Source organism: Netta rufina (genome assembly GCF_964035555.1).
Source record: "Netta rufina genome assembly, chromosome: 3".
NCBI lineage: Eukaryota > Metazoa > Chordata > Aves > Anseriformes > Anatidae > Netta > Netta rufina.
The window spans coordinates 36,018,579-36,306,936 of record NC_140125.1 but is presented as its reverse complement, the minus strand read 5'-3'; the positions used below and the strand labels follow the sequence as shown (position 1 = coordinate 36,306,936).

The window sequence follows — 288,358 nt, the reverse complement described above, 5'->3', positions numbered from 1 at the left end:
TCAGAAGAATTTACTGCTATTAATCTAAGTAATTATTATTATTATTATTATTATTATTTTGATATAGATAGTACAGAAGTGTGTGTATAAGGAGATTCATGTTTTTATGTGGTTCGGAAACAAAACTGAAAATTCATCTAATAAAAAAATATATGCTAAAGGCTATCAGCTACCAGCTCCTGTCCCCGGGTAGCTAAAATCAATTAACTGTCTGCAGTCTTTCTGACTGCAGCCAACTGCAAGGCATTTTTTGGTACTAAGTGCCACTTTTCCTGATTCATATAAAAAACAAACAAACAAAAAAAAATAAATTCACCATTGGCCTTACAAAATTTAGTCTCAAGCATTCAAGCATATTACTCTGTGCCTATGCTCCACTAGCACCCAGACACGCTGTCAGGTACCTGTCCAGGATAGGTTCTAGGATGCACACAGTAAGAATGATCCTTACCTGAGTAAACTTCAGTACAATTATCTTTACTTAAACAGTTTACTCCAGTGGCAGTATTTTTTCCATCAGTTTCCTATTTGTCCTGCAAGCAAGGGGTGGGAAAAACATTCCCCACCCTCAGACACAAGCCATTTTTTTGAGTATGAGTTGTACATATTTCGAAACTTCGTATCATGACTAACTCTCCAGAGCCCAGGCATGTTCCTGTCCAACTGACCTATTCCAGCAAATTTCTAATATGCCACACTACATTCCCCTGTGCTCTCCTTCAGATTCTCTTCTCTTCCCTTTCCTGCCTGTCCAGTGTGCTGAGAGAGTTATGGTAGTTATGGGACAGAAATGGGGAGCTAGCAGGTTTTTTTTCTGTCAAAACCTTGGCTCTGAACCTTTCCTTTCCACCCCTTCCTCCCTCCCTCCTCCTTTTGATCTTGGGGCATAAGAAAGTGGCGTCTAGCTGCAAAGTCTTGCTTGACCTTCTCTACCAGAGGATAACCCATGCTCAAACCCTGCCTCCTAGTCCAGCACAGGCAGCATGGTCCGTCGTCCCCCACCCCCCCACACACGCTTTCCCTCAGCTACCAGGTCCACAGTGGGCACACAGCCACTATCAGGGAAGTTACCCTGATATCACCGTATCTTCTTAACATTAAAAAGTAAGAAGACGGCACAGAAAAATGTCCCCATTAGAAAGTGAGGTAACACACAGGCAACACATCTGCAAAAGACTGAGAAATGTTTCTATCCCTTTACTAAAGCCAGGGTCTGCCAGATGTTTCTGCAGAGTTCACTACATCACCTATATTGAAATTCCTTCCCTCTCCCTCCATTAAAATAAATAAATAAAAATAAGACACACTAACTGCTGCTGTCATCATAGTAGTGAAATGACAAAAGCTTACCAGCATGTATGCAATAAGCCTCCTTTTCTCTGTCTCCTCAATATAAATTAGCCTGCTTCAGCTTACTAAATATTATCAAGAAATTTGGGATTGAGAGCACCACTCCCTAAGAAATATATTATCTCCACCCAAACGGAAAGAAAGGGCGATTGTTCCTTGGGGAGGGTGACTCAGAGTTTGGTGGCAATACAATGTGCCTTTTGATCACTACATTAAACAAACAGAGACTACAACTGAGAATGCCAATAGCTCTTACTGCATGAGGGGATGGTTAACACAGTGTTGCCAAACACTTGCACAATATTTTCAACTGACAGATGCCCAAATGCTGTGTAAGAATGAGGATGAAAGAAATACTCATAATCATTAGCAAATCTCTGCAACATGCCTGTATTATTAGTCCCGTTTCACTCCATGTTAGATAGAGGTATGGAAAATCAAGGAATTGCCGCTGCTGTGGACAGCAACTCAGTAATAGCACCACAAATAAACATCACATAAACACCCAGTCCGCTGATGTACAACTTAGACACCTTAAATAGTGGAAACATTAATCTGTGATATCTCTCTGCTGACTTGTGTTGTGTTGAGCAAACAAAATTGATGTGAAATTTGGTGTAGTTAAGATCTTGCTGGGCATATCAGCCTTTCTGCACAGACAGCTATGTATTCTGTTAAGAAGAAAAGTAATTTCAACCTGAAGTAACAAAAATAACTATATTATTAGAGACTCTAATGTTAGATGGGCTTATAAAGAAACTCAAATCTGCAGTTAGATGATAAATAATATTCCTCATCGATAAACAGAGTATCCCCAAATTGCGGTCTCAAATTTTAACAAAATGAAGACATTGTAAAAATGCATCCACAGAGTCATATGCTTCCAAACATCTCCTGACAAAGGCACCACACTTAGTGAAGATAAATGAATTGGAATGATCAAGACAGATTATAAGATTTACATAGAAAATGAAAAAAGTTTGAAGAAACAAATTTAGCCTATGTGAAAGAAATGAAGTTGTCTGGTAACAGATTTTGAACACATGAAAAAGATTTTGCAAAGATAAGATTGATAAATTGTCCTCTATGTCCTTATGGGCAGGACATATATGTGTAGAGATCAAGATACATCTGCAGATTGGGCAAGAACTTCATAAATTCTGGAAAAAACTATGTAGCAGGTTTTGGAGACTTCTCTCTCTCTGTATCTCTCTCTTAAACCAGCTGAGATATGTACCAGGGTACAGTTGTTCTCATCCAGATCAAACAAGATGTTGGCAATATCTTGTAGTCCTTGTTGGTTGACAAGAAGCTCAACATGAGCCAGCAATGCGAGCTTGCAGCCCAGAAAGCCATCCATGTCCTGGGCTTCATCAAAAGCAGCGTGGCCAGCAGGGTGAGGGAGGGGATTCTCTCCCTCTGCTCTGCTCTTGTGAGGCCCCTGCTGGAGCCCTGTGATTAGCTCTGGGGCCCCCAGCACAAGAAGGACAGGAACCTGTTAGAGTGAGTCCAGAGGAGGGCCATGAGGTAGATCAAGGGGCTGGAGAACCTCTCTTACAAAGATAGGCTAGGGAGTTGGAATTATTCAGCCTGGAGAAGAGAAGGCTTCAGAGATACCTTCAGAGATGCCTTCCTGTACCTAAAGGGGGCCTACAGGAAAGCTGGGGAGGGATTCTTTTCAGGGGGTATAGTGACAGGAGAAGGGGGAAGGTCTTTAATATAAAAGAAGGGAGGTTTAGATTAGATATTAGGAAGAAGTTCTTTATTCTAAGGGTGGTGAAGTTCTGGAACAGGTTGCCCAGAAAAGCTGTGGATGCCCCATCCATGGAGGTGTTCAAGGCCAGGCTGGATGGGGCTTTGGGCAACCTGGTCTGGTGGGAGGTGTCCCTGCCCATGTCAGGAGAGTTGTAATTAAGTGATCTTTACAGTTGCTTCAACCCCAAACCATTCTATGATTCTATGACTTAAACCTCTGTGATTCCCAGATGCTCTTCTCAAATTTCAGTTTCAATATTTGCAATTTTCTGACTTTTTTTCACTAACAATCAAATATATATTTTTAAAAGCCATATAAAATGGCCTCCTATTGTCTTCATGCTTTTTGGCATGAGGGAAGCATAGAAAATATTGCTGTGAGGTTTCTCCGTAAGCAGGAAGTGAGTCTAGTTTGATTGTGGTTGCTGCTCCCCAGGCGGAAGGCTACAGAAGCCTCCAGCAAGTACAGCTGGATGGCTGCTCAGCAGCAGTAGTCACTCCAGCTGCTCTTTTTTCCTGCACTCCACTCATAGCTCCTGTTAGTGTACAACCTAATATTTAATCTAGCCATCACAGATGGAGGAAATATGTCCAAAATGTGCTCCAAGTAAATGACTTGAAACCAAGCAGGTTGTAAAACCCTTGAAGAACTTTGTTGCAATAAATTCTTTCTTAGTCTTCATACCTGAGGCAGTTGTCTGAATGACTTTAAAACCTCAAGGATTAGGGTATGTGTGATACTATTAAATTTACTGAAAATGGTGTAGCTGTCTGGCAATATGTGAAAGCTGAAGCAATCCGAAAGGAGGGAATTATCTTTAATTGCCTTGCTTGTTAAATTAGTTCCAATCATACCAAAAAGAAGAGGCGTCTCTTATCAAAATGCCCAGAAAGCTGTTGTCCATTTCTCCCTGTCGTCAGTGACACCTAGGACTGTACAGCTTGATAGCTATCTCAAGCACACACATATCTTCTCAAAAATGCTTGTTTGTAGAGGAGTCTCAGTGACCCAGCTGACAGCTCTGAAGAAATGGGATTACATGGTGCATTGGCCTGATTCAAGAAGCTCACCGCTGGGGAAATCTTGTAATGAAAAATGCACAAAGGCTTGATTCAATCTTTCAATAAAAATCAGAGATCCAGGAATGATTTATATCTACTGTTCTCAGCGTCTGTGGCATCCAAGTCACCACCTTCTGTAGATGGCAAAGCCAGTGCCCATGGTGAGCTGCATGCACTCTGCACCATTTGCTCCCAGCATGTGAGAATCCACCATGAAGCTGGTGGGTATGGAGGAAGGAGTAAAACTCACCAGTCAGTGTGGTGGTCCAGGAAGGGGTTAATCATCAGGGACTTGACTCAGGAGAAGTAATACTTGATCAGGGGTTGGTTGGGTAAGGATGTCCAAGTCAAAGTCTGTGTGAGGAAGGGTGCATCATATCCTGAGGTCTCTCTCATGGAGACACTACATCTGGTGAACATACAAAGCCTGGGAAAGACATGTCACTTCATTCTTGATAGTTCACAGAGCTGTTGACACAGCTCAAATGTGCCACTAGATTTTGACGTTAGGAGAACATGTAGAGATTTGTCCAGGATACTCTGAGTACTCTTCTACCATCTGTGCCTGATAATGCCTCCAGTTTTCCACTTCTGGCAGACCTTAAAGAGAGACCAGGGCCAAACTCTTAGCACCACAGTTCCCATCAGTGAATGACGTTTGGTACAAAAATGACCAAAGATTTGGCTTTCAGATCTGTGTATGGTGGCAGGGTCTGAGCTCTTTCATTGCTGTCTTTTCTCTATGTTGCTGTACATGCATCAATGAGTAAGACCACAAAGAAGTTGGAAAAGAAGCTAAGAATTATTTACTGCTGAGTCATGGTATTGAAACAGCAAGGACGTAAGCAAAAACCGAAGCATGCAATAATGTGGTCATATAATATGTTCATGATGAATGTAATAGTTAAATAATATTCATTAATTACATTTATATAGCTATGATTGGACACCATAATGTGGTAGTCTTTAAGCTATTTTACTTCAAGTTCAGGCAGTTTTACTGTGCACAAAAGATGTAGCCCAAGGAAAGAGCAATGATGTTGTTTCTGAGCTACCTACAGCCATGGCTCCCCATGGACCCACTCACCCACTCACTCCTGTGTACATTATGGGAACTCTGGGTGGGTTGTTTTAATTTCCATATGGCTTTAAGCTCAAATTGGTGGTCATAAAAAATGCAGTTCGTGCTTTGGGCCCGCCTCCATCACTGGGGTCAGGGAGCAAATACTGAGTGGGAAGCACCGCAGTTGTTCTGCGCCTGGGAGGAGGTAATTCTCTGTATCCACTGTAGCCTTTGTAGTCTGAATCACCAGAGGTGGACTTAGTTGGAGAGAAAGGACCCTGAACTGGTGCCTTAACTGACTGCTCACACAATTGCAAATGTGGTAATATAATGAAAAACCAGGTCACTTCAATTATGCTCATTCATGTTTCACAAGTGCAGAATTAGATGAACTGCCCAAAGGAGAAACCCTTACTGCAGTTTGAAAAGAGTAAAGAAAATGGCATAGCACAGATATTTTTCATAATTTCAGATGTCTTCTCCTGACTTCCATGTCAGAACTGTCTGAAATGTATTTTCTTGCTTCCCAAAGAAGTTTAGATGAGATTCATCTTCTTTCTATGATGCTTCACTATTTTCAATGTACACTGCATACAATCTGCAAGCTTTTTATTTTTTATTTTTCCCCACAGAGACATTAATGTTCTTGTTCTCAGTGTTGTGTTTTCTTTTTCATTTATTTTTGTCCATTATATTATATTTTAGCATACCATGTTTCCATAATTTTCTAGTTCCTCTCTTAGTAGGAATACAAAGTGATTCTTCCAATCCACCAAGGAGCTGTGACTTTCTGCATAGTAATAAAAAAGGATAATTGTGATGTCCTTGCAGAAGATAGAGTATGTGTCATTCATTGGCTTATAGCAGCAGGTTATTTATTCAAAGCCCATGGTTGGTGATTTTTCCTCAAATCGTAAGTAGTTAATATTTAAGAAAACTGCATGAAATCTTTCTTTGTTGCATGTAATAACAACATTATACAGGAAAGAGGAAAACAAAAACAAAAACAAACAAGCCATTGAGACAGACTGAGGGGTTTTATGACTAAAACGAGGTCCTTGTGTTGACTTTTGCCTCAGCTCTTGACTAGACCAGACAAAAGGAACATTTCTTCCATTTGGTGTTTACCTGTTCTTGTCATGCATGGTTCAGTGCAATTTGCAGGACCTGAGCATTTAAAGCCCCCAGTCCAGTGACTTTCGTGCCTTGTTCTCTTCTTATTGTAGACAGTGTTTGCAGCAGCTGCTCTTACTTGCAGAGAGGTTTATCTGATCTCATTAACCTCCCAAAACAAGTTACATGACAGTCATACAAGTCTTTTCTTAATGTACAAGCTTTCAGTAAGAGCAGCATCCCTCAGGATGAGATGGCCTAGAATCCAGCAGCAGGTCCACACCAGGCAATTCAACAACCTGAATATTATTTCCTGATACTGTGCACATCCCCATATTTCTGCAAGTGCTTCATCCTCTGTTGAAACACCGACTGCTTCATTTCAGAAACCAACCAAACAAAGAAAAAAAAAAAAAGGCAACAACAACAAAAAATCTTTGTTCCTTTCTTTTGCTTTGTAGAAAAACAAGATGTGAAATACAGCATGTTTTGGAAACTGGGCACTAACTTTGCAAGTCCCACACATAGCAAGCATGAAACTGCTGGTATGCCCAGTCCCTCTTGTTCATGGAACAACTCTAGCTTTAATGAGGTTTACGTTAAAACTTTTATCATGATGTCTTTGAACAGAGGAAGCTAGCATTAGTTTACATTTCCTAAGTAGTCTGATGCTATAAACCACTTAATATTAGTTCTTCTATCATCCAAGTTCTCTATAAATGGATCCAAGCTTCAGGGGTAAGAGAGCTTTATAGTTTTCATAGCTGACTCTTAAGTGAGTCATGGGGTGACAAGAAATGGCATTTGGTGGCAGCCTTGTGGCAGGGACACTGCGTGTCTCAGATTGCTCAAATAGTTGTCATCCACTATTAAGTTAACACGGATCTTGCTTTTTCCTTTAGAGGTTGCTTTCTGGGTCATTTGTCAGTGCTGAGTCAAGAAGAAGAATAATCTCTAAAGCTACAGCAGCATCAGTGCACCATTGTATTATAAAAAAAAGAGTACTGTCACTTTCATAACACAAAACCTCAAATGATTTTGCTGAGCAATTATGTGCTACGGATTTGACCTTTATCCTTTCCCAACTCAGTTCTTTGCTTCTTCTCCAAAGAGAATTTTTGTGCGTGTAGGTGGTTTATGGGGAAGCTTTTCTCCCCAGTGCAGCAGCACTATTAGGAATATTGGTAATGAGCCAGGTCAGCTTACAAATTTGGAAATGGCACCATCCAACCACATGACAGTAAACAATAATTAAAAAAAAAAAAAAAAGTCAAAACTATGTTTTTTTTTTATAAATGTGTGGGTATGGTAGAAGTAAGAGAAGAGAGAGACAGGGAGAAAGCCTCTTCTTGAATCCCTGTGGACCAATTCCTTTTTTTAAACTGGGGCACAGGTAGTTGTCAACAAAGGACTGGGGATGTTTTCTTGTATTGAACTAAAAAAATGAAGCTAGCAGAATGTTTGAAACTTAATGGGTTAAAAAAAATTAAAAAGATAAACTGAGAAAAGTATCGCTTTTTTTAAAATGTCATTTAACATGCTTGGAAGCAGAGAATTCTTACAAAACCTAAAAACAAACAAACAAACAAAAACAAAACAAAACAAACAAACAAACAAACAAAAAAAAAAAAACACAAGCAAACAACAACAACAAAAAGGCTTATTCATTTTATTCATTCCTTTCTGTACTATCATTCCTACAAAAATGCAAACATATTTCAATGCTCCATGCTTTTAGCTCCTAAGGAACCTCCACCAAAACAGACAGCCGCATACCTCGTGATTCTGCACAGGCTTTCTGTGTCCAAGGTGACCAATCCAGCATCTCTGAACAACATATTTTCTTAAAAGTTGTTTTGAAGAGGAGCACTAATTAAAAATAAAAATAAAAATGTGTCTGTCAGGCCTTTCCTTGATGAGTAGGTGTGAGATTTGGGGGAATGTTTTAGGGTAAGTCACAATCTCTTGTGGAATGGGCAGAGGAAATAGCTAGACTGGAAGCTTACGAGTCATTTATGGAGAGAGTTTAAACACCCCTAGCATATATAGGTTTAGTGCCAGAGGACAGAGATGGGAGTAGCTGTCAGAAGTAAAGACAGTGCAAAGAATATTGGACCCTAGAAAGTGTATCAGTAGGTATACTGGCATCCTAAATATTTTCATTGTCTTTATATTCCTTTATACAAACTCAATAGTTTCTTCTTCTTGCCCCGTTTTCTTCTGGTAGCTTCAGAATTTTGTCTTCTTTAGTTTTCACCCAATCCATACCCATCTGTCCATGTGTGTACTTCAACAGGAAACCTTTCCCAGCAGGCTAACTCTTCTTAACACCTCCTGTCTAAGACAGCAGCACAGAGGAAAGCTCCTTAGGCACAACACTTTCATTGAAAATGTTTTCTAAAGTCTTTGGTGGTAACGGTGAATCACAGCATGCCAAGCTACACACACAATAAAATTATTTTTAAATTCAAGTGTCGGTAACAAAGAAATACTGCAAAGGATTTTTGTCTCAGATGGGCTACTTAGCAAGGGATGGGATCAGAGGGCTTTGCCATGGGACCAAAGGCTTTGCCATGAGCCTCTCCCCGTTGTACATAATTTTGCCCTTTTTGCACAGAACATGAATACACAAAGGGACCTGCAATAAAAGACTGTAAGGAGCTTTTCCCTCTCAAGTTTTCTTTTTACCTGGTAAAGCTATACCATCTCAAGTGGCACATGCTTTATCCAGTCTCTTCCACAGCTAACACATAGGAGGGAAGTTTGCTAGCTGAAAGGCACGTGTATCCAGTAGATACAATTAAAGGAACTGTAGAGACATCTGAATTATTTGAAATTCATGCCTTGAACGTATAAGCCTCAAATCTTGGCAGAGTCTAAGAAGCCTTTCAGGTGGCTTTTCTTGTTGTTGCTTTTTTAAACTATTTTTCATTTTATTTTTTATATTTATTTTTGATGGACTCATAAAATAAGAAAATAAGAGGAGTCAAAGAGAAAAACATGAATAGAGAGTACAAAAATCTCTTCATCTGTTTATGAGTGAGCTTTTTTAATGTTTACTGATAAATTCAAGGAAAAACATGGTGCATTTCTCTAGAGCTGCTGAAAATATCTAACATTATCAGATATTTACTGTAGTTAGGGTAAAAGAAAGTCATGTACCACTTTGCTTTCTGATCAAAAAGGATAATATTGGTGAGGTTTTCCTTCACCTGAAGATTTACTTTACTGATGATATCATGCACTGGAACTATGTGTAAGGCTGTCAAGTTTGAGAAGACAAGGAGGTTTGAAAGAAAAGTATGCAAATATGATGGAGGGAACAAATGATAAAAACGATCTCAGAGATATTGCTGGCAATAGTTTAGTAAGATGATACGAACACATGACAGACCTCAACCCCTAGGAGCAGACAGTTCATGAGTGAAATATTTGAACAGAGTGTCTCAGATAAGATGTGCATTAGCTCACATGCACCCTGTGAGTTTGCTGGACTTAGAACGGGATAAGCCATGCATCTGTCCAGGTAAGATAGGCTGGAAGAGAGCATCTTTTGGGACACATAAAAATGTGGAGTGGCTTTATTTTAGTTCATCAAAATCTGACTTTGGAAGGAAATGGACAACTAGGTTTATGAATATATGAGAATGAAAACTGGTCAATGGGAAGGAAAACTTGCAGACTAAATTTGTTTTGTGGTGTTGGGACACTCACAACAAGATTGCCTAGATGCATTGCAAAATCAGACCTTCCCATTCTTTTAGGGCGACCCAGATCAAACATGGAAGATAAAGTATTTTCCCAGCCCTAGAGCAGCTCCAGCTTCAGCTGGTTAAAATGCTTCATCCCAACTTCAGGCCGTCTATAAAATTTTGTAGTTTAAATAAACAAGTTCTTCCTTGTCTGCCTCTCATATGGGAGACAAAGACCATTTGGCTGCTTGTTTAAAATGTAAGTAGAGTTGTGTTTCCCCTGGTAGAAGCACTTTCTATATTCTTTAGTCCATGGCAAAACTCATTCACTTGTACTTTCTCAGCAATATTCACCCCAGGATGGGCACAGAGGTTCACCTCACTGCACAGTGGTCCAGAGGAGGACAAATTCATCTTTGCTGAGAGTTACACAATGTCTGTGCCCACACAAATAGCCTGACTGGGTACAGATACAATTGCTGCTATTCTTCTCTAGTGAGCAATGCTAACCTCTCCTGGCCTGCCCCTTGTAGCCGTGCTGTCGTTGCTAGTTTGGTCATTCCCAGGAGGGATTGAACAAGGGATGCCAGGTTTGCAGGGACTTTGACTGCCTGGCTTAAGGCCAGGTATCAGGCTGGCCAGGCTTAACTGTGTTGTGTGCTTTGATTCCTGCTAACTGGGCATCTACTTACCTACTCTTGCTTACAGCCAGGTTTCAAACTGGCATTTTGCCAATGGACCACATAAATAACCTATTTCTTCTACAGGTTGTCATACTTTCTACTCAATGGTGAGAAACCTGTTTCTTCCTCAGTCCAACCAAATTTTTAGTTCTGGATGCACAGAGGTAGGTCTGCTTTGTTTGTTTGTTTGTTTGTTTTTCAATACTTAATTTTGTTGATGGTGAGCTGTAGGAGCTGCAATGGTTTGTCAAAGAGACCAAGAGAGAGCAGGCAAGTTTCAGCTCCATCGCATTGTATTGCACTGACTTGGAAGACTCCTGAGACCAACAAAGCTGTGCTGTAAGTGGTTATTTGCTCTTGCCTTTTGCCCCAGATGTTCTAGAGTGCAGGAAAAAGCTGGTGCTCTCCTTACAGAAATGTGAGGTGTGGGAGTGCCTACAAACACGGCAGGAAATATTTCCTTGAACATATTGATCATCTCTATAATCCACACTTTTCTACAGGTGCTATGCAGGCAGGGTAGAATCCTTCCTGGTCAAGTCTGTTTTCCAAAACTAGCTCTCCTCTCATATGAAAATGGAGCAGAGGAACAAGCTCTTCAGGACCTGTTTTTCTGGGCAGGTTGGGACAGGAAGGGTTACACAAAGGCAGCTTCAGCCCAGGCTGATCTCAGCCTGGAGCCCTTCTGCTCCACAGGCACAGCAGTGCTGGAGCCCCCACTGCTCCAGTGATGAGAGGGGAGCAATAGGCTCACTTCGTTTGAGGACTGTGGAAAAACCAGGCCTTGCCATGGCTTTAGGAGTGTCTGGTGCAAATGCACTGGGGCTGACAGTGAAGCACCTACTGAGGGGCTTCTTATTTTTTCATTATTATTTTTTTTTTTTAATTTATGTTTCTGGTTTGTTTAATTTCAGATTGTTGAACTGGTCTTTGGGTTATGAGGTTCATCTGCTCCTGTTCTTAAACCCAGGCTTGTGTAACAAAAAAGTATGTGGGAGTCTGTACGGGAAGAAACCATGCTGCAGCAGTTTGAGGTGTGGGAGACTTAAGAGAGAAAAGCAGCTTGGGGCCAGGATTGTGCCTTATATGGCTCCTCAGTTTCTGTAGTGCGTCTCTTGGCATACGGCTTATGGTAAAAACCTTCAGGTGCCGTGTTCTTGCATGGCTGTATATCAAGTGCTGTTTGCTGAGGCTGCACTGAACTGTGCTGAGCCTGGGCCAAAAGGAGGTAGGTAGCTGGGAGTCACAGCTGTTAAACAGCCAGCCCTCAGATGTGCAAAAGTGCTGCCAAAATCCCTCCTGCATCAGCAAGTGCCTGAGGTGGCCAGTATTGGCCAAGCAAGCATCCTCCTTTGGCCAGCTGTAGGTCCTGTGCAGGTGGCCGGTCTCTGCTCTTCCCCTGCTGCTTGTGGGAGCAAACAGGACAAGGCACTTGCAGGATGTGGTCCCCAAAAGAGATTACACATCGCCAAGGCCATACCACACTTAATATCAAGCCCCGATTTGTTTTTGTTGCTTTGGCTGAGAACATCTAACAGGAGCGCTCCTGTTTGCTGGGAGGAAACTTAATCTGTATCTGGACGACGGTGTAACACTGAGTGCCAGTCTTTCATGTTGCTGTTGCTGGTGCACAACTTGTTTTGAACAGCACCTATTTTTGTTTTCAGGGCTTGTTTTTAACCTTTCCAGAATATGCTGCTGCTGGCAGCCATCCACCAGCTCTGCTTCTTTGGGGGCTCAGCTAAAGTGAATCACGCTCAGAGAATGGCCATGTGCTTAGCTGCTGAAACATTGCTTTTTTGCAATATGGGATTTTTGAAATGCAAATATTTGCAGCTCCTCCAAAACCACAAAAATAATGTTTGTCAGTGCTCTAGAGATCAATGCTTAAACCAAACAATTTAGTGCAATCAGGAGGATGTTTTGACTTAACAGTAATATATTTTAAAAGAAAAAAAATGCTTTATAAATACATATATATGTGCATACACATTTATAGATATACATACATATGAGAGACAGTTAGAGATGTAGATATGTTAGGCAACTCTGATATGCCAAAGTCTTGTCTTAAAATACACATTTACAACTGTGATAGTATGAGGTTTTCATGGAAGATTACTATAAGCTGACTTTTTTATATATAATGTTTGAGGCCTCAAATAAAACTTATTTGTTTCCTGTCTCAAGCATCTGCCAAAATACTTCTGATTCTTGGGAGACTGAAAAAGTGGAAGGCTTCCTCTCGCCCTTCAGTTACTCTGCTACCAGATTTTGCAGTTGGATTTGTTGCTTTATGTTTCTCACTCTTATCTGAAATGCTACCTTCTCTTTCCCATTTGTTCTTGAGCTTTGCCAATGTTATGAATTCTGGGCAATCTTACAGCCTTGTTACCACTGTAAGGTTTACAACTTAAGTCAACCCTTGAAAGTATTAAAGCTGTCTCACCATTGGTTTTGAAACAAATAATTTTTATTGTATGGTAGAGTCTGAATTGCTTTTATTTTATTTGGAGTCCCCAGGATCTTATGATGCAGATAGAGAAATTTCTAGTCTTTCAATGCTTGTTAAAATTTAAGGATCTGTGTGTTACAGGAGCATCTTAAGGAAGAAAAAGAGGTCGTTGCATGATACATCCAGAAATGAATCCATCTAGGGATATGTAATGAGCATCCAGACTTATGTAGCTATAACCAGCTACTTGGACTTTGAACTTGTGGTAACAAAGCAATGAAAACATGTTCAATTTAGTTGTTAAATTGTTAAGCTAAAATGAGAATAATTAAAACATAATAAAACACAGTTCTTGAAAATGAAATGGAGAAGGCACAGTCTTCTTGTTTTTACAGCAAATGTACTATTGTGAGTTTGTGATGAAGAGTTCAGACCACAGCAAATTCCCAGAGGGAAGAGTCTTTAAACATAACAACAACAAGAAGGGATTTTCTAGTCTGCTTTTTAAAGTAGCCTCCAGAAGTTAATGGTCACATTTAAATCAGATGTTAGTGAAAACAGCTGAATTTATTTATATGCATGAGTTTGGATGAATATATAGGCTTGTCTGGAAAATGTTCAAGTAAAACAGGTGCTCTGTGGTTAGGTTAATACAAGAGAAATACTTCATTGTATCTACTCTTTTTTCATTTTTACTTTATTTTTTGCTTTTACTGGAATATAATGATGAGGTACATGTGCTCTTCTAAAACAACTTGGTGATGTTCGCTAGCTGTAGGTGGGCTGGGCTGCTGTGATAAGTAGGCAGCATCTACAATTAAGTTGTGATCTAAGATCTTTCTCTTGTATTAGTCTTGTTGCTATCTCCTGTTCTGCAGAATGAAAGCAATTTTATGTAATTTCTCAGTTTTGAAGTTGTTCTGGAGGAGGCTCAGACTCAGGTAAATCACAGTGTAGGACTTGCACTTTGTTAACAGCAATTTTAAAAGTACTTTGCCCACTCTGAAAAATTATGCATCTCTGCGGAAACAGAGTAGAAACAGTTGTATAAAGCCATCCCAACAATCCTGACTTTCTTTTCTGTGTTATAACACTTGTGATGCTTGTGATAATGAAATGTAGGTTGTGTATAAATTCATGTATAAAAGGATAAGTGAAATCTCCATCTACCACAAAACTAAGCACAGTTTAACCTGTAGCTGTAGTTGCACTGCAGGTGCAACTTACTAGGCTCTGTGCAGAATTTTTTTTTTTTCTTTGTCATGTGTGTTTTTTTCTTTTGGGAGAGAGGTTTCAGGGGTAGGGGCAGGGGTTGGAGGGTTCTCCTTCCATAACAGATCTATCCCTTTAGTAAAATTACACTGTTATTCAATTACACAAGACCTGCATTTACTGAATGCACTGTGTTCTTGTCCATGGCAGCTCTTGTTATTGTTTTAAATGACTTGGCACAACCCCAAACTGCATCAGACAAAATATAAATAAATGTAGGGTACGTAGCAGTCTTGCAATTTTCCCAGCGAGAAGAACTAGATAGAATTGAGGTATTTTGTGATGCCGGATAAAGAAGGTGTGTATATATGTCTACTGCATCCCATAAGGGGTACAAAGGAATAGAAAAGAGGGTGAAGGTGGCTGCTTCAGAAGGAGGCTGTACATACATTTTTGAAAAGAAATAATTTGGACTTCATTCTGCCAGAAAAATCTGTTGCTGGAATTATTTTAGTCTCTTGCACTGAACATTTTATCTGTATTTTGAATCTCACCTTGAACGTGGCATATATTTCATATTTCTTTTCCCTGTTTGCTCTTTATGCAGGTCCAATAGCCTATACCTCAGGCTACGTCTCTAACAGTGGCTTTTGAAAGGGATGATGAGAAACAACCTGATTCAGGCTGGAGGTAGTAAAAACTATTTAATGCACTGATAATTATAGAGTGTTCTGGGAGCTCTGGCTAATGGATGATATGGAAACACCTAGGATTTACAGACTAATATTCTTAGCAGATTTTTGGAATACGAATATTCTTTTTAAAATAAACTTTCAGCTAAGCACATGCACCTATTATAACAAAACAGAGCAAGATAACCTTACACTGAGTCTCCATGTCACCCTGCTTTTACGCTGTAAATTCTTTTGTTATGATCACTTACTTCTTGCAGTCATAATGAGGATTGATTTGTTAATGACAGTCACTAGTAAGTGTTATTTATGCTTGATTCCCTCAGAATAAGTAATCTCAACCTCTTCTCCACTTGCTTCTCATGTGAGATGAACAATTACAAATGACATTCAAAGTTTACAGAACAGTTCTTGGCTTTACAGGAACAAAATGTCATGGAAACACCACCTCTCAGCTCCCTCCCCAGTAGCAATAGTAAATATTTGATCAGTGTGTACTTTCCATTCAGCTCAGCATCCTCAGGCTGGTTTGGCACATCTGTTTTTTTGGAGAAGTCTTACATCTGTGATAACATGGTCACAAAATGGTAAAGTGGAGCTTCCCAAAGTACTTTAGTAAGTTGTCATAGGAAGTCAAACAGGGGGAAGAAATGGAATGACTTTAATGAGATGTATGAAAACCTGAGGCCATTGATCCTCTTGATTCCATAGATCTTTAACGTGGATAAGGAAGTGCGACAAGTCATCCCTGCTTTCTGCGATTTTTCCTCTGGATTTGTACTGGACTTAATTAAAATTAGATAAATCCCATGTCCTGATTCTTACCGTTTTTTTTATGTTTCAAAATCATTATGTCCTGGGAACAGTCAAACCCATAACTCTTAGGCAATGTTGTTCCCACACTGGCATCTGACTAGCAAAGGTATACCAGTGGGCAATTGTGAGTTTTGCAGGTTCTCAGCTGTGAGATACAGCACAGCAGGACCCACTGAGCTTGAGATTGCTCATTTGCTGTTTAACACAGCTGCCTGCTGATCCCATTGAGAAATGTCTCTGAACCACAAGAAGCCCCATCACGGTCTGCCCGTGATCTACTCTGAGATCCCCTCTGCCAGCTACTGGAGATACAGGGCATGGGGTATAGTGGCTCTCCACCAAAATCTGTTTGGCCTGTAACTTCTCACCATTGCAGCACCTCAAGGGACTGCAATATCGCACGCTTGTGCCCTAGGGCAGGGGGCACAGGAGAAGAGGAAAGGAACAAAACACTGAAGCACCACAATGGAAATTCAGTGGTGCTGACACAGGCTTTCTGTGGGTGTTCTGCAGGGTCTTCTTGCCAGAGAACTGAAGGAAACCATAGCATAGCTGAGAATCAAGCCAGTTGCCTTTCACCCCAAATATGGGAAAAAAACATTCAGGAGCAGCTACATAATGTGCTATTGCCTTGAAGGAATAGAAAAAGACTTGTTCTTTTTAAATCTGTGCAGAGAAACTAAATTCCAGGGAAAAAGCACTGATAACAATTTGCTATAAAACCAAGATTAGAGTCCAGACAAAGTAGAATTGTTCTTGTTCTCTAAGCAAATTTATTAGTCCATACAAGCCATTCAAAAGAGCCTCTGAACAGGTAATTAGAGTCCAAAATTCGGCTTTCAAGGTTTTGTCACATATTTCTCCCTGTTTGTTTTTTATTGCGCAAGCTCAGGCACTCCAGTGATAAACTGTTTTCTCTGTGGCCTTGCTGTGGTACATGGAAAACTTTCCATGACTGTATTGCTGAAGAACAGAAATAGCTAGGCATGTCCCAAGCAGCTTTTGAAACCCAGTTTGGATCCTGATGAAAAGAGAGATTGTTTGGGGGCTCATCGATATCCCATACAACTTGTTTGTTTCTCTTTAAATGTCTTATACAAAACAGCGTGAATTGATGGGAGGAGATTTTATTTCATATCCTCTTGATAGCTTTTAGAGAGGTAAATGTCATGCAGTTCTTGAAGAAATTTTCTTTCAGAACTATGCAGAGAGAGGGCCTCATATTTTTCTCTTTTTTATTCTATTATTGTTATTATTAATTCAGGATTGTACTGTATTGAAGGATAAAGTCATCTTTCTCATTTTTCAAGAAGTAAAATTATCTTTTGATATTAATTTTACCCTAACGTATTGGGAAATGGAGTGTTTAACTATTTTTCCCTCTGGAGTTTTCTATAGGCAGAATTCTCTGCCAGTACATAGTGGTGGGTCCTGGTGCCAGGATTTCAGATACAGAATGCCGAGAGGAAAGAGATCAATGTTTTCTGTCTCAGTCTGTCTGTTGAGATCAGAACTGACTTCATTCCTTCTTTCTGCCCAAAAGGTGATTCCTAGTGACTCACCTGACTGCTTCATGTTCATTTTCCTTCTTTGCAGGACACTTTCAATTCTCACTATCTCCCTCTTCTTTTTGTTTCCCTGGGACATAGCCTGTAGGTCTGAAAAATAACAAGTGGCCACAGTATATGGATATCTGACTGTATCAGATTTACTTGAGATTGTATCAAGTTACTCCTTGTTCTCCTTGCAGCAACAGCTGGCACTAAAATAATTCTTCTTGTGGCTTTTAAGAAATAATTATTTTTATCTTATATGCAAGGGCAAGAATACTCATTGCTTAACTTTTCTTCCTCCAGATCACACGGAAATTTCACAGGTAGTTTTTGTGGTTTAACAGTGTTTAACAATCTTTCTGGTTAGTCAGATTAATCCTAGCTGTCCCGTTAATCCATGTAAGAAATACTCTGCTGTGCATCTTTGTCATCTTTCCATAACTTCTTTTGTGTGAAACCCGTATTTACTTTTTATCCCCTCAACAGATGCATGTGTAGACTTTCAAGATAATGTTAATCTCAGAAGTGAACTGTAGTTAGCTGAAGGGATTGAGGGAAACCTGACCATTCTGTGATTGGCAAGAGACACGGGATTTTGTACCTTTGAGGTGTGGGATTAAAACTGCTGCTGGATTTGGGCTTCCACATCAGCTAGATGATAGTTCTATTAACAGAAGCATTGTCCCTGTTAGCAGTCTCAGTACAGAAGAGAATATTTAGACAACTCATGCTAGACAGACTAAACTTCCTTCCCTGCAGATGACCTCATCCAGAAGCACTCACAGGAAATGGCATTTCTGAAGTGCATGCACCATTGTTTGAGTTTACCTATTTTCTGGAAAACCTGAAGGCTTGAATCCCTAGGTCTATCCAAATTACTTCAGCATAATTCTTCTACCACTCTTCTTGTTTGTAACCTCATAAACATGCAAGATGTTGAAATCCATTGGTAAAACAGGAGAAAGGTGAATGTAAGATGTTTCTGTATAAGAACATAACATATATGTTTCTGTATGTTTCTATATTCTTCCAAGCACTTATCTGCGTGGCCTCATTCTCTGCCTCAATGAACATCAAATCCTATTCACAATGAACCAGGGAAAGCAGAACCCTAAGCTAAATACCCTTAGGAGGAAAAATACTTTAGCACCCCAGAGCTTTTGAATTGGAAACTTGGAGATCTTGTTATGATGGATTCAAGGTTTCCAGCTGTGACACTGTGACCCACTGTTTCATTTCAGTGATGTCACTTCATAGGATATAAGCAACTTTAAAAGTTTCCCAGGACATCATAATGCTGTTTAATAAACAAACTATGCCTTAAGATTTTGACTCTGAACTCAGAACAGTTAAATGTTTCTGAATGCGTACATCTCCAGATAAGTTTAGGTCCTGTGAGCCCGTCAGTCAAATATGGCAAAACGTTGGGACGCAGGTCAGGTACCTTCCTCCTAATCCATACTAGGGGACTAGTATGGGTCAGAGGTTACAAGACCTTTTCAAGGATCAGGGAAAACTTCACTGAACCATCTCCAACAGGTCTTTCTGCCTCCCTTGTGAGTTTCTGGAGGTGCTTTGCAGGCACTGGGAACAGCACAGGTAAAAGACAATGACAACCAAGGTCATTTATGTACCTCATACTGTTAGGACAGTATTCAGACTGGGGATGTGACACTGTTTTTGAGCTAATCTCTTCTATCTTCACCCGCAATCAGGAAGATTGAGGCTGCTTGTAACATTTCATGGTCAAGCAGAGGAACTGTGCTGGATGAGAGAGGGAAACAAGGCTGGAAAAAATAGTGGTGTCAGGATGTGACGGAAAAGGAAAGGACAAGCTGAAATGACACTTTTTTGGTTCACTTTCTTAAGGGTAGGTTGCACTTCTGGAGTTGCTGAGGGCTGTTTGGGGGAGAGAAGGGCAAACATGGGGTGGAGGGGGCTATTAGGTGAGGGCCTCTATTTAATGGCATTTCCCCTCTCCCTTCCCCCAAGAAAACAGTCTCAAATTTCTCATGTCTTTCTCTTGTCTTTCTTACCGCACTGCAAAACTGAGCCACCTCTGTAGCCCTCACTTGTAGCCCTACAAAATATTTAATATTTTCCCTATGACCCCGACATGTAACTAGAAGCAACAAGCAGAGATTTTAAGAAGAATTCAGATGATCATGGAAGATTATCAACAAAAAAGCAATACTAGTGAGGAAGGGGGGGGCTATTTTAATAACTTTTGTAACTTATTTTCTTGGGAAAAAAATGAACAAATAAGTAGGACAAATTCAGAAGTGAGGACCTGCAGCTTTCTCTGTAGATGCCAGAGTTTTAAGCACGGTCCTTCATGAAGAAGTATGTTTGTGCTGTTAGAAAATCCCGAGCCATGTAGCTAAGACACCTGAGAAACATCAGAGAGTATGTGTATTGCATAGCAAGTGGAAAATCACTGGCATGTTCCAGAGCAACACTGCACCTCCAGAGCAAGTCCAGGGTTTGGGGCGGGGGGGTTAGGGGCCGCAAGTTAACCTTGGCTGAAATTATAACTGGATGTTCTGGAGACTCTCTGCAACAGCAGCTGATTGTATCTTGTGCATAGATAAAAGTGGATGGACAGAAACATTTCTCTTCTGGTGAAGTTTTGCCTGGAGCTGTAATTTACTGCAAATCAGGGGAGTAACATTTTTCCTCCAAAGATTAGACCGTTACAAGAAATATAGAGACGCTTTTATAGCAGGATGACTTTTCAGGGCTGTAACCATGGAGTCGCACACTCCTATGCCATTATGATTAACCTCTTCAGTGCTGTTATAAAGCACGTGCACTCTAGCAACAAATTTCTCATGACAATATTCCCCCTTTTAGACATTACCACTTTGGTCATCTATCTCATTCATAGGCTGAAAAACAGCTGGAGCATCCTACAATGAAATGCTCTGTACAAGGTGCTTTTTAAAGTCTGCTGTGGCCACTGGAATGTTTGCATACTTTACTTCTTTACAGCCCACAATGGAAAGGAAAAAATGTACCAGAGGAGGCATAAGAAATAATACAAACAGCAGTTGGGGGAGGGTAGTAGACATTATACCCAGGATTTACCACAATTGCTGGCAGCTAGAGATTGGATTAAGACTAAGTGTATGAGACAGCGAAAGTGACATTCTCTCACACTTCCCTACTGTCAGTTTCATTAAATTTTTGTTAATTTATTTGTTAATCCATTCAATGAAGTGCTAAAGTAGGAGGATTTTCTTTTCAAACACTTCAAAACACCTTTTCATTCTCTCTACTGGATTCAGACGCCCAGACAATGCTTTAAAGATTAGCTGTGTTTTTAAATTCAGTGCAATTATAAACATGACCTGGATATGGACCTGTCTAAATGTGAACAAAATCTGTCCCATAAACTGCAATATCTGCTGCACTTGTTTTCAGATGCCTGTTTGCTGAGGTACTGTGTATGCATGGCGGTAGATCTACCAGCAAGCAAATGTGCCCTTTTCAGGTTGTCTCTCAATGAATGACATTGCATTCTTGCTTACCAAGCCCTCTTGCCAGCGTTGCTGTGAAAGGGTCACTGAACTAAAAAAAAAAAAAAAGAATTACCCAGACTTTTATTTACTGATTGTCGGCTGATACAATACAGTTCATTCAATCCCAGGCTATTAAAGCCCTGAAGAAACATTGCTATGAACAAGTTCTGACCTAAGTGTTTTCTCATTTTGTTTAAGCTTTTATAAAATCCTGTTCAAAGGACATTCTAATGGAAATAAAGCATTAAGACTTAATCCCTAGTGGAAGTTACCCAAACAAAACATTTAGTAGAAGCAGACATTTCAAACTGCTTTCACTGATGGGCCAAGATCAGAGGAACTCTTCAGGATTTCAGTTTCACTTCACCCTGGGAATGACATTTTCTGCTATTTAAAACAAACTGAACTATAATAAAAATACAAAAACAAGAAATACTCCAAGGAGAGGAAATCCTTTTTCCTCTCTAATAGTACTTCCGAGCAGATTCACCTGTTTTCCTTCCTTTCGTTCATGCAGATTGAGAGAGCTTCTTCCTATCATCATATTTTGCAGTTCCTAGCTGTGCAGCAATAAGTGTTATGCTGGCAGAGGCACATGAAGTGGAAGAGAATCCCTTTCAACACTCCTTGGCCATTTTGTAAAACATGGTTGGTAAATCTGATTAAATATGGCCCTAGAATTGTAGAAGCATCCTGTTATTGCAATGTTCTTAACATCTCCCAATATGTGATCAAGTTTTCTGCTTATAAGTGCATTTTACCATGGAGATACGTTCAGGCAAACAGCTGGGTTTACATTTCCATGTAACATTTTTGCATTTTTTGAAGGCTATGGGACTTCATAAAATTTGGGACTTCCCATAAAATATGGGACTTGATAAAACTTCTAGATTTGTGGGCCTAGAAGAGCTTGGCTTCCTCTCCTGGGCTGCCAAACATTTACTCCATAGCCTCATTCATTGCTTACACCTCAGTTTGGGTGGAGAAGAGTTACATATGAAGTTAACCTGAAAGCTTAGACTTTGCTGACACTGATGTGCTTGTCCCTTCAGGGAAAAAGAAAAAAAAAAAAAAGACAGGTCTGACTAGCAAAACCTCAAGTTATCTTTAGGTTTGCATTATATTGGAGGTTGCTTCTTTGCCATATCTTTCTGATCTAACTGGAGATTGTAGAAAGTTTTGAACTGGAACAACCTCAGCTTAAAGGAGGAAGTCTTGGAAGCCCTCAGTTTGTGTATACAGCTTGATCCACAACAGTCCTGATCTGCTGTCATTCAACTTGTGCTGATAAAGTTTTCTGTCCGATTTTGTTTGTTTGTTTGTGTTTGTGTTTGTGTTTTTGTTTATCCCTCTTCTTTTTATCCTGCCTGGTGTTTAGAGATAACACAGGCAAGAAATAGGAGACTCTGAGATAGCTTAATGTTAATTTAAGGTTTTATCTGTAAATCTTTAGGGTTTCTTGAATAGTTTTTTTTTTTTTTTTTTTACAATACTACTCTAAAAACTGGAACCCACAGAACAGCCTGAAGAGACATTTTTTTATTCAAATGTGCACATAAAATTAGTTTATATACAAAAATAAATCTCTTTCTATTGCCAGAGGTTAATCCCAATGCTGTGTGCCCACCAGTCATTCCCTTCCAAAAACAAATCGTGCCTTTCCTTTGAACTCAAGTTATGGGTGACTGTTTTTTCCTGGCCCTTGAAGCTGACCTCAGAGCGCTACATGCCATCATCTTGCAATGTATCATGCTGAAGAGAACTTGGGATGGAGTTAAATGTTATGTTGGTCAGTGAATAAACCAAGCTTTTCCCAACAATTATTTTTTTTCCTCTGATAATCACCAGTGACTTTAAAAAAACAATCTGTGTTTGGATTCAAAAGACCAGCTCTCAGAGGACTTAATGTAATGGCCATGCTGCAGACAGCCAAGTGTTCTTTCCTAGTTTAGTCCTTGTTTAACTGCTTTCTTCAAAGCTGAATACGTTTGGATGTATTCTTTGGTATTTGAATGTTAGGAAATGGAAAATTAAAAATAATAATGTAGGAAATTCCCATGTGGTAAATCTGTTGTGTATTCAAAGCACCTTAAGTTGCAACCTTTCACACTGTGGCCTTGAAACAAATTGTACCTAAAGATCAAGCCTGGATTTGAGGTTTCCCAAGGTTTTTATTGACGGGGTGGAGGGCCTGGAAGGGGAATTAATTCAGACCTGCCTAACTCCATTGCTCTTAGTAGTTCTGGCATCTGGTCTCTGTGCAGATCATCCCTTTTCAAAGAAAAGGAACACAGAGCTTGCCTTGGCTCTAAATTCAAACCCAAGTTCGGGTTTGTCACTTTTGATTCCTTTGCAGAGAATAATCACAGCAGCAAGCAAAGGTGAAAAATGGCTAGTCCTTCCTAGCCTTGTCTTTTAATTGGCCATCAGAAATGGTCTGTAACTTGGGGGAAGGTATAAATAGAGTCTGTGGAAAAATCAGTGGTGAGAGATTTAAATGATGAGCATCACTGTCCGAAAGTGTAGGTCTCAGACAGCTCAGTGATGACGTGAGCTGCGTGGACAGCTTATGAGAAGCTGAATAAAACCAAAGCCAATGCTGGCCTTCCTAGAAAAGAAATGGTCTGGGAGAGCAGCAGCCAAGGTAAGCCTGCAGAAGCATCACACAGACTTATTTGAAGCATGAAGACAGGAGGATAAAGAGTTCTCAGGGTTCAGCTGCAAGCTGGAAGAAAGCTTGGCAGTAAGAGCAAAGTGCTTCCTCTAGTGCTCTGCCTAAGTACTCTGTCAATAAATGCAAAGGTAGAAAGATGGGAAGCTAGTAGCAGTATAAGATCTCCACAAACACAGGGAAACATAAACCACTTTTTTCTAGCTAATTGACAGGGAAGTAGTAGGGTGCATTTTTAGTGCATTCCTCCGATAAGCAAGGTGTCCAGGAAGGCATTCTGCTTTCCTAGGCTCCTAGATGTGTAGTGCTACAGCCTGTATTGTGAGTAAACCAATTTCTGGCAAAAGTTACAGCAAATCACTTCTCATAGCCAATTGTCTGCAGGTCATCAAGAGCTAGGTGTCTAAACCCATTTGAAAGCAATGGTTTTATCTATCGTTTTTCCCCTGTGATGCCATACAATCTAGAAGCAGGAAGTATTTCAGATTTAAGAAGAACCTAAAACCTTACCTCTGTCTCTTCTCAACTTTTACTTCATTTTCTTTAATAATTTTTTGGTATGTTCTTGACCTCCCTGAAGGGTAAAAAGTTGTACTTTTCCCTGAGACCATTCTGAGCATGCGAATTGAAAGTAAATGAAACAGTTTTGCAGGAAATGTGTCACTTCAACTTTACATATTTGAATACTTAGCAAATAAAAAAAAAAATCTAAAAATAAATTGTGCAATTAATCTTGTTCTTACTACTGCACTGTTAGTCATGGCTGAGAGCTTTCTGGTGGCATTCAGCAGCCATGAAATATGTGGGCAGTGCAGCTGGCAGGCCGATTTTCAATACAGTGAGTGTTTTTCTGCCCCCCCTTTTTTTTAACTTTCACTCATTTTGTATTTGGCACTTTTAAACGTCTTTTCGAAAGATGTCATTAGTCATTGACCTTCACATTCCTGTAGATTACTATGACTTTCAATTTTTCTGCTTCTCCTGCTCTTCGTGTCTTCTCTGTTATCAGGCACTTGTTCCATCTGTTGCTTCACATCCCTGTGGGTCTCATTAAAGATTATAAGATCTCTGGGATCAGACACTTTGCATTTTACCTCCCTCACCACTGTTGGTAATGGGCTTGAGCTTTCTCCTTGAGCCTTTCAAGCCATGAACCATAATCCTGTATTAGAAGGAACTGATACAACTTTACCAAAATAAATGCTTCACCTGACATGAAGTGGTACTAATCTAATTTTACCCGTTCCTGAAATTGTCTTGCAGAATTCCTCTTAAGGATTAGGGATTTTAGGCTTCTCGGAGGGGGCTGTTGGTTTTTGCTGTTTGTTGTTTTTTTTTCCAGTTGCACAGTTCCAGTGACGCTATTACCTCCAGCTCTGATCACACCACCGGCCTGCCAAACCTCAGGTGGAGATAGCCAATGCCAAATACCACTGCACAAAGCTGTTTTTTCTGTTGTTTTATTTTATATATATATAAATATATATATATATTTATATATATATATTATATATATATATTATATATATATATATATATATATATATATATATATATATATATATATATACATTTTTTTTTTTGGGGGGGGGGGGGTCTTTTTTGGGATGGACCAAATATGTTCCCTCAATAGCAGTAAAAACATGCCTTTGTTCTTGAGGCCTGTCACCTTTCGAACACTTTGTAATAAATACAGTGACCACTCTTGAGGCTGGCCTAAAAAAGGCATTGCTCTGTTTCTTTGGCTTTCTTCTGCTACTTGAGGTAGAGCTTTGGATGAACTTTCTACCTGTGCCATGATTTCAAGGCTACTGACTGTCAAAGCATTCAGCAGTATCTTGACAGTGTTCTGTTTGCTTTTTTTTTTTAATTTATTTATATTATTTATTTTTTTTTTTACCTATTTAAATCTATAAGCAAGTGTACACTTTCTCGTGTAGTTCAATAAATTTCTTACGTGGAAGCAAAAGTTCTTTTTGGCGGTTCTTTGCTGCTTTCCCTCTCAATTTACATGCAACCACAAGTATCTGCTGTTGGAGAAACATTGAGAAATTTAAATCTCTTACTGCAGGGCAGTATTGTACTTCTTCAATACCTACATCTTGTGAAATAACCTATTCACCAAGCATGCTAACCTCATCACTTGATTTAGGAAAGTGGCACAGAATAAAAGATGTACCTCAGGCCCTGTGGCCTGACAGGCGGAGCATAGCCACCATCTTCTGCATTGAACTGCCTTGCTTATTCTTACTGCTGGGTCTTTGAAACAAACAAGAGTGTAGGAGAAAAGAGAGAGAACACAATGCTTAATAAAAATTTTAGATGCTTTTGAGTAATTCTGCCAATTCTGCCCAAAACTGCCAATTGAAGTGGCAGTGAGAAGCCTAATGTGCTTATACAACACACTAAGCAGGGTATTTTTAGTTGAGATAGGGACGTATCCAAGCCATTGTTTGTGGCAACAATAAAGTTTCAAATGAGATCACCTAGCTTGACAAAAGCTTAATATGAGTTCAGACAGGTGTAGATGAGGATTAGAAGGCTACTTAGAAGAAAGGAGTGGACTAAGCATTTTCCTGTTACTCCTTATAAGGAGATAGAAAGGCCTTGATGTGTTTAGCCTAGCAGGCAGAAACTTAAAAGAGGATAAGGCAAGTATTTGTAAATGGATTGGAGGGAAAAATCCTGTATGAGAGGATAATATGAACCCTAGATCATATTCTGGTTCATTATCTGGTCATGAATACATTTAGGCTAGAAACTGGAAGGTTCCTAAAGACTTCCAGAGAGGTGTTCCACGCAGGACCAGAGGAAGAAGGAGCTCAAATTTCTGGAAGATCGAGCACGATATGCCTATGGAAGGGATTGTGTAACTGATTTTGAGAATTCCTGGAGATAAGAATCCATGTGTCTCTGCTAGGTTCAAAAGGAAACCAGATCACTGCTTGCACTGTATTTATTTTTGGTAATCCTATGCTAAGACTGCTGCCCCTTTCTTGTAGGGATCAGCAGAGATTTGTTCCCCTCAAATGGTTTCTTAAACTCTGTTTAAGGGATTTCTTGCATATTGCAGGGATCTAGCACATCAGTAGTGCCTTCAGTCTTTCTTTGGCTGTTTCTGGTCTACAGCTGAGCTGGTGTTCGAGGCTTTGGTTACAAATATCAGGCAGGTAGTGTGTGGAAGTCAGTAACTGGATGTCTGTTGAGTGCTGTCCTGGGATTGCAGGAAGTCTCACTACAGAACATGTGGCCCAGTTCTCCACTCCTGCTAAGAGGGAGAAATGCTGGTTTCTTTTTCCCTCAAAAGGTGCTAGTCACCCAGTAGTGCTCCCCCACCCTGTGTTTATACAGACAGCTTGTGTCTTTAAAGGCTATTTATTTTGTTGTTTTGAACATTTCACAAGACACATCACTGTTTACTCAAGCAAAGGCCTGGAGTACAACTTAGTCCTTGTCGTGCTGTACTGATTGAATCCAAATTTATTTTGCCTCAGTTATTCCTCCTTTCCGGTGGAAAAAAAAAAAAATAAATTGTATCATGGGAGAGGAGCACTCTCTGGATTCCTTACATGCTCATTGTATCCCAGTTCTGGCAGAGCTGCCTGAGGGCAGCAGGAGGGACCCCCTACCTCAGGATATGCAAGGAACAAAGCTGATTACTTTTCTTCTCTTGTAGCTTTTGTACTTCGACTTTTGCCCAGGTGAAATAGCTATGAAACTTCAAAGAGTATCAGTCATACCTTTATCTACCAGTTTACATTGCTCAATAATGCATAGTTAATTCTTTTTTTTTTTTTTCTTTCTGTAGAGATTGTTGTTTAAAATCATTTGTTATGCAGCCAGCTGCTGTGCATGCTTTAAGCTGAGGAACAAAAACCCACTGCCAACTACGAGGTCTTGCTGCTGTACTTTTCCTTGCAATGTTTCATACAGTCAAACTGTTGTTATTGTGCAGAGAACCCAGCAAGACTATAATCACCATTAGAGAGGGTGGCTTGTCTATGTTTAGTTTGGGTTTAACTATTTTAGGGCAGACAGGAAAATATTTATGTCAATTTTTTTAGGACATGAATCATCTTTTCTGTTTACATTTGTGGATAGAACACAGCCAGGTCCTTGCAGTGCCTGGGGCTCCTGTATTGCAATACACAACTGTTTGCCATTTCACTTTTTTCACTTTCACCAAGTGTAATACAGAGTCATGTATCTATTCCTAGCCAGATATATAATCTTAACTTTGAAGATGTGCTGCTTCATGCATTCTGCAAATAGATAGCTGGAGGGGGACAAGGAGGAAGGATAGGGATGTTCGTGCCTGCCATCTCATGGCAGATAATAATGTCCTAGCATGCCTGGGTGCTGTTGACCTTGTTTCACATGCAAATGTTAATGTTAATGATATAGATATAGATATATATATACACTTTTTTTTTTTTTTTTTTTTTTTTTAAAGAAGCTTGGAAACCTAGTATCCAAAGGGTTTCAAAACGTTATTGTATGAGCCAAATATTTCCAGCTGTTGTTGCCTTCCACTTATTTCCCACAGCATCTTGGCCTGGGTCTGCTAGTGATCTTTCCTTGTTGATGGCATGAGATATTAGCTGAGCCAATGTTTATGCTGCACAGAAGGATATTCTTCAAGCCTTACTTCATTAATGATTTTAAAGCTTGTTAACCTGTTTATCTTCAAAGGATGGAAGCTTTTAACACTAAATACTTTAGACAAAATTTGTATAGATTTCGATAATGAGTACAATTGGATATCAGTCTCCAGTCTGTGTTGTAAACTGGGAGACACCATGCATAGTTCAGTTGCTTCTCACTGAGATGAGTGAGATTACATGCATATACATGGGTGTTTTAAGCAGCATCACATCTGCTAACTCCAACCCATTGAGTGTTTCTAATGTACAGCATTTTCAAAAGAAAACAATTGCTAAGATATTTGATAGTGAGAAATTTGGCGATTGTTTAATACTATGTCTGTGATCATCTGTGCATTGCCTTGTGGCACAGCATAACCTAGTCAGTGGTTTAATTTTAATTTTAACTATTTTAATTTTCTTGTGTATCAGCCTACAGCGCTTACTTCAAGAGGTGATGTCAAGTTACTCAAAACCACAGTCTGGTTGGTTGACTGTATTTTGTTTTTCTGGCTTTCAAATAAGTCTTTAGGGATCATTAGAAGGAAAGGGAGTTTTGCTTTAATTTTATTTTCCACCATTCACATTGGTGTTGCTAGCATTTTAAATTTCCTCTTGTTTTGGTGAGGAAAACATCCTACTTGGTTCTTAATTGTTGTAAACATTTACTTAGCACTTTGCAGTTACTAATGAATTAATCTCCCTAATGCTCAGGGAGTGTTATGTGTATTTTAGAGCTCAGGAGTGTTGATGAGACATACCTAAGGCCATGAAGTGTGTCAGTAGTGTAGATGAGGATTTAATTTGAGAATCTTCTATGAGTCACTGTAGTTAATGTGCTAGTGTCAGTCTGTGGGCTTTGTGTATGAGCCAGGATTTGCAATATTATAGAGATTACATCTTTCTTATTGTTCTAAAACAGCTCTTTCAGGTTGTGTTCATTTTTCCTTTGAGAAGTGGATATTTTTAAAAGGTTGCTTCTAGATCACTGAAATAGTAACTTTGCTTGAAAGGAAACCTGATTTACAGGTAAAGCAAAATATTAATTATTTCAGTGTCAGCACTAGAAGTTAGATTCCATAAGGTGAAAATCCCCTCTCCGTCTCCCACTCAGAGCAGAGAGACAACCTGTTCTCATTTCCACCTCCCTGTCTGCAGGGAATAACTGAAGCAACTTGTGCTGCTGAATCCCAGTGATGCGCACCAGCCCTGCAAGGCAGGGCTAAGGGCAGCACAGCTAGGACGCATCTGACATCGTGTCTAGTGTGTGTAAATGCAGCCTCAGAGCCTCGGAATCGTTATTTTAATGAGCTCTCGTGTGAGCAGTCGGGGCTGAGCAGCCTCTTGGGGTGAGAACAGGCAGACATTGCCCAAAGGGCCTGCTGGCACTCCAACCCCCAAAGGTAGCACCCCATTCTTTCTGGGAAGATGAGGAAAAAATCTCTCCTTTAATTCTAAAAATGACAGAAAAACCACCCCATCCCCAAAAAGTGTCACTTGCTGTATCATCAGCAGTTCATAGCAGGTAGTCAGAGCATAAAGCACTGCCTTAAAGTTTGTGTTAGAAGTAGCAGCTCACTGTGATATAAGGTCCTTTTATTTCATGTTTGCAGTTAACAGTCATTTCTGTTATTTAAGCCTGACATCCTGAGAGTACCACTGGCTCAACATTCACTGCATGGATATATGCTTAAGTGCATGTGGCTATGGCTATGGTTTTTGTTGTTGTTTATTTTATTATTATTATTTTCAGAAATCTAGGCAGAACTAAAAAATTGATGGAGAACTATGGGATGGAGAGAGGGAAATAATTTTCTGATCATTTATTACTTTTTCCTCAATGTATCCCTCACCAGCTTTCCCAGATGTTACTGAATGAAACCTACAGCTCAAGAAAGCAGAGCTCTATTTTTGAAGCTGAAGGTGTTCAAAAGCTATTTATTTGAGTGAAGTAACACTGCCAACTAGTGGTCAGATTCTTCAAAGAGATGAGATTTGGTATTCTGACCAAAAAAAAAAAAAAAAAAGATAATCATTTTAATAAAAATACATGTAAATCACAGCAGCTATTACAACAATCTCAATAGTCAGCTTACATACAGGAAAAATATTATATTTTTATTGAATGAAATAAGGTATTTCAATTACTGGTATAATAAGGATATCATTAGATTAATGACATGTTATGGTTTGACCATGCATTAGTATGCTTTACTTTATGCACTTTTTACATTATGGTTTTCCTTTTTTCCCAGCTAATTCATCCCAATCATAATCTGATCATCTGTACTAATGGTTTCAAAATCAAAGAAAGGAGTACATATTATCTCCATCTTGTTTCACAGTAGTGTTTTTGGTTTTATTTCCTAAACCATCAATGTGCAGTGGGGCTTGAATAGTCTTCTTTGGCTCCTGTTTAAAAATGGAGAGTTATTCTATACCAACAAGGTATATTCTTCTAACAGCACTGAAAGCTTTTTTTTTTTTTTTTTTCCTTATTGCTCAGTCTTAGTTTTAAATGTATGTCACCTATCAGAGGTGATGAGGTGCTGAGCCATGAGTTTCCTTTTTTTTTTTTTTACTGGTGTTGCCTAGCAACCCTTCCTGATCCTTCCTGTATACAACTTAGGTTTTGGGATGCATATGCAAATATTAGTGCCTGTAATCTGAACACCAGAATCTAAACTTAAATATTATTTTATGTTGTTGTTTGTGTCTTTTTTTAATTATTATTATTATTCCTGTCAAAATAGTATCCTTCCTATAGAGAGTGTTCATCAAATAGTTATTTCATAAATGTCATGTGGCGATTAACAAGGGGATTTCACTAGGTGATATAAGAAAAAAAACTTAGACCAGGAAGACAGCTCTCTCAGTTCTACAAGCTGGTTAAAATTAGAGTATCTTTTTTTTAACTCTGTGTCAGCTGGACATTTTCAGAGCCTGCAGTCTGTAGGCTGTAGCACTGTATTTCTAGCAGCAGTCTGGGGTATCTTATTCTTTTAGTGCTAAACTATGGGAGATATTCCCTGGAGTTTTCCTAGGGACTGGCCTGACTACCTGCCTGCCTAACTTTTGAAAAGTGAGCTCTCCGTGTGTTATCAGTGTTTATAATTATTAATTTTGCATTCCTAACCATTTTAGCATATCTATATTATTGACTATATTTTATGACTTCTGTAAATAGTAGTGACCTTATATGATTCACAAAGTCAGTTTGTTTGCGTATGCCTTTTATTCCTTATAAATACAGTACAGTCACCTGGTTTTTATAGTATCCAAAGACCAGGCCATTTCACTTCCCTGATGCTTATTGAACTTTGATCAGCTCCTTGATCTCCAGTGTTTAGCAGTGATATGAAGATCAAGACATCTAATTCACTTTGGGCCATAGAAAAATGTGGATTAAGCTTAAGGGAAATATTTGGGGGCCTAGTTTTGATTTGCAGTAAAGCTTCAAATCTGCAAACTCTGTCCTCTTCTACCATGAATTAGCCCAGACAGAAAGCTGTCATCTCCTTCTTTCAGCATCATGAATTGGAGCCTGGTCTCTGTGGCTATGGAGATGTACCGTGACTACTTATGGCACTGCCACACGTTGGCTTTGTGCTAGCATCATTATCCAGCCTGCTTTCACCTCCCTGACAGATAAATACTCAGCTTTGGCTTTCAGAGTACCACATGCTCTGTGGCTACACATGCTCCGTGGCTACCCTTGTGTTTTGTAGGACAGCAGGGATACAACACTACACCCGGATCTTCTGTGCTTCCAGAACAGAAAAGTTCCATGGGTTTCTGGTTTCTCTGTCATCCTCCTTTTTCTTTCCTTGGGGGACTTGATTTTTGTCCTCCTGCCTTGCTTGCTCAGTGCTGGCATAGCTGGAATAGTAACCACAGCTCATTCTTTTTTTTATCCTTTTTTTTTCTTTTTCTTTTTTTTTTTTCCCATCTGTGACTACTTTGAAGATTATTCACCAACAGCCTTCACAGCAACAACTTTCTAGTATGACTGCTGAATATGAAAGTCCTCTGTGTTGCATGTTTCTCACCTGTCTTCAGACCTGTTTTTTGCTTCCCTCCCCTGTCCTCCTCTTAAATCCAAGCTCTGTGGTTTGCATATTGCTTTTATTATCCACTTCTCTTTATTTTTAAATTTTTATTTTTAGATCAGGGACATCAAACACTGACTGCGTTTCTGTGTATGTATTCTCTGCTTTCCTGCCATTTGTAGCCTGAAGGCAGCTTAAGTTCATAATTAAGCTATGGGCAAGATAGGAAAATAAAACTGTTTGTTCCATGAACTTAGCAGCACTTATCATTAACTATGACACTGTTTGTTTATTTTTAATGAAAGAAGAAAAGGGGAAACAGATAACATCTGTTTCTCACCTGTATTCATATATGGGTTTTATGGAGATGGGAAGCTAGAGGAGGGAAAGACACAGCCATTGCTTTCTGTGATCTTTTCCATCTCCACTCCTGGACAGATGAGTCCAGAATAGATTTCCTCCTACCTAAGTTTTTCATCCTTCTCCTTCTCCCCTCTCCCCTCACCTTACATGACCAGCCGGTTTAAAGAGAAGGAAGGAGCAGAAGGAGAGTTCTCAATCTATCATTCTTCTCCCCGTTGTAGCCTTTCTTCTTTGCTTCCTGGCAGAAGAATGTTGCTTCTGGGGTTTCTCAGTTGCTAGGAATTCAAAATATTTGTGGCTTTTTCAAAAATAATTTTGGAAATTGCATCAGTGCTGAGGCCCTGGGGCTGGAAATGCCAAGTGTTACCTAAGTGGAATACTTGGCAGCCAAGTATGGCATCGTGTGATGGGAGACAAACCTGGGGCAAGAGGAGCCAAGTGCCAAGGGTAGAAGGGCCCCCCAGCATTTTCTGAGTCAGACTCAGGCCTTCATGAGAAGCAGCCCACACACAGATTTCAGTGACAGAAGGAAACCAGAGACTACATGGAGCAGATGAGGAGGAACATTTACCTCAAAGGAAGAAGAAGGATTCTTAAAGGAGAATAAAAACTGTGGGAGACCCAAGTAGCCGCCCCCATCATGCCTCCTCCTTTCAAGGCTGCTGTTTGCCACAAGACTCCGTGCAGAAGAAATTACTTAGATTTCTGTACAACACCACCCCACCTAGCAGATTTGAAAGTGAATGGTGAGCACAGCTGGGAAACAAGGAGATCATTGGAGCCTGTGGACAAATAGCTCCTGTCTGGGAAATAGTGGAAAAAAACAGAGTACTCATCCCTCCCTCACACGGGCACAACATGCACTCTGGAGTGACACACAAACCAAGGGAATCCTGCCATCTCTAGGGAAGGCTTAAGATGTTAAAATTCCTGTTTCCTTTGGCATGGAAAAGAATTTTTTTGTTGTTGTTTTAAAACTGATATTTCAGCAATACCAGAAGAGGAATTTGTAAATCACATGTGTAATAATGAGAGTAGTGTCTGTGCATGTGACATGTATGAGAAAGAATCTGAAGTGACTGAGCATGTCCTAGCTGCAAATACTGTAAATATGTAAGTTTTTGAGAGATTTTGATTTCTGATACTTTTGCTCACAGTAGCTCTACCCGGTTCACAGTTCCATTTGGGCATGGTGTGTAGCAGGTTTGCAACCCAAGAAACATGTACATTATGCGAGATTGTTTCTACTTAAGAAATGTTGTGCTTACAAAAGGCCCTGTTGAACATTTTCCTTTTTCTCTGTCTGAAGGAGCTACGTGACTGCACCAACCTGCCAGTCCCAACTCTCTGATACCTTCCAAAATGGTAGCATTTTGGACAATGGTATGTACACATTACATACACAGTAGTTTGTATGCACACATTATGCGCACTGCAAACAGTATGTTTAAAAAAGATGAATTACAGTGCTGATAATGGTTATCTTTATTGCTGCTGTTTTCATTGCAAACTCTGATAGAGCTTTATGAGACAGGTTAGCAATCCCTGGATTTGAGTAGGGACTTGAAATTTTCCAAAGGGCTACTATATTCAGATATTGACATTTTGCTTTGCATCCTGTGTTTGCTTTCTTCAGCAGAACAGGGAAGCAAGGAACCAGGAGGAAGATTCAGGTATTCAGGAATAATGGAGAAAAATTATCAGTTTACACAAAAAAAAAAAATAAAATAAAATAAATCAGCAGCGCTCCAGTGCCCAAGTAAGCAATGTCTGCAGCATCTAAGTAGACGTATGTGTTAAAGTAGTGCTCTTTACAATATTTTGATAAGGGAGTTGTTTTGTTCTTCCTCCACAATTTGGATAGCTGTTGTCAGCAAAACCAACACTTCTTCAGCCATCCTGAATAGCTTCTGTATTCTCTAAGGAAAGAATTTTACATTGTCAAGAAATTCTGTTCAAGCAGCAAAGAGACTGGGTTTTAGACTCTCATGCCAACTGTCCTTGGTAACAACCACCCAGTAATTCATGCAATGGTCCCTCTGCTTTGCTCTTCTGCACTGCTTGGTATTCTGATAAAGTTTGGCTAAAACTGTGCAGGATTAGTCACTGTCAGCGGTGGAAAAAAGTTTAAGGATATGTTCGTGCTCAGTGCCATTTTGCAACAATATATGTGAAAGAATTTTCCTGTTACTATCTATCATAATATCCTAATGTCCTGCAAATAACACTGTGCTGCTGCAGTACAGTTGTTCATACATAGCTCTGGGGAAAATTTTATTGCCTGTTTTGCAATCTTCTCAAAATCCAAACCAGGAATTTTTCCCTGTTGGTTCAGTTAGGTCTCTGATGGCTTGCTTCATTCTGTTCCCAAGAACTTGGGGGTCTAGGGCCCCATTTCTTTCTATCTAGAGATGGAGCTCAAATGTGCCACTTGTGGGACAGCTTGGGCTGTGCTTCTCTGGATGTGAAGGAGACCACAGGTGTAATGCAGATCTGAGGAGAAAGTTCTGATCTGGTGCCCTTAAGTTGTTCCAGGGACTGCCTTATGAGACCTCTGACCTCTGAAGATTTCTGCTCTTCTTCTTCCTCTAGGTGAATTCCCTTATCCACCCTCCACTCCCATAACAAATTAGGGCAGAGACCTGTGCTGAAAATACCTTTCTTGATCAATATGACCACCCGTACATCCTCTTCCTCACCCTAGTGTTTTCTTCTGAATAATGTTTTGTTTTCATTGATGTCTGATAAGTGCAGGCTCAGATTTTGAAATCATGGCTAAAGAAGGAGATCTGATCCCTTCCTTTTCTCCTGCAAGGTCAGCCAAGAAAGGGAGAGGCTTTTGCTGACCACCCAGCTACTGGGGAAGAGCACGGCAGAGATGGAGATATCACCAAAGCTGAGCAGGAAGAATGAAAAAGCTGCAGTGGGTTTTGTGTCATGAGAGGCAGGGACATAAGTGGAAGAGGAATTGCAGATAAGGGCAAATGTGTGTATGGGGTGGGGTTATCTGGAAAAGAATCTGGGAGCAGGACAGAGGACTCAAGTTTGTGGGGGAGAGCAAGAAGGTGGTGGTAAAAGGTTCTAGGGTGGGTTTTGAGGTCACAGCTAGGAATTTGAAACAGAAGGATTTAATGGGGACCTTTGGCTTAGGACAGACTGTGATTACCAATGGGCAATTCTTGTCCCTCCTCATCCACTCTTTGCACTTAGGCACAAGCAGAACTCAGGGATGACTCAGGGACAAGAGGCATCTAGACCCACCTCTTTGCATCTCCTCTCTGCCCCTTCCACTTGCTCAGACCATCAGGAGTCACCTGAAAAACCCTCTCACCATCCTCTGCTTCGCTCATGCTGTGGAGGTGGCACACCAAGCAACACAGCAGAAACTCAAACTCACCGAGTCCAAAGTTCTCAGTGCTTCCCGTTCCCTACAAGGGAATGTTTGATCTTTGGTTGACTGCTTCTTTTAGGTAAACTTGGTCTTTGAACACGTGTTCAAACACGCAGAGCACAGTTCAGAATTATAACAATGGCCCTGATCATGATTTGTGTGTATGTGTGTTTCTAAATATAAACCATGGTAGCAGGAGATAAGAACAATTTCATCCAGGTTTCTGTACACTCCCATATCGTTTGTCATTACTGCAGGTGCAAAAAGCACTACACTTTCACTAACAGATTAAATACTTCTTATTAGTAAAGTCTGAGTGTGCTTTAGTGAGTCTTTAAAATGAATTTTACAGAAGTTACTAACTCTGTATGAAATGCAATAATTGCAAAAATGTGGCCTGCTAACTTGCTATCAGGTCATGTGAGAGAGTATCACCATGGCCTTGAAAAAAATATTAATATGTTTTTTAACTCTTTTTTTTTTTAAATGTGCATGATACAACAAGATACTGTGCATTGTTTAAAATTAATCTGTGTTCTTTTGCAGTAGGGTGGTTTGTTAGAAGCATTTACTAAAATCTGGATAGGAAGAAATGCCTGTGTAATGCACGCTCCAGCAAGTATAAGCTCTTCTCGAAAACAATGTATTTCTCTTGTCAGGGCACTGGGTAGTTCCCACGTAGGCTGCACCTACAGACATTGCAGTGACTGTAGGAGGAGGCCTTCTTTATCATTAGCCTGTTCTTTATATCTCTGTTTGTTTCAGCTACGTTCTGCATTTCAATGCTGGCAATTTAAAACAGACCATTTGTAAAAGTAGAGCAAGAAAGTGAACAAAACAGGAAATATTTTATCTGAGAAGGTTAGCCTGTGTATGTACCCTGTAGTAACCAGTTTGGGAGCTGTTGGTGTTGTATAAAGGATCCTGTACAGACTCCTGGGCAGAATGTTGATGAAAAATTACTGAGATTCATGTATGTGACCTCAGCAAAGCACATCTGCAGGTAAAGTAATTCAAAAAATATTGCAAACTTTTTATTTTTCCATGGCCCAGAGCACAAAAATAAAGGTTTGCTTTCAGATGGTATGTGATTACTGGATATGGAGTAAGAAACTCTCCAATGGGACTCAATTAATCCAGCAGCCTGAGGTCTATCTTGTTGATCTTACAACATTTTAACCAACTGTTAAGGCTCTCATATCCTCTTGGCCTTAATTATTTGCCCTAACCCCTGTTCTGTTAAGAAAAATGGCATCCAGTATTGAAAAAAATTGCAGTTGGTATTGTATCTATGATGTATTTAATTTCCTAAGCAATTCAGGCAAGATGCCTACTGTTTTGTTTTGTTTTGAATTAGAGTAAAAAGCAAAACAATGGATGTTATGTTGTTTAAAATGGAAAACTTATCTACTTGATGCAGTGGTAATTAAAAATAAGAAAATCAAACAATTTCCCCTGAAGATGAATTTCAAGACTTGCTTCAGTGAATACCTTTCTGTTTCCCGTGTACATCTTGTTCTATCCAGCAGGCTACTTTTTTTAAGGCACAGTTTAGGATGCCAATATATATGTTTGCATGGTGAGCAACCATTTCATCCTGTACTTTTTTGTTTATGACTAGGCAATAGAATTTATTACTATTTTTATGTGCTCAAAGCTGCTAACAGCTCTCTCATTTAAAGACTAACCTTTGCAGCAGCAGCTAAGGTTGCTTTAAGAGATGAAGTAGCTGACCTTGTTCAATGGGCAAATTTTCTAGAACAGAACACCAGCAGGCTTAGAATACTGTAGATACCACATTTTTTTGTGAGTAGAGGAAGGAAAGTTTGGACTGAATGGCAGCTCCAAACATTTACTTGTCTAAAGCTACATTCAAGACCTTGGTTTGTACTATACCTATTCCTTGCATTAAACCCAGAAGCAGTAGGATAACATAGTGCTAATCAATCACCTGTTGTCTTCTTATAGGATCTTTCAATTCAAGATCTTGCAGTCCTTCATGTTAGAATAGCAATCTTCTACATTTCCAGTGTTTCAAGTGTCTCACAGTAAGCTGTTGCTGGAATACAGAACAAGGGACTGAAGCTCTCAATTCAACTCTGTTCTATAGTAAAATTACTGTGTGTTTATATGCAAATATCTACCCAAACACATATTGTTCCCTTTAGCTTCCAACTATTTTCAAGGCAACCATGCTCAGGTTTTCAGATAACTGAATGCTCAGAGCCCAGAAAAATGCTCACTGACTTCATGCGTCCTGCTCCAGTGAGAAATACCTAGCTGGAGCTTTCAGGATAGTGAATACAAGAGAATATGCACATCTATACAGTAATAAACATCCCTGATATGGTTAGGAATGTGACTTGGGCAAAATCTTCACGTCTTTTTATATTTCTATTTTTAAGTTTCCGCAAAGTAAAACATGGGAAAACTGAAGCTTTTTTTGCCAAATTCTGTCCTGATATGCACAAACATGACTTTGATTGACCTTTGGAGGGAGGGCTATGCACTTCACTTAGCACAGCAAAGAATAGCATGGGCTTAGAGTGGGAAAGTTAAATAACTAATAGGGACTTCAAGATATTTATTACCAAGTCAGAAGTATTTGACGAGCAAAAAATGGCCAGTTATCTAAATGTTGGGATGAGGGATAGATAAAGATACAGTAAAGAATATAAATCAGCAGGATCAAGGCAACATCACAAAGCCAAAAAAAAAGTGGGAAAATGATGGAAAAAAGGTCACGAAAACCAGAAATATCAGGAAGGCGACAAAGATGCGACAAACAAGTGTTAAAGTCTGTCTGTGAAGACAAAGCAGTTTTTTTGTAAGTATGTCAGGAACAAAAGGTCTGTGAGGGACTGTGTAAGCCAAGGGGAAGTTGTTCATGACAGTGCTAGACAGTTCTGGGAAACAGAGCAGTTTCTTTGCCTCACTGTTCACCAGGAAGAAAAGGAAGAAACCTGCCAGAACCAAAATTACTTTTTTTTTTTTTTTTTTTAGAGCAAAATATGGAAAATGACTGAAAACTGAGTCTGCCCACTGAAGCTGACAGAACAATATCATGGCTCAGCAGAGTGGTCCCGGAGAGCTGGCATCTTCTGTTACACCCCAAAATAGGTAGAAATTGCAAGCAGAAACAGGAGGACTGTCAAGAGCAAGCTGCAGTGTCTGCATCGCCCCAGCACAGTACAGGTTGCATTCATGGTGTGTATGGGTTTTGGTTTTGGTTTTAATTCTTTCTGTGTGCAAAACCTTTGGATTAAACTTTAATTAAGTCCTCCTTCCTTTCATTATGGTCTCCCTTCTGTTTAGGATGTTTGCTTGCTCTTACTCAGGCAGCACACTGTGCTCAAAAAATGTTGGATTTTACACTCAGGACCATCATGCCTATTTGTCTAGACTTTGTGCTCACCCCAAAGCCCTGGGAATCCAACGAACAAGATTATGTTACATTTGTGAATAAAAATTTGTCCATCCGATGGGAAAAAATGGACAGCTGGGGTTGCCAAACTCACAGTCATAGACTGAGCAAGGTTAATGCAATTATACTGAGCAAGAGAGTTTATTGCTACTGCTGCTCCTGGACCATCATCCATGAAAAACAGGAATCTCTAGCCATGGAATAGGTATGACAAGGGCATGCAGAAAGGGAACCTTTTCTTCTGCTTGTATGCAAACCCTAATTTGGAGAAAATACTGACTGTCACCAGCATGGCAGCAAACAGTTTGGAAGTTAGAAGCAACTGTTTCAAGCCCCTTCTTGCTGACTAGAGTGAAAAAGCAGGTATCAAAGCTTCTGCTAGCATAGTTGGTGCAGTGCATGCTTCTGGTCACAGGACTCTGGCCCCTCTCCCTGACCATATATCCCATAGCTTTTTTTCCTGGAAGGATAGGTGTTATTTTAATTCTCTATCAAGTCGTAAAAGTTAGAAAAGGTTCTGCTACATCTGTAAGCCCCTTCATTGCATGAGTTACTGACAATGTCCACTTCAGTTCATAACTGAGCCGATCTTTTAGTTTCTGACTGTTAACTCTTTGGTTAGCAAGGTCAGTCTCAAAAGAAAGGGGACAAATTCATTCCTTCTATGTTTTGCAAACATCTTTTCCCTGGAAAATAGATCAAGATCCTTCAGCTCTTGTAATCTAAATTGCTGCTCTTTGACACTTGTTTGGCAACTGAGAAGGGCAGGATTCAAAACAGCATCTTAGAGGTGAAAGGCTACATATCCTGTTAGTGGGAAAACTTTCATCTACAAAAAGCAATGGTATTTGTCAAGAGACTAGGGAAGATCTGACACCAGGAAAAGCCTTTGTGAAGTCCACTACAGTTACAGAAATGTATTCACCTTGATTTAAAGCAGTTTTTTATGGTGAAATCTAAAAATGGAACAAGACTGGGCAATAACTTAAATGCAGGAACTATGACAAATAACTATTTATATGAGGAAATGGAAGTGCCACAGGGATTGGGTCCTGAGGTACACTTGTCATATGAAAAGGATATGAAGCTAAGTAATGGGCAAAGAAACCACGGATTTTTTTTATTGCCTGTTAAAAAATAATAATAAAAAAAAAAAAAAAATGAAAAGATAAATAGCAGAAGTCCAAGACTGCCTGACATTGAAGAAAGGTTTTTTTTATGATTAATATATTGAAGAAATTGCTGAACAATTTATCCTTGTGAAAGTACTACCTCTAGGATGTTGCTAACATCAGGAAAAATATGTACCTTGCCTGTGAATCAAACCTGCAGTAATGCCAGAATGAAGATCTAATATAGTTGGTCCTGTCTGACTTAAGACATTTTCCAAATTTTTGCTTTTGAAACAATTCACTTTAAATTCACTTTAATAAAGAGTTACTGTTTTGTTGTTGTTGTTTTATTTTATTTTATTTTATTTTATTTTATTTTATTTTATTTTATTTTATTTTATTTTATTTTATTTTATTTTATTTTATTTTATTTTATTTTTGGTGTATGTGTGTGTTTTTCTTTCCTTGCTCTGCTTTTCTGTTATGGAACAATAAGAACTCAACTAAGTTGCAGTCTGGTGAGGATTAAACAAGGAGGGACTGGAAAAAAAAAAAAAACAACAAAAAAAACAGACAAACAAATAAACAAAACAAAACAAAACAAAAAAAAAAAAAACAAAACAAAACAAAAAAAAAAAAAAAAAAACAGCAAATTGCATCCTTCCCAGTGCCTCTTGGTTGGTACCAAATGAGTGCACGGTCATGCTGCCACCCTTTCTGCTGGACTCCAGCAGGAGCTGGGATGTTGTACGTGCATAAGAGGAGGTCAGGCAGTTTGCTGAGCTTTGCCTTTTTTCCTCTGAAATCATGACCTTCCTGCTCCATTGAACAGAGATGGTCAGGAGTTCCTGAAGCAATTTTCCAAATAAAAGACACTTTTTTGGAATCCAAATTTCTTGCAAGAATGTTTCAACAGAAGAAGTTTCCAGTAGCCTGGTAATTTAGATCAGTAAGCTGAGGGAGACCTGCAAATAAGCAGAGTCTGGGTAGAGAGACTGCTTTATCATGTGCCATGATGTGACCCAATAGCACTGATGTAGACGGCAGTGTCTCTGGTAAAGCTGCCCATTGAAATCAACACCTGCCCTAAATCAAGTAGGACTTGATTCAGTATGTATGATCTGATGTATGTATGATTCAGTAGTATGATCTGAGTGGGAGACCTTTCTTGTTTTGTTTTGTTTTGTTTTATTTATTGTATTATATTGTTCTATATTTTATTTTATTTCCCATGCAAATGTCCTACTTAGTTTGAGGCAATTCTTTTTCTCTATTTGTTTCCCCCTCACAAAAACACCACGCACCACAACACATACCTTCCATTTCAAAAATACTGAGTTTGTCCCCATATGGAAAACTGCTACGGAATGAGAAGTTTTATTTTTTTTTCTTTACTAAGCTCTAGTGCTAGCAGTAGTACATATGTGGAACAGAAGGAGGCCATTATTTGGATCTTTAAGCTTTTGCCTGGACTTTTATCCTACCAGATAGTTCAGTTAATTTATCAATTATTCAGTTTTAAAATGAAGTAATGATGCCATCAGAACACCATGAATTGCTTTTACTTTACTTTCCTCTTCGGCCTTTTCTAGGGCTTTCTCTAGGTATGGCCTTACCATATGTAGAGGACCCTGGAGAAATGAGCTGAGCATGGAAACCTCCACGCATTTGACAACTGGTGTGTTGGACAGTACTGCTGGAGGAACACAGCACCAGAGAATATCTCTGCAAGTTCTAGTGATGCTTTCTATGAGAAAGTCCCCAAGCATGCCCTTCTCCCTGTCATGTAATTCTGAAAAAGCAAAACCTTTGCTAAAACTCGCCTTCCTGAAGTTTGAGAGGCATTTAGTCTTAGCAAGGGCCTAGTCCAGGACCACAAGTGAAGTTCCTCGGGGCAGCTCCTCCCCCTAGCCACCAGCAGCAGGAGCTTGACTGCACGTCTGCTTTGCAGATAGCCGGGGGTGCTGAGGGAGCAGGGACAGGGAGCGTTCACCTGGCTGGAGAGAGGCGCACGGGAAATCCTTCCTCTCCCAATAGCGCCTTTTTGCTACCATCTAGTGGTCATCGACAGCTGTGATAGCACAAAGACGTAGAGAGGTGGATGTTAGCAACAAAGAACATGGAGAGCTGTCTACAGAAATTTCCCCAGAATTTCTTGGATTTGCCTTTGTTGTTCCCGGGCCCTGATCCTGCTGCTCTTACTGTTGGTCCACAGTGCAGCACAGGGAGGCCAAGGCAGGGCTGTGGCATGCCCTCACCTGGGAGCCGGCCTGCCATGTTACTACAGCTGTAGAGACTTCTGCGCATGAGCTGATGCCCACTGAGAACCTAGTTGGTTCTCTCCAGTTGACTCCCATCGGTTTTCCTGTTTTAACCACTGGTGTTGCATGTTAACAAATCTGGGCAACAACGCCACAAAGTAAAAGCAACACTGGGATAATTATGTTTGCTCTATTAGAATCATGGAATCATTTAAGCTGGAAAAGGTATCTAAAATCATCTAGTCCAACCTTTAATTTAGAACTGCCAAGTCCACTATTAAAGAATGTCACTACTCTGTTTCAAGTGTATGATCAGTACTTAAAACCACGTTTGTTGAAGGTTTAATTCAGAGTACTGATTCAGAGTACCGATACCCAGTGTTTTAAAACCAAAACAAGCAGAATAGTTTGTTTTAATGCAGACAGGAGAATCTCCCCTTGAAGTTCAATTTAAATGTTGATACTGAACATGAAAAAAAAAAAGTAAATAAAAAAGAGAGAGGTCAATACCAGACGTCCTCTAAAAAGGGAAAGCAATAGTTGGAAAACATGAAATTGAACTCTGAAATCCATTTAATGAAAGAGACATTAAATATGCAGGAAGACTCGATCTGTTTTTGGCTTAATGCACTGCACAAAGTTCCGAAAGAAAAGGACTTTCTTGGTAATGGTCCAGAGCTCCCTTTCAATCCCACGGTCTACAGACACAGATGCTTTGTGCAGATCTCAGTAACATAAGCCCAATATATTTCCCTCTGTTCACACTTGTGAATGAATTAAAGGAATTGAGATCTATCAGATCAGTTCTGCAGGAAAACAAAAAACAACAACAACAACAAAAAAGTACATCTCCATAAAGGCATAAAGGAAGAATCTTTATATATGTGATTTTATTCTCAATTTATTTACCCTAGAACCACAAGTATCTGTCCACCCCAGAAAGGAAACCAGAATGAGAGAGACAAACACAGCGAGTATTCATGTAATGTAAATTGTATTTCAGTCCCTAATCCTGGAGTTAAATCCCTTCAGTTTTCTATAGTCAACCCCCCAAAAAATACGTATTTGGAAGATCAGACTCAGAATTAGATTTGACTGCAACAGGGAAAAGAGAGAGGTAATCTAAACTCGTATTTTGCAGCTTACCGATGTTAGATATATGAAATAAAGAAGTGAAGATTAAAGTTGTCTAGCTCTTCAGGTTGTCAATCAGAGGTTGGGTTTTAAAAAATGCAGGTTGAAATTCAGTGTGTATGTGAGAAAAAACATATTTATTGAAGGAATCGGTATATTTTGAAAGGTGAATCTTATCTCACATAAGCAGATGGCATGGATTTAAAATTCCTGTTCTATTTAGATCCCAAATGATAGACTAATCTGGATTGTGAAATATTGCACATTTACAAAACAATAAAAGAGAAATAAATCACAAGCCAGCCACAGTTTTTCTAACATGAATGAAAATATTGAACCAAATATTCTGTCTGCTTTTCTAAAGACAAAATAAAACTGCTAAGTTTAGTACAGATATCTTCAAAGTAATCACATAAAATGACAGCAGAGGGTGCTATTTTTCTTCTTTGTTTTATGGTGTCATCATCGAGTCCATGGATCTCTTACCCCTTGTGTAGTTACTCTCAAGCACCTTGAATAATGGAGTTAGAGACCACCGATGGAGAATGAAAATACACACTAGTATGTATTTAAGGCCATAACACAACTTATAAATGTGAAGGCTCTGCAACAAGCACTTTGATTTTACAGAAATAAAATGTAGAGAATTTTGCTTGTGTCTAGTTAATATAATTTAATTTAGTCAATTATCTTTGCCATGTCATTTATCTTATTAAAACCGCGCATGCATAAGGCACAAGATTTGTGGGGAATACTTATAGTACAATAAGTAAATTGGCTGTATCCATCGTGTTAAAACAAACAAACAAAAAATATTAATGTCTTATATTTATTTATCTATCTATTTATCTATTTATTTAAGGGAAATAAAATTAGAGTGAAGCAAGTTTGTGGGATGCCCGCAGGTCTCATCAAGCAGAAGGTGAGGCATGACTTCAGTCTGTCAGGAGATTTAATCTTAACCCTAGTGTAGCCCTGGCAAAGTTCCCATGGACTTCAGTGGGGTCAGGATTACACATCACAGGGCCTCATCAATTCAGGAAATCTGAAGGTCTCATTTGGTGTCTCCATTTCTCTCAGACCCACACTGGAGTGTCTCTATTCTTGCCTCTGCAGTTCCCACACACATTCCCTTGTTCTTCCCCTTCTACCTTGTCCACCTTACTTGGCTTTATGCCTGAGATTTTGAGTCCTGATCACTAACCAGTGGCAATCGCTACTGCATCTCTGCTTGATGTGGTACTTGTTATGGTCCTGAGGACAACTGTATTGTTTCCAGCGCAAGGCATGGAAGAGAAAGTGGTAACTGGTGGCGTGCTGAGGCTTTTTGCATTTCTGAAGATGTTGAAGGTAGGCTCCGGCATTACACACTGGATTCTGGAATATGGCTTTTTTATTTTTTCTGTGTGTGTGTGTGGTGATTATTATTATTATTTTTTTCAATACAGGGTTGGCAATGTATTTAATTCAAGCAGTTATTAATCTGTATCAATAGGTAAAATTGCCTTTTACTAGCTTTCAGCATTTAGTAAAGACTCCTTTTGTCTTTCATGGAATTAAGACTTATTTAGTTCTTGCTTTTCTTTTTCCAGTTTGTCTCACATAGGTCTCCTTCTAAACCTTCATTCCATTTGTTAGAACAAATACTGATATGAAAAATACTGTAAATAACAGACTATTCTCTAGCATATTTTGGAATAAAATATATATCATGCATTTAAATAGCAACTTGGAAACGTGTTTTCTTAGGTCATACTGTTCTCTTGGTGGATTTGCTAGTTTATTCCTATTTTTGAAAAGAATAGGGAACGCTTTACCGCTAACCTTTTGTCATCTACTAGGTGTCATCTTACAAAGGAGTTTCACTTCTGATGGTAATCATCGTAAATATTCCAAAATCCAGTGCAAGTGTTGGGGCTAAGATGAGTTGACAATAAGTAGAAATTGGCAAGAAGAGTAAAGTGATAGTATTTCCCAACAATCTGATAGTTTGTCAGATGTAATAGTTTGGATTTATGTCCTGTAGGTTGTGTGAGATGTACACATACAACTATTTTGGTTTAAGTAAGATAATTTCTTTCATTTAGAGCCAAGGAAGAATAGGATTGCCATGATGTCTTCCTCCTTCATCTTGTGTTGTGCTGAATAATTTGTGGGAATTAAGAAACAGCATTAAGCCCTAATGCCTGGTATACCTATCTCAGGGTTGCAGGTGCAGCCTCACCCACATTTGGATTGCTTATAGGTAAATCTGTCAGCAAGAGCCTGAGGCTCCAACCAGCTGACTGGAATGTACATTGCCAAATGTGATGACAGCACATCTGTTTTGGATGATGATGATCTGCCTGATCATACAAGGCAGTGATGGGAAGGCAGGAGAAAATGCTGCAAAGAATTTCTGAGCATTCTGATCCTCTAAAAATCAAATCTGTCAGTGCTCTGCTGCTCTTCGTGCTTTCATGGAAGTGGCTATATGAAACAAGCAGCCAATGCGACCGTTAAAGTTTATGGTGTATTCTTAATGAAAGACTCCTGGAGACTCAGTGTGTACGTGTTTAGGGAGGTAATGTATTACATTTTTGCCTTCCTCAGTCTTTATCCATCTTCTGCTGTATAGCATTTTCTATGCTTTCAACTCCAATGGACTTGAAGGAAACAGGTGTTGAACCAGAACTCAGGGCTAGAACTGGTTTTAAGAAGTTATCTGAGGTTCTCTTATTTTATTTTCCCTGTCTGTAATGTGAGGATAATGCTGCTAGTTAACTGGACTGAGGCAACGTCCAGGAGTTCTCATTATGGACCATTGTGGTAACATAAAAAACTAAACAAAACAAAAAATCACCCTTCCCTCCAAAGTGAAAGTCTGATATATTTCTTTGATAGTTAATTTACAAAGTTTTGTGGTTCTTGTTGTTTAAAGAAGCCTTGAGAAGAGTGCAGTGGTTAAAGCCGACATATCAATATTGACAGACAGATGACGTAAATTTGAGTTCCTTTCACTTAACTGAGTAATAGAAACTTCAGGCAGCAGCTGCATTTTTTCCCCAATCTATCTGTTATATGATAAAAATCAAAAGGCTGCATTATGATCTTTTGAAGCTTTATACAAATTTTCAAAACTTTGCCTTTTGCCTTTTTTGCCTTTTTATATTCACGTTGTGAATATAATGAGGCAGTCCTCACAAAAAATGATAAAATAGTTTTTCTCCCTTTTCTGTTAAAACAACTTTACTAAACGTCTCCAATCTACAGTTGACATTGTAATAGTAAGGGATATTTACTGTGTTCATTTCTTCAAATGGAAGCTTCCCACGAAATGATAAGGAACATTTCAGATAGTTGTGATGGAAACATTAATAATTCTGCTATGCCCATATTTTAATGTGTTTAAATATAGAGCATTTTGGCATACAAAGCAGGAATGCAAGTGCTAATAGCTCCTTTTAGTATGCACTGTTGAATACACAAGTGCACACATTTTGAAACCATGCAGATATGGAAATCTGCAATTCAGAACCTAAACTGATTAAATAAAAAGACAGACAAAATATTTCCTTTAAGTCTAAATGCAAAGTACCCTCATACTGCTATTTTAGGAAGTAAAATTAGTTTCTATTTTTTACAAAGGAAACATCTCTAATCTGCAGCTTAGAAATGATTAGTAAATGGATATGCAGAAAGCTCTATATGGAATTAGACAAGTATGAGTCTGTGCACTCCAATCTACTTTATACATGTTCCCCAAGTCGTCAACAACCAAAGCTAATGCTCCCTCAGCTCCATTGAACTAATTAAGTTAGGTCATTATATTAATAATGGGTTGCCCTTCTGTCTGCATTTATGGCACTTAGCAAGCCACTGTGTTGTGTGGATGCTTATATCATGAAGGAGAAAGCTCCTGTCAATGAATTATATTAATCCATCAAGAGAATTAATGTCACTTGATTACTGTTGATATATCTGAAAAAGCTGGCGTGCATGAACTTGACTCAAAGAGATAACTGCAGCTGTAGGAAGTAAGAAGCAACATTAGGCAAAGGCCCTGAGCCTGTAATGTTGAATAAACAGGTTGCTGATGCCAAGATGTGCTGGTGATAGGCTGCTGCTGTGACAAAAGCAAAAGCTGCCACAGGATCCAAACATTGCTATCAACACTTAGCTCTTATCAACTCCGTTGGTTTTATATTTTGCCACAAAGAGTTCTAATGCCTTCTGTCATGTAAAATATTTCCCCAAATTAGTTTTCAGTTTTCTTGCTTTCTGAAGGAGCTAGAAGGAGCAGAGAAGCTTGAATATTAATTCAGAAAAAGTATGCAGTTGCCCCATGCAAAAATAAAGTCAGTGTACTCTGGACACAGCTTTGGCAGTTTTCTAGTTGTGTCACTTTTTTCACCAGCTGCTTCGTCTCCTGTTCTTTTGCTGACTTGCAGTCAATCTTGCAATGTCCACAGTTGCTAATGGTTTGGCAGTTCCCAACTATCAAAAAGGTGATCCCTTAAGCTGCTGCTAATTGGCTGAGAGGAAGACGTTGAATTGGCAGATTCTTTTACACCATAAATATTAAAAAGTAATGAAAAATCGGTAGCTGGAGTAAAGGAAAAGGCAGAACTGTTGTGTTGGAAATTTATAAAGAATAACATTTTTTTTTCTCCTGACAAATATTGCACAAGATATGGCGATTATGATTTAGCATAAAACCAAGCCAAAAGAACCGCACATTTTTGAGATGATCTTAATGCTGCCTCCTAGAAGCTTATGGGAAGTTCTAGAATTTCAGTTATCAAGAATAAAGCATTAGAGATCTATCAATAGCACCCCAATTTTTTGATTAAACATTTACTTAGCTGCAGCATATGGGTGCAAGACTTGTCCCACAATATTAGTATCATAGAATCATTAGGGTTGGAAAAGACCTTCAAGATTATCTGGTCCAACCATCGCCCTATGACCAATGTCACCCACTAAACCATGTCCCTAAGCACCAGGTCCAACTTCTCCTTGAACACCCCCAGGGACAGTGACTTCACCACCTCCCTGGGCAACCCGTTCCAATGCCTGACTGCTCCTTCTGAGAAGAAATGTCTCCTAATGTCCAACCTAAACCTCCCCTGGCGCAACTTGAGGCCATTCCTTCTAGTCCTATCACCAGTTACCTGTGAGAAGAGGCTGACCCCCAGCTCCCCACAACTTCCTTTCAGGTATTGTAGATAGAGAGAAAGAAGGTGTCTCCTGAGCCTCCTCTTCTCCAGACGAAACAACCCCAGTTCCCTCAACTGCTCCTCATGGCACTTGTGTTCCAGGCCCTACACCAGCTTCGTAGCCCTTCCCTGGACATGTTCCAGGGCCTAAATGTCTTTCTTGAAGTGAGGGTCCCAAAACTGAACACAGTACTCTAGGTGCGGCCTTACCAGAGCAGAGTACAGGGGGACGATCACCTCCCTGGTCCTGCCGGCCACACTATTCACACTGCCGGCTCATGTTCAGGCAAGTGTTGACCAATACCCCCAGATCCATTTCCTCTGCAAAGCTTTCCAGCCACTCTACCCCAAGCCTGTAGCATTTCATGGGGTTGTTGTGGCCAATGTGCAGGACCCGGCACTTAGCCGTGTTGAACCTTATCCCATTGGCCTCTGCCCATCAACCTGTCCTGTTCCAGTCCCTATGCAGGACCTTTCTACCCTCCGGAAGATCAACATTTCCCCCCAACTTGGTGTTGTCTGCAAACTTACTGAAGGTGCCCTCAATTCCCTCATCCAAGTCATCAATAAAGATATTAAAGGGAACGGGCCTCAACACTGACCCCTGGGGAACACCACTGGTGACCTGTCGCCAGCTGGATTTCACTCCGTTCACCTCTACTGTCTGGGCCTGGCTGTCCAGCCACTTTCTAACCCAGCAAAGAGTGTGCCTGTCCGAGCCATGGGCCTCCAGCTTCTCTAGAATACTATGGGATACCATGTCAAAGGCCTTGCTGAAGTCTAGGTAGACTACGTCAACAGCCTTTCCCTCATCCACCAGCAAGGTCACCTGGTCATAGAAGAAGATGAGGTTGGTCAGGCAGGACTTGCCTTTCATGAACCCATGCTGACTGGGCCTGATCCCCCAGTTGTCCCACATATGCTCTGTGGTTGCATTCAAGATGACCTATTCCATCACCTTTCCTGGCACTGAGGTAAGGCTGACAGGCCTGTAGTTCCTCAGGTCCTCCTTATGACCCTTTTAATAGATGGGTGTCACATTAGGAAGTCTCCAGTCATCCGGGACCAATCTCGATGACCATGACTGCTGATAGATGATGGAAAGTGGCCCAGCAATCACATCCGCCAACTCCCCCAGCACCCTCTGGTGCATCCCATTGGGGCCCATAGACTTCCAGGCGTCTAGCTTGCCTAAACACTACACACTACAAAAACCTATGGTTAACTTGTTTTTCTTATACACAGGGAGAAAGGCACTAAGCAATTCGAACATCGCAAAGAATTGTTCCTCCAATTCTCAATGCACTCTCCTGCCCTTCCAGTCACTAGCAGAGGATACAAAGATAGGGCTTGCTGAAATGTCCAGAACCCTTGTAAGCATTGGAGTCGGGAATAAATTGTCCAGATGGTTTGTTAAACAAACAAAAAAACCCTATCTATTAAATGAAGCTGTTCATTTACAAAGATGATCTGCTGAAGTCATTAAGACCCAATGTATAAAATTTGTTCAGATATTTCCTGTGTAAAACTCATTTATGGATGATGTTACTGTAGTGCACTTACACTTCAAAGGCATGATTAATGGCACTCTTTTATGTGTTTTCTAACAATACATGGTAATATAGGTAGCTCAACAAAGCCATAAAATAGGTATTTGCATGCGAGAAAAAACATGCTAAACCAGTAAATTTTGAGTAAAATTAAACTCAGCTTTAACTATTAGTTTGACTAATGACACATGCAGAGCATAAAGTATGGAATTATCCATCACTTGGAGGCATTGTTTTCATGAGCAGTAGTGTAAGAGGAAGAAAAAAAAAATCAAAATTGAATAATGTCATGTGCAGAATATCCTAACACATTTTTTTTTGGATTGTGATTTCAAAATCAAATTTCCACAAATAAAGAGAAAAATGTCATTCACTGTGGCACGTTTTTCAAAATCTGAAGGTTGAAAGAGAAGTTATTTTGTAACCAAGCATAAAATAGGCATTTGAAAAATGATTTAGTTGGAAAAAAAAATAATAATAAAATTTTCCACATTAAGATAACTTAAGAACACCCAAATTGTTTTTATTAGACTTCTCATGTTTACTTCTAGGCTGACACATGCATGAGATATTCAGCCCTAAAGGTCACTTCTGAGAAAGCTATAAGTGACTGGAAACAGCACTGCAGGATGAAATGATGTCTCATTGGTAACTATTACTGCTGGAAAGTGATAAATGCTTTACTCTGGAGGCTAAGAGCAAGCTCCTGTAAATAAATTTCTATTTCTCAGCTGTAATGATAGCTGAAAGACAATGTGACAGGGCTGCTTCTCCTGAGTTTAATTTTTTTGGTTAAACAGAGAGAAGGATGGGCCTGTCTGTATGTGCTACCATGCAGAGCCTACTTCTGTGGGGCCCTGCTGGCTTGGCCATCATGTCTTTTCCTCCATGGCCGGGAGCAGGGTGGTGCTGGGTCATCCCTGGTGCCTCTCAGCCTTCCTGAGAGGAGCAGCCACCTAGGAGAAGCCAAATGACCAGGGCTTTGTGCAGGGCCCAACAAGTGTGCCCGCCATGTTGCTGCCCCTTCTGGTGCTGCCCGGCGTTTTCACAAAATGGCCGCCCAGGCATCAATACAAATGCTGGAGTCACCACAGCAGCTGACCCCTCATTCTCCCTGTGCGTCCTTTGGTCACCCCCTGCTTTCTTCCGTTTCCTCTTCTTTTTGGTGTTGACATTAGTCTTTAAGGTTTAAAAATAAAAAAAGGAAAGAAAAAGGGGAGGCTTTCAGTCACTTCCAACTTTTTTTCAGAGCTACGTGGTGGGCTCTGCTACCCATTCTGCACGGAAAGACGCGACTACCCATCTGTCCGTCTCCCCGTGTTTTCAGAGGCCCAAAACCTCCGAAATTCGGTTTTGACAGCGCTGGGAGTCCCCGCAATTTGCCTCCCTTCTCCGGCCGGCCCGCAGGGCGGCGCGCACGACCCTGCCCCCGTGCCCCGCCCGCCCTCCGCTGAGGCGTCACAGGCGCGGCCGCTGCCCCGCCCTTGCGCAGCCGCGGGGCGGCCATGTCGGCTGCCGTGGAGCAGCGCCTCGCCCGCTTTCGGGCTGCCCGCGGCACCAGCTCTGCCGCCGCCCGCCTCCCGCCGCGCTCCGAGGAGCCGCCGGGAAAGGCCGCGGCTCCGGAGGCCTCGGAGGGCCCGGATCGCGGCGGCCAGGTGAGCGCAGCGGTGTGCGGGTAGGGGGCGTGCGGCGGAGGGTTGGTGCCTGACCCCGCTCCTCGCTGCTGCTTCCACAGCCCCGTCCCGTCCCGGCGGCGACGGAGCCGGCGCGGCCGCTGCTGGTGCTGGCGCTGAAGGTGCTGCTGTGGGCCGTGCTGCTGGCGCTGTTCGCCGAGCTGGAGCTGGGGCTGCCCTTCTTCGTCGTCTCCCTCCTCTACTGGATGTACGCCGGCACCCGCGGCCCTGGCGAGCGGCGGCCGGGCGAGCTGAGCGCCTACTCCGTGTTCAACCCCGGCTGCACCCCCATCGCCGGGACGCTGACGGCCGAGCTGCTGGAGCGGGAGCTGCACTACCGGCCGGCCGCCGGGAGGTAGCGCCTGGCCGGCGGGCACGGCCCCCCTCGCCTCCGCACCGACAGGCTGCGGGACGAGCAGGGAAGGGGCCGGCCCCGAGCGCGGCGCGGACTCGAATAAAGCCGTAGCAAAGCGTAGCTCTGGTCTCCTTTCCTGGGGGGTGGCCCCGGGCCCGGCTGGCAGGCAGCGAAGCGGCAGGCAGCTGGTCTGAGCGGTGCTGGAAGGGCTGCGAGGGGCACGGCCTCGCGCAGCTGGCCGACAGCTTGGCAGCTGGTCAGTTTCTGCACCTGGAAGCCTTAACAGTGGTGGCAGGAAGGCTGCCGCTCGACAACAGCTGTAATAAAGTGATTAACTGCTCTTCTTTCCCAGCTCTGTCTGGAACCCACTTGTTGAAGACATGAGGCAGTATAAGTACAACAGAGGCTGGTGCTTCTGTTCACACTCGTGAGTTTCATCTAACACATCTGATTTTGATGCAAGTTCCCTGTTCACTTCAAGTGACAGCTTTTATCATCTGCAGTGTAGGGCAAAAGGTTTGATTATTATTCCTGACAGATAATGTATTTTTTTTTATTCATCATTTTTTAAATTTAGGGTCAACTTGCAGCAGATGTGGAAATGCAGGAAGCCCTCAGATAGAAAGGGATTTCCCCTGTCACTGGATTGTCTTTTTTTTTTTTTTTTTTTTTTTAACACCATAGCACAGCTGGTGATGCCTCTTCCAATCACTCCATACACTTTCTGTGTGATCCACTGGTATTTCTAAAATACAGGAACAAAACATTGAAACAAATCATTTATATTGCTATAGTGAAGAGCAGCTAATAGAGTTTATGCCTCTGAGTACTGAGTCAAGAACAAAAATCACAGCTTGCTCTTTCAAATCCTGTTTTATTATGCCTTTTGTATTTTAACAGTGATTTACAGTGTTAAGGATTGAGTTACTACAGGTTCTGTCATTTGTTAAGGAAACAAAAGGAAGCATTTGTCACGCTCAGTTGAACCGGAGAGTAATAGATTAAAGTACAAATAATATGTTTAACAATGCCAAGCATCTTTCAATACCTCTCCGCAGTACTTCTAGTACTGGTCTGTTGTATAAATTCCAAATGCCGCTTCTTAAAGCCAAGCACAGAATTTTCTCATTTCCACATGTTCTGCCATCCTCTAGCTGAGATGCAAAAACCTGTGGAGTTCTCACTCTTTCTGATGATTCCTTCTGACTCTGTACAGATAATGTGCTCCATTTTGTTCTTAATTAATACAGCTTTTGCAGGTAAAGAGCAGTTGTACTGGACATGGTGGTACAAATAAAACCTTTGCTTCCATGAAGTGTAAGCCTTTACATTCTTAGAAAATGTTACAGTAATTAAGAAGTAAGAAATAGTCACATGACAAAAAAAAATAAATACACCAGTAAGTGACGGAATTTTGTGAGTTGAATCTTTATTCACAAGGATAAAAATAAACATGTTTATGGGAAGTTGGTAATCTGACATGTTTCACAGATCCTGTGGGTGTTCTTTTAAACAAGGAAAGACATGCAAATAAATATTAAAAATAAGGTAACATCCATGAAATTATGAAACTTTATAGCAGCAATAATGGAAATAAAGTTTTCATTTGCTATAAACTAATTACATAATGTCCAGGTGAATTTATAGATTGTTCTATTTAATACTTTATGAAACACGTTACCACAGTAAATGAGCATGAAGCTGAAAGGCACAAGAAATAAAAATACACACAATTCATCTGTTCCAGTGCTTTGTGCTGCTTTGCTTATTTCATGCTACTCAAATAAATGCATGTTATAAATTCTGAAATGGAGATGTCATGAATAACAACATAGGCTTGTAAAAGATTTTACTGAAGTAGATAAAGTGTGATGTAGAAATCATTGTTTAGGCCTTGCTGGAAGTATTTCTCAAAATATATTACTGTTACGCTGCTTTGGTGGCAATTCCTTTCACTGAGTTGTTTCACTGGTGTGTCAAGGGGATATTAAAGGGCTTGAAGAAACAAGAGCTTAATTGGAGAGGAAAAAAAAAAAAACAAAAACATCAAAACTCTGGTCATCTAACACACCCTTTTTTTTCCCTCCTGGTTTCTAACAAGTCATAATGTAAGAAGGTAAGTTTGACAGCTGGTGCCAGAGTTATTCCAATAGGCCCAAAGCCCTCAGTTTTTAAGTGACACTGGGAGGGGTAAAAGGAGCCTAGTAGCTCAAAAGCATGTCAAGTTTTGTGACGGCAACTAAGTACAGATCTGATGCCACACCTGTAAGGACTTTGCTGTCTATTCCTATGTCTATTCGCTTTCATTTGGTATGTATACTTTTTTTTCCCAGCAAAATAGTGTGTTACAATGCATCTATAACTTCCTATTGCTACAGCAAAATTAATTTTGCTAACAGCTGTGCAAGTAGCAGGAACATTTTTTCTGGGTTTGCACACAACCAAGCAGGGCCCTGGAAAACTAGCACCCTATCTTGACTATTCATGGGTGAAATCAGTCCCTTCAGTGTGCATTATCACACAGATATTAATTTAATCTGTTACCACCTTTTCACCTACCAATGACTAATTTTACCACTTCTCCTATCAAAGCACTTAATGGTAGATGTTAAGTAGAAACATCAGGTATGCTCAACATACAAGAAGCTAATTAATTAAATTTCAGGACAGCAATTAGGTTACATATGTAGTAGTCAGGCATTGTATTAATGGTGTCAATGTAGAAACTAGGTATTAAATTTGCAGACGAACCTGAGGTGCTTCATTCCAAGGTCAGCTCTGCAGCTGAAGTTATGAAGGGACAGCCTGGGAATGGCCTGCATAGAAGCCAGCATGCTAAGCAGCCAGAAACCAGCCTGAGAACTGTGGTGGATTTCTACAAATGTGTCTGGCTTTTTCCCTGGAGCAAAATTATAAGCATTATAGCAGAAGAAGGTAACCTATCCTCTGTAATTTGATTCTAACCTGCTGATTACAAAACTAATCCACCCTGTTGGCAATTTGAATTCTAATACAATGATTAAATAATTCCATGCAAAGCAATCTAGCTTCAGGCAGGGAAGATGCTGAATTACATCCCAGCATATCCAGTTCATTTTCTTGGCATTGGGGGATGTGAACCCAAGTGCAAAGAGGGACTTGAAAATACGTTCTTTTTCTCTCTGCTGAGCAGTGTAACTGCTAGGCTATAACAGTTACTCATTACAGTAAGGCTATGGGCAGGGATATTCTCTGACCTCATATCTCGCACCTTGTCTCTGTTGTAAAGGGAGCCTGAATATCTAAGCTGAGTAAAGATACGTAATGTCTGTTATTAAGTGATACAATGGACCGAGGTCTGCTTGTAAAGGTACCTCATTCTTTTCTCCAGCAACTCATGTAAACAGCAGCAAGGGTAACCGCTAATTAGCAGTGTAGATGCATATTCTGCGAGAGCCCTCACAGATTCTAGCAGGCGACACAAGCCCATTGAGCTCGGGCTGCTGCACCATGGGGGCTTCCCAAACCCCACTGAGGGCAAGCTGGGGAGGTGGTGTGCAGCCAGAGCTGTCCGCTGTGCTGAAAGCACAGCCCTTGACATGCCCGGTGAAACACACCCACTTGCCTGCCACCCCGGGTAGGGCACCTGACAGGTAGCTCGTGGGCCTGCAGAAATCAGACGGGGGCTAGGGAAGAAAACAGAGAAGAGTGAGCCCATGCGAAGTGCCAAATCTGTCCCAAGCAGGTGATCTCTGGTAAGACCAATTGTGACTGCAGGTTGACTTCTGCACCCAACTGGAGAGGCAGAGTGCCATGTAAAAGCTGAAGGACCGTGCATACAGGGGATATTTATATCAGTGTCAACAGAGACCTATTAATAAAAAAGAGCCCCCCCACTAGATACTGGTTTTGGTTTTCAAGTGAAGCTTAAAAAGAGCACTCGGGAACATACACCACGCTACCTGCTGCAGTTACGGATCTTCAGGATGCTGTTCTTCACCTACCTAGTAAAACAGGTAAGCATATTTTGAACTTTAGATTTGGAAAGCGTATTACAAAACTGATTCTCCCCTGAAACACATGTTGTGTCCCACTAAGTTCTTTCTAAAACTGGTAATAGCACCTTACCCTATCCCCATAAAAGTCTAAATTTTTTTTTGGCAATAATCATATTCTGTATCCTTGTAATTTAATCAGTTGATCACTCAGCTCGCCCACTCAACAGTAATAAGCCATTGACCCCGTGGTTTCAGCCTGGATCAATGCTATGCTTAAGTTTTGGACACCTGGAGGCCTTGCGTGCAAATAGGAAGAAACTCTTTTAACTTACTTTAGACATGATCGATTTTTCCTCTGATGTGTTGATTATATTAGCAGATTGCTTTCCCTAGAAACCTTTGTCCAACAGCCTGCAGGCAATGAGCAGCATATACTTAAGTTTCTTGCTGGAGATGACACACTTAAGCCACTTGCTTGGGTATTTAAGGGTTTTCAGGTATATTATACAGTTCATTGTTCTCAGTCTGATTCACCTTCAGAAATCTTAGCTGAATGTGGCCTGGCAAGTGGCAGCATAGACACTACTGCCTACTGTGCCTCCGCTACTGATGCTGTTGGCTGGACACTTCAGAGGTTTCATACTGCTGTCTCTCTGGACATACAAATGTTCCAATCTCCAGCGCTCCCAGCTTTTCCGAAACTCCATCTGAACCTAATAGGTCCAAAGAAGGAAATAAAAAGAATGAATGTAGAAATAATCAGACCTTTATATGATTCCATTAGAAAAGGGCAAGTTAAAAATAAGCATACCACACTGATCGGAAAAGCTGACAATGCTTTAAATCTGAAATATTACTGTTTTAAATTAGCTAATTATCTCATTAGTCCATCATAAGGTATTCCATATTTAAGATAATGATGGTATTCACTTGCATAAAGCTACATTGTCCCAGGAAATGTTATCTTCAGTATTTTATTCTAAATAGTATTCAGCTGCAATAGTGAATGTACTCTATGCCCTACCACTACTAACAATTAAGTTGATTCTGCATATCAGTCATGAAATGACTGACAAGATTGGCTTCCAGCTTAGTACTGCCACCAGAGGTATTCCTAGAATTCTGCTTTAATTTCTGTTTTCATTTGAACAGTATCGTGTGGGATTATTTTTACTCTTTGAATATTTAGGGGTTTTGTTTGTTTGTTTTACAAAGATTATTCAGAATTGAAACACCGACAAACTAGCTCATTGAAGTCTGTATATTCTTTCCCCTTTAAAATAACAATTAGAGTATTTTTGCAGGTACTGTTTTTTTAAAGTTACATACCTAGCTGGTACAGGTTCTGGGTTAAACTGTGTAACTGCTGTACTCACATGGAAGTTTACCAAGGGTTTTGCAACTGTCATGGTTTCAGCTTTTTGTACTTCACAAACAAGAACAGAATTTAGATCTTCCTGTTCCATGGGCAAAGCTCTTGCCACTTGACTGAAGTAAGAACTTCCATTAGCTTTTAACACGTAAGGCAGAGGACATAAAATTGAACATTTTTTACTCTATTTAGAAAAAGGCAGGAGTGTAACTACAGTAATCAATTCATTAGGGTGTGTACTTCAGCCTGGAAGTAAGTTCAATATGGGCAGGTTACTTAAGCGAGCCTTCTCTGGAGAGTTCCTTTTTGTTATCTTCCTTTTAGGGTCTGGTGCTGACCACTAAGAGACTAACTAAATGATGGCAGTTCCAACACAGGCCTGTCATCCTATGCAGGCTGCTGAAACCTTCATACTCTGAGGGAAACTTCCTAGGGAACCAGTTACTGTAAAGCTTTCTTCTCTGCTTATTTTCAAGTACTAAAACTGGGAAGCAGCCCTAGAAAAAGAAGCAAGGTCTTACACAGGCAATTGTCTTCCTTTGATGGTTACCTCCAGCAGTGCTTGTCAACTTTGACCCACAGCCCTTTTAACAAGCACTATCCTGGCACAGGCGTTTGTAAACCAACCGCATTTCTGTGTTACTGAGGGTGGAATCTGTCCCTCTGGTATCACAACCAAATGGGACAGAAGGAAAGGTGCTGAGATAAAAACTTGTATTGTACCATGATTACTGTGGGTGGTGGTTGTGTCAAAAGCTACACAAAGACACGAGGAAAAATATAGTGTGTGAGAGATACCTTGCCGTATAAGAATTGGGAAGAACAGCTTGATAAAGACAGAACAGAAAACAGTGAAATGCAAGGACTATATTGTCTGTAGGATAATAATTGATCATACTACCACCGCTGTTGTTGGCATGGAGAACCTCTGATTTAATAGGTAGCATTGGGAATAAGCAGTTTTGGACATTGACAGGTAGATCCTGAAAGAGCACATGAATGTACTTACTGACAGATTAAGTCAATGAGCAATACAAGTGGGTATTTAGAGTCAGACAAAGGAAGGAAATGAGTCTTCAGTCCAGCTGGACGTGACAGGTTGTATCCTAGAGCTATGATACAAATAGCCTGCAAGATTGAGATAAAGTGAATGGAAAGACCTGAATAAAAGACCATATCAGAGATGATGTCTTAGGAATGGCTGTGGATGACAACATTAATTTTCTCTCCAGAGGTTAGGAAAAGGGTAAAGAGCGGCTTTGGTGTCAGCGTTGAACTGAATTTTTGCCTCAATGGCTGTGAAGATGTGACCAGCGGCATAGGTTAAGATTTATTTTGTAGATCTTAAGCACAGAAGCTGATGTACAAATCTTTCAGCAAAAAAATCATAGCCTAGTAGCTTCTGTGCATGGATGAGATTCCCCATAAATTAGCTATATAGGGAAAATGGAACTAAGAGCAAAGTTCACACAAGAAAGAGGAAGAAGAATTTTTTTAAGAGAAAGGGAAGAGGTATCGGAACCTGGAAAAGGCAGTCATGGAGATTAAAGATGGAAAGGTATCTCACAGAGAGCAGCTGATTGAGACTAATGCAGCTGCTGGGCAAGGATGTTGAATGTGGCAATGAGCCTGGAATGTGATTGCAGAGAAGTTAAACTTTGGCAAAAAACATGTCAATAAATCACAGTGAAAGGAAAGTTGATCTGAAATGACAGGGAATGGAGCTGGTGGAGGAGTTCAATAGATAGTCTCTATAGAGAATACTCAATGAAAAGAAAAAGTTGGCAGTAAATAAAAAAGTCAGGAGTCCTAGAGTTAGGACAGGTTATTTTAACGTGGAAGAGACTCAAGTGTACTTCCACTGCAACAGGAAGAAGGCAAAAAAGAGAAGCAAGACTATAGAGAACGCAACCCGAATCAGCTTAAACTAACTCTGGTGGAAAAACACAGCATCTCTCTGGGTAGAATATTTCTTATAGAAAGCAACACTAACTGCAGAAAAACTGATCATATTAAACCCAGCTCATTTTCAAAATAACACTGGTGATAACAGGCAATCTGATGAGATCCTGCAGTTTGTTTCAGAGCAATACTACCATTCTTTCAGCTAAAATGTGACTGAAATATGAACATATTTTAATGTTTTTCTTTAAGTAGATACTATGAAAGGAAACTAATAAAACTTCTAGCTTTATTTCTACCCCTGATCTGGTACCAGCAATTGCAAAAACCTTAGGAAGTATAGTTAAGGAAAAAGCTCTCATTGAGTCACAAACAAAAATAAAAATACAGTCCATACTGCAAATGGGGATTGGCTTCAGGCACAAACAGTCTGTCAGAAGAATAATAGTTTGAAAACCAAGAATATCGCATATAGTTTAAGAAAGTAATAGAAAAGACTTAACATAATCAAGCTCTTTGCATGGATTTATTTTATGGGGGTTGATGATTGAGCTTGACAAAATTCTTTTCCTTTCTTTTAACAAGAGCTGGAACAAACAAAAGAATTCAACCTAGATCGTTGTTCAGCTTTCTGTGAAGCTGAACACATTATGATTACATTTTAGTTACTTTACAAACCCAAGAGAAGTAGAATAACATGAGATTTGGAGGATCCCTTAGAAACATAGGAAGGCTACTTCACAGAAAGGTCCATCAAAAGAAGCAAGCGTACCTGGTATCGGGTAATTTGTTTGTATTCAATTGGGCTATGATGTAACTTTGCCCTTGTAGGAATGAAATTTCATGGAGGAAATTATTCAGTATTACTCACTAGAGACCTGGCTGCAGCTGCACAGGGGATGTATCAGCAAAGGCTAAAGTGAATCAAAATAAATGCATGATGCAGCAACAGACGGTGCTTCATTTCAAGATGTACACCTGTAAAGCTGTGCAAGGAATTTTAAACAAATATTCTCCAACTCATACTTGATCAAATCCTGCTGCTACCCACTTCTGATTTTTGTAAACAGTACAATTAACACATTGACTTAAACCAAATTAACCCACAGCTACAAAAGTGAACAGTCTCCTGCAGGCCTTCATTCAAGATGCCTGCTGCTTTTTTGTTGACTCCAGCCAGGCCATGATGACACAATTAGAATATTTTTCTATTGATTCCAGTTTTTTGATGAAGCCTGTCTCCCAATGGATGATCTTAGATTACAGTGTCATATTTAAAAGTAGATTTAGCATGAATGCAAAACACACTGATGTACGTTAGAATTAATAATGTGCTGCCAAATTACTGGTGTTTGCATCCCTTGCAAACTTGGCTGCTGAGTGAATGAATAATAATAATCACTTACAAGGTAACATGAGAGGTTCCTGCAATACAGAAACTGAACAATATTCTACCCTAACAGGGCTGGGATTCAGCAGATGCCCTAGAAGATAGTACTCATTCAAATTAACTCAAAGCCCTGATTTTATTTCTTCTGAGCCTTTGGGAGGGCTCACTACTTCTTGAAGTTCAGTGCTCCATTTCAACGAGGGCTTCATGATATCGTCAGTAGCTGGGCCACACAGAAACCAAACTAAACCAAACTATACATTCGCCATGAGGACTACAACCTAACCAGCTAGATGATGAGTTCTCAAAATAAAAAGGGCTCTACTCCCACATTCATCAAAACAAGCAAATCAGAAGCACTTTGAGATGGATTAAGGAGAGCAGCTCTAATTCTCAATAAAAGGAAAGTTCTAGCAGTGAAAACTATACAACTGTGAGCAAGAAACTTGCAAGATTTCATGTCTACAAATAGCGTCCCTAAATTATACTGCCTGAATTCCTTCCAACATTTGTCTGAAGAGTTATTCTGTGTAATTGTACAGAGGAGGATCTGCAGAAAAAGTAAAATAATAATAATAATAAAAAAAGCTCTGAACACAACTTTTAGCAGTTTAAGACCATTTAGCAGTTCAAGACCATTTTCAATTTCCTTTTTCTACAGTGGATGCTGATAAGGCAAATTGGAACAGCTCCTAGTGTCTCTCTTACCTCATTATTGATGAAACAGTAAAGAATTGCAACCATCAGCCCCTGAAATCAACAAAAAACAGAAGAGGAGTGAGTAGAGCAGAGCAGTTGTCCCACTTTGCCAAGCAAGCCTGCAGAGGGGTGAGCTTCATACCAGCATGTTCCATGGTTAGAGAAAAAAAAGACTGAAAGATGGAGACAATCTGACGGCAGAGAAGTTTGACCAGACAAAGTCTTAAAGCACACAGTCTTAGGAAAAGTAAGTTGCAGTTTTCTTCAGGCTCTGTCATTTTTTCCAAACCATTCTTTCCCCTTCTTTTTCCTTACCTTGTTTCTAGCCATATACACTTCATATATGAACAATTCACAGTGAGCTCAAGTACAGCTCTGTGCTTGATAAACAAGGATTGAGTGGGTGAGCAGGGAAACTTGAAGAATAATGATTCCTTTAGACAAGGAGATTCTTTTAAAATGGCTTTACCTAAGGCAACGGCTAAATAAAAATCACTGTAAATCTACATTCACCTCGCATGCAATTGCAGCTGTAGACAACTACCTCTCACAGCACAGATTTTCAAAGGAGTATCAAAAACACGAGAGGAGGCACAAAATTTGCTTTCAGCAATGCCATTATACAATTACAGGAAATCACAGATAATTTTATTATTGCCTTGAGGTGTCCCATAGGAAGCAGAGATTAATACAAGGATAGCAATACCAGTTTATTGTGAGAAATGTAAGACTTATTGAAAATAAGTGACACTAACATCTAAACTAGCTATTAAAAATTACTTCTCATGCTTTCACTTCCACTGTCATAAACCTGCAAGATCCAGTGCTAAATTGAGAAATATGAAGAACAGGGAGCGTGCAATGATTGAGAGAGCAAGCAGCTCCCCAAGCAGCAGTTACAAAATATCTTATCCACAGGCGCAGAGTGTGAGTGCTACCTGGAAAGAAGCAAAGGAGAGTTCAGTAAAAAGCTTCACAAAGCGCAGCATCCCTCTGGCATGCTCATCAGTAATAAAGGCAAAGATGACCTCGTGGGTCCCCAGAAGTGGGATCAGCGTCAGCGTAGACTTGGCCAGCCTAAGATCACAAAGAAAGAAAAAAACAATGCCACTGAATAGATCATTGTTGATCCCAGTGATCACCACTGTTTCTGACACACTGTGAACTTTGGTCACTGCACCACTTTATGTTGCAGTGTCCTCTTCCAGAAGCTGCAGAAAAATAATAATAATAAAAAAAAAATCCTCAAAACAGAACCATAGTAGGTTTCAGTATGTTTTAATTGCCATTCCACTGCAGACCACTCTCTGCTCTCACCAATGCTATCTGTTCAGCTCCTGGCTGTATTTCACCTAGAAAGCCTGCCAAACTCAGGAGCAGGTCACATGCTTCCTTGTACCCCAAGATGCCTTCCCATGTACCCTCTTCCCCGTCTATAAGTGGGAAATATGATCAAAACCTACTTTGTTGATAGAAACAGTGAAAGAAACAGTCTATCAGTGTCTGGAATCTTTTAAAAATACCTTGGCAAAGGGAGGAGTATTCCTTCCCACCTCCGTGGTGTGTTAAATCTTCAAAACACTGTAACTAACTGTCACTGCACAACGCTTCGTAAAAGCAGTTAAACTGTCTTAGAGTGACTGATGACTCCGTGATTTAAATGGCAAGTTCAAAGACACAGCTAGCAAACGAAAAAAGACACTAATCTGAAGTAAAATATTTTTCATCAGTGGGAGAGCAATGCTCAGGGTTACAACTACAGAAAAAATATTGACAAGAATGGTCTTTAACTCTCTTTTGACAGGTATACACACTAAATCACCCAACAGGATAATGAAAAGGGCCTGAACCCCACGTGGGAGGTTATAGGACTATCATGGGCCACAGAACCAGACGACACTGCCAGTGTCTCCCGACAACCTGCCATGAGACACTTTGGTAGATGCAGAATCACTTGACCAGCAGGGTTGTCAGCAAATCTTGTGTGCCCTAGATTGTTTACTCTGAATCACATAAACGCTCAGGTTGGAAAAGATCTCTGGAAGCCCCTAGTCCAGTTCTAGTTCACAGCAGGTTACTCAAGGCTGTGTCCAGCCAAGCTTTCTTGCTAAATTCTCTCTGCTTTATTAGCAGATTCTTGAACATGTAGTATGAATAACAGAATTAACATGCACCTCTAAGAAATGGTTCAAGTGTATCAAACCTACGTGCTGCTTACAGAAGTCCTGAGGGCAAGGGCAAGATAATTTTACAGTCAGACTTTTAAATGGCCCCATGCCAACGGAACTGCTTCTGCCCCCCCCCCACACTCTACCCTGCAAATTTTACTCTGTCATATGAAAGTCATATATATTCAACATGAACAAAAGCAAACCACGCAGCACATTAGAAGGAGTACTTTTCTCTGCTTTTAGCTCCAAACACACAAAAGGATTTCCAAAATTTCACATGAGATAATGAAGGCAGGTAACATACAAGTCAACTCTACAGTCAGATGAGAAGACACAAAAATACATGGTGTGTCTAGCTTAGCAGGCTGTAATGTAGAAATATCCAACTTCAAGCCAGCAAAATCAGCTAACTCTAGTAGAACTGTAGTAGAACAGCTACCACAGCTTGTAGCTCCACGTTCGTTAATTCACCCTGCTGCAGACTTGTTCTTTCTACTGTATTTTTCAGACTGCAATACAGAAATATTCTCCAAGATGTAGACATGAAGGATGTGACTAAGAATCTTATCAAGATAATAAAATAACAGGAGTAACACAGACACAGACAGGGCAAAGCCTGCAAAATAAGAAGTGAATGCTTCAGTGATAACTTTTGACATCTTGAAACATCTCTCTTGAAACATCATATACATTCTTAGTAAATCCAAGATCAAAAGTTTGTCCTAGTAACAACTGGCAAGGAGAACAAGGAGCAGTACTCAAAATGACCCACACCTTGATATTCATTGAAGTTAAAGGTTTTATTTTTTCACTCATATATTTTTTTTTCAAATTATGTAAGTACCTGCATATGCTTAAAGTATTTAGAAAATATCTACTTACTTAATATTCTTCCAGTTTAATGTCATGAGCAAAGAGATCAAGCCTTCTGTTTCTCTATAATCACAGAATCACAGAATTTCTAGGTTGGAAGAGACCTCAAGATCATCGAGTCCAACCTCTGACCTAACACTAACAGTCCTCCACTAAACCATATCCCTAAGCTCTACATCTAAACATCTTTTAAAGACCTCCAGGGATGGTGACTCCACCACTTCCCTGGGCAGCCTGTTCCAATGTCTAACGACCCTTTCGCTAAAGAAGTTCTTCCTAACATCCAACCTAAAACTCCCCTGGCGCAACTTGAGCCCATTCCCCCTCATCCTGTCACCAGGCACGTGGGAGAACAGACCAACTCCCCACCTCGCTACAGCCTCCTTTAAGGTACCTGTAGAGAGCAATAAGGTCACCCCTGAGCCTCCTTTTCTCCAGGCTGAACAAGCCCAGCTCCCTCAGCTGCTCCTCGTAGGACTTGTTCTCCAGACCCCTCACCAGCTTCATCACCCTTCTCTGGACTCTTGAGCACCTCGATGTCCTTCTTGTAGCGAGGGGCCCAAAACTGAACACAGTACTCAAGGTGCAGCCTCACCAGAGCTGAGTACAGGGGGACGATCACTACCCTAGCCCTGCTGGCCACACTGCTTCTTATACAAGCCAGGATGCCGAAAATGAGAATGAAGGTACAACACCTGTCCTGGCTTCACCAGGAGGCTTCTCTGGAGACTGACTGTCTAAGAGTCATACCAATGTACACCATAATCTATGCCCAGGGTCTGTGTTCTTTAACTGCTACTGTCAGTCCACTCCTTTTCATATACCTCTTTGTCTACTTCCATTTTGAGAGGTAAAAAAAGCGTCAGACCAACAAATGACATACCTGCATTTTATGTCAGTTTTGCACATCAAATTAGCCTGTAGTTTGGAGATGATGATGCATATAACTCTGATAAAGATCAGGAAATTTACCTGGAGAGATGAAAGAAGGATTTATGTCATCATCAAAAAATACATATGCATAAGTATTCAAAAAGTTGGTTTGTGTATACATTTGTAGATCCCTGTGCATCCTGCTATTCTGCAGCTGCAGCATTTGCCAATGATTTCAGTTCTTTGCTAAGCTATCATGCTTTAAAATATACCTCAGTGAATGCACAAGTCACCTTTGAAAATGCAGGAAGTTCACTAAACAAAGTAGAGGAGCATACCTACATCTCCTGGGAATGAGGCACAGTCAAGGTGTGGGGGCTGACCCGTCTGCCTTAGCTGGAGGTCTGACATCACCACAGTATTGCAGCTGCAGAACACAGCATTTCTCTGCAATGCCACAAAATTTACTTCTTTTCTGGAGACCAGTATTTGGAATATTACCATCTGGCTCTCTGTGCTACCTGCTGCAGGTTTTCCCATGCAGCACCTAACCGGATTACTGTGGCATGCTGTTTTGTTATCATGCACTGCCACTACAACATGACAGCATGGCCAAAACAAGCATTATGCCAGTCAGGAATTCCAGTGACAGAAAACAATTCAGTTTCATAAAATTTCATTTCTGAATCAAAATGTCAGTACCCCCAAATATTATTAGCCCTTGGACATGCACAATAGCCATGTGCACTTCCGCTCTTTCTAGTACATCATGCAGTACTGCATGTACTCTATACTCACCCCAATGGCGATTAGAATGGGCAGTCTGATGATCAACCAGTAATTCATGTTATAGTTTCTGCTCCAGCAGCTAGGCAGATGGCAAAAAGAGGAAGACAAGAAAAAAAGTTTCAGTACATGACTAAATTCTCCCATTTCTCATTCTGTCACAGCAATGCAGATGGAAAACAATACTGATGACTAGATACCAGGAAAGCACATCATGCTGACATAGAAACAGATGCAGTGGCTTGATTCTTAGAAATGCTGAATGCTTTGTGCAATTGCAGCTATCATAATACAACTGGATACTACTTGTCTGCCTTTCTTGCCCACTAATGGCTAGCTCTCCTCCACAGTTTGCTATGAATTATCATTGGTTAATTGTAAAGACTGACTCCATTAAAACCAAGGTCCAAATATGTCACTTTGCTGGAGGGTTAGGATGAATCTATTCGAGTTGGATCTTTCCTGAGTAGTTCCTATCTTACTCTTTTTGTACTATTTTTTATTACTCTGCAGTCTCCAATGCTGGGTCATATTACTTAGCTGCTCATTAGTTCTTTTTCACATTACCTACCATCACTTTTTTCCTATCAATATTTAGATCAATCATCTATTTTATTTGCTATTATTTTCAAAAATGACCTACTAATTTCAACCAGGAGAAAGCAATTAAGGCAATTAAGCAATTAAGGTTCCACCACTGTATATGTACAGGTTTCAGGCTCAAAGGAAGGGTTAAGTTGTAAGAAAGCAAAATCATAGACTGGAGCAATAGTTCCTAACTTTTGTTGGCCGACTGAGCCCTCTGCCAAGAAGGTAACATGCTACAGGCAATATAATACTTTATTCTCCCCATAAGCCTCATTTTAGCTTTTTAAATTCTTGTGTCCTTGAGCTATACTGGAGAGCAATCACAAGGAATGTGATGTTTGAAAGCCACAGATTGAGATCACTGGTTTGAAGTGAACTTGACAAATACATCTAGTTCTTTTGGGTCCCCCAACACAATAGCTGTGTACACAACAACTCCATTGTTTGGGCAGTCTTCACATACCACTTCACTTGCTGCCAGAACATATGTATACTCAATTTTCCTTAAGTTTTCTTAATAGGCCTGTGAAACTTCAGCACGGGTGATGTTGGTGGAGAGTAAACCCACCCAACCTTGTTGTGGAATAGTCAACTTGAGAGAAACTAGCAAACTGTAGAAAACATATTGGGGGTCCATGCTACAATAACACTTACACACACTCTATGAATACTACAGAGGAGAGTGAAGCAGCTTAGCTGCAGCAATTCCATATTCCCTTGGTTGTACTGGAAGCCCAAGAAGGGCTAGGGATTTCCATTTTGTTTTCAATTTCATTTTGATGCATACAACCAGCTCCAATCCCTGACTACATTCAACTGTATTTTAGGTACTGCAGAAAAAAGGTGTATGTACTGTGTGCAGCCAGTGTACCTGAGCTGGAATCTGAATAACAGAAGAACTTCTTAATTGCTATGTGTGACTAGAAACTGGCTTCATGTTGCCTTTAAAAATAATTTTACTTGAACCCCTCAAGACAGGCTGGGTAATAGACGTGGCTGGGAGTGGAGTTCTAATTTTCTGACTAGCTGCAGTGAAAGCAGAGGCAATTTTAAAACTTCCTGATAATGACAGAGGTTGAGAAATGGTTCTTTACATTAACCCTGCTGCATTTCTGTGTGTATTAATTTGCTTCCTGTGGCACAGAGGAGATTTAGTTACTTTTAAATTTATACAAATATGTGCAATAAAAAGACCACTAGAGTCCAATTAAAGTGTCACAGCTATTAAAGAGTACAGAAAATGAAACTGATAGATATGTACATGATTTCTTGTAAATTTGTGCTTTCTGGGATTGTCACAGTGGTAAGTACACCAACAGCTGTTGTGTTTGGAATCTATCCTTGCAGTTTGTTAGAAGGTGCTCGACAACTAAATAGCATCAGAACCGTGAATGGGGAATTGGTCCAGTGAAACAGATGCTACTGGGAAGTTTCTGCCTTTATTTACCAACCTGGTAGTCTTTTTCTAAAAATGAAAACACTGATTTTTTTCCTTAAAGAAGCGTAGCTGAATAGCTCCATTAAAATACATAAATAAATAAATAAATCTGTAGGCTGGCTGTCTTCCTCCCATAATTAATTGCAGGCAGAAATAAAGATGTGTAAGTATCAGGTCTTTAGGCACAGTCTAATGATTAAGCAAGCACAGCTTGCTTTTAATTTGATTTGTAATCTAGACAAAGTGTTTTTCAATAGCACACTTTTTATAACAGCAACTGATTTATAAAGGAGTTCACACAAGCACATTTAAAGAAAGAAGGAGCCAGTCTGCAAATAGGTCTTGCAGGCTTCAGCCTTTCATCGAAACGGCTACATCTGTAGGACTGCCTCAAACTCCCAGCCCTGACCACATCTACTTCCAGTTATTCCTCATAACCAGGGAAGTAGTTGAGTCACAAATGAAATTTACAGCCTGCTGCACATCCGTGGTGACAGTGCTGTGGCAAACAGCATGAAAGATATCCCTAGCTGCTCCAACAAATGTCTGCCCAAGGCGCAGAAATCTTGCCTTTCAGAGAGGCTACTGCATGTGTTTATTTATTGTCGTATTTTACAAATATTTATACAAGATTTAGAAAATTCAATAAGGTGCGAAATTGTCCCTTTTAAGGTCCGCTAAAGGCAGTGAATGACAGTTTTCCATAATAGAAAACATAAATCAGGTTTGAGCATCGCATAACGTAGGAGGCTCAGCATGAGTACTTTGAATACATTTTCTACATCAATGGCAAGATATGTCCATGGACTACTGCCTGTTCAGATGCTATATGCTCTCTACACCTATTTTGATAATTTCAACAAAACTAGCAATACATCACTGTGACCACGATCTTCTTACAGAATAATACCAAGTCAACCTTGAAAAGGAAAGTCAGAAAATCCCAGCATTACTTCAGCCAGAAGAGGCAACTTGACTGAATTATTTCAGTATTACAAAAGACACTGAAAAAAAGACGGTTCTTAATACTCATGAGCACCAGAAAACCCTCTGAGGATGACTGACTATGCTGAATTTTCACACTGCAGCATCTCTCCAGCAAGGATTGTGTTTGAAGAAAAAACCCACAATCTCTACAAAAATGCTGTCTGGGCTGTTTGGAAATTAAGTAAGATACCTGATAAATAGTTCATTTAGAATAAAAAGAAAACGGCATAAAGTTTAAAAAGGAAGTCATTTTCCTCACTCTAGTTTTTATTTTTTATTTTTTTAAAGAAAAACAAATACTAAACTACAATGCTATTTGGTACATAAAGTGTATCAAAGACAGTTTTTTTTTTTTTCAGAACAGCCACAATAGTAAAAGTGGACAAAATGTATTTTGTGTTTTGTAGCAGTTTTGTTTGTGCTATACTTGACTTCAGAAAGACTGTGTTTTTATTTTATGAAGACCTAAATAATGGAAGCTTAAACAAGAACAGGCAATCACATCTCTGCTGCAAGGCATAAGCTAACCGCTACAAATCACAGGCAGAATCCTGTGGGAAGTTTTTGCCTTCCTCTGAAGCATAACTGTAAAGGCTACTGCCAAAGGCACAATGTCAGGCGAGGTCTTGGTTGGGTATGATGACTTCTACTGCTGATACTGTAACTACAGAAAAACAAAACGTACCTTTCCTTGACCTGCAAAAGAATAGATTCATTCAGACATGCAGAAAATTTTTATCAGAAAGAAACATAAGCTCTTTCTTCAAATGTCATGCAAGACCTTCAGACAAAACAGAAGCAATTTTTTGAGGTTTCAGCACATTGCCAAAGCAAACCACACTGAACAGAAAGCAAACAATGACCTGCCAGTGCACACACGCAGCACAAATGAGAGAGCTAGAAAATCAGAACTAAACCAACCCCTCATCTTCATAAAGGTACTTGACAGTTCCCCAGAGGATAACAAACAGCATTGGCACACCTGGGAAGAGAGGAGACAAGGTTGGCACTGAAATTAGTGGACAGGGGAAATAGAAAAGGACAAAAACCCCCACATAATGATGAGCAACATAATTCTCCGGTAGCAAGGTTGCAGCTTCTGTCCAGTGTAGGTGGCTTTGAATGGTGGGAGGAGGAATCTAACCTGCAAGTAATTAATACACGTAGCATGTTTTGCCTGGGCCTCCACTTAGTGAGCACAAGCAATAAACAACAGACCGTCGGCCTTATACTTGGAATATAACAGCTTTTCTGTAGAGATTTTCATGGAGGAACCAAAAGAACTAAATTTATGGAGTCTCCATCAGCCTCTGTATTCAAGCTAGAGAGGAGGAATGCAGAGCTCTCAGAACCAAACCTTTTGCATCCATATTTCACTTTGCAGGTCTGCTATATGTTGCAATAAGGCAGCACCAAGCACAGGCTGTCTATTGGGATCATGGTTTGAGTACACTCAATTCCACATACCCTAATGATAAATGAAAGAATGGGCATACCACACAGCAAGTGTGCTCAGGCCTCCCTCAGAGAGAAGTCCAGAGTTTAGGCTGTAGTGCTGGCAAGGACTTGAGGGGTTGCCACAAAGCAAATGCATCTGGTCTTGAGAAGGGGCTTGATCCTATGCTTACCTGACAGAGTATGTGTTACAGATGCTCATGGTTTATCTGGGGTGTAAGGGGAAGAGAGAAAAGCCAAATAAGCTGGCAGTGATTATTTGCTTTATGTCAAAGACTCTCAAATTTATTCCACGTATTAAATTCCTAGGTCCTGAAAAGTAATTTTAAGGTGCATCTACCAACCAATATTCAGTACAAGGAAAGCCAAAAAAATAATGCAAGGAATGAGAGCAGGTTGAGACTCATGAAGAAGGATGAAGACTTTCTGCCTAAGGACGGGTTGACATGGTCTACAATTCCTCTGTGTACCTCATTGGACTGTATCAGATGCTGTACATATATTATATGGGAAGAGCAATATTTAATATACTTATTACATTCTTTAGAGCCAATTGGTAACAGATCATAAGAATATCAGTGTGCAACACTGAACATTGCACAGAGTAGATACACAGTTCCTGACAAAAGTAGTTACAGGGAAATCAGTGATCTCTTGCAAACTGAAAATCTTCAAGCAGTATCTGTAGTGGGCATACATTATCAGTAAAAACCTACTCTTTTGTTGTACTGTATTACTTCTCTACTATTAGAACAGCTAAATACTATAGCTGTAAAAGACCTGTTATTCTGCTCAATCCATTAAAAAAAAAAAAAGGAAAAAAAAGAATAAAGAACAGCAATATAAAATCACAGAACAATACCAAAAATTAGAATAGCAAAGATAATAAATTGAGTAGAGATTATTGGGCAGGCAGTTGAATCACATTCCACAGACATACCTGATACTGAGCACGCACAATATTTTGGGAGCAAAATTACTGAGAACTCAGTGTTGCTTTGATACTGGTATAAGAGATTAAGAACAGACTCATTGCAAATCATTTCCAAACACAAATGAGCCTTTGATTCATAGAAACTAATTATAGTTTGAATTATTCCTTTCTTGACTTTGCTGAGAATTAAGACACTTTAATATGAAATTTGCAGGACAACGCACAAACACCAAGAGCACAAAGGCTGCGTGTCAGTGAAGGGAACAGATATTCTGAGTGATAATGACAAGTATTTGTGGATATCTCCATCTTCTTGATAAATCAGAAATCTTTCCAGATTTAATTGCATTACTTGACATTTGCATTAAGTGAGAATCTGTTATTATTATGTTTTAAAAGGGTCTACCTCAAGGCTGGTGTTACTGAACCACATCAGCATCCTACCATACAAATATACAAACTAATAGATAGTATGGTGACATGTACAACATCGTCTGCCCCTCCCACCTGTGACACAGACCTGTGGTGCCTTTCTGTTGCAACACTGCCAGTCACCTTATAGACATTAGATTCCAGCAACATACTTTTCACATGAGACACCAAGACGTAACAGTGCAATGCATAGTTGTGAGCTTTGCACATCAGTGCAAATACTACATGGATAACACCATCTGACATCTACCAAATTCACAAAGTCCTATCCTAAGAAAATGGTGGCTCTGAAAAATATCTGGGGGACAATATCAGCAGATGGGATTGCATCCAGTTCTCCAAAGCCCTAATCAAGATCTAAACAGGAAAATGCCACAACAGCCTTCCCTAATCCACCTCGAATCTATAGATATTTAAACAGCAAAAGAGCAAGTTTGCAGCATCTCTGCAGTAATTATGGCTTGCAAGGATCACTGAGGTTCTCCATAGATTGCTTTATAATCTTGACACCTAATTAACCTCAGTTAACAGGCACAAATGTAAATGTCATTACAGTTACGTTACTCAGGGGAAATTTGGCTAGCTTGAGAAGGCAGAAGAAGCAAATTCTATACAGCTCCTTGAATAAAATATACAGACGAATTATTTATTAACAGAATCAACACTGTATTCCAGTCCTAGACTCCCAACATGCAGCTCTTTTGGCACATCTGAATTTCAGTCTTGCAACTCTTTCTCCTGCAGCTATTCAAAGAAGATCAGGTATCTGACAAGAAAGTGCACTCACTTATAGGGTATGCTTATTTAAGACACAAGCTGAACTCTTTCTGACTTTGCTTGTCCTCATACAAAAAATCTTTTTTTCCAGATTAACTGGCTACAAAAAGGTTTCTGAATTCTGGAAATGTTAATGTCTACTTCTGTCTGTACTGAAGCAGTGCTGAAGATGCCAGAGACTGCAAAAATCTGCTCAAAATAAATTCTGCCATATTATTGTTTACAGCATAACTGACCAAAAGTCTTTGAACACCACATTGTGATTATGAAACCTATCAAGTGTATTATGAAATATGCATGCTGACAGTTCAGCTAATAAAGTTCAACTTCAAATGACAGGGATGGGGCTTCTAAATAATAGGCTGCAATAATTATATATATTATAGATGATGAGAAAGTAATGGATCTGCCAAGTCAACATCTTAACACCCTACTGCATAATTAAGCAGCAGGATCTATTTTCATCCTAGCTTACAACATTCTGCACCTGCCCAGGTGTCTGTACAACTGTAATTAAAAAAAAAAAAAAAAAAAAGGAAAGGAAAAATGAAAAATAGACATTATCCAACCCAAAAAATCTCAGCAGTTTTATACAGAACAATATCAGGATGGGTTAGGTAAGAGAAGAAAGCTGTGAGAAATTCTGCTCAGGAATCCACCATTTGGTTCACATTTTCACAGTGTTCACTGTCCCTAATAAGCAGAGAGAAGAATCAAAAGTGGGGCTGCAAATGGAAGCTACCATGTCCTGGTAACAACATGTAGAAATCAGTCTCTTCTTTAGTGGGTCGGAGATATTTTGGTAATAGAACAGAAAAACTCAGGCAGTCATGAAGTCCATGAAGTAGCAGTTACTATGAAAGGTGACACCAGGTATGTTCCATGCCATCTTTCCTTCTTTCCCCACCTCGATATGCAAGCAAGTTTTCATTCTTGCAGACACATGCTACAGCTAGCTTTGCGTTGTATAACATTTTATGCAAAAACAATTTCAAGGGAGAGAAAAGTGTGAGGAGCAAGAGAGGCTTCCCTCATCTTCACTCGCTGATTAGAGATTCTTCTTGATGGAAATTTGTCTCTGTAGGACCAGAGCACTGCCCTGCTGCTGAGACCATTAAATAAGGACATATTCTGCACAGAGCATTTTATGACTGATGAATTTGTTTATAAGCTCAAATTTCAGATGTTTCATATTTCTTCTCCCAAGCAACAAGTGATAGGACAAGAGGAAATGGACCCAAGTTGCACCAGGGCAGATTTAGGTTGGATATTAGGAAAAATTTCTTCATTGAAAAGGTTGTGATGCGTTGGAATAGGCTGCCCAGATAAGAGGTTGAATCACCATCCCCAGAGGCATTCAGAAGATATGTAGATGTGGTGCTTAGGGACATGGTTTCGTGGTAGACTTGGCAGGGCTAGGTCAACAGTTGGACATGATGATCTTGGAGTTTTCCATCCTAAGTGATTCTATGTTTCTGTTCTATGTAACCTGGTATCACTGGCTTCCACTTGGTGAGAAGTTCAGCTTCTGAGACAACCAGGCACACAAACCAGAAGGGCACTACTGCTGTCAGAACTCCAGACCCCTTTCTTTCTCTCAGAACCCATCCAGGACAGTCTGACTTTACCAGCTGGTTAATGTGTGAATGCAAGAAATACGAGATCAGTGAAGTGAAATTAGGGATAAATAAACATGACCAGATGTACAAAGAGTCTCAATATGGAAGATGTGAGAAGAAACAATGAAATATTTTTCTTCCTAAAAAAAGAAAAGTCATGAAAGAGTTTAATGCAGAAGACCAAGTGCAAAGAGAATTAAGAGAAACTCCTGACTGATTAATTTCCTACCAATCTCAGTCTGGACACAAAGCCCATTTTCACATCCTTGTCTGAAACATTTTTCACTCAAAATTGGTAAGAGAAGGCTAGTATAATGCATGCATCCTGTCTTCCTTGCAATCAGAATATAGATTGTGACACCCTAGCCAGGCTACCTGCTTTTAATAGCTTCATTCCTTCAGCATATTCTTCCTCAGAGCAAGTCTAGATTACCAAGAGTTGGAAGGAGGGGAGTTATTTATTTTTTATGGCAGTTTCCCTGCTGCAAGTGCAGCTGGGTGTAAAATTACCATAGAAGTTTGGAGGATGTTTAGCTTTTTATTAACATTTTCTTCTTAGTCTTTAGTGCTGAAAATTGTCTCCTCCTGTCATTCTTCCAGCCTGGAAGTCGTGCATAGTCACTATGGGAGGTTGACATTGTTTTCCTATTCTTCCCTCCTCCCTGGCTCTAAATGTAAAGAGCTCCTGTCTTCAGTAGCTGCTGAAAGATGCACACAGTGGCATTATGGCATTGCTGCTTTTTTCCAGAGACCACACAGCACTGACACAACTGCTTGAAGTCAATGTCTAGCTCAGTGACTCTTCGCTTGGGCTCAGACAAGAAGAACAATGAGTTGGTGTTCTGGACATCCTGATTAAGAGCAGTCTGAACATCCCAAGAAACAAACAAAAGAGTAATCATCTTGACCTCCTTAGTTTTGTTTTCTTTCCGCCTTTCTTCTACAATTTTGTTCTCTCTAGAAGGGGAGATCCGTGGGTTTCTCTTATGCTAGAGGAAGGAAGCACTGGGTACCAGCACTGCATAGCAACAGATTATTTTTCCCCGCAAGTGATAATGACTATCTGAATCAACATCCTGCTTAGCTACCATTGTGCTGACCTCCAGACCGAAGGAAACAACTCATCTACCTGTTCTGCCATTAGCTTATTAAGACACTTTACAGAATTCTGTTTGTTAATGCTGTTACTGTTTCTGTTTTCTTCCCCCTTCCCTCAGCTGTGAAAATGCCATAAGCCATTGTTTTTGCAGTAAGATGTGTGGGACTCGGGGTCAAAACAAATGTATGAAAGTCTTTTTTACAAAGGATAAGAAGTCAAGCAAGTCATTTTCCACATTAAATGAATTAGGAAAAACATAACATGGCTACCTTAAAGCCAACTATTGCATGAAATCTTGACAAGGAAGTGGCCATTACAGGAATACAGTTACCTCACAAGCAATCAGGAATGTTTAAAGAATCTTACCAGTATATATGATATCAAAATAAATGACTTGCAATTTATAAAACATTATAGTTTGCTTTGGTCTATCAAGATTGTATAACTTCCCTAGCTTTTGCAAAGTACAGTCACATGAGGTAAACAGATATATTTTCCCCTCATAAAAAACTTCTAATAGCAAAGACAATTACTCATTTGAACTGGTAATAAATGGAGTTCCATCTAATAACATTAAGAACTGACCTGAAATGTTAAAAACATTATCATATAGCAAAAATAGATTTGGGAAATATTTATTAATTTTTGTAACACCTTTCACTGTCTGTTAACATTTCCTAGGAAAACACAGAGTAAGTATGGTATCTTTTACTTATTTCTATTTGAAAAGCAGTTTTACCCTTCCTGTGTTTTGAATTGAAATTAAATGTTCATATTAGACAGGAAATGGGAGAAGTACATTTTTTTTAGTTACACAGCTACGTGGACTTTGTTCCACTGTCAATGACAAACCATAACACTGTCTAACATGATAATTGAAAAGCTTGAAGAGAAATATGTATTGGGACATTTCTGCATGCTTGAAAGCTGGTCCACGTATTACAGTTTTGCTTGGGGTTACCCAGAGAATTAGTTCTAGCTTCCTGTTTGTTCTGAGACCTGCTGTTCCTCAAAAGTAGTAAAACAGGGCTAATATCATGGCCAAGAGTATGCACAAACATTCAGACAGACAGAAACCTCGGAGAGAATACATAGTTTATTCATATGTACTTTTGAGAGAAGTACAAGTGCAACCATATTTTATCACACGGGGGATTACAGAAATTACTCAGACAGCAGAACACCATATTGTCTGTGAGTGCTCATGTCTGTAAGTTCAATTAGAAGAAATAACATGATATGAGTAACACCCACTACGTTTGTGAACAATACAGATATGAAATCTTAACACATAAATATTCATCAAAAGATGAGTAATGAACAAATTAAAAAAAAAAATCATCCTGAAGACACTTCATTAACAGGTCGGGGTATCAAATCAGCTCTGACACAATCAAATAGATATTTTTACAGTTGATGAACTACAAAGAGCAGGACGCTCTCAACTCAAACAGGAATCTACTGTCTCTTTGAAGCAAATCATTATGCTGAGGCTGTCATACTGCTCAAAAAATACCTAAGAATTCACAGCAGAAAGGGACCTGGTGAGGGACCCGGGCACCCAAAAACTGGAAACACCAGTGAAGAAGCAAGAAAACAGAAAAAACATCTTCATCTGTTCCCAGAAGTTGTTAAAGACTGAACTGTTACCTGTTATAACTGATCTGGGAGCACTGAGAGCTTCACAGGACTGCAATAGCAGATATTTCTGCATTTGAAGACAGAGAATTAGTGGCAAGGTTTGCACATACAGCCATGGCTGGAGTAGCAAGAAACTACTCAGAAGAGGATTGAATGGCACTGGCAAAGCTATTCTAGGAAGTCTGGATGAAGACCATATAACCAGTGTCAATTTCTGACACTGCCACTTATTTCCACAAATTCATACAGAAATTCTGCTTACAGTAGCAAAACTTCCACTCTAAAGGAAGAACAAAACCAAAATGGTGTCTTCTGTTTCTTCCCTCTGCTTTTGAAAGAGACAAACTGTAATTAGAAATGATTCAGATCAAAACCATCCTATCCTTTGCTTATAAAACAACACAGTACCCTCAGGATTTGGCTGGATAAAATTTTGCACTGATTTTTTTTTTTCCCATTTCTTTTTTTCTATCTACTCTCATGACTTCAAAGTTTCAGGATACTCCCCCTTCTTTAAAAATAATAATAAGAAAAAAAATATCAAGGGTAGAGTGATTAAAACATAACTAGTTCAATAAAGTGAGCCAATAAGAAAGCTGGAGAGGGACTCTTTATCAGGAAGTGTAGTGATAAGACAAGGGGGAATGGTTTTAAACTGAAAAAGGATACATTTAGATTACATATAAAGAATAAATTCTTAACTATGAGGGTGGTGAGGCACTGGCACAGGTTGCCCAGAGAAGCTGTGGATGCCCCAACCCTGGAACTGTTCAAGGCCAGGCTGGATGGGGCTTTGGGCAACCTAGTCTGGTGGGAGGTGTCCCTGCCCATGACAGGGGATGTGAAATTAGACAGTCTTTAAGGTCCCTACCAACCCAAACCATTCTATGATTCTTTGGTTATATAAAATGCTTTTGCTGTATGCCCTATATTAAACAACAATGGAAGAAAAGGAATTTTTTTAACTAATACTCTCCAGCAGGAACTTGCTATTACTTGCACTTAGTTATTCCCATCAGTATGTCAGAAAGCCCTTACTCTTCATATATCTCTGTTCAGTATAATTGGTCGAACAATTCACAGTAAGCCATTTATATGTATTTTACCAGTGGACTACTTCACTAATAAATATTCACAGTTAGCAAACCCATATAAACAGGACAGTCAAAACAATTTAGATGCTTAAACTAGTATCTATGAAAGCACTTGCAGTATTTACCTGGATTTACTTTAAGCCAGAGTGAGGGGAGGCAGGAAAAGGGGAATAAAGTGAAAGCAATAAAAACTTTTGGAGATAATTTCAAAAATAAGATCAGTCTTGAACACTAATACAATTACATATAATGAGAGAGTGGAAGAACCAGAACTTTAGAATTTCTACAGAAGGCAGCTCTGGCTTAAGGAACTGACTTCACACTATCACAGTCCTTAATCTCAGACACACATGTCGCACGGTATATGCACCCTGACAACTCTTTCACTTGACATTTGTTATTTGCCCTGCTCTTCCCACAAAAGCAACCTGAATACACCCTGCTAGCAGCCTCTTGTTTGTCAACCCTATTGCATCCCTCTGCTCATGCTGCCAGCACATCTCTACCTTTGTTCCTGACAAGATATACAATATCACCGCAATTTTGCACCACAAGTAGCTAACATGTCTTTGAATGTAATGAGAAACTGCCAGGAGCTGAAGCAGGGCAGTTCAGAACAGCCTTTGCTCACCTGAAATCACCCACACACCTCATGTATTGGGAAGCTGATGTATTGCTGGAAAAGTATCATGAGCCTGTCACTGGCTTGGGCTGTTTCTGTGGTACAGCACAGCCCCAGCATTATGAACCTACAGACTCTACACTGCAAGCATCCAGGAGCTGTGCTGGCCCAGCCTAAGCAAGATCAAGGATCCGGAATAAAAAGGGAATGGAGTGTGGGACTTGAACTGGGCACTGCTACAATAGACACACAGTACTTTTTCCTGTCATACAATCTGCTGGTACACACAGCCAGTGGTGGACATAAGGAAAGATCAACTTACCCCAGCCAATGCAGAGATAAAGACGAAAAATTCTTTGCTCAGAAAACACTGAAAGTACCAGCAGCGTGTACAGGTACATGCCTTCCACCAGCAACCAGTAGTAGTTTGCAGCCACACAATACTGCATCATCACAAAGACCAAGCGGCAGATGAGGGATTCCTGTGATGGAAGAAAGCACAGCCCAAATGAATGCAACAGGGGCTACAAGAAAAAACAGACTAACCCAAAAGTTGTTTTTGGTCTCCTACTCTTACTTCCCCCTCAAAACAACACTTGCTAAATTCATCACATTTGAGTACTGAAAGGACAGAGGCCAGCACTGTGTGCTATACAGAGCAGATAGACAGCATTGCTCCTTAAAAAAAATAAAAAATCCGTATTTTCCTTCAATATGCATTGGATTATAATTTGAAAAGCAGCACAGAAAGATGAAAAGAATCACAAATGAAAGGTAGTGTCCATATCAACTGCAATCAGTGAACCTTTTCACTTCCCCAAATATTCTTTTCTGCAGCTGAGAATTTCTCTATTTAAGAGCAAATAGTGCATTCCATAATGTTAACTATCTTCCAAAGCAAAAAAAAAAAAAAAAAAAAAAGTAAAATTGATAGAAGCACAATACTGTCCAGTGCATCACATTTAAGTGCAAAATCTCTCTTGGCTGGTAAATTAAAGAGAAGTGGGCAGCCAGGCTTTAGATAAGGATGAAACTTGATTACCTAATTAATATATCCATCAGATCTGATGAAACCACTATTGGATGAACCATGTGTGAAAGTACACAGGTTTTTTATTTTTTATTTTATTGAAAGGAGGAAATGACTGACAATTTATTGTGAACATTTCCAAACCCTGCACTTAGTTATTATTAGCATTACAGTGTTATTCTCTGCCAGCCAATACGTTGCGGATGCAAAGAAATCAACCGTCATTAGAGATTCACTCGTTGTATTGGCACTTAAGCCTTAGGTCAGAAAAGGATGGGTGGATGGGCACTAAGTATGTATTAGAATACATACATTTTATGACCTCAATCCTGTATTCCAGCAGCAACCACTGCACCCATGTTCTAGAATCACAAGAGTTATACATGTAATGGAAATCCCTTTCTTTAAAGATTCAATTACATTTTGTATTCCAGATCTGAAGAGGGAAAGGCATGCTTTCATCATATTCACAAAAGAGTTGCATATCCTCTCCATTTGATTAGAAGTATTTAATTAGTTTGTTGCTCCAAAGCTTTTCTAAAATTAAATTTGCATTTAAATCAGATGCATCCCTTTTTTCATCATTAAAAGATTATAAAGATCTCCAAGAATGACCAACTAATTTGGTCATTATACCAGAGGGACAGTCTTATCACAAAAGGTGTTGGTTTAGGAAAATGACTACCTTCTTGTCACTATTGAAGAACAGAACCTGCAGCTTGGGAAGAAGAAATGGTCATTTGTATATATGCCAAAAATCCACCTCTTTGTGTTTGTTCCATCTAGAAGGGGAAAACCTATCACAGGCAAACATGTCATGGCACCAACTACTCTCTAACTAGCCCCAGCTTGCACAGCCACATACATTATGATACAAGATTCAGAGAAACTCTATGGACTGAAGAAAACAGCATTTTGGACAAGCCTCAGTGTACAAATTGAAATTACCTGCTGTGATGCAGACACACCACCGTGATGACTCCAATATCCTCAGAACCACCACAGTGTCTGCCCCTACCTGGAAGGAGATAAGTCCTTCCCACTGGTGTTCTTGTGTGGCTGTGCTGTACATCCACTTCACCACTGAGTCTTTAATGAAGACGGATATAGCACGGAGGATAAAAGAGGTGAAGAGGTTCAGGTGAATGTAATTCCTTGTGCAATGCAGATGTCTGTAAAAAAAGGAAGAATCGATCATGACCCACAAGTGGTGTAAAAACTGCAATATCACGGGTAGGAGTGAGGAAGGGAACAATGGACCCTGTTGAAAATCATGAGGTACCTGAGGAAATCCCGTAACTTAAGAATGGCTGAGGGTATTTCAAACTGTCTTTGGGAAGAAATCACTATAAAGGAAAAGATATTCAAAACTTTAAGCCCTAAGGGTGAGTGAGGGAAGGGAAAAGATCACCACATTAGGAAAAACTATTTAAAAGGTTTCAAAAGTGTAAAATTAAAGTCATTTTCAGAAGAAATATCTGAAAGGACTAAAAAAAAATAATAATATCAAACTTCACATAATGCTGTATCTAACCTCTTTGAATTGACCCTGATGTCACTGCACAGGTTTACCTTGGCAAAGCTCAGGAAATGTGCAGCAGAGCTTCTGGCTGTGTTCAAGCATCCCTTCCCACAATGAAAAAAATAATTAATTAATTAATTAATTAAAAATCCACCTGTAAATTACCAATGTGACAAGAGAAAAACCTGTATTCAAATTGCCTCCCAGGGGAATTGGAAGTATCTTCTGTGGAACTAAAAGGAACACAATTTTCACCTCTGCATTCAGAATTGAAAACAAAACAGAAAAAAAATCCTCTTGAATTTCATCAGCTAGCTGCAAAGACAACAAAATTGCTACTTGTTGAGAAGAGCACATCAAGGGATAGCAAAGGAAACTGCAGTCATGTAAATGGCACCCAGCTGCAGAGTGCTGTCAGTGTTTTACCAGCTTCACCCACAAACGTTTTTCTTCCAGCATTGTAAGGATACACACTTTGCTTCAAAGGAAGCTACACTGGATATAATTCTTTTTTTGATGCTAAAAAATTCAGATAGCAAATAAACCAACCAAAACAAAAAACAAAACAAAACAAAACAAACAAAAAAAAAACAACCCAACAAACAAAACAACAACAAGAAAAAACAAGAAAAATTGTTCTAGAAGAAGTTTAAGAAGTTTCAGTGAACTTCTGCTTTAGATGTTTGATTTTATTGCTCTATAAATTTGGGTAAGATAGTCCACGTCTATTTACTTGGTCTCAAAGCTATCACTTTTAAACTAAGACAAAGGAGAACATATATATATGTGTGTGTGTATGTACAGTTTAAATATAATTTTTTGCATCACTTTAAGGTCACAGCCTATTTCAAAACTTACCTATGATAAATGTTTATTTTCCTTTAATTTAAAACTTATTTGCTGCTGCCCTTCAGAATTGCCATGCATTTAAATCCAATTGACAAATTTATGTAAATTAGCTAATTGAAGAAAATAGTTTGCAAGTAGTTACAGACTATTTCTGCTGCAGGCAATGCAAGTTATTCAAATTGTTTCAGTCATTAAGTTATGGGGCTAATTCAGCTTCACTGAAATTACAGATTTTTCTTTCATTTCTTTCAGAAGATACAAAATTGGACACTAGAGATATATTGCTTCCTCTCTTGAATCATTATTAAAAGCAAATATAAAGGTTATTTTGCAGTCTAAGAACTCATTAACTCCTTCTATTGCAGAAGTGGATAACATCAGTCTTTTGGTGCCACCGAATTAAATTTCTATCCTTATTTGGTGAGGTTGCACAACTACTGGGGCCACAAGCATTTACCCACATAGGGGTAAATTCTTAAGTATTTTATGGGATCCAGGAAGAAGTTGTTTCCAGATTGATGATTTAGACAGGAAAACACAAAATGGTTTGATGGCATAGTTGTAATAAGACTCTGAGCCCCATTAACATCTCTGAAAACTCATTTTCAAAATCAGAAATGCACACTTGTGCACATTTCTTCCAGTCCTCACTTCACAGTTAAAGGAAAAAATGCTAATGGATCTCTCCACAAACAGTCAGAGCATCTAAATTTCTCTCTTTTACCAGTCATCTGCAACAGAGTTGCTCTTGGTTTCCTGCCAAAAACATGCACAACCTTCCTTCAGTACGTATATGGTTGTGCTCTGTGACCTTTACATTTTGGCTGCTAAGATTATTCAAAAAGTGTCATTGATGGGTGAAACAAGGAGAAAGCTCTTATCCTGGGAGACATTTGGAGAATTCAAGACCATATGCTGTTCAGTCGGATGAGTCCCAAAGTTGCACAGCTACTACATGAACAAATCATAATTATCATCACACAGCACTCAGAAGGTGAGCATGTCTCTACATTCCTGCAGTCATTTTAAATCTTTGAGATAGCCTTACAATTCTCCACTGGAAGGAGGGATAATACAATGCTAAAAGGTGTTGTGCAGTAGTATAAAACTTGGGTTATTTTAGTTTTGGCAATTACAAGCTGAAGGTACAACTGATCTTTTCAAATACATGAGGGGTACATACACTTAGGAGGGAGGAAAGGAGAGGGACTGCCTTGCTAACAGAGTGCTGCCTCCAGGGCAAATGATCATTAACTGGCAATGAGAAATATTTAGTCAGGGAAAAAAGTTTCTTAAGGACCAGGACACATAAGTTCCAGACCTGATTTCAAGAAAGAGTAACCAAAAGATGGGGAAATATACTTCTTCAGAGGCAGCCTCATCCAGCCTGTAAGAGGGATGATGGGACCTGGATGCACACAGCAGCAAGGAGCAGGACTGCATGACAAATAGTTTTTCCTTCCACACCAGATTAGTTTCACGTCTTTGTGTTTTCTAAATATCAGTCTCCTGTGCTCAGCATCCCCACACCACAGGAATTTTGGGCTGAAATAAATGAGATATCTATTGCATTTAGAGAAGGAAAAAGAGAGATTGTTCTGTTGGAGCCCAAAGGGTTTTTTGTTTGTTTGTTTGTTTGTTTTTTAACCAAACCTACACAATGTAGCATCAGTATGTATCCAACTTGGGAAGGCTGTGCAACCAGCAACCTCTTAATTTTGAGGTAACTCGTGCAATTCATTGGTGCATACCAGGATGAATCCAGCATGCCAAACTGACCAGGTGACAGCAACGTATTTCATAGAAAATTTTCAAATTTCGTAATTAGTTTCCCTTCCATACTGCAAAAGAAATAATTTCTGAAAGTTCTCCAAAAAGAGAAATTGTGTAAAAAATCCATTTCTGTACTGAAATACACCATACACATGGTTGTTGAGAAATGACTGAGACTGAGATTTATGTTCTGGGTAATTCCACATAAAGCAAGATGTTAACCTCTGTCCCGAATGACTTCTCACATTCCATACCAGTGCCCCACGTCCAAGGTGACAACATGAGGGAATGCTGGAATCTCTCTTTTCCCATCTCTTCCAGTGGCAATTTAATTAGAATCAAAAATATGTATATTAAAAAAATCCAACTAAAAAAAGCATATCCACAGACATACTAGTAACACTACAACAGCTTAGGAATTTTTCTTGCATTTTGAGAAGAAATGATGGTAGGAAAGCACACAGAGGCAACACAAGATAGAGAAATAAGGTGATGGAAGAACGGAAAACTCAAAAGTTTCTGTCAGTCTGATACTATCATATAGAAAAACATAACACCTTTCTCCACTCTGTTCAGAGCTTCGCCAGTTACCTGAATCCAAGAAGAATGGCAGTTGCAATTACAAGGGCAGAGAAGGAAAGAGCATATCCAATGGTGTATATGATGGACAAATTCAGGAGCTGTTCTTCTGGTGCATCCTGAGAGCATATAAAGGAGAAAAGTAAAGGAGAAAAGTATATATATATATAAAAAAAAAAAAAAAAAAAAAAAGTGAGGGGGATTTGAGGGGAGAGACAGAGCTCATGGGCTTCAGTTCTTTCCTCCCAGTTGCTTTCTAACTTTTCTTAATGACACCCAGAAGTCATTCTCCTACTTTCAAGTTTAAATGCATTCATCAAATAAGTCTTCCATTTTTCCTATGTTCTAAGGAAATAAAAATTTAATCTGAATTCCCCAGATGCTCCCAGGTGTTCAGTCAAACAGTTGGACTTTGCAGCCAGGCTAGAAAATAGATCATGTGATATTATTTGATAATAAAGTTGGAGAAGCATGACTTAACAGACAAGCAGGTGTTAAACAGATGGCAGGAAGAACAGACACAACTCAATTCTGCAGTAAAAATGGCAAAGCTTATGTTTTCAGACTTGCACACATTGAGCCAGTCACCTTACCGCTGTAATGGAGGTGTTCTTTCAGTTATATTTAGAAATAAAACAAGCCAGGTCCCATTTGCTGGCTCTGAGGCAAAGTGTGCCTTGCATTCATATAACTAAACTCTTCTCTGCCCCCAGATTATCCCTCTTCTTCCTCAACTATACCACCTCCTGGGAAGGGACTCATGAACTACACGTTACAGCACTGCCTGAGAGTAAATGAACTGATGCAAGCCAGAGCAGCAGGGATGCTTGCACCCTCCCGACAGTCCCAGTCTCAGGCTGCAGCTCTCTTTGGATTTCCTGTTGAAGATGCATCCACTTCAGCCCTAGCTTGAAAGCTCTGGACAAAATCTTTAGGGAGAGAACTGTCTGAAAAGCTATGGGCACATCTGAAATATAACACAGGCTTGTTGCTTTGACTCCGAGACACTAATGTTCTCTTATTCTAGCCCATTTCTAAGCACATATCTTTGTCTGAAGAGATTCAGGCATTTTACTTCCCTACTTCAAGCTACTGAATAAGCAGATGACTCCCAAGATTTGTGCCGTACAAAGGAATATATTCCTTGTACTTCAAGAATAAGTACAGCTATTCAGATGCATTTTGCACAGCTAGGAGAATTTAATGTGAACATACAAGCTGTTCTTCAGGGATTTGATAGGTTAATGTTTTAAAAGGAATGATATGAGAGCTGTCTTACGAAGAGAAAAGAAATATCTCTTCAGTGTCAAAGCTCAACAAAAAGAAGCTTAGGCAAACTACTGAGGCCTGACAATTTAAAACATCTCATACACAGATCAAAAACACATCTCATACCTAAAGAAAATCACGTTATTTTATAAGTATTTGCTCATAAACCCTTGGGACTGTTTTAGCTACTGTTATAATATGCAGTAAACTTATAAAAAAAAACTCGTCTTTGTGCACAAGAGGTATAGTAAAGCAGGTTATTGGGGGCTCTATATACATTAGCTAGAAAAGCAAACACAGCTATTCATATTTGGGAACTGAAACCATGCATGCAGGTTTTCAAAATCCAGATCAGCTCATAGAAATTTGGAGGTAGGTTCCAAATGACCAAGCGTTATCATTAGGTATCTGTCTCCTTGGTATGACCCAAAACAGCCCTGGAAGAAAGCATAATGGCAAACCAGGAAAAGTTAATTGATCAGGCTTATACTAGCTAGTATGATAATGTTCTCTGCTTGGGTACCCCAGAATGTGCTATGGACATGGAATAAGACTGTGAATTAAAGGGAAAAATTAAATCTTATGTATTTGGATAACTAGAAATTATCTCTTCCCATTTCCTCCTAGCTTGCAGCCATCTATTCCTCCTGAAGAATGAGACACTGAGTTCCACGTACTCCAGAGGACACACCCTCTTGGGACGTGGCACTTGGGAATTTCATATACTTGAACAGTTTTGGCTAGGTATGTAATAGTCCCCAGCATGCTGGGGTGGAGAGCGTACACCCAATTTATACAATGAAAAGGATCACCCTTGGAGGCTTATAGTTGTGATGATATCACGTCATGGGAACACATGCAGGGCACTAGCTGACGCCAATGGCTGACCAAAATCCCTTTGCTCTCATTTATTTGATGCCAGGTGTCTCAGCTCCCTGCAGAGTATAAAGCACTAGGGCAAGAAAATAAACCGACAAGGCTAATTCCACTAGGGCACGAAAATAAACCGACAAGCCTAATTCCATAGCCCACGTCAAATTAATTAAAAAAAAAAAAAAAAAGCCACAAAACACTCTCCCCCAACCCACCCACCCACACAAAAGCAGGAACTGTCTCCTATCCAAAGCTGAAAAACAAATATCCTTCAGTTCGATTCATCTTAATAGCTGCTTACAGGACAGAGAAGACAAACAGTAATTTTATCCTTGCAACATTCCACCGACAGAAAGAAAGGCAATGGAACAATACTAGATGACTTCTCCAATTTGAGATTACCCTGTTGTGGATAAGACCTCTGTCTTCCTCAGGAGCACTGTAGGGAGAGAGCCTGGCTTGGCTGAGCACAGCATTTGGCCAGGCTTCCCTGCACCATGGCAAGGACCATCCAGTTTGCATCTCCTGGTTGTTCCACCTACATTTGAACCTGGGCTCATCTACCTCATACATTGTCTTTGCTGAAGAGGAGATGCGTGGTCCCATATTACCAGGCCCATTGAAACGAGGCACCCAGAATAAGTCAAAAAAAGATTTCTTTGACTGGTTAAAAATGTGTGGGCATCAATGAATAATTTTGTCCTTTTCTGTTTGGTTCGAATCAACAGCAGCAGCCAGCGTCAGAAACTCTTACCTGGTCTGAGGCCTCACACTCCGATAGGTTCCTCCAGGGCAGGGTCGAGTTCTCCTTCAGTAGCCACGTCCCCTCAGAGGTGCAAAACCGGTACACCTGCCCATGCAGCACTGCCAGAAACAAAAGGGGCCATAGAGTTGGCTGGAGGGGAGCCTGAACACAGGGAAGCAAGCTGGTGCAACTTTCCTTCCTCCCAGGAACAAGAGTAGCCTGCAAGGATGTGGCTGCAAGGGCAATGAGTGGCACATGTGTCTGGACAAACACTAACCAACAACGATCTCAAACAGTTGATGCTCTCTTTGTATGTGTTTCACAACAGGTGTACATTCCAGTTCTCTGAAATATCAGAGTTTAAGACTCACAAATTTTGGAAATTTTGAGCCTCAGCTACAAAATTCAAAGGGAAGAGAAAGCGTGGAAAGAGTAAAAGTGCTGATTCTTTTCTGAAATCATGCAGACTGATGAATAAAGAAACCTCAGAGAAAGTATACTAACACTAGCTCCCCAAAATGTAAATGCCTACGCAAACACCTGTGCTATAAAACAAAGCCATAAATCTCTGCCTAAACTACCCATGCAGTCTTTTTACTCCTTCTGTCTACATGTTTGGATAACAAAATCAGCAATAAATAAAATGCCTTTCAAAAGCTGTTAGCAGCTTGATCTTGTAAAAGCAGGAATGACAAAATGGCTTATAATAAAATTACACCAGACTGAGGCACCAAAATGGGAGTACAAGAGGTGAGGAGAACTCAACCATAGCATATAAAAGGAAACCCTCTCTCTGGTGCTAGAAGTATTGGGGAAGCCTAACAACTCTTACTGCTGCACACAAGCAACCTGGAGCTGCCCCAATATCAGTGCATAGTTAAGGGTAACGGTGCTTGAGGCTTTGCAAATGAAGTTCCTTGCTAATTACAGTTCTGACCCAGCAAACTGACATATTCTGGGTTATGAAGCTACACCTCAATAAATAGTGCTGGGTCAATCCCTTCACCAGCGTTAGTCTCAACCAGGGCAATGTTGTGAAGCAGACACTATATTTTGAGGTATGAGGAGCTGAGTTTAAATTCAACTTGACATGGGTAACCAAACACCTCTGGATTTCAGCTTTTGCTCAATTCCATCTTTGCCTGCTGAAACAGCCTCCTCTTGGCAGCCCCATCCTTACTTCCAGCTGGAACTCTCTAGAGCTTGGCTGTTCTCTTCAATGGAAAGTTCTGGCATTTAACACAAGTTCAAATATTAAAATTTATTTGTAATTACGAAAATAACCTACTGGGTTGTTATACTAGCTGACAGCTTGTAATTTGTTCAATAATTCTTTGTCAGTGGTATATTAGTAGTAGGCGCTGTAAGTAAAGAATGATGTGTTAAAAATAATCTAGACTTTGATATTCTAATGGGCTGTTTCTAATTAGTATACTAAATGGCAACTGACAACAGTTTTGATAAGCATAGTCTATTTGCTTTTGTAATTAGTGTATTGAATGTATTTTGAGATAACGTAAAAATAAAGTTATGCCTGGTGGAGGATTTTCTTTCCCTTTCAGCATTTCTGTTTGCATATGTTTAAACACAAACAGAAGGAGGGACTAGGCCAGTGCACTTACACATTGACAACTATTAACAATGTTAAGGATATCTCATGTGATGGAGGATAGCAAATTGGAAACCAACATTTTTTTCCATTTAAGATTTAATGGACATCAAATTGAAGCAATCCATCTAAAACTTCTATGCAAAGACAGCTCTAGGAATCAGGAATCAGCAAATATTCTATTACAGAAGCCAGTGAAGTTGAAAACCAGGGAGTTAAAAGTCTGGATGGTGATAGGACTTCGAAACTCAGTCTGACTGCCAATGCAATAAGCTGTAACCAAGTATTATAAGACAAAATTACTACAAGAACAATCTCACACAAAAACAAATTTCACTATATTCCTGAAGAGAGAAAACTTGCTAGATGAGAATTGATTTTTTTTTCCCCTAAACATTATCTCACATTCTCTGAAGCTGTGAAACTTTTTTTTTTCTTTTTAATTATTTCTTACTGTCAAGGTCTAATTAAAATGAAAGCTTTGGCCTTGGTGCATTTATTTTTTCTCCAAATCAATCTGTGACACACTTTAATTCTATTTTTCTTTTTATTGATATCAATTCTCTTGAAAAAATATAGAGGAAAATGTATTGTATGCTGAAGCCTGGCACCTATTGGAGAACAGAAAAGTTTAGTGAATAGAAAAGCAAATGGAACATGAAATTTGCCATCAGACAGAAAGACAAGGCAATTCCTTCAGTTATGAAGAGAAACAAATGTCAGTTATCACCATCTTATATAGATTGGATCATCTTGTAACTTAAGTATTTGAATTGAAATTTTTCTAATTATGTCATGTAGCTTAAAATTAAAGACTGAAAAGCAGTCAGTTAAGGAAAAAGAATATAAAAAAAAAGCATTTTGATTATGTTGAAGTGACTATTTTTTACTATGCTAATGGATCTTTTTGTACAAGATTTCTTTCACCTAAGAAAACCAATCACATTCTTTCATTTGATAATTGGAGACTAGCCCTGTTATATTGGCAAGGAGAGCTCTTGCCATATTTAGGAGTCAAGAACAAATGGGACTGAGGGCTGCTACGGTCTTCTGGGTAGCAGCAAGCCAGTTGCACCAGGCTGTTCTAGCCTCACTGCTTGCCAAGACAGCAGTGGTCAGTACAGGACCCAAAGCAACTAAAGATCTGTCTATATTTAGGAAGAGTCTTAAGAAGCAAAAAGATTCAATCAAATCAAAAATCCTAAATAGATGAGACCACATGCATGAATGCGAGAGTGTATGTATGTTTTGTCTCAGGAATCATTTATGAGAAAGGAAGTGAAGGAAAGGAAAGGAAGGGGAAGGCAACTGAGTCTTTAAGACAGCATTAGGATTCTGGTTGATTTATGGAGAGATGCTCATGAAAGAGCTGAGAGACTATGCAATCCATGACATAAAGAGGGTACAGGGGTGATGTATTGGAGGCAAAAAACTACCCTCAGGAATGGGAAATCAAGTCTCTCCACTATGGACACATATTATTTTCAGTTGTTGCAAAACACCAATGACCTCGCATGACATTAGCGCAGGTTGACTGTAAGGGCCCTGAAGGGTTTGGCACTGGATACGCACTGCACACAAGACCCTTCATCCAGCACCAGCACTATGCAGGACCTAGGAGACAAACCCAACCAATGGGACACTGGTGTCTTCACATGCCACATGATCAGCTGCAGGGGTCCCCCAAAAAGGAGGGGCCATAGCCTCACAAGCCCCAGCTTCCATGCATCACGGCTGCTGCAGGGCGCACCTTCAGGGCAGGCCCTTCCTGGTCCCACCCAGGTTTCTCTCAGTTTCCTAGAAGCACAGGGCAACCAGTCAGTGTCAACTGATCCACCTGTCAACAGACTCCATCACAAGCTGCCACCTTCTACTGCTCATAAACATGAAAAAAAGCTTTGTATGTGTGACTGACAGCTCAGAAGAGATGCTGCCTTAACTTGATGCTCTTCCCTGGTCATGCCTCACTGAAGGGAGGGGCAGAGAAGGGTCTCAGTGCCTAAAACTGTTCTGCTATGTCTGCATAGCAACTGATAAAAACCCTAAGTGGAGATTTCAGATCTTGTTATTAAATGAAATTTTGATTAAAACTAATAACATACAAGCTAAGTTCTCACCTTTGCTTAGTGAAAGCAGTTCCAACTAATTTTGAAGGAATCACGGGCATTTTGATTCAAGATACTATCTTAAGGAAAGCAAATGGTTTGTATTAAAGGTACTTATGTTTATGGTTGTAAGTATATACAAATACAGTATTCTTACAACAATTTTTCATGTGGGTTTATTATGATTGCCCCTCTGCACAGCTGATTGTGGCTTTAGATGACAGAGATGTTAGAATCATAGAATGGTTTGGGTTGAAAGGGACCTTAAAGACCATTTGGTTCCACACCCTGCCATGGGCAGGGACACCTCCCATCAGACCAGGTTGCCCAAAGCCCCATCCAGCCTGGCCTTGAACACCTCCAGGGATGGGGCATCCATAGCTTCTCTGGGCAACATGTTCCAGTGCTTCGCCACTCTCATAGTAAAGAATTTATTTCTAATATATAATCTAAATTTACCTTTTCAAAGTTTAAAACCATTACTCCTTGTCCTATCTTCAATCTCCTACAATGATAAAAGGACACTATGTGTATGTATCTTCTTTTTGCGTGGGCCTGATCCAAAGCTCTAAAGTCAGCAGGAGTCTCTTGTCCTTTAGCCTTCATATAGAGCCTTTACTGCAAAAGATCAGTTAATAATACATTCAGAAGCAAACCGACGACGACTTGCTAGAAAATGCCTGTGTGCCATGACAGAAGAGAGGCATGCACACAGCTTCCAGGTCAGTCACTGAGCAGTTTTAGTTTCTTGCTTGCAGGTGGTTTAGTCAGAGGTGATTCACACTTGTCCATGCCTGAATTCTGCAGTGACTCAAGCCCTCTTACCTTTCATGAAGTGCAAATACCAAATGTACAACAACCAGCTTCAGTTTGAACAGATTAGCGTAATGAATAACATTTTTAGAATGTTTGGGGGGTTACTGCCTCCTTGCTATCCTACAATACCCCTTTCCAGTATCATAATGCTTTTCATTATCATACAGTCAATGTTTCAACTCACACTAATTATCACATTCTAGAATTGGCTATCATCTTCCGCAACAAAAATAAATAAAAGCTACAGCCACCGTATGGGGAGTATGATTTTATTTAACTTGTAAATTAATGCATTCACTGACAAAATTGCACAACCTTTGGAACAGGAGCTTAATGAAGCCAGTTTATTTGAACAGTGTCAATCACACCTCATTAAAATTACATGTTAAAATATGGATTGATACCTAAAACAGGCTCTGTAGAATGATAAAAGACAGAGAGGAGAGGCCAAGAGTTAGCACTGAAGTTAATATCATCATCTACCTTGCTCTCTGATGAGTTTTCAAATCAAATCAAACATAATGTCTAGCTAAACACTTTTACACATGGGGGAAATACGTTATCACATTTCAAAAGGCTCACAAACCTTTCCTTACTAGCCTCCTTTTACTAGAAATAAAAACAAATTAAATGATTTCTCTGCTTAAAATGACCAACCTGATCTGCCTTTTATAACATCAGTGTGTCAAGGTCAGTGTGAGATTACTCACCTAACTGTCCCTGAGGATAAACTGGAACATTATTCATTTTAAAAACAAATTACAGCATGTCCTATCCAATCGCATTTATTCAGGCAGAGAGAAAAGAGATTGGAAAAAGGACAAGAGACCAAGAGTTTCACCTAGCTGCTGTGTATAAAGTGTTATAGAACCCTCCTCTGTTAATAGCTGTTCTCTATTTCAAGCAGGAGTAAATGTTTAGGAGAAGATAACAATTTTCTCCATAAAAAGGGGACTCTGCAGTATATGAGCACCACAAGTCTTCCAGCAGACTGTTTTTTTCTTGAAGTGAGAGAAATGCCCTTTGATGGGGACAGCAGCTTACCTGAACATAGGAGTTTGCACCTCCCAAAAGCCCTGTTCAGTTCTCAAAGGGTTGACCTAGGCACTACTCACCTCAAAGGAGTCACTGTTGTGTGAAAAAGTTGTGTGTCATGTAGGCACACATGTACAAGACACTCCTTGGTGTCTTGTACTGCGAACACATCCTAAAACCAAGATTCATGCACTTGCCTGTGAGCATGCAGCTGGAAATACGACACGAAGGAGCAGCCTGAACACAAAGCCTCTAGGGAGCAGGAGGAGCTCCAGCCTGCACGACTGTCCAAGAACCACATTCATCTAAATGCCCATTTATGCTGGGCTTGCTGCCACAACGTCTGAAATTATATTACCTCAACAAGCAGTTTAACTACAAGTACTTTATTTAGTACCCCTTCCCACTCCTCCTGCTCCCTCATAGAGTATTAGTCATCTCAACTTCTTCGTTTCAGTGATGATAAAGCAATGACAAACAGATATGTCTTGCATTTTGTCTTGGAGGCAGAAAGCTGGTGGTCATTTCAAGTTCTTGCAGCAGGAAGAAACTCATTTTCAATTATATTCTACAGTTTGGGTAAGTGGGGAAACAGACCTGAATATAACATCACTAGCTCCTAACCCAAGAGATCTAAGAACCCCTCCAGCCTCTTTCAGTGTAAATCTAATATAATAAATAAAATAAAATAAAAATACTGCAATGAAAAGAGAGTCATGTACCCACCATGCTACCAAGAGATGGATGCAAGCTTACATAGACCTAACAGATACCTCTAAATGCTGCAAGGGGACATCCAATTAAGCAAGTGCAGGCTATGCTATGGACTGTACAAGGCCACCCTGCATGCCCAGTAAGACCTCAGTGCATGAATTTTGTGCTGTGCTACCAAAAGTGAAGAATCAGAGACTCTGCTCATGGAGGTGATGTCTTGCATCACCCAAGGGATACTGCCTGCACACAAATTCTCATTTTAAAATATTCAAATTGAAATTATATTAATGTTACAAGATTAATCACTCAAGAATTAAGAAATGCTAACCTAAACCTATTTATGCATTTTTTTAATTCCAGACAATAAAACTGTTTCTATGTATGCAGTCATGCTTTTTTTTTTTTTTTTTTTTTCCCCCCCAGAATCCACTGATACTCTCTCCCTCTCCCCACTTTTTTTCTTCAGGGTGAAGAATAATAGAGGGGGGTCATTTAACAAGAGATTAGTCCTCTTTACCACTGTGAGACATCAAGTTGTATTTAAACATACTGCCAACAAATTCATTGTTTTCTTAAACCACCAATTCGGCTTCCTAATGAACACAGAGTGCTGGTTTCTCATATTTGTTCCCAGAGTTCCAAAAATGAAGTGCATATTCTAGTCATATATAAAAGCCAGATTTATACAACAAAGAAAATTATGCAGCCACAAAATCTGTTCTGCATGGACATTCAGTTCTCTTAGTGAAGGGATCATCCTTGCCAGCTCTGCAATATCTTGCCTCACTCAACATAAACTCTCACAGTTAATGAGGCAATGATCTTTCAGAGAAGAGTTCTTTTTACTGCATATCTCACAAACAGATCCATTCTGTATAGTGAAGGAATAAGAAATCTGTGGAGAAATGATGGAATATAGCTTCATAATTAAGAACTATTTCCATACTGGTTGCCAATAAATGTTGTGCGAGCAAAGTAGACTGCACTAAATCATGAAGTATTCATTACGTTGTAACCCTATATATCATTAGGTAGGAATTAATATCTTAAAAAAACAAACAAACCATACCATCCTAAAAAACAACACAGAATATTACCCTAAGAGCAATTATACTCTCTAAGCATTTCAGCTGAGTAACTTGTATTGAGAAAGAGCTGTATTGACTATGCAAGACCACACTGAAACCTAACATAACCTTTTGAAATATACTTTAAAAACCAAGTCATAAAAATGCACCCATGTATGTGTGCATTAGGTTTAATAATGGAGAGTGTTTATGAACTATAAAAGATACATGAATTAATGTAATAAAAGAAGGCTGTTTATGAAAAACAAATCTTTATGATAATGGTACAGCTTTGTGAAGGTTTGGTAAGATACCAAAAAGCACCATTAAAAGTTTCTCAGAATAAATAAAAGTGGGTTGAAATAAATTTATTGCACCAGCAAACGTGATTGGAAGTTTAATGTAAAATAAACTTGTAAAAACACTGCTAAGAGGTTCTGCATTTTAAAGGTATTGGATCAGTAAGTTAATGTAATTAATATAAAACATCTCATTAAAGTATGTTAAAATAAAGCAAAAAAATGCAATAAAAAGTTATCTTAAAAGGCTGTACAACAAAACTGAAGGCTTTGCAGAGTAAAATGGATCTCTTCCTCTGCTATGTCCATGTTCCAAGAATTTATAAAAAAATAAGAAAAACTAACAAACAAAACTTGCATACAGTGAAAGAAAAACAAGCTAAAAGAAAAAGAAACAACTAGGCAAGTCATTAGCATGATGTGTGGTGAGCAAGAAGCAATTTTGAGAAAAACCAACAGATAACTAGTATGTTAAATATGCATAGCTAGGAGGGAAAGGTGAGTAGGCGTGCAAGTAAACAGTTGTTTGATGAAGCTGCTGAGCAAAACATGAAGCTCCAGAAGACACAGGCTGAAACCAGTGCCAAGCACTGCAAACAAGCTGCCAATCCTTGTCAATACGAAAATCACTGGTATTTAATTATCCTCAAAAACAACAGCATAAGTTAGGTTTATTGAATCACTGGCTATCACCTCTCAATGGACATTGATAAAGATACACAAACAAAAAACGGGAATCCAAACCTGGATTGAATCAAACTTCATTTAGAGACAACTATAATTCCACAAGTATTACCCACTACCTACAGGAAGCAAAGGAACTGGATACTTAAAATCAGAACAAATAAAATGAGGCATCTTGTGCATTTCAAAGAGTGGAGACATTTTTATTTAACAAGCTGTCCACTCTCACGTTGGTTAAAGGTTTTACCTCTGTATAACTGAGCATGAAGCTGTAAAGAAAAACTGTATCAACTGGTAAAAGCTTGCTTTCCTATGGAAATAGCTCTTACACTCTGCAGACCTGGAATTATACAGATGCAGGCTGTGTGACCATTATAGGAGGTAGTACTAGGCAAAACAAAACAAAAAACAACAAATAAACAAAACAAACAAAAAAACACCAACAATCAACTAGTTCAGGTGTATGAAGAAACACAGCCCTTGATTTTTCAGCTCAGGACACTGCCCCGTGTCATCAGTATATTCACACATTTTGCCATTGGGTTTCTCTGTTACACAACATGAGGATACTGATGTTTTGTTTCAGACTCTGTAGCAGACATACCCTAACACCAACACTTGTCTGCCTTCCTCCCCAACCCTCTTCCCTCTGCCTTCTTTGCCCATCTCCTTTCAGCTGCTGTCACACCATTCCACTTTCTCCTCCACTCGCATTCCCCTGTTCCTCTCCTTGATTCTCCTCTTCAGCTTTATTCCTCCAACCCTCCCTACTGCTGCAATGCTTACCCATGCACTACTGATCAACACACCTGTTGCTGATCCTCTCCCTTCATTCTGCATTTTCCTGTTCCTCTCAGCTCTTTGGTTTGTTGTCCTCCATAAACAATGGAGATGAATCAAATAGCACACTGATTCCAGCCTCTCTCCTCTTACCTTTTCCCACATCTCCTTTCTCATCAACCTGTTCCCCAGCCCTCCTCATCATATCCAAGCAGCTTCTCCTACCCCAGATAAACAGTGATGAGGAATGCAATCAAGATACTCCTTTGCACTCCATTCTGGAGCCTACCATGGCCAGCAAGGGCATGAGAAGTCTATTCTATTGTGTTAAATCTCATTCAAGCAAAATTTTGCAAAAACTTTTTAGTAAAACCAATCTTTTAAAGGAAAAAGAAAATAAGCAAAACAAAAAGTACCAAGTAATTTCATTATAGAAATCACCGTCGCTCTTGTCAACAGTTACTGAAGGTCACTAAAACTTTAGTGTTATGTCTGGATTTACCTTTCCTTTACAACTAATCTTTATACCAATCTCTCTATCCCAAAGTTGAGATCTACCCTGATCTAAAAATTGGGAATTCTTACACCATTCCATTAGTAATCTTCCTTAAGTTTCATATTCCATTTTTATTTCCACTAAATTTTCATTGCTTGAAAAGTATTTGGATGGACATACAATCTTTTTGACTTAAATTTTTATTTTCATGCCAACGTGCAATCCTTTCTTGGAGTATCCACTGCTAATGCTACCTCACATTTTTAAAAGCTTAGAGAGGCTCACTGTCATTCATCATCCACATAACACCAGTATTTTCCACATTTTTGCCCATGCTCCAGTTCTGTTTAAAGGAAATTGTTGATACCTTGCTTCATTAGGCTCCAGGGCAATCATCAGGCAGGTTTCGCGTGTGGAAGCCAGTTTTTTTGCTTTCAGAGGAAATATGCTGATGAGCGCTTGATCCTTCTCTTGCCTTCTGCTTTTTCCAATTGTCAGAAAGTAAATTAGTTCCAGAAAGGTCAGATGAATCTGGCCAGACACCAGACACCACTATCATTATTATTGTCATTGAACTATTCAAGTACCCAGGTTCTCTCATAAACATGCTGTCCAGAAAAACTTCATTCTTATTCACGGAAAATTTAAAGTGATGTATGGGAATACTAACAGTTAACATTTGGAGCATGCTTGAGGAGGATTTGGCGTTCCTTTCGAAATTCATAGCAGGGACCAGGTTCTCTGAGGGAAAATCTAGTCTACCACAGAAAACTCTCAAGGGGAAAGTTACCAGCAAGACATTCAAATGGAAAAGGGTAATAGAGCAAATAAGTAAAGCTGTGTACATAATTAACAAGTGCAATCATTGTACAGCTTAGAACATTTTCAAGTTAAAAGCTGCATTTGTGAATCTGGCGTGAAAGGAAGGATGTTCTATAATTAAGCTACTCACATGCAGACACCTTTTAAGTCAGTCTACATTTTTGCTTGACTACTTTGCCGATCAAAAATATGAAAAAATACAAACATAGTTAATAACTTCAAGAGGCAGACAGCATGATTGCCTTCTACATAAGATATTTACATTTGTAATATTTAAGCAGATTGAACTACATAAGCATCTTCACCTGAATTCAGCTAAGGTTCATGGGACAAGCAAATAGCCCCTCAAGTTCACTACCAGAAATACATTTGTTATGTGAGAGAACGCGTACACATTGGATGTAAGATGAGCATTTCCCATCACACAAAGGTGAAATGCCAGGAATCACAGAAAAAGGAGGCTGTAGGTCACGTGGCTCATCTAGCAAGATGTTCTCAACTTATCCAGGTAGGATCAGGTATTCATGGTTTATCCCATCTTTGTGACTTGAAAAAAAATAAAATAAAATCAATACTTTGACTAATTAGCAATGTTTAAGTAAACCAGAATGATAGTAACCTGTTCTCAGCAAGGCATGTAATTACTTAGCATACATAAGTACCATGTTTATTCAGACCCTTAACTATTTCAGTTTACTCTTTGACCACTATAATTAAAAACTGCAACTGCTTAAGTGTAAGATAATCAGTTTTAAAACAAAAGTAATGGGAAGAAGGGTTTGAGGTCTCTTCCTTTAGAGTATACTGGTACTGTGAACAAATGAAAGTGTGGAGATACTACATACTTCAATTACACAAGAACTGTAATGACAGCATAGATGAAGTTAAAGAAATTCGTGAGCTTAAACCTGTCTGCTTAGTTAAGCAATCTGCTAGAGTAGCATGGGCAAAGCACAGAGGTAGTCTAATAGCTTCCTTGCAGCTGGATGTGATGTTTTTTTTCTCACTTAAAGGACCTGTTTGCAGTCACATCAGCTAGAGGCAACTTCTCAAGCAGATGCTGAATAAGGCCCAGTTATGCAGAGATGTGCCTTGATATCCTTGACACATCTCAAGCAATTACTTTAACAAAACAAAAACATTATACAGTTATAAGAAAAAGAAAATGCTGGAAATCCTGCAGTTTCTTGCCAGCTACGTTACATCTCAAAGATGCAGTCACACCTACAGCAAGGGTGTCCAGCCTTTATGTTCAGTTCAGTAGCGCAGAAAAGCACATTCTTCCTAGAGGTGATCAGGCTTGTACCTGCCATATGAACAACATGCAGCTGTCCCTATCTTCTGGTAGGTGCACTTCAACATTCAGCCATATCAAAAGTCTCCTGTTCCCATCACACGTTTGAAGGGGGACACACACATTTTGGTTGTGGTAGAAGAGGAATCAGAGTGTATACCTTTTCACAGTCCCTAAATGAAGTCATATAACTCATCGCAGCTGACAGTTCGTGCTCTATTTGCATGCACCTCAATCTAAAGTTAAACATCAATTTATCTAAAAATAAACTTCATATTTTTAAATATATAAAATGTAGAATGGCATTGCTACACAGTACACAACAGACACATGTCAATAATATCTATCTGTAAATTATTTATAAAGTTATTTTTCCCAACAGTTCCTATATATACACCCTTGAGATGAGCAGCATATGTTCTAGAGTTTTCTGGTTTACTACCAGATGGAGACTAGCAAACAGAAGCAGAGGTGAACTTGAGACTTTTTTTTTTTTTTTTTAATTTAGCAAACTGAGATTGCCAATTAGCTTGAGACAGTTTTTACTGCAAGAAAGGAAGTATAAATTTTGAGTTGCTTAAGGGTTAGCAAATTCAGAGCAGCATCTTTTTCACTGAAAAAAGGTCACACCCTTTTCCAGCATTATGGAGAGTTTTCTGGAAACTCGGTTTTATTGGAGCAAAGAAAAGAAGAAATGTAATAAATGTCTAATCATCTTTACTGTACCCAATATTTGAAGTGAAATTTATTTCCTTCTACGTTAAAAGGCAAACAGGCAGTTTAGCTATATGCTCACGTAGCCATCTGCTAACTATCTTGATTTTAAGAAGATCTCAAACTAGGAAACTGCATGATTAAACAAAAAGTAAGGGAGATTAAACCAGACAAGGTTTAATCTGGTCCCTTGAACTAAATGTTCAAGCCATGAACACATACGGCAAAACTGTCTGAAGGAGGTCTCTCACACAAACTCCTCCTTCCTCAGTTGTACAGCTTTCTGCAGACCGCTCTAGAAAGCAACATATATAGTTTCCTTTGGTCTGCCTTGCACAGACAACAGCAGCGTGTCACTCCTCCAGCATCATTACCGCTGTGAGATCTCAGACAAAAGCAAACATCATTTTTCATTCTGTTTCTTGTTTAGGGCACTATGGCACTAAGATCCCAAGCTCCCCCCACGTCTGAACAATGCCCAAACAGAGGCACCCCAGGTAAAGTGACCAGGGCAGTGGATTTACTCCTGCAGCACAGCAGTGACAAGGCTCCTCTCTCCTTTTTCAGCCCTTCTCCTACGTGGCCCCAAGATCCACAGGTGAATCCCTCAGTTTACAAAAAATACTTTTCAACAGTTATTTTTCTACTGTTCAGGAAGCAGGGAATAGGATCTGCAGTATTGCTGTGCATGATGCCATTACAGCTGTGTAAGTCTACAGTCACAGCTTTTGGGTAAGACACCACACAGGAGGAAAGTATTAGGGCTTGCTGCATTCACTGTTTAAAAGTAGTAGCCAGGACTAAGCTAGACACTAGTACAGGGCTGGGACTGTGCAGACAATACCCATCATCACTTCTGTACCAGAAGAAGCGTTGCCTATACCTTCCAGCCCTTCATGTAAAAGCATAACAGGCCTTATGGTTGGACTGGTAACTTATGGCACTTGGCAGTTCTGAGGCAATGCCCTACTTCCACCCAAAGCCTCACACACAGCTTGCACTTACCTAAAGACACACCAAGAAAAGCAGTTCTGACACCAGAGAGGTAAAGGTGAGCGCTGGAGGAACGATCTCAGATGTAAGTTATGGGAGGAAGGGAAATGGGAAAGAGCTGACCTGGATGTGTCCTTGCACCTAAAGGTAACTCAGAGCAGCAAACCAGTACTCTGGTCTCCTATACACAGTGATACTGAGGCCCAGAGCCCGGGCACCCAAACAAACTCACATGCAACAGATTTGCTGCCACACCTCTACACAAAGCTCGGTTCGTGATATCTTTGTGACTGGGTAAAGCTATTGTGCAAAGTACAGCTGTCATCTGACTGTGTCTCTAGTAGCCAGAGGCAGACACGAGGTTACTAGCAGAGATCTTCCAGTATTACTGCTAGGTTATTCTTCTGCCTGAGAGACTTTTAGCTCTTTCATGGCACAGACTGAAAAGCTATGCTGTTTACAAAGCTCCCTGAGGTGTACTTTGCCTGATCTTTTGGGAGAGCAAAGGAATAGGTAACACTATTGCGACACATAACCTAGTAAAGGGAGGATAACATAGAAATAAAAGTGAATTATGGGAGAGAAGTGATTCAAACAGAGGTTAATGACAACAGAAGTTATTAGATAAAAGGAAAGGATTTAAAACTAAGAAAGGTGGATCTACAGAGCACATGGGAATTACAAAGCATTGAGGCCACATGGCCAATGCCAATTAAAAGTATATGAGCCATTTGGTCATTTCTCTGGCACAAGAGAAGTTCAGAATTTAATGAAAGGTTGGTAACTCAGTAGTTTTCTAATAGCTCCTGTGTGGTCATGCTGGTGAACTTCATTGTACTATAGACAAATCATCAGTTCTTATGTCTCCATCAAAGGTTGAAGAACATTCAATGGATACCTGGGGCACTGATTCTGGTTTAATTTTCTACAAAGAAACACACCCCACAACTGCTCAAACTGAACTTAGTCACGACAGGACAAAAGAAAGACCATAAAGGGGTTGCTTCAAAATTCACTTGTGCCAGACCAAAATACAGCCCAGCAGTCAAGCCAGTTCAGATGTCTCATAACTAGAGACATGTTCTAAAAACAAACAAACAAAAACAAAAAAAAAAAAAAAAAAAAAAAAAAAAAGAGAGAGAGAAGATTTTGAGCAGAGATCTGAATAACATTTATTAATGTATTTTATTTATGGGTACTGGTCACCTGAATGTATACCATTTCATATCTACAGCATCTTTAATCTTGCATTTCAGTATAGGTTACCCAAGGTTTAAGTTTCCATACAGTCAATACCCACACATCACACATACATTCACCACCTCATCTATGCAAATAACGGTAAATTAGTAATATTTGCTACTGCTATGGACTAAGCTACATCTGTGTTACACAAGTTTATGGCCAGCCTTTGTGCAGCCCAGGGCATATAGGAGCAACTAATGTGGCTACTGTTCACAAAACTCATCTGAAACTTGTACCCCTGGAAGGTTTTTAATTAAGAAGGATTTAGTACTATTAAACAATAATATATTAGAACCCCAAAGGAGGTATAATTGTAAAATGAATTGTGCAGCTCCAAGGTTTCCAAATCCACACAGTGTTATTGGCAGCTAGCCTTTAATTACAGAAAGGTAACAAGAAAAAGTACACAGCCACTGACAGCAAGTTGCAGTGCCCTCCATCCCTTAAAGGAATACTGCTCCCCTGGGAGCTTTGGCCTTTGAGACAGCCACAGCCCAAGCATAACTTGGCAGTCTTGGTGACTACAGTGTGGATAGTAAGATGTGCAAATTTTATCCAATTAAACTTCAGTGCTATCAGAAACTGAGTAGACTTCTTGCGTTTTCACTAAAGGCAAGATCTGGCCCAAGACAAATGCAAATATGGGGAAAAAAAAGTTCTGACCTGGGCAGTCAGAAGTGCGTAAAATTTAGTTTCAACAAGCTTTGGAGAGGGTCCAAAATCTGTGCTGGAGACTTCACAGAACAAATCCTTTTAGCAATAACCTTCCCCTCCTGCTACTTTAGCATCTCCCCATGATGACCTGCCCAACAGCAGGAGTTGCGTAAGCACAAAGAGAAGCAAAACAAAGATCTGGAGTGAAATAGCCCATACAGGTATGAAATTGCTCTAAAGTCTACTGTTTCAAAGACACATAAGCAGGTTATTAGAAGTGCTAATATAATCTTGTCTTGCCAAAAGCTTTTCTGGTGGAGGAGGAGGGACATAACACATAGAAGAAAGTAAGTATGTGTTTGTTTTGATAATTCACATATTTTCATTTAATATTTTCAAAGCATTTCAAAATACTACTTCAGAATAGAAGAAGTCTTCTTAAAGATAAAGCTTTAGAATTTCACCTCCGGAGTCCTGAACAGAATACTGTTTGACTGCAGGTAGCTTCCCCTCCACCTTGTCACTCCACCTTGTTCCCCTCCCCAATGTCACTGTTCCTCATTGTTCCAAAGGGTTTCTCCCCAACACACACAAAGCTGTTTTGTATGGCTCTAGAGGAACATGTGACTTATGAATTCCTACTATGTAGTAGTACAGCCCAGCAGTAACTGGGCTCCACATTTGCTATACCACCAAACCCCTGCACTGTGCTGTGAGAAATATTAGCCACCTATTTCTCATTCCAGTGACAATAGCTTAACCTGCATTGAAGCAGAGGCTACTCTAAACATCAGTTCTTTCGGCTTCAGTACAATATTGAGTATCCAGATACTTTTAATATCCTTATTTCACAATTCCTTGGTGAGTTAGGACAATACTATAATGACCAATTTACCTGAAGGAGATAAATGCTAATACAATTGCAATCACATCAGTCAGGAAACTGACCTGCACGGGAAAACATGACTCAAAGACTGAGGGGAAAAAAGCCCACAACATTTCATTTGAGTAGAATTCCCAATCTAGTTTGCTGCACAGCCACACAAATAGATGAGATTGTTTAGCAACTAGACGTACAAAATAAAGTAGTGAAGCACCACTGGAGAAACATGTAGCATATGCAGGTCACATACTATTAAGTTCATTAACAATTCAATGCCCAGTATTTCACTGGGAGCTACAAAATGAATTCCTCTAAGGATTCAGATTTAATTTACTTGCCTGTCACAAAGCAAGTCCATAGCAGTACAGGGATACATGGGTTCAAGCATAAAATCTTGGTCTAATGTTGTGATCTTTCTTCTATCCAATCATCACCAGCATATTCTGAGCCTTCAGACTCCATCCTTGCAGACACTGTGCCAGTACTGAATTTGGTAGGGGTGCTGACACACACACTGGGTAACACAACAGGAAAAAGTCAGGCTCAGCACTTCTAAAGAGATCTGACAAACAAGTGGGACAGTATTGATTTTCTCTGCTGTGTTTTATAGGCTGCCTTTACAAGCAGCACTTTCAATAAGGGGCAGAAGACAAAAGTTGTAACCACAAGGTGAGTGATGCTGTGAGACAAAACCTTACAACTGCAGGCATTGCTTAGCACAACAGAAATGCAGGCCCATCATCCACAGGTTTGTCTTTAGAAAGACTGCTCTTGAGGCTCCATATGCACACAAGTCTGAATGGATGCAGAGGTCTGAAAATATCTTTTTTTTTTTTTTTTCCCACCTCTAGTCTTTCATTAACCAGATCCTCCCTATGATTGCTTTTCTCTCTTGAAATTAACAAGCAATCTGAAGACCACATCTGAACAAAGCATTACTGCTGAACCCACCCCCACAAAGTGGGCAGTGATTCAGATGCTGCCACACCGACTATGCAAGAAGAAAGTTGAACCTTGGAGAGCAGCTCTGCAGCAGCAGGTAGAGATGAGAACCTGCTAACATCATGGAGGGCTGGACTAGTGACACAGCACATATCTGCTAAGTAGGTAACAAAAAAAAAACAAACAACAAACCAAAACAAAACTAACCAAACAACATTCTCCAAATCATTTGCAGCTTTCAACCCTGTTAGGCAACCTGCTGAGCTGCATCTGTTGTTGAGGTTTGCAGAAGGGTAGTCTGAAGACTGACAACCACTAGGACAAGATAAAGAGAGGGACAGGAACAAGAACAAAAGCTGTTAAAGGACAAGGTTTGCAAAATTTGAAATTGATCAAAGAGAGTTCCAGTGTTACAAATTTCACATGCGAATTCTTCTCCCAAGCTCCTACTCTGGCTCATACCAATGGAAACTTGTAACACTTGACAGTAAATAAGTACAGAATCTCATCATTATAAAAAATTCAACAGAAAGAATCACAGAATAACCAACATTGGAAGGGGCCTCTGGAGATCTCATAGCATGACCCCTTGCTCACAGCAGGATGAATTAGAGCAGGCTGCTCAGGGCCACATCCAGTCAGGCTTGGACTGTCTCCAAGGTTACAATCCAATATCTCTCTGTCCTAGTGTTTGACCGGGTGGTCAGTAAAATAATTATGTTTAAAGGAAATTTCCTGTATTTCAATTTGTGCTCATACAAACTGATAAGATTTCCACACACACACCCCGGAGCCTTCTCTTCTCCAGGATGAAGAATCCAAGCTCTTTCAACCTCTACTCATATGAGAGACATTTTAACCCATAATCACCTTCAATTACAACTGCTGGACTCACCTCAGTATTGTTCATGTCTCCTCCATAATGTGGAACCCAGAATTGCACAGAGCACTCCAACTGTGTCTCACCCCCTAGAGATTAGGGGATAGAACACGCCCTCGAACAGTCAGTGGTGGTCTTCCTCACACAGCCCAGGAAACTGTCGGCCCTCTTTGCCTCAAGGGCACATTGTTGGCTAATGTCCAGTTTGGTGTCCACCAGGACTTTCAGGGCCATTTCTGTAGATCTGCTTTCCAGACAGCACAGGCAGTTATTTCTTGTGCTGGAAGAAGTACCTTGCATTTCCTTTAGTGGAACTTCACAGGATCCCTGTCAGCACATTTCTCCAGCCTCTCCAGGTCCTTGTGAATAGCAAGCACAATTGTGCGGTGCATGAAACTGTCCCTCCCAGTTTTGTCATCTGCAAACTTGCTAAAGATGCACTCAGTTTCATCATCCAGATCATCAATAGAGATGTATGTATTGGCCCTTCTCTCAGTCCCTAGAGTGTACCACTAGACAGTTGTCTTCAACAGGACCTTATGCAGCTGATCCCAACCCTTGAGCCTGGTAGCACAGTTTTCATTCCCATCTCATTGTTCACTTGTGTAGTTCACACTTCATCAGTTTTCCAATGAGGATGTTATGGGAGATGGTGCCAAAAGCCTTGCTAAAGTCAAGATAAACAACATCCACTGCTCTCCCCTCATCTACTGAGCTAGTCATCTCATCACAGAAAGCTATCAGGTTCATCAAGCATGATTTCACTTTCATAAATCCATACTATATCCAATCATCTTCCTGTCCTTTATGCCTTTGGGAACAATTTCCAGGATTATCTGCTCCATCACCTTCCCAGGGTGACCACCTATATCTCCCCAGATTATTACACTTCTTGAAAACAGCAGTAAAAATTGCTTTCTACCAGTCTGCAGGAACTTCCCCTAATTGCCACAACTTTTCAAAGATAATCAAGAGTAGCCTTACAATGACATCAGCCAGCTTGCTTAGCATGTGTGGGTTCATCCCACTACGTCCCATAGACTTGCATATATCCATTTTAAGTGTCACCTAATCTGATCTTCCTCATTGCTCTATACTATTGATTTTGAAGGGCGGCTGGGATTGCTGCAGACAAGTCTTATCTGTAAAAGCCATGGTGAAGAAGGCAACAAGTAGCTCAGCCGCTTCCATGTCCTTTGCCACAATGTACACAGTGGATTCACATTTCCTCTTATTGTCCCCTTGCTGTTGCCAGTGCTTTAGAAGACCTTTTTTGTTGCTCAACATGTTCTGGATAGGCTTTGGCTTTCGCAAACTTCACCATAAATGCTCACTGGCTAGCTGCCCTCCTACGTCACCTGTCTCTGTTTCCAACTCTCCTACCCCTTTTATGGAAGCTGGTAAGTCATAAGAGAGGAGCATTCAACACTTCCTCCATCTCAGAACCCTATCATAAACAATATTCAGCATTATGTGTTTCAGTTTAGCACCCAGGGGATCTTCTAGGTGGTATAGCATAAAGTTCCACAGCAGGCTTTTTATGCATTTGAAAAACTGACTCTGAATCAAAGGAAGAATAATCTTAAAGCAAGCTTAATTGAAAGCTCTTCATGCTTAATGACAACGTTCACTGAACATGTTTTGAAGGTACTTTCAAAACAAGGTCTCATCTATACATTTTCACCATTTTCATCATGTGAAGAGAAAGAACCCCTGCAGTCAGTTTCACTTTCAAGGTAGGGGGCTAAGCAAGAACAAGTAATAAGCATGCTTCAGTGATTACTGGAAGTCACAGGGTGTTAAATTTTCTATTGCTCCAGATCTTCCATTATAAAGATGTTACCCCTCCATTATGGCTGTCCATTAGCATTCACTCTGAACATGATTCCACAAGATGTCATGAAAAAAAAGTATCAGGTCACAGTAATCAGGCTCCTAAATTGCCTATCTGGCACTGATACCAACCTTCTTGTTTTGTATTGGACAAAAGACCTCCGTTCCATTCTTATTTCTCCATAATAAAAGAGATTGAGGCACACATACAGTATACACAAAAGGGAACTGCAGCCAAAGGTACTTTCTGAAGTACTTTTACAATGCTCCCTACCAAGCTCTATGTTTTTTTCCAAATGATGCTAGTCTTTGATTGAAACAAAACACTAAAACAAATTCATTATCATGAAAATAAACTTATTTTCAAAATATGAGAGATATTGCACTTCCCAATAATTTACTAATCTGCATTGCTATGTTAAACCTCCAGCATTGATATTTCAAGAGCAGTTGCAAGTCAAATAACTGTGTCCAGGGTCTTAAAGATTGCAAGTAAACAGGTTTAGAGGAAAAGAGTTTAATCCTGTAAAGAGTTTTAGATATCCAGAAAGATTAGATTTATTGGAAAGAGTTCTTCAGCACATACTTTTATGTCAATTAATTGTGAGGTAAATATTGATTCCATAATTTATAAAACACGTTTACCCATTCTAAACATGCAGCATCTTTACTACGAGTTTGAAAAGGGTAAGCAAACAGCATTTTTACATCAGAGGTTATCAAATTAGCAGTTACTACCACTACAGCTGAGATACAATACAAAAGATACTCAGAAATTTGAAATACAGACCATAATGCTCACCTAGGAAATTACAGATTAATGCACCTAGAAAAAAAATAACATCACCTCACCACAGATGTTTAGCAGGAACGAGACAGGAGCAAAACTGTCAAAAGGTCATGTCAGAAAGCAGGCAGGAAAAAAGTGGCAACTACATGGCAGTAGGACCCATGGTGTGCAGGGAAGAGATGATCTCCACTCTTTGTCCCACACCACAAGGATCCCTAACCACTAACCACACAATGGTGGTTTCCATGTCTTCCCTTGAGGCCCTAATAGAAAAGATACAGCAATTCAAAATGAAAATGGGAATCCAGACTCAGCAATTTTGTTTTAGAGATTACCTCTGAGACAAGCTTGAAACCAGCCAGGAAATTAAGGGGTCACAACAGTTGGCCTGACACTTCACACCCTCCCCCACACCCCTGGATTTAAACATCTCTCCTAATCCACAAAAAGCATTACAACAGATCATCAAGCATAGAGGGCATCCATGGCAGGTGTCAGCAGAGAGAAGACTACAGAGGTCTCAGTGAGGAGAGGCCAGTGCCACCGCATGCTGGACACAGATGTTTCCAACAGCTCTGCCAAGCCACCAAGCTGGTGGCATCTCTGTGAACATGTGTTTAAGAAAGGGCAAAACACTGCACTGGCAATGTAGACTGAGGGAAAGAGTGAGGGAACCAACCCTGTAAACATCAAAGTCTGAGGAGATGCAGGGGGAAGAGGTGTTCGGGCATTGGAGCAGAGATTCCCCTGGAGATTCCCCTGGAGATTCCCCTGGAGATTCCCCTGGAGATTCCCCTGGAGCCTGTGGATCCATCACAGTAGATGTGGTGGGTTGACCTTGGCTGGCTGTCAGACACACATCCAGTTGCTCTCTCATTCCCCCTCCTCAACAGGACAGGGGGAGAAAATAAAGATGGAAAAGCTCATGGCTCAAGATCAAGACAGTAACTGGGAGAGGTAAGAGCCAAAACTGGGACTGGACACTAACAGAGTAGAAAAAACTGAAAAAACAAACAAACAAACAAACAAAAAAAAAAAACAAAAAAAAACAACAAAAAAAAAACACCTTGTTGTGGTAAAGTGGTAACGGGACGAAGAGTGGAGATCTTCTGTGCATGCAAGTTGTCCACCTTTCTGGTATCATAATATTTTGATTTTGGAGTGAGGATTTTTCCTTCCCTTTCAAGCTAACATCTTAATGAGAAAAGCAAAAGCTGTGCATGTAAGCAAAGCAAAATAAGGAATTTATTCAATTCTTCACATTGGCAGGCAGATGTCCAGTCACTTCCTGGAAAGCAGGGCCCCAGCACACAAAACAGTTACTTAGAAAGACTAATGTTATAACCACGAGTGTTCCCCTTCCTCCCTCCTCTCTTTTTCCCCAAGGTTTTTTTGGCTGAGCACACTGCTATATGACACAAGGTATCCCTTTGGTCACATCAAGTTCAGCTGGCCTGGCTTTTTCACCTCCCAACCTCTTCCCCCTCACCAAGGTCAGCAGAGCAGGTGCAGGGGAAGAGAGAAAGCCTCAATATTGTGCAAATCCTGTTCTACAATAGCTAAAACACTGGTGCATTATCTATGCTATTTCAGCCACAGATGCAAATAAAAGCACCATGCAGACTGCTATGAAGAAAATTTCCTCCAACCCAGCCAGACACAGTGCAGTCTCCATGCCTTATTCCTTAGTATTTAACATTGTCTTGTAGAGAAAGTCTCTGCCATCATCTATACTTTCACCTTACGATATTCTGAGAAAAAAAAACTCTCTGGAAGCAACATGAAACACCTTTCACTTTAAACCTTTTTGTCTATACCTACTAGAGGAAGACCTAACAGCTTTGCTGTTATCTCAGTTTTCAAACTGTACCATTATAATTGTTAGCTATTCTTCACCAACAAGCATCCTGGTATTATTTTATTAATAGTCACTACCACTCAAACAACAAAAGCAGATGATAGCTTGGATTTCTGTGCTAAATTCAGCCCTTAAAAACTGTCTCTTATCTCATTTCCTCCTGTTAGATGGAGATAAAGAATGTATTTTACTGAGCCCCATTCCTATCTTTGTATTACAGAGAACTGACTACACTCATGGCTGCTAAAGCTAATTTTATCCTTTCAAACACTGAGTAAGTAATGCAGGGTTGATTTAAAGCTGTGTTTATAAGGGAGGGCTCTTACCTGTGTTAGCCCAGGGTAAATATGAGGGGCAGCTGACATTCACATAAGTGCCAGGTAATCCATCAGGCCAGCAGGCATAGTTGTCAAATGTTCTGTTGCAGAACTTGCCTTCTGCAGAGAGATGGAAGAGAGGATTATGTCACGGCCTTGCTTTAATAGTGCAATGAGGAAAAGGCTGAAGAGCAAGAGATAAAATGAGCATGTGCATTTAAGCCATAATAGTATTACACAATTAAACTTTGGAGTTAAAAAAATTTTGGACAAATGTGTCTCACTTAGCCCTATACAACAGGAAAGTTGAAAAAATTAGTTGACTAAATTGAAGGACAAGAAAGGCAGATCAATATTGGTCCATTCCTATCTTTTCTCTTTTACACTCTCCTATGTCTCAGTTGGATTTAAAATCATTTTTGCTGTGAATATTGTAGATAACCATTCCTGAGAACTGGCTCAGAGTCATGCAGTTGGAAAGTCTAGCCTAATACATAGATCCATCAACAAAATAGCCACACACAACCATAACTTTGCATTACAGCTTAATCAACATGAGAATACTTCAACTTCAGATTTATTAAACTGTCATTCTTAGAGGGCAGCATTCAACCGCTCAGCAGGATAATGGAGCAGAGGGAGATAAATGTTTCCTGGCCACTGTTGTCATCAGCTACTGCTCTCACTCTGCCATAATAATATAGTTAAGAGAAGGAAAATTAACAGTTTTGAAATAATTCTTCACAGACATAACTTTAGACCCATTCATCTCTTCCAGTGTGTCACAAAAGCACTGAAGCATAGAAATGCCTGTACTGTGCCCAGTTGTGAGCATCACTGACAAGACACCAGTGTCCTCTAAACACTACAGTGCTGGCACACCACAGCTGCTCTCGGCACATTACAGGAATTCAACTGCTAAGACATGCTGCATTCTCATTTGCTCTAAAGAATCTTATTTTTTTGTTTTAAAATCCATTTCAACATTTTACAATGCTCAGCATAATTTATACAGCGAGATCAACATGGTCCTGGGTTTCCTAACACTTATACTCTTCCAACCCTGACCCTCTACAAAAGTTGCAGAATTGTATTAGTGTGCTACTTTGACACACTACAACCACCATTTGCCACTCTTGCAAGACACTCTTCACAATGAAACTCTTTCTACAAAATGCTTCCTCTCAGGAGAGGGAAGAGATCAGGCTGAAGCAACCGGGATAAAGAAGAGACTGGACAATAAGCTGGAGAAGTCTTTTCAGGTTCACAATCACTCCCTTGCTACTGTTAGCATGAATTTTAATAACACATCCTATCCTACCAAGGAAGCTCACCTGCTGCAATGGGGGGTGCCTCATACAAATATTTCAGGCATTGGCGCTGGTACTCCCTCCACTTCTGCATAACACCAGAGAGGGATCCATCAGAACTCTGAAAGAGAAATCATGAGTCTGACATTGTAGGGATTTACATACCATTTTTTATGTAGCCTAAGTAGGTCGTTGTGAAGACACCAAAACAGCACTGCTTATGACAAATGTTGCAAGATGCTGTTATGTGTTTAATTGCAAATAAAGTCACTTTCTATTTGTACCACACAGAACTGAAAAAAACAAACAAACAAACAAAAAAAAAAACAACAACAACAACAAAAGAAAAAAGAAAAAAACACAACCAGCTGTGCCGTGCACTCAGCAAGACCAAATTAAGTTAGCTTTGCCATCTTTAAGTTAGGTTTGGCATCTCAAAACACAGAATGGTTTGAACTTGAAGGAACCTCAGAGATCACCTAGTTCCAGTCCCCCTTCCATTACACCGGGTTGCCTAAAGCCCCATCCAACCTGGCCTTGAACACCTGCAAGGATGGGGCATCCACAGCTTTTCTGGGCGACCTGTGCCAGTGCCTCACCAATGCTTGAAATTGCCTTGACTCAGGTCCTTGCACTTGGTCTTGTTGAATTTCTTGAGGTACACATGGGTTCAATGTCTTAAGCCTGTCAAAGTTCCTCTGGATGGTCTCTCTTCCCTTCAGCATGTCAACCGCACCACTCAACTTGGTGTCACCCAAAAACTTGCTGAGGGTGCACTTAAATTTCACTGTCCATGCCACTTACAAACATGTTAAATAATACCAGTCCCAATACAGACCTCTGAGAAACACAATTTATCACTGATCTCCACTTGGGCATCAAGCCACTGACCACAACTTTGAGTGTGACCATCCAGCCAATTCCTTACCCAGGTGGTCCATCCATCAAATCCATGTCTCTCCAATTTAGAGAGAAGGATTGTGCAGGACAGTGTCAAATTCTTGCACAAGTCCAGGCAGATTACATTAGTTGCTCTTCCCTTACACACAAGCACTGTAACCCTATTATAGAAGGCCACCAAATTTGTCAGGCATGATTTGCCCTTAGTGAAACCATGCTGGCTGTCACCTTTGTTCTCTGTGTACCTTAGCATAGCTTCCAAGAGGTTCTGATCCTGGATTTTACCGAGTAAGAGGGTAGGACTAACTGGCCTGTAGTTCTATCTTCCTTTCCTCCCTTTTTAAAAACTGGAGCTGTTTCCCCTTTTCTAGTCAGTGGGAACTTCACCAGACTACCACAACTTTTCAGATATGATGGACAGCAGCTTAACAACTTCTTCTGATAGTTCACTCAGGACCTTCAGATTCATCTTAGGTCTCATAGACTTCTGCACTTTCAGGTTCCTTAGTCTCAAACCTGATCTTCTTCTACCATGGGTGTTTCTTCATCCTCCAAGTCCCCACCTTTGGATTTTGTGAATTGAACGGTGTGGCTAGAGCACTTTCTGGTGAAAATTGAGGCAAAAATGTCATTGAGTAACTGAGCCTTCTCTGCATTCCAGGTAACCGGGTCTCTCATTTCTTCAGCAGAGGGGCCCCATGCTTCCCCTAGTCTTCTTTTTAATCACTGATATACTTGTAGAAGCATTTCTTGTTGCTTTTGACATCCTTGGCCAGACTTAATTCTATCTGGGCTTTAGCTTTCCTAGATGTGCCCCAACTGTGAGATTTATTGCCTCATGAAAAGACGGGGACAGAAGCAAGTCCTCTTAGAAAAAGATTTCTTTCCAAAAGCAATACTTCTGCTATCCTATAAATGAGACCAAGAAAATTCACTATATTCAGCTGATATTCCCCAAGCACTATTCCAGAACACGAAAGAAAGCTTTTCCAGCTCAGTTTTCCTCCCATGAACAACAGCTTTCCATATACCCAGCGTATTTTCCTGAAGGCACAGAGAGCAAGGACTTCCTTTTAGCACAGTGTGGCAGGCTGCAGACTGCAGTGTCGCATTCCCCAAGTACCAAGGGGCAGGAGCAGTAGAAACATTTTCTGCACGAGCACAAGTGAAGCCAGCTGTTGTTAAACTACAGAACATAGTGCTGGTTGCTCACTGAACCCTAACAGATGCCTCACCTGGCTCACAGAGGCCCAAGCTCATCCACTGCATTTAAGGAAAAAGACAGCAGCTCTCCCCTGCCTATATTTATGCAAACTGAATTACAAACGTAAGGATTACTGGGCTGTCCACAATCGATAAAGCAGCTAACTCAGCATTCCTATCCCAGAGAAAAGCCCAGCATGGATGTCTCAGACATAAGTCTAACGGCATGAACCAAATGGTACAACACTAATAGTGACTGGAGGAAAAGTCATTTAATCCCAGCTGTTGATCAGTTTATGAAGTGAAGCGTGAGGGTTGATAATCCTTGTAATTCTATTCTCATAGCTTCAACTGTTAATTTTTGTTTTCCTTTGTGCTCCTGAACTTTTTTTTTTTTCAGATGGTTAGAAAAAACAGGGCATGGGAAGGGTTGCTTAAAACCATGTTGTCGTTTTAAACTTACACCACATTTTAGGAAAGGCAAACTGAACACTGTCCACTACAACTAATGTGACTTTAAAAGATGGCAGTGTAATCACTCTGATACAAAAGAAGTAAAAGCAGCATTTTTGGATGATAGACTTCAAATCCGTTATTCTCTTTTCTTGTGTATTTCCAGTTAAAAAGCTTGGAGGGAAAAAAAAAAAAAAAAAAAAAAAGCAAACAGCCCCACCACCGCATGCATCATGCTTCTGCCTGGATTAAGCCACAACATCTAATTACAAAGATGTTCTTGGACATGTGATGAGAAGTACAACATGTAGTAGATATCTGTGTTGCGTTTGAAGAATGGTAGCTGCCTGCAATTACAAGCAACTTTTAACTGTAACTAGGGCCTTATGGCCATAATTTTTGAAGAATTTAGCCAACTCCCACTGAAGTCAAAACAAGTATAAGCCTGTGGATCTTTCAAACTCTGACCCTTGTCTCCCCGATTTAAATCATCCTGGTCACATCTTATCTACGCCAATAAACACTGCCAAAGTCTGTCTGTAATAAAGTTCTCAGTATAAAAATGAATGCATCCTAACAAATGTTAACCCCATGTGTGTACAGAATGAAAGAAATTGCAGCATAGTGATTTTATGCTCAACATACCTGAAGGGCAAAGAGAACATTATCTAAATTAGGGTTAGGGATGCACATGGAACAACATACAACCAAGAACTCCAGAACTAAAATTCCATCTACAAATCTACACAGGCTGAATAACAAATGAATGACTGGTGTGGAGAGACAGAAGAACTTTCAAACCCAGGTTTGTCCCAGATAGGATTTTAAAAGTAACTTTCAGGTTATGTATTGTTCAATGCTTCATCTTACAAGGGTAGATATTGAAGTTGAACAAGACTGTTTTACCACCCTCTCATCACCATGCAAATTTTTCAAGATCATAATTCAGAACGAACTCTTAAATTATGACTCAGAATAATTTCTCGATCTATTCAGTGTCACACATCTTCCCCAAAGATAGCTGTTGATTGTGCACACAAATGACTATATCAAGTTAATCCAAGTTCTGCTTTTTGCTTTTTAAATTACTAAAAGAAAGATGCATACAGATTTAATTTAGAGACTACTTTTTAAAATACTGCCATAAACCTAAAACTATTAGCTAAGAGAAAACTAGCTCTTTGGAGTCAGAAAAGCTTTGAAACAAAATACCTTCTTCTAAATCAAGTTTTCATCTATTGTCTTCATGAGCACAGGAATAACCAGTTTTAATTACAGTTTAGGAAAAAAAGCAAGCCTCTATTCCTTCATTTAATGAAAAAGTAGAAACATTCTATTTAGAGGGGTTTCTCATAATGGGAGAAGACAACTCTAAGAAGGCGATTAGTAAACTATAAAAGTAAAATAATTAGAAATGCCTTTTTGTGAAGATGACTGATTTGGTAGATAAGTTCCTATTATCTGTAGTTGGTAATATTAAGACAACCAAATATAAGTCTCAGGAATACATAGGTTGAACTCTCTATTGAACAGGTTACTTTGCTTCAACTACATGCCACATTTTGTTACCAAATTAGTTTAAATTTGATTTTATTATATCCTAATCCCCCATTCCCAAAGATTTTGTCTCACATGAACACGAACTGTCACTTACACACAGATTTACAGTGAGAGCTGTTGTTCAACTAAGAGGTACTATATTATCTTGGTAAGTGATTTAACTCCTCCTGCAATATCAAAGTACTAAACATGCTGATATGAAGGCAAGACCCCTTGGGTCAGTACACAGAATCTGGAGCAAATGCAATATCGCATTATTAATCATAGGACTTATTTTTGTTGGTAAAAGTGCCACTTCATTGTATTTTGTTTGTGTCATCTCTCCTCACCCTCCAGTTATACTTAGCCACAGGAAGAAAAGCATTACCAGTAGTTTTGCTGGATGAGGATATATCAAAGAGAGTCTCTGGAAGAGGATGGAAACATGGCTGACTAGTTCAGGTGGAGGAGTCAGAAAGCAAGAATGGATGAAGGACATTAAGGAGGTGAGTAATGGCACAGCCTACGTAGCATAAAGTGGATGCAGGAAAATTAAGACAGGCAAGAGCACACAGACTGTGAGGCTTTCAGTGTAGGTATATAATTAAGCGTAATTAATCTTTAGTGATAAATTAGCTCACTCAATAGTCTGAAGACAGAATTATTTACAAAGCCTTAACACTTTTATAGAAAATCCTCTTTCTGTAGCCATCATTTATCTTCATAGACCCTACTGTAACAGAAAGCATTTTAATCACTTTCTAACATCTTTGAAACTACTCCTGCTCTGACAGAAAAAGCATCCATGGAGATCCCAGGAAAGCCATGCTACAAAAGCACTACTTTAATATAGTGAAATCTGAGCACAGGATATAAGGCTTGAAGGGGCTGAGACTGGATAAAATACACCATGAAATTTCAGTGTGGAAGGGAAACTTCTCAGTTTCAGATACAGCTAGCAACTCCCAGGATTACCATCTTTCCTCTTCACCCATCACCATATAAAACATCTTACAGGAGATAGAAAGCAAAATACCTCTTCATGTTTGTATTTGTTTTCTTCAATTATTATCTTCTAAATGGCAACACTTCCTTTTATCCTGGAAATACTGTTGAGTTACTTTTAACATTTTATTTATTTTAAGAAGAGGCCAATAAAACATCCAATACAACATTAATTCAAGGCTTTACCACTCAGGATCAGCACAGCAGAGTCCAAGATACCTGAAGACTGCACATTGCTAGCTTTGTGTTCATTCCGATTTGACATTCCTTCTTGTATAATAAGAATCATTTTGCATTGCCTGTTGTGTCAGTATAAACTGTGCATCTGCTGCAATGAAAGGCAAATTGGAAGCAAGCTAGGCACCTCGCAGCTTTATTCTAACTCCTAGCATAGACATAGGCTTGGATTTACAAGAGTTTTGTCCTCAACTCACAGCCCAAACTGGGGAGAGCACAACACTGCAATTCCAGAAATATTTGTTGTGACATTTCATCCCAGAAAATTCAAGGTGATTATGTCACAAAAGGAAGTATACACACTTGACTTGTAACAGATAAGAGATAATCAATATCTTGATGAAAATGGTGATTTAACAGGGTTTAATCTTCAGACATCAATTTAACAGAAGTCCTAAATGTGACATTAACTAGATCCACGATGGCAAGGTCACCTGATTATTTACTGCATAGGGGACAGGGTCAGACTAAAAACATCAGAAAGACCCTCATGGTGAGTCACGAGTTTCATAATGAAGTCCATTTGGCCATCCAAACTCCAAGAAGTCTAGATACAGCCACATCCTATGCCAATCACAGAGCTAACAATTTATGCCTGAAGGACTATATGCACTATCAATCCTTTATATCACTTCGCTAAGATAACAAAGTTTCAGCATGCTTAGAAAATTACTTGCAAAGTTTCAACAAGCTAGCTATTAGTCACTTACCGAACATCTGTCACAGGCAAGGAATCTCTCAACCTCAAGGAGTAACCTTGGAAGGCATCCCCTGCTCAAGAAGATCCTGGTATGCAAATCCTGGTATGCAGCCCGCCTGATCTGCCATACAGGAGAGCTCAACAGGCTCCAGGCTGTCCAGAATTTGTGGGGCAAGATGACTGAACATTTGTCATATTCACATACCAGCCATATTTGGTTGGTGCATGCTCCATTAGCATGCTCCTTGGATCCATCTCTCCCAAATGAGCCTTGAGCCAGGTTCAGCTATCACAACCAGACACATTCATCACTGCCACCACCGATGGTTATTGCCCAGCCAAGGTCACAGGTGAAAGGTGGGTGGGGGAAGGAAGTAAGCTGCCACAGATCAGTCTCCCCCATCAGAAAGAATGATTTACACATTTCATCAATGTCAGAGAAAATTAATTTCTGTAGAGGTTAAATACAGTCAAGCTTTGGGAAAACACTTTCCTTCAACAGTACCTCTGGGAGCAGAAGTTTAAAAAAAAAAAGTGACTGTAGCACAGCAAAATTCTGTAACAGGGCAATCTAATCAGAGGACAAAGTTGCTCCCCCTGCAATTTATCATAATTTTTCTCCACTTCTAATTTACAGCAAATACGAAAGCATATGAATGGCAGGATGTTCTTACTAGCTCCCTAAACACATTGGTCAAGATCCAACTTCTGTTATTATACACCTGTTAGAGAAGTCCTGCGAGTATTGATGCTCAACTGCCTATTTGAATAAGTTACAGTTTTTCAGCAGTTGCAGCAACAGCAAAAATACCTAATTTCTCCTTATTAGAGTGCTTTGCCCCACTGTTCATGACATGAGAAATCAACCTTCTAGATCAGTCCTTCCAGTGCAATGCTTCTTGAAAAACAAGAGTCTAGAAATATGTAAGCATAGTAGGAGGCTTTATGGTTTGCCACAAATACCCCACATAGGCACAATTTAACTTGATTTTGTAACTACTTAATCCACTGCACAGACATTGAATGATTTATAAAGAGATTAATGAATCCATTATTGACAACACCACTAACAGTCCACTCCCTTTAAAGACTGAAGGCATGTCAAAGGGGAGGTGCATAAAACAACACCAGTGCTACCTGTATTACATACAGTACCAGAGAAGTATCATTCGATACCTCTGCAATACCTTTACCAGAGATCATAAAATGAGATCACACTTCAGAACATCTGATATCCCCCAGATTTCCATATTCATCACTTTCTCTTCACATATTACATCACCCAATTTTGAGTTTAATGTAATTATCTGACATTATGGAAGACTAAGTGACACTTTTGAGATAAAGACATTATGCTTAGCCCCTTCTTTAGAGCTGCTTGACTGACCAGATAATATAACATTCATTATTCTTCCCAAGTCATATTTTACAAGATACTTTGTCAGCAGTTGGATCACTCTGCACAAGTCCCTCATTCTTCAGAAAAAAACAAGCAGTGGATCAAAACAGCTTTTCTTTCAGAGAAGAGTCTATTGCCAGCTTCTAGGAGCTTTTCCTGTAAACACTTCTGTTCCTTGGTTACTAATTGAGCCAATGACTTCAGTAGCTCAAGAGCACCACAGGAAAAACACCCTTTCAACATCCTCTGATAGCAAATGCAGCAAATTATGAGCTCCTCACAAAAGGTGCTACTGAATTCAGCAAGAAACTCCCTGACCATAGGGAGCTGACCTTCCTCCTAAGCTGCAACAGCATTACACTTACAATGAGACCTTCAAGAAGGAGAAGTCCCAGGACTTGGATAAACAGAAATCTTGAGTACAATGTTCACCAGCTGTCTAACCCTGGAGACCCTTCTCTCTATTCCACCCCTCTTAGATTTTATGATATCAACCTTTAGAACTCAAAGCTTCAAAAGCAAACTCAACCACCACTTAAAGCTTATCAATGCACAGAAGAGACACTGCTTTAACCTTTCTCTTCAGAGGTACTCACCTGAATTTGACAGCACACCTCTGGTGTGAACAGTAACACTGGGCTTTCAATAAAGACACACAAAATAGCACCCCCTCCCCCCAACAGTTCCATTTCATCCTCCACCCAAGCAGCTTCAAAACATCCCATCCAAACAGCATTCAGAGTGCAAACAGCACCCCAGTCAAGGACAAAAATACATATAATTTATTTAAAATCAGAGGCATAATCTCAAGGCATTCCTCTCTCCCAGTTGAAAATAGTGTCTGCACGTCATCCTGCCTGTATGCATCCTGGCACAGCTTCAAAAGGAAGGGCGGAATGCGCTCCCATGGGAGCCTATAAGGCAAACAGCACAGAGCACTTTCCCCCTCTGCTCCTCATCCCCATTTTCTTCAGGCCAATTCTTGCTGAATTACAAAAGAGGATAAGCATATACACCTCCCAAAGAAGGTTAGGAACTGCGGGTTTCCAAATGTAGAAAGCATCTGTGCGGAGATTTGGGTCAGCCATTTTAAAGACCCCCCCCCCCTCCCCCCAAAAAAAAACCCTATTTGAGACATATTCTTGTTTTCAGTACTTCTGGTGGCTAGGCAGGGGCAGCTCCCAGTTCAACTGACTTATCATTGCACAAATTCTTCCAAATACATACACTGTCTGAACAGGTGGGAGGATTCAGCTCTGACCACAGTGGTTTCCTCTCCAGGACCAAACATCTCAGGTCTGTCCTACGATGCTTCAATCATGTTTTGAAACCTACCAGTCCTCTCTTCCTATCCTCAAATTTTGTTTTGACAAGGCATATTTCAGTAAGAATAATATCTCCTGGCTCCCATTATTTTCTGGATCAAGGCAAAGTATTTGGCATTCAAAGGCACAGATGTCAAAGCAAACTGCTTTAATACCTAAATCAACTTTCATAGTATACTGTAATAAAATCAAGGGTATAAAGTGGAGCCTAATATTTCAGCATGCTACAAAATAAAGCATTATGTTCTAGAGATGTTAAAAAAAAAACAACCAAACAAAAAACTTCCCTTAGGTCAGGTAGGGCAGCCTGAAAATTTGGTACTAACCTACCTTCAAAAGATTATTTTATCATTTGTCTTCATTGATGGACATACTTCGGAAGACGACTTACCCACAAAGGTTCTCTGCCCCATAAAGAATTTCTCCCAGCCCAGATAGAGGTTTCTTCTTTGATTACTGTAGGACCCATGAATCCACATGCTTACACATTTGAAACAGATACATATTTACTTTGACAGTCATTGATTCCAGAAAAATGTTATTTTCATTACTACTTCTTTCATCTGTTCTGGTAAATGTTGCTGTCAAGGACTTACTACATGAGCCAGTCATAAAAATGACAGAAGAAAATACTGAGCAACTACGCAGAGAGAAGAAAAATGCAAAAACTCAGAAGAAACTACCAAACTCTTGGACAGCAGAAAACAATCCCACAATTTTAGTTGAAGGAACTATGTGCCAACACTCATGAGAATTAAATTACAGAACTCTTGCACAAAGAGATTTTACTATGCATTGCAAACCTAGGAACATGGCTTGTGAAGTGCTCTATAGAAGACATTTATGGATGCGGTTATACTCTGTTTTGCTTGCTCTGTTGTAGAGTTGAAATTTCATTTTGAGACAGATACAAATGGGTAGCACTAAGAACACTATGGAAGGAATGATGACAAAGCTAAGCAATGTTATGGGAGTACGGGAAACTACAAAGTAGAAAACGAGAGGAGTTCTTCAGTCTACCCTCACAGTTTTAGAGATTAAAGTGTAGCCTGTGGTATTGGAAGAATAGCAGCCTTCCATTAAAAATATTACAATAATGCCTACTATCACAATGGGCAGTGAGAAATATACAGAAAAATATACAGAGAAATATACAGAAATATACTGAAAAAGTAGGAAGAGACTTAAGGTGGAATTCAGACACTTAATCATGGTCACCTACTGTTCCTCCCAGTAAGCATAATTGTCTTTGGCTTCTGCTGAAGTTGCAGAAGTTCATGTTTCCCCTACAACCTGCACCACACACCTGCTTGTCCTACACATGGCCCTGAATACTGTAGGACGTTTTCAGCAGCACTAGATGCCTGCATTTGGGCAGCTGACTCATCCCGAATGTCTGAGCTGCTGAAGCAAAACAAAGCAAAGAACATCTGTCAAAGTTGGACTTCTGGCTCTTCTTACTGTGGTTCAAAATGCAATTAGCTAAGCTGGTTCTTTGTGACATACTGAACCAAGTGCATTCTAAAAAAAAAAAAAAAGAATAAAAAAATAAATCTGTTTAAGATGGTAACTGACTGGTTTCTCTGCAACAGCCAGCAACAGTCCAATCCCAGAGCTGGCTGAGCAAAGAGATGGACAGAGCCTGCAGTCTTGCAGAGCTGGGAAATCACAACATTTGAGTTTCCAAGCACAAAGAGGATTTCACTAGAAAACAGAAGCAATAATCTACATCACAACCCTAGGGACTAAGACAACATCACTGGGTTGTATAAAACCTGTATTTTCACTGCGCAAGAAACACACCAAGTCTTTTCACCTTTCACACTGAAGTGTCCCAAGGGATCCACAGCTTTTGAAATGACTACCAGTCTCTCACTCTTTTTCAGAGCTATGGTACAGGATCAGAAGGCAACGGGTAGACATTTAGCTGTTTTTCCCCAGGATTACCAATCCTATATAGCAATATAAGGCTTTTCCCTAGCTTGCCAACCCATCATTATGACCTCTCTGATAGGCTCAATAGCAAGGAAAAAGAAAAAAAAAAAAAAGTACACATACTAACCTTCAAAGACCTTTTTCTCACTGAGCACCTTCTCATTTCTTTTTAATATTTTTAAAATAAGTTTGGTTCTCCCCTCCCCCCGCAAAAAAAAAAAAAAAAAAAAGGTATAAAACAATCACCAGAAAGCTATTAGAACAAAACAAAAAACAACCTCCAGTACATAATTTCATGGGTTCTGCACATCTACTGTTGTTCAGAGATTGCTTTCTTCTTTAGCAATCAAATTTGTATGGCTTTTACAGTTCTAGCTGAGGACGTCAGTTTATTTCAGTTTTAACTAATGCCAACTTAACTCCCTCAGCAGCTCATTGTCACAGTGGCTCGAGGTCCATTGTCCCATTATCTGCCATATTGCTCCTTCCCTCCTACCCACCCCTCTGCCAAGACAATTATATGTAGTGCCTTTGCAAATTGCTAGTGTTTTCATCAACAGTTACAACGCATTTGCGAACAGACCATACAAGAGGAAATTCTGCCAGTGAAGCTCATTCTCCAGACGTCACCCGTCTTTTTTCCAAACATCACGTAGAAGATAATGCAGAGGTACACTTCTGTATAACACAATGACATGAGTCTATCACACCTAGACAGACCAGAACTCCTACAACAGTATCTTTGTGATATCACGGCATATACAATAGTGTTCACATTTATTTGGTTGGATGCAGCATTGTGTTTTATAGCCAGCATATAATCTTATGATTTCCAGCATTCAACCCACATAGCTGCCAAACATTATATTCCAAGGGCTTGATTTGTCAAAAACAAGACAGGAGCAATGCTGCATAAAGGCTGGTCTTAACTCATCCCAATACAGAGAAACACTGAAGTAGGAAAAAAAGTCATGAGACAAATGAAAAAGGTGTACTGAGATGCTACCCAGGGACCGTACTCTGATCATATGAAACAGAAGTAACACAGGTCCACAACCAAGGACCAAATCAGCATGCCTAAAGTTAACTTCATACTGGATGATCTTCACATTACTTTATCCAAAGTGTGATGGAAATATCTTGCAGTCCTTGACACCAGAGTCAATAGGGAATACAAGCTAGAAGAAGAAATCTAGCACAACACACTGCAGCAGGACTGCAGCAGCATCCTCAGAGCCATGTTCCTGGTGTGGAGGGAACCAGGTGGTGTTATCATTTTGAAACCATCCAACATGAAATTTACATTCCCGTGTTTGTGCCACCTCTTCCATCCTTTTCCTTCTACCTTCTTTTTAGACAAGGCACAGAAAATTTTGGCATTCCTACGTAGGGCTGGTTTTTGCTACACTCCTGAAAGACTCTAATGAGAGCACCAATTTAAAGCATCACCTTAACTTGACAACAGTCTGTTGTATTTGTGAGGTCTTGTTAGCTGACTGTATGGTAGTCTTCCTTCACAAGCGTTATTACAAGCATGAATCAAAAGCAGATGTGAGAGACACGTTTGGTTTTACCTCTTTGTAGTTCTACCTTTGTTTTATTTGCAGAGACCAATTCAGCTTCTTTGAATGAAAACAAATAAAAATACCAAAACTGTATCTTGTGTTTTTTTAATCTTTTCCATTCTCCATGAACAGTGGCCACTATCTTCAACAGTATTTAAAGACACTCTTCAGCTAGTTACAGGACACAGGAGTTAAATCAATTTTTAAAAAGGTTGCATTAATCCATTACGTGATATTAGCTTTTACCTCTTTATTTTTCCTGTATCCTAAATACAGGAATAACCTAAATAAAAGTTGATGCTTTTATTTAAGGCTTTGCGTAGAAGCAGGCTGAAGACTCCAAAATCACAAAATTCCAAATAGTGTTTAGCTAACTGTTCACTAATCCATTGCAACAATGTTATGCTATTACCCTTGACTCAAATGATTCAGCAGGATCCAAATCACCCTTTCACCCAGGTAAAAATACCTATCAGATTACCCAGAATGAGTTTTTGTCTCAGTTTTTCCCTACAGCCCTTCTCTGCCAAGGAAGTACAGAAATGCAAGCAAGCCAAGTTGGATCACGTTTTTTTTTCTTAAATTAGAGCTGCAAAGCAAGTTATGAACCACAGGAATCAGATCAAACTTTTCCTCAAATCGGAATTAGGTTACCACAAAACCTCTTTCAAAAGGATGACTGTAGTGTTTTTATTTTGGAATCACAGCGAAATAAAGACATTAAGGGAGATGCCAAGCATATAACACTTGGGTGGAAGCAAATGGGTGACCAAGAAGTAGACCTGAGGAATTTTGGCCTTGGTTCCCCAGAGAGACAACAATATCAGTTCTCTGAAGTTACTAACAGTACAGCTGAATCTGTTGATGATATAGAGGTTTATGAAGTTAAATTAAAAACCTTTCTATATGCTTAATCCTGAGATCTTGCTTTAGTAATCCCCTTCTTTGAGCTCAGAGGGTTTTTATAAATTTGAGTTTTAATAAAAAAAAAGAAAAACAACCCTCCAGCATTTGTTAGTAGCCAATATTGGGCCATTTTATAAGTTATTCTCCCCTACAATTCTCTCCTCTGCAACCCTCTCAAACAGCAAGTTTCCTCAATTCCCTCTCCCAGTATTTGGATAAGGAAATGAATTGGCAGCCTTCATGCCATTTCAGTATAACGCATAAATCTACTCTATGTTCTCCCACCTTGTCTACATTCTTACCTCAGTTACATCCACGTAGTTGCACATTAACCTTGTGCACACTATGTTGAGATACTAATACTCAGTCCCTGTTCTGTGCAGAGAACCTGCACATAGATTCAGCAGCCAGGGCTCTGTGCATTATTCCTGCAAGTCAATCCCACATGCTACTACACTCCTTCCTCCCGTAAATAGCACAGAGGAAGTCAGATACAAGTAGAACTGGAGGTTACAACACAAGTTTTCCCCCACACCCTATCCTCAGACCACTTCTAGCAGGTTTTTATCTCCATCCTTGCCTGCTTCCCCCTTGGTGGTTCTTTTCTTACCATACTCTTGTAGGAGTATATGGAGCTAAAGACATTTGTGGCTTAAGTTACAGAAATGAATTGTGATTGTGTTGATGTTAAAACTGAATGGACAGATTTCTCCTCACCTTCGTGTGGGGAGACCTTAAAAAGGAGGGAGAGGTCAGCAAGATGAAGACTTCTGTTCAGACAGCAAACAAGCACATTGGTTCTCAAAAAGCAGATGTGATAAAGCCCAAGAGCAGGGTGAAACAACTTCAAAAGCCAACCGAAAAAAAAAAAAAAAAAAAAGGAAAGAAAAAAACACGCGGAGAGCTTCTTCTCAAGAAAACTGTCCAGCCTGAACAAATAGAAACACAGAAGAAAGAGCTGCCCCTACGGTCAAGTCCCTAACTTTTGCCAAAGTGAATATTTTAACTTATACACAAAGCTTCCCCTCCTCCACCTCCAATTTTCAAAGCACCAATGGAAGCAGTGACCATGCAGTAATAACCACTCACAGCTGAAAATAGATAGGTCACTTAAAGGAATTAAAATCATTCCATTAGTTCCATGTTAGTAGTTTCACGGCCACATATTTCCTATTTGACACTAACCTTAAATCAAGCAGCACTTGTAGGAACAGAACAGATCCACTGAGAAGGGGCTAGAGAAAACACTTGAGAACTTAAATAGCAGTGGCTGTATGTGACGTCTTTCCCAAGACAGAATTTGTTCTCTGAACTAACTCTGCAAAGTATTTTTGTTTTAGATTTCAGTTCATCCTTAAGATACACTTCTGGAGCACAGAGTCATCTTGCAGTATAACTCTCTCAGCATTTAAAACAGCATAAACCAGCACTGCTGTTGAAATAAGTTATTTCTCTGTTCCCAAAAAGTGGCTGCTATTTCCACCCCCCTCTACTCCTCTCTTTTCCTTGTGCCAGCATAAGTATCCATGCCATTGCACTGAGCTGGACAGGCAAGCTCTCCAGGGTAAAATTAAATAGGCAAAATATTCAAGAGGATGAGAGTTGCTGCAAAGCAGAAGCAAGCAACAGCAGTATAGCTCACAGGGAAATGTAAGAATAATCTTATTCACAGTCTTGGAACTAAGAGGAGCCTAAAACAAAGCCCACTCCCTGTATAAAAATGTTTATGCTAGGAGTCAAGTATTTATTACTCACAAGGAAACAAAGACTTGAAGACTTCAGTTATTGGAGAAGTAGCCCTTCACGTTTCTTTGTTGATACCCATTACTAAATAGAGCACTGATGATTTTTCACATTTTGTTTTCTACCAGGAACAGTACATGGCAATCACAGGGACCTTGAGACCAGAAGAAACCACGATAATCTCACAGCTGATGAAAATTTCATTGCCCTCCTTTGTAGCACCTTTTAGAGCTTCACACATGCTATACTAACCAGAAAATACTATTCATACACATCTAATCTTGGTTCAAAGACTTAAAGTGATAGAGAATACATTGCACTCTTAGGCAATCTGCTACTATGGCTAATTACACTCACTACTGAATTATTTCTGGGGCTTGTTTCTGGTCTGAGTAGACTCAATCATGCAAATAAGTTTCCTTAAAAGGAATGACTTCACAAAACATGAAGTATATCAGCAATTTTGTTCATCAGAATGGGGCTAATGTCATGAAAATACACATATTTTTTCCTCTAAATAATAAGCTGGTTAGTATTAGTTATGTTAGATTATTTTTCAGCCTTTTCACAATATAGTGGTGCGAGTATCAGATTAAAAAGATATTAATTACTAGTGAAGGCAAACATAAGTTTTTTATAATATTGCTACCATGCAGTACCATGATAATGTTCTGCCCTGGTGCCCTAGGGAGGGAAGAACTGATTTCTACTTCCCATCACTGTTAGGATTTATTTGGTTTCTGACATAGTTGTCCTTAGCACTATTACACATAGATTTTTCAGATACTCTAATCTCAAACAGCATTTTTTAATTGTTGATTGATTTGTACTTGTTGATATCAGCTTTACCTTTTTTTTTTTTCTTTTTGTCGGTCATTTTTGTTAGTCATTCCTGGACTTAATTTGGCTGTCCCTTCCATTTCTTAAAAGAATGGATTTGGGTACATCATCAACATCTTGAACACCTCAAAGTTAGTAGTATTTGTGCTTTTATATTTTCTTTTCTCATCATTTTTACTTTTCCAGCCTTGTGCTTCAGATGGTAGTTCACATTTCTTTCTACTTTTCCATAGAGAAGAAGGAATTTATTGAATGAACAAATAAAAATATGCAGATGGAAGTGCTATGCTACCAGGGCTGTGCATCACACCTGCTTCTAGAGATCAGTAAAAGCTTTCATGCTTTCACAGCTAACAAAGCAGGATACTTTGTATACTGTACAGATGCAATGCCTCTGTCACCTCTGGTATCCTTCTTGCCTTAGTAGCATAAATTTTGAGAACGGAAAGTTTACTTACATAAGTTTAAAATAGGTACGTTATTCACCGTATGTTAAAGTTCTGTACAAATGTCACCAGTCATACACGTGCACGTGTACACCCATGCAACCCCCTCTTACATCCTTCCAAAGAACCCAGAGAACACAGCATTAGAACTCACGTGACTTTTTCCTCTGACTTCCTGTATTCTTCTTCTCCCTTCTACCACTCATATGTGGAGTATAAAACAAGATTCAAAGCACAAGACCTTACTAGGATCCAGTTTGAAAGCATTAGTAGTTACCATTCACTTCCTGGCTTTAATTATTGGGTTCTACCCAAATTTGTCATCCTTATTATCCTCCATTCATACATATACATCCATAAATATATATATATTTTAATATAAAATCTTATGGAAACAAAGCAAATCTCCACTTTAAGATTAATATATAAAGATGTCCATGACACTCTTGCAATTTTGTTAGAAGTGTTCCTTTTAAAAAGAAACCCACTACCACAACTTCTCTCTTTACATCACAGAGCTTTCAACAGGCTGAAACTGATCAAACAAACAAGTTCGTTTTCACTAAGTAGTAGAATTGCAAATTTTAAACTCTGTGAAGTTCCAGCCAGTAGCTAACAGAGATATCCAAGATTGACATGAAGTATACGGATGAAATCTTAATTTACAAGAGATCTAAGTGAGATAAGCATAATTCTACGTCGGTGGAAAGAATAAGTGCACAGAGGAAAAAAAAAAAAAAAAAAAAAAAGTGTTGATTACATTAAAAGCCACAAAGATCAGAATAGAAATTGTAGGTACAGGAAAACCTTGTGCTCCAACAACCTGCATGTTCAGGTCACTGTTGGGTACATCCTCCTCCACTCCTACAGCAACCAGGGTTTATTTAGACCTCATGATAAGCCTTTGTGCATGCAAATCTCTCTCAACATTCTTTACATAACAGTTTCCAATTATTAAAATGAATGCATCATGAATTCATTAAAGATTCATCCTTTGTACTTCCTTTCTCCTAAAAGGAGAGTCTTTTAGCTATATAGACTTTTTAAAAGGGCAGGAGGAGGTGCAATTTTATTAGCTGTTCAAAAACAAAAGAGACAGACACTCATTAAAACCCAGAGAGGCCCCAGCTCAGTACAGGATCTCAGTAGACTGACCACTGTATAAATGTTTCATGTTTTTTTTTTTTTTGCCTTGCCTGAAAGAGCCACAGCCTAAACAGGAATTGTTCAGAAGGGTTTATTTTATGGAATTCAACTGGAAAAACAACACAACCTAAAAAAACAGTAACTCAATATATGGAGGACAGTAAGACAACTCTGGCCAGAGCTGGGACATGATCTCTAGAGGAGCCCATTAGATAAGCAGCCTGGGCAGCTGGACAAACACACAGCAGACTGGCCAGCTTGTCTGCTTAGTTTCTAGCAGAACTTTCAGTGGAAAGAACACTAACCCACAGAACATTTCTCTTGTCAGATTACTTGGACCAGAAATGGTGAAAAAAATTAAAGGCAGCACTAGGGTGGAGGAAAAGACAGATGGGAGGGAAAAGAAGCCTAAAGAAAAAGACTTAGTCAAGACCAAAGTAGGCTGACACTTTCCATTCCTAACTATTCAAATAGATACCAGTTTGTGTCACAAAACTAAGCAAAAGACAAGCATTGCAAAACAAGTACAAAACAGCTAGCTCATAATAGTACTGAAGTTGAATATTCTTGTGTCAGATGCCTATCACTCCATACTTGATGGTATTCCAAGTTTGCTACAAATTTGCTATGAAATGATCTTCTCATTTCCCAGTGAATCTGCTGCACATGTTGCCTTTCAAGAAACACTTTTCTCCTTTGCTGATCCCAGCTGTCCATTGAGCAGGATACAGACACTTTGAACAGCGTAATAAATCTGTTTATTTCCAGAGCTTGATTTTGCTCCAAATATTTCCAGCATGACAAAAATAAAGAGTAAGGAATAAGAACAGCTATAAATTAAAAACAACAACCAAAAAAAAAAAAAACACAAAAACAATAAAAAAGCAGAGGCCATTAAGTAGCATTAACATAAAGATCATTGCCTTTGATGAAATTTGTGGACAAGAGAAAGCATTTGGAATACAGGATTTTTATGTAAGTTCTTTTCAGCACATTAACTGAAAGCCTAGTTTCTTTTGATTAGCTAGAACACAAGGCATCCTCTCCCTCCTCTTCTCTGAAGTAATCATATTCATGAAATACTTGAAGGTATGAATTTTCTTTAAAGTTTATTTTAAGCATTATGCCAAGCAGCTCAGACAGATTGGCAAAGCCGAGATTAAAGACAACTCTAAGTCCTTCTACTGAAGATAAACTATTGAGTATTTTCAAAAACAACAGGGGACAACACACTGCGAAGATTAAAGTCAGGCTGTTAAAACCAAGTTGCTGGACCTGAAAAGGGGAACCTGATGAGGTTCAGGCAAGGGGCAATACAAAGTAGAGACATGAAGGGAACTAATTATTGAAAGCTTGAACAAGGAGAAAGTTAACCTCATGAACTTTAAAGGATGTTTATATTAGATTTGTTCTCTCAATATGTCAGCATTTAAGCTCACTAAATAGTATGTGTAGCAACAACTGACAGCTTAGTTCATCGTTAAGTGCCCAGCTTTAAAGAGTATACTGTTTAACAGTACAAATAGTCTCATTGATCAAGATGTCTACTGTGCAGCTGTAAGCCCTCCTCCCCTCACCCTCCAAATCAATTACACAGTAACTAAAAACCATTTTCAGAAAAACATAGCCCTTCAGCCCTGACTCTATTACAGAAAGGGCTCAGTACTCTGATTTCTGTAGCCATTACAGATATTTCCAACATACCTGTTGCATTAGTATCCAAGCACCCAGTCTTATTGAATTAAGTGCACGCAGGAGGAAGCCAATTACCATCATTTCTTCTCCAAACCAGGAATTTGGAAAGGGTCGTTTTTCTTCATGGATTATGGTGATGTGCATGTATACATACATGGCCATCCTATCTTGTTAAGTAGTAGTAACAACCATTCTTACTTTCTATAGAAAGTGCAAGACAACACTAATCCATCTTCCTATTTTAACATTCCATACACTTAATGAGTTATCACCTAACTCAGTTTCCCTAAATGGAAGAGAGAATGCTATTAAAAGTTTGAAATTCACTATCTTGCACAGAAAAATCTAAAAAGAACAGAGTGAACCCACTCAAGCACAAACCTGAATGTTTCTTGTCATCTATCAGCTACTAGATGTTCTCTCAGACTTATGTAGTAGTCACAGAGATGCATCTAACAAATTGAGCTACTCCTGCTTCTCTTACCTAACAATTCCACCCTTAATCCTAGGAGAAAGCCTTTATCTGCAAGAGCAGACACTGATTAAAACCATTTAAAACAAAACTCAAAAAGAGAGAACGGTTAGTGAGTGAGCCACAACTTTCAATTTGGCTTCAACAACCTCTATCTTGAATGGCACATCTCCTTTGATCACCCAGACTAACCATGAATACTACAGCAACAGCATGTACAGTTTGTTCCCCATCTTCTCCTCCCTCCTTCAGTTCCCACGTACACAAATGTCTTGCTCCCATATAGGACCCCAATTACTCTTTGTAGCTGAAGGCAGATTCTTCCCAGCAATTCCCACCCATAAACTTTTTTTTTCTTGTCATTGTTGAAAACGGGAAACATTTTATGTAGAACAGGTCTGGAGAGTTTGCCCACAATACACACACAGAAAAATACCTGAATATCATCTTCTTTCTTGGAAAAGAAATATCAAGAGAACATTTTTTTCCATTTTGAAAGCCTGTAACATTTTTTTGAAAAACAAACAAACAAACAAACAAAAAAAACAAAAACACACCACTAAGTAGAAGTAGTTAAAGCTGCCCTAACTCATGGGTTGATTTTTTTCTTTTTTCCAGAAAACTAACAGTCCACTACTGTAACAATTTCCTCTAGAATTAATATGTGGGGAAATAAATTAATCCATGTAATTGCCCACTTTGCTACTGATATAATATTTCATCTCTACTGTGATTACATAAAGTGCCTGGGTCTAATCAGCTGATTATAAATCAGTTGTCAGTAGATACATAGAGGTTTGCATCTCAAAAAAATAGGTGTTGACTGATGAAATGCAGTATCTAAATTCAGTCTCACAATTAATTAATGAGAACGTAGGGTGGCAAAGTGGGAAAGAACATGGGAATTATGACAAAGATGAAAGCTTCCCTGAAGTGTTAAATGATTTCCCATTACTCAGTTACTTTAAACAGCAAGAAAATAGAAAAATGGATTAGGAAATGAAGAAATCTTTGGCTGCTCAATGACCCATCCACATGGATGCTATCTAACTATACAAGCAAATACATAAAACTTCGTCACATTCCAGCACTGAGACACCAGTGTAGCTCAGACACCAAAACAAGTAAGAAATCAAGAAATACGGTTTCAAACTACAGTTTACTTTCTTGTGATTTACAACCATGTCTACCTTTGCAAGGCCATTAAGAGTTCAGATTATAAAGCTCACATTCTTTTACCCTTACATCTCATTAGTAATAGAATCAGCTTTATTCTGGAGAGCTTTAATAGCCTCATTCATTACCACCAGGTGTCTTAATCCCCAAAGAGCGATGAACAAATTCAGAACATACTGAATTATTCTACAGACAGAAGATATCTTATGGAGGTTTATCCTTTAGCTAATATTAGTTGGCCCTAGAAGTCCATAGGGAATTAAGTTGTGTGATACTGAATGGAATTTTTAAAAGTATGTGTCAACTCTTAGCTAGATTCAACTAACACAGGAGTACTGAGATGTAGACTTAAAGTGCATCTATTACAACACTAAATATGTTGGATGCTAGTTTTCTGAAGTACTATTTGAACAGAATGTTTCTGACCACCTTTATGCCCGAGTGCCTTCTCTACCATTTCTGTGATGCTTCACATTTCTGCTAGAGAAATTGTATGTAGGAAGAATTTGAGGCTTTTGAAAGAAGTACACTATGAATACAGCTTCATTTATTTGATGTACAGCTTATAACCACACAGTGACATTGTAAATAGCATATAACTTCCTGTCAATTTTCCTTTTTCAAGAGAGCACTGTTTGCAGTGTCACTGAGTTTAAAAGGAATAGGATCTTCTTCATTCTTAGAATGCTACATTTCAAATAGTACCTGATGAATCCTTTATTAATGGTTTGTAAATGAAAAGGGCAATAAATTAGAGAACAGCAGACATCTGACAACAGCAGAGACCAATGGCTATTTCAAATCATTCAGATTAAATGCTCCACCTTTAATTTTCACATATTGAGGACAAAAGCCTCATCCATTATGTATAGCTAGCATTGTACAGCAGAATATATATTTTTTTATTCTGGAGGAATAGGACTAAAGAAGGAAGATGAAGACTGACCTAACTGAGCATCATTGATCCAGTTATATAATGCTGTATCTGTTATTTGTAACCCACACACAGTAGTACCAATAGCCACAGCATTTCTGCAGAGGAAGTATGTGGAACTTGCAGGATTTTCAGGATCTGGATTTTTCCAAAACAGCACTGGAGCCCCCTGGTTACATTGGAGTATATGAGGTAGGCTGTTACATTCCTAGATGCTGGTGCTCCTTTTAAGCCTTGCACTTCCTACTCACCTCACCTACTGAAACAAATGGAAAAATATGCTGACGCCCAGATTCTCCCTCTAACAAAAAGGAGAAGAATTTGGATTTTGTGTACAAAACTCCTCAACAGTGATTGGTCTGTAGATGAGTCACATCACAGCCAGCCATAAAGGTAACAGGCTTCTGGACTTCCCAAACCAGACTTGTACCTTGCCCTGCCACCCCATCTCGGGTCCCGCATGGCTCACTGTGACAGACTCTGAACACCACAAAGATCAAATCAGGTTGAGTAAATTCATTCATTTCATGACGCAGTAACTTCAATAGAGCACTAACTTATAAACCAAGTCTTCTGAAATTGTTTTGTTTTTCCCATCCAAGTCAGCATGAAGTAAGGCACCTGACATTTTAGAGAGCTTGTCGATGTTTCTGTACATGTAACCCTTTTTGGTATGTCAAAATGTCTTACAATAACTCTTCAGCAGCTCCTTTACAGCACTCTAGAGAGGTCTGGAATCCCTGTGTGTTAGGAAGTGTATCTTATGATAGAAGCCCTTGGATACCAACCATGTCAGTTTCTCCCAGAAGGTTTGAAAAAAAAATAAAATTTTATTACTTATTCACACCACAACTTAGTAGTTGCATTAACCAGAACTTCTACCAGGCACCTGCAAAAGCAGAAAAATGGTTCAGAAGCCAAAGACAGCCAGTATAATTCTCCAATTCCTCCCCACTGATATGGCTTTAGAGATGAAATGTAGCCTAGAACAGTCTTCAGCAACATCCACCAAGGTTCCTGCTAACACACAACCCACACCATGAAGTGCCTTCCAGTATGCTGTGTGCACGCTTAGCTTCAAAGCTAGCAACTAGCTTAAGAACAGCACCTCCCCATATATTTGGGCACATACTTGGTCCTTTTTCCCCTGCATTAAGAACTATGGCATCGTGAAAAAGAAGAGAATCATCAATGAGATCTCTGCAGTTTCTGGGACATACCGTACCCTCTCACCTGCTGTTCCACCTAATGTACTATACAGTAACAGCAAATTTCAAAGAAGAAAAGGGACATTCTACAATGCTACAGAAGTTGAATTTCAGTATTTTTGAAGGGGGAGGGGGGGCTCAAGACCCATTAGGGTAAAAAGTTAATTCTCCAATTTATTTGCTCTAAGGTTGAATGCAGAATCCAGGAGACTGTGGTTGATACCACAAGCAATATATCTATAGAGCTGAAAGGAAGTAGAAACATTAGGAAGAATAAGGCAGGTGTTTCCTGTGGGAAAGAAATATGTAGAAGTTTGGTGTTAACATAATTCAATAGGAAAGGAAGACTGATGCTACACATCCTGAGCCTGTTTTTAAGGGGTGCAATTCCCATACAAAACTCCTTCCAAAGGAGTACATCTCCCTTTATTATCACAGCTCAGCAGACAGTCATAAAGCTTGTTACAGGGTCAACTGCATTTCTGCAGCTTGTCTCAGCACACACTCAAAAGCAGCTGGACCACCTTACAAGCCAAAGAAACACCCATTATGAACAGAGCCAGAGAACTCCTGAAGCACCTTTTCTGGTAACTTCCCTTGTTTCTGTCTGCATTTGACTTGCTCCTACATGTGGACAAGCCAGAGTCTGAACTGCTCATGTTACCACAAAAACTCTGCTAAGGACAATGAGGATTGTTGCCATAATCTTCTGCCAAATACCAGAGACCTACTTAATACAAAAATCTCAGTGACTGTCATTCCTCCCATTTAGAAAAGGGTACATGGGAGAGCACTGTTTCTCCTCCAACTTTTCCCTCAGGCTCATCACAAGTGTTTTGGTTTACCTGAAGTTATGGTATCCAGCATGGCTCAGTTTTTAGACTGATATGCTCAGCAGCACTAGAACTGCATGTCAGGGGGAGACCAAAATGTGCTAGCCAGAACTGCAGCTCTTAATCAGAGCAGGATTTCAGAGATTGTCCACATGCAAGCTTCATAGATTGTCCCATGCAGATACATCCTTACACACATCTGTTTGTCCTGAAGACAATAGGTCTAACAAATTGGCAAGAACAGTATTTCCTGGAAATAATAATTACAACAAAGTAGTACAGTTTTGCAGAGCAAGGAGGAGAAAAATCAATACAAATAATGGTGAGAGGTTTCAGTGAGTGAACAGACAACATGCCTTAAGTATAACAAAATTTGGATGACATGCTAATTCATGTACACTTGTCCTTTAAGAAAAGAGGGTGCTGAAGAAGGCAGGAGACCAAAACAGCCTCAGGCCTCTCAACTGTGCTCAAGGAATTCATCTTCTACCATTTGCAGAGGGTTCTTCTACACAGATCTTGAATCTTTATCTACTTCCAAGATGCAATCAGAAAGTAGGTTCACTTTCCTGAACCTCTCCCTTAGCACAGAAGAGAACTTAGGAGCAGCAACAGAGCAAGGAAAAGGGCAGCAGCAAACAACACCTAGACCTATACATCACATCTTACAAGAATGCAAGTTTTTAAGAGTCCTAAAGACATTAAAGGAGGGGGGGGAGTAAGCACAGAAGTGAGACAAGGCAAGAACAGAACAGGAGAATACAGATGAACTCAAAGAACAGAAAAGACAACTGAAGACAATACGAAAATATTGGAATTGGGAAAGCTACCATAAAACAATTAAGGAAAAAGATGGCAAGAGGGTGAACTAACAATAACAAGCAATCAGTTGCAAGAAAAGTAACAGTCGATACCAGACAGCACTCGGATGGCAATCCATTAACAGTCAATTATAGTGAAACAGCAATAAGATGTAGGCAGTACAATGGCCAGCTGAAGAAACTATTCTTTTCCACATACGTAAACTACAATTTTCTTCTACCTACTTGCCATTTTTAATTGTTCATTCAATTAAGATGTGTTCATTCTATACATAGCTGCAATATTTACGAGACTGTTAAAGTCACGCTTGAGCTTGGGGTATGGGGTGTTCCTCACAAGCCTTTCATGTAAGAATTTGAGAAAGATCCTTACAATATTGTGTCTGCACATATAAAACTCTAATGATGCATTCACTTACACCCAAGCATGGGATTGGTTGTTTCTTTAAGATGGTAAGACCTTAAGTATTCTTAACAGGACAGTACTTCGTGGATAGCCACTCTTGTTCTCTGTCATCAGGAGATCTGCCATGCTGGACCCCAGAAACACTACTGCAGGGCTTACTAAATCCCTGAAACTAAAACTGCAGGGAGTTTTTGCATGGGTCTATATTCATTGCAGTTAGAACCATCTGCTTTCCTTCAGAAGTAGAAGAGGAGGACCTTCCATGTTTATGCTTACAAAACGCAGATGACACTTGCGTTGCCTACAGATTCTCCTACTGTCCATGAAGACTGACACTTTTCATAAGCTCCTTCATGTTCATACCAAATGATAACTGGAATATAGCAGATCACAGGTCAATGTGGTTGCAGTTTATAAATATCAGTTTTCAGCACTGAACCAAATGACGAAGAACAATACTTAGCCACCAGCCGCAAACCTATATGAACATACCATAATTTCAAATTCTCTGCATTTATACATACCATTAACACCTGAGTGAGCTACCTTCCACTTGGGAGGCTGGAGATCCCTAGACACTGTTTACCTATCCCTCTTCTGATAGAAAGCACTGGCTGAAAACATTAAGTTTTGTCTTTTCTTCAGTAGCTCGGTTAGGAAGATTTGCTTTAATTAAAGGAGCTCCTGCCCAATGCTTTAATTCAGCCTCACAAGAAAACAACACTGTAAGGCTTAAATAGAAGGTCTCTTATCTACCAAAAACTTTTTCAATAGCAAAGACACATCTGCTATTGTGTAAAGTTACCTTTGTTAAGGCACAAACTAATAAAACTGATGCAATGTGCCAAGGAAACTTTAGCAGCCCTGGCTAATAGTACATGCACTGGTTTATCACAGAATAAGAAATACAAAAGCCTTTAACAAAAGAAGCTGAACACTAAGATAATTTTCCTACAGCATTGCAGAAGGAAACAAGCAGTTTTCCAAAGGAGTGCTCCAAGTTATAAGCTAGTGAAGGCCTTCTGATGTCAGAAGCAACAGCACCTGCTGGTACGTCCTCTCAAGTAACTGGCAATCAATCAGCAAAGCAAATTAAAGCTCCATTTAGTGTGACAGCCCTACAGAAACAGACTGTAATGTAATACCTCAGAAAAATCCACTTGACAACCAGCAGGCAACCATTTATGCTTTGTATACCAGGTCCACTTTCACTGAATTTTATTGCATCTATAGAGCTACAACTTTTGGAGGGCAAAAGCTTTAGTTGTTATTCTAGCCCTGCTTCTGTCACTTTCAGAGTACGTTTTTTTTTTCCTCACAAGAGAAGAGAACTACACATGCTTCACCACTGATATAGCCATAACACACAGCCTACCATGCCCAGCTGTACTTTGCCTACACTTCACTTCAAATACTTTTGGCTAAACTGTTTCAGACTGCTGCCCAGTTTGGGAGTTGGGTGGAGGGTGCAGTAATGGCATTAGAAATGCAGGGAAAGTTGGAAGATTTGACAACTCTTTCACTAAGTTTAACTTGCTTTGACCAGACATCAGAGCTTTAAAAATCAATGCCAAAGGCCAATTCATTGTCTTGCTGTGTTAAACACAGTCCTTTTCTTTGGATATCTGATATCCTAAGCTCCTTAAGCCTGAAATGTCTGCACACACACACTCACATACAGGTACATTTACAATATTATAACAAGCAATTAAGTATCTTCTTTTTAGCTCATATACGCATATTTGCTGCATTAGGGCATCTGATTTTGTTGCACATGTGCTATTACTAGCATTATAGAATTTACAGAAAATTAGAATTGTTTCTGAAAAATACATTTTCTGAATACATAACAGGTGTTTTAGTCAGCCTTCATTTGGGACACTGATTTCATCTACTATTAAGCAATCTGAAGTTTTATACCATATTAATACAGGCATGAATTTATGTGGACTGCAAGTATTAAGTTTTTGAAAAACCTGGCCACGTTCCCAGGAAAGGAGCCCATTACCTAGAAGCTGGCAAAGTGTCCTCTGATAACAGCTATAGCAAGGTGGCACAGTGTCAGACCTTGTCCGATCATCCTTTTCTCAATTACATTCTATACCACCGCCAGTATGTGCTGCTAATAACAGGCAGAGCATTAATAAGCCGAGACTTGTCTAGAACATTTTGATTTTGAAAGTGCAGGCAACAAAGAAAACCAGTGCTATGTGAGCTCTGAGGAGCAGAAGAACAAAAGCCTCAGAAAGAACTTCCAGTCAGTGTAAGTAGAGAGGAGAATTTGCTCAGGAGACAACCCTACTGAGGCCATACCTCAAGTACTGTGTTCAGGTTTGGGCCCCTCCACACACAAAGGACATCGAGACCCTGGAACAAGTACAGAGAAGGGCTACAAAGCTGGTGAAGGGCCTGGAGCACAAGTCCTGTGAGGAGTGGCTGAGGGAACTGGGGTTGTTTAGTCTGGAGAAGAGGAGGCTCAGGGGAGACCTTATTGCCTTCTGCAACTACCTGAAAGAAAGGTGTGGGGAGACAGGGGTTGGCCTCATCTCACAGGTATCTAGTGATAGGACTACAGGGAATGGCCTCAAGATGTACCAGGGGGAGGGTGAGGTTGGAAATTAGGAGACATTTCTTCTCAGAAAGAGCAGTTAGGCATTGGAATGGGTTGTCTAGAGAGGTGGTGGAGTCACCAGCCCTGGGGGTGTTCAAGGAAAGGTTGGATGTGGTGCTTAGGGACATGGTTTAGTGGGTGACATTGATGGTAGGGGGATGGTTAGACCAGATGGTCTTGGAGGTCTTTTCCAACCCTAATGATTCTATGATTCTAAGTCAAGATGCAGTTCGATGTGCATGCTTCCACGCTTGCTTCCATGCTTGGAGCCACTAGCCTCCAGAGCATTCTTCCATTTCTCAGCCAAGTTCTATAGCCATTTTCCCCACCATAATGACTTCTAAGGAACACAGGTCTAGAGGACAGCAGTAACTGGAAGCCTTAGGTCAGTTCTTTCAGCATCAGGACACGCAGCAGAAGACAAGTCAAAAACAGTCACAGCCCTGCAAGCCTGTGTTCAGACATTCAATCAGACACAGACCTCTGTGCTGTCCAGGCCAGAATCTAACAGACTAAGACATTTGAAACCACTCCCTAAGCTGCATTTCCCACTTGTGGTTCTTCAAAACTCAAAGCTAGCACTCTTAGACCACTACAGGACCCTAGATATCCATTGAGGAAGTGGGGGCTGCAGAACTAGAAGCAGCTGTGACAGCCTTCCAAAGGGGGAGAAAGTAGCAGGAACTATACAAGACCCTAATGCCTGCAGCCTAGGGAGCCATGCTGACTGTGGGAGAACAGATTAGCAACTGTATCTGAAGAAGCCTAAATAACCCAATAGTAATTGAGTGCCAACAACACGCACATACACAAACATCCATACACTCTAATTAACAAAAGTGCTGATATTGATGTGAATACTTGTCTATTTCCAAGCAAAAGCACTTCAGAACTAAGAGCTGAGGACAGCAAAAGATCTGTAACCTTTCCACTGGATTCAATTGTTTGTACTTCTACCCAGGAGCTGTGTTAATCACATTTTAGCCTGAGGAACAAAAGCACCGGGGGTAGTTTTAAGAACAGAAAGCCAATTAAGAGCTGGGGTAAAGCTCCTGCCTTCTCTTCAGTGGTATTTAAATGACTTTCTACAAGACTATCCTATCAAAGCTTTGAACATTTACACTACACAGAAAACTGGGGTCTAAAATCCAAACCCAGGATACAACCAGATGGCTGAGAACCAGCAAGCAGCTGTGTGTCAGCTCCGTCAGCAGCGGGACATCGCTGCTCAAGGCCAAGCAGGGAAAGGACACAGGCTTGTCATGACTAATAAGATTCTGCATTGCAGCCGTGTACTACCAGCTCTTGGTCATTTTACCACCCTCAATGCAGCAAAAACAATCTAAACACTTAAGCAATTGCCAGTCATCCTGTGTTTAAGATGGTGTCAAGTTTGCAGCGCAAACTCAAACTCCAGACTTTTTTCTTCCTTCCACATACATCTTCAACTTCCTCTTCTGCCTTTCCTGTCTTGTTCCCAATCCCCTTTCTCACTCATGTGAGGGACTGAGGAGATGCGGAAGTTCAAAGTAAAACAATAGTCACAACATCAGTAAAACATTTTCTCCCCCAGCTCCCTATCACATTATCCTACCTTCCCCTCACATCTGTCATGCCTCTTTAAACCAGAAAAGCCAAGATCTTGCAGCCAAGAGTATTTAAACTGAAATTGACACTGCTTAAGCAGTAGCAGATTATCACCTAGATTTTACCTTTAGCACCATTCTGAACTGAATCTGAAAAGACTCCTGACAGCAAAAGTCCCACACTTCTGCATGCTTAGCATCGAGCAGAGTACTTTGTACATTTTGCCAGCACAGAACAGACACAATCACTGCTCGAGACAAGTTGTCAGATAAGACCCTCTAGTGTCAGAAGAGGCTAAAAAGCACACAACATATTGTGACACTAAAGTCAGAGGGAAATCAGTGTTGAGACCAGATAAACTTCTTCCCTCTCATCTTCCCCCAGTCCTACATCCAGCCAAAGGAGCCCCCTTTGCTAGGAAGAGTACTTCACCTTGTTTCTCAGCCTCTGGCAGCCCGATCCCAAGAGTACCCAGCCACACGCTGGCTTCACAGCTCTACCTAGCAGCACACCTCAGTGATGCTAATCCCTTGCTCACCCCAAACTTATCCATGAACTGCAGCAACGCACAGCCTGAAAGTTCAGACATTTCTAGCACTCCAACAGACTACAAGCAAATGCTACTGATCTCCATCACTAACATAACCACAGGATAGCTCAGGGTGGAAGGGACTCCTGGAGGACATCTGGTTCAGCCAATGCCAAGCCAACTTTGATAGCAGCTCAGGCTGCTCAGTGCATTATCAAGCAGCAAACACTTCCAAGGACAGAGGTTCCCCGGTCCCTGTGCCAGTGTTCAACCACCTTCAGGGTGAAGAGGTTTTCCTGACTGGATTTTTATCCAGGTGCAACTTGTGCCTGCTACTCCTCTAACAAGGCCCTGATGTCAAAAAGAAGGAAGACATAAGACAACCAGAAATCCCAGAAGCCAGTAGCTACGACAACCCCCTTGATTAGCTGGGAACTAAACGGATCATTCTGAGTAGTGTTCTGTAAGTCAGTAACCCCCATAAACTTTCAGCAACTGGAAGAAAAGCAGCTGCACAGCTAGCAGGCTCAGTCAGCTTCACCATCCCTCCCTTCTACAGCCCACAGCCAGCCTCTCTCTCCCTCCCCATCCCCACAGAAATGGGATTACCCTTCTTCACCTGTCACCCTCTTCCCCATCACCTCCCACTGCTCTTCTCAAACCACCCACTGTCTCCCCATCCCCAGGCCATGTGTGCACTGCACAACTCCCGCCTGGGCGGCCTTTTCCTTGAGACAGACACTGCTTCAGGCTCCTCTGGTTCCAGCAGCCCCAAATCACCCACAAGACCCGCAGAAGAGGGAAACCCCAACAGCCTCAGTTGCTTCTGCCAGAAGAAGCATTCGAGTAATCTGACAGGCATTTCAGAGACAAGGCTGACTGAAGATCTAGGAAAACTCAAGCCACGAGCTCAGCATCAGGGATGGGTGTTCTCACCCACTCCCCCTCAGGCTGTGTCCCAGGCTGCTGCCGCCCTCCCTCCCTCCCTCTCTCAGCCTGCCCTAAAACCCACCTCTCCACCCCGAGCTGTGCCCACACACCCACTCCAGCGCATCCCCAGGGTCGCGGGGAAGCAGAGTTACCTTGAGGTCCGTGCCACAACCCTGCCGCTGCCTCCGCCGGCTGCTGGCTGTCAACCGGGACCCTCCCCTAGCGGATCCCCCGCGCCCCACAGAGGGACAGGGCACGGGGGGAGGCAGCAGCACCCGCTCCCCACCCGCAGCCCCGGGACGTCCCGCTGCCAGCATCGCCCCGGAGCCGGGACAGCCGCGCGGGTGGGGACCCGGGGGGCACTCACCCGCCTCACGGGGGCAGCTCCGGCCGCCGCCAGCAGGAGGAGGAGGAGGAGGAGGAGGAAGAGGAGGGTGGCGGGGGGCATGGCCGGGGCCGGCCCCCACGCGCGGGGCGCGGCGGAGCGAGGGGCCCGCTCCCGGCGGGGCTCCGGCGGCCGCTTTTGTAGCCGCGGCGGAGGCGGAGCCGGGTCGGGGCCGGCCCAGGTGCGGCCCGGAGGGGAGCGAAAGGAGGAGAAGGGGGAGCGGGGAAGCGCCTCTAGGGGGTCCCGGCCCTCTGCTCTGCTGCCTGGGGAGGGCTGGGAAAGATAGCCCCCGCCCAGGCTGTTTTCTAAGTTTTATTAGTTTTTAGGAAGTGAGTGCGGTCAGCCGTAGATAACGTGAATTTTCAGAGCTGGATGCTAGATCAGGTGCAGGTTTCTGAGCTAAAGTCTTCTGGTAAGAAGAAAGCATTGAAGACCTGACAGGTCTGGAAGGAAATCTCAAAATTGAAGTGAGAACAGGGGAAAAGATTTCGGATTGGACTGTTACATACTATTAGAATGTGAAGGAGCCAAGTATTAATGATGTGCATTAATTTCAAACACACCACAGGCTGATGCTTTGGGAACGTGACTATCCAGAGCATCCATGTCATGGGATCATGAAATTCCTTAGCATGAGCATAGCCAGGACAGCAGTTACACCTCAACAGCTAACTCCAGGCAGCATTAACTGAAGTGACTTGGTTAACTGAAGCCAAAAAGGGTATTTCCTTCAACTTCTCTGAAGTGAGAGAAAAAAACAAAGATTGGAAAAACTGCTCCCAAAGAAGAAAGAGCATGTAATTTGGGTTAAGAGAGATGACCTTCAAACACCTCAAGTTAGTTCAAATTCTTGAATGTCTGCTTCAGGTGATGCTTTTTATCTTGAGATTAATTTTTCACTGTCCCAGTAAGAGATTCTCCATTGCCATAGAAGTAATATTTCTGTCACAGACATTGCTGAGGACTTAAAGAACAGTGAGGAATTAAAAATAAATAAATAAAATATATATATAAACAATAAACAATTATGAAATCCTGTTCAAGCACAGCCATGTGGCCTAGACCAATGAAGAAGCTGGTTTTTATGGAAATCGGTGATCCCTTTGCTTCAAGCCCATATCTAATGTTTGCCTTAAAGGCATATGTATTCATTTGTGTTACACATAACTACAAGAAATTCCTGCAAAAAACTGCATTTCTGTTACCTGCAATTATCACACGTCCTTGAAGGAAGCAAACAGAGAGAGCATCTATTATGCCAGACTACTGAGAAGCACGACTAGGAAAAACAAGCATTTGTTATAGCTTTATGTGGTCTTACTTCCCTGAAAGGCTGAGAGAAGACTCTAGCCCAAAGCCTGGTTACACCTCACAGGAATATTTGACTTGAAGTCCAACACCTGACTCCATTTTGAAGTGCCTATGAGGACCAAATATGTTACCGGTGTTTTCAGTAAACCAATAAAACCACCAGGCAACTGAGCAAAATACCCTCTGGTTTCATTCAGGCCAGGCAACAGAATGCCTTAATACAGGGAAAGAAATCTCTTCCACCTAGATAGCACCACCAGCCTTATCAGGGTGCATCTACTTCACATGCATGTCTCCACTACTTTCCATTTCTGATTCTGCAGCAGACTTATTAAGTTTCCCAGTTCGGACTTCTGCTGCTAAAATGACTCCCAGCACCTGTGCTTATTAGGTGGCCAGCTGCTTTCACAGGAATTTAATAAGTGAATATCTCTGTTTAAGAGCCTCATCAGCCTATGAGGGTGAGGTATGTCCCTTTAGAAACAGAGGTATTACTTTAGGCTAATCCTACTTTCCAGAAATAATCAGATCTATTTTTTTTTAGATGTGATGAATTTTACACTGGTGTTACCTATGTGAATGTTTCTGGAGGATCTAAATGTTTCATTTTTAACTGTAGGTATATTCAAATAAATATTTTTATTAATTTGTTTTGTTGTCTCCTTGATTGACTTAACTCAAGAGGATTATTTGTAAACAATAAACTCTAAACAGGTATGTTTTTATTATGCCCATTTGGAAGCTATTATATCATTTCAGATGACTGAAAATGACCTGTTGACTTATATCACAGAATCACAGAATTTTCTAGGTTGGAAGAGACCTCAAGATCATCGAGTCCAACCTCTGACCTAACGCTAACAGTCCCCACTAAACCATTTCCCTAAGCATCATTGTGTTAAAAGAAAGGCCGCTTTCCCAGAAATAGGAAGGTATTTGTTACACAAATTCAAGTATTTCTGGGGGGGAAATAATGACAAAAGTTGTTTCTAAAACCTGCATCTGTTGAATTTTTGTTATGTTTGTTGGTGGTTTTATCAACATTAAAACCCAATTTAATCTTTTATGGGTGTTAACATTAGAGAAGGGCAATTTGAAAATAGAGAGCAAAGCGAAGCATTCAAATGATACAATCTAACTTTAAAAGAACCTGAGATCCTTTCAGTTTGAAAAACACAGCATGTGTTGAGAAAGCTTTGAGCTGCTCTCTTAAAAAAGAGACTTTTCTTTTGTGTGTGTGTGTAGCTGAACGACTGCAGATGATGTTTAAAGTGTAGGACTTACGTAACTTTTCTTTCCTTCCTTCAATTCCTTCTAGCTTACATATGTATATGTGATATTTTAAGGTAAGAGGTTGCTGCGACTTGGAGAACTAAGCATTTCACCTAAACTCAGGATTTATAAGAAGAGTGGAGGTAGCTGCTGCCCTTGCTGCCCTGTATGATGGCTCTGTAAGTGTTGCCTATGTGCCTGAAAGGCTGTTGGCTTAATCTTGTGGTTTGTAACTGTAGAGTGTAGCAGAAAAAAAAAAAAATGCTGAGAGGAACTGTCAGTACAGGTCTTTGCAAGCTCAGTGAAAGCTTAAACTTCTGAGGTGAGGATCAGTACCTATGAAGCTATTCAAAGAAATGTCTCAAACTTGAAATAGGTGTTTAAGAAATGAAGCAGAAGAATTCTAGTATTGAATCATTGAATATGGATGTGTCTGGAGAATCTGAATTCATTAGATACCTGCTTAACTGAAATAAAACTCAGCTAAGCCAAATCCTTCTTTATGCTTCCCAGGACGGGGGGGAGGGGGAGGGAAGTAACTGAACAGTATTATGCAAATGTATGTTACAAACAAATAATCTATAGTTGTGATTACAAGCATGTAGGTACTTAGAAGAGGTCGTCTTGTCTTGAAGCTATATGCACTTCGATATCTTCAGAGAAACTAAATTGTCTGAATTGCGTCTTGAAACCTGGACACTGGAAAGCGTTAAACTTAAGTATTTCAGTAACATTCAAAATGATCTTAAAGTACACTATATCAGAACATGCCTACAGCAAATAACTATATAGCAGATTAATGTACAAAACTTCTGGGAGAGTAGTGCATTAGAAAGCAGGATAATTTCTTTTGGTTACTGGCTATAGTACACATTTATGCATTAAATCTAATTATTTTTAGTTTTATTCTTGTAAGTACTAATTATTCTGTTCAGATTCCTGTTCACATGTAGGAGAATGGGATCGGGACATGAAATGTCTTGTATTAGCTACGCAGCAGGGGTTGAAATCTCCTGGTTTCCTATAATGTGAAGTACAGTACTGGAGATATAGACTCCAAATAAATGAACAGAAATTACTGGTAGTTTGTAGTTCCAGTCTTAAAGGCCTGGTTGGATGTAAATAGATAAAAGGTACAAGTACTGCTTGACCAAAAGAAATCAATTTTCCAGCTGTCATTTACTATAGGTTGTTCTTTTTTGGCTATATATATGTTTTTGATGACAGCAGAGAAACGAATACTAAGATTTATTGTTACTTAAGTTGTGTAAAATACATAATGACTGGAAATAGCTGTATCTACTTTTTGAGGTCTAGCTGCTGTGTGGAATTTATTCCCTCCCTATAGCTGTTACATAAAATGATACAGGTCGAGGCTTAATTTCAATACAAAGCATACATTCTCTGTCTTATTAAAGAAGAAATTGCTTCAAGTCATTTCCTTATAATGTTGTCAGAGGACTTACGTGGCCCTGTGCTGTGGAATCTGTGAATCAGTCCTAGGCGTTTCTACATCTTGACATTTTAGAAGTACAAAGATGTAAAAGCTGTCTAGTTGTACAATAGGAAATAACTTTTTTTTTTTCTATTATTGTATGAATTTCTTACCACAGTCCCTGAGTCCTAATTCAGATTTCCTAGTTTAAGATCTCATTTTCAAGAATGCTTTGTTAAGAACTCTATTTTGGTCTATAGAAGATAGCTAGGGAGAACAAAATGAAAATATGCTAGCACAAGGGAAAGAATAGTAAGAAATATTCTGTACTGCTTTCAGTTTCTCTCTTTGTTTTTTCACAGGAAGCTGTGAATCACAGAACAAGGGAGGAAAGTCAAACTATTATTTATTGGAGTAACATTGATGGAAATACTAGTCTTCTCTCTCCTTTTACTATAGAGTAGTAGCTTTTTCTGTGAGGGAATTATTTAGAAGTTAATCCTTTCAATATCTTTGCACTAAGGGAAACTGATATGGAAAAGGAGAACTGCCTTGTATATCTTGATGCGCCTTGTGCAATGATCATAATACTGGTCTTTGCCAAAGAGGTAGAGAGGACTTCTGTCCACTCTGCTGCTAGATGCTGAGCAGACAGGACCCAGACTTCCACAGGAAAAAGCTTTCCAAATGCTGAGACAAGCATTTTCTCCATCCTAATCTTTGCTATATAAAGAATTGTGGTGTTTCAATTTCTAAGGGTTCCTTCTGGATTTGATCTTGATAGTGGAATCCTGCTAAATTTAAGTATTTTTTTTTTTAACTGGCTTTGTAAGAGTTAATCTCTGCATGTTTCTTTTGTGCTCTGAAAGCAGTATTAATCACAATTTAAAAAACAAATGGGAAAAAAAAACATACCTTTTCTACAACTAGCTTTGTCTCAGGGATACCCTGCTTGTGTGGTGCAGACACATGTATCACTTCTTACAGTGCTTGCTTTAGTCCATATGATGTCTATGCTAGGAATAAAACATCAGACTTCTGAAGAAATTGGATCTGGAGATCTGTCATAACTCTACAATTACATTCCAATATTTAAAAAGCAGCAGAAACATCAAGTACTTAAAACTGCAACTTGCACATTCTATACATCTTTTTTATTTTTTTTATTTTTACTACTTGCCTCAAAGAATTACAGTTAAATACTGCTGCTAAATGTTCTTCCAGACCACCCAAAAATAATGAACAATATTAAGAACAGATATAGTCAGCAACTAAGATTACTGAACAGTACAGGAAAATGACAGTTTTTTTTTCCATAAAATATTTCACTTTAGAAGTGAATATTCTGAATCTTTGTTAAAAAAAAAAAAATGTTAGTTAAACTAACCAGAATCTCAAGGCAGAAATGGAAGAAAAATGTTTCTCTGTAAATAATAAATCTTTTAAATGAAAGCTTAGCCAAAACATTATATTTTTGGAACAAGCTTGTACCAGTCAGTGGTTTTGTGAGATTTAACAACCTGAGATGAAAACATCTCCCCTCCCAGAATCACAGAATTGTCTAGGTTGGAAGAGACCTCAAGATCTGACCTAACCTCTGACCTAACACTAACAAGTCCTCCACTAAACCATATCCCTAAGCTCTACATCTAAACGTCTTTTAAAGACCTCCAGGGATGGTGACTCCACCACTTTCCTGGGCAGCCCATTCCAATGCCTAACAACCCTTTCAGTAAAGAAGTTCTTCCTAATATCCAGCCTAAACCACCCCTGGTGCAACTTTAGCCCATTCACCCTCGTCCTGTTACCAGGCACGTGGGAGAATAGACCAACCCTCACCTAACTACAGCCTCCTACAGAATCCCCTAGCATGTTATATTCCTTGTTTTCATTAATTCTATCTGATTCTATCCACTGCTATATAAAAGCTCACCATACAGCCATGCTCCAGACTTTTTGTGAATCATCACTGAAGAATGCTCACTCCCGTGCAAGGTGATCATCTTGACATACTTAGCAGATCAAAGAACCCCCATTAATGTTTCCAGTCTAAGACAGTAGGAGTGTGTGCCTTACGTTGTCTCACTTGCTTAAACTTGCCTCTGAAAATTGGAGGAAATGGATAGGAAAATCTTCCTGGGAGACAGTTCCAGTGATCAAGGAAGGAATCTGACAGACTGTGGATGCACACTCTAAAGTAACTCTGGACTAACTCTGCTACAAATTCTCAAACACATTCATGAGGTAAGCCCTTGCTTTCAGAGAGTTGTTGTTGTTTATGTTATCTGTTAAGTATTTGTGTTTTTCTGATATGGCATTCTTGTCTTTGTCAATACAATCACTGGTATACTGTCTCACATCTTGAACAGGAGTATCCTGAATACCAATTGTCTATTTAAAAAAAATAAAAAAATAAATAGCAACTTGTTCAGTAACTAGAGAAAAAACATGTCCAGGTTAATTTATGAAATTGAATGCTTGTTATCTGTTTTGGACGTATAAAGCATTCCTGGGAGTGAAGGGTCTTCTACTGAGGCCTTGAGCTCTTATAGATTATGTCAACTAGGAGAAATGACTTGTGATGAATGAGTGAGGCTTAGGAGAGAAAGAATCAAATAATTGTACCTTGTTAGCAGTTTGAAAAGCTGGCTGTAACCAAATAAAGTGTAAGTATTTACTCTCCCGCATATGAGGACAGACATATCTCTTGCATATTCTTAAAGCATTCAGAGATTAAAAAGGGAGTCTTCCAAATGACAGTAGACTGTTACTATTACAAAACATTATTTCCACAAACTAGCTGAAAAGCTATATGGAAATAAACATTGATTGTAAAGAATGTTTTGCTGGGAGTAAACTGGAAGCATTGAACTAATGTATGTTATTAAGGGAATAGAACAACATGACTAAACAAAGCCCCAGACAGTCTCACAAAAGATGGGCAAGGGTGAATGGACTCTGACAAACAGAAGAAGCAGATGTTGTCAAAAATCTGATGTAATATATGAAATAGAGATCAACAATATATTATTAATCTCTGTTCTTGATATTATACAGGTTGGAGAATGAAACCCTCTTCAGTGTAAGTTACAAAACAGCACATTATTAGCTTACATGTTCCCTGATATTTTCCCATGTAGCCTATTATAAATGAGGCAATGCACACCTTCCACCTTTGGCAATGTTCACATGGTTGCACATAGTGTCCCCGCTGTAATGAAGCTGAAAGGGCAGACCAGGAAAGAAACTTTAGAAATTAATAAAGTAAGTTGTGCTTTTTCATTTTGATGTGAACTAAGATGTTTTGTACTCCAAACAAGATTTTTTCTTTCCCCCCAACACCCAGTCCATTGCCAAATAAGACATATTTCCAAATATTAATAAATGAGCTGGTGTAAAGAGGTTGTTACCAAGATTTTGGGGTAGAATGCTGTACTGGGATGGAAATGATTTTCTTCACAGTAGCTGTATGGTGCTGTGGTTTTGATTGTGACTAGAATGGTGTTGATACCATACCAGTGTTTTGGCTGTTGCTGAATCCTGCATTGAGGTTTTCTTTATTCTGCTCTATACCTGCAGTGAGTAGGGTATGCAAAAGGGTTGGACAGAAAAAAACTGGGACAAATCAACCAAAGGAATATTCCATAGCCTTGTTAAGGTCAACACTGAAAGCTCAGGGAAAGGAGAAGGAACAAGGATATTTATGGTTACATTATCTGTCTTCCCAAGTAATGGAATGCATGCTGAGGCCCTGTTTTCCAGGAAGTGGATGAACATCTGCCTGATGATGGGAAGCAGTAAACAAATTCCTTATTTTGCTTTGATTGTGTAGAAGATGTACTTCACTTATTAAACTCTCATTATTTCAACCCATGAGGTATTTTTTTTTTCTTCTGCTCTTCCAGTTCTTTCAACCATCCTGCTGGGGCAGGAGAATTGAGTGAACAACTGGGTGGGTATGAGCTATGGGTGAGGTTCAACTCACCACAAGTACTAGCTTTTATTTTTGTTATGATTTGAATATCTTGTAGTTGCATAGTCTTTTTATTATTATAGTTTATTCTCTGTACAGATGTAGTTTAATGTTACAACTTGTAACTTTCTATCTCTGTGTATTTGTGACCTAACACTATCTCATTGTTATATTTGGATCTAGAGTGTACAGATGAGAGAGGGAGAAGAAGCTTCTTGAATTCATTTGGAGATCTTCATTTTTACTATTCTGATAATCATTTTGTATCTGTGTATTTTAATAGCCTATATCCCACTAACTTTCTGCAAGAGGATGTCCATCCAACAGCAAGCAATTGAGTTCCAGCTCAAGAAAGAGCCTTTTGTCATCCCACTGGATGCCCAAGGCCTTCAACAAGTAACAGTAGCTGCACTTTTTCACAGCAGATGCTTTTGATCACTCCTAAATTGCAAAAGGAAGAACATACCTCTGTGATGGGGTGTTAGTGAAAAAACTGTGTTGCCAAATAGACGTAACTGAAGGAGGAATAAATTTGATACAGATTATTAGAGAGAGAGTGTAGAGTGCTTATCTTATTTACAATTATGTGCACAGAATTAATTTAATACTAATCACGTATAGAAAATTCATGTCTATCAGTAAATAATGTTGTGATAGCCACTCTAAGGATTTCAAGCCTATGTTTAAGAGCTAAGATGAAATGCAGGAAAGCAGTTGTATATAAATTGTTTCACTGTTCTAATTACAAAGGCATCAAATTAAATAGTACTGTTCTATTTCTATAACTATATTCCCACACTGCTAAATTGGACAGATCTTCCTGGTTTGTGTGAGATATTGCAGAGATGAACATTCTTGGTGTAGTTTTGCATAATCTATATAGGTTAACGAAAACAAGTGAACTCTGAAAACTCCCAAACAAAAAACATGAGTCAGAGAAAATCATCTATGTGCCATGCTCAATCCAGAAATACTTAAGGACTTGTATCTGGGAGAAGCTAAATTTTATTATGCCTTACACTGTCTTCTGTTGTCATTATATTTTCTTGAAATGCAAGCTAAAAACTGTATATAAGAAGATGCAAAGAAGCTAAGATTTTCTCTATTGAAGTTTAACAATGTCTTATTTTACATTGTGTATTATTTAAGCCAGTTATTTTTTTTAAGTAATATAATGGAAACATCAAAGATTACAATCACTTAACTTACTTATTTTAGAACTATCAAAGAGGAAAAAAAACAAAACACCATAAACCAATGCTGAAACTTTTAATATAATGACTAATGGCCATGAAATAAAAAAGCAGAATTACACATATAACTGGCTACATATGCTGTATGTTTTGTTTCTGTTAGACTATGAAAAACAGTTTACTTGATGTCACATAGGAGAGCCACTCCCCTCAATATCCAATGGTCTGGAGATACTACTGTTCTCAAATAGATCACTGTAATATAGTTCAGATCTGTCCTGCTGGGCTTCTTGTAAACAGGACAAACGTAAAGCTTGGGATCCTTAGGACCAGTTGTATTAATTGCAAATATATGTACCACGGGCAGCTGAACAAAAAGAATCTTTGGTGTAGACTCGATGAGTTTACTATTTCTTCTGTCCCAGCCTGCTCCTTCCAAGTATAGCCCATAAATGTATACTCCTTCCTGTAGGGAGAGTAAGCAGATATGTTATACAAAAGAAAACATCTGCTTTGTAAAATGATTAACTGGCTTAAACCATTAAAATTAATATAACTTTTACAATAAAGTATCTGATGTTGGATCTTTCCAACCTGTAAAATTATATCGATCTTTTTCAGAAGGTAATGCTACTCTTAATGACTATAAAACTTGTTTAATAAAGCCTATACATTACGTAATTTGATATAAAGTTTATTATGTATTCAGTAAATCCATGTATATTTTTCCACGGATGAAGATTAGAAATGGTTCTTAAAATAATTTTATAAATGCAAAATACAAAACAAAATTTCTATAATTATCTTCTAAGCTGAGTAAAAAAAAATGAGCTGAAGACAATAGTGACTTTTTCCTCTAGCAATCCCAAATGACCAAATGACAAATTAAATACTGAAATGAATACTAAAATATCTTCGCATGTCATACATACAGAAGGAGGTGCTGTGATTTCTTCTTTGTTTTGCTTTAGCACTTCATTATGTATAGTAACTGTATCTAAAGCCCAGCCTTTATGTGCTCGAGTTGCTTCTTGTCTCATTGCTGTCAGGAATCCTTGAAAAATTAAGCCACAGATTTAGTATATACTCCCATGATGAAAAAATAAAAATCTTGCTCATTATCTGCATAGTTCTGAACTCAACATTACTAGGCAGATATTCAGAGTCCTCATGACACCCCGTGCCTTGACTAACAATAGCAAACTTTGCTTTGCTACTTTCTTGTTCCTATTTTGGCCCCATAGAAGGCATTGCACTGAGAAATATTTTTTTAAATGACACATCAAATATATTTTGTTGTTAACTGAACAACTAAGTGGCTTAAAAGTTTTTTCAGGATACTGGCTTATATATTATTACACAATCAACTACAGGATACATAGTAGATCTGTGCTTCAAGAAAGAAGCTGAAGGCAAGTGAGGTATTAATTACGTGAGCTGGTATTTATGCAAAAGCAACTTAGGAAAAAGGCTTTTTTTTATAGAAGAAGTAGGATGATAAACTTTACTGATGCAAAATTTCAATGATGGTGTGTTCACAGAAGGTGTGTCCGAAGTGATAATAAAAATGACTATGCTTAGGGAATTTAAACAAGACCGGGTTTATAAAGGAGTTTTTTTTTTTTTTTTTTTTAAGAAGTGAAGAAAAGGTAGTCTTTGGCAGAAATTAAGGTAGAAGATGGCATAAGCAGTAAAGTGATTTTCAATGTATTGTTTTGAATAGACTTTACAGAGTTTTGTGATGAAAAAGGTTTGAGAGGTGAAGGACTGAATAGTATAAGCACAAGATGACATAAATGGGCAGCAAGGAACTTTGGGTGTCGAGGTATTTGTTACAAGTGTCTCAGAAGATGACAATGCAGCTACAAAAAAAAAGCTGCTATTTTATGCTACTGGATGAAGTAGTACTAGGAGTTGTCATAGACTGAGGGAAAGGGAAAAAAGTTAACAACAGAGAACTGCATACTTGAGAGTGATTATTATAAAGACTTAAAGATGAAATGTCATCAGTTCCTCCTTGATTGTGCATAAAGGAAAGGAAAACCAGCGTTTTGTGGGCTGATGAGTATATAAATAGGGAAGAAACCACTGAATGAAATACTGACAAGCCAGAAGGAAAATCATGAAAGGACAGGGTCATACAGTGGAAGACAGCATTTCCAGATATAAGAGGTGGTTTAACATGCTAATTAGGATAAAGTCAAATAGCAGCTGTGTCACAACTGATATTCATGTGTTGTAAACATCATTAATGTAGTATGTGAAATGAACATGTATTCATTTATTCAACTGCTATATATTCTTATACAAATAAAACAGTTTGATCTAGGCTTCTAAATTTCACTAAAATTAATAATATCTATACTAATATATGAAAAATGATCATTTATAAGCCTGTTCAAGTGCCATGTTTATTAAATGGAATATTGCATCACTAGAAACATCTGCTCTCTCCTAATAATTGTAATTTATAGAAGACAAAAGCTAATACTTGCTAAAACATCACAACAGATTTTAAATACAATTATTAGTGATACTTCATAATACCATATAGAGAGATTTTTCCAATAAACTGATAAAATATATTTTATCAGCGCAAATATATTAAATTTAACATCTTAATGTATTTGCCAATACCATGGTAGATTTAGATCTTGATTCACCAGTGCAATCAGTCTAGATTTACCTGCAATGGCAGCACAAGGTAGTCCATTTGCTGAATTGCCTCACACTAGTCAATTTGTAAACTTTGTGATTTGATTTACTCAGAATTTCCCGGTGAGCATTATTATTAACACAGTAAGTATATTTACGTCCCCCACACACCCCCCCTTATCCTATCCTGCTCCTTTTATGCTTAGTGGACTACTTTCTACATTTACAGGACTAGTTTTTCAGATCACTGAAGTTTAAGCAATTGTCAAGTTCAAGACTATTCGTGTTTCAGATTTCTTTGCTCTTAGGTTAAATATTTTCTTTGATCAAAATAATCTCTTGCATTATCATCTTTTATAGCACTATGAGTGGTGCTCTTGGACCACTGGAGATCAGTACCGTTACCAGCTACGTTATATATGATACAAATGGAATGATGTTTTGACTGGTGCCTTGAAACCATCTTTTAACAATAATTCAGATGCCCTCCAGGCACCTCAACTGTTTCTGAGAGAAAAATAAGAGTTGCTTGAATATTAGTATTTTTACAGTGCTAGTCATAGGAAAGTTATAGAATAGAAACACTCCAAAGTGAAGATAACTCATAAAATAGTCAAGGATTTCAGAGATTAATCCTAATACATATATATATATATACATATATATATATATATATATAAAATCATATCTGTTACATGGGAAAAGTTTCCCATGAGAATTTGTATGGGTACCTGCGTAGGCTAAATGAGACTCTTCTACAAACATACATCCAATAAGGTAGCGTTCTTTATTAACAATGGAGATGGTTATAATTTTTCTTCCTCCCAATAAAACAATAAATATATCAAGCTATAACAGATGATAGATCATGTTTGCTTGTACTTTGCAGTAGACCTTCAAAGAATTTGAACAGATCTTTCATTAAACAAAGACACTGTGAAAATGACAGGTTGATGATTCTCTGTAAAAGAGATAATTCTGGTATAGTTGCATGTTGTTATTGTACAGTATATAAACACCACGATGCTCTTCCATGCTCGAAACTTGCAGTTCGGAATTGGAAAAACAGTTTGAAGCCACAGAAAAAGCAGGAAAATTGTGTTTTCATTAGAAGCCATATCATCATTTGCTACTATATGCCAACAAGATAAGGCACTTCATTTGTTAACTATAGTTTTTCGTCTTGTAATATAAAAACTGTGTTTATGGGTTAGCCCAGAAGACCATCTATACAAGCATCCTGTCTCTGACTCTAGACAAAGGAGGATGCTTAATGAAATATTATTAGAGCAGGCAAAATGGCACACAAATCCTTTCCCTTCTGTGTTCTTCTAGATTCTGGTAATTTGGAGCTTTGGGACCTCCCAGTTTGAAGGTTAAGTTTGGACAATCATGTTTATATCTACCATCAGACCATTTTCCTATGACTTTGTCTAATCTCTTTTTTGAACCCATTTATCATCTTGGCTTCTATAACATATTCTGACAGTGATGAAAACTTTTTTTTTCTAGGTCTAACATTAAATTAGATATGTAGTAAAAACCATTAAGTTATGATAAAATACAATAAATTATTACTCAAGTCCTTTTAGTACCCTACCTTGTGGATTAAAGAATCCAGTCATCCAAAACACATTTGGTCTGCCTTCAAATATCCAAGTAGAGAATTGGGTATTTCTTTCCAAAAGTTCAGTAAACCAGAAGCCAAGTGTTGAAGAATCCCAAGATACTCTTTTCCATATTTGAGGAATTCGAGCATCATACATGTTATCCAATGCATCTCTCAAATTCTGAAGGAGTGAAATTATAATAAATGACCTAAATACATCAAGGTAATAGTTTAAAATAAAGTATGCAATACATAGTAAATAACTTGATACTTGCCTCACTCATAATAATAGTCCCTTCTATGGCTAGCTTAAGATCACTCAAACTGTTGCGGAGTATTGTGATCACTTTTTGCATTCGGTCAATTTCTTGCCGAAGAAAAATATTCATCGAGTTGAGGTGTCCCATTTTAATTAAACGAGCTTTTACCTAAAATATAGGATCCCAGAACAACGAATTTAGTTAAATATGATATGCTGAAATACCGTTCTCATATATAACAGCTTAACTAACTTTGCTTGAGATAAGCAAATTGTAGACTTGTAATTTGAATTATTCACATAAAATTTTCCGCCTTCAAACTGTTGTAGTTTATATTTTTATTTGTATTTTTTGTCTGATATTACCTGATTATTCATGATTGTGATAGAGTAAGATTTCACCCAGAAGGCCCAGGAGACTGCCATCACAAGACTGATTTTTTTTTTTTTTTTTTTTTTTTTTTGTATTTTCACATACAACTGTGGCAAGAACAGTCTCCAGACATATCTCCACCATCAGTGCTAGATGTCTTGTTTTAAAATAAATAAATAATAAAAAAAGCTTCATATCTGTTCACAGTGATAGAGATAAAAGTGATTAGCTTGCCTCATGAGGTATGTAATCTGGAGGAAGTTTCTCTAGCATATCTTCAGCTAAACGATAGACAATAGCTTCACGAGTTTCTCCAGGTCCTGCACCACTTTCTTTAGGCTGAATATTGGTAATAGTATCTAGAACATCAGCTGCTGTGTTACTTTGATATCTAAGAGGACAAGATATATGTTATAAATTACAGAGGGGTTTTTAATAGTTAAAATGTATATTTGGTAGAACACAAAAACTTAAAGTGCAGAGAAATAATACAGTGTCACCAGCTTAATTTAAAACTCCCAACAAGAATTGTTTTCCTTTGTTTCTTGCACCAAGCCAAACACATTGTGAATAACATTTGGCTTTGTGTGATCATAAAAAACGCGATCTGCTGTCTACCCATGTTATAATCTTTTCTTTCTGCTTAGCTCTGAATTAGAAAAAGAGTGAGTTCCACAGGCTGCTTCTCAACCTCTGAGAAAATGAGACATCAGAACAACTTATCATATGATTTCTAGGGATTCTGGTTCTGTAAAAAGGAAGATTATTTCCTTCGTTTAGTTACTTCTTAAAAGTGGAATGCAAAAGAAGGAAAAGGTGCAGGCATAACTCTACAAGCTCCCCCTTCATTAATTAGAAAATTCATTCTGCCTTGAGGTATTTCAGGATTAATGGTAAACCTGCTAGATTTACAACATCGGAGATTAAAACCTTCTATTTCATAGTACAGTATGGGCAGTGCTAATGTAAATTTATGTTCTGAGTCAACACAAAAAAAGTGTTGGTAAAAGGTAAAAAAAGATGGTAAAAGATAGTAGACCATGCCAGTCCTTCAACAAAAGCAGAATTATACCATTATAACAAAAGTACTGCTATCTAGTGGCACAGATCTGAGATGCAGTAAGAAAGAAAACAAAGCATATGTGTTGGTATTGCAGTGATGGCATTGCCTACTTTTGCCCTATGGAATCAACTATGTTAGGAACATACAGCCCTAGTTTGACTCAGAACATAAATCTATTCTGACTCAAAACATAATTTTACATGCCACTTTTATTTTTCAACCTTCATCTGACACCCATCTCCTCCAATTACTTTGTAATATATGATTGTATAAGACAGGAAACCAAGGTTTATTCCACAGGGTAGAACATGTGAACTCCTACAGTATCTTAGCTTTGGAGACAGTATCATAAGACTACACAAACCAGATACTGCGCATTTCAACATAAGCTGTGAATGCAATTATAATACTATAAATCAAAAAAATAGAAGAAACCCTACTGTCAGTTTTCTTCTCAGAAGATATAATTTCTGCTTCTGAATGTAAGAATGATGAGGCATTATAAATGTTTTATAATGTTTTCATATTTAAAAACAAAAATACGTACCACTAAAACCATGAGTAAGTAATAAGAATGACTACTTTCAAAGAACATATAAAATGCAGCTGAAGATACTGCATTCTTAATCATGTGCATGCACATAAATTGTTCCATCTCAACAATGAAATTCACATGGATTGTATATTTGCTATGAAAAATATACGTACATATTTCAGAGGGATTTTTTTCCAAATACTAAAATAAAGAGTTATTGGTTTCAATGTATTGAGAGCTACTTACGTAATATCCGCATTAGGATGCAGACCAAAGACCTTTGGGCTATCCATGGCAGGAAGTGACTGGATGTATTCAAAATACTGGCCCAGGGTTTTACACACGGGAATTTTATATCCAGTGTAAAAACAGAAAGTGCTGTCAAACATCTTTTCACTAAACCACACCTGCACAAAATCCAGAGAAAAAAGCACAAAATTACTTTATCGTTTAGAGTTTCTAATCTCAGTTTTGGAGAATAACTGTTCTTGCTTTAGCTGCTACATCCATCTTTACTTGAATATGTGAGTAAATCACGTTACGTCTTCTGAGTTCTAGTTATGTCTTTTTAGTAATTTCTGCTACACACTAAAGAGAAATCAAGGGGAAGAATTTCATTGGCAATGAATGATGTTTTGAAAAATTCATTTTACTCTGAAGGGTCTTATATGCTGGTGAAGAAGCATGTATTCAGCAGAAAGACAGTCTTCTGATTTCTGTATTGCAACTACCAATAAAAATGACAAATAGCTGTATTTTCAAGGTCTCTTACCCTTGCAAAGCAATTAAGAAGACGCTTATCAAAGTCGTCTGTGACTCGGCCTCCATATTGCACTTCTCCAATCATGTAGCGTACTGTGCTCCATGATATTCCCTGGATGCAAGAAAAGTAAATAAAAGACTGTAGTTACAACATGTAAGTAGCAGTGATTTGGATATCATCTGTAATTTGGATATCGTCTGGAGTTCATCTGGCTCTAAAATATAAAATGAAAAAATTATATTTGGAAGAAGAAATAAACCTTGATTTCTAATGTATTTCCTGAGTTCAGCTCTGAAATTTTAAACTAGAGTTGGGCTTGATCCTGCTACAGGAAATATATCCCACTATTTCTCGTGTGACGTGAAATCACTCTCAGCTGCTACTTTTCTTCTTCTCTGTTCCTCCTTTCCATACATGCGCTCCCTCCCACCAGTTTCTTATGTTACTTTATCATCAAAGTGCTACTTTGCAAGAGATGGCTATTCTTCTACACTATTCCTGTGAAACAGTAGAAGCTCAATTGGCAGCCACAAAGAAGTTTGAGTGGCTTTGTTAAAATCTGTGAATACTTCAGCTCCCTTTCCAAAACAGATCTTGTATGGACTTACTGTTATTTTGGATATAGTAATGAAAACACAAGATCAGATTCTGAAGTTCTTAACTATTACATTTGTTTTAACATGGATGATACAAAAAAAAAAAAAAAAAAAAGAAATTCTGATCATTCCTAGCTGTGCTGAAAGAATGGAAATGAACAGAAATGGTAAGAAAAATAATTACAGAGGCTGTATAAAGCAATTAAATAAGATTTATGCAAAGTGTAGTATTCACCTTCTTGATGTCACATTCATCTAGGTGATTTTGTATAAACTGAACGCTGGCTGTAAAGTCTGCTGAGTTAAATTCATAGGGAATGTTCCAACCCAAAGGCCCAAACTTTCGTCGTTCCTTAGGAATATATTTAAAAGCAAATATGTTTATGAAACAATGTATCATTAATGTATCATTAGTTTCATTATCAAAGTTCAATTGGAATAAAAAATTGAACTGAAGAAAGAGCCTAGGAAACAACTATCAGTAATAAACAACATGATATTCATGATATTGAGTTACACCTTAGCACTAAAAATTTATAGAAAAAGCAAGAGTGATTTATTTACTTTCAATGTAAATTACCTTTACTAATCAATATATAAGTCATAGGTTTGAAATGTCTCGTCTATGTGGGTTTTTTATACTATGTAATTTTTATACTAAGATTTTTATACTAAGTAATTAACTAAAGAAAACACTGAATCTCTGCATTTTCAGCACATTCAACAATTTTATCTTCTCTACTGTCTTTTTTTTTCTATATATATTTTCTACTAATGATAGTGTTCAAATTCATCTATTAATGCTCAGCTCAGCTAGAAAGGTTTCTAGGTTGCCCTTTTTGTTTTCATTGGTTCATTGTATAGTTTTAATGTCTTTCGAAATTCAAAACTTTATTTACTTTACTAAAGCTGCCACCACTGCATTTGTCATTATGTACATATTTTAATTCAAAATTATAATGCTAGTAGCAACAGAAAAAGTTGGCTATAAAAGAATGTGAATGTAATCTGCAGCTCAAAGACATTTTGAACAACCAATGCTACTAGATTTGTCAAATTATTTATAATCACACAAGTTACCTCACTCAATGAATTTTTTCAGAATATAGAAAAAATTACTCCATTAAGTTAAGAATTAAATTGATGAATAGTGCTGACATTTATTAAATGAATAAACAGTGTAATACTAATATTCTAAAATTAACTAGAGTGATAGCATATTTATTAGATTTTAAATAACCAGGTCAACAATGACTTACAGTCAATACTATTGTTAAGTAGCATTTAATTACAGTATTTGAAAAAGAACTAGAATGGGAAAGAAATAAAAAAGACCTTGTATTTTTCCTAAATCAAGTATTGTTTATAAGCAAATGAGACAGCTTTAACCAATAATACCGTGCAGAAAGGTATAACAATTTTCTGCCGAATTCTCTGAATAGCTTCGTAACCTCTATTTATCATAGCAATCTTGTCACCAAAGGATATTAGGAACTGGTCAGTTTAAGTCAGGACAGTGTATATATTGCTTACTGATTAACAATCCAAAATAAATTTTCAGAGCAGAAGAATAGCTATAATATTTTTTGAAAGTATTGATGCCTGAATAAACTTCTCCTTCCACAAAAACACTATAATTAGGAGATGATACACAGAACAACGTTCTTGGTGTTTATAAAAGGTAGAAAGAAGAAAATAATGCAGTATATTGTATCTTAATAGGGATCCTCTTACAAAAGGCCATTCTCTTTCAGTCTTTGCTGCACTGAAAAAAACAGGCAGCTAAATAGAGTCTTAGGATTAAATACTGTTTAAATCTATTTTGAGATCTTTGCTTAAAATAAGGTATATTCAGAATGCTCAGACATTTGGTATTTATTGTGAAAAGTTATATATCTTTAACATACTAAATATGCACACCATTGTGCTCACTTTCATATTAGTGTAGAAAATGTCACAAAAAAAATAAAAACAAGACAGTAAGAGAATTTTATTTAATGTTAGGCATCTAGAAGGTAGAGAGCTAACCTAAGCTAGGCCTATGAACTGCCTTTAAAATCAATAGACTGAAAAAAGTGATATATCTCCAGAAAATTATTCACATTTTTATAGACAGCCACCAAAGGCAGATAAGCTGATTTGCTGCTTTGGGTGCTTATCTATTTCTATTACCTACAGAGAGAGCTTATTCACTTAGATGACTAACTTTTGGATAGCTAAAATTAGATAAGAAAAATCCTTATTCTAAATGCCCATAGTATGAAAATTACATAAAATTTAAAAGACAATTAAGAGAATAAATTATCTCAAAATACAGATGATAGAAATTAAAGGTCTAGCCCTGCAACATGCTGCTACAATAAATATCAGAATGCACATTTTCCATAGAGAAAACTTGTTAAAGTGAATCCCTAAATCACACCTTTATTTGCAAACCTTATAAGAAATACCTGAACAGTAGAGTGCAGAAAAGCTACAGTATAAAGTAAAGGTTTCCACATAGGCAAATTGCTAACATCTAACAGATCCTGATTAATTCCAGAAAATGTTCTTTTTAAACCGGCACGTACACCTTGAGGAGGTTCATTTGTGAACTTTAGAGCAATCTGTTATGTAAAAAAAAATAAAATAAATGAATAAATAAATAAAGGAATTGGATTTATTTCCTGAAACAAAAACTGCAACATATAAAAATGTCACAGCTATTAGTTATAAATAAAAGATACAACAGAAATAGTTGAATCAATTTGACAGTTTTACCACATAAAAGGAGTACATATTACATTAGTCCTCAAAACCCTGTGATATACTTTAAGATTTTGAACATGGACTTTCTGTTTATGTCATTCAGAGTCATCACTCTCAGACATCCATGGTTCTAAGATTTTTGATCAACAACATGGAAGCACTTTCCATGCTTTTCAAAAAGCATCATATGGCTGTCATATCTCTATCTCCAATTCAATGACTGAACGGTGGAAGAGAACTATGCAGAAGGGATGACAACTTTGTTATATTTCTGTTCCCAAGACCTCACTATAAATACAAAGAAATCTTACCTCTCCTCAGTTCAGATCTTTGTGTTCACTCTGGATTCTGTGGCTATGTCTGCAGCAGTAAATTAGGATTGCCCAAGAATGTTTCTGGGCACACTGGTCAGCAGGCATGAAATCTACATTTGTGGTAGTATGCTGCCAAAGTTCCTTTGACTACAGCCCCTTTTTGCATGAAACTTCATACAAACTTCCTAATAGGGATAGTTTCTAGAAAATTTTAATTGTCAAACCATGCCTGAAAAATCTTTAAAAGAGTGCTAATACCACAGGTTTTCATTTCAGAGAATGTTCTAACTATGTACTCCTACGGACGATTGCATTCTAGTGCTGGGTAATGGTCATGGACATTCTATTAGTTCAGACACAGACTGGCCTTACCATAATCAGATTTCTATTCTATGAGACACTTTCAAATGCTGGAGGAACTCAAAAACTAAACATTTTTCTGCTCCAACGGTAAGTACTTGTCTGACTAGCCTGCATAACATTGCAGCATTCACTTGAAAGGATAGTCAATGCCAGGCTGTCCTAGGTTTGAATGCAAGCATGTTTGCAAACTATTTCTGCCTCTGAGAGAATCTTAAATGAATACACTCATGAACACGTACTTCTCCTGGCAGTTTTACTATCTCCATATTTGTGGCAAATAAATTAAATTATTTTTAAGGGATGACTTTTCAACTTCCATCTCACAGAGTCATATTTCTGGGCTGCAGAGCCCAGGCAAGCTGTCTCAGAGACATGAGCTTTTGCAAGGACCTATCTGCATATGAACACTAGAATTTTGGATTGAATGAGAACACTTACTAACCAGTGTTTACACATTTCAAAGGCTATCTTGTTCAATTATGTATGAACATTGCTTAAATGAAATAATAATAATAATAATAACAACAACAACAACAACAACAACGCAAATGATTTTCTCCTTTCTTCTGAGAAAGAGATGACCTTTAGTTTGTCAGTTACTCATTTTCTGGTATCCGTGAACATGTTAAAATATTAACAGGTAACGTGTCACTATAGACTGAAATATCACAAATGAAACATTTGAAATAAATGCAGTGAAGATTCATCTAGCAGCCCTCTCAGATCTTTATTGTGACGTTTAGCAAGCTATATATTTATATACCACTTCTCAAACTTGAAGACTTAGAAAGATTTCCTTTTTTATTGAGAGCTACCTTCCATACACAGTGTTTTCCCATGATTGCATACATTTCTTGATGAAGGTCATCTCCTAGATTCATTCCAGAAAGGAATTTCTCCTTTCCCCTTTCACGCTGCCTTAAATCATACACATCTAGGCTAATGTTCCCCTTCATATCTTAGATATCACTTCATATCTTAGATATCATCCACAGTATCTGTTTTTAATTAGAGAGAATTGGAACCACTGAGAAGACTCCCACTGTTTTTAAGAAGAAAGGTGCCAGTGAACACAGAAGTGTCAGCACATGGCCATTACACTAGATATTAGATATGATCTGCTGTGAGTGCTAGGAACTATCATAAGTAACTTAAATGCACTTTGTAAGAGTTTAGGCAATTTTCCTGGTACTGATTGATATCTCCTTAAGATCTACAGAACAACCATTTATAATTTAGCTAAAGAAAAACAGGTCACTTCTTGTCAGCTGATGGTCTTTGAGATGCACTGTCGATATGCTTTCTGTTCTCTTTATCCTTTGTTTCAGTCAGGGAAATATAAGAGTCTAAAAGTAGCTGTAGGCATTACCCTGTGCACAAGGCACCTAGCTGAGCAAAAAAGGATACAGGTAAAGCCTTAAAAATGTGTGTGTACAGAATTAGTGTAAATTCACACATACACAATACATCTTTAATTGAGAAAAACTTCCAGTTACTGGTAAATAACATTCCTGTTTGGTGTCATTTGTATTGTAAAGTTAGCTCATTTATTCATTCACCCACCCCACTCACAGTTTCTTTTTCATTTACATGCTTACCCTAAATAAATTCAATGAAACTCAATGTCTTGAGGTTCTTGAACTAAACATTTGAACAAACCTGTAGCAGTGTAATTGGGAATTTAGGATGTGGTTCAGTAGTTATCCAAACTCGAAATGTCTCATTCTGTATCTCAGCAGTAAGAAGTGTCTCCAGTAGTTCATCCATGAAATCCAATCCAAGATGACAATTCTGAAGTAACACCCAGCCTCCCTAAATAACAATATCGACAATTACCACATAAAATTTATAACGATTTATTTATAACATTCAAAACAAATAGCTGTATTAGAACCAAATTTGGTCTTGCATGTAATTTTTTAGTTGTATGACTTTTAGTAGGTTCCTAAATATGCAACATCATTTGATTTGATATTGGCACAGTTAAAGCCAATAAATTAATTAATTGAAAATTTAGTGTAAGGGTTATTTTCACATCCTATAAATTCACAATGAAAATAGCATAACCAGAGCCAATGTTCTAAGTAAAGTATCAGCGCTACCTAGTGGCAAAAAGTAGTAATTCCTATCATCCAGAAAAAAACTGTGATTAACAATCCAAAAGAAACAGATCCAAAAGAACATGAGTGAAAATTAACATATGAAATCTAAGAAATACATCTTTAAACACAAAACAAACAAACAAACAAAAAAACTTGTTAATAACATATTCTGAAATAAAGGTAGAGAGGTTGTAACAAGAATCCAAACTTTTCAACTATAATAAGTTTATCTGTAATGAATACATTTTTATGAAATTCAACCTCTTGTGTATTAGTTTTGACCTTATTCAACTCTCAGTTGCATCAAAGCTCTATTTTTGTTATTATCTCTCTGCACGTCTGCTCATGAATTTAAATTCAATCAGCTTTTCTAGCATCACTTTAGAAGCCTAGTGAATCAGAAGCCTGATATTAAAATTGGCATTATTTAATCAGTTCTAAACAGTGATGTGTGGATTTCATTACAGCTTGTAATTTCATATTGGCAATTTTGGTTTAACCCATTTAGAAACAAATAAATAACATTTTGTAACTGAATCTAATTGAAATATTTATGGAGAACTAATGAATATGATATTTTTAAGAGTAAATAGAGGAATAGAAGGGTTTTTTTCTTCTTTTATGTGTATCCACTTTTTTTTTTTTTAATCAATTTCTCTCATTTCCAGATGAATCAGGATCAGTTCACAGTACAGCAGCTTGCTTTAATCATATTATATATGCTTGGTCAGAAGAAGAGAAAAACAAAGACAAAACCAAAACAAAAACAACAAAGATATTTGTCTCCATGTTCAGAAACTCCATTTTTTTTTTTACTTTCAAATTTGATTTTCATGTTCATATACTGGATAATGGATAGGGAATATGGCACCAGTTAAAGCTTTTACTGAACACAAGTCACTTCAGGTGAAGTCACTTCAAGTCACTTTAGGTGAATATTACAAGCAGTGCTGTACTCTTGGTTTAGTAAGGACTAATGGTTGCTTATGGTCATACAAAAACTGTTTCATGTTTCAATCTAGTTCTTTCAGTCTTCTGTTTTCAACTAGTAAAGATATTCTAGTCCTTCAGAATTCCTGATATTTTGAGTTTACAGGCAACTATGGCTGTATGTATGTCTTCACGTGGAACAGTGTCCACAGCTCTTTGAAGCATTCAGCTGACTGGACAGTGCTGCTTTTGCACTATAATTTTCATTTTGTATCTGAGCTTTCAATTACCATCTTTTCAGAGCTGTTGCTTAGACTTCTCATGTTTTTACTGCTGGGAATATTATATGCCATAAAAGAAACAAACAAAGAAACAAGCAAAAAGAACAACAACAAAAAACACTACAACATGTCGGAGAATATCCTTAAAATACATTCTGATATCCTTGAGACTCAAAATCAAAAGAATTGACAATTAAAGAAACAAAGAACCAAAATCAATTGCTGGGGAACAATTGCTGGGGAGCAAGAGGATCTGTATAACACATATGTGTGGAGCCAGCACAGAATTCTATATCTACAGTTTTAAGCTGTGTTTACACTCTCCATTTTATCTAATATAATCTATGCAACTTCTCGGTAGCTAACATAGGTAAGTGGGAAAAAAAAAAAAGGAACTCCAGTAAAGAAGTGGGTTCTGAAACTTTTGTTCTGTAACCTTGGATAACCATGCAGTGATAAGAAGGGAATGTGCCACTTCTGAAACAGTGCTCAACAATACTGCTGGCAAAGGTATTCACTTGGACTCCATTATCACATATGTATCCCACAGTGGAATGTTTTCAGGCTTAGGCTCTCAAGGAGACTTGTTTACTATATGCTTCATAGTAAGGTGAAAATGCAAAATATTAAAGATTACGTGCAGGAAAAGCTTTAAAAGAATGCTAAAACAGAAAATCAATTTATATTGCATTAGTTTTTCGCACCTGTTGCATTGACATCTGTATGATCTTGCGTGCATGAACTTCTTGTCCCTGACCCATAGAGATGGTCCTACATTCTGTAACAGGTTTGATAATGAGCAATGAACATACATTCTTGATAAATAAGTAAGAATTCCAATTCAGTCAAAAAAGCGATATAAATTCAGCACAATTAAGTACATATTTATAAAAAATATACTTATTAAAGTCAAATCCCTTTGTTAAAACATTATGCTATGTATTATATTTTCTTAGCATTGAAACTTTGTAAAATAGCATTTAAATATACATCCATAATGTTTACAGTGTTTGCAGAAGTGAAAGTCTGTGACTAATGTTATTGTCAAAGGGAATTTAAGTCAAATTTTAATAAAGTAAGCCACAGCTTAGTTTGAAATAAGAACCCAGATTTCTCTTTAAGTGTAGGTAATGAAGCCATGTAAATGAACAAAATTCATAAGTGTAAAATTGAATTGTGAACATCTTAATGTGACTTTTATCAGGAATGAATGCATTTACATCTAACTCAGTTTGTATGCACAATTTTCTAGTTTTCATGTTTTCATATAATGTAGATATAAAGTCCAGAATATAGAAATGCAGATCTTGTGGGTGTTTTTTGTTACAAAGTAAGCTTGTAAGCAGATTGCTGATTTCTCTACCTGAACGTAATGTTTATTGATATTTATTATATTAAACCTATATTAATGTATAATTTAAGCACATTGATATTTATTGTTGATATTATTATTAATATTAATATTTTAAACAAGGCAACAATATTGCCATCACACCAGACTTAATAAAAATATGTCTTGTAGCTACAGACTAAAAAATGCCATCTCTTAGATAACTCAAAAAAGAACTGACATTACTGTTCAACTGCATACTGAATAGTCCTCAGCATAACATCTTTCATGTAAAAGATATGATAGATGTAATAGAGGTATTGTTTTTGAGATGTACTAGAGATATTGTCTCATGTAATAGAAATATTGTTTTATCTCTAAGACAATTGTTCAGGAACAATAATGTTACAAAAGAATTTTAAAAATACTTTTCAGAAAAAAAAAATCTGAAGTTACTTATGTTACTCTTCTGTATGTTAAACAAATCAAGACAATGAATAATTATTTTCCTACCCAATTTAAGCTTCCTAGCCAAGGAATCAATCTGAATAGTTGGATCAGATCCCATAGACAAGAAACAGATGAGAGGTGTTCGTTGGTCACTTTCCTCCCATGTTTTTTTTAAATTCAAAATGACTGGTTCTGTATATTTCTCATGCAAGGAATCTGCAATATACTTCCTGGCTTGAGAAAGAGTTCGGTCTGGACACCAAGACCTACAAATAAAAAATTATACCAAGATACAAATTCAGTGATGCTTCCCATTGCAAAGACCAGACTTAAATCATAAATTCCATTTTAATCAAAGATACTTTTGTTTTATATATATACACATTCATATTTATGTCTGTTTGTTTGTCTTTACAAATATAATAATAGACAGAGCTGGTAGTCTTCCCTCTATTTATTACTGTCCAATACTTTCCAGTTTCTTAGAATTTTGCCATAAGTAAATTATTTGCATTCTTCATTTTAAACAGAACTTTTGTATCTGAGAACCCAGGTAGGGAAATGTTAGATAGATTAGCCCTTCGGTATAATCCTAGAGATGTTTCATTGGGTATGTTAGTGTTTTAGGGCATGCAGTTCCTGCACTGGATTGCTTTTATGTCTGGGATGAGTCTATTGCTCCCATGGAAAGCAAACAAAAACCTTCTTTTGGACCAAACGATATGCAAAATTTCAATTTATAAGCTTATTACTTATAGACTACCCCTCCCTCTTCAGGGTGTATAGCATGTAGCACTTCTTCCGTCTGAATCAGGTCTTTTACTGAACAGGTTGAATCCATTCCAAAGACAAGTCATGTCTAATAATTAATGTTATTTTCAGTAGAGTCTTTGATTTATTTGTTGCAGAACTTGGAACCTATACAATGAATACAGAAAGATATGAGAAAGGAAAGCATGGTCTCATGTATAAGGCAGCTAAATGCTGCTTTGGGGAAATCCATTCTATCCCAAGCCCTGCCACAAATATCCTAGGTGATGCAATAAAATCATATATGCCACATTTTATACATGGGACTTCTGAATACCTGTTTTGCATTTTCACAACTCTTTCTAGTTTTTTAAATATTTCTAATTACTTAAGTTATTTAAAATAGCTCATTTAAAAAGAAGTAAGAAAAATCATTTTGAAAACCATCTGGATGATTCTACTTTTTCTGTCTTTTTGGATGGAGAAGGCTGCAATGTGATTTCCAGTTTCCTTTGGTCATGACATAAAAGCAAAGTCAAGAAGGACATGGAAGTATTTAAATGAGTCCAGAGGAGGGCCACAAAGATGATAAAGGCGCTAGAGCACCTCTCCTATGAAGACAGGCTGAGAGACCTAGGGTTGTTCAGCCTGGAGAAAAGAAGGCTCCAGGGATTCCTTTTACCAGCCTTGTAAGTACCTTACGAGGACCTTCGGGAAAGCTGTGGAGGGACCGTTTGTCAGGGAGTGTGGTGGTAGGAGAGGGAGTAATGACTTTAAACTAAAAAAGGGTAGGTTTAGATTAGGCATTATGGAAGTTCTTTACTCTGAGGGTCGTGAGTCACAGGCTGCTCAGAAATGACTCCCATCCCTGGAAGACTTCAAGGCCAGTCTGGATGGGGCTTTGAGCAACCTGTTCTAGTGGGAGGTGTCCCTGCCCAAGGAAGGGGCATTGGAATTTGGTGGTCTTTAAGGTTCCTTTAAACCCAAACTATCATACAATTCTATGATTCTATGAAGTCAGAAGACTGTTTTCTAGAAAAAGTTTTTTTTAGATTCTTCAGAGAATAGCTCTGAGGTAAGTAAATTTAATAATATAACATGTGAGTGAATTAAATTATATTTAATGTCACCCAGAAATCAATTAAAGTTATGCTAATATAATAATTGCATACAGATAAACTGAGATACATGGTGCAATAATGTATGTCATTTCCCAAATTTCTGAAGATGCTCACCTGATGAGTAAAAGCTTGCGACAGGTATCAAGTGAATCATTATATCCATCAGGTATAATCTCTTCCTCTGGAGCATCTTTATCAAACCAATTTTTCCACCCCTTTTCATTACTGGTTATCTAAATTTATTATGTTAATGCACACAAATATATTTCAGCTGTAGTAAAATCTCCTTGGAAATGTATACTTTAATAAGATTCTGTTATTATATTAGAATATATTACAAGTAACATTAACAGACTAACATTTAAGACATACACCATGTGAATTGCTATTAAGATGTTACAATTAAAAGTTTTAGTATTAAGGTGCAGCAACTTAAATATCAGTAATTAGCAGGAGGACTCTATATTACAAAAAAAAAAAAACATACCATGACTGATTTATTTCTTCTACAAGAGAAAAAGCTTTCTGTCCCAGTATAGTCTAGACAGTCAAAGAATCACAAATTAATAGTAACAGGCTCTAGAAAGCTTTTGATTTAAGAAAGAATAAATCTGACCATAAATATGACCGCTATTTAGGCACCTCTTAGAACATATGACCTAACAGGACAAGGGATAACGGTGGATGCCACATTGTGAAAATTACTATGCAGTTGAGTGAGGGGAATCAGCTACAATATTCTCAGATTACTGGAATGAAAATGAGGAACACACTGATGCCATCTGTTCTGAAATACAGCACCATATGCCTGTTATATACTACAAAGCTCTGGCTGGTTGACTTACATGAAAGATATTTCAGAACAACACAGATCAAGAATAGACTGGGAAAGGAGTGAGAAATGAACATACAAGAACCTCTTCCAGCCATGTATCTCCTATAATCTCAGATTAAGAAACAACACAAATGTCCCTTCTAGAACTTCAATCCAAGTCTGAGAAAACAAAAAGAAACAACAGTTCTATATACATTAACACCAACCTGAGCACATGCTAGGAGAGTATTCAGAGAAGTTACCTTCTCAAAGCACCTGCTGAAGGCCACAGCCAAAGATAGATTATTGTACAAAAGGGACTTCAGTTGACTCAGTAAAATTACTAAGGTTTTATTACTTATCTCTTTATGTCATCTCTCCCTCAATCACAGCTGGTGGCAGTAACAGTGTGAAAAGCAACAGGGTCATCTAAATGTTTGAAGAGGAATATGTCTATATTAAATTAAACTAGATATGTAGGAGTGGAGGACTTTGCCTAACTGTTCATTTCTATGCCTTTATAATTTTATACTCTTTTTTTCTTTGCTTTTAACGACATCTCTCATGTGCACTCCCAATGTGAAATACAGGAGCATGATTATGATTAGGAAACTGCCTATGAACATAATTAATAAATATCACCTGATTTAAAATTTCTGCAAACTGTGGAAGTTTACTTAATTCCACTAGGTTTAGCCACATCATGTCAAGAATCCAGCGAAACGGTTTGGGTGGGCAAGCCTTTAAATCCAGTGCTGCACCTCCTGCAGATAAAAACATTTGGATGAAATATACATGACAGTCCAAAGATCAAGATATTTTTGGTATTGATTTTTAAATTATGTTTTCTGGACCACGTCACTTTCACTGGGATACTACTTGCACTCTTGTGTACAAATCATTTTAAATATTGAGCATATATCATCTTAAGTAGTAGATGTAAAGCCAGATAGCCAGGAGATCACACACATTTTACATCCTCCGATATGCACCCAGAGAGAAGACTAAGTAATACTCTTGGGGTAAGATTGAAACCTGGCTTTAAACAGACTAAAAGACATAGAAAGACTCCAAATTAGTTTTGTATTATAGTTATCATTTTCTTCATCTTGTAGCTGCATCTTCTCCAGTGCTCTGCAAATTAATTAGTGCTACCTTTCAGGAAAACTGGACATTGTTATTCTAGGGGTCTCAGATCTAAGACTATTTATTTATTTAAGACAGTGTTATAATGAATTTCACCAGTTTGCTACAAACAGACTAAAAAAGCATATTGGAATAATAACTATTATTTTTAAGCAGCTATATGTATGTGAGCTCCTGTGTGTGTATAACATAGCCTACATACACAAGCTTTGATTAATACTTTCAAATTATACATACATGCTTATAAAATATACATACATAAATATGTATGTTGATCCATTTTCAGTTCAAATATTCATACTTTTACAAACTGTTTTTAATTATTCCATAAATTATGAAGAAGATTTAACTCTTCTTGACTCTGCATCCATTTCATCCCCAAATTCTCCATGAATAGAATATAGAGAAAATGTATCATAAAGGCAAGAAGAAAAAGAACAGAAGACAATCCTACCACTGGAGTGAAAGGAGATCATAACATTAATTCTTTACAAACAAACAAACAAACAAACAAACAAAACACTTTTTTAATTTCAGAAATTATTGGAATTATTTATAGCATTTCTCATAAAGCTTAAAAAAAAAAAAAAAAGCTTTAAGTTCTGACAAATTTATAAGAAACATTATGGTGTTTCAAATATTATAATGCAACAAATACTTTCTGAATTGCATGAAGTCTCTTTTTGCTTACATTATAGACTTTACAGAGAAAGATTTTTGAGAGGTTTTCATGCAGGCTTCCAGGATGTAAGAATTTTATTTATATTATTAGTGATTATTTTCAGGAAACAGTAACTCCACTTTTAAAAGATTGAGATAAATAAACAGAAGGTTCAGAAAGACTAGGTATTTTCCTAGTTATTTCTATATTTCCTAAGTATAAATGGAAGAATTACTTTGCTGAATCTGGGCAATAGTATGTCAACAGGAACAATTACCATCAAATTAAAATGCAAGTTCCAATGAGTGGCTATCAAACAGATTTTAGGGAAATTTTTGTTTTGGGGAAAGTATTCTTTTAAACCTTAGTTTTAGAGGCAGGCATTTTCAATGAAGAATATGAATTCCAAAAATGTAAAAAATGTGTTTCTCATTGTAATGCTTGGTATTCTTGCTGTTAATATACATACTTAATCTTTTCCTAAATCCTGCTAAGGTCTTATGGTTAGTGGTTTGTTATGTTATTAATTGTGCAATGCCTAGAAACATATTTCCTTTTATTAGTTTTCATTTAGCCATACATAGGGATAAGTCAAAAGTTCCAGCATCTATTAAAAAAAGTATGCAAGCCTTTCATCCACATATGGAGACATTTAGATATAATCAAGAAACAGAATTAGATCACATGTGATTTGAATGTTTACATAAGGAAACAGGGTTGATTAAAGGGCAAACTCTTCTTCAAGAATGTGAAGTTTCTACATAAAAATCCAAATTATTTCTGTCATACAAAAGTGTTAAGCTCCTTCATGATCTTTTATTATGAACCTTTCCTGCTATTGAACTTTTTTTCCTTCCTTTTTCCCTAGGGAAGGCAAGCTTCAGTAACCTCAGAGAAAAGTCTATTTCATGAAATCTGGGGTGAAAATAATGTCTTTTTTGCTTTTCCAGTAAGTACTTGTTAAAGTTTCCTTCAAGCATCCTCTTACTCATGTCCTTGGCATTAGGATATATGGCTTGAAATGACACTGGGATCCACACATGGAACCCAGAACTTCATAATCGCAGCAAACTGAAATAATGGAAATCAAATAGAAGATAACTAAAAGATTTTACACAAATCTGTAATCCATTATTAGCATTAGCATTATTACAATATAATATATTTTTCCAGAATCATATCTTTCACAAATTTAATACAATAGTCCAACTGGATTTTTTTTTCTGGGGGGGGGGCAAATTATTGAATTCTGTGACTATCACAATCACTTTAGACAAAAAGCCTTTTCTTACTTATCAGATGTAATCATTAGTTTTTCACAAAGTAGATACTTGGCAATATTTCTGGTTTTTATTTAAGTCAAAACTAAAGATGTTTTGCAGTTCTGTAATACACTCTTTTATATCTATGGAGCTTCTTAGTAAAATAGACTTTATGCTAGAAAAGATCTATCTTCATTTGCATTAGTTCTTCACTTTTTAATAGAAAAGAACGTAGCAGACTGCAGTGTCAACGAACTTAGATTTTCTTTTATATTTCAGATTTTGTTTCTTTCTACAATTTCCATAGATAATCTATGCCATTCTCATGGCAGAAAAACAGAGCAAGTACATATATACATGTATTTATACACATTTTGAATGGAGGCTATTTTCCCTCAATTTTGAGACCTGTTTTCTATGTTTTGATGACTTTGGGATACCTTTAAGCTATAGCACTAAAGTATTCAGGAAGGTCCTAGTGTTTGGCTTTAATGGAATACAGAAAAGCAGAATGGAATTCAATTTATGTACTTCAGCAGGAGGAAAGATTTAGACTTGCTAATCTTCTGAAACCAGTGGAATAATGTGTTCTAGGGACCATTCAATTTCAAATAGAAATGATTTTTCACTGAGACATCCCCTGATAATATGGCTGATGATAAGACATGAAAGCTCTCCTGCTGGAAAAAAAAAAAAAAAAAAAAAAAAAAAAAAAAAAAAGGAGGTAGAGGGATAGAGGGATTTAAAAAAAAATAAAATAAAAAAAGGAGAAAGCTTTCTTCAGCTGCCTCATGACATTTGGTAACATGGCATTCATTTTGCACCAACAAACTGCTCGTGCAAGGAGGAAAAACTTGAACAATACAATCATTGCAGAAGATACCTAAGCATCCAGGACAATTTGGCAAGGCATCCGCCCACTTTCCATCTGATTCAAGAGCATACGAATAATTATAGAAATAATCATTGGAAATAATAGAAATAAAATCTGTTATTATTTTTTCTGGTGGCATTTGTGCACTAGAAGAATTTCTCATTATCAAATCAGCTGTCATAAACACAGGTGGGAAACTGTGTTCTTACATTTTAGACAAAAAAAAATGTTAAAAGTATTCCTGTATTTTATTATAGAATAATATTAATATTCATTAGTAACAAAGTGATAAGCATCCACTTTCTGCTTTAGATGGTCAAGGTATATCTTCTTCCAGCAAAACAAAAATCCATGAGCTAGGGAGGAAAGAAATAAGGTTCCTTGTCTAATACTTTACTAGAGAAGATAGTTCAGTTTGAAAGCATTTCAAAGCATACCCTGCCTGACATCAGTGGCAAAATGGTAGCTGGATTCCTTTCTCAAAAGATAAAGCTACTATGACAAACTGGAAAGCAAAATAGTATGTGAATAATCTTTTTTTTCTCCTATCCATTTTATTCATTAAAGGCAGCTAATGAAGTTCCAAAAGCATGGTCACTACTTTGACATTAGATGTTTGCAAAATTCATTTGATCATCATAAGATTCAAGCAGGTTTTATAAGGACCTCTGCATAAGTAATTGTGGTCACATTTTTCAGCAGAGTCATAAATTCAGAGTACAGAGGTAGACCTGGCCAGTTGGGCCACAGAAGCACGTTAGGTTCTGTAAAAATGATTGTTAGTTGATTGGCAAGAGTCAGAAAAAGCTTAAGCTGAAACCCATAGAAGACTGTAGCACCTTCCAGACCATGTGTAGAGATGTTATGGTACCTTAGTAGATAGCTTTATTCAGCTCCTTGAAATGTGAGCAGCAAAAGAAAAAGAAGTCATCTAATTTATAAAAATAAACATGCAAATGTAATACAAAAATAACCAATAATTAAACCAGAGAACCAGAACTATCACCATGTTCTCAGGAAAGAACACAGCCTGGATAAAATGCAGAGACTGAACTGAGATGTGAAACCACTTTTAACTTCATCGGACCACAACACGGATAAGACAGAGCCAGCTCCAACAGAACTATTGGCAGAAACCATGCAGCCAAAAAAAAAAAATACACAAAACATACATTGAAATGGTATAAAACTTTAAAAGGTTGAAATTACCTCTATATATAACACAAATTTTTAAACTTACCTCTAATGAGTGCATGGAACTCTCTAGTTTTCACATGTCCTCTCTCAAGATCAATTTTTAATGTCAGAAGGAGGGTAAAGAGAAATTTGTGGTTTTCATACAAGCCTCTAACAGAGTATGTATAAATTTCATAGGTAAGATACTCAATAATATTTGAGATTCTTTTATGGGGTACAGGAGATTTCTCAGATCTGAATCATGAAAACAAAACACAAGAAAAGCATGTTAATAACATCTTGAAAAGAAACACATAAGAAAGACAAACATTTGAATATTAGAAAAATCTGTCTTCCTACTTGGCCATGGATTGATCAAATAACTTTAAGAACTGAGCCAGTGAAGTTTGATACATATTATTGACCATGCTCATTTCTGTTATAAGAAAATAAAGAATGCTTCCACGTGTAGCAGCAGGTCGATATTCTTCCTGAGCAGAGTTAATCTTCACTTCAGTTTCTGCTGCCACAGACAACTTTACAGCTACTTCAGCAGCTGTTTGTTTAGTTGTTTGCAGAACACCAATCAAGGATTCATCATCTACTAGTGAACCTAAAAAGCCAAATATTGGATGTTTAGGGTATTTTTATAACATTTTTAAACCTTCATATATGTAAAAATCAAAAGACTAAGTTACAATTATTTATACCTAATATAAATGTTTTACTGAACTGCAGAAAACATTTTAAAATGGAGACCAGACAGTGTACATAAGACTAAAACTTATTTTTATACTCAATAAGCAAAACAAATGCATTTAATTTATGTCAAGTTGAATGTATGTGTACCAAGAGTTTTGCACCATTTACTAGAGACGTCACCTCTTCCAGGCATATAACATGATATTCATACAGAGTTACGCAATTTTTGTTAGTCTGTTGATTGTCACATTCAAAGTCAAAGAGACTTAGAGTCCTAAAGACAATGATCACACACACAATAGTATTTATCCATCTCAAGTACTTTTTAATCAATCTGCTGGAAGTCATCATCTTTTTATTTTTATCCTCCCCTGCACCCCTCCCTCCTCCCCCCCAAAAAATAAATTGAATATGTGCAGGCTCCTAATGTAATGCAAAAGACTTTCAACACTATTTTAACTAGCCCATTTAACTCTGCATTTTCAGTGGATTAAGGATTTGCCCATGATCAGATATTTTACCTCATCTGAGGGGCAGAAAGCTATGAAGAATTTGGTTTATTTCACAAAACTTGCGTAGGTGCTTAAAATATTTAGTGTCTGGAATAGCTATATAATGGCTTGCTATCGTACCAAATTCCTCATGTTCTGGTAAATCACATACTTCAAATCTCTACCATTGTATGTTCATGTATTGTGTTTTAAATAAATAAATCAATTTCTGTATGGAAAGGCTGTATTGTACAGCAGCCTAATTTGCCCTTTAAAATCGTAGTTATTGTACTCTTTGATACAGAACCTCTAGTTGCACTTAGTTTGTACAGAAGATTGTCCTCCAGTTCTTTCATCTTCCTTTTATTAAACGTCACATCTTCCATGAGTTTAATTCGTTCTGCCTCTAGTTCCTGTTATTAAAAGACAAGGAAATGGCATGACACTATGTATATGAATACTATGAATAATTAACACTATGAATAATACTTGAAATTCAGGTGCTGATTTTTCAAGTTCATTTTATTTTTTCTGCTATCTAAAATATGCATTTTATTTTTTTCTGCTATCTAAAATATGTTACTGTAGCATCTTTATTTTAAAGCATTTTTACTTAGTTGGAAGTATCTTATGAATGCCAAATACTTCTGCTTAGTTTTTTATCATATTGACATCTGTAGAAAATCACCGGTGTATATTATTGCCATTTTAAAATTTCCATACTGAATCTCCATAAAAAAAAAAAATAAATTAGAGAATGGATGACTTTTTCTTCCACTTTAAAATTAAGCATCACTATGGTTTACGTGCACTGTTAGGTTACCTGTTTTTCAGTAAGAATTACTCTTCTCAGTAACTGATTCTCAAGTCCTTTCATTGTAACAGTAAAATCAATAATTGATGTTTTTGCATTAATTTCAGGTGTGAAAGCAGGATTCGGTAGCTTTGTGGTAATGTATAGTCTAAAGGAACTCATTACATCTACTTCTTTATCACCAACTTTCACCTGTGGAGTAAGTATATGATAATGTTAAGCAGAGGAAAATGAACTTTATTCACATCAATTATATGGACAAGCAATAAATAAGTAAATGAATATTTGAAATACCAAAGAGAGGAATTCTGAAACTCTTTGAAAATTCAGAGTATTTGAAGAGGGGATGTTTAAGAATTTGCAAGTTATTTCTTCATCTATTGGAGGTCAGAAATTTGCATGATTTTTCAAGGTTGGGAGTATACTTAATATTATTAATAAAACTTTTGGCTTGTTGCTTCAGAAAACAGTTATATTCCAGACTAAATATTCCATGGTTGCTTACCCATCAGCATTCCACCCTAGAAACAGAAATATCTTTTCAAACCTAGATAGCTCTGTTAAAGGGTGTAAAATGAAATTGCTTGAAAATCAATAGAAAGTATTCTAAGCATTCAAAAGATTAAACATAATTGGTTCTTGTTTGTAAACTTCAGAAATAACTTCAGTAGTTAAATTTTAGACTCATCAACTTACTACTCTGCCGAGGATCTGCCTCTTGTTTTTTATTAGTTCAGTTTGATTTTTCACACTGCCCTACTGAATACAAAGTTTACCTGATGCAGTAGAGGTTTGGAATAAATGGGCAAAATATCATTCATCACAAAACTAACTACTTCTTCCAGGTCTTTCATTCAATTACTAACCTTAAAAGAAGTTCCAGATTTCATGAAATTCTTTTCTAATATATTATCAAGGACTGGATCCAACTCTTCACCTATATCTTCAATTACAAGTGATCGTCCCAATGAAAGACTATCTTCTAGGTGTGTACGGAAATACTTGTGATTCAAAGTTGTTACCTCAAAAAATAAATTATATATTGATATAAGGACAAAGCATTTCTTCAAAGTCTTCCATGAAAACCACAGATCTCACAACAAAAACTTTTTTCATTGGTTTTGTTAGTTTCATTTTAAAGGCAGTAACAAATGTTGGCCATGCAGCAATTTATCCAGAAAAAAATACTCCTTGTGTATACAATGAAATGTAAACGGTGAAGTAAAAGATCAGCTGTAATGGAGTCTGCAAAACTTCATTATCAGAACACAAGGAAAACTGGCACAACTTATTGAAAGTTGAAAATGTTACGTGCATTTTTGAAGTCACACGTCTAACTTCTGATTTTCTATTCTACGTCCACAGATAAGATTTCCTAATTTTGTTTTTAAATCTTGAGAAATTCTTAATGAATTCAGTCTAATAGATGAATCACTGTTACAATACCATGAACTCAGATATTTGAAATAGCACAAAAAAGGAACTTGTAGTATGTGAAACCATAAAAATAAGTAAATAAAACACTACATTTGTCTGTTTGTTTGTATTTATTATTTTAAAATTTAGAAACCTCTCATTTTTTTTTTCAAGATTTTAGCTTCAGCTATGAAATAGGGCCATCCTATTGGAAAAGAGCTTTGCACAAAAGCACTCTGGAGTCTTGGTGGACTATACGAACATGAACTTGCAAGCTGCTTTTGCAGCAAACAGTAACAGCATTCTGGGCTGCTTTAGTAAGAGCATCACCAGAAGGCTGAGGAAGGTGATCCTTCTCCTCTGCTCATTACTGGAAAGAAACATCTGAGCAGTCCAGTGCTGGGCTATAACATTTAAAGGAATATAATGTAGCACATTATGTTTTTAAAACATTGTTCACCTGTAATTCATTATCCTGTTCTTTCTTTTTAATCCATGTTTTTCCTTGAGTTTGTGGGTCTACCAAAAGGGGGTATCTAGTTGCCTTAGTGACAATGATACCATTCTGAATTGAGAGATCATCTCCAGGCAGTCCTTGAAGATTCCACTCGCTAATCTGAATAATAATAATAATAAAAAAAAAAGTTTGGAATAGAATCTCACTGGAACTATTACCTTTCAATCAAGATTATTATAAGGAACAATGAAGACATCAAGCAAAAGGGGATGCATACCTGAAGCTCCTGAAAAATGACTAATATGGACAGAAAATATTTATAGTCTAAGAAAACTTGACAGCCAAATTAAGCACTGGGGTTAATTAAGAGAAAACCAGACTGAGAGTTTTGGACTTAATATCTGAAGAACAGTACTTGAATACTCTGGAAAGACATTATCCTCTTTCGCACTTCCATGAAAATATTTCATACATTCTTTGCTAAATGTCTTTTTGATATTAAAAAAAATTGATATAAAATCTTTGATATAAAACTCTTTGATATAAAATCTGTTTCTCTTTTTTCAGACTATACCCAGATAACATTGACAGAAACAAAAGCTATCAACAAGCAACACTGTCCTAGTAGATATGTATCCTACAGATGTGGTTATGGATTCCCAAAATAAGATGCATGAAATTACACAATGTTACTGGCAATTATGCAATTGTACACGTATAATATATAACTAGTTTATCATACATAACTTGTTTATCTATCTAAACATTCTAAACATTCTCAGTACTCAGATGTTTAGTGGAAATTGCCAAGAACTTTGGGAAACCACAGAACTACACTGGACAGCAATATTGTGGATAATGGTCCTGTTGTAAGCATAATGCTGTCTAACAGCAAAAAAATACGTTCACTGAAATTAAAATGAAACCCACTGATCACCAAGAACTTACTGTTGGGGGATCTACCAACATAGAAATCAGGTTCAAGTTTTCAGTAAAGGGGATTTTATGTGCTCTCATCTCTGCTTCCCATAAGTCTTTAAGCAAAAGCTTCCTGAAGTTTTGATTAAAAGGTCCACAGTAGGAAAGAAAACCTGTGCAAAGCAGTACATCTCCCACAAGTCTGGAAAAGTAAAAATAAAAAATAAAAATAAAAGGTGATGTGCAATTTCATTTTCTGTTGATTTAGATAAGCAGCTTTTAAAACATACTTAGAAAATTTCTGTTCTTAGGGCTATTTAAGGAAAGAACTGGTGCTCAACATTTTTGCATTTGGAATGGTACACTGCGGGGGCTCCAAAGTTTCTGAATTTCTCAGAGCAAGGCCTACTATATCCTCCATGTGTTTCAACACACCAGCTATAGGACAAGGGCTAACGTCCAGTTTCTACTACTCCCTGTTTCATTCAAATATACCATAACAAATATCAAAAGGGATGCTTTTTTCCTAACTAGTATCAGGTTAGGAATTCTTCCTCATAGGAAGAATTCTTTCTCCTCTTCCTTCACATAGTCACCTTAGATCATTCCTATCTCCCACCTATCTGAGGGTTTCACTCTCCCAGTAACATTAGAACAAGAGTGTTAAGGGGACAGGAGAGACAGCTGTAACATAAGTACATAACTGCACTTGAATAATCCCTTTTGAATGAATTAAAAATGAATTAAGTCCAATGAATTATGGAATGTGCGGTATTGTTCTGAAGTGAAATACAAGCATTCAGTTACAAATAATTATGGGACGGAAATTCAAATTTCAGGACAGTTCACTTAATTGTGCAATTATATTAAGATTTCTAGGAGGAAAATGAAGTACAACTATTCAAGTTATTAAATTGCTTGCTGGATCTTCATTTTTTACATTTTATTTTCTCTGATGAATTTGATACCTGTTAATCTGAGATTTAAATTCTTTCCTTTGCTCAGTCCACCTAACTTTCTCTCCACTCAGTCCATCTATAAGTGCAGAGGCTGCTTGCATCTTTCTTCTGCATGTTTCTGCATCATTCAGTAAGTCCTAAAAATGAAAGAATGTCCTATTTCGTTTAATAGTAGAATGCAAAAATCTTAAGAGTTATTTTATATATTAGTTCAACACCTTATGATGGTTAATCGATTTAGAGGTCATTCTGGAGATCTGTAAGTGCATCTATTGTCTAATATGTGCCTATTCATAGGAAAAGAAAATATGAGAGAACAGATTTAAATCTCTTTAATTTTTATGCATGAGCCTCATCCATGACATTCAAGGTGGTAGGTACTAAGTGAATGTCTGTATCGATTCCTGATAGTGTAAGTTTTGCATATAAGCATTTTCATAATAGAAATACTTGTATCTCACCATTTTCTCCTTCATTGCTGCATCAAACTTCGCCTGCACTTTATCCAGTTCAGCTTGCTTTTCATCTAATGCTTCCTGAGCCTTTGCTAATTCTGCATTAGCGACTTTCAGGCGGCCTTCCTGTTTTGCCAAGTTAGCCTACAAAGAGAACGAATATTAAAACAATAATGGTACAAGATTTGAATATACTTTGAGGATTTATTTTCTGCCTGCTTAGTTGGAAATTAACAGCCAATAATGCACAGAAATATATTTATATTAGTATTTGAATAAATATTAATTATTTCCTTTGAAAACTGTGCAATATACATGTATATATACTTCAGATATTACTTTTGTGTTAAATATCTAGTAAGAACCTTGAGTACTACTATCAACTATATATATACATATTTGTTTTAGTAAAAAGTTACATTTAAGGAAGCTGGTTAAGGTATAAAGGTTTCTGATCTGTAAATATTGATTAGCCTAAAAAAAAACAACCACTCATAATCTTCTTGCTTGACTATACACTTTAGTCTCTCTTTTTAATTTGTGCATTCTACAGTGATCAACAATTACAACAGATTTGTCCTTGATCAGCTAACAATACAGTTTTCATCCACTGCAAAATCATGATCCTAAAACAGTGAATCCTCCATAAGCACATATTTATACTAAATATAGGATATTCACTAGATTCTAATTTATTTATTTATTGAATCATAACCTGCATCACTGTTGCTTTTTAAATTACATTTATACCTGTGACCTAATAAGATTTGGAATCAGCACTCATATTTGTTCCCCTTTGGGATCTATAGGCATTAAATACTTGTTTTATAATCCAAAAAACAACAAACGCTGTATTTGAGCTCCTATATTATCTTAACCTCTGATAAAAAAATTATGTTCAAATGTTCATGTACATGTAAAAGAACACCCACACAAAAGTGAAAATTACTCCTAAAATACATAATTCCTTTATTCATGTGAGCCCCAAACCTCTCAACAATGCCGACATCTGGCCAGGAAATCAGCCCTCCACTTGCTCTAAGTTATTGCATGAAAGCAGAGAAAGTAAAATAGCTGGTAACCCTCTATTAGTTTCTTTTCAGCGTGAAAGATCTGTTTGCAGGACTCTTTTGAGAATCAATGAAGATCGTCCCCTAGTACAACTTTATGAAAACAATTCTAACACAATAAAAACAAAGAAAATAGTTTTCACTGCACACAGTAAACCAGAGCATCTGTCTGACTAAGTGAATTTCAGAGATCACTCTGCCATTAAGAAAATTCTGTTTTCCTGTGTGATACAGATATTTGGGATCTTTTGGAAAGACAATGGAACAGTAAGAATACTACTTTTCATGGTATAGTTAATCTCTCCTAAATTTCATTTAAACTAAATTGTTCTGTGTTGTGTCTAGAATCAAGAGGAGGATACTGTTTGTTTGTTTGTTTTTTTCCTACTCATATCATCCTTAGCCACTACATTCTGCAGGCAGTTATGTCTGAATCAATTTATTTACATATTTAAAAATAAATAAATATTATGATGATTAAAGTAAATGAAATTAAATTACATGGAAATAAAACACAAAGATAGAGGTGATGTGTTACCTTAAGAGGTAAGACTTCTCTGTTAACACCATAAAATATCGCCATGGCTTGTGTCCAAGACAGGAGTCCCGCTACGTTACCACACACCTTTTTACCACTCTCCAGTGTATAGTCTTCCATGTTAAAGTAAGGTTGAAGTAATTCTACTGTTTCTTCATTGATTGAGTCCTTAGGAAACTGCTGGAGACTCTGCAGGAATGGGCCACTCATAAGCTGCAAAAAAAGAAGGCAGGATATTTGTAGTCTCTTTACTCATTTTATTACCAAAAGGTTGATTATAGGTGAGTATGTCAGATGGATGGATGGATGGATGGATGGATGGATGGATGGATGGATGGATGGATGGATGGAATGTAGGATGGAAGGGAGTTCCCAAAATTCTTCTGAAAAAGGAGGTAATTCATGCAGTTATTATTACAAGGGTGTTCTATTCAGTTCTATCTCCTACCACATGCTTCAACAATTCTAAAGTTTTAAGAAATTATACTTCAGTGAATGTAGTTTCTATATCATATTGCTGCTTTGCCATTTAAGAAGCATTTAAAAAGCAGCATTTCGTAAAAATTTCAGCCAAGATACAGCCTCAAAAATACACTTGTAATTTACCTAAAGAATGCCAATAAAACCAGCTTATGCATTTTTGAAATGTGATCTAAGTTCTGGAAAGGGAAACCATTGGTTTTAAAAATTTCTAACAAATGCTTAACATGTTAAAACCAAGTCATGGAATAACTGGTTATCCCATTTCATTATGTCCATGGAAAATGAAAAGGATTGGTGATTTCTTAGTGTCTGGGCAAGCTTAAACAAAAAGTGAGAGCTCTATTCATATCCAAGGTATGCAATTTTTCTTCATTTGCATGACAACTTTGGGGCAGCAATAACTGCAAATTAATATACTAATAGAGGTAGAAGAAAAATTAAAGAATGGCAGGAAAAGGCATGGAAAGAAGAGCGTAAGAGAAGAGAGAGATAAAGGCTAGAAGATATGGCCATCTGCTCAAGGAATCTGGGCCAAAAATACTGAAATGCAGAATGGGGGAAAAACAAAACAAAACAAAACAAAACAAAACAAAAAACAAACAAGCAAAAAAAACCACCTTATATCTCTTAGTCAAACAATCAAGAAGTCTGGAGAACAGAAAAAAAAATGTTTAATTCTGAGCCTGCAAATTCACAAAGAGAAAGAGGGATGTTCCAGAATAGCCGTACCTTATGCATGGTAAATATACATAGAATGAGAGACAAACACATTTTATGAGAACATTAGAAGGAAGTACTACTGACAACAATAATTCTTTTTCAGGTATAAGGTCACATGGAACTGGACCAACACAATCCTCTAAGCAACTCTCTTACTAACTGCTAACAAATAAATTCTATTTGTATACTATATGCATCTTAAAACCACATTTGCATTTTTACAAACTTATTTCCTGCTTTGAGTAAATGACATCATAAATCCTCTGATATGTACGATGCTACTTTTGATTTTTAAGAAACACAATTTGAAAACTCTACTTACTTTTAATGATTCTCCCCATGATGGCTTGCAGCAAGGCTTTTCTGGATCCATGGTAACTGGATCTACTGGCTTTTGGAACAGTAACAGACAACAGTCCATGATCCTCATAATTAGGTGAGGAGGTTTTGCAAGTTTTCTAACAGTAGCAATATCCACTGGTTTGATCGTCTATTTCAAGAAAAATGTAACAATACATTGTATACCTCAATACCGTTGCCATATTTTCCTATTAAATATCTTGATTTTAATATTATTTGTCATACTTTTCTCTGAGGTAAGTTATATTAAGAACATACAAAATATGAGTTACTGGGCTTACTTTACTGAATGTTATAGTTATATAAAACATAAATACTTTTAACAAATACATATTAGATGTGAATATTTTCTCAGTGTTAAAGATAGCACTCAAAATTAAATTTTAAATAAATAGAACTACAGCATTAACTTGGCAATCTACGTGACTGAAGAAGAGTATAATAAATTGCAGAGTACTTAAGTACAAACACTTTCCTTGGTATAACAATATCTTGGATTTTTAAGGGTTGTCATCATTTATTCTGAGATAAATTTGATCTATTTTGTTGCTTTCTAAGCTATTATAGGTATGACATATTGTTATTTTAAATTCATTTCCTAGTAGCATCACTGACACTTTGCTTAGTTTAATAATATTTCAAACAAAAATAATAAATGATTAAAACTTCTAAACTAAGGAATTAATTTGTGTCTGCAAAATACATGCATGCCACTGTCTGGAAAGAGTAGTTACAGATAAAATATAGAATCCACAGGATAGCGCAGGAGTACACATATTTTATAAAAGTGCATTTTGTGAGTGGTTTTGAAAGTTTTATTTATATTGTTATCTATCAGTATAAGAGTAAACAACACTCACTTTTCCTTACTTTTTCCACTCATTATGGTTTTGTCACATAGGTTCTGGTAAGTGGAACAGAAGTCCTTAACCATGCAATACATTACTGATTTTTGATTTCAGAGCTCTTAAGTTATTAAGTTCAAAGTTTAAGTTTTTAAAGTTTTTTCTCCTGTTCAAAGGAGAATAATGAAATTAAATTATAGAGTGCAGCAGTGCCTCAAAATTCCTTAACTCTGATTATGATTCCCTGGATCCTCTTTGTTTTTTCTTTCTCTCCAGTTTTAATGATTTTTTAGTGAAGGCTGACACAGCCTTAAACACCTCTTTCTTAAAAGGAATATACAACTAGTTAAGTACGAAAAAAAATAATAATTAAAAAAAAATAGAACAAGAATTATTCTTTTTAATTCAGAATATCAAGATTCTAAATTCTAAATGCATCTGTAACTTTGGGAAAGATTTATGCCTGACAAAGATCAATTAGTAAGGTAAAAACGGGACAATCACTACAAAATAATCTCTATGTTTTTAGAAAGAAATTGCACACTCCATAAACATTCGGAGACATCACCACCTACAGTGATAAACTGGTGTCAGCAGTCAAAAACAACTGACAACTGCACATTGGTGAAACTAGCCTTTCTTTCACTGGTGACTCAAATAGCACAAAGCCAATGAAAATGTAAGAAATTTATTCACATTCAATGCAGCTTCTGCTTCTTCTAATGCTGGTTTAGCTGCCTCCAGTTTACTTTCTGCTTTCACTTTTTCTAAATCGATTTCATCGACAATTTTTTGTGCTTTATCTTTCACACCTTGGACTTCATTTTTTACTTTAGATGCAGCTTCAGCACTTGCTGTGACTTCTGCTAGTACCTGGAGTTGTTAATAAACACATGAAAAGCATGCATCAAAATGGTGGAACGAGTGATTAAGATATCAGCTACAAGAGATATATAAGGATATTTTAAATATATATATATATATATAAGGCTAACCCCAGAAATCTGATAAATCCTAATCCTATAAAGCATGGAATCAAAATGATTATCATTTACAGAATCCTCACAAAGAAAAATTGGAGTAGTCTCTCAGCAGGAGTTAGACGGTAAAATTGATTTTTTTTTTAAATGGATAAAAGACCTTTCAGTGGCTTTCAAAGCTTGTTTTTCGTTTGTTTGTTTTTATTCTATGATGGATTTTCATCTGATTTGAATCTATACTTTTCCAATACAATAACTATTTGCTTTTTTTTTTTCCACAATAATTCTGCAAATAAAGATAAAAATAAAATAGCTAATCGAACTAATGGAGGATGGCAAACTGTCTTCATGAACATTCAGCCTTCCTTTTACTTCTCTAGTCTAAGACAACTCATTTTTAACTAGTCTATTGAAAGGAAAACCCAGTGAATCCACAGAATTGTTATCCATTTGTGTCTTTATTCTTCAGTACATGTATTTTTAGTTCTATTGTACATGTGACATAGAGTTGGTGTCAGAATATATTTTTTTTTTCAGGATTAGCTGTAGGGTCAGCATTAGACCAGCATTCTGAGTGCATTTACCAGACATAAATAATGTTCTCAAATAGCTGTGAAAAGAAATAATAGATAAAAAACAAAATCCCTCTTTTTTTTTTTTTTTGGTCAAATCTAATTCTGATTTCTACAGGCTCAATACTAAGTGGAAAGAAAAAATATATGGCATATAAATAATATCACACTTAATTTAAATAAATAACTGTTCTTTTATTTTGTCCATATATCTTCTACTTATGATGACTCATAGGCAGTACCCTATTTAAAAAGTTGACATCCCAGAGGCTATGTAAACAATTATTGTCAGACAGATATTCCAAAATGCATATCAAATACAAATATCTATCATACTCTTCAATTGTGAGCAGTGTGAATTCATCCCTTTTCTGTCATTTTCTCTCTTATGAAGAATGCAGGTTGTCCCTTAGCAATCACTGGCAAAAGGTTTGCTCTCTAGTGCATATTATATATGCACCATCAGAATATTATGGTATCTTTCAGAAAACAGAATGCCTAAAGTAATATTTGATATATGCCAGACCACCAGTCTCATGAATATATGGACACCTTGGTAATGTAAAAACAAAATACGAAACTGAACTAAAGCTGGATGAATTTTGAAAAGCAATTTTGAAATACTGAAGTGCCATTGCCATTCATTAACTCATCGGCAAATAAGTGCACTTATAACACCAAATTTAATAAACTTTAGTCAAACACACAGAGAAATAAACAACATGTGAAGCAAAAAATTAAGCCCGATGCTTATAGGAGTGGAAATAAATGAGAGGAAAACAAGGAAGAAACACAGTCTTTGAATATGTTTACGAACTCCCACCCAGCCAGTATAATCCCAGCCTCTGTTGTTTCAAAAGTATGTGCTGTACTGACTGCTGGCACAGGGGCAAAACCTCTATTTAGACCACAATGCACATTTATTGACTTATACAAATTATGAGAGACTTCTGCCATACCACTTTACCCCACTATATATCCTAATGCTATCCACTGCCTTTTGCTATTTAGCACTTTAATCCTTACTTCATCTGCCTTTACAGATGCCACAGCCAGTTCCTTCTCCTTAATAGCAAGTTCCTGAGAGAGCTTAGCAACAGATTCACTGGCCTCCATCAGTTTAGACAGACCTATTAATTAAAAGATAAAAATCAGAAAAATGAAAACTATTTTTTCCTAATTACATAATATAATCTAGTTCTGGATACCAAATAACTTGTATCTTTTGCTCTTCTTCAAATTTTCATGACAGAGAAAGTGCATAAAAGTCATACTAACCTGATTGTGCTTTAAATTAATTTTTCATAGATATAAATAATTTCATGGGGTACCAAATGATAATAAACAAGCTTGAGTCTTCAAAAAGAAATCGGAAAATTTTTAGTTTTGGTTTGTTATAGATGTAAATGGTACCTAAAAGTGGTGTGCTGAGGATATGTTGTTTCAAAAAGACACAAAATGATCAGAAAATCAGACTTATACTGCACTTGTAACATTGAATTAGAAAATGACATCAATATTTGGATCCATGATTGCCTTCTGACCGGGAGTTCTTTCCAGAAAGTGAGAAGTTACATGGCCCATCTTCAGAGATAATTTTATAGTTAGACTGGATGCTAGTTTCATCAATATGGAATTCAGCATGAAATGTGAGATTCAACCTGTTGAATCTCACGCAGCTTTTGTGAAGGCACAGATGACCGAATCCCCAAAGCAGAGTCACCAAAAGTAGGCCTAAAAGTCACTGCAAGATTACAGCCTCCAGCTTGTGCATATTGGAGCTTTTCTTATCTCTGGTGACAGAAAGCACAGAAAAAAAAAAAAACAACAAAAAAAAAAAACCATAAAAACACCTATGTCCACATAGTTCAGGGCCAGTCCAATAATACTCCCATATATGCTGAAGCAACAATCCATAGAGGCCTTTTAGCCTTACGCAGCTGCTCAAAAAGAGAGGTGTTTGCTCCTCTAGTCTTATTACATATTCAGTCTGTCCCACGCATCTCTATTTTCTCTCCTCTGTTGCTCATAGATATGAGCACTGATTTTTGGCTGAGTTCCACACTGCATGCTGAATCCTCTCTAGCTTCTTCTCTCCTCTTCACAACTGAATCTTAAAAATCTTACAGCTTGCCTGGAAGCAATTTCCTCAGCATCCTTTCTCCTTAAAGACTAGAGTCCAAGCACTCTTGCAATTACACCTTTGATGCATCTCATCTGTGGTGTTTTTTCTGTTCTCTCTCTCCACTTCTGTTACCACATTTTACACAGAAAAGCACTCTCTCCTAGGACATCTCCTGTTCTCTGTCACAGCTGCCTCACAATCAAGCTACTGCCATTCCACGGGCTCTTTATTATTCCTTAACAAAAGAGCCACTACTTTGCCACTTTCAACAATAAAGTCAAAAGGTATATTCACTAAAGACACTCACTGTGAAACAACAACAAAGTTGTTTAAAACATTCCTTTCCCCAGACATATTTTTTTCCTCATGTGTGTTACAAGATTGTTCATCCAAAGCGACAAAGCAGAAGAAAAGAGTTATTTATATCTTTCAAAATGTGTTGCTTGGGCTGATGAGCACTCATTCAGTGTACTCAAACCAGTTTTTTTCTAGAAAGCAGTACTGATCATGGAATTTCTCACATTTTTTGCTGTTTTACAAGCACCTTGAATTGGCCCTGACATTATTACGTACAGCAACGACATCTCAATAAGGAGACGCAACGAGCAATGTTATCTCAACTGACTTTGACAACATAACATTTAAATCCCCTATCAGGATAATCTCCTAACAGCTTGAAACAACTTTCAAGGTTAATCTTTCTAACCCTCTAAATCTATTTGACATTAAGTTATGAAAGACTAAGGATTAAAGTACGGACATGTGAAATAGCTAAATAATTAATAACAAACTTTTTGAGATCATTCTGTAAAATGTAGTAAACTGGAGCACATTTGGAGTCAGGGATGACCAAGTGTTCTTGTGATTTTGTAATGGTTGCCCATAAACTGACAGATGTGATTTTTCTGAGCATCAGTGCTGCAGGAGAAGACAAACACAATCACATTCTTATTCTTTTCTTCATGTGAAGTGTATCAGTTGCATCATTAATCATTATCTAAAAAGTATATATTTTTGCCTTTCTATGAAAAATCTTATCATGTAGATGTTTCTCTATGCTGTTAAATTGAAAAAACGTATCTTTTTTTTTTCCCCTCATAAAAATCAGGTTTCCTGAGCTGTTCTATTGTTTTTTCAATTTATAAAAATATGTCTAGATGCAAATTGCAGAAAACTGCAACTATACTCTGAACCCATTAAGTACTATTCTAAATGTAAAAATTACATCATTTCAAACAGATATTCAAAATTATAAGAAATACGAACCATACTTTTCTGTATTTAAGATCCCCATTTATAAAATGACCACATGTAAAAATAGCTCATTGCTCAACAGAAATCTGTAATGAGGCATTCAGATTGTATAGCAAGGATATCCATAGACAAATCCATATTTCCCTAGACATATCTTTATCCATATTTTGCTTACCAATTTGCATACGTTCAGCTTGTTCATTAATACTTGCTAACTTTTCACTATAAACGTCTTTGTATCCATTGATGAAAGAGAGATAAGATTTAGGTGTTACATAGGCTCTTCTTCGATACCTAAAACATGGTATATTGGCAACATCAACTTTGTACATATTTTCAATTATACAGCAATTTGGTTACTTCTAATATGTTGCCAATCTGGCAATAGATGGTAATATAAAACAAGCATTTAAATCAGTCAGAATCAATGTTCTTCATAATGCAAAGCCTCACGTTCAGTTGTATTACTTTTATCCACGTAAGCAAATTTAAAGATGAGGAATAGTAGGAAGGAAGATAACAAATCTGCGATTTGATAGTAATTATTTTTATGGCCTTTGCATATATTGATATAGCACTTTCATTTTCATATTAGCCTTAAAAGAGACTTACTGGTTCATACAACACATTGAATTCAAAAACACTATCAGTAGCAATATTAGGGGGATTATTATATTTATATAAATATATTACCTTTGGAAATAATTCTCACAGCTTTCTGAAACTATATCATGAAAGAGACCCATGGTTTCTACTATTTGTGTTTTAACTGATACAGAGCAGACCATATTAAATTCTGAAAGAAAATAACTGGCTACAGCTACAAGAGCTTCCTTAGGCCATCGACTGAACCAATCCATGGTGCATCCAGATATGAGCCCAGGAAATTTCAATGAACGTGCACGGAACTTCTCACCAACCTAAAGAGAGTAACACTGTTAATTTAGGATGCAATATCTAAATTAGGTTGATCAAAATATTTAATGCATATAAACAAGTAATCTATTTTTTTTCTTGCTAATTTTCTATTTAGAACACCCTGCATAGGCTTTTAAATATTTTGTTACATTTGCTACATTCAATATTTTACCAATTTTGAAGAAGCTAATGACAAATATGAATCTTTCTTAATATTTCAAAATGAAATTCTTCTTTCAAGTTGCAAGCAAGAATTTCAGAAATCTGCATACATTGATTTTAATTAGGCAAGAATACAGCAGGAGGAAAAAAATGAAAATCAAGCTAACATGAAGAGAGTGATTCACCTTTAAAGTATTTTGCTTTTAAGTTCTAACAATTATACTATTACTTTTATTATACCAGCAATTATACCCCAGATTTTGGTAGTCTTTCAATGTGCCTTTATATCTCCTCAGAAATACAAACTTGAAATAATTATTTCACAATTTACAGGATAGTTTGCTAATGGAAGCAAGGAAGACAGACATAAAAACTTACCGGAGAAAAGCAGAGGACAATGTGCAAGTTCTTCTTTGCCCGAGTTAAAAAATACTCATAAAGATTATCAAATGTAGGAGGACACCGAGGCATCTCTTTTTTCATCACTGGTATTAGTCCTTGAGTGATTTCATCCAGTTCATCCCGAGCAAATAAATTAGAAATCTTTATATAAAATTAAAATTGATAAGAAAATAAATTGCATGGATATAGAGTTTGTAAATACTCTTCTGTTTACACCTGTATATCTCTCTGCATATATGAACATATATGCCTATATAAACTCCACAGTTTAGACATATTAAAAACAAATTTGTTCCTGATTTATACTTCATTTAACTCCATTAAAATCTAAAAATTCTAACTCAGAAAGAATACAGATCTTGACTGGCCAGTGAATCTTCATTTAACAAAAGCTACTGAAATACTCAAGGTAATGCTTTTCTGGTCTTTTCCTGCCTTGTATTAAAATACAGATACAGGCAGTCCACACCAAGAGCACTCTTTCTCTTAAACGTTGACACATTTTAGGGTTAATCATTATCAATTCCACAGCTTATTATGAAAATAAATAGAAATTAAGGAGAACGGTTTCTCCAGTTTCCTGCTTGTGAAGTACATTGTCTGTCACAATGAGACTTACCTCTCCTGAAGACAGTAGATTATTCACGTATTCCAAAAATGACTCCTCTTTTATTTCGTTATCAGTGAAAATAAAAGTAATGCCTTTTCCTTCTGCTCCAGCTGTTCTATACAGAAGTTTTAAATCATCTGACAGATTGCTTACATTATAGGATCTACAAGTAATAAGAAACATGATGTGGTAGTTCAAAATAACACAGAATACTGCTATTTCCAGATTAGAGTGTTTTACAAATGGTAGTGAAAGACCCCTTTGTAAATACACATATTTTGGCTTGGGAATAGCTAACACGTTTCATCTTCTAGAGCTCAAACTTCCTCCAATATTGTACACAAATCAGATATAAATTATTTTTTTCAATTTCCATTTTTAATTGGTCACAAAATGAAAAAGACAAGCTGTTAAAAACATACTATTATTATTGTGTAAAGAGAAAACAGCGGTATAAATTGCACCTATATACATGTCTCACATTTCTTACCTGGTTAAAGTGATCTGAAATATTTTATAGCCAGCAATATAGGAGGCCAACCTTGAAAGACTTTGTTTTCCAGAACCACCAACTCCAACAAGTAAAGCATTTCCATATGCTGTCCGAATTATCCGGGATATCTGTATTGGAAAAATAGAATAATAGTACATTGAAAAAAATAAAAATATTCATTAGCAAAATTAAAATTCTGTTATAAAACAACTGAATTTAATCAAATTAAACATAAAGAGTATTAAAAAGACACTAAGTTTTGAAGACAACTTCTCAGAGGAACATTCTTTAGGAATTTTGTGTAACTGAAATGAAAGAGTTCTCTTGTAAGACTATAGAATGATTATAATTAAGGGTATCAATAGGATTTCAATAAAGGCAGACATTTTGAGCTGTAATCTACATCTACATCCTGACTATGTTCAAAACTATAAATTAAAAAAATGTAGAAGAATGAAATATACTACATTAATTTTAAGAGTTTGAAATACTTGGATTTTTCAGTTGAAGAAACACTAAATTATAGTTTAACTGTGATTTTCTGTTTTATTTACTTTTAATATTTCCTTTGAAGTAGTTTCATTAATAAATCTCTCAGATACAAAAGCTGGATTACAAATTTATTATCTAATTGCTTTTTTTTTTTTTTTCCCTCCTCAGAACTCCTCTATATATATGACATGACACATTTCTTGGCTTTATCAGTTTTATTAGTGCACTATTAGTGCACTACTACTGTTGGATGCTACAGTTTGCTTCATTCCTCATATAAATTATGTACAAAAAGAAAAGATGGGCACCTATATCAAGCCTTTGAATTATATTCATTTTTTTCCTTCAAGTAAATTAATTTTGGTTTTACATGCAGTTCCTTCTGAGCCTACCTAGACAATTTCATATTTAGACTTCTATTTTATTATTGTTACAAGGGTGGCAAAATTTATCATTACTGCAGTCACAACAGGGCTTCACCTACTACCACTTGAACTGAATTACATATTTTTTTCCCATTCAGATGCAAAGAAAAGGTAATAATTTAATTCACTTTAGGTTAACTAGTGAATAATACAACATCTCTCTTTTTCTTTTTTGGTTTTCATACAGCTTCTACGTGTCTTTCAGTAAACAGACTACCAAGTTTAAGAAATTTCTGAGGTAACTAACACATCTTCTTAAACCAGAGGCACACTGCTTCAAACAAAATCTACACTTAGCCTTTTTTTCCCCTCCAAATTCAATTTTGACTTGGTATGAATTCTTCCCTTGTATCTTCTGTTCTGAAAAGGGATTCATTTGATCGTGAACTGAGAATACCCTACAACATTCCACTACACTCCTTATTTATTTATCTCTCTTCTCGTCTCTCATCCAGTCAGATTCTACCTCACACTGCTTTGGTCACTTGTCAGGTACAGCTACCTTTGAAGTGTCTTTTGAATTCTTAAAGATTAAAAAAATGTATATACAAAAGACAAATGTACCTCTTTGTGACCTCACCATTCCCACTGAGGGTAATCTGTATACTTCTGAACACCCAGAAGTTTAAAAAAATATTTAAAATAAGGCATTTATTACAAAATATGCAAAGAGGCAAAATGACTGTGGCTCTTTTCTAGTTCCTTCAAATGGCTAGGGAAAGACAGCAAACAAATTTGGGGATAGGAGCTGCTTTTCAGACTATGCACCCCAAGCATAAGTTGTCCAACTCAGGATCACTATGGCAATAGTTAAACTAATACAAAAGTAACAAAATCCAAACCTTAATAAGATGTGTCATTGCATCCTTGAAAAACACCAAATCAAGAAATGATCCTCTAATACATTCATTGTATTGTCTCTGATACATTTGCAATTTTTCACAAAGAAATTCAAAGCTTGGAACCTGAAAGATTACAAATTATATATAAAAAAAAAAAAAAAAGGAAAAGAAAAAAAAAAAAGAAAAGATCAGCAACAATGCTAGCAGAGCCCTTCAGAACTTAAAACACTGCTGGCATCTTTATGCATAAACTTGAGTTCTTGTTTGGGGCACACATCATGAAATTATCTTGTTAATTCACTTCAGTGATTGTACCTGTGTGTAAGCAGAAATTTTTTGGCTAATGCTGTAAAAAAAGGGGAAAGGTGAAGGAAAAAGAAGGAATGAATAAAGTACATTTGTATAGCATCATTAACTTAAACATATTTTAATATATATATTTTAATGTTGCTGAAATGACTTATTGCATACTAACCCAAAAATATGTATAAGCAGATTCACAGAAAATGTGGCAGGTATTCAACAAAGCTTCCATATGATGTAAGTTATATATAATGTACTTAATAATTAAAGGAAAACTTCGGTGCTGAGTATTTTAGGTGCAAAATGAAAATACCTCCTCATAAATTTTTGGAGCTTCAAATACAAAATCTTCTGGTTCGTCACCAGTTGGTTCAGGTATGTCCCGCAGAAAATCTACAAAATATCGCTCTTCTTGGAAAACAGTTACACCTGTATCCACATATTCTTCAATTGCTTTAGTAACAGTTTTATCAAACCATGCTGTATCCTCAGGAGTAATAAATCTAAAAATCATAGATTAGCATAATTAAAAAAAAATAGCTTTAAAATATTAGTTATATAAGGAGGAAAACATAATTAAATACTTTAAAAAATAACAAATTTTGTAACATTTCATTGAAAAAATACATATGCAATACATATCAGACAACAGTTACAAAAAATGATTAATCAATATTCACAGAAATTAAATATTTTCAATGTTCTGCAAGTATCATAGCCAGTCACTAGAACAGAGAAAAACTAAACAAAACAAAACACTAATCTCCAGCTTTTCTCTAGAAGTAGGTAACGACAAAACACTTAATTTCTCAGATGAAAAAGAATGAGAAAAGCTGAATGATTTCCCAAATAACCAGGGCCAAGCTTCCCTTCTATTCTTTTGACCAGCACTGGAATAGCATAATTTATGTTATTATAGTGCTCCCTCTGAAATTGCAATGAGATAAGCAATGGTGACAATCACCAGAAAACTCTGGCCTTTATTTTTAAATGATGGAAAATGATGGATAAGATTTCCTTTTAGATTTGCTACATTCATTTTGTAAACTCATCAAACATATCTAAGGAAAGAGGAAAAAGTGAGTAGGGCTTTCAAATTTCAAACTAGAAATTTCTAATTTCAAAATAGAATTCCTCTGGGATATTAGAACTCATAAAAAGTAATTTTACTTCCTTGGTATTCACTCCCATTTGTTAATGTAACTTCCCATGAAAAATCAGAAGGCACCTGCCAGCTGATTCAGAGCTTTCATGGAAGAAGATGAGGGATTCTAAAAGATACTGGCAGAAATTGTAACTAAAACTGTTTGACAGTGGCCTACGTTTTGCTTAGAACTCTTTCTAACACTGACCTGTAATGAAGGGCTGTTTTTTCAACCACTAGTTTCAGGTATGTGTAATATATCTCAAAGCTTTATGTATCCTACTTGTTTTGTTTCTCTTTCAATTGAGTGCATGCAAAAGTCCATATGCTAAAGTATGTTTATGAAGATTTCACTTTGTCCTTTTATAAGGAGCTTTTTTTTCAAGAGATAATTCTTTTGTACCTTTGCTCTTTCCTTTATGTTTGCAGGTTACAGGAATAATAGTGACTAAGCCTGACTGTGTTTAAATACAATGCAATTATGAATCTTAACAGCTACAATGCCAAATTATTTGCACCAGAACATATTTATATACTTGACATCTTAAAATAAATCCCATTTTAGACTTCTACAGCACTGAAAAATATCCACTCATGACAATTCTTAAGCACTTGATATTTCAAGGCCATTAGGTTTAATTAAAAGCAAAAACAGCACAATATGCCTTTCTGTATCTATGGCAAAATATTTTTCATTGTTTTCACTTTAAAAAGAAAATGCAGTGTAATGAAATACACATACATATTTTTAAGTAAACATTTAGCTTTACCGTTTTAATTTTAAAACATTAATTTTATAATAAATATGAAGGCCCTTCCTCAGATAAGAAATAATTGTATTAGTTAAAATCCACAGTAGTTGTGGGTATATGTTGACTTTTACTGACAGCTACATCACTTTATCTGGAATTTCACAAGAAATTGAAACTGTAGACAAAAACATTACTGAATATTTAAAACATACAGCTGACAAATGTGCTGATTTTATCAATCATTTAAGGCAGATTTTGATGACAAACTTTTTTAATCATATGGATGTGATGATTTTTTCTGTAAGGAGATCAGAGCAATTTTATAGTGCAGTCTATGGGTCACTGTATAAATTTAGGACACTGTAAAATCCTCTCTTTCACAGAGGAACTGACTGCATGTAGCCAAAGATAAGTTTTCCAAAAAAAAATAAAAATAAAAATAAAAAATAAAAACAGTTTTGAAAAGAGTTTCAGTTAAACAGTTATTTGAAGTTTCAGAGTTCTCCCACCAGTTACTAGTCTAATCTATCAGCACATAACATAATGTTTGTTGAGACGATATCACAGTGCAGACATGCAGAATAAGACAACATGTTTCATATTGGCCTAATAATATTTGTCATGTTAACAAATGTAATGTGTATGAGCATAAAATGTATGGTTAAACTAAGTCGATATAAAATGATACCTGTCAGCAATTACTCTAGTACATTCATGTTTAAAAAGTGCTAGAAGGACAGTGCTGTTCATGCATTCTTCTGACTTTATAGTTAACATTCCTTGCCAGATTCTAGAAAGGTCTCGAAGGTTGAATATATAGTGGAATTTAGATGGTGTAGGCAGCATCTTTGTCTAAAGAAAAATATTGTTAATATTCAAGATCAGTAGCATTTAGAAAGAAATGAGAATAACAAAACTTGTACATTCATAAATAAACATTTACTTATTGAAATAAGAAAAAAATAACACTAATTTTCACACATAATAGTTTGGGCAAACTCTTTCTAAGAAGTCATCAAAAATATCTGATCTGTTTGGAGGCATGATCTAGCACTAAATGCAAAAACCCAACTCTTAGAATGTGTAATTATTTCATATGTTACTCTGGGCTTTATAAATTAAAAGTGATCAATTATAAAGAATTAAACACCCTATTCCTAAGTTGTAGTGATTAAAGCTTCGGGTAACATGAATAAAACTACAGGAATGAATGAACTGATACGGCCATTCATCTACCTTATATACTAAAATCTAGTATTTTCCAGATTCTTTCTCCAACAATTTTTAGCTCATCTTTCTCCTGTTTTCTTCTTGCTACAGATATGTTCTTAAGGAATATGTGCCTAAGTTAGACTAACAGGCACTCTTTTCAGACTGATAATAAAATTTTCCCTATAATTTATACCTTTGTCCACTGCCACAATATTCTACCTGTCGGGATCAATTTTTTCACCATATCACATACTTCAGGACTGAAATTTCTACATGAATGAAAGTATCCACAACCAATAACACCTTAAAAGATAAAATGGAATAAACAATTAATCTCAAGATGCAGGATAAAATAAAGTAAGTTGTGAGCAATATTCCAAAAATGCAGTTAAAACTAATTTGCTTTTAAATTATAGATCAAATAATTGTCTCTCTCATCCATGACTTTTCTAAACAGGTAGCATGGACACCTGTTGGTGACTGCTAACATTTAACAATATGCCATAGTGACAAAGTTAAAAGAATGCCAGCAACAGAAGGTTCTTCAGGCAATGCAGATGTATTACATGTTAACAGCAGTGCTTATAATCTTCCAGGAAATCACGATTACTTTCTGATTTTAGACAAGAAAAATCATTAATAAGAAAGATAAGCAGTTAGAGGGGTTCATTTCTGTTCCATGGCATTATTTTGCTGTAATATATCTCCAGTTGTTTCACTGGAAGCACTTTACATTTGCATGAGAGAGAGAACATAGTTTTATAAGTTTTAAATCTTTTTTTTTTTTTTTTTTTTTTTTTTAATCCATGCTAAAACAAGAAAAATAAGTACCAAAAATTTTGTCTATGGATGCATTGGATGGCAATGTACAATTGAATATACAAAACTGTCTTTTTAAACGCTGGGGAATATCATTACGGCCTCCTCCAGGATGTATCATTGCTGCTATTAATTGTACATCTACAATTGTAGTGAAGTCTCCAGGCTTATCCAGGCTGTACATTCCTTTCATTTCCATCATTTGACGAACAATTTCATTTGTTATCTGTAAGTTTATGTAACATACACATTAGAAAGGCAAACCAAAATGTACTCGGTGATAATTTAGTTTATTCTTGTAACTTTACCATTAGTCCCTAGAGAATTTTAATCTAAACTCAGACTAAATTATGTTCCTTAGTCATATGGAAGATCTTGGTTTATGTGATTCTAAAACTAGAAATATTATTTCAGAACCGGACTACCACATAATATGAAACAAAATGTGCACATATTAGTTCCATATTTTGCTATCAGGTATTCAGCTTCAGAGTTTCAAATTGTGCATTTAGTCTTCCATTGGGAATCCTTAGAAGCAAAACACCTTATTCTTTTCTAAAACAGAAATCTGCTTATTCTGAAAAGACTATTCACTTTGTATTTTACTCTACAGCATCTGTATGGATCTGGAGGCACCATAGAGTTACCACTATAGCAACTGCTCCAATAATAATTAGCAAGCCTTATGTGCTCCAACAAAGCCATGAAGTGCAACAGGGCACTCATCACAAACCATCATCCCATAAAAAATATTGGAGAAATATCTTGGGACCATGATCAAAGATGGAGATCCTTCCGTAACTGAGATTCTTCCTATTACTGAGTAATGCCTGGGCCTGTAAGGATTTTGCCTCAAACACAGCCACTTGCCCACATTATAGACTACGGTTAAGCAGGTCAGTGTTGTGGATTATGTAATGCTACTTTAAATTAAAATAATAATAATCATTTAAAAAAAAAAAGATCTTAAGTGAGAGCAAATGATGCAAACCAAATAATTGATATAGGCTAGCATTTAGGTAAAAGGCCAAATTGCAGGTCAGAGAGACTAAAAACACACACTTGGCTTCAATTTTTACAAAAACAGCTTTCTAAAGTGAAGAAAAGGAACTATTTGGACTATACAAATTTACTTAGATCCCTACTGCCACTTAAATATTTGTTCAAGCCCACTCTCAGAAAGAAACCTACTCCCCATACTATAAACAAACAAGCTTAATGCTGTAATTACTCTTAACCCAAGCTCAGAGCCTCACAGCCAGACAGCCAAAGGATTCAAATCTGTACATGGGTCTCCCATTTGAGCAAATTGAAGAAAGTAATGATAAGCATACTGGCCCTTTACATTATCATAGTAATTCCAGAAAACCTAGCATCTTGGTCTAGAAAGACTTCAGACTTACTATTGGAAGGAACTATTGAATAGTTTTGCCTGATTTGGGATCTGTGTAGGCATACGAATGCTACAAACCCAAACTGTAGACAATGGCTCATCAAAAGCCAAAAATGTTTAATCAATTTGCAAGCCAATTTGTTACCTTTTAAGTTGGACACAGCCTTTATTACTTTTTGCAAGGTATCACACTTCTGTTTGGCAGGAAGTTTGCTTACTGGTGCTATCAAATTAGTGCCAAACTTTAACAATAATATGGTATTTTAGTACAGCAATGCTTTTATTTAGTCTTAGAAAAATATGAGAAAGTGGAATAATGTAAGGTATGACACTTTTAACCTACTTCTTTTTTTTCATTCCATAAATACATCATAATTAGAAAGCATTAACAATTAATAGTAAATTAAAATTTTGAGTATGTCCACAGACTTCTACATATATGCAAAAATAGCAACAGTATGATAATAAATTGTACTAGTTAACAATGTACCTGATCTCCCCATTCATTGATAATTGGCATATTGATATCATCAATAAAGACAGTCATTTTTCTGCCTCCAGGAGGTCCATAAGTACTTCCAACACGTTTGTCCACATAACTCTCTATTGTCCTCTAAAAATTAAAGAAAGTCCTTGTTTTTTATCTAAAGCGACAATATTTAAAATGTATTGTTAAAAAAAAAAAAAAGTGTCACTTTACTTAACCAATGATTTCATCTTTCCTCTTTCAGCTTTCATCTTGAAGGAAATCTATCCATCTATTTATAGTATGACAGCAGACCATATAAAGGCAACTTAGATTCCTTTTACAATAATTTCCCAGATGTCTTGTAGACTAAGTAAAGCAGTATTTTAACATTTTGGTAGCAAAAATCTTTTACACTGAGTTTTGAACTGAATAAGAAGCAGGATGTGATAGACAAGTAAGACACGGATATTTAATTGGAATATATTTTCAAAGCTCTCAGCTCAATGGTCTTTCTAAAGGTACTTGGACTTTTAGAAACAATGGCAGAAAAATACCTTAAAAGATGGTAGAAAATGCTTTCCTTAGACAAATAATTGTTTTGGTTTTATAAGCATAAGTGTTGTTCTATATGAGGAATATGGCATATACTGTGATAAAGATAGAAGTATTAATAACATTTTTGGAAAGATCGCAAACAGAAAACAGATACAAGTTTTATCCAGCGTCTTTCACCATGGAAAATATTTAGCTCCATGTTCTAGGATAATTGCATATAGAACATCCTTAGCATTAATACATCATTTTGGAGACATTTAATAAAAGTGAAACTGCTAAGAAACAGAAAATGATTATATTAGAAAATAAAAATTTTTTTTCACAGCTATCATGTCTAAAATCAACTTGTTTTTCAAATAGCCTCAGAATGACAACTCAAACTTCAAAAAATATTTTGAATGCAGCTCTTTCAACTGTTTAGAAGTATTTCAACTGTTTTTTTTTTTTCTCTTTTTTCCCAGCTACATTTCTCTCTTAGAAATCAGTATAGTGAACTATGTACTGAGCTAGCTAGCTGAAAACAAAAAGCATATCTTCTGAGGTATCACAGGACTATAGCAGAGACAAGGCACAATAAGTTCCTTTCATAGTGTCTTTGTACCAGACAGGAGGAACCCATAATATACTAAGTGAAGGACACTGAGACAAAGATACTGACTGTTCAATTAATCTTGCATGCATGAAAGGATGCCTGCCTTATTTTGCTTCATAGTTTAATATATACACCATGGCCAGACATCTTACACATAACAGAAAAGCCCAGCAGGTGTTCTATGAGTTTGCAATTTAAAAAAAAAAAAAAAAAAAAAAAAAAAAAAAAAAAAAGAGAGAGTGTGATTGAAGTTATGATTTCTCACCATTTACTTAATACCATTTTGAATTAGTTTCTTAAAAACAAATACTGGATTTGGGGATGGAATTTGTAAAATCTGCTTCATGAGCAGGCTTTTCAATTACAAAATCTTCCCCGATGATTACTCTCCTACCAGAGCATTCTCACCATGAATTCATTGCTTTCAAGAGGTAATGAAGCCAACTAAACTTACAGGATCACATCCTAGCAAAATAGTATTGAATCATAGTGCTGTGGTATATCTTTTCTACCTTCATCCTTTCTACCACTTGAAAAGCTATCTGTAGTATTTGTGAATATTTATATGGATTTTTTGCAGTTCTTTTAGGAAAGGGAAATTTTATAAAGTTTCAGTGCCAGAGGACCCTCTGTCATTATACTAGTCACTCCTGAACTGAGGAGAAATAAGATGATCTGCTTTTTTTTTTTTTTTATTAAACTATATATATATGATTAAGAACTACTGAATCAGAAAAAAAAAAAAAAAAAAAAAAAAAGATGAATTATAAAAAAATCATTAGTCTAAAGAGAAATTAAGAATTTTCAGAAAAAAATAAAAATACTAAAAAATGGATTCTTAGAATTACATAAAGAAAAAGCACTCGGTAATCATGCATCTATATGAGTGAACACATTTTATTCTGCTCTGAAAAAAAAAATAATTTTAATAGAATTTTCTGAAGTTTTTAAGTGATATAGAGAAAAAAAGTTCCTTTAAACTTTATTTCTCCATCACTTATTTTATCATCAGAATTAAGTACATTTAAATATTTAGCTAGGACATAATAAACAAGATTTGCAAAAGTTATATTTTTACCTGAAACATAAATGGTTCTGTGGCAGATGAAAAGTTCAGACATTTTGACAAATGTTCTTCTGGATCATACTTCTTCAAGTATGCCTTAATCATGACTGTCTTTGCAGTCCCCTGTTCTCCTATGAGCAAAACTGCCTGCAACAGACATTTGAATAGCATAAGTAGCATCAAAACTATTAACTAAGTATGCATAACAGAATTATTTTAGAGAAAGGGATACTTTCTGTGCCTAATTTTGAAGGCATTGAATATTTTGAATATTATTCTGGTAGTTTTGCTATGTCTCCATATGCAGTGATACAGTATGTACTTTCATCCCATCTCAATTCTCCAACATAAATTAGGTATTGAGTCAAAATAGAAAGGATTAAAGTGAGAATGTACTAGAGAGTTTACTTTATTTTTTTTTTCCCCTCTCTGTAGCTTAGTGCCTTCTACTTTCTAACACACTCACTGCAGACTGCTGTAGCAATCTCTTGCAGTGTATGACCCTTGGAAGGCCTTTTTATGACGGGAAGCAGTCTCGAACGTCTAATCTGAATGTACTCTTTGGTTCATTTTTGACACATGCTCGTGATAGGATAATTCTTTCTTCCTGGTATTGTCCTGAAACCAATTAAACAATTGCTAAAAGAGATGCTTTAAAACAGATATTTTAGAGGTCAGATCAGAGTCAGCTCCAGTTGGCTCCAAAAGGGATCTGCTGCTGGCCAGAGCTGAGCCAGTAAGTGATGTTGGTTGTACCTCTGGGAGAGCAAATGTAAGAAAGGGGAAAAAAGTCTGCTTCACAACAACAGCTGGAAGAGAGGAGTGAGAAACAACCCTGAAGACAGAAAGGTCAGTGGAAAAAGTGGGCAGGAGGTGCTCCAGGTGCTGGAGCAGAAGTTCCCCTGCCACCTGTGGAGAGGCCCTTGGTGGAGCAGGCTGTCCCCCTGCAGCCCATGGGTCCCACATGGAGCAGATCTCCACACGGCAGCCTGTGGAGGAGCCTCCAGTGGAGCAGGTGTATGTGGCCTGGAGGAGGCTGTGGCCAATGGAGAGCCCCCGCAGGAGCAGGCCCCGGGCCAGACCTGCAGCCCGTGGAGAGGAGCCCACACAGGAACAGGGGTCTGGGGGGAGCTGCTGCCCGTGGGGGACCCGTGCTGGAGCAGTTTGCTCCTGGGGGATGGACCCTGTGGTATGGAGCCATGTGTGCGCAGTTCTTGAAGAGCTACTGCCTGTGGGCAGCCCCCACAGGCTCAGTTTGGGAAGGATGGCATCCCACGGGAGGGACCCCAAGTGGAGCAGGGGCAGAGTGACCATGAAGGAGCGGTGGAGACGAAGAGCCAGGGACTGACCTCACCCCCCACTCCCCATTCCCCTGCACTGCTCAGGGGAAGGAGGTGGAAGAGGGTGGATGGGGGGAAGCTGTTTTTAGTTTAATTTAGTTCTTACTGCCTTGTCTTCTAGTGAAAGGCAATAAATTATATTAATCTTCCTATGCTGAGTCTGTTTTGCCCATGACAGCAATCGGCGAGTGATCTCCCTGTCCTTATCTCAACCCTTGAGCCCTTTTCATTGTATTTTCTCCCCTTTTTCCTTTGAAGAGGGGGAGTGAGAGAGCAGTTGTGGTGGAGCTCAGCTGCCCTGTAGGGTAAAACCACCACAAGTATCTTCTGAGGCATTGACCTTCAGAGATTTACCGTGTTTCTAAATATCAAGATTTTGTGCGGTTTTATAGTCTGATCAAAGGGAGAGCCAAATTATGGCCTCTGGAACAGTTTCATCAAACCCAAGTAAAAGGTTTTGTGTCCAAATCCCCTAATTTCACAGAAAAGCCAAGTTCCAGCACTGGCTCATACACTTGTGGTATTTCTAATATTGGTTCTAGATACCGATATGGGAGTATACTGACTTGTACCTCACAGATTGGCACGTTTCCATGGAAGGTTGCTAGTGCTCTTAACAGCACTGTGTAATGCAAACAGTTTTGGTGGTGGTAGTGGTGGTGGTTGGTTTGTTTTTGCAGATTTTCCACTGGGCAAATAGGCCTATATATGTATTAAATAACTATGGTTTGATGTGGCCTGTGGCCCATTATTGGACCTTACTGGTATAATCTGTATAAGAAGTATTGTCTCCTTTTCTGTAGTCATGGCTGTTGGTATTAACTACAGTTTTCCTACTGAGAGGGAGCAAATACAGTAAAGGTTAGTAATTTCATGTTTATCATAAACTGACTTGTGAAGTCTATTATCCTTATTTGTCTATTCAAGAAAGCATAAACTGGAAAGAGGAATATGGTGTAATGACTAGGGAAAAGGTTTTATGTCTTTCTCCAAGTAAAATGATGTGTTGTTGGAGTTAAACTTCTATGAGAAAAAAATACCTTATTAAATGGATATTTAACACTTTTTTTTTTTTTCTCAGAACAGAAATAGGTATAGAGAATTCACGTCAAGGAAACAGAAATAGAGTAATAATGATACAGCTGGCAAGCCACGACTACAGACAGAGAATGTGAACGATGATTGCAACTCCAATTCTCAAATCACGTTATATTTCTATTTATATACACATAAATATATAATCCTGCACTTACTTTGTTTTGCTTTGCAATTGTGTTTATCAAAAACTGTGTTCTGACATTGTCAACATTTGGAACCAGAATAGATGCATAGTCTGGGACACTATCTGTTGGATAAACATATTCCTGAACATTTTTACTCCAGTGTTCCCAGTCACCTGAAATGACAAAAAATGAATAAAATAAATTAAAAAAAAAAATCTATATGTCCTACTTAAATTTATAGGTAGCTACCTAAATAAAAAGGCCAAAATAATGTTTACCTGGAAACTTGTTTTTACTTTATTGGTGAAAAGGTATAGAATGTGAAAATATGGATTGTGTGTGTATACACTAAATCAACATTGCTTGCAAAATAACCTAGATTTGGATAAATGAGAAGCAGATGCATTAATGTGAGAAAATAATATGAAAGAACAATAAGTTCTTTGCAAATTTTGTTTTGTGTGTAATTTAAACTATAAATTATTTCTGGAAAATATGACACTATTTGAAGCCATACAATTTAAGATTTATTGCTGATCATCAGACATGGATAAAAAATGATTATGAAGTAGAATTTAAATTGGATTAAAAATATAACAAAAAAAATCTAGCTGTGAGGAAATTAAATATAAACATAAAAATAATTTAGGCTAGAACAGCCTAAGCAGAAATTACCCCCAAAATGGTAGACTGTTTAACTATAGTTAATGAGAAAAAAAAAAAAAAAAGTGCGAATGAAACTAGAAACAAAGGAAGAAAATACTACCAATGAACACTCATTCTTGGTTTCTAACATCTCACCTTGACAAAGCTGAAAAGCCATTAAAAAGCCATGGCTGTTGAAAAGCCATGGAGAATCTGTGTTATTACTGTACTGTCAAAATCTGTGCTTCAATTACCAAAGAACTTGGTCTAAATAAGTAACTTTAAATTTCAAATGAGCTATATTCAGTTTTAAAATGCCAGTATAAAAAACGACTGCCAATGCTTTTTCTTACCGTAATCAGTAACATAAAATTCGTACATCGTTTGACTTGTGCCAGGGGGAATTTCTGGCAAATCTAATTTGTTATCATGAGCTCTAATGAAGGCTTCAAGTTTATCTCTGCTATCCAACTCCAAAAGGGCACCTAAACTCCACATTATTCCAAAGGAGAACAATTTATGCAGATGAGATATAGTTGATAAACCACCTTCTTCCTTCGATGGAATCAAGCCCTCCAGAAGATTAATAGACTGAAAATATTTTAAAATATTATGCATTAAGAAAATATTACATAATCATTTTTTATTTTTACACATACGTACTTACCTTTATATGCATTATTTATATGTATTCAAACTTTAAATTATAACTTGAAAATACAGATTTACCAAAGAATAATAAAAAATTCAGAACTACAAACTCAAGAAAATAGATTAAGGATATTTAATCTATTATTAATTATTAATTCATTATTATCAATTATCATTCATTATTATTAATGTATGTGTTTATATTTATATAAACCTGGACAACATTTTCAAAATTACTTAAGTGCTTTGCTAGTCAAATATCCTTTTAAATTATGCCTACCTGATAATGTAAGTTAAGATCTAGAGTAACAGAACAACATTTTAAGGGTATTTATAATACCTAGTGGGATATTCAGAACTCCAAAATTAGATGGCCTTAATTAAATATTATAATGTATGTGCCTCCTCAATTCTGAAAACTCCTCAAAGCATCTCTTACATTAAAATTCTGTTAAGCATGGAAGAATTTTCAGTTACTTTCCAATGTATTCATTTAAAGTATATTCAAATGTTGCATATAGCACATTAACTTCCATTTTGTGTAAAAAACAAACAAACAAACAAACAAACAAAAAACCTTCTAAATATCCAATTTTATGATTGCTACCCTCTGTTTTTAAGTAACTGGATTCCAGAAATCCAGTAACTTGCTATCTATGTCATCACTCACAAAACCAGATGTTTATTTTGACTGTCTTACAGAACATCACTCATATTCCCTTTCTGTACAAATCAGCATCAAACACATTGCTTCAAAATATTTCTTTCTAACAGAGAATCAGACTTTCAGTCAGCTTCTGGAATTAGTATTCTTTATGCTATCTTGGATCTCAATCTCATACTGAAGTAGGAAGTAATGTAGTAATATATACATATACATATATATACACATATATAATATATATATAAAATACAGCCTAAGGACATAAGTAGTTAGAATACTTTTGATTAATTTAAAACTCAGTTTAAAAAAAGATGATTAACCAATATCAATTATAGTTAATAACTTTAAAATAATGCCACAGCTTTTCTTTGGGAGATGATATCTAATTATGATAGATGATTGTTATCTAATTATTGCAGATACAGGCTTTGTCCCACTTTATCTGAACATAATCTGTTTGTCCCCTCAAATATATGAACAATTGCAAATTTTTACATGATGCTTTGGCTCTTAGCAGTATTCTGTAGCAATATATATATATATATATATATATATTAAGAAAACAGATAAAGATAAACTGTAAATACTACAAATGGTTGTAACAGGTCAGATGAAAATACCAAGTGGACACTTTCTGAAGACTAAAAAAAACAAAAAATATGATACATCCCAGTGGTACTTGGGTTGCAGTAGTACTGACAGTGGTACTTCCTGCTGGTAATCTGTGCAATGTCTTTCTGTACCAAATACACTTTTTCTAGGTTTATTAGTCCTCTATATATTTTTCTACCATGAAAGGATCAGGATTGGTCTTGAATGTACATACACTTTTACCATCCATAACACCCTTTGGCAAGATGTTCCATAGGTGTGCTATATATGGCATTGAACAGTTTGTTTTATCCTGTGCAAGCCCCTTCATGAATTTCATTTGCCATTTTATTACCTATTTATTCAGTCTCATAAAGTCTGTCTATAGTTCTTCATGGTTAGCTGTTTTGTCCTTACCACCCTCAATAATTTAGTGTCATCAGTAAACTTCTCCACCTACAACTTTTCCAAGTTTTTAATGAACATTTTGAACAGAACTAATCCCTGCACGGGTACCTCAGAACCAGTGGTAACATCTCTCCTTTGTAAAAACTGATCCTTTACTTTAATAAATAATTTTCTTTCATGTGACCAATTATTTAGCTGTAAATAACTGTCTGTCTTCTGCTATGACTGCTTAGTTACATGAAAATCTGGTAAAGAACTCCACTGAACATCTTTGCTCCTTCAGGCAGACAGTATCAATCAGACCATCCTTAGCTACAAGTTAATTGACTTTTCCAATAGGCTTATAATACAGGATATCCCTAAACAAAAACCACATGAATCTTCTAAGGTAAATTTTATTTGTCAATGTAATGAGGTGGGTCAGAGGAAAGTGAACAGTCAAAACTCAAATATAAAAGTAAAAACAGCAGAAAAAAAAATCTAGGATCAACAGTAGAATATATATAGTTAGAAAATCAAAGACAGCGGAAATTACAAGAAAGAAGGCAACAGTGGAATCACTTTTACATAATACCATTATAAGGTAATTATACTGTTAGGATTGGGGCAAACGAATGAAAAACACCTTTAACGGTGAATGCTAACAAAAAACAGATAATCAGGTACACATGTTTGAGTGGGTGAACATTCAAAACTTGATTTCTGAACTCTCAGGTACAAGTCTGCTATCTACAACTGATCTGGGGTGTAATTTTTGATAACATCTGGGCTAAATAAAATTGGAATATCCTGAATCCTGCAATTAGTAAAAAGACATGAGGTAGATGCACCAGTCAGGAGGCTGATCAGGTACAGTGCATCTTAGACCATTTATGGGAAAAGTAGGACCTTGAAATTTGGGGAAGAAGAGGTGGTAGGTGAAGAAAAAAAAAAAAAAAAAAATGGTTCCCAAAAAGAAGTAGTAGTCTTGGAAAAAGAGAATGCAGAAAGAAGGAAATTAAGATTATGGCTGGAGGAAAGAACTTGGAAGTGGGGGAAGATCCTGTAGAGATCAGAGAGAAAAAGCTGAATAATGCCAGGGGACCTTTGTCAAGTAACGCCCAGTGCTGGTAGCTGCAAGTGGCTGCTCAGCACAGAACTAACAAGACTTATTGCTGGAGCCTCCCACAACAAGGGCAAAATCCCTGCTGGGAAGAGGAACTGAACATAATACTAGAGGGGGGAAGCAAATGAGTGTCTGAATGCATCAAGTTATCAAGCAGTGTAAAAGGGTCTGATCTCACTAGATCTCAGGTAAGCACCAGCATGGAGATCTGGTGTGGGTTATTTACCAAGACACCTGTGAAAGAAACTAGAGATTTGCATCACAGGAAGCAATATTGAATACAGGTTAAATCAGGGAAATATTTCCCTGTTCAGGAAGTGCAAGCAATTAACACTAAAAAAAACAACAACAACAACAAAACACACACACACACAAAAAAAAAAAAAAAAAAAAAAAACACAAAACAAACAAAAAAATCACATAGAAACTTCTAGCCCCAGGAAAAGTTTTCCAGGAATACAACATGAATTCAGTCAAAGGTCTCACAGATAAAAAATGCAGAAGAAAAAAAATGCTCTCTCTGTAGAAAATTTATGGAGACAGTAAAGATATACCAGGTTCTAACTGGGTACTTTAATATTAATTGTAGTGTTAGCCAAAATATTACCTTGTCTACTCTCTTATTCAAAGTCACTACTGATTTTTTTTATGAGACTGTCAGTATAAAGCTGAGATTACATGGACAAATGCAGAGTCTGGAGACTTAGAATCTGCACATGACAACTGATTCATAAACAAATCAGCCGGAGACATGCAGTATAGGACTTGCAATTTTGCAAGATCTGCCAAGCAAATAATTCTTGTTGATAATAAAAAACTGATTTGATCCCACTCAAGGAAGAATTGCAATTAATAGGAAGGGAGAAGTTAAAATTATTATGCTGAACTTGGAAACGTTGACTGACAGAATCATAGCTACTATATCTAGATAAAAAGTTAATTAGAATTATTCTTTGCTGTCTCTGCTGACAGTACCAGTAGGGTTGGTCTGATCCTTACAGCAATATATTTGATATTTAAAGAATTGGAATGAGACCACAAGCTTAAAAAACACATACTTCTGAAAACCTTTTAAAGCTTCCAAATTCCAGTCAACAGAAGACTAACCTATACAGAAAGCAATGAGAAGCAAAAGTTTATTTTGCACATCCCTAACAGTTCCTCTTGTATTCCCTAAGAAACAAATACTGAGATTGTGGTTTCCTATGTCAGGAACAATCTTTTCAAATAAAATTTTGTTGTAATCAAATGTTCATTTTGCTATTTTTCCACACTTATTATGTCAATTCATACAGACTTACACAGTATTTGTTTTACCTGCATAATGTAGTTACATTCCAGAAGCTCCATTTTGGGATTAAGGTTTAGTTTCATATATGTATATGCTGGTTCAAATATTCTATCATACAAACTTTGTAAAACTTCAGCTTCTTGAGGAGAACGTTTTTTCAGCCATGCCTGAAAAACATCCACATTATTCTTCTGTATAAATATATAACAAGGTAAAATTAGGAGTAGCCAGCAATGATAATCTTACTTGCAATATCGGTCTCCAGCTAAGGGCAGAGGAACTGATATAGACCATACCCATTCGAGAAACTGTGGCTGGAGAGGCATTCTCAATGTTGTGGACTTCAAATAACAGCTTACATGTAGGGGACATAGGAATTCGATCTCCATTTGCTAGAGTGAGGGTCTTGTTATCATCCAAAACTGAATTTAGATTCTCAATCCAGATTGCATCTACAGGACCATCTAAAATCAAAAACACATTTTCACCTGGAAAAAAAATAAAAATACATGGTTCATATCCTCATGCTCAAAGAACATGAAAAATACCTCAGAACTTAAATAATGTATAAAAATAAATTTTGCTTACTGTAAATTCTGCTGTCTCCACACATACTCATTACTATATGAGTTGAACACCCAGTTAAGATACCATTTTTGAAAGAAGCAAATGAGGGCTTTTTTTATATCTTTATAATGTACATCTCTGATGAGATTGCCTGTTCTGGTTGCTGGACACCCAACCAACCACTTTGTCACTCTCCCTCCTCAACAGAACAGGGGGGGAAAATAAGATGAAAATGCTCATGGGTTGAGGTAAAGATAGAGATCACTTGCCAACTGCCATCATGAAAAACAGATGTGACTTGGGGAAAATTAATTTATAAAATTACTCTATAGCAAGGATATTAAGATACTCGAATGCATCTAGAGGAGGACAACAAAGTTGTTAGAAGGGCCAGAAGATAGGTCATATGAGGAAGGGCTGAGGACACTTTGGTTTGAAAAAAAGAAGGCTCAGAGGCAACCTTATTGCTCTTTATAACTTCCTGAGGAAGGGAAATGGAGAGAGAGGTGTCGGCCTCTTCTCTCTGGGAACTAATGACCGGATGTTTAGGAACTGCACGGAGCTGTGCTAGGGAAGGTTCAGACTGGACATTAGGAAAAATGTCTTTACCGTGAGGATGCTCAAGCACCTTTAATAAAATGTTTAAACACCTTTTAGCCCTGAATTGGTCAAGCAGTGGGACTCAATCTTTCTAGGCCCCTTTCAGCTGAACTATTCTAATTTATTGCCAATTAATATAGAATTGGATGATGAGAAAGAAAGACAAAAAACAAACAAAGAAAAAAACTTTTCCTCCGACCCTCCACCCTCTTTCTAGTCCATGCTCAACTTCACTCCTTCCTTCCCAACCCATTTAACTCTTCTTCCTTCCTCCACCACCATCTGTATGGCATGCATGTATGCCATACAGATCATGAGGGTTGTGATCAGTTCATAACAGCTCCTCTCTGCCACTCCTTCCTCCTCACACTTTCACCCCGTTCCAATGTGGATCCTTGCCATGGATCCTTCTTGTTCTTCAAGAAAATTTGCTCCTGCATGGGTCCTCTCCACAGGCTGAAGTCCGTCAGGGTAAGCCTACTCCAACATGGGTTCTCCATGGGCTGCAGTTCCTTCAGAGCATATCCACTTGCAGTGTGCTCTGGCATGGTCCTCTCCATTGCGCTGCACGGAATATCTGCTCTGGTGTCTGTCCCTCCTTCACCGACCTTGGTGCTCAAAGGATTGTTTCTCTTACTTTTTCTTCCTCACAGCCTGAGCAGTGTTTTGCCCTTTCTTAAATGGGTTACCACAAAGACACCACTATTTTCACTGATAGGCTCAGCCGTGTCCCGTGGTGGTTCTTTTCCAGATAAAACTGGTCACGTCCAGCACAGTACAGTCCCTGGCTTCTTGTCATATAGGTCAGCCCTACAGATCCCTTGCTACTAAAACCTTGCTATGTAAACCCATTTCAACGTCAAAGACCAAAAACCAAACAGTTCAACATTTCCTTTTTTAGAAAAGAACATCCTTTTGGGAAGGTTCCCTAGAGGAATTCCCTTTCTTTAAGGTCTTTTCCAACCTTAACAATTCTATGATTCTATAAGTAAATCTTCACTGTATTTTATCAGCCTCCAAGTCTCCATCTGCAGCCTCAATCTGCACTATAGAACTAGAGTGGCAAGGAAACAAACAGTTGTCATATAGATATAATACTGAAACAATAATTTTTTTTTAACTCTTGCCCTTTCTTGAGAAGTGAATTGTAACATTGGCTATGTTCTCTATAGCTGTTTTCAAGAAAGGACTTAACCACATCTGCAAATTCAAGATTCTGTTTTCAATATGTAATTCAAGAGGTATTTTTATGACACCCCACACAAAGTAATTACATACCCTTTTTAGCTTTCAGTGTTTTCCTCCACAGTGTAGAAAATATTCCATCTGTCCAATCATTAGTTGCAGCATCTAGTTTCCCAAACATCTGAGGAGCTGTTATAGCTTTGGGATTCATTCGCATTTCTCTATGAGGTTGTCCACATTCTGTCATTGCTCTCATTAATATGGTTATGACCATTGTTTTTCCAGATCCACTAGGTCCAAGTGTCATCAATCCATGACGTACTAGAGAAGTTTCATACAACTATTAAAAATTAAAATGTTTTGAGAAATAAGCTTTTGGAAGATTTTGGCTTGCATTTAATATGTTTGATAGTCAGTGATTATAAATATATTAGACATAGAACATTACGTGCTCAGAACTGAAACCAGCCTGTGTTTGTTGATTTGTAGTGTGTTGTGGAATTGTCCTAATATTTAAAGCACCAAGTTTACTATGAAACAGTTTATCGAACTAAATCTTGCCTAACATATTCAAAGCAACTCAACACTTTATTTTTTTAACCAGATTTTAAACAGGATTTTCTGTATTACTCAAAAGGAAAAAAAAAAAAAAAGAATAGTAGCAAAACATTTAACACACAAATAAGTAAGCAGTAAAGTGCTAAAACATCTTGAGTGTATGAAATAAACATAGGCGCAGCACTTCCTGCACGTTTTTGTATATGAAAATTGTACAGCCTATGAACAAACCTAGCACCTCAAGACCTTCCTATTAAATAACTACATACCCATTAATCAGCAACATGCCATACGATTAACCCACACTAAACAAAAAATTACCATAATGCAAAATCATGGTCTAACCGTTAATTCATTAGTTTATTGAACATAATGTATTATAAATATTTCAAAAATCAAAAATAATTAATTTTTCAGAACACCTTAACAATCTTCTGTTTTTTGGTTCTTTCATTTTACAGTACTTCCTGCATGCTCACTTGTATACTTAGCCTTGTCATAGCTTTAAATAAGGTTGTCATAGCATACACTAAGACTGCCTGAGGCTTCTACACATACTTTATCTCTTTTAACCCAATATGGCTAAGCTGAATGATTACCCAACAATACAGGTTCTTTCTCACATAAGGTTTGAGTCTTTATTTCCTATAATGTCTGCTCAAACCCGTCATGAAGACCATCCTTCATTACAGAAACGTATTTCAGTCATGAATACACACCTCTTTTTTTTTTTTTTTTTCTACTTTGCCCTGTGATAGGTCTTTTAGCTCTCATTCCCTATGTAGCAGAAGTTGTGCCCTGGCTTTGTTTCTTGTCACTATTTATTTTCTGCCTTGGCCTTCAAAATGCCTCCCAACTATTCTTATACCCTACCATCCCTACTCTAGCCTAAGAAACTCGTGTTTAGGGTGCCATTTACGTGCTTCGTTTCTGCATTCAGATAGCTTAGATGCACTACCATATCTGGGAACGGCTGGGTTAACGCGTGCTTTAACATTTTTGTTTGTTCTGAATAATTTAACGAAGTAATAATAATAACAAAAAAATGACCCTTAGTATTCCTTAGTGTGGTCTACACTCAACCTTTATTTTATTCCAGTACTAGCAGCACAGGTCCTAAAATGAGACAGAAATTTAACCATTAAAATGGTGTTCTGACTTCTGTTTGTTAAAAAGATTTTAGGGGGAAAAAAAAAAAAAAAAAAAAAAAAAGGTTTTACCTGAACAAGCTTAAGATTCCATGGTGGATGGTTAATCAATCCTGCCTCTTCAATCTGATTAGCTACTGCAGCCTGTAGCTCCGTATATGTACTACTGTCCAACTGCAACCCCGGAAATAGATCATTGATAAGACTGAGAAACAAAGGTTCATCTTCATCTATCTGGAAAGAAAGAAAAAAAAAAAAAAAAAAAGTTATGACGTGTTTAAAGAATGATTATCCAAACTTCTCAAACCAAAATCCAAAATTAATCTCTACTGTAATAATAAACAGTAAGAATATATTTTCTAAATACAGATGCCTATGTTCATAAATGTGTACTACCAACAGGATAGGTCAATAAGGTGATAGCATTTTGATATTGTCATCCATGCCATGAAAAAAATAAATTCAAAACTGAAAGAAATTTCCCACTGAGTACACACTGAATCTATCTGTAAAATCCCCCAACAGTCACAGCATATATTGGACAGAATATCCTTTCTGGAAAGAAACCTTTCCATAACTTCCTTTTCCAGGCCTTAAATAGTTTTCCTCCCAGCATTACCAAACACCACCAGAAGCAAACTCCCTGAAGTCAAAAAAGCATAAAATAGATTTAGTCTGTACCTGAGCAAAAAATGCTAAATTTGTCACAACATTTCCACTACCACTAAATTCAATACCTCTGTAATAGAACCATAAAAATACCAGGATTATGTGCTTTCAATTCCTACAACAAACAACACTCCATTCAATGCAAATGCCCTTATGGTAACTATATTGGTGGAACTAAACAAGACCCTGTCTACCCAAAAAACTCACACTATCACTGGAAAAAAAAAAAAAAAAAAAAAAAAAGGCAAAATTCTACATTTAAAACATTCACTGCATGTATGATTTTTGAATCCTAATACTTAAAGGACACCTCCAAAACCTTTCAAAAAATGTGTTAAAAGTAGAATTCTTACACCTGCTGGATATCAAACCGACAAATTTGATGCATACATTGGATTTACAACACACTAGAATCTCTGCTTCCTAGTAATCTCCATGTTCAGTACATACATTTTCCCGTTTCCATATAATACTGTCTTCAATTTAAAGGCATACAGGCAGCAACCGCTTTTTTTTGTGTGGTTGGTTTTGGTGTCAGCCTTTGTTCACACGTTTGTTTGGTGTCAGTCACTGAGATAGATGCATACACGCTATTAATTTGTCTATATATTAACTCTGTTTTTATTTTCTATTGCTTTTGCAGTAATTGATAAAGCAAAACCTGATTGAAACAGACTGACAATTAACTAGAAATCTTTGGCACATGGTTGTTACGCATGTGCTAACTGGACTGAACACTACATACTTCATTACTTGAGGACTTGCATTACTGGCAACTGTATAAACTAGCAATGTACACTGTTGAGCAGGAATACTTTAAAAGATTAATTTAGTTCACATTCAAACTATTCAGTTTATTTATAGTACAGTAATCAGTCTATACAGATGTCAGTATGTGAAATGTCATACCCACAGCTAAACCAATATTAACTTACTTGAACATTGCACCCTAAACACTGTTTTAAAGTTCAATAAACATTCACTAGCATTTAATTATGTTTATCACTTTTCATTTTTTAAAAGAAAGGGGTGTTTTTGCTTTTTTTTCTCAACCTCTATTAAAAAAAAAAAAAAAAAAAAAAAAGAAATTACTAGTACTCTTGCACATAATACGGTGCTAAAATCTTAAGTTAGATTCTTACCAGCTTAGAAAGATTCATATCTCTTAGCCCTCTCATAACAATGCTTAATTCACTTTCATTTGGTCTGGCCCTTTTTTGAGATCCAAGAGTCCTAAGTACTGACAGGATATTCCTCAGGCCAAAGTCATAATGAACCTACAAGAGGGTGAAGAAAAAGGCTTATGTATCAGTAATGAGTTCTATAGCTTTATTTCATCAGTATATCAAATCTTGCCTTACTAACCACCTTCTATATTGTAGTTACCCTGCCTGGAAAAGGTAGCTAACACAGGAATTGTTGCTGTTGAGGAATTATTCTATTAAAATAAATGAAGGACAATAATATTATTTTCAGGAAGGGAGGGAGTGTAAGTTTTCTACTTCAAATTTCATTGACTTCATCATTTTCAAACCCATATAGCAAGTATTTTTTAGCTCTTTGTCTCAGTTTTCAAAAAAAACAATAGTTCCATTGCAGACTGGGACTTTCCAACTGAGGAAACTTAAACCCTGGACCTCAGATGAAATCAGTTCTGTGCACTGCAGAGCAGCACTGCGACTTAAATCAAACTTCAGACATTCCTCCTGCAGTTTCCAAACTCTGAATGCTTTCTCTAGACTTCTCTAATCTTACAGAAAAGTGACATCACCAGGTTAATTTTCCCTCACTGCCACGTTTAGGCAGGGAATTTCATACATATGCAACTGAATGCTAACATTTTTAACAATTAGATAAGTGTGTATCTGACTACACATACATGAACTAACATGGTTATTTGTTCACAAATTTTAATAGAAACATGCTTGGATTATATTTTAATTACTTCAGTATTTTTTTAGAAGCATAAAAGTGATTATTCAGGAAAAAAAACCTGCACAAACCAAAACTGAAGTGTGTATTTTATGTAAAAAATATTTACATATACAAACACAAAAACAAAGAGGAACAGAATGCATAACATTACCTGCTTAGTGAGCTGCTCCTCACAAAGTTTATAAAGAACAAAGAATTTCTGAGACAATACCACATTGTCAATAAATCCATAACTTGCAAGCTTAACTCTTATGATTATCTGAAATAAATATATATATATTTAGAAAATATTTTTTCTGAAGATAGATAAGGAAAGTAAAAGAGTCAAGTAAAAACATTTTTTCTTTCAGTTCACTCATTAATTGTACCTGTCTATCTGGAACCATCATTGAAACGGTTCTAAACTGAATTTTTAGATTTTCTGGAAGTTCTTGACGTCCAGCATATCCAGGATTCTATATAGGAAGACACACTGCATTATTATTTACAACAGTCAAAACAACATTCTTCTTACTGTTCAAGAAAAGTAAATTTAAGCACAAATGCCTGGATCTGTTCAGTTAATACCCTTGTCATAATAAACTTAAGCTGAACTATGAATTAAATACCTTATACATAATGGTGTTATAACTGCAAATGCCAGCCAGCAAACATAATTTTAAAATTTTATGGAATAAAATCTACTTGGTTGATTGCTTCTACTATATTTCCAGAAGAAACACTGAGCTCTCAGTAGCAAAGTAATTCTAATAAAATGATAGTTCATAAGGAAAACAGTAATTATGGAGAAATTTCTGGTAACTGAAGAATAAATACATGCTTGACTGACACTGGTCAAACCTTAAGCATTCAGGGAAGAGGAAGTTCTATAGATCTTCTGACATGTTAAAGATTCAGTAACTAGCAAGAGTCAAGAAAAAAGAATAATAAGCAGTCTACAATGAAGAAATATAAGGGTGTTCTTTCCTATATTTCTTGTGTCTGAAGTTTATTTTTAAAATACAGACTTTCACTGAATGTTTAATTGTGAGTGAATCCATCTGCTTAAGAATCACATAAAAATTGGAATTCTTTTAGTGATAGAACTAATTTTAACAATAATTCAAGAATATGCAGAGAATATTTTGTAACAGCAGTAAAAATAACACATTCAACAAAATTAAAACATGAAAACTTCACAACAAAGTCATATGGAATACAGCATCAATGACTACGAAATTCTGACTAATAGAGGTTTTCCTGAACCTTGCTGCAAACATGAGGAATACTTCTAACATAAAACAGGTGACATTTACAAAATTAGAAGTGGTCAACATATTTATGGCCTCCTTATTATCCTGCACTTGAACATGCAAATGAGTATTTTAATTTCCATCTGCCTTGGCATTAGGAAACATACATTTGAAAATATCCTGCTGCCTATGAAATTACAGGAATTGGACCTGCAAAGCCTCAGGAATCCTGTGGCAACATGACAGAATATCCTGAAAATTCATCTAAATCCAGGAGTTTGTGTTTCAGCCTTGGAGTAATGGTTGGTAACTGCCTGTCTAACTGCTTGTCTAAAATTCTATTATACTACCTTGCATGTCTTTTTTTTTTTTTTTTCTGTAGATTATCCATTCAGATGTAGAACATATCTTTGATGGATATATATTGCAAGAATTTTTCACAAGTTGTCATTATAAGAAAGGGAACAATGCATCTCATAAATGCCACCCAGAATGCAGGACACAGTACTGTCATAATGCTTGTGCTAAATCCCAGATTGACACACAGACCAGAATGGACACCTCTACCACTGAAGGCCAAAACTGGACATCTAGCATTGTGGATGTGTTGACACATCCTGTATCAGCAAATGAAAGTGTCCAATCATTTTTTCATAGGTTTTGGAAAGACCTGTTGTCTCCACAGTACAAAGGGAGTAGTTTATTCCAGAATCATTGTACTTATGGTCTGTAAATCAGCTTTAAAAATTCTTATTTTATTTTTATTTATGCATATAAAATGCCCATTAGACAAAACATATCTCCTTGAAAAATCTTTCCTGTATCTCCAGGCTTAATTGAAGGTCCTCTTTTTTTCCCCTACAGTAGCTTTCTTACTAATACTGTTACAGCTTTTCATTTACAGAGCATTTGTGAAGTTTGGCCAAACTTTTAGCTATGCTACATAATGAATTGCAACACAGTAGAGGGGATGTAATGCACTGAACCTTAGGAATAATCAAAGCAAATATTAAGGCAAGCAATTCACAAACAACTATTTATATTGTGTTCTGGTAGTTCAGTCTAATTCTACAGCAACAGCTTCACCTAATTCATAAAAAAAAAAAAAAAAAAAGAGTTATTTTCACCTTGTCATGTTATTAACTTGTATATGGCATAATTTGTTACTTCTAGGGAATTATTGCGACATTTACCATTGTTAGGAAAATTCCAAACTCTGGATTTAAATCCACACAGTCTCCATCAGAAAAAATGAATTGCTTTTTTCTTTCTTTTCTTGCTGTTAAGATAATATAAATTTGTTGTGCTGCTACGGACAAGACAGGCAACTCAATTCGGTTGAATTCATCGAAACATCCCCAAGATCCAGACTGTGCAAGGCCTAAAATAGGGACAGAAAAATTGTTACCTCTTTTTTCTTCATGCATATTTCAGATATCTGAACTACGTCTTTTTTTTTTCTTCAAATAATTAAAATTAATCTTATTGGCCTGTGGCCAAGGCCTATATTCCTCCAGTCTACCTATTTTCATATTTATATACAAACTGAATTAATGTTAGTTGATTTCTACAAAATGGTTGATAGTGAATCAAAATCAGAAAAATCTTTTGGAAACATGGAGTATTCAGCGGATCTTTGGTACTGATCTTTCCACAAATTAAGCCTTTTATTGTAAAGTAGCATTAAATTCAATTCTTCTGCAAAATGCAACACTGTTCATCTAAAAAAATCAAAAATAAGTGACACACAATTTCAAAAGACTAGCCCTAAAATGTTACATTACAAAATCCTGTTGTTTTGTTGTTGTTGTTGATGTTTGCTTGTATGTTTTTGTTTTAATTCAGGTTTTTACTTTCAAGGGTTTTTACTTTCACGTAGTGAAAAGGGTTCAGGTTTTTTCTTTCAAGCTTAGAAACACATTATTTTAGACACTTTTATGACACTATTATTTCCTTGTTATGACAATCAAGCAACAACAACAAAACAAAAATTTGAATAGTTTCACCCCTTCTCAATACATACATGTATAATACCATAGCTTAGCAAAATGAGCTGACAGACTTCATGAAGTTTAAAAAGTCATTTATCTGGGACAGAATAACTCATTACAACAACACAAACTTGGTGCTCATTGGCTACAAAGTAGTTTTGCAAAAAAGAAATGGGTGTCATGCTTAACAACAGAGCATGAATTGGAATTATGCACTTGTCACAAATGAACCCAGTTGCATTAAGATTATATCCAGCAGGTTGAAGGAAATCAGTGTTTGCCTCTACTCTGCACTTGAGAGACAGCAGTTGTAGCATATCCAGTCTGAAGCTTTCCATCAGAGGAAAGACACTGCAGCACAAGTCCAGCAGGTGGCTGCCCTAATGGCCAGGGGATTGGAGGATATGACAGAGTAGGAGGGGCTAAGAGAACAGTTTCTTCATTCTGAAAAGAAAAGCTAAAGGGAAAGTCTATTGCTGTCCACACGAATTGAAAGCTAAAAAGTTGGAGCCAAACTATTCTGAGATGGACAGTGGAAGAAGAGCCAGTGGACATGTTGCAATGTGGAAAATTCCAAGTCAACATGTTTACAAAAAATTTTACCATGAGGTTGGTCAAATACTTGAACAGGGGGCCTGAATTGTTTTGGTTATCCTTGGAGATACTCAAGCCCAACAGGAATAAGGTTCTTTCAGCCTGCCACAATGGCACTTGCTCTGAGCAGGAGGTGGGACTAGATGACCTGTGGAGGTCCCTTCCATCCTAATAAGATTCTATGAAATCTTACCTTTGAAAATCCTACCCAAACCTCTGAAGTCCATTTGATCAGAGCAGTTAAAGACTACTACGTATTTTCCCAGAGCTTTTCCCATGTCTTTCGTCGTTTCTGTTTTACCAGTTCCAGCTGGTCCTGCTGGAGCTCCTCCCATGTTCATTCCCAAAGCCTGAGCTAAAGTTATATAGCACCTATAAATGTTAAATCATATTGATTTATTAAATCATATATATGTTTACGCATATATATGCATATGCAAACATAAAAAACAAACTACGTGCTATATTCTTGCATTACTTCTTCATAAAGCAGTTCCATTGAATTCACTGAGTTCAGGAAGATCAGAGTGGTAAAAGTCATGAAACACGGCATTTAAACATTACATATACAATCAAAAAGTATTTATCTGGTCTTTATCTAGTTCATTACAAACAGTGAATATTCAGTAAGTTAACACATTAATGCACACCACAAAGGAATTTAACTGTAATTAACTCTTTTTGAAGCTATAATAAATAGATTCTGCTGTTGAATGGCGCTACTTCATCATATTTGGCAGTATCTTAATCTTTATGTAATTCATTAGGTTAGGTTACATTTGTCTAAATCATGAAGTATAAAAGAATAAGTCTACATGACCCCTGCCATAATTATGGGTTAAAATTTTAAAAGACAATTTTTTTTTTTTTTAGATTGCTGTTTTAGCTGTGTGTGTGACCCTTAGCTATGATTTTCAGTCACAGTAAGTCACAGCAGAGTAATGCTCAAGGAATTAAAATGACAAAGTTTCTGTACAAATGAGGGGGTATCTTCACTGTCAAATCAACCCTAAAAAGTCAAATTTGAGTACATCTCAAACAAGATATGGTTTAGTGGGGACTGTTAGCGTTAGGTCAGAGGTTGGACTCGATGATCTTGAGGTCTCTTCCAACCTAGAAATTCTCTGATTCTGTGATTCTGTGAAATGTATTTTTGTCTTTAATTAGCAATAAATAGAGTAGAAAATAGAGGTTAATAGATAACTAGTTGATATGATTTAGCTTGAATCACCACAACATATTACACCAAATTTGCGCTGTAAGGATCTTGATGTTTTCTATGTGATTCTGTTAACTGATAGGAAACACGAGTGAATGAAGGTTTTCCTCCTAAGGGTCTACTGGGGTCGAGACAAATATGAGGGTAGAATTTATCTTTCTGCATAAAAAAAGTACTTGATTGTTGGGTGCAGTGTGGTCTACTGCAGAAATGGACTGAGTTTTCACAATAGCAGTCCTACCTCTTCTGGGCAAATAAAGATGGAGAATAAAGATGCTCCAAAAAGCTGTACAGACCGGTATTCCACATAATAGCAATGGTATTGTGGAATTTATTGTTGCTTCTTGAGGGGATCTTTTTGCAAGTGAAGTATCTTTTGGCTGTTTAGTTTCTCATTTGGCCAAAAGTAACATCTCCAGAATGGAAAATGTGGAGGAAGAATTTTAACAAACAACAAAAAAAGTAATCCACATTTATTTAAAACAAAATTAATGGTTGTTGTTTGATTGCCTGGTTACAGAGGGATAATAGCAAGCACGCTCAGCAGGGACTTTGTCAAAATCTAGATTCTTACAGACAAATTTAAAATGTTTCCCAGTACTAATAAGAAGATAGGCAGTGATTGGTTGTCTTAGACTTTCAGACAGGAACCCTTATAGAATCCTTTGTTACAGAGGTTTAAATATTTGACCTAATCTTATCTTCAGAATAGAAATACTGCAAAAATATAATCTACCATATAATCTTAAAATTATTCAGTTCTGTTACTAAATCTTTTAAGACTATGAAGTGATAAAACTCTTCTAGGAATGACTAGGTGAGATGTCATGATTAGTGAGGTTATATATGAAAGAATTTCATCAGTGACCTAACCCACACAGGACTTAATTCAGAATGACTCTCTTTGAAGATATTATGTTAAATAAACACTATATATATACAAAAAGTATTTATGACATATAACCGTGTTTCTAACCTGTCTGTAAGAGGTGTTATAACCAGACGATCAGTGCAACCCAGGAATTCATTTTGGTAAATAAAATCTACATCTGTAATGGATACAAAGACTTGATCGAAATCCTCCTTGAAATAAAATCTAGACTGCTTTAACCATTCAAAATCAGTTGGTGATTTGATGTGCATTTTTACCTTAAAAGAAAGTAAATAAATATATATGTTATAACTTAATATTCATGTTTATTATCTTTGATAGCTAGGATAAAGTCCTAATTTGCATGAGAATAATGAGTGATTACTCAAGTTAAAGTTCCTAAGAAGTAAACTGAAGTAGATATAAGTCTTGTGTAATATTTATAAATGTATATTAAGCCAATTAACAAATGTCCCAATCATATTAAATGATCATAATAACCTCTTTGTTATCAAATACAGCTTAAATTGCTTTTGTAGTGCAGCTAACCTGCCAAGTGAAATTAGCAAACATTATGTGAGTTCATCAAACACATTGGAACAAAGGGCACGATGCAGGAAAGATCTGATGGAGGCATGGAAGCTGCACAGAAACTAGTAGGCTTGTGCCATCAGCAATCAAAATATGTGAAGGATATAGTGTTGAGGGATAGCACTCCTCACTAAAGAAAAGAGTGTAAATAATCTATTAGAGTCTAAAAAGTTCAGGGAAAGAATTGGCATAATCTGTTGATTTTAGTAGGTTTGTTTGTCTTCTGTGTATGCCCCTTAGGAACCACAAAGACAATCCCAAAAGAGAAGGAGCAGGACCTTCTTAAAAAAATAGATTAAATTTAGATTAAAATTAGATTAAATTTAGAAAAAAAAAATAGGTGTTATGGAAGATACTGCTTAGTTGTCTTAAATCAAAGTCTGTACTTTACCAAATCATCAAAAATATCACGCTGATGTACATGAATGGTAATAAGTGTTTCAAATTTCACTCTGTCAAACTTGGAAAGATCATGTGTGGTCTGGCTAATCAACATATTCAAGATCTCCAGAAATCTCCCATTGGTCACTTGCATGATTTTTCTGTCCTCTTTAGCATTCTGTAGAGCTTCTTCTGAATCACGTGTCCACAACATTTGAATTCCCAGTAATCCAACCTGCAAATTTATTATGTGAACGAATACAAAAGAATCACTTGTTAAACACTAGCTTTATTCTAAATGCCTTGGATATAACAGGAACAAAAAATAATGGTAAAAAGTTCCAAATTATCACTTGCTCCCATTATGATAATATCTCACCATAATACTGTGCCTAAATTAGTTGTCTCTGTTGTAGGATTTGAAACTCCTTTGAAAACATATTAAAAACTTTTACGAAAATTTGTCACACACTGAGACAAATACAAACGAAGCACAATCCTCAGTTTCACTTACAAACCCTTACTGTATTCCAGCATCAGAAACAAACACATTCAACTGTGGGGAGAAGTCCTGCTGGAAATTTTCCACTGCCAGTTCACAGCTAATTAAAGACCATTAAAAATGTGTGTGTTTACTACTGAACATGGGATGCATTGCAATATCGCTAACATGCTCCCATGATTAGAGCACGTTGAACTAGAAGGTATTTTGGTTCCAAATTAATTTATAAAGGTACAAAAACACTGAGTATAACCTACAGCCTCAGATTTCGATTTACCACACCAGACACATCCAGGACAAAAACTGATAGATGAGAACTGTAACAATACCTTTCTTTCCCACGTTGCAATGCAAGAAGACAAAAAATTTGACTCATCAACTCTTTCAACTTTTTTGCCTCCCTATGCCTATAATGAGTTCATGGTTATTTCCTGCTACAAAATCTCTGTATCTTGTCATTTTAAAATCATTTGGCTATCATCAATAGAGTGTAAATTACTTTATTTTAGAATGACAACTCAGTTAAAGAAAAAAATATATTTGGATGTGACTTTTTCATGCTGCCTATAACAGAAGCATCTGAGACAGTAAGAAGGGAATTTGAAGGAAAGAAAATATTTCAAATATTTGCAAATATTTTGCCTAATTTCTTCTCTATTCTATAAAAAAGCATTTCTTTCTCTGTACTTCAAAATTTCTTGACAGAAGATCATTTTCTTATTTTTTTCCCTTATGTCCACTGTTTTAACACAAATAATTCTTTCAATATGAACACATTTGGATTGGGAAATAAGATCCCAATTATTACCATTACTTTGCACATGCTAATAAAGCCACTTCAAAATGTTTGACATGCAAAAAAGACTGACAGTCCTTATTTTTTAAAGAAAAGTAATAGACCTTTAAAATAAATACCACTAATGTAAGACATAATTATATCATAAATACAGCTTAATTATATCATAAACACAGCTAATAAATAATAATAAATACAGCATAATTGCATCATAAATACAGCTTTAAGATAATTCTGTTCAATATCTAAATGTCCTCAACATTTTTTTTAATTAGCAATGTACTGGCCAGTTTTAATATTTGCATAAATTCTATTAAACAGTTATGCCCACTGCTATAATGATTAGCGAATGACCAGGTCAGAATTTGGGAAGGCTGGGAAACAATTCATTATTTGTTAATGAAATTTATGAATAATCAGTAAGATGGAGAAATATCTAGGCAAACTAGAATCTTTCAAAATAGGCTTCTTCTAGGAGTGCATTATCCTAATGACAAATACAGGAATTATGAAGAAAAACTCATAAATCATCATGAGATTGTAAATCATTATGACATAAGATAATCATAATCATAGCTCTTGCAAGCGTAAATTTAGAGAAATCTATCTGCATATGAAATTTTCATTGCATATCAAAGACGTTCGATATCGATATCCATCACAGAAAATACAAGCTCTATTTCTTCTCCAAGAGAAGACAAAATTATTTTAAAGTGTGTTATGAGAAAAAATATCATGCTACATATAGGACACCAAAACTGAGATAATTACAGGTTGCCTGCTACTGGTAGTTTTATATCTTTGTTTCCTCTATTGAAACTTCCTCATATAGACAACTCCTTAGCTTATATGTTGTTTATATCCCTGGACACACAGCCTAGACTACACACACATCTTCCACATCCTGTATTCTCACCTGTGCTGGGAAGTGATTAAGAAAATTCAGCAAATTATATCCTGGGTCAATAATTTGGTAATATGCTGCCCTAATTACACCATGCAATGAAATCTGCTGCACACGCAATAAATCCTGCAACCAAAGCTCTACTGGTCCTTTTGCAATCACTGGAGTGTCCAACTGAAAAAATTAATTAAAGCAAAAGGAAGAAAATAGGACATAGTTAAACTTCTGTTCAACACCATTAGTTACTAAATAGTTCCTAATTTTTTATGCACAATTACAGATTTAATTTCTATAAACATTGTAGAAAAATATTTAATGAAGACAATTTTATTAGAAATAAATATTTCAATCATCAGTGTAATTAAGTATACATTAAGTTGAATTATTGTTATCTGTCCAATAACAGAACAATTTCTCTATTAACAAAATTTCTGGGGAAAAAATCGAAGTCTTACTGGTATTTTTTCTCCTTCTCTTGATATGACTGCCAGTATGCGATCATAATCCTTTGCATGAAATTCTACTTCATTTATATTGTCAGAAATGGAAGGAAGATGCGGCTGTAAGGACAATTAAAATGTCAAAGTAAATATATTATGGTAGCAAACAACAACAACAAAATCTCAAGTAAGGTTATCTTGTGAAGGTTTGTCTGAACCTACGGATAAGCTTCAGGCCATCTAAAGTAAAAAATTGCTGAAATGCTTGTGTAGGATTATATCTCCATCTGCTGGTAGATTTTTTGTTAATTCTCTTTTTTTTTACATTTTCCAGAGGCAATCTAGCAGAACAAAGGTCAGTTGTTAAGTCAACTATTTATCTCAACCCTCAGTTACAATCTAGACTAGTTGGACTGATTTAGCACTACATAAATCAGCAGTTTCAGAGGTTCCCTTCTGTCAGTTTAGCCATGAAAGGAACCTTCATTAAATCATGTGATGGGATCATATTTTAGTGTCCTGGATGCTGAAGACTGCCTTTAAGTTACGTATTTTTGTTTTCATTTCATATTTTATTGAATACTAAAGAGCAAGAAACAAAAACAACAACAAATCTCCAAAGATTGCAAGAAGAAAATGTTAATGTTTTCATTCATTGAGTGTTTTTACATATTTTAAATTTCTTTTTGTTATAAGTGGGAAAAAAAAAAATCACTAAGGCTGTACCTGTATTGTATGAGAATCACTTGCTTGTCCAAGAATTTCAAGAAGTACAGGATCAGAAACGAAAAAAAATCTAGGAAACAGTAGTCTCTTCTTCTCTAAATATCTTTAAAATTGAACAAGATTTCCATTAGAATATTATATCTTTTTCTTTTTTTCTCCATAAAAACAAAAGACTGGAATATTTATATTTCATTCTATATAGCTTTAATTTAAAAAAGAAGACTTGACAGATGCTAAAGCAAATCTCAACTGTGAACATTTTAAGAAGATATGCAAGGGGAGTTTTGAATATTCTTTTTTTTTTTTAAAAGACTATCAAATTTTAACATTTTTCACAGTGACAGAACATTACCTGCTTGTACACACAAAGAATACTTGCTGACCAGCAATGATACTTCCTTAGTATCTCCCTACAGGTTATCATATTTTGATGCAAATGATCTTGCACAATTGAATTAAGAAATATGCCAAATGTTGGAATGATGGACATTGGAATCAACTTCCCTACCACAAAGAATTCTCGAAACACAGTTACATAAAATTTCTGTGCTATTTTATGTTTGTTTAAATATATACTATTTTCTCTTTTAATGAATATGCAGACAATTAGCAGATTGTAAACAATGAGCAGACATTGTTTGTTTACCCTAAAGTCCTTTCTGTCTGCTGAATCTATGTCTGAAACTGAAAATTTACTATCTGGTTTTATCTTAAAACAACAACAACAACAACAAAACTAAAACTGTCATAAAGCCTTCCTGCCTTCCCTTTCAAGTATTATCAATACAAATTCCCAGTCAGGAGAGATTATCTTCACCAGTTACCCATGCAGTTTTAAAGAAACCTGATTACAGAAAGTTCGGATGACTTCTGTTGCTAGACACTGAAGGATGCAAAGTAGAAGTAAGCAGAAACTGTGTAGGTATAATCTAGAAAAAGTAGACTCACTCTTCAGATTTGCTCTTTGAAACATTTTAAATATTTAGTTTGGAACTGAAGTGAGACCGACTATTTAGTATAAACTATTTACAGAATAATAAAATATTACATATATATATATATACAAACACACATATACATGTTTAAAATTCATACCCTGTAAGTGATTTCTGACATACTTCCAGCTGCTCATGTAAGTGAGGTAGAAGTTGCTCCATAGTCTCATCTCCAACACAGCAAGTAATTACATTTGGGTTTTCATGAGCTCGTTGCATTATTCTTACCCATGATTTGTCAATATTCTGAAAACGCTTTGCTTCCTATATATTATAAAAACATAAGTGCTTTCATATCATCATCTGTTGAAAAGCATTACACAGATAGCAATTAATACATAATAGGCGAATACCTATAAGTTTACCTGGGGTAACTGTTTTGCAATATCTCCCCCTACAAAAACAGCTTCAAGATAAACCCAGAGGTTCTGTACAACCAGCCATTCTTCAATTATATCTGTAGAGCCACTTAGTTTAGAAATCCAACTCTGAATATCTTTTTTAAATGGTGCATTGTATCTAAAATAATGGAAGAGAAACAGAAATTATTTAATTCTTAAAAAATAAAATAAAAATAAAATAAAAAAGCTATTATAAAATAAGAAAGTAAAATAAAAAACAGTGAAAACAGTGGGAAAAAAACAACACTTGTTTAACTTGGAGAGCAAGAAGAATTCCCTGAAAAGAAGTTTCTACCAACTGGATTATATTCAAATCTATTAAGACAATAGGTTGCTGCTAATACATGAAAGTGTGCCACTTGAAGTTTTTTAATCAGAAATTTTAGCTTTTATTCTTTTTTTCATTACACTCCATTCAAACTTACTGCTAATACTGTTTGAGTTACTACCTCAGTGTATTACTGAAAATACCATACAAACTCATTTTAAAAGTACCTATTGCTCAGTAAAGAGCCAAGAATCATTAAACTGTCCTCCATCAAAGTTATAATTTCTGATGATTCCGTTCCCTTTAGCAGTAGCTCTCCTCTCCCTTTGAATGATGAGAAGCTCAAAAATTGGTTTCCCCAACTGTCAACTATTTGAGATAATTTGGCTTCTATATCCTTTTCCTTTGTAGCAGATATACATATATCCTGCAAAGAAAGAATAATTTTTTAGAATCTATGTTCTTCATAAATTAAACACTTCCTGATATTATACATCTAATAATGGTCTATTTAAAAACAATATATGAAATTTTATAAGATAGTACAGCTGTGTCACAAATGCAGAAATCACAGTACTATTTTTACAGAAATCTCACTAAAATTAAATATATACATGTAGATAACTGAAAAATACTCCATTGTAAATGCATTAGTATTCCATTTCTACAGTTTCATGTTTTATTATTTCTGCACAATAAGATTTCTGAATCATTATTTCAATATATTTTTGGGTAATGACAGACTCATTTTCATAGGAACTCTTAATCTTATCACATTTCAGTTTATAGAATCATAGAATCTCAGATTAGTTTACCTTGGAAAGGATATCTGAAGTTCATCAAGTCCAACATCAAAAATAAATCAAAGTATGATGAAAGTATGAATATAATGATATAATTTGCATGTATATTTCATAGAATCATAGAATGGTTTGGGTTGGAAGGGACCTTAAAGACCATCTATAATTCCACCCTGCTACCATGGGCAGGGACGCCTCCCACCAGACCAGACTGCCCAAAGCCCCATCCAAACTGGCCTTGTGTATGCCCCAGGGATGAGGCATACACAGCTTCTCTGGGCAACCTGTGCCAGTGCCTCACTACCCTAAGAGTAAAGAACTTCCCAGTATCTAATATAAACTTACCCAGTTTTAGTTTAAAGCCATCCCCCCTTGTCCTGTTACTACACTCCCTGAAAAAGAGTCCCTCCCCACCTTTCCTCTAGGAAATATAATTAAATAATTAGACAAACATTTTATAAATTATAATTTATAACATTTTTGCTGATAATATAAAATGAAGGAGGAAGAAAAAAATGTATGTACCTACCTCAATGTCATCTTTATGTTGAAGAATTGGTGCTTCCATGATGTTTCGAAGGCAAAAGGTATCAGATTCTATATCAAATTGATGTCCTGTTGTTTCAGCTATACGATTCCAGTGTCTTTGCTTCATTGCTTTGTCAGTCATCATTTCCAACAAAGGACAAGACTCACTGAAATCATCAATTTTTTTCTTGAGATCTAAAAATGCTTGCCAGGTTTGGAGTCCTTTAGGTAGCCTACGACACCTGCAGTTGAGTTAAAATGATGCAGTAGTAAATGTCCTTTTGTCAAAATAGGAAATTTTAAAAACATTCTAAAAACACATGAGGAAATATGAAATAGCTGCTATTGAGGTCAACATTTTTTATGTAAAATTGTGTCAAATTAGTCTATCTTTTTAGGTAAAAACCCATAAGTCCTCTTAACAAAACATAGTACTTAACATTTTTAACCTCTGATGCATTCTTTGCTAATAAACAGAAATATTGCAGCTTGCATTAAAACATAAGTTCATTAGCTGCTTATCATCACAAACTTTTATTGACCAAAAAACAAAGCCAAATTAGTTAACTTCACATATGTAAACCTTGCACAAATACAATATTTATTTCAATACCAGTAATACACGATACACATTATCATATCAATTCAGAGACAGTTCATGGAAATTAGAAATATATGATCACTTTCTCTTCTCATTTTGGTTGGTGGTCCTGAAAGTATTAGCAAGGAAAATGAAAACTAAATACTCCTAATGGGGGAAAGAAAACAACAACCACTATCACCAGTTAAACAAATAAACATTTCTTTTATCCCACTCTCACAGAGCTAGGAATTAAGCAGAAGTCAACCCACCACAGAAATCTGCTAATGTAAATAATATTCTATAATCAATTATGATACAGCATTCTGTGTCTGGTTTAGGGCTATGCTGGAACTCTGGCTAGTCAGTACATTCATGCACATTGTTTAGCTGCCTGGATGTTGTCAAACAATGTTGAACAGCTGCCTGATTTTCCCTGAGTGGAGGACAGTATTTTGTGTCCATTTTTGCACTTTTGTGAAATTTTGACTTTTATATAATGAAAAAAGTATATATATATATATATATATTCAAGAATGCAGAAAAACTCAGGAGCATAGACTTGGGCAGACAGTGAAATCACAGATCACATTTCTCCTTATGAAACTGGACAAAGCATATTAATATTTTATCATTTGCTCTGTTTGCAGACTTTCTTTTCATTCATTAATAAAGGATTAATATGAGGTTCAGTTATTTGGGGCACAGGAATCAGATATGGCAAAGATGCATATTTTGAATAATATGCTGCAGGTTCCAAAGCTGTGAGCCTTGTTATCCTTACTGATCCCTGTAAATCAGAAGATGACATTTTACACAAAGACAAGATACTACAGATTAGGTGTCTGTCAAGAGTTTGCTTCTTTGAGTGGCTCTTCATCTCTGAAATTCTAACAGTATATATAACCTCAAAATTGTGAAAAACAAAACAAAAAAACACCACCAACAAAAAACAAAACCACTACCTTTGGCACATATTTCCTTGAAAAATTATCAGTTCACAGTTAATGTTTCCCACTCAGAGATTCAGAACTAACACAAATTTCAAACCCAATCTTCCACTCTGTCAAAAGTGCAGTTAAAAAACTATGTAAATTTTTCACTTACCTATTATAATGCTATATTTGATATAATACATCAGTTAAGCTTCACAAAAACATACACTTTCTAGACTACCATGACATCCTGATGCCCATTAAAAAAAAAATAAAAAAATCCTCATTTTGTAGCACAGATCCTCTCCCTCTAGTTTATGAAGGTTTGGGTACTATTTTTGGATTACTTGAAGTCATCAGTGAGATATGGCATGAAAAAAACTTTCAAAACAATGCTAAGTGGTAAGATATGTTGACAAAGCAAAGGATTAAAGAATTTGATGAGTCAATAATTGGGGCGTGTACTTAACAAGCTAAGGAAAAACTTTTTATACAGAAGACTTTTCACTGGAGCTACAAAGGTAATTGGCCTTTTATACGCTTTTACATTAAACAACGAATTTCAAAGAGTATTATAACTTAGCTTTTGAGAAACTCTGCATTTCAGGAACTAGATTTAAGATTGATGTAAAGCTATCTTAGTAGGTCTGCTCTACTCTATAATCATAGTATAGATATAATCAAAACACCAAATATTTGCACAAGAACAAATACACATCAATTCATTATGCCTTTATTTTGGAAATTAATAAAGTCAGATTCTTGAATGTTACTCCAATAAGAGGACTGGGGGAAAGAAGTGCAAAGAAAGCTGGAGTTGTTTCAGAATAGGGCTTATCATGACACAGGATTGCCTTATGTAGCAGGATAGTGGTGGACAGGTCTCAATGATGCAGTTACTCTGTTGTAAATTATTCTTCTCCTATTCTTCCATACTGTATTTCTTCCAAAAATAATAGATGTACTTTTTAGAAAAGGTTAGAAAATACTTCTGAAGCAATCTGATTACACCTTAATAGTCTCAACGACAAAGCCACTTTAAGCTTTCAAACTTACTGCAATGTTTGTTGCTTTTTCTTTTCTTTCTTTTTTTTTTCCCCCTCAAAACTATGCTATTTAGATGCTATTGTTAATGCATGTTAATGCATTTAAAAGGAAGAAATGTTTTAAAAAAGGATGAAAGAAGGGAAATGATTTTCTTACTCTGGTCTGTGCTGGTGCAGCCTCACCTCAAGTACTGTGTGCAGGTTTGGGTGCCACAATATAAAAAGGACATAAAACTATTAGAGAGCATCCAGAGGAAAGCTACAAAGATGAAAAGGGTCTAGAGAGCAAGCCGTATGAGGACTGGCTGAAGTCACTTGGTTTGTTCAGCCTACAGAAGAGGAGGCTGAGGGGAGGCCTCATGGCAGCCTGTAGCTTCCTAACAAGGAGAGCAGAAGGGCAGGTGCTGAGCTCTGCTCTCTGGGGACACAGCATGGAGCTCCAGCAGAGGAGGCTTAGGTTGTATATTAGGAAAAGGTTCTGCATCCAGAGGGTGGTTGGGCATGGGGACAGGTTCCTCAGAGCAGTGGTCACAGTACCAAGCCTGCCGGAGTTCAAGAAGCACTTGGACAATGCTCTCAGACACAGGGTCGGATTTTTTGGTTGGTCCTGTGTGGAGCCAGGAGTTGGAGTTCATGATCCTTGTGGGTCCATTCCAACTCAGGATACTCTATGACTCTATGAAATATTGTAAAAGACTCAGAAATGTTATCATTGTATCCAGCACTTTAAGTCAATAGGCTAATCCACCTAGTTGATTAATTTCCCTTTCACAAACTTTCAGCGTAACAGTTTGGTTGGTTTAATAAAGGAGATCAACACTTCAACTCATTATATGGTATTCTGTTATCAAAACTACAGATAAAAGACTGGTTAACTAAAAGTATAGCGTTATCCCACTCTTTCTTGAAGAACCCGATCACCTTATGATAAACCTTATTCATGGAAGTTTTGTATTTAAATATATCAAATAGCTTCACTAAAGTTACCTAAATCTTAATTAATTTAATGTAAGTTTCTGTTCATATTAAGAACACACCTGTTTTGAAAATCCAGAAGCTCAGCATTAATTTTTTCAATGTCTACATCTGTCCAAAGTATCTCATAATAACCATTGATGCTGCTTATTACAGTATCATACAATCCATACAATTTCTGAAGCAAGTTTAACTCCTTCCTGGAACCAAAAAAGTCATACGAATAATTTCAATCAGCTATTTGGATATCTCTCAGTACTTAAATACATGATATCTGTAATACTACTACCAAAAATTGAGATCAATTAGATTTTATTTCTTAATCTAGAAAAGAACAGTTCATTAATACAAACAAACAAACAAACAAACAACAACAACGAAGCAGATGGTGCTAAAGACCTATTAACTACTCTAAACTTATATGGGGAAAGTTTTGTTTTGGTATACTTCTATAAAACTTCAACTCATCCAAAAGACATGATTGCCCCCCTAATACTCAGTAGTATCTTCATCCTCCCCTCAAATACTGTGTGAAATTTTGTGGTCCACAATATAAGAATATAAAACTATTAAGATATGTTCAAAGGAGGGCAACAAAGATGTTGAAAGGACTACAGGGCATGAATTATGAGGAGTGGGTGGGGATACTTGGTTTGCTTAGCTTAGAGAAAACTGAGGAGTGACTTCACTACTGTCTACAACTTCCTCATAATGAGATGTGGAGAGGGAGGTGTTGTTCTCTTCTCTCTGGTGACTAGTGATAGGTCATGGCTTAAAGCTGAGTCAGGGGAAGATCTGGATATTAGGACAAGTATATTGGATGTTAGGATTAGGTTCTTCACTGAGAGGGTGGGTGTTCAAGCACTGGCACAGGTTCCTCAGGGAAGCAGTCACAGCCCAAAGCCTGTTGGTGTTTAACAAGTACATGAACCCCATAGATATGTGGTTTCACCCTTAAATTGCCCTGTGTGGAATCCAGAGCCAGACTGTGTGATCTTTGTGTGTCTTCCAAATAAGGATATTTTATGATTCTGTGGTAGTTTATGCACCTTGAGGTGGCTCTGTAGTGCAAAGCAGGGAATGGCAAGCAAGGATGATTATTCAATTTACTTCAGAAGAACTCTAGGAATCTGAACTAAAATGCTGATGCAAAAACAGCCATAAAGGCTCATTAGTACAGCTGCTCAAAAAAATTTAGACTTTGATAAACCTCTAATAATATATGTCAAATATGGTCATACATTGGTTGTTCCTCATCTTTTTCTAGTTGTTAGTACTGTATCTTGTTACATAAAACTATATTTACTTATACGAGTATATTTCAAAGACAGGGCATTCTGCTCCTTAGGATAGTACAATACCCAGAGTAAAATAATCTGTTCGGTTGCCACAATAAATACACACACACACAAACAATTATAAGCAAATTATTCAGAGCTCTAAAATTTGTGTTGATTTTTTTTTTCTTTTTTTGTATTTAATTTAAGGTGATGGAAAACTTCTGGACTCACCTCAAGTACTATGTGCAGGTCTGGGTGTTACTATGCAAAGAGGACATAAAACTATTAGACAGCATCCAAAGGAGGACTACAAAGATGGTGGAGGGTCTAGAGGGGAAGACACATGAGGAGCAGCTGAGGCCACGTTGTTTGCTCAGCCCAGAGCAGAGGAGGCTGAGGGGAGGCCTCATGGAGGCCTGCAGCTCCCTCACAAGGGGAGCGGAGGGGCAGGCGCTGAGCTCTGCTCTCTAGGTACAGAAGCAGGACCTGAGGGAATGGCATGGAGCTGGGACAGTGGAGCATCAGTCTGGGTGTTAGGAAAAGGTTCTGTACCCAGAGGGTGGTCAGGCACTGGGACAGGATCCCCAGAGCAGTGGTCAGAGTACCAAGCCAGCTGGAGTTCAAGAAGCACTTGGACAGTGCTCTCAGGTCAGGTTTTTTGGTTGGTCCTGTGTGGAGCCATAAGTTGGAATTCATGATCCTTGTAGGTCCATTCCAACTCAGGATATTCTATGATTCTATGATTCCCCTTTTGTATACCTTTAGCCTTTCTAATATACTTAATAAACACCTAGGACAGCTGTCTTTCCACAATTACCTGACTTTATGCAAAACTGCATAGTCTGTGACGGGCAATCCAAACAACTGCTCACCAGATGAGTATGTGATAAACTTTCTCCAAAGCTCATCAAAATTAGCCTGGTGACATTAAGATTCATACAGACAAAATAAATTATATATATAATTTAAAATAGTCTCATAATAAATCTACAGTTCTACACTTGTCTTAAAACACTTGTATTAGAAGCATAAACGTCTGAAAAATACATTTAATCTAAATTTTTTAAACAGTTTTCATGTAAAGCAGTATCAATTCCATATGTTAAATTCAGTTAGTAAATATATTTATAAAGCAATAATTTGAAGAAACATTCTACAAAAATGGGATGTGAAATTAATTCCATATCATGCAGACAGAGAAGTAAATACTTGTATTAGGTGATAAAGTAGACGTCCTGAATTAAAAACATCAGAGAGTGCCAAAAATACAGCTACTTTCAGACAAAGTGTAAATGCTGCCCAAAGTATTGGATCAACATGGGAAAGTGAAAGAACAGTTTGGGTACAAAAGCATTACCTTGTCGGTATAAATGTATCTGACAAATTTATTTGAAGAGGAAATTCAAACAAAGTCATTTCATTTTCAGTATATATTAGATGCATGTGGAAGTTTAAGCTTTTGTTACTTTGTTGGTGCTTTTCAAGAACTTTGAATTCACTTTTTACAGAATAAATATATAATACATAAGATACTAACAACGGTCGTGTGGGTTGGGGCTGAGGCGGAATCTTCAAGTTATAACTTTTGAAGAAAAGAAGGATAAAAAATGGAATAAAGCTCATTGTGGAACCACGAACTAAGGTTCATAACAAAAACAAAACACTGAGTTGAAAGGCAAGTTTCTAATGGAAAATGTGATCTTTACAAGAGGGAAAGATTGGTTTATGTGACCAATATATAATCTGGCTTCTTTTTAGCTACTATCGAGTTGTACTTGCCTCTTCCCTTTTTTTTTATTGTTCTTATTTCTTTAGGTAGATAATTTCTGCTCAAGAAACATGAAAAGTGGAGCAGGGTTACTTATCAGTCCTTCTACTTAAAGGAAAACATTGCCTGATTAAATACTAAACAAAATACCCACCGAGATTGAGTCTTTGGTAAGTGTGTCTTTCTCTAAACTCACTTTGATAAGCAACAGTGGATCTAAATTTAATTATTTCAAAATGTAACTGTTTATTTTCTTACCTGAAAGATCTGTAGCCTATTACTAGCTTCCTGAGGTGGAATATTTGGAACCATAGGTCCTTCCTTTTAAAGAAACAATTAACAAAAACGTCAATACTAATTCTCAAAGTGACTGAAGTCCACTGTATATTTACAGTAGCTCATCACAAAATACATAACCTTTTGATAGTCAAGATCCAATCAAGTTACATGTGTTGGTAATGCAATATTTACAGTGGTAAATCTAATAAAAGATAACACTTATACGATTAAGAAGTCTTTAGGTTTATTAAATTGAATAGCAATAGATTTCGTTTCTCATATTTTGTTTGTTTGAAAGAAATAAATAATAAAAAAATAAAAAAAATATTTATATATATATATATATACATACATATATCTCCAGTGTGTGGCCTGCGACACTTTTTTAACATGGGAATACAATCAAAGATGTCATAATGTGCTGCAATTTCTAAACTAAGATCTCATGAAAAATCACGCCACCAGGGATTCTCTTCTCTGAGTTGTTTGTACTGCTGTTTCTCCAGACTGAAAAGGATGACCTATAACAATGACTGCTTAACAACCATGACATATTTACCATATTCAGTAGCTCAACAGCATAAAACTCTGGCATCCAACTTTTTGCATCTGGATGCAAATAAAAATATTGAAAAGCCAAGTACAAGTCTTTCAGATAACTAAAAAAATAATATTACAGTTACCGTTTCATATGATGTTTCGAAGTTTGACACATCTTCCCGAAAAACTGCAACCGATTCCAGTAAATTACTTTTAAATTTGGGCTGAACTTGAACCAACTCATCCTGAATTCTGGTCTGACAAAAAAGAATAACAAGAAATACATTATTATTTTCTTTATTTTTTTATTTTTAAAATCAGGAACAGATATTTGAGCTATATATAACCCAAAATCATACATACATAAGTATTAAAGTTTTGAACAAAAACGAATGATTTGTAACTAAACAGGTATTATTTTCTTTCATGGTGCTACATGTTCAATTTTTGAGATGAAAGGTGCAAACAGCAACAACACTCTCTCCCATCTACTAACAAATGAATATTTACAATGAATATTTACAAAAGGGAGAAGGGAATAAAAGGACACAGAAAACAGAACAATAAAGATCCTTTTTCTCTCCATCCCTCTCCTCCCTCTAAAAAAAAAAATCAAAACCCAAAGTCCTCATGGATTGCTCAGTATTTTCTTTAAAAACGTCAATATTCTTTGTTCAAAAGTTTGAGAGAGAACCAAGAACTGCCTGAAATCAAAATATAAATTACTCACACCAGTGATTACTCTGCAGAATATGATGTAAATATTACAATAAAATATTTCCATATTTCCACCAAAACTTCCCCATTTCAGGAAAAGGTCCAACAGACACTGAGCTTTTGAGGGATATGTCTGTCCTAAACAATGACGTGTACAGTCATCATTTAAGGGGAAGGACGGTGAGAAAGTATGCAATTTTTGAAATTATGTAACCTAAGAGCTGTAATCTTGATCAGACAAGAATGGAGCAAAAATTGTAAATGAAAGACACCAGAAAAATCAGAGAATAAATAAATTTCTCATTTTCTTGCAGATTTTAGGCACATATATTAAAGCTATAATAAATATTTTAATATTAAAGAACTTCTCTATAAAAATAAAATTAGAAAATGAACGTCCTAATCAAAGGTACAGACACTAGTGAGCAACTAAAACCAAGAGTCAGAATACAAACCAGAGTCTGTCCCACACTCATTTATATCCTAAATTGTAGTTTTATATACTTACAGCTTTTTTCTGTAATTTATTAAAAGAATATCTGAGTGAATCAACACCTTCTGATTCTTCTTTTGTAACCTCAATTTCGAATGTGTTTAAAATGGCATAGGCTTCCTAGACGAAAAAAGAAAACCTTAGTAACAATCCATTTTAAGTTCATTTGCAGAAATATAGATCCAATGTGTTAATAACATTTCAAAGAAAATCTACACATGTAATTTAGGCATAAAATATTCATTTGTTCTTAAAAAAAAAAAAAAAAAAGAAAAAAAAAGGATGCTGAATAAATCAGAACTAGAGCAAAACAGCAAAAAAAGAGTTTCTTTAAATAAAATTCTCTTGGATGAGATAACAGAAAGATATACAAACACAATAAATTGAATATTAAATATATATGAAATTTTATCATCTTAATGGTATCTGTATTACATTACCTGAATGTATATTTTGATTTTTTTTTTTTCCCACCTCTGAATTACTCTCACTAAATCACAGATTTTGGAAATATTTTGCCATCTGACCCGTAGAATCTTTACTATATGTTTTCAAGCTATCAAGTGTCTGCATAAGTATCTATTTCATTATGAACCTTTCTTATTATTTATTCACACTAGTAACTTGTTTGCATCCATGGAGTTTGCACATCTTCTGTTTTACGACCCTCTTATCAGACCAAGGGAACAACTTATTTAAACATCCAGTCTTACTTTTCCTTACATCAAGCCCTCCTTCCTTCAGTCATGTTCTAGCAAGAAATAAAATGCCTAATCACCCCCAAAAGTTCTAATTAAGCTCACTAAGGAAACAAGACAAAACATTGAACTTTTTCAATTGAAATTACTGATCAGGTGACACTATTTTATATTCAGATCTTGATTTTATCAGCTATAAACTCTTATTTATTTAAGGAAAGCTCATGAAGAAAGAACAGAGTGGAACTCATTATTTTAGTAAAGAAAAGGAGTAACTGTATAGAATGTAAGATGTAGAAAGGTTTGTAGAGAGGTTTGGGAAAGAATCTTTGGACTAATATTCATCTCAAAGTGCCAGAAACTGGTAAAAATATTATTCCTTCAGAAATTAAAATATCTTTATTATATTATTTACAATTTTTGCATCACTTTTCCCACATATCTGAGAAAGAAACAGTGCCAAACTCAGTTTCTCTTGCTTATTTTATTTAATAGCTATGTGTGTGATTATCACATCCCTATCTTTTGCCTGACAAGTAGTCTGAAGATACTCAGCCTAAGAAAGAACATTTAGTAATACTTCCTTAACTTAATATTAGGAATAATATCAACAATCCACTGAAAGTCCATTCTGGTATCACATTAACAGAACAGTCTTCCAGAAGGAAAATGTTAGTATTGAGCAGTACAATTTCTTCTGTAAAAGGTGGATAAAAATGTAAAACAGATGTTATATTAAGCTGACTATTTCTGAGTATGATAAAAAAAAAAAAAAACAAACAGCGAAGTATATATAAAGCTTAATGAACTTCTTTATCCAGTTAAATCAGGGAAACTGGAAGAATGCTGCAAATTTCTGACAGCATACAATGATGTGTGGCTCCGTGAATGCATTCTGGTTATATTCAAGGGTGTTAGATTATAACAATGTTTTCTCTTGGACACAGAATAGTTAGGAAAAAGATTAAGGCTAATGGAAAAGCACACAGCAAAAGGGACATTATTGTTCATGTCTCTTGTGCTCACATCTGCTTATTTCTGCATGCCATCTCCTATATTGTATTTAAGTTGTAAATTATTTGAGAATCTATTTTTTTTATTCTGAATTTATACAGTACCTACCAAACTATCTAATAGTGGTTCATAATTTACAATAAAAATAGCAATAAAAATACTGCTCTGTTTCCTATCTTCATTGTAGACCTTTTATAACAGTAAACTTCTTATTTGGGTTCTCAGTTTATTTTATGACTCCTCATATATAAAACTAACTGTTTTAATCAAAATAAAAAATTAAAGTCATCTTACTTCAATAGGTCCCAGGGTCATATCCATTTGTATTTTATTATCACGTATGATAGATAAAGCTTCCATTGCCAGTCTGACATCATCTAGGTCACGCAGAGGTCGAGACAATTTCTTTAAATATGTAGTTATGAATGACATCATATCTGTCATTTTCTTTTTATATTCCTCATTTAAATAATGACAGAGGAGCATCTTCCAGGCTTTGGCTTCAACTGATAAAGCTTTTTTCAGGGGTCCTGTTTTAAAAATAAATAAATAAATAAATAAATATATATATATAAATCCACACATCATATATGATTCTTTATAGCAATTTAGAATAACATCAGCAGAAATGCAATCCAATTACTCTAGTTTAAATTTTTTTTAGTAATTTCAAGTATACTTGAATACTTTTGTATTTTTCTATTTTCATCTGTAAGATGCATTGTTAAGTTTATCTGATACGACATATAGAGATGATAAATAAAGAAGAAAAATACCTAATTATTGATTTACATTCTCAGAGACTATCTTTAATTAATATATATTAACTAAGTGCATGAAGATCGGTGATATTTAAATGGCTTATACCAGTTGAAGAAATGACATCTTGAGATTTCAATACTGGGATTTGGAACACTTCGTAACTAAAGCTACAAGGTGTCAAATCAGATCATGAACAATTAATGTATGAACACAAACTGACACTGAAGAGACAGAAAAGCCAATCGTTGGCACTTTAACTTGTGCGAACAAGTTAGGATTTTGTCGTGGTTTAACTTGGCCGGCAGCTAAACACCACGCAGCCGTTCGCTCACCCTTCCCCCTCCCTCTCTGGGACGGGGGAGAGAAATGGAAAGTGAAGTCCATGAGTTGAGATAAAGACAGTTTAATAAGACAGGAAAATAATAATAACAAAAATAATAATAACAATAATAATAATAATAATAATAATAATAATACAATGGTGATAATAGGAAAGTAATAATAATGTGTACAAACAAGTGATGCACAGTGCAATTGCTCACCACCCGCTGACCGATGCCCAGCCTATCCCCGAGCAGTCCGGCCCCCTCCCCCGGCTAGCCACCCCTATATATTGTTTAGCATGACGTCAGATGGTATGGAATACCCCTTTGGCTAGTTCGGGTCACCTGTCCTGGATCTGTCCCCTCCTAGCTCTTACTGCACCCCCAGCCTGCCTGTTGGCAGGACAGAGCAAAAGGCTGAGATGTCCTTGGCTTGGTACAAGCACTGCTCTGCAACAATTAAAACATCGGGATGTTATCAGCACTCTTCTCATCCTAAGCCAAAACACAGCATTCCACCAGCTACTAGGAAGAAAATTAATTCTGTTCTAACTGAAACCAGGACAGATTTTAATAAGCAACATATTATACTCTAGTGACAGAAGCTGAAAGGTCCTAACACCATATAACCCTTTTAGTTACAAATTTTACAGAAGATATGCTTTCCTCTTTAGTAATGCAGCTATCAGTATTAAAATACTGATTCCAAAAGGCCATTAGATATCCAGAGCTAATCATCTAAAAATTGTCCTTGTGGATCCCTTCTAACTCTGAATATTCTGTGATACTCTCTCTACTGTTCGTATATATGAATTTATGTAAATTCCTATGGGCACATACACAACATAAGCACAAGCACTTGCATACTTACAATACTTATTAATTCTTTCAGCGTCTTCACTAAACAGGATTGTGCAGCAGTGGATTTCTTAAGCAAAAATATGCATTTTATGAAACTTATTTCCTTTAACTAGGGTTAAAATTGTTATTTTCCAAATTGTTATTTTCCATGTAATTAACTATTCATTTTATATATATTTTATATATATAGACAACTCACTCAATTTTTATATACCCTTTCTCATACTGCCTCATTGACCACCTTATTCATGTTCTCCTAAATAAAAACACACACACACACACACACACACACTAAAACAAACACAAAACAAAACAAAACAAAAAAAAAAAACTTGAAGAAGTCTTTTAAAATCTTCACCAAGAACCCAAGGGTTCAAGGGATTTTGTTTGTTTGTTGATCTTTGAAGATCTATATTTTGTTAAAGAAACAAACTACCATGACGTTATCTTGCATAATGTCATGGTAGTATTTTCATTAGTTTCATGCCTAACTTCCTATTCTGCACAAAAATAAAAAGTATCTTAGGATCCAAATACTACTACATAGGGAAGCAATATAAACAAAATGAAGTGTCCTTGATAACTTCTATTCATATTTGTAAGCATTTTATTTTAGAGAATAAGCCAAGTAACCTATGACTATTTTATTCGTTATCTTACAATGTATAAAGAGAAGAAAATGTCATACCTGTGTGCAATTCAATTGGACCAAGAAGAATAATGGGTTTTAAATCTTCCATCTCTTGCTCAAACATAGCATAGTGAAGTATTTCTTCCTTAATTTCAGTCAGAGATGGACAGCTAGCCAAAAATTGCTGTATGAAGGTTAAAATGTCAATCAACAATTATCCTTTTTTCATATTTTTGGTAAAAAAGGTGGCAACACTTATTCAGGAATTACTGAAAATGCGTATCGATATTATGCCTGTATTTAGCCTTCCATGGCCTTGCTAAATTAGGAAAATGCACAGGAGTAGACATTCACATTTATGAATTTCTCCGTCAGTAATTCTCAAGCTTGTTGGAAAAATCTGATCAAATTTAACAGAGAAACAGACATCCAAGACATATTGTTCCTACCAGTTTTGTAAAAACATGTGACATAACAGATCAAAAAATATGTCTGCACTGACAGTAAGGGTAGACCATTAGCAGAATAACATACAAAACAACTGCAGTAAAACAAATTTTGTAAGGAGTTCCATGAGCATAAGAACTCAAGTGTAGAAAAGTTTTGTGATCCTGAAAAGCTACATTTTGGAAATGTTACACAAGATATGTATTTGATACACCTACACTGTGTGGATAAACAATAAATGATGAAAGTTATTTTCCTCTTCTTTTGTGTGAGAGCACCCAGACTGGCAGTGGGAGAGTTAGTACAGTACTGAAGAAGGGGGATGGAAAAAAGGGCATGCATGCATAAAAATGAAATGCAGTATTAGTGAGGCTTCTTCTGTAACACTTTTCTTCAGCATTAACTAGACCAAGCTAACACTATTTGATTAAACTAAAAAATTAATTAGACTACAAGCAAAATAAGGTATATTTCTTAGCCCACATAAAGTGCGCAAGTTGCAGTGTGATATCCAAAAGAGACCTAGTACTCCTGTAGCAAACAAGGTGATGTGATATTCACAGATTTATCTACATACAATGCAGTCTGTTAAATAGAAAGTAATAGAAAGCTGAATTAAGCCAAAGTTAAATGAAGTATATATAGTAGCCAACTTTCTTCTACTGAACCTCCAAATTCAAGCTTTAAATTAAAAATCTGTTGTAGAAGAACAGTGTGAATATTCTGAAGATTAATTCCCAGAGACTTCTAATTACTGGAAATGAGCTTTTTCCTGTTCGAAAAGGAACTACATTTTTCTACTGCTTCTGAGGACTCAACTTGCAGGAAACAACCTGTTAACAATAATTCAAACAACCAGGAAGGGAATACAGGATTTTTGTTGTTGTTGTGTAGAGGTTGCAGAACTCACCTTCTCGAATTAACTAAAGAAAAGGTGGTGAATAAAAATATGTATTAAACTCAAAATAACAACTTAAATACTTTTCATAGAGAAAAATGCACATGTATCAACACTGACAGTGTGAGAAGTTCTGTGCGAAACTGGAGTACTTTCTTATGGCCTGAAATTCAGAGTTCCACAAACAAAAAAAGAAATTAAAAACAAGCAAAACAAAACAAACAAAAAACCTAGGACCACTTTATCATTATATAGAAAGGCACAGAAACAGAAAAACCCAACCTTCAACGTAAGAAATATGTAGCATGCTATTCCTTCTGCCTAGGAAATATATTACTACTATCACCACAACTACTTATGGACAGAATCAAAATTTGAGCTTCTAGTATCTTTTCTACATTCTTTTTCTTGATCTTTTTTTTTTTTTTAATCAATGTTTTCTAATTTCAAATGATTAGATTAATGAAAAACAATCCTGTAAATCAGCATTAAACTCACCTGAACTTTGGCATCTCTATCTTCTGTCCACAGCTCTTTGTATTTCTGAAAATCCTGCAAAGCTTCACTAGCTACTTCTCTAATATAATTCACAGAAGAAGAGAGGAGCACAACTAATTTAGAAATATCTTCATGTTCTGCAACACCTGAGTAAAAATTTCGTAGCTTTCTTTGTATCACAACTTCTTTCATTCTTTCTGTAAGATAAAATCATATATAAATTAATAAACTATTACAAGTCTGGTTAGTTATAGTTCTTTAAACCTATGCAGGCTATCTTAAGCACAGTTGCTGTTCAGTAGGGCTGAATAACCTTCTTTACGTGTCTATCTGCTTAATATGAAGGCACCAAGCACTAGTTCAGTCTAAGCTCTATACAGTTAGGGCAAATTCAGCCTAGAATTGATGTTTCAAAATGCAAAGAAAATATCCTTCTTTATTCACTAATTTTCCTTTTTCTGGTTTACTTGCAACTAGAAGATGACAAGGCTTCATGAATATTTTAGGCTTTTTCTTTTTAAATTCATATAATAAGGTTTTAAAATCATATAAACCCCTTAAAACAGTATTTCTTGAACTCTAAGATACTTGAATTAAGTAGCCCTTCATTAACTATCTTTAGTGATATCAAAAGAGACATAAAACTTTACCAAGTTGCATCTTTTATTAGAGCAAAAATAAAGTTTGTGAGACAAATGTAGCTTCAAAACGGTTGATATCAAAGTCTTTTGAGTCTTGTCTGAAAGAGGGTAGAGCTGAAGGAAGAGGAAAAAAAAAAAAAGAGAGAGAGAAAGGGAGAGAGAGAAAAGAGATTCTGCTAAACCTTTCACTTCCGAATATGCTTCCAAAGGCATTTTGAAAGAAAACAGAAGCTACACAAACGTAGCTGCTGTTCCAGTTATATTGTTGATTTTGAAACAGGATCCCAGTCTCCTTTACGAACTACAAACTCAAACAGAAGGTAAGTAAAATACAATCTATCATGTCCCTACTTCATCTCTGATGAGCTGTTGATACAATCAAGATCAATGTAGACATTGCTGTTCCTAAAGTTCTAATGAGCCCATCTGCCATGACAAGGGCCTGAGCATTTTGAAGCATATGTAAGAGAATGGAGAAGGAAAATCCTTCTGCCATCTCTTCCTGCCATCCATGCTGTTTAATGGGGGGATTTAAAGCAATGCCATCTTTTCTTCTGGTCAGCAAACTTTTTCAGGGATCTGGTCACTGAAAACAGTCTCAGACTGATCCATCTGTGCCATCTGTTCCATAGAACTAGCTGACCAAATAATAACATATCCCCTCCACACAACACCCTTTCCTGGGTGTTGCTGATGAGTTGCTTTAAAGTGATGAAAAAGATTACTCACTAACTTTGTATTTCGACACAGCAGAGGGAAAGGCTATGGCTGTCTTATGAGTAGTAGTCTTGGTAATTTTCTGTCACCCTGCTTAAGAGATTATTTTTCTATGTCTGTGCTTCAAATAATTATAAATCCCAACTCTGGACTACGAGAGAAAAAATTTCCAAGATACTAAATATTTCCCAAAGGAATCACAACAAAGATGTTACTGCAGTGTAGATCACAAAGAGAACCTGACAGTAAAAGTTTGTTGTTTTTCTTTGGTTGGTTGTTTCAGTGGGTGCTTGCTTCATATGGACATCTAACCATAGAAACAGCATGGACATCTAATCGTAGAAACAGAAATTTCTGCATAAAAATAATATTAGGGAAAAAAAGTATGTGACTAGAATGCCTGCAGGTCTATCTACATTGAGAATATTCACATGAACAAACACTTCAATTGTTTTATAATCCATTTTGGGAATACAGACAGAAAATAAACGTTGTCACTGAAATCTATACTATACAGATTATACTGTACTCTTTCTATCTCAATGTTTCAATGACATTTAGTCTACATAATTGTTTACGGCTAAAACTATAACATAACAAGTAAGTAAAAAAGATGACCTAAGGAGTTTACTTTGCCTCAGTTAAATAGGAGATTCATAATTTAGCAATTTTTCAAAAAGAAAATTTTGATTATTGTTTCTAAAGGTTCTAATACTTACATAAACCAGAAAAGCTATTTCTGAAAAATATAGTTAATTTAAAAAAAAAAAAAAGAACAACATATTAGTTCAAAAGAATCCACAGTTGGCTTCTTTGAAACAAAGTAAATATATTCATAAATATTTATATGTGGCATTTTTATTAAAATCCAAAGTTTAAAGTAAGTTAAAAAAAAAAAAAACTTACTTTCCCCCTTTTTGGTTAATTTTCTTGATAATCCAAAACCTGCTGAAGATACTTGCTGTGTGTCTAGTTCTGCTTTTAAATTAGATTTTTGCAAATGCCTTTGTCCCCACTGAGCAACTCCACGACTTACGTCCAGTATCAGTTGAATCATACGATTTATGGCTTGCTGTATATCATCTAAACTGGGAACCATTACCTATTCAAAATAGTTGAAATATTGTTGAAACAAATGCAGGTGACTGTCATTTTCCAAGACTTCAGTTTTACTCTAATAGTGAATATAGAGAGCATGCCCCAGAAGAGAAAAATGTAACTAAGAGTTTGCCTCCCTCAGAATTGCCTCTAAAGAAATGAAATATACTGTACTGACCTATTTGTACACTTACATTGTAGGCAAGCTGACATGAAAGTATTAGTAGTCTGTTTTTGTGTTCTTTTTTTACAGTTGTTTTTACAATTCCTAAAATATTTTTAACAGCATTTTTCAAATACTTTTTTACAGTCTAGGGAATACACTACAAGCCTTATTTCCCACATTCTAGAATCACAAAGCATCAAAAACGTTAGGCCAAGTTCCTCTTCTCTGTTACTCTTAACCTCTGGATTGTAAATACTGTGAGAGTATTCGTCATGAAAGTACATATGGACAGCTCATTTCAAAGAAGATTTACAAGTATATACCTTCTAAGTGCTTATCTATTCATGCATTCATGCCATGGGACATAAGACAAGCAACCGTCATCTAGATCAAAGTGCCGAAGGTTCTAGTTGAATAAATATTTATTTTTTCTCCCCAAAGTAGCAGCACTTCAAACTTCTGCAAGAGCACAGTGTTTAGTAAATAAATGAAACTCCATGCAGTAGCCCTAAAGACCTCAAATTCTATATTTGGTAAGGATTTTGTAACAAGCCAGAAGGGGTAGAGAATTCATTATCATTTACCAGAGTAAAAAGAGGATTCTTGATCTGGAACAAAAACAACAAGCTAACAGAACAGGGTCAAACCACGCTGTCCATGATGTATAAATGCTATTATGCTCCCTAGCATAGTTTGAAGTGATGCAAAATAGCATTCTAGCAGACAAAATTCAGGCACAATTCGGAGAATAAAACATGATGAATGCTGAACCTAACACCCAGTTTGAATGCAAACTCTTGGATTCAGGAGAAAAAGCATTTACCACTGTAAATACAAACAGTTGTATTTACAGTAATAAATGCAAATACAAATTTCAGGTCAGTTGACTTTGAGGTCAAAAAGCAGCCTTTAGCCACTTTTATTTAGTAGCACACAAACAGAAAGTCCCAAACACAGAACAAACAACTGCATTGTCAGAATAATGTTAATTGTAGCTTTATCCTTGTCTGATAAGAATTCCACATAGGATAAGGTGGAGGAAATGCAAACATCTGTTCCTCCAGGATGCTTACCAGAAGGAAGAACCTACCTGAGAGTGATCCAGGAAAGTACAGAAAAACAGCATTTGTTTTTAAACATCAGAACAAAGAACTTGGATAAAAAACACTAAAAAGTGACTCTTATGTTTTATAAATCAATTTTACAGATTGAGCAGTTGTATGCATAAAAGCAAGGAACTTGTAAAATCCTATTTGTTAACATAAAGCAGTATGTTTTACCCAAAATTACTTGATTGCTACCCTGGATCAACCAAGAATTTCAGAGGAGTTGAGGGAAAGATAGGTACATTTCCCTTTGCAGAGGACAAAGCCTGAAGCATTATGCAAATATTCATAAGGTAAAAATTCCACACTTTTGCAGACCTTGTAAATGTGTACACAGTGTGAAGTATATTAGAATGTCTGACATTGATACTGTGTTCAAACTAAGGAATATCACCTTAGAACAGAACCTCTATTCCATTATCATTTCACAAATGTAAAACTAAATTTTTGTAAGACAATTGGATAGTATTATCTTCTCACATAAAAAATAAAACAACATACGTATTGCTGACAAAATTATCTTACTGTACAGCAGGCAAACAAATGCATCTATTAATTCTTTGCAATCTGGTTGCCTTTTTGTTCTCTGCACAAAGAAATCCACAACTGACTTCTTGCTTTTTAATCTTCTAATTTTTTGTTGAGTTTTCCTCTTTCAGGTCATCTTACTTCCTATTGAGGTGACTAAAACCAAACTGAACAAAAATAATGTTCATTATTTTTACTCAACAAAGGATTTAAAAATGCAAAGAACAAAACAGCTAAAATAAATATACAGAAACCATGAAAAATTTATACCAACAATTCAATCACTACAAGTGAAGGAGATTGGTGAACATTCTACAAAGACCACTGATGAATAGATTGCAATATACTTTCTGAAATACACAAGAACAATAAAAGGCCAGATTCTGCAAGTATTACTAAGACAAAAACAAGGAACATTAGTAATGTTAGCAAATTTCATCTGTATTGCCAGTGCACTAAAGAGCCTGAGCAACTGTTTTCCTGAATGGGTGCTGGTTCAGTAGTACAGTGCCCGCATTCTGTGCTTGGGCAAATGCAGACATAACCATAATATAGTGTATTTTACCATATCTGTATGACACATAACTTACCACATTAGGAATTGCAAGGTGTACTTCTGCTTTTAGAAAAGACACAATCTCTTCAGATTTGCTTGGGTGAGCAGAAAACATTGTTCTCCCAAATGTAGTTTTGCTGAAAATAATTTTGAAACATGCCATAAGTACTTCACCATGAAACACATTCAAATTACCTTAGAAACATCAGTTTGAGGTACCTTCTATGGAGAAACCTTCATGAAGAATTTTCACATCAGTGTACCAGCTATTTGACAAAGCTTCCAGAAGTTTTATGTTTTAAGGGTAAAAATAATAGCCAGAACTTCATCACTCAGACAAAGATTATTTTGGATCTAGGCACTGAATTTGGAATTTTGTATCTAGAGTATTTTCCGACTTGGGATTTTAATCTCCAAATTTAAGAATGATGGAACTCTGCCAGTGTTATGAGTAGGGCATAAAAAGGTTTTATTGGCCATTTCATGTAACAACCTATTAAGGGTAAGAGTTGCCTCATTACATTTTAGGTAAATGTTCAACTGAACAGAACAGTTTCAAAGATGATAAGCTGGTACAAAATGATAGACAAAATAAAAATGAGTCCACTAAAGACAAAGTGTGACATACAATTTCTGGTTGCTATGTCATGACAAAGAGACCAAAAAAGGCAGCATTCAACAAATGTAAATACCATAGTCAATAGCAAACACTGTAGTCAAAAATAGAGGAAAAAGATATTTAATCATTACAACTGTTAAGGACACAACCAAAAAAGACCATGTTTTTAAAACATTTTGTATGAGAGATGTCCCCAGAAAATAAATAAATAAATAACAAAACAAAACAGTAACACAAGCTTCCACATATATTAAAAACAAAACATTGTCAACTTTACCTGCTTAAAATAAATTCTTAATAGGATTCTAAGTAGGACAGCTTTTTAATATGCAATGTACTATATGGAAGAAATTCTGTCTCTGAAATATATGCCTCATCCAGCAGAGAACAATCTATTGAAATTATACTGAAAACAATGATACAACTGAACGAATAGAAGAAAATGGTACAACTGTATGGATCTTGATGTTATCAGATAAAATTAATAGCGATATCTGAATGATCTTTAACCCATGAGAAACAATTCTGAGTGAACAGCCATGTTTACACAAATAATCTGAAGTAAGGCAAATATATTGGCATGCTGCCACGTATGACCTAGAATAGTCACTTAAGTTCTAATCATTCACATCAAACAATAAATTGTACTTACATCTTGAAAGTAATGCCAAGGGAAATACATAAGAATAAAAGTAAAAGGGTACAGGCTGAGGGTAAAGAAGTAGAAAAAAAAAACCTTTCATTTTCTGCACAAAAGAAAGTGCATAGAATATAACTAACAACGTAAAGATGTAAAGAATAAAAGGAAAGTGTGGGCCCAAGGCATCACTTGCAACAAAGAGTGAGCACTCTCCTGGTTCTGCTTGAGCTAAAAAAGGTCTGGAACTCTATGACTAATGACACATGCACCCCACATGAATATAAGTGCATTATCATGTTAACACAGACATAATTACTGTTTTGGTAATACTATAGAAGAAATCTTTCATTTGCAACTCACCTTGAAACAAGTATTCTTTTTTTAAGACTATCCAAAGACAGACGGGTGGCTTTCTGGAGGCTATCTAGCAGCTGGTGACTGAAATAGGCAACTACCTCTTTACATTTCTGTAATAAAAAAAAAAAAAAAAAAAAAAAAAACAAGCAATAAAACCCACAACATTATTTAGTGTTTTATTCAGACAGGAACATGAAGATTATTTCAAAGTGTATTCGTCAAGCATAATAGTCTGAAGAAATTTATGCTGTAAAGCTACACGAGAAACACAAGGGGAGACAGGGAGGAAAACAGCTTTTGAGTAAAGAAGTAAAAGCTGCACGGAGAGGATATAAAAAGCTAAAAAGAATAAAAAAGTTTCCCTTCTGATCACAAAATACCTTTTTAAACTCATCCTCTTTGTCATTGCCTTTGCTATCATCACCGTGAGGAGCTCCAGTATTATTTTCTCTCTCATCTTCAATATTTCCAAACAATACATGTTTTTCTTTTACTGTAAATTAAAAAATAATAATGAATGCATTTTTGTTAACTGAGATATATTCTGCTTTGAAGCATGCTACAGACATCTTTACACTCAAAATGATATTGCTAGCTCCAGCAATTAGCTAAAACAATTCAATTTTGATATGTACTAGTTAAGTCTAGAGAAATAGGGACAGAAATTTCCATTTAAATTATAATTATCTACCTGGTGATGTGTGCTTTTTTGATGCTTTCTCAGAATGTTTAATTTCATAATTATTTTCAAATACAGATATTAAGTCTTGAACAGCATCTTCAATATGCATACTTTTGTGATTCAGTAACTCAGCACATTCTTTAGTGAAAGTCTGTTAAGTAAAAATAAAAAGGAATCATCTTAGTACGACTAATGATCTTATCACCTTGCCCTTTCACGGAGGACCAAATAATTTACCTGAATACCATCCTTCAGATGGAGACTGTTTGAAGGAGTTTTCTTTGAAAAGAAACTGGGAAACCAAAACCAAAATCTTTTTTCTATTTTTAAGATTTGCTGGATTTCCTGTTCCATTACACATTACATTATATTTTCATGTTTGTTTGTTTTTCCATTTTCAAAATGCAGTGAAATTTTTAAAGTCCAGAAGGAAGGTAATCATCTGAATCTGAAGTTATCCAAATTAAGTCCTTCAACTACCCTTAATGAATGTATTTACTTGTACTCAGTTTAAAAATAATAAAATAAAGCAAAAAATACATTTAATTTCATTTGAAGTCGAGGAAACTTTCAAATTCTCAAATATACTTTTTGGAAGTTTTCTTTTTTAACCTTCTTCTTTAAAAAGGTTTAAGAAAAAAAAATATGAAAGAAGACTGTATATGCCCAAGTATCTTCATGAAAAAAAATCTAATATGATTATAAAACAGCTAAATAAATAAATATATGTTTGAAATACTACAGTTTAAGTACCTCAAATGCCTAAGTGCCAATTTAAACACAAAATATTTTACCCAAAATATGTTAATCAAAATGATTATCTTTTGAATTCCTTCAGTGAGATTAATTCTTTTTTAGATTTATATCAATGTACTAAGAGGTTGCTTGTAACACATTCAAGAATTCTAGTTAAAGGATGTAAAGCAGCACATACCTCATTCCGTGTCAACATATCCTCTACTTTGATAGGACCATCTACCGGTAAGGCAATTAAAAGAGTATTTGATATTTCCTTTAATATTAAATCAATTCGGACTTCACTTAAATCATTTACCTAGAAAGAGAAAATCATATTAACTCCATATATTTGTGTAAAGCAGAATCTATTCTTTTAGAGACTTCTAACATATAATGTCTTGCAGAGAGAAGAAAAATCAGTCTCTACCCAGTGAAAGCGTAAAAGCTTTATACTATAGAAAATCCTCTGAAAAAGTGAATCGTAACAGAAAAACAAACAAGCAACAACAAAAAATGGAGGAAAAAGGATCAGCACACAAGACATTAAGATGACAGAAGCAGACAAAAAAAGGAAGCAAAACAATGTCTTGAATTATGTTAACTTAGGTAATATTTACAGTGGCTAAATATTGTCGTGTTTACTGTGAATTATTCTCTATTTTGTACAGATAGAATTTAGGGAGATGTGTACCCAACAAAAAAGTTCAGCCTTTGTTAACATGTTCACTGCAGACATTCTGAAATATGAAAAAGAACAGATAGATAAGTCTGGAAATATGTTTACTATTGCCATAGAAAACAAAACTAGGTTGCTAGGAGTGTATGTATTTAAATCCTACACACTTTGATAACACAGTTTTAAAAGGATTATACTGTACACAGTTTCATTTGAGACAGTTCATTAAAAACAAAATCTTGTAATTTATAAGATCTGCTGGTTCTATGTTGGGAATCAGACAAATGAATCCCAGAGAAAGTGAAATCTTTAGAGAAAGCATGTTTCCACCTATTTCCTCACAGATTCCTAGTTATCAGCATCATATTTTGAAATTTGTCTTCAGACAGGATAAGCTAAGACTACTTCTGCAGCATAACAGCAATGATTTAATTTCTGCATGAGTTTCCATTGACAGCTCTTTGAGCTGGTCAGTTTTGGAGAGTAGATTAATAAGCAAATATGCCAAGAACTACCTTCTGTGCCCTAAGAACATCATTAGAAAGTGGCTCTGAGACTTAAAAGTAGCTTCTTTAAATTTGTTTTTCTTCTGTCCTTAAAGTTCAGGAATTTCTGGAATAGATGAGAACTTTTGCTCCATGACGCTACCTGTGCTTGACTTACAGAGAAATTTGTGGCCACGATAAAGAAAAGATTCCTGAAGCACCCTTGCGATTTTAACAAGTTTTAGGCAGACAGGCAATAGCAGTTAGTTACATCCCAAACCATGGGAATTATACAGCCTACATGGCTACTAGATCAAGAGCAAACAAGCTATGCTAATATAGGATGATTAGCTTCTTTTTCATGATCTTGCTGGCCATGATTCCAGTTTTAAGACAAGGGGGCCACAAGCTTCTCCAGCTTGTAGTCAACATAGCTTTTCACTAGGCTTTTGATTCCAACTTACAACATTTTTAGGATTCAGTTGTCATGGCAGATTTCAAATAAAACTGATTTCTGTCCAATTTTTAACTTTTTAACTGAAAGATTCGATATCTGTAATACCCTCTTGTTTTTCAGCATATCACACAAGTCTTTGCTTTATAACACATTTTCTCTATTTGTTTGCCATACTCCATCCACAGAAAACAAAGGTCTAACCAAGTTTACATCTTTTTGTTTTGATATGGGATGGCTAAAAAAATGTGAAATATATACAACCTACATATTTAAGGAAAATAGAGAGTATCTACAAAATACCTGGTTATTTCAGATATACTCAGGCTCACAATCATTAATTTCTTACACAATCAATCATTTTTCCAGCTTTAGCAAACCAAGCACAAGATTTCAATTGCTTTTCTGCCATACAAAAAGCAAATTGGATACACTCACCAGAAATTTTCTACCACAGAAAACAATGTTTATAAGTAAGAAAGATCGTAAGTATACAGTTAAATAATCAGGCAAGAAATACGATCTGAATATCACAGAGAAGTAGGAGCTTGAGAACCACCACTACAGTTCCTCAAGCTTGTTAATGTAATCAGAGGAACTTAAACTGTGTCAATCACTACAACAGGAAAAAAGCACAGACTCAGTGAACATGCAGAGAAATGTGAGGGAAAAAACTTGCTTCCCTTCATCATTTTGTGGACTGTACAAGCAGAAGACAATTTCACAGCATGTCTGCTATGAATACAGTTAACATTAAAAATTTCTCCAGTGGATAACATTTGCATGGAGGTATCTTCTGGGCAACTGCACTCATGGCAGAGTGATAGTCACAGAATAAGAGGACAACAGGCAGAAATATATTGTACTGCAAGAGCAGAAGCAAAGATCAAACATATGAGGGTACTCATTGGAGAGAATCACCAAGTACATCATTCCTAAGAAAACAAAACAAAACAAAACAAAACAAAACAAAACAAACATACAAACAAAACAGATACTTGAAAAAGCAAGCAAAATTTCTACATATTTCAAGAAGTAAACCCAGATTGATTTGCAATATGAAGAGCAGTTTACTTGGAGCAATTTTTCTAAACTAGCATTTAAGTAGTCATCAAAACTATACCTTCTTCAAAAACTGTTTAAACATATTCAGAACTTCATCAGATTCTTGAAAGAAACTGTCCAGTGTCACAGATGACCAAGTCAACATGGTAAGTCCTTGCCTCAACACAGCTTCCATCTAAGCATAAAAACATTTATTTCATAGATTAAAAAGAAAAATATATATATAGAAATGTAATTTAAAACAAATACCATTGTTATTAGAATCACTGATGTCATTGATGAGAGAAAGAGTTGTATAAGTTTTGTAAGGAAGTTTTTAAATTTTCAAGAAAAATGTCAAGGAAATTTACGCAATACTGGATGAGAAGGGGTAGGGCATGCTACAGCCATAACTGTAAACTCAGCAAAGATCTTCCTCTTCCTGCTCTTTTGGATAGTATCTTTTAGTATTTGAGCTAAATTAAATATGCAATTTCCTGTGAAAACCTATAAACTGAGAGAAGTGATAATTTACTTCCATATCAAAGGTAGAGACTTGTGTAGATAAATACACCCACAAAGTCCATATTCTTTGTTCCACTGGGTTTATATCTCAAAGACGTTAAGATTATTCTACTCTGATACACATTATTTGAGCGTTATATGTGGGATACAAAGAGTTTGGTCTTAAAGGTATTAGTAAAACTCATTAAGTCCATAACGTACAGATCCATTAAGTGTTTTAAAATTATAAACTATTATTAAATTACCCACATTCCTTCTGAAGTGTATTGAAGTGCATTTAGCAATACCAACCTTCTGCATTTTTGGTGCCATTAGATTTAGAAAAATGGTTCGTGTTTCTTGACACAAATCTTCATAGCATTGAAGAAGACCCTGTTAATTAATAGGAAGGGGTAATATCAAGAAGAGTATCTTATGTGCTTTCTTTACTGATGCAAACATACTACTACATAAAAAAAAAAAAAATCATCACAAAAAAAAAAACACAGTACAGAACTACTTTTGAAAAACATGTAGTATTTTACAGATATTACATACCTATGTACACCATTCCTGGAAGGTAATAGATTTATCATGCTACCCACTAAGAATAAAAGCAGCCTTCATACAGCACATTTCCAGTCCATAGGCAAAAAAGTATGGCCTTTCCCTAGAGCTCAAGGCAGCTTGGGCTAGAGTGACCATACCCTCTTGAAACTATTAAATGCTTTAGATAATTCAAATCATGTATAAACTCAGTTTCAAAATAACCTCTTGTCTTTTGTCTTATATACATACACATACAAAAACAAACAAACAAACAACAACAACAAAACCAGAAAGAATCCACTCAAAATCTTACACAGTATACCTAACCCCTAAAATACAAGCTTCTTGAAAAATCTGTGGCAAATGGTACAACAGATAACAGAAATCTGACTTCTCTGGCACAGTCTGTGAAGTTCTTGATGTTTTTGTGGCTCACCATATCTTCCAAATAAGGAATTCCAATCTTTACTTCTCAGAAGCAGTGTAAAACTACTCTTTACTGATTTTCAAAGAGTGAATGTATTTTGGATGGCTTTAATTGTTTCAGTACCAGAACACATTTAACACACCACAAGGTATGAGAAATATAAATGCTTCTACTTTAAGTATGGAATAGCACACACTACAGTTACTACAGGTTTGTAAAATGAGAATCTCTATGTCCCCATTCTACAAACTTACCTTAAACTACCTTATACCCAGCTTTAACATTCACATTGTCTAACAAGTTTTTGTTTTGTTTTTTAAACAAATACTTCACATCTCCTACTTGAGGATGCATTAGCTGCTGAATTCTTGTGTAAATCTACATATTCCCAAACACTGGTGATGATCTAAGGAAAAGGTACAATTTTTCATCTGATTCATCTTAATCTACCCGCATAATTGATAAAAGTAAAATGTAAAGGAGAACAAGGATCAATAACATTGGGAGAAAAAAGATTGTTTTTCTAAGGTTAAAGTAATCATGATGATTTTTAATTTACCTCTAAACGCAACTTGTTTGACTTCAAGTTATTTTCTAATTTTACTATCTTTTTGGCTTGCTCTGGTACTTCCAAGCCCAACTTTATCATACATTTGGTCTCTCGGACAATCTCTGGAATTTGAGGATCAAAATTAACCAGGAACTTTCCAGTTTTAGGATGACGCACAAATACTGTAGCTTGTAAGGCTGCAAAGATATTTTTATGTCAGCAACTAAGACAAATTATTGTTTTGGTTATATAACTTATCATGGAATACAGATTTCTAACGTTATTATATAGTGATTACAGTTTTGGTTACTTGCAACATTGTTTTATACTGTTTTGAGTTAAAGAAAATATACAACTGATTTTCACCATATTTGTTTTCTGCCATATAGCCTCTCTCTTCGTAAGCCAAACAAGCCTTAGTTCCAGTATTATTATTTCTGGTATATATATATATATATATTCAGATTGAGTTACAAAATTATCAACATCATTTTCTAAGGACCCAGAAACATAAAACATAGAAGAGCTGCTCAGTATCTTACAGGAATTTGTTCAGAAAATGAATGCTTAGATAGTGATATTTCAAAAATACCAAACTAAATTAAAAGCATAAACACTAAACTAAAACCTTTGTTGACTCTCTGATGACACCATTACAATTTTGTTCTTATGGATCTCCTTGCAGATTTAAAGCTAAAGCTAAAAAATCTATTTAAAGCAAACAAACAAAATAATCATCTTCAACTCCCATTTAATCTTAAAATGCTAGAACTTCGTTAACAGCTTTTTTTCCTAGTAATAAAGTAATACTGGTCCTGAAAGGGAACGTGATACTCTACACTATAACTATATAAATTGTTACAGCAGAAAGAAAACAGAAAGAATTCTTAAATGGTATATATGAATTACTCAGAAATGAACTACTGTGGGCCTTAAATTTTTTTCAGTATATTTCTTCTAGTTATCTGTCAAACACTGTACCAAAACTTCAATCCTCTGCATCAAAACCAAGTTTCAAGGACAGACACAGATTTGCATTATCAGGCCTGTTTATTAGAACATAACCTGATCTAATTTGCACATTTTTATGATAAATAAGGCTTAAAAATTATCTGTTTTGCATCATCTTAACATTCAATAACAGTTAGAAGAAGACAATTACATATTCAATTACTTACGATACTGTAATTGTGAAATTTCTTTCATCCACACATTATGATAGACTACCTCAAATTCCACCAATACATAGGCAATTCTGTTGTATAATCGAACAACTGCTTTACCTTCTGGACTTGACAAGATACTTGAATTTTTCTAGTGAAACACAGAACATTCTGATTAATACCATATCAGAAGAAATACATCCTATTTGGGTTTTTCTTCAGTTTAGCTACTGATTATACAGTATGCAAGTTATTAAAATTACAGTTACAGAATTATTTAAAATATTATTTATTAATCAAGTTTATAGGACAGTGAAGTCAATAGGAACTTGTAGAGTAATTAATAGTAAATATATAACACAATTACTTTATTACACTGTGTTACACACACGTAATTACCAGTGAAATGGATGCTCAGTTCAAATCAAAAATGAATAGTAACTAAAAATGTCATTTTGAAAGAAAAAAAATCTCCTTTTGTAATCAGTACCGATACTTATGTCTATTTTCTTTCGAGTAGATTTGGGTACCAGAATATACACAATTGACAATTCCAGGATGTTAGATAGTCCACATTCATGCCTTAAGCTATTCCTAATGGTTTAGTACGGCTTAGTAAACAGACATGATTCTCCATGGAGAATCCTACATGGCTAGAGGAACAGAAGGGTGGGTACTCAGTTAAAATACAGAACATAAGTAAGTCTTATTTACAGGCCTTAGTCTGCTCCATTATAAACAGAAGCAGAAATCCACAGCTGGCTGGAATGGTGAGACATTTCTTCAGGTGATGTGAAAACAGATCAAGTCAGTGCATATTTCCAGCTTGGTGCGCTAGTTCAGAAATAAGTCAAAGAAACGCTACATCTTCGATGTACAATAGTGGTTATTATGGAGCATGTGTGTTTTAAATAGCAATTCACATACAAATAAAGAGGTTGCCCAGCATATGAGAAGTGACTACATCATAACCGAAACAGTATGGTCACTCTACTGAAGTAAGGTCATGGTTACAAACAACACTTAATTTTTCCTCACATCAACTTACATAGAAATAGTCGATTGGTTCATTTATCCTCCTAAAGAGCTGTCTCACCCACAGTATCTTTCCGGCAACAGGTGGCATGTTCCGAGCAAGGGGAGGGTCATCTTTCTGAATTTGGTAAAGCTGCAATAAGAACAATATCACTAAACACATGAATTAAAGAAATTAAACTGTTGAAAAATGTTAAACTGTTTTTTCTTTACTACCACAATTTCTTCTTCCCCTCAGATTAGATTTGTATGGAGTGACATGACACTCCACAGAGAAAAAATTAATAGTTGACAATGTGATACTCTTTGGAGATGAACCCATTGATACCACTGTTATCATTGTCTTCTTTCTATGCTGTTTCTTAGCTCATCTTACTTATTTCAGAGCCCCAAGCACACCTAAAGGTTTTGCAAACCTAGGAGCTGAGCAACCAGTGTTCAAGGCCAAGCCTGATATAGCACAGATGTGGAGCCACCTTCTGTGAAAGAAAAGCTATGTCAAGAAGCTTTGTCATAAAGGCTTTTCAAATGAAAAGCCTTGCTGCGGCTTTTCCTCCTTGGGAATTGCCCACAGAAATGGCCTAACCAGTATTGTTAAGAGAGATTTTACATGAGTAAAAACGTCAAGATATTCTTCAGATGTATTCATCTGACTAATAGCTAATATCTGCTATTTTCTACAAACGTCTCATTGATCTGCATGTAGAGACTTCTTCATACACAATCCATGCTGTGATCTTTGCATAACCTAAGAAAAAAGGAGGCTCTGCTCACTGAATGCCTGCATTGCAGTCAAGCAAAATTTGCCCTGGAATCACATATTAAATTTGCATTGGCAAATTATTTGTACACTTAAAGTACATTATTTCTATTAAAATTTGTTTAGAAAAGATAAAAAGTAATCCAGTATTATCAAAAAAAAATATTATATCTAGCCAGTTTATTGGTGACGGCTTCTTCAACAGATAAAAGAGGAATATTTATACCCACTTAAATTTAGGTACACAAACTGATGCAGTGATTACACATACTGCTTAAGCAACCACTACTCTCTTCACTTCCTGGCACCACTTCTTACCCCTAATACTGTCTCCTGCATGCTGCTAACAAAAATATACAAGTAGCTTCATGGTGAACTTAACAGAAGAACTGATCTGGATGAAAAGCCCTCAGAAAACTTATTTATTTATTTATTTATTTATTTTTGGACTGGAAAAAGTCAGTGGTGGAGGCAGTGATTTCTTAAACAGTCAGTGCTGCTGAAAATATCTTCATCAAACTAAGACATCAATTGGAGGTTCAGGATGTGTTGTACACAGTTAGTAGACAGGGAAACTACACCGTCAAAAGTGGTTCAGAGCAGCTATGTTAGGCTACATTTTTAAGTCACTGTCTAGAGTAATTCAGTATCTTCTAGTACGTGCAGTTACAGAGACTTGTCACCTCATGTAAACGTGTCAGTTGTCTGACCAATTTTAAACATCTCAAAAAATATTTATATTAGTCTGGTTTTCTAGATGTCCTTTATTCTCACTGAAGAAAAATGGCCATTTCAAGTGAATTATTTTAGTCTCCAAATTAGCATAGGAAATAGATCAGATGAATTGACTCCAGAACGAACTTTTTTTCTTGAGTAGAGAGTATGGATGTCAAGCTCAGACACAGGTGTTTACTTTGCAGACATACAAAATCCCATTACATGAATTCCTCTCCAAATGTTTAAAAGTCAGATGATGGGAACAGTGCCCAAAAGTTAATTTGCATTTACACCACAGTCACAGTACACTACACAAACCATAATAAATGACATTATAATGAACAAAAATACAATCTACCAAAATTTTGTGCCTATTACATACCGTTGCAGCTTTAGATAAAAGCCATATGTAAATGGCTAATTAACTGCAGAGGCTCCATATAATAACGAAACAAAAACTATATACAAGTGATGTATGCTTGTCAGTAGAGACCATATAATTTACTTGCTGAAGTAGTAATAGCTAAGATTTTGTTTTAACATTAAAATTTGTGTTTTAACAGATTTGCCTGGAAGAGCATGTATATCATTTGCCTACACACTCAGATGTGTTCCTTGTAACAGAAAAGCAGAAGTATAACTTAAACATTTACAATCAGTTTGTGAAATCAGCGCAATAAATACAAATTAAGCATATTAAAATATTTTTTTTCTTATTTTAAAATGTTTTTAATTTACTGCAAAGAAATAAAATACCTTTTTAGTAGCTTCAAGTTCTGCTACATAATGTTGAAGAATACAAGAAACTGTATGTACTATTTCTTCTTGAAGGCACGGCATTCTCAGATTTTGAAATCTGTATTAAAAATGAGTATGTATAGTGACATTTCCAAAACACATGTTTTTTTCTTCTCCCTTCCACTTTGGGTACATAAACTATATAAAATGAAAGCAGCACAAATCTAGGAAATGCTTCTCAATCTGTGTAATTTTTTTTGTTTGTTTATTTTGAGCAATTTGACAAGTTATGCCCTGGCTTCATTTATTTATATTTTTCTTTGACTTGTTTTAGTAACTTTTGGTATGTACAAAATAAACCATAATGAAATAAAGAAACAGAAAAGTATATTGATTTGTATTAGAAAGCTAAAACACACTGCATCGTTCATAACACCAACAGTAAAAACATTCTTATTAGACCCTTTTTTCTAAAATTAGACATTTATTTAAATAGTGCTAATCAGTAATTTCAAGTTGCTTTAAAATATTTTAAAGCTTAATTGCCAATACCTTTGAAGTAACTGGAGTGCATTCTGTGAAGACAATATTCTCCCAAAACATGTACGCATAAATGTCTGTATCTGTACCTAAAGGATATGTAATTTAGTATAGTTGTTTTCTAGTTATGTTGTAATATTTTTACATCCGATCATTTCTTAACATAGTGCTATTTAAAAGTGTTACTGCTTAAAACACAAAACAGCAGCCTTCACTGGTCTATGCTTAATAAAGGTAATAGCTAGTGTCAGTCAAGCAATCTCTTAAATTGCCAAACAATTTAGCAAACAATGAATATTTAGCAAAAACAATGTATTAAAAACAGGAGCTTTGCTCATGAAAAATCTAACCATGTGTCTTCAGCCTAATAAATTACCTCCATCTAGATCATTCTCTTAGATCTCAGAATTTTTGTCATTTTGGCTGCAAAATGACAAAATCTCAGTGAGGACTGTACGATATATCTTACAGCTTTGTTTGGAAGAAGGAGTGGAGAGTGCCTCCCTCCAGACAACTACAGACTATTTATTTCTGTTCCACTTGCTGTGAAGACATATATCCTCTTGAGATGCTTTTTGAATTAAGAGTTCCAATACTTTTCCACTTGGTCTCTGGAGTACAGTGGGACTTAATGCTTCTCTTTCCAGACACGGCCATGGCTAGACATGAATGCCCACTAAATTAAGGCAGATTTGTAAATTTGGGAACTATGTATGTATAATGATAGGAAAATGGGGAATTATTTAAATATTATTGGAGAAATATATATTCCAGAAGGTAAAGATCTTTTCTTTAAATATGTTCATGACCAACCAATGTAAGAGTTAAGTAAAATATCATTATAATAACTTTTAAAAGCATAAAAATAACAATGTGCTCTCTTCACAGTCCAAAATTTCACTGACATTCAGGAAGATACAGAGTAAGTAATGATGAGATCATTCCTCAAGTGAGTTACAGACAGCAATATTACTTACCTGTAAAGCTTCAACTTTTGCCATGAAGTCCACAAAATCCACATCAAATTCTGTTTTTCGTGGATCAAGGATGTCATATTGTTTCTTTTGAACACTTTGGTAGATATTTTTGAATTTTATTGCCATAATATCTATCCCTTCAATAGTAGACATACTCAGTGCACCAAAAGTTTGGACTACAGTTATCATCTCTGTAATCTAAAATATAGAAGTTATGTTCATGCTCATAAGAAATAATTTGTTACTTCCTGTATTAACTAAAACCAGAGGAAAATAATCTAAACAACAGCCAGTCCCCTCAATTTAACTACTGTATTCATATTGTTTCTTTTGAACACTTTGGTAGATATTTTTGAATTTTATTGCCATAATATCTATCCCTTCAATAGTAGACATACTCAGTGCACCAAAAGTTTGGACTACAGTTATCATCTCTGTAATCTAAAATATAGAAGTTATGTTCATGCTCATAAGAAATAATTTGTTACTTCCTGTATTAACTAAAACCAGAGGAAAATAATCTAAACAACAGCCAGTCCCCTCAATTTAACTACTGTATTCAGAAAAGTGTTGCTTCCAACTTTTAAGTCAAATACCTTACACAAAGCAAGCTAGCTCAGTTTTCAACATCAGTTCTCAACATAACAAAATACAATGTAAAACCATCTTCATTTTTCTTGATGGGGAAGGGTTTCTTCTTTGTATTTGACTGTTATGTTGAATAGAGTAATATGGAAAAATAGTTCAAACATGACATACACATACTAGTGACATAATATTTCACTGAATTAAAAAAAAAAAAAAAAATACACCCACAATCATATTGATTAGCATGTATACATCACATAAGGAAAACATCAAACAATCACAGAATTCCTACCATGTGATGACTGCCCAATTATCTTTTATCCCTTGTCTGACTTTATTCTGCACCTAGGAGCACCTGTAATCTTTTCCATGCAAACTCTATGAATGCTAGTTTAAAATCCTTTCAGCTAAGTTAGCTAGCTAAATGTTAAGACCACAGCAAGCAGCGGAATCATCTGCATAACTGTGTTCAGCAGTAACAGGAGATTTTAATGACTTAAGTCATGCTTCAAATAAGATAAGGTGTGATATTTTTTCAAATAACTTTAAACTTCTGACAATCATAATGTACATCTAGATTAGTATGGAGAGAATTCAGCTAATTAACAGAGATAAACTCGCAAATTCAATAGGACATTGCAAGGTAATTGCCTAAAATATTGCCATGACTTACTCTATGGAAGTGCATAGTTGCTCTCAATAAAAGGCTCCTTCACAGGTTAATTAAGAGCACATATAGTTGAGTCCACCTTGTGAAACGTTCTCTGGAGGAACCCTATTTCTCCACTGATATTAACAGCATACAGTATACTCACTTTTTCTAATCTCCTACAAAAAGCTTCAGACTTTCCAAAAATGTACATTTCTGATACTTCAAATGACTTTTCTCCTAGAGTTTCCAAAATCTCTTGCTTTGTTTCATGAAAGCATTTCTGATACTCTTTCAATAGGAACATGCACTCCTAAAAAGTGAAGAAATAAATACCATATTCATTATGGTATGCTCACGGGTAAGAGATTAGAGAATCCAAACCCCCTGTTAGTGGGTAATTATCACAGAATCTAGCTTCAGTCAACAGGCAGTAATGGCTTATGTAGAAATCTTTTCTTTTAATATTCGTAGCAAACACTTGCAGCATATTGACATACAACTGCACAACCCAGTGAAAGACAGTCACAATACTTTGTCTCTGCCACTTCTTCCTCTTCATGCTCTTCCCCCGCCCCAACGTGGGGTCCTTCCCACACCAACACAGTCTTTCACAAACTGCACAGAGGTGGGCCTCCCGCTGGCTGCAGTTCAGGAACTGCTCCAGCACGGGTGAATTCCAGAGGGTGCAGTCCTTCCAGAACAGACTGTGCCAGCACACTTCCCCCGTGGTCAGCAGTTCCTACCAGGAGCCTGCTCCCACATGTTCTCCTCCATGGGCTGCAGTGTGGATAGTCTGCACTGTGTCTGCCCCACTTTGATCCTCCATGGACTGCAGGGGACAATCTGCACCACCATAGTCTTCTCCATAGACTGCAGGGAAATCACTGCTCTGGCACCTGGAACACCTCCTCTCCTTCCTTCTTCACTGACCTTGGTGTCTGTAGTTTTTTCACTCACATTTTCTTCTTCCTCTGCCTCACACAGCTGCCATTTCAATCCTTTCTTAAAGATTATCACAGAGGTGCAACCAGGACCACTCATTGTCTCAACTTTGGCCAGTAGTAGGTCCCTTTCTGATCCAGCTGGAACTCATTCTATCCAATACAGGACAGCTTCTGGTCTCTTCTCACAGAGGCCCCCCCTTCATCTCTCCACCACTACCAAAACCTTGCCATGTAAACCCCATACATATGTCTTTGTGTGTAAGGTAGGAAGTCAGTAGCTGAGGTCTTCTAAAGGAGAAGGTACAAACGGAGTCAATATTGGCAACCAGTAACCCCACAGCTAGAGGTATTTTGTCATGGCACATTTCATGTCTTTAATTTGTTCTTCATGTACCACCATCACCTGGTAAAGAGGAGGACTCTTAGCGCTGACAGTGGGTTATGCAGGATAATGAAATTCCTTGTTTGCAAATATGGTGAAGATGCTAGTTCCAAGATCAGTGACAGACGACATTGATGAAAAGGAAGCCATTCTAATTTCATCAAATGTCAGTGGGATAAGAAATGAAAAAATTCTTACAGAAGCATGAAATAAATTAGGAAAGAGGTGTGAAATACTTGATACATATTGAAATGCACAAGTAAGTTCAAGAAAGTATGTGCTTCTTTGTGCATATCAATACGTAATCAAAAGGTTTAACAGGTAAATAACAAAAATACTAAAACACAAACCTTAATTTTTCCGATGACTATTGGTATCTCCTGTTCCCATACACAAGAAAAGCCACCATCTGTAATATATGCTCTGCATGTCGTGACCATTTGATTTGTAACCTAGAGCAAACAAATGAAAACAAACAGGTCTCAAGCTTACATGGAAATTCACCTGTTTCACAAAATCTGACAAAATTTCCACATGCATATATTATTACTATCAGAGTTTGAATAAATTTTATATATGGGAATAATAGTGGCTAAATAATGTAAGTAATACATGGGAAAAAAATCCATAGAAGTCTTAAAATTTTCCCAGAAGTGTACTCAAGTCCCAAGAAGTATTTATGACTGCATGTAATTTATAAGCACAGCAATACGTAAAAACAGAATATCACCAATCACACAAGAACAGGGAGAAGTTAAATAACCCTAACTATTCTTCACTTACATTGTCATCTTCACACTTTGTAATGCATACTTATTTAAATGCTGCCATTTAAAGAATTTTCTATATTAGCAGCATGTCTTTGCCTTAGTCTCCTATGAATAAGAAAAGGGGAGAATACACTTCTACTTTTCAACCACTGAAATCCAAAGTTTTATAGTGACACAAAGAGAGAGGAGAACAGGAATGAATGCAGAGACAAAAAAAAAAAAAAAAAAAAAAAACCATCTCGAAGAACAGCTGCAGGTAAACAATCTTTTCTGTCTGTTAAATATTGTGAACAATTCAAATTAGTTCATGTTTGAGTACTGTAAGCACGTCTTAAGAATCCTTAAAAATAAAGACTGCAAACTGAACCACTGCAAGCAGCCTCACACTGTAACACAATTACTGGTGAGGCTGTAGGTAGGACCTCCAGTATCCCCTCTGATGATCTTTAAATGGAAGTACTCACTAAGGCTGACAGTTAAGCCACTTGAGCTTTGGTGAAAAATGCTTAGCTTGAAATGCAATTATTTCTTGCTACATCGTAGAACAGTTTACAGTTTCATGTAACCAGCTTGTCTGTAAACTATCCTCTACAGTGAAATGCTCAATTTTTTAGACTATTAAGTATATTATCACGTGCCAACATACAAAAATGTAAAAAACAAAACAAAACAAAACAAACAAACAAACAAAACACAGAAAAAACAATTCAAATGGATTCAAAAAGCGTAACAGTTTTATATTGCATGACCCAAAGTGAAAATGTGGGATCTGTAGCTTTAACCCTTTTATGCATTTTAATCAGTGATACAGCATCGTAAATAAAGCACTAACTTCTCATTTTCATTTGCCCAAAGGAGAATGATCAAATGATCAAATTAGATCTAGTGTGTGTTTGTTTCTTTGCTTCTAAATCCTGTCCTTTTGAGAGAAAATAAAATAAAAAAATCACTCATTAGGTCCTTTTTGAAAACCACAGGAAAAGATAAGAAGACTAAAGTGAAGTTTGTCAACTGGGCAATGACCATTAACACTGTACGATATCATAGCACAAAGTGCAAAAGAGGTATGAAAACACCATATTTGTGGGAATTCTGCTTTTCATCCAAACTGAAATTAAGAATGAAAGAAACTAGGAAACTCCATGTTTAAGACAACTCCACATTTAAGAGGATTCTGAACTTCAGTTAGAGTGAAAATTGTTCTTCAGAATTAGAAATGAACTACTAACAGAAACCTAACATGAATGAGAGAGTGCCAGAAGCTGGTAGCCTAATGTATAGAGGGGAAAAAAAAAAAAAGTTATTAGGAGAATAAACATATTTTCAAAAAGGGAGAAAGTAGAATTAAACATCCATTTCCTTTTGCAAAAATGAGAGCCAAGGATAACACCTTCGGATAAACTTTACTTTCTGCAGGTTTCTAGAAGACTGATTCGTTGCATTTCCAGATTGCAGATACATACAGTGTATTTTAGTTATGAAGAACTTCTTTGTTCTAAAACCATTACACAAACCATCTTTTCCTACAGTGAATACCTGGATTTTGCCAGCTAGACAGTGTAATTATCTAGCTGGTCTTAATTTTCTGTTTAATGTGTAAGAGTTTATGACCTGAGATTCAGTTAACTTTTCAAGTATGACTTGCTTCTAAAAACAGGAAACTTGTCTTTCTTATCTTTTTGAGGAATAACACAGTCAGACTGAGGGCCATCTGCTTAATCAAGTCTCCAAGGCTGATAATAAGAGAATTCTGGGGAATGCGGTGATTTAGAGAACAACAGATCATGACAGATCATTTGTCAATAAGATAAGAAAATTTAATTTTGCTGAATAATAAAGTTCCTTCCAACAGACAAGTCTCTACTCCAAGTTCAGTCCTTTCTTGATCAACATACTTCTCTTCCTTTCTCTTACAGACAGGCACTATGTTACCAGTTTTTAGCAAGTGTCCTACTAATTTAAAAAATATGCTTTTTTCAGAGAAAAATCATATGTTTTTTAATAATGAATATTAAACTTAATATATTTACCTTTATAAACAATGATGTCATTCTCTCAGAAGTATTGTAATATCTTGAAACACTGTGAATCATCCGTATAGCATTTATCAAGTTCGGTATTCCACGTGTCATAGATTCCTTAAAGTAGAGTTTTGAGAAAAACTTTACTTTCTATTCTTAGCAACTGTATTTATTACATTGACAATATCTAAATCGCATTTGTTAGGGTTGTTCAGCCTGGAGAAGAGAAGGCACCGGGGAGACTTCCTAGCAGCCCTCCAGTACCTAAAGGGGGCTATAGGAAAGCTGGGGAGGGACTCTATGCCAAGGCGTGTAATAACAAGACAAGGGGTAATGACTTCAAACTTAAAGAGGGTAGGTTTAAATTATTCATTAGGAAGTAATTTCTCCATCAGAGGATGGTGAGGCACTGGCACAGGTTGCCCAGAGAAGCTGTGGGTGCCCCATCCGTGGAAGTGTTTAAGGCCAGGCTGGATGGGACTTTGGGCAACCTGGTATGGTGGGAGGTGTCCCTGGCCATGGCGGGGGGGTTGAAACCAGAATTCCCTTTAAAGTCCCTTCCAACCCAAACCGTTCTATGGTTCTAATATGCAGAAATTGTATAGAAATTGTAATTACCAAGCAAATATCAAATACTCCCAAGATGTTCTTACATTTATTACATAACACATGAGACACTGTCTTGTAAGAGAGGTTACTGTACAAGACCTTCACATTTGTCAAATAATCACTACTAAAGAAGGCTTAGTTCAAAAAAAGTTATTTCACTAAAAAAATGGAAAGCATCCAAAGCATACGGTACCACTGGAGGAATAGTATCTGCTTAAGGAGTGTCTAAAAATATTTCTTTATGTCCATAACATTCTTCAGTCATGAGTCAAGACTAGAAGCAAATTAGTTGTAGTTCGTTCATGCAGATACAAAGTTTCATGGTATAGTGACACTGAGAAAAATGACCAAAAAGTGTGGTTTAAAAATAATCTCCAATTGTTGTGGCTTAACCTGGCAGGCAGCTAAGCACGACACAGCTTTTCACTTACTCCCATTACAGTGGGAATGGGGGAAAACTGGATGTTAAAAGCTATGGGTTGAGATAAAGACAGTTTAATAAGAAAGGAAAGGGGAAAAAATACACAAAAGTGATACACAGTGGAATTGCTCACCACCAGCTGACCAATGCTTAACCAGTCCCCAGGCAATAGTAATCCATCCAGCCAACTCCCCCAACCAACTGTTGGTACTCAACAATTTCATACTCATGGTATGAAATACCCTGTTAGTCAGTTTGTGTCAGTTGTCCTGGCTGTATCCCCTCCCAGCTTCTTGTGCTCCCCAGCCTCCTTGTTGGCAGAGCAGTGTGAGAAGCTGAAAAGTCCTTGACTTAGCATATAAGCACTACTCTGCTTAACAGTTAAAAGCATTGGTGTGTTATCAACATTATTTTCCTCATAAGTCTAAAACACAGCACTATACCAGCTACTACGAAGAAAAATTAACTCTATCCCAGCTAAAACCGGGAAACCAATATATTATTCAAATATTGAGAATAGTTACTTAAGAGCCCTTGTACTTAAATATACAAATATTTTAAGAGGTATGCAGATAGCAGAAGTTCCTCAATTCCTTTGGTCTTGAGTGACAGGCAAAAAAAGAAAAAGGGAAAAAACTCACCACTCTAAGTGGTCTATTCTAAATTAGGCAAGTAGATCTCATATGAATTTGGAAAATACTGAGGGTAGGCCTTCCCTTCCTCACAAAGTAAAAGAAGGCACATCCACCAAAAAAGTGGATGAGGAAGAGGACTGGCACAGATGATCAACCCTGCACAGACTAAAAAGACAATAAAAGACAATAGGATTGTTTGGTTCAATGTCAAGAATCAGCACAAGAATCAGCACTTTTTAACTATAAAACCAGAAAGCTCTGGGATTGTGTTCTACTTTGGAAAAGAAAAAGACAGGCCCAGAACTGACATTTTAAGTACCCCTATACTAGTGAAAAATGTTGCCCACTGGTTATCTGTGCCACTGCAAACTCATTCTGGTGGAGATACCATGCTCTGATAAAGCGTAAGGAAGAAGATTCATCTCATTGTGCTGCTTAACAGGGCAAACTTCAATGAGTGACTGCATCTCCCAGCACCTTGGTGCTGCTGCTGACAAAGTCAGGTTCAAGGAAGGGATGCAAAGCTACAGAAGCAGTGTACTTCAGGTGCCAGCCCTCAGGACCAATGGTAGTTTGTGCAGAATTTCCATCTCTTCTAGTGCTGCAGGGATTGTTAAGAGCAGAACAATGTCCCCAACCAAAAGATCCTGTGATCAGGAGTAAAGCCACACCAAGGAATTCAGCAATGAAACCAAAGCTACTGAACAGAAGGTTGCTAGAAGAGAGGTAAGTGGCATGACTTTCCAGCATTTTACCTGAATAATGTTGACAGTGATTTACTCGTCACCAAACAACTGGTCTAAACAAATAGGAGAGAAGCTAATACAATGGTAACATAATGCCACAGGCCTAGGAAAGTTCAGTTCTGTAGACCACAAGAGGTAAGACAGCAGATGAGTGTTTAGCCAGGATCTCTGAAATACAACCTTCTCCAAAGTCTCTCCAAAGGAACCAAAGCATAACTCACTTTGGCCAAAGGATGACTGATGGTTCCAGTGTTGGAGGAAGCCTTCATTGCACACCTACACAAAATACCCTAAAGGCTGAACTCTTGCTTGCAATTTCTGTAAGGCTTGAAGAAGTAGCACCAGTGGCACATCACAATGATATCACAAACACTGTACTAGAGGATTAAATTAAAATTTTAGTTTTGTCTGGCTCAGCCATTTAGCTCTAAAATAGCTGAAAACCTCTTTAGGAACTTAGCAGAGCTGCAATTCAGATCATCAAGAGCAAGTAAGTTTGACTGTCACTACTTAACAGAGAAGCCAAGATCCAGGAATTAACTTTGGCCTGCAAACTCAAAATACACTAATACTGGGGACAGATGGAGCAGGCATCTGCACATGGGAGAAAAGTCTCTTTTTCATCTCGATGAAAAAGAAAACCCTGGATACTGGACTGTATAGAGATTTCTCTTATTCAAAGCCCTGAATTAAACACTCATTCCAAATTTTCAGCTAGTTGTAGTCTCCTTCAGCTATAGATATGTGACATTGCATACACCAAATACCATATTTTATGCACATGCTGAATATCAAATTTGTATATATTCTATGCCTAGTCTTTTAATATTTAATGTATTTTAAGTACCAGATATTAAATTCAATTCAATCCACAATGCAATTATTTTTAAAAGAGAGCATATTCAGCTTGGATGTCGTTATTTTTTATGTTGGATACAACAGAAAACCCTGCGTAAATTATCTTGGTCTCTGGAACAACGCTCCAAGAGATGAAATTAATTCAGATTTATCCAAAGTGTTCCAGATTAAACAAAGAACTAAGTTCATTTTCCCCTAATAGTAAACTAACAATCAAACTCTTTAATGGGTTTCTACCGACAAATAGATTTATTTAAAATAAAAAAAGTATTCTATCAGTTCCTATGAAATAGCTCGTCTGGTACACACTTGACTATGATTTTTATTCCCTGGTTCCTGGCGCCCTCTAGTGATAGGCTGAAGGACTGAAGGTAAACTGCTTAGTATTAGAGTCCTCATTTCTTCTATTCCATCCAGTATCATCTCTGTATCATAGATTATCACGGTCTTTTTGCTTCCCCTCAGTTAAAACTTTGAAGTAGGATCCTAAACTGCAATAAATTGGAAAAAAAAATGCAGCTCTCCCTGACAGCAGACAGGAGGCAGGTAGGATCAAAACACAGAGTACTGGAAAACAAGGTGGAACAAGCAGTTTTTCCTAGGGTATTTCCTCCTTCCACCCTATTCTGCAAAAACCTTTAGAAACAAATCCTTGTTATAACAATAAGTACTAAAAATTAAACCTAAAATTTTGCTTTGAATTAGGGCTGAATAGTCTACATGGGCAATCTTTCATTTAAGTTCTCACTAGCTGTTACTTCTACAAATAAAAACAGTTAATATAATTTTCAACACCAAAATATTGTATTACCCTGAGAGAAACATTTGGGACCTCATTAGGTTTCATTATTTTTTATATAATTGAAATTTTGTTATTTTGATTACAGCTGTGTGATTATTCATTGACATATGGAATTTTCAATTAAATACGTATTTTGAGATTATTGCACTATAAAATATGTATATTTCAGCTCATTTAAAAATAATATTGGCAGCAGGACCAACTAGGCAATCACATACATTTTTTTTAAATACATATTTTTAAATATATTGCAATGTAATACGTAATAAAATGTTTTAATTTAACACTTAGTTTGACAGATGTTTAGAAAAATCAGTACTTTTAAGCAAATACACAGAAGTATTCTTTTGCTGTGAAGTTTGTCTTATGGACATTCTATGTAAATATCTAAACTATGCTTAAATAATAATGAAAGGCATACTTACAAGGTCATAGTTATAAAGTGGTTGACAAACTTTCTCAAGTGTGTATAAATATTTCACATTATCTTTTGATTCGTTTGCTGCATCTGTTATTCTGGCATCTAGCTCTTGCCACATCTAGAGGAAAAACATGACTGTGAAAAACTTTATATATAGTGAACTATTTATTTTAGCTTGCACTGATGTTCCAGAAGCAAACTTTGGTAAATCGAATTTTAAAGGCCCTGACAAAAAAAAAAAAAAAAAAAAAAAAAAAGTTATTTTTTCATTATTATTTTTTTTTTCCTAGATCTCTAGTATCTTCTTCGTTCTCTCAATATATTAAACACACTAGCACTTTTCTCTTAATTCTCCTCAGGAAATCTCTCTTAAATGTGATAAAAAAAAATAATATTGCAAGCTTTGTCCACTATAGTCAAAACCAATATAAAAAAGGAAAAAACAAAAAAAAAAAGAATTACCTTCAGTAATCTAGAATGTGCAACATTCAGAATATTAATGACAGCTTTGCAGTTGCGTCCTTTGATCTGCTCAATAAGGAAATTAAATTTAGCGGACATGCATTTCCAGTGCTCTAGTTCAGTCAGTGGACCTGAATCATCAGCTTCTTTCCTCATCTGTTGACTCTCAATCAGAACCTGCAATCAATTTGAAAATAAAATAAAATAAAATAAAATAAAATAAAATAAAATAAAATAAAATAAAATAAAATAAAATAAAATAAAATAAAATAAAATAAAATAAAATAAAATAAAATAAAATAAAAATCTATTGTCAAGAATAGACAAATCATAAAAAAAGAAGAGAAGGAATGTTCTGAGGATACTAACTAAACAGGAACAAGCACGTTAGTGTCACATGAAAATGGTTCTGATTTGTAAAAGAATCCTAATTCAGAATTGCAGTTAATGCTATTCTTATACTGAAGTCAAAGCAACAACTGCATTATGTTCAGCTGCTGTCAAAAATTGGGTGGATCTCAGCATACGCCTCTATTTATTTTTGTTTTTCTGTAATCAGAATTTGAAATGCATCCAGTTTTGGTGGGAAGAAAAAAAAATATATATATATAAAAAAGTGAAAAACTATTTAATAAATGCGTTGCATATCAGATGTAAAAGTCATAAATGTACTCATCTTTGTACAGATAAATATGCATACAGCTCTGTTTACATTTCATTGATACTTTTACTTACATGCCCAGTTTATACGGATTCAGTATTACAACAAAGGGTTCTGTGCTTTATCCTGGAAATCTCAGACAATAATTTCTTGGATAACTGAGACATCACCATTTAAGATTTGCACAGAAACACCAGACGAAAAATGCCATGCTGGGCCTCTTCCAAGAGCAATATCTCATGCCACAAATGGAGCAGAAACTTAATATGTCATCACATATTACACACACTGTATATATGTGTGTATAGATGTATATATGTTTATATGTGTGGTATACATGTATGCAGTCTGCATCAGCATTATTCCTTTTGCATCCTTCTGTCTTTTCCTCTTTATTAATATTACATAATAATTCTCTTTATTATATCCTCCTTATTTGTGTAGTAACAGTTCTGAAACTTGTATTCTTACTAGACTGCCAGTACCCATGGAGAAGGACTGCCTTCTCAACTTCATTTGTCTATAGAAGTGAAGCAATCAGCATGTCTACATGTAAGTATGACGGTATGTCTAAGACACAGTTTTAGCCTTAAAATAATTTCAGACAAGTTTCATATATCATTTTTAAGTATCTATCCACATTCGTGTTGGACTGATGTGTTAAAACAACTTACTCTTTCAATTTGTCTATACCAGATCATAAGTACTTCCTCTAGCTGGTGAACCATATCAGGATTATCTGCTGCTGCTGTTACTTCCTCAAAGGACTGGAGTTTAGAAAAATTAATATGATCTACTTGTTTCAACTGAACAGTTCCTTCAATGCTTATTATAGCCCCTGAAAAAAAAAATAAAAAAATCATTAATACAAAATTAAAAAGTGATTACAATACCGAACCAATTAAAACTTGAAAATTTGTTTCTACCAGTGTAAACAATTTAAGTTTACTGATCACAGAAATGTACTTCCAAAGTTTTAATGTAGCAGCCATTTCACTGCGGTTGTATAAAACAGAAAATTCTTTTAAATCCAGTATGTCCTTCGTTAGAAGTAACATATAACTAGATAATTTTCTCAAGCAAATAATCTATCCATGTATTTAGTATGCAATTAATCGATCATTTTATTTTTTTCCTTGAAAAAGAATGGGGTAAGTTGCTTACCTATGTCCTACTGCATTTAAAGGGAAATTCTTATATAGAATTTCTCTAATGTGATCATTTCCTAAATGCAAAGCTTACCTTCCAGAAATGAAAGGTATCTGTTAATTGTTTCCACAAAATTTTGTTTGTCTTTTGTATCCTGTTTGGTCTGACTTAAAACACCCCAATTATTTGTTGCAAGGATAGCTGGGAGAAAAATCTTTTCTATCATATTCCTAACACCACGTAAAAGTCCTTCAGTAGCATCCAAAACACAAAAGAAAATATCCTGTAATGTAACAGAATGATCATTAGGGATGCAATAACTTATACTGTAAACAGTATTATAAAACCAACAATTTTTTATAAAGTTACTCTGTTTTTGTGTATGAAAACTTTAATTTAAGGATAAAAGTCTTGATAATTTATGAGAATCCCATACAAATCTAATAATTTGTCTTATATAGTTGTAAAGCAGAAAACCTCATGCCACATGATTTATCTAGGATAAACTTGCATTTCATACATTCAAAGATACATAAAAGAGAAAGGTACAAATAAACTTTTTATTTCCTGGAGTTTGCTGTATATAAAGTCTTCTAGGTAAATGTGAGTCCTTATAGTTTAGAGATTTTGTTCACACCTACAATGAACTTAGTGTCATTAACTTCTTCTAAAATGTTAAGGAGGAGAATGAGAAACTAATCTAAATGTTGATTTCTCATTTAACAAGAGCTCTGCAAGACACTGAATTCACAGGATATTCTGAGTACTTGCTGAATGCATCATTGTCTCCCCAAAGAGGGGAGCACAGAGTGTCATACAGGCTAACAATGAAAAACTGCAGTAATCAGTAACTTTATGTATGTAAGAACAATAACACAAATAAAGAAACAAGAATAGCTACTTCTTAAGTTCCTAGTTTTTAAAATATGTGAAAGAATACCTCATGTATAGTTTTTGCATTTATAGGACTGTCATTCTTAAAGCGAACAAAAAATAAGCATAGCCCGACAAATTTGTCTGGTGTGTTGTCCACATACAACTGCATCATTTTACTTCCTTTTACAACTGCTGGAAATGTCCGACCACATTCTGAAAAGAATTTCACAGGTATCACTATATTTATTTATTTATTTATTTATTTATTTTTCTTAAAGTAAGGTATTATAAACTGTTTGAAATATAGTGAAATCAAATTCAACAAATAAATTATTTATTTTCTTCTTTTGTAAGAGAAGTAAATAATCCATGGTTGTTGTTATCCACACAATTAAAAATCTATACCAAGCCTACAATATATGCCTCACAAAGCACTTCAAGTTTATTGTACTACACTGAAAAGGGAATTTACTTAGGTCCATCTTTCTGGGGTAATTTGCTGGTGGCTGAGATACCTTATAGGCTGATTCTTATTCACTCTATCAAAGATGTCATACCCAAGTGAAAAAATAGGGAAAAATGAGTAGGGAGGCAGTAAGGAGTTAGAGAGGAGTGGCACAGGAAGCAGAAATGGTAGAAAAAGCAGTGTATGGAAAACAGGCAAATGGTAGAAGAAAGTGAGGCAGTCTTTAATGTCCTGCTCAAAAACATATTATATTGATATACTCAAAGAAAATTAATTAAAATTAATCTTGCAATCTGAATTCTATTTTTTCCTCATTTTGAGTGCTCATATTTCATCTTGTGCATTATTTCAGTATCTGAATATAAGCTAATATGCAATGCTAAAAAAAAAAAAAAAAAAAAAAAAAAAAAAGGACGAATTCTATCATGTGACAGCTTATTAACATAAGATTCATCATTAGATTTTCAACCTTCAGGTTTACCACACATTTCTGCCAGTAGGTGAGGAATAATTGGCTGCAACAGTCTTCTATATTTTTGATAAAGGTTAGCAGTAGATGAGTGGGCATAATACATCTATACAAAAGGGTGATAAGGGGGTGAGATACTCTCAGTTCCTCTGTGAATATAATCCTCTGCAATTTGATTGTTTCTTATAAGTAGGTAAGGGAACAGCATGTTCAGAGCTTAGAAAATCATTATGCATTTTAGACATCAAATTTTAATTCTCTACTGAGCATTTGAAAATCAAACATTTTAAAACATAATAAATGCAAATTCAAACAGGTTTTATGAAAGAAGTTTCTAATGAATTGAAGGCAAAATTCCTGGAAGAAATAGTTGCAAACAATTTAGCATTTCAAAATAACTTCTCTTTTTATAGCCCTCCATTCAGGAAAGGCTGAAATTGGTGGTTTTTTGTTGTTGTTGTTGTTGTTGTTTTTTCTGGACAATTTCACAAAGCAAGCATTTACAATATGCATTTTCAGTCCTTGCAGCAAAAGACTGCAAAATTATGAACAACTGAAAATCAGATTTTATTCTGGTAATATTAAACACATTTAACAATAGATGATATACAATATAGATGGTATACATCTGCTTTAATGTATTAATGTTGTTAAAAAGTTACCTATTCCTGGTACATCTCCTTCTTGATAGAAAATTTTCAATGCTTTACTTCCTCCCTTGGCAAAAAAATAATCAAATGCATCCAACTGTTAAATCAAAAAGTGAATACTTGTTACTCAAAATATTATTATTTTTATGTTGATTTAAGATGTGCAGCATCATTTGAACATGCCACTGCTTAAGGTTTTGATGGCATTTAGCATTTATACTTAACATGTTATTAGAAGTTGCAAAACAACATAATAGACCATTCAACTATTTCCTTCAATTACTGAAACTGCATACACAGGTTCCCGATAATCGTATAACAAATATTTGTGATCTTGACAAGTAATGCAGAGAAACTACAGGGTATTCTGTTACTCTAAGAGATCTGCAAGTCTCAAGTATCAGCTGGAAGTAACTAGTCATGAAGACACTTAGCAACATATATAGCAGGCTTGCATGACCTGACATATCCTGCTGTTGCAACTCTACTCCCTTAAAAGTAAAAGATTTGTTTGTAAAACTGAAATAACATCAGACACTAGGATTTTACCCTGGAGATACTAACTGGTCACATTTCCTCAAAAACCTTTTCATGATAACAAAGATTTTGCTGACTTCTGGACGGCCAATTATCTCAGCTGAGGGAAACCATAGTGACCCATAATCAGCTTGCTGTACCTATCTATGAAGTGACTATTCTGAAACCCTACAAGTCTCTGGACAGCAGTTTTGATTTTGTCATGTTATACAAGGTGTTTTGGAAAGTACAAATTGTATTGCAAAGCTTTGAAGTGAAAACTGTTTGCATACAAATAATCATTTCAAAAAACATGCCTGAAATTATAACCAAGGCTTCTAAAATCTGGATTTCCAAACTGTCCTAGGCAATCTCCTGGTGAATATGTGGTTCACAGGAAACAGAGCTCTAAAAAGCACTGAAAGAAGGCCTGGGGGAGATCAGAAGGTCTCAGAGCATGGAGTAAGTGTGGGTACTGATCTGGTCAAAATCTAGCTTCTTTCACAGCCTCTGTAGTTATCTGCAAGGATGATGAAATCGCTAAGATATGGCTTGGCATTCAAACTGTCCAACTAAAGGGCTCTACTTGGTAGTTACCTCCTTCCCATAAAATATATATATATATATATATATACACACATATACATACATATATATATATATATATATATATAAAATTTGAATGAGAAGTGAGGTAGGAAAATAAGTAACACCCAAATGGACATAATTTAAACCCACTCTTCTGAGAAGACAACACTGTGCAAAAATAAAAGAACTAAAGGCAAGGCAGATCAAGAAATGTACACTGTGCTTTCACTTAGGTTAATAGGCAATAGTTGATAACAGGGTTGGAACTGAAAGAAAAAAAAAGAAAAAGAAAAAAGAAAAATCCCCCCTGAAATAGTTAGATATATATTATATATAAAGTAAATAGATAAAGTGCTCAAAGGTCAATGAGAAAATCAGAGAAAGATTCACTACAGCAAAAAGTACTCCAACTTGAGAGCAAAAGAAAGGTGAACAGTAACTTCTGGGCTTGCATGATTTTATAAATGAGGTAAGATGTGAGCTATCTCTGTGGCTACTGCTTCTGCAAATACAGCTTCTGGTTCAAGTGAATGTAGTACAAACACTTGGTGTGTGAATACACCATATAGGCTGCTGTTTTAAGGATAAAACTTAATTTACATATATCAAAGACAGTACCCAAAGACTCTTATGTGTCTGAGTTAATCAGTGTAGAACAGCAATTTTATATGAAGTCAGGATGATCGGAAAATACGTACCATTTAGCAAATGCAAAGAAAGGAAATGTTAGTTGATTGACAAAACTTAAAGTACTTCTATATTCTGTAAGCATTAGGAAAAAAAAAAAAAAAAGGACTTTAAAAACATTTTATGGTGTATAAATATCAATAAAGAAACAATGAACAATGATTTTGATCAGGACTACATTCAGCTTGTAACTGAACAGCTGAAGTTCTAACAAGTGATATATTTGATCAAAAGAGACAGTATCTGTTTGAATTTTGAATGCTAAGTCAAATCTCTAACAGCCGAAAAAATCATGCAATCAGAGATGGCAAGGGCTGTAAGTTTACATATATTTATATTGAATTTTGATGCTCTACTAAAAGAGAAATTTAGCTGTTTGCTCCTGATTTTTTAAGCACTTTGAAACGTTGAGCTTTCACAAGCCCCACAAGTTTGGAACCTTTTCACACAATAAATTCACTTTATTCCTTCTTTTAAACATTTAAAAGAAACTAAAGCAATCATAGTCAGAAGTTATTTAATGGGTCCTTTCTAAATATAATAGCATTAATGAAATGTATTCATCCTTCCTCTCATTACTAAATAAAATTCTATATTTTCCAAAAAGATTCTATGAAGTTACATGTATTTTTGCAGTCTTGACATTTCAGTCAAGACTTGCTTTACAAACAAAATCTATTATTTTTAGAATATAATAATGTCAGGCTGAGATGGATGAAACTTGTTGGAACTGGTGGATATGACAAGAATCTCTTGGGTCAAAATAACAGCAATAATTATGTTTTCCTTGAGGTAGGAAAGATGAAAAAGCTGCTATCAAAAACACAGGGAATATTTGAAAATCTTCCAGGAAACTCAGCTGAATGATTTAGTCGGGTATCATTTTAGATGAGTCATGTGCCTTATTAATCACATTTTCTGGTAGAAACAATCTAAATGATGAATAACATTTCATATCAAAGGGGGCAATCTGCTACATATTTTGACTAATAACCAAAATTCAACAAACGTACAGAACAGACTCACCGAAGGAGAATCCAAAATCATTTCTTCCACAGTTGTTATGTCTAAACCTAGCCTGACACTGAGAACTTCAAACACGTATTTATATGAAGCATCAATTTTTGTTCTTCGATATTCCCTTGCTTCTTTGTATCGAGCCTAGAACATTAAAAATATCTTTCAAACAAAAAAATACAGAAATTGATCGCAACACTAATTTGCTACTTAACTTGCAACGAATGCTGAATGCTACTGTCTTGTATTATAAGAATATATAACTACTCCATCTTTTAAAAAATATGTGAGTTTTCAGAGGCTAAAAAGAGCAAAATACTAAGAATTATTATAAAACAAAGTCAACTCAGAATATGACAAGGAGAAGCAAACATGAAATATACTACAGTAGATTTCAAGATATTTGTGTGCCATATTACCCAGTTGTTTTTTTTTGTTTGTTTGTTTGTTTTTTTTCTACAATCGATATTTCATTTTATTATATCAATACAGAAATATAGCAACTTCAAAATAAAGTATCTAGAGATGATAAATATTTGCAGGAACTAAGCAGTTCCTACTAAGCTTTGCTTCAGTGTAAATTACTCAGTTAATATCTCCTGCTTCCTTCCAATATAACTTCAAAACAAAACACTAAGAACAGATTAACTTTTCACCTGGAATAAGAAAACTGAATATAAACAAAGAAACAACAACAACAAAGAAAAAATTTACTTATACTGAGTTTAATTATCTATGAAAAGAACCAGAAACATATTTCAAGACCTAATGTTGAATACTAAACCTGTTTTTCTTTTAAAGCTTCTTGCAAGGACAGAACTCCACTAGAGCTCCGACAAAATTTAGGCAACCTGTGGCTGGCAGCAGAAAAAGTCTCTTGGGAAGAGGAAAAGGCCATTTGTCGAGCAGGTTTGGCTCCAGCATTTTCTGGTGCAGCAGGCACAGACAGGGTGTCTTCCACAGTACTCTTTGCTGCCTCAGGATGGGGCCCAGCATCTTCCCCAGTGTTTGAATTTTCATTATTACCTTCTTGTACACCTTCCATTCTGAAATATGCCAAAAAGCGAGTGTTTGTAACAATTCACATTTTTCAAGACTAACTTTTCAAGAGGACTGTGAGGAATGGAAATGCTGGGAATAAAAGAAAGGAAAATGAGAGCATCTCAAAACTGACTTGCCAGGTATACAAACTTAATAGTTTCATCAAGTCCTCTCTGAGTTGTTAAGAAGATTTATATATATGCTTTTTGATAGTTCACAAATGTCATACTGAAGATCATTACAGACAGATTTTTAAAATTAATTTACCATACAATTACATCTTGAGGAGCAAGTAGCAACATAATAACAAACTATTAATACTTTTACTGAATACCTGATTACTGAGAACTAGAAGTGGTTTACATATAAATGTTTTATTTATATGTTAAGTTGTAAAATATGCACACATACTCAGCAAATGAGCTTACATAGAGGCTTGTATAGACTTCCAAATCAAGTCTTAAAGCATTGCTCCCATAAGCATTTACTCAGTATTTTTATAAAATATGCCCCACCATGCATAATATCCTTAACACATCTAAGTGTTTGCAGATATAATTTAAGATGGAGGGTATGGGTAGTATTTTTTCAGCAGAAGCATTTTTATTAAATAGAGACATAGTAAAACTATAAGCTTTATCTTGATTTAAATTAGTACAAGAAAAAAGAAAAAAAGATTTTTTGTCATTGAAAACTTATCAAGACAGTAATAACACCCAAGACTGCACAGTTTTCTAATGTTACCAGCAATGTCCTAAAAAAATATACCGACTGGCAACCTCTTTGCACAACGACATTTTAAAAGTTTTGCACAGTACATTAAAAGTTACTAGAACACTGAACACATCAAGAAAACTTCATCACAGTGCAAGAGTCAGACTTTCTCTTAATTCTGTGACTAACCCCAGATGCCTAAAATACTAGCAGGTTAATCATTCTTAGATGAGGATTTCTAAAACGGCCCAAAACAAAATATATTCATGGATGACAGCTAAGCAGTTGGCTGCTATACAAAGGTGGCCCTGCCATTTTCTTCCTTTTTCTACTCCACTACATCAAAAGCCCAATAAAGGTTTGGTTTGTGAATCCCAAGCCTGTAATTCATGGCTACAAAGAAGTATCTAAATCATCTTTACCTGTTTTCCTATTAGGAAGCATGCTCATCTGCTTGCATTTGCCAGCTGTCATCAGTCCTTTTCAGTCAATCTTAACATTCTTAAATACACAGATAATTGTTTTGTTCAGTGCCCTCAACTCTACACATGGATTCAACAACTAGTTTTAAGGAATTGTAACCATCAGTAGAGCTCCACCTGAAGTCATCATCTTGTGGCTAGTTTAGTCCTCTAAAAATAGCTTGTTCAGCCACATGGGGAAGTCATAATGGATAAATTTTTGCAGAACCCATGTAAACACCCAGGGTAACAGAGAAAAAGAAAAACATGGAAATTGCCATTCTACTCAGTGTACTATTACCATGAAGATTAAAATAAATATCACAAATTACCTAGTATTTCATATTACAGACGGCTTTAGACAGCCAATCACAGTTATAACTGTGTGTTAAATGCTCTTAGACACCATTGCCAGCTTTAGGAAATAGGAAATTTGGCTGACATGAAAAGTAATGATGGTTTTACATTACTAGCTCCTTATTTTTGCCCATGATTTGCAAAGTAGCCAGCGTTCTGTGGACTTTGGCCAGGTAATCATCTCTTACAGAAAATATTATCTTTCCTGAAGTAAAAGTACTAGGAAAAAACATCTTAGGAAAAGTCACAAAAGTCACACACACGCACCAAAAAAAACCCCAACAAATCAAACCAAACCACCACCACCAACAAAACACAAAACAAACAAACAAACAACAGAAAAAAACCTTAAGATGTAAAGTCTGAATTTATTAATAACTTTATTTTCCTCTATATTAATCTGACTGGGCTGGACATCTATAAGGTCAGCAGTGGCACTTTTGTCTTTGAAACTCAGGTTGGATGTTAATTTCTTTGCCTTTTGCCATTGTACCATTGTACATGTATCATTGTACCATGATGTTGATACTTTAACCTAAACTTCAAGATTAGAGAGATGGGTTCTCACAGCTTTCTTTAGAAACAAAGACTACATTGTATACCAGCATCCTCCCTCACTCTCCAAACATCTATGCACAAGTTGTCTGGTGTCTAGGCTGAGATTTTCAGATCTCAGCATGAGAAGAGCATGATCTTCAGATGAAAACAGCATGAACTCCAGCTGACTACTTATCCCAGTTATAACAGTAGATGTTCTTTTATGTTCAAACTTTCTTTTCCTACTCTCCAGATGCCCTAAACCTTGTCTACAGGGCCTATTCATGCAAAACAAATGAATAGTGAGCCTAGTTTCCAGCACCATCTTTTACGTACAGTTGAAGTATAGCATAAACCAACAAATTCAATCTTTCCACTTTTCCTTGGAACTCAAATCCAAGATTTAGTACCCTTTATTCTACATCATTCCAAACATTGGCAGTATTTCTCTCCCTCTTTCTCAAAAGTTTTGGCAAAGGGATAGCATTCATTCTCTGGTTTTGATAGCAGCTTGAAGAATGTTATTTGAATTTTCTTATTTTTATGCAGAAAATGTTTATGCCTCTCCTCTGAACTCTGAGATTCAGAGATGAGGCACTGCTCTGCCTCTGAAATCTAGGCAAACTTGTAGTCCCCAAGCTTCTGTTTGACAGAATCTGAAGGGGCTACCAGGAGATATCCCCTGGTCTGTATAGTGTCTTGGTCCTTGCATTTTTTCCCAAATTAGCCAGCAACTACTGACCACTATTAGAGAGGGAACACAAGGGAGAAAGATCATTAGTCTGACATAGTATGGTAGTTCTGATTTTCTTATGTTCTTAATCCTAGAGCTAAGATCCAACCCAAATGCTTGGTTCATAACAGGTTTTGCCATTAAAATAAATAAATAAATAAATAAACAAATAAACAAACATAAAAACATGATCCCAGCAAATCTGTAGAAAAATGTTGACCAATGCACTAGTTCTTTATAAAATAATAAGATTAAAATGGTGGTACCTTGTTTACCAGTAGCACCAGTCCATTGAAAAGTGATTCTCCCAACTTCTCTCCCAACCCCTTTAGAGCAGCAGCAAGTTGACAGTAGGACTTAGGGAGAGGAAGAAAGAAACAAAGTCTCAGTGCTGCTCCATAGCTGCCAAGGTTTCCACAGTCCTTGGGGCAGCCTCACCTTGGGGACCAGCCTAAGGGCAATTCTAAACCTTCCAGTTTCAGCAATCAAGTACGCTAACGGAGCCAGCCCAAATGGCTGGGAGCAGGGATACCCGTTAGTGGGATGCCAGGAAAGCCCCATATTGCTCCAGAGGAGCACATCTGAGAAGGTGCGGGGAGGAGGAAGGGAAGGAGAAGCCACCCCCCCAAGCGTAGAGGAGCAGGGATCCTGATGTCTATCTCTCTCGACAAGCTGAGGTGCCTAAACCAGCACTGCTGCTTCAGCAGAGAGATGTAGGCAGCACCTCACCAGCCTGGCTCCAACTATACCTCACAGCGCGGGGACCGAGAGAGCGACCCCCCGGCAGCACAACCGCCCCGTCGCGGCGAGCTCCCCCCGGCCCCGTCTGCCGTTGCCAGCCACCGTGCCGGTACTGCGCAAGGCGGCGGCTTCTGTGGGGCCGGCCGTTATGGGGCCGGGCCGTTACCGGGCGCCCGTAACCGCTGCGGGCTCGGCTCGGTTCGGTTCCAGCCACCGCCGCCCTTCAGGGGCCCCCAGCTGCACCTCAGCTCCCAGGAGCTGAATCTTGCCCCTGCCTTCTCCCTGTGGAGAGCACCAAAGGCCTCTGTAAAGGGACTTGCACAGCTTGGTATCATAAAATCAGGGATTTGTTTCATATGCACTACGTGTACTTACTGAACTCAAGAAATGTAACAAGATTTACACAAAGTTTTTGTGCTGCCGTGTTTTTTTATTTTGTTTGTTTTTCCCCTTCTTAATTACAAGTGGAAGCTTATGTTGAATATTCAGTTCAGGAAGGAAAAAACTGTTTTCCATTCCTAGCTTTGAAAGATGGGATATTCTTATCTTTTACACCTGAAATAACGGGTTAGCCCAAAGCGGTACCACCTAACTCCAACGGGCAGCAACTACTATCCAAAATGTTCCCTTAGCTTCTGTCAGTAAAAGCAGAAACTGACATCTGTAAGTACTAAAATACGTGAACCACACATTTATAAGCTCACAGTCTAAAGGCATGAAGTCAGATCTTCAAGCCACCTTAACGTGTCATCAGTTGGAGGAGTTTACAGAATAAAGCACTGTTTATTGGAGTTATATGTGTAAACCTGCCCAGGGGCTTTTATGGTCCCCGCTGCCTGCGATCCAGAGAGGGGCGCTCCTTCACAGCCATGCAGAACACCCGTGCCTCCACATTTGCGGTAATTAACCAGCCGCACGCTGCAGGTTAAATTTGACTAACATTTAAAAGCACTCGTT

General features: G+C 36.9%; 3 protein-coding genes across 3 annotated transcripts; 1 reads left to right on the top strand and 2 right to left on the bottom strand.

The window, feature by feature from the left end:
• The first annotated feature begins 52,260 nt into the window (after positions 1 to 52,260).
• SAYSD1 (SAYSVFN motif domain containing 1) lies at positions 52,261 to 53,500 on the top strand. The gene is made up of 2 exons (XM_084285308.1): positions 52,261 to 52,418; positions 52,499 to 53,500. Exons 1-2 carry the CDS (start codon positions 52,269 to 52,271, stop codon positions 52,793 to 52,795), a joined length of 447 nt encoding a protein of 148 aa, XP_084141434.1. The 5' UTR covers positions 52,261 to 52,268; the 3' UTR covers positions 52,796 to 53,500.
• Positions 53,501 to 57,313: 3,813 nt separating this feature from the next.
• GLP1R (glucagon like peptide 1 receptor) lies at positions 57,314 to 143,292 on the bottom strand (the record flags this gene model as incomplete). The annotated part of the gene is made up of 13 exons (XM_084283419.1): positions 57,314 to 57,481; positions 62,141 to 62,182; positions 63,070 to 63,208; positions 66,059 to 66,147; positions 66,847 to 66,916; positions 70,769 to 70,829; positions 79,843 to 80,002; positions 81,569 to 81,722; positions 85,286 to 85,392; positions 88,170 to 88,279; positions 111,000 to 111,110; positions 112,325 to 112,421; positions 143,212 to 143,292. 13 exons carry the CDS (start codon positions 143,290 to 143,292, stop codon positions 57,314 to 57,316), a joined length of 1,389 nt encoding a protein of 462 aa, XP_084139545.1.
• Positions 143,293 to 152,591: 9,299 nt separating this feature from the next.
• On the bottom strand, positions 152,592 to 283,655 carry DNAH8 (dynein axonemal heavy chain 8; the record flags this gene model as incomplete). The annotated part of the gene is made up of 92 exons (XM_084283418.1): positions 283,602 to 283,655; positions 282,827 to 282,961; positions 280,022 to 280,106; positions 278,489 to 278,637; positions 277,642 to 277,831; positions 277,074 to 277,237; positions 275,739 to 275,915; positions 275,281 to 275,394; positions 270,794 to 270,901; positions 268,344 to 268,445; positions 266,831 to 266,977; positions 265,428 to 265,625; positions 264,463 to 264,539; positions 263,929 to 264,028; positions 261,709 to 261,828; positions 260,676 to 260,811; positions 259,507 to 259,694; positions 258,284 to 258,364; positions 257,547 to 257,663; positions 255,005 to 255,124; positions 254,080 to 254,221; positions 253,769 to 253,881; positions 253,392 to 253,498; positions 251,807 to 251,909; positions 249,225 to 249,420; positions 246,961 to 247,157; positions 245,175 to 245,301; positions 242,835 to 243,070; positions 240,844 to 240,948; positions 239,762 to 239,875; positions 239,058 to 239,120; positions 237,849 to 237,949; positions 235,814 to 235,951; positions 232,217 to 232,457; positions 231,115 to 231,314; positions 230,584 to 230,737; positions 230,319 to 230,482; positions 229,224 to 229,326; positions 228,513 to 228,617; positions 228,070 to 228,231; positions 225,866 to 226,090; positions 224,989 to 225,161; positions 222,987 to 223,165; positions 221,402 to 221,589; positions 219,345 to 219,431; positions 219,128 to 219,235; positions 218,184 to 218,318; positions 216,445 to 216,606; positions 214,760 to 215,006; positions 212,561 to 212,802; positions 212,341 to 212,481; positions 207,958 to 208,195; positions 206,990 to 207,132; positions 204,409 to 204,543; positions 202,205 to 202,327; positions 200,334 to 200,547; positions 199,696 to 199,805; positions 198,979 to 199,142; positions 196,708 to 196,897; positions 196,092 to 196,214; positions 194,330 to 194,460; positions 193,849 to 194,002; positions 193,206 to 193,370; positions 192,441 to 192,667; positions 191,923 to 192,041; positions 189,395 to 189,498; positions 187,513 to 187,689; positions 185,934 to 186,101; positions 184,409 to 184,621; positions 182,807 to 182,944; positions 182,355 to 182,482; positions 181,417 to 181,588; positions 180,472 to 180,627; positions 179,462 to 179,617; positions 178,605 to 178,787; positions 178,089 to 178,194; positions 176,949 to 177,201; positions 176,653 to 176,843; positions 172,112 to 172,233; positions 170,770 to 170,888; positions 168,848 to 169,050; positions 167,709 to 167,782; positions 165,351 to 165,503; positions 162,717 to 162,872; positions 160,502 to 160,618; positions 159,680 to 159,781; positions 159,154 to 159,314; positions 157,544 to 157,700; positions 156,953 to 157,105; positions 156,669 to 156,858; positions 153,346 to 153,467; positions 152,592 to 152,879 (listed from the first exon to the last, which is right to left on the bottom strand). The coding sequence occupies exons 2-92, from the start codon at positions 282,845 to 282,847 to the stop codon at positions 152,592 to 152,594; spliced, it is 13,650 nt and encodes a 4,549-aa protein (XP_084139544.1). The 5' UTR covers positions 282,848 to 282,961; positions 283,602 to 283,655.
• Positions 283,656 to 288,358: the final 4,703 nt, after the last annotated feature.

What these genes read in the sequence shown, in the direction of transcription:
- SAYSD1 (XM_084285308.1), top strand. Translation starts at nt 52,269, where the DNA reads ATGTCGGCTGCCGTGGAGCAGCGCCTCGCCCGCTTTCGGGCTGCCCGC. An exon ending in GCCCGGATCGCGGCGGCCAG is followed by an intron (nt 52,419 to 52,498) that starts GTGAGCGCAGCG and finishes CTGCTTCCACAG; the next exon opens with CCCCGTCCCGTCCCGGCGGC.